The sequence below is a fragment of the Xiphophorus maculatus genome, chromosome 18 (assembly GCF_002775205.1).
Source record: "Xiphophorus maculatus strain JP 163 A chromosome 18, X_maculatus-5.0-male, whole genome shotgun sequence".
NCBI lineage: Eukaryota > Metazoa > Chordata > Actinopteri > Cyprinodontiformes > Poeciliidae > Xiphophorus > Xiphophorus maculatus.
The window spans coordinates 22,497,696-22,771,917 of record NC_036460.1 but is presented as its reverse complement, the minus strand read 5'-3'; the positions used below and the strand labels follow the sequence as shown (position 1 = coordinate 22,771,917).

The window sequence follows — 274,222 nt, the reverse complement described above, 5'->3', positions numbered from 1 at the left end:
TGCCAAGGTTCTGAATTTATGCTCCCTGGTAGATTGAAGGGTGTGGAGGTGAACTGAGTTTTTTGACACTTTTTGCAACCCAAGAGACTTTTGCCGGTCCCTGTACAAACCTCCCATTGGGAAACAGGAGGGCGACCTACAGCGGAGGACTGTACGTGCTGCCACGGCTACAAACAGGCACTTGGATCACTTGATTTATAAAATTAGTGTTACCTGGTCTTATTGTTCCCAGGAGAAAACACTGTAAAAAATCTATATTGAATTGTCCATCTTTTTGTTCCTTTACATCATTTGTTTGGTGGATTTGGTATAAAGCTTTCTAATTGTATTTTATTTGTGGTCCACTGTACTGCATAGAAAAGCACTCTTAAAGGTGTCTGCAGAATTTGCGATATGGATACCAAGGAATGAGCTTCACACAGAAGATGCTAGTTTTTTTACTTCAGAGACGTTCAAAGTTGCCCAAATTCGTGTGACGTTTTTCCAAGTCGACAAAATATAGACGTTTTTGCAAGCAAGTGTAACATTAATGATGTCTTGTGTTCAGTTGATGAAGGATGCATTGGTTTTTGACTGATTTTTTATCATTTCACAATGTGCAGTAAAAGGTATATGCAAACTTTAATGCTCTGTCCTGGTGGCTTCTTCCTAACTCGGTGACCTCTCAGCTTACAGTGGTTTTTGACCCGTTATATTCTTACCAGCTTCAGTGAGCATCAGCACAAAGTCGTTTGTTTTTGTTCTGCAGGGGTGGCTGATATTTACATTTCACACCAACACATGTTCATCCCTGAGGCACAGCACTGTGTTTGAGGTGTTGCCTTAAAATATATCCACAAGTATAGCCTAACTCAAATGTTGTGAAGTTTTGAGATAAGAGCAGATGTCATTTTTTGTTGTCACTCGCACAGATTTCACAAGAACATTTAAAGTTTGGCTCATTTTCGATCTGGAAAGCCAAAGTAGGCTTGAAAGAATCTTAGTGTATTTGTGTTTGTGTGTAACTTTCAGTATGTAAAGAAAGTAATGAAAATAATTAATCCAGCATTTTACAAGTAGAAACAATTTTGGTAATCCTGACATGACAATGTGTATCTTTTTTTTTTTACATTATTATAATAAAAAAAACATCTAGTTTCAGCTGAAAGTGTATTTCATCTTTGATGTTTAAACTCTCTACATGTTTGCAATGATTATTTTGTTGTTATGAAATTCCTTTCCGAGGTGAAAATGTAATCCTTCAACTTTGCTTAAGACAGCACTCCCTGCTTTGTAATCTGTGCTTTTAGGATATTCATACAGTACCTGTCTAAGAGGAAGCCAGTTTTTCCATTCTTTGAGTCTAATGCGCTCGCTGTATAATGCAGAACAACTCCGCAGAGACTCTGACTTGTGAACCCAATTTTACAGACGCCTCGATTTAAAAGAGGGGCATGCAACAATGTGATTCTCTGGACTTGTTTTGTGTTTGCCGCAAAGATTACTTCAGAGGCTGAAGGCGTTGTGAAGTTAGAAAAACACTAAACGCACAGGAGAGATGACGTTACTTTACAAATGTTGGGTCAGCAATCTAAATGGGCGCCCGGCCTTCAGGTCTTTGTGACAAGTATCACAAGTCTCTCAGTGTGTACATGCTGATTACATCTCCTGAAGTGGAAAAAAATGCAAATAATAAATGTATGAGCAACGTGCTTGTTTTCTTTTTTTTTTTCTTCTTCTTCTTCTTCTTCTTCTTTGCTTGATTAATTATGCCGCTTAATTCTAGATCCACCACGCTGCTCCGCCGTATAATTTCCCAGTGGTTTTGGTTGTTCTCTCATATGTGCTCTCTTCTTTTTCTTTTTTTTTTCCTCTTTGCAAAATGAATCGTGGATCCAATCGCCCGCACCCGGGGGAAAGCGGAGAGCCGGCGAATGGGCTGACCAATCATGAGCATCAGAGGCAGACGGAGGCAGCCTTTTGTTGCGCGTGGCGCTCATCAAGTTAGAGGACAACCACCAATTTGCCCTGAAGAAAATTAAAAGATTGAGTACAGGGAGACACAAAACAGTCAACTTCAGCTTGTTTGTTGATCTGCTTTTATGTTCGGTCTTGTTACAAATCCCATCCTGTCCCCTCGACTGCTTTATCTGAGTGGGTGGCACAGATTCAGTGCCATTCATAATGTGAACTGGGACCCTGGCTGCTCCTCTATTCCCAGCCTGGCCTGCCCTTCTCACAGCCTCTTGACAGCTCCAGGTTAGCTCTCTTTTCCCTCTTCCCTTCCCTCCAGCGTTCCTCCCCAACTCTCCCAGAGGCCCCACTGAGAATACTGCTCAGATCCAGGCCTCTGAGCCCCCAAAGCCGGTCCTAATCCTCTTCATCGATCGTCCTGAGATTTTTCTCCCCAGCACAGCAGGCCCGGCTCCCCCGATGCCTCACGCTGCTCGACCCTGAGCAGCCAGCGCCTTTCAGTTACAGCGAAACACAGGCGCAGGAACATTACCTGCATCTCCTCAACAGATGGGTCTGGCTAATGCGATGTTTGTTATTAGGTGCTGAAGGCAGCCGGCAGAAATCTCCCGAGACCTGTCGTGTTCCTGCTTTTCCAAATTCATTCTCTTTTCCGACTAACAGGAGAATTCAGAATAAATAGATTAATTTCTGCCAGAGTAATGTTCACCCACTAACACGGTTGGTGCTTCGGCGAATGAACATTTAGGAACACTGCAGTGTAGTTTCTTCATTTTTTTAATTTTAAAAACTTGCATGAAGCAGTTAAAATAGACCCCCTTTTTAGCAAATACCCTACGAAAACATGTGAATGTTTTCACAGGGTATTTTGTAACCTGTCTAAATATGTAACAGAAACATGCAAAAATTGTCAAATCAATGGAGCTTAGTAGAACTTTAAAACTAGTACCTTACTAATTCATTGAGATCGTCTTCCTCAACGGCAAATGTGGGTTAGGAAATATTCCAAACTTTCTGTGTGTAAAAATGCCTGGTCAAAAAATAGCCAAGCTCCTTAAAATTGTTTTTGGCAAATCCTACCTCTCTTTTCCAGACAGAATCAACAAGTTGTTGCTGCTCTTACCTTTGATACTCTTTTTGTTTTTTCTCTCTCCTATTAAAGCTACATCTACCAGCATTTTAACAATGTCTCCTTCTTAGCTGGAGCTACTAGCAATGCCTTTGCTGCCGTATCTCCTCTAGATTTGTGTTTTACAAGGAAACACCTGGTTGAACTGTGACTGGTGAATTCATCAAACAAGCTATTACTCTAACACTCCTAAGAAAAGTTGTAAATGGCACAATGGAAAGGCATTGTAGTGATAAAATGCTGAAGGTGGAGCAGGAGCTTCCTAAAGATACAGAGGCCAATTTTAAGACATCAAATTGCAAAGTAAAATTTTTTCAATGTTTGATGCAACATTTTTATAACCACTGAAGGTAACATAGTTAATAAATTGTGCTACAAAATGGCACTGTGTGCCGGCTGGAAAGTAGTAAGAGCATCCCTTTAGCAAAACACTTGCAAATGGGGTATTGTAGGCAAGCTAAGGGTGCCAATAATGCACTCACAATAAAAAAGGGCAAGAAAAATTAAGACTTATATTTCATATAATTTCCTTCTATTACAGATGGCATGATATCTTCTCTGCATAGCAAATTATATGAAATAATACATCTAAAAATACTGACATTTAGCTCATCCTTACTAGTTGGTTTGTTCCTGCCATGGGCGTAGGTTTGGGTATGGACGGTCGTGACATGTCACGACCAATATTCAAGGGATATAAAATAGTCCCGACCAATTTTTGCCATATTAATAAAAAAAAAACATATGTATTTTTTAACAAAAACAAAATAAATAAACGAAAATCTACATTGATTAGTTTAATATTTCAATATACTACGCAGTGGTAGCATTCATTTTAAAATTCGCTGTTATGAACTATGACGACCACGTTCTTTGAGCTATTGGCTCAAAGAACGTGGATCTACGTTCTTTGATTGGCTGCAACAGGCGGCGGCCAGCTGGCCACACGCGGAACGGAAGCTTGGTCCACGGTGCTGACAGTGAACGCGTCTCCTTCTGAGTTTGACATTTATTATGAGTCTCCGAGACCATGTCGCCACCAAAAAGAAAAGGACGACAGACATTAGAAGTTATTTCGCTACCTCGGCTGTAAGTACAGTGAGGGGACCCATAAGTTAGATATCTATCATGCAATAATATCTCAACAATTGGATCTTTTTCCTGAAGTGCAAGAAGTCATTTTTTGTTCTTATCTGCAATTGTGTTTGTTGTATAATCAGTAGATCCAGAGGATATTTCTTTTGATCTTACTTGTAATGTTTGCTGAATTTTGAAAAGGAAAAAGTGAAGTGTTCTTGAACTGATCTGCTGAGTATGACTGTATCTGGTTGTATACACAAGATTGTATGATCAAGTTATGGTTATGGTTTGGGGGGAGGGGGTTATTAAACCAATGTGGTGCCCCCTCCCCCCCACTGGTCAAAAATGGTCGGTCCGGGGGGGTCAGTAAGTTGTAAGGTCCCACCAAAACTTAGACCAAACCTACGCCCTTGGTTCCTGCATCCAACGCGACCCCCTGACCTGCCCTCACTGCTCAGGTGTGGCTCGACAGTGACGTTACGCACCTGAAGTCGGTGTGCCATCCGCCATTAAAATACCAAAGAAGAAGACAACGACGTCCTAGCGAGTGTGGGGGGAAATAGGTGAGGTGAGTTTTGTACCGTGAGTTACCATTGAAAGCGTCATTTGCCTGCTGCCCAAGGAAGCAACATAAGACAAAAAGAAGAGGGAAAATGTGACAGAGACTGAGGTAGAATAAAACTAATGTGATGAAAATGCCTTATAATGCCTTAGTTATTTAGCATAGTGTAGCGTTAACTCGCGGCGGTTACCAGCTAGGCTAGCTAGCTGCGGTGCTAATCGATTTATAACCGTTTCCCTTATTTCGTATTTAGTTGCTTATTTCTTTGTTGTTCAGTGGATGTTGCAATTACAACACCACGACTTGTCATAAGTTTATGTTGTTAGCCAATGTTTTGGTGTTAAAAGTTTATAAATGTGTGTGTACAACAGAGGTAGAAAGAGTACACACATAATGTACAGTTATTTTGATAACATCTTAATTAAATATAAGTCAAGGTACCAGTGTGAAATGTTACTCAAGTGAAAGTAAATAAAGTACCTCATTAAAATTTCAAGTAAAAGATCATTTTTACTTAAAAGAAAATTCCAATCATGGATTTCGCGAAGGAAAAGATAACATATTGAGCTCAAACTGTTTTGAATTAAAGGATCGCATTTATAAATAAAAGTTAAATACAAAATCAAACATGTTGACACATGAAGGATATTTCAGAGATATTTTGTTCAGTTTTACAGCCGCAGTATGTAAATTTTATTAAAAATTTTTTAACATTTGTTGAAACTGTTTTCTTGTTGTGACAGTTTAGTGTGAAACAGATAATATGCCTTATTTTTTATTTTTACTCAACAGATATGATTTCAAATGTAAATGAGTAAAATAAGTCACTGAAAACAAACTGAAGTAACAGTAAAAGGTCAGGTTTTGTAAACAGCTCATTGCGTTTCCATGCTATTGAAGTTTAAGAAAATGAGCTTCATTGAGTTAATTGCACCTCACTGTGATCATTTTAATCAAATTTAATTTGCATCTCATAAAATTTATTGTGTAATTTACATGTACGGTATAGTGAACATAACACATCTCTTATGTTTTCTTACTCATATTTCTGGAATCGTGCTCCTCTTTTTTTCTTCAGATTTAATATTGAGATATTGAGATTTAATTCCCACCTCTGGGACTTCTGCAGCTCCACAAAGTCCTCCTGCTGTTGCCTCCACCTCACAGGAGCTGATTCACGCATCAGAAATAAAGGCTGCACCAGTAGATCCAGCTGACTGGCCATATCCTCTAACAGATCAGGTCAGAACATAGTTAGTTTGCTTGTTTTCTATTGCTTTTAGAATTTAGATTCTTTCGGTGTGTATGTTATTTATATTGTGTCTCAATATTTGCCATTTGGGATGCGAAGGCGCCACATAAAATCTCGCACTGGTCTCCAGGATGACTAGGGTTGGCCCTGAAATAGCAAAAAAGTATGTTCAATCTACTTTCAATCAGTCAGCTGGGATTTCTTAGACTGATAACTTTTAAAAAGTCGACATCGGACTCTAAAATAAAATATCAAAATGGAACATTTTGGAACAAAATGTCGTGTAACTTCATCTTTACATATTGTAATCAACCATCTAAGTGAAAAAGTGAAAGTTAAGTTTGTGTCGATTTGTTTTATGTACAACTTCCCGACCTCCTAAAAGCTGTGAAATGGAATCAGGTATTTTGCAGTCAAAAATGGCCAGAAAATGAGCATTTTCCAAAAACAGAGACAGTATCACCCAAAATCCGAAACACTAGACTTTTCTCTAACATACTTTAAATAAGTTACAGAAAACATCCAAATACTTGAGTGAATGCCCCATTCATCTGTTTGCAACATGGTTGTATGATGAGAAATTTTTTGGATTCTTTTTTTATTTTAACAAGAAAATAACAATGACTGGTGATGTTACATCAGCTCAGTAAAGATGGAAGGCAGCAACAACAACAACACAAAAACAGTTTCAGAGCACTGTTCTAGATAAGTTGGAAATATGTGTTAAGCACTACAAAATGAAACATGATAAGATATCTAAAGCATAAGGACAGGTCATGCTTTCATCCAGAGATGAAAATGAAGTGATGGAATGCAATAAATACAACACGGCTCTGCTGGAAGATGAGAAAGGATCATTACTGCAGCTCTCATGAGAAAGCTACCAAACACCAGTGCATTCTGCACAACATGCTTGTTCATGATTTATTTACACGCCGAGCTTTCGCTTGGACTCTGCTGTGTGTCTTTTACTGCAAGCGTGGAGGTTTTCAAGAGGTATTTTCCTCTATTTCTGTCTTGCCTGTGAGCGTACAAAGCACGGCTGTGTATCCAGTAAAACAGCGGATGATTAAACCTCATACTTTATTAACAAGCTTTCCATGTGGTTGCCTTCTTAACTCCGTTCTGATCGTAAATGAGAAGGGGAAAAGCGGACATTTGGGCTCGTCGGAATGTAGTTGTAGAATCTGAGTCTGTGTTGGCATTTGCAGCAAGGACAGATGGTAATGTAGCAATACTGTTTAGATGAGGCTCACTGCCACATTTGTGAATCTGCTCCAGAGATTTATTTGGCGCCGTTTGGTTGTGGTTCTTTCTTTGGAAAAAAATAATTTGAAGTTATTGTGAATTTTTTTTCCCATATTCACATGATAGTGCAGATGCATCTTTAATCTGCAACTAGATTTTATCATTGATGATAAATTTACATTGGTCTTTTAACCCTCTTCTTAAGGTTCATTCAGTGTTTTTTTTGTTTTTTTTGGGGATCAGTTCGTCACTCAGTTTTTACACACATCAATTTTTGCTGCTTTTCCATTTCCTCACTCTCTGCCCTCCATCCTTCAGTGCATCGCTCTTTCCTCTCGTACGTTATCCTTTCTGCCCTTTCCCTTCCTTTCCTTGCTCTTTCTTCCTTTTTTCTAACTTTCTCTCCTGCTGTCTGCTCCTTCCCTCCTCTCTTTCTCTCTGCCCTCCCTCTTTCTCTTTATTAATTTATTGGGTTGTTATTCTCCTTGCCTGGCTCTGCTAATGAAGGCAGGATGCAGATGAGGGCATAGGTCGCCTCCGTTGCGATCGACCTCACCGCCCCACAGCATGGCACTCTGACTGGCACAGGTCAGTGGCAGCTGTCAATCAAAACACACTCACTCACGCACACATGGCCAAATACATTCACTTACACACCTCCACACAGCTCCTAAACAAACACTTAAAATAAAACAGAGTAATGATTAAATACTTTATAATAACCTATTTCATTTAGAACTTTTGATAGTTTTGATAGTTATTGTCTTCATATACATATGTGACATTTTGGAGCAAACACTCTTTTTTCCAATATCACTGCAGTTTATTTGCTTATTCTTAACCTGAAAAAACATGGACAAATGGTCAAATATTTCTATGTTGATTGTTCTTTCTAATGGAAATTGTTGCCAAAGTCATTTGGTTTATTTAGATTTCATCTTGTGAACTTAAACTTTGCAGCCCCTAAAAGAAGCCACACCGCTGTAATTTATAACACCCAAACTTGAGCCTGTGGAAATAGAAATTGAGCTTTTGTTTGTTTTCCAGGATTTTTCCCGAGCATTGTATATTCTTACTGTGGGCTGAATTTGATAGGACATCCACTCTTGTAAAGATAGTAGAGCTGTTTTTATTATTTTCTGTGCTATATCATCCAAAATTCAGTCTCAGAGGAGCCGGTTCTATATGAGAGCGAAGTTCTGTTTGAAAAGGGCGCAGAGCTCAGCACGTTCACATGTTTAACAAATCCTCAGATTAAAATGCAGTGTTTCTATTCACCAGTACAGTAAAATACAAATAATTTCTCATTATATTTACTGCTGTTCTCTCGATTTCTGGCTCTCAGCTAAATAAAAATAGATCACTTTACATCACCAGTGAGTAGAAGTGGAAATCATGTTAAAAAGGTTTCTGCTTTTTCGGCATGCCATGGTGGCGGAGGGGTTAGCGCGACCCACATTCAGGCAAACGTAGCCTCGACGCGGCTGTCGCGGGTTCGACTCCCGGACCCGACGACGTTTACCGCATGTCTTCCCCCCTCCCCTTCCCCCTTTCCTGTCAGCCTACTTTGAAAAAAGGGACACTAGAGCCCACAAAAAGACCCCTTGCAGGGCAAAAAAAAAAAAGGTTTATGCTTTTTAACATGATTTGCAACATTTACAAACTTTTTTGAAGAATTTAGAAATTTTTAACTATAAGTTTAAACAATTTTTAGACCAGGTAGATTTAGTGTTAATTTCCAAACCTGTATGAAGTATATCTATATCACATCTACGAATGTTCATATACATAATACGTAATTACTACTTTCCCTCATAAATCTAAAGCAAGTTGTCTTGCACAGTTTTTCTTTTTCTTTTACAAACAAGTACTGTGTACTCTATTGTATTCTGCCTACTTTATGTTATATTTAAATAACTTTAAAAGATATGGCAGAGCAAATCAATTTTATCATGTTCTGAAACATAAAATCCTGAAACTAGATCCAGTTGCACTTTCCTTTCCTGACTGAGATTATTCATTTCGCCTGACAGAAATATTCTGCTTACAATTATATTTCATGACCTAATCATATAACTAAGACAAGCAACAGTTAAACCTTTATTTGCACTTATAAACAGGAATATCTTTAGCTCCTAAGACCTGACCTTGATCTAGGTGAAGTCCACAAACAACAACATTACTGACTTCCCAAAAGTGCAATGAACACATTTTACCCTCAGAGCTTGCCTATTTGCCTCAAGTTGCAGAGAGTCTCTAAACTGTTACTCGATTATTTTCTCAGGCTGCACGTACGCTCTTTTTTTTTTCTACAACAGGATTGGAGTTTTCTCTTGGACAGTGCTTGAAGAGCTGGTTTCTTTGGGGACTTTTGTGTGAAATTTGTGCAAACTGACAGAAAAGATTGGGTGTACACTCAGCTGTGCTGCGATAAACACCCTGAGATTCTTCATGGTGCCAGAGACAATCTCTGCTTTGTTGAGCCTGTGCTGGCAGAGAACCACTGTGCCCAGACACAGACTGTGTAACTGAGCTGTGTGGAGCCCGTTATTCCTCTCCCTCCAGAGTAAATGGTTCTAGGTGTTTTACATTTAGGGTCATAACCTTGGTTTTGGTCCAGTTCATTCTTTTCTAAACTGTTAAGGCCGATTTGCTTCTGCTCTGCACGAGTCAGTGAGTGTATGACAACACTGTAAGGTCACAGAGAAAATCAAAATCTTTCATCTTTTAGAGGAAAACTGATCTAATTTCCTTGATTTTCTGCAGCATAACTAAGTTGATGACAAGGTCAAAGTGTAACTTGATATTTCTGTGCTTTTTGAATAAAGGCATGAAGCCCTCACATCCCCTTCAACCTTATCCTTTCTGTTTGGCGAGTGCCATTGTTCCCCAGGCAGCTCATGAAGTTGGCTTGAAAGCTTTTCATAATCTAAGCCCTTTCTTTCTGTGGTTTGCGTATTTTCCGGATGCACCAAAAGCCGCACTGTGAACGTTTTCATATGTCTTTTTGACAAACACCTGCCCTTGTTCTCTGTTTGACGTGATTCCACAGAAACAGTAGGCAGGTAAAAATTAGCTTCCTGTTCGTCACTCTGATTTGTATAGAGGGTTTGGACACTTGGTTACTGAGACATAATCGATAATTTGATTTTACCCAATCACTAACATTTGGTTGCGATGTATATAAAGCGCCAGATTGATGAGACTTACCAGAAAATGTGTGCACCGTTTACTAAGGGCCATGATTTCCTTGTCAACAATAAACTGTCCTATGCATATCTCCTGCTCTGACTTCAATTGCTCAATATTTGAAAGTGTGGCCAATATGGACTGAATGTCTTTGTTCACTTCCTCTTCTGCCATTCCAAACTACAGTCATAGGCAGACTACAATTTTAAAATGGTGCAGAAACTTGACGTCATTGCTGTTTGCTGATTGGCCCGGTTGAAATTCAACCAGAGAAATTCAGCTCAGTGTGTGAAGTCCCATGGAGCACTGAAGGGAGATGCGAATCGAGCGGAATTGCATGGGAAGTCAATTGCATTGCTAAAGAAATAGATGCAATTTATACTATTTCTTAATTTGCATAATTTGGTATGCATTCTGCCCCTTTCTAAGCAGTAAAATCCTCTGATTCCAAGATCTGCAAAATTGTCAATGACAGGATCTACTTTAGTGGTAATTGCCCTGGCAGCTGTTGCAGTTAAAATGACCTTCCTCTGTGGACATTTTATAAAACTGGTCACTGTTCATTTTCCTGAGAATGGTATGAACTACCTCAGTCAGGTGATGATCCCACCTATCTCAAGCTTTTCAAAAAGATATTTCTGGCACTAACGGCCTCTATACAGCCGTGTTTTTTCTTCTATTATTGTTGACTTGTCTATTGTCTAGCAGCCTGTCAATGAATTACTGGGCGTAGTTTTTTAATAGCAGCAGGAACTCAGAGATGTTCATCTGTACAAATATTAATTTAACACAGAATTGTAGAAAAACCTGTAATCTTTGTATTCATGTAAATGTAGTCTTGACCTATCACCTACTTGACTATTGTTGAACATGTACATCCTTTCATGGAAACCATGTTCATTTCAGAGCGTGACCTCTTCCAGCAGGATAATTCTTTCTGCCAGGAGGCAAAACATAGCTCTGGAGTGGTTTGAGGAGCACAACAATGACTTTGAAGTATTGACTTGACTTCCAATTGCCCAGATATCAGTCCAGTTGAGCATCTGAAGGGTATCTGAAGGGTATGTTCAACGAACACATCTGATACGTAGATGTTCCACTTAGCTACTTTTAGGATGTAAAACAGGGTTCCAAACATCAATTCTTGAGAGTCAAGCCTGAAACCCAAATGGTTCATGTTCTACAGAGTCATTTTAATGATGTGATTTTATGATTCAGATGTCTTGAAGCTCGGTTGCAGGAAACCAACTATCAGGGACTGGAGTTTGAGACCCCGTAACTTCTAGGATCTATTGCTGACACCTTTGGGCCAGATACCACAGCACACCTTCAGGGGTCAGTGGAGGGCTATTTAGGCAGCAAAAGGGTCACCCCCATAATGTCAGGCATGCCATCATGATGCTACGAGTGATCTGCTTATATTCTACTCACAGGAATGTTGCATTTACCATGACAGTATATGCTGTACATGCATATCCAAAAGGTGCAGAGTTCTGCACCTGTGTTAGGTGACTAATCCCTGCGAAGACCTTTGCACTGCTCTGTTATGCATCCCAAATCTCTGCACTTGTCGTGTTTACAACCCCTGCTCTTCATCATAGCACGTCGAGTGATTGGGTGTGTTTGCAGATGCGCTCTGCGTTAAGACATCTCGCATGCATGTCAATTTTGCTCTCTGTTATTGTTGTGGGTTTATTTGAGTGCTCGGCCATGTTCTCGAGCGTGTTCACCTGCAGCTAGGTGTTTGTGAATGTGTATAAGCCCTAAGCAGCCACACATCTCCAGAAACACACACACACACATCTCTATTAGCAGTATAGCAGTGTTAACAGTGTTATGCCATGCGTGAACTTCTCCACCTTTCCCTCATATCTATGCAAAGCTGGGGTCCTGTCAATCAGTCACCTTGGTGACATAGAGCCCCACCTCCCCAATTAGAGCTGACAGGGCAGGATTAGGAGGGAGGCGGGCCCCCTCCGACCTGCCTACGTGTCAATCACGCGCCGGGCATCCGCGCGCCTGTTTACTGTCAGATCCCATCTCTGTCTGTCAGGCTGCACTGCAACCGTCGCCCAGGGAGGGGGGGAGGACGATGGTGGGAGATGGTAAGAGGGTGGCGTGGAGGGGCGGAGGAGATCTGATCAGAATTAACTATGCTTTCCCCAGCAGACCAGCCGTGCTTTTAATTCATGAAAGGGATGAGAGCAAAGTGGGAAGAGAGAGGGAGTGATGGAGGGACGAGAGCATTTAAAACCCAGAGCAGGGTCTCCTTTAGAAGTTTTCAGAGTGATGTTTCTTCTCTCGCTGACAATCACTATTCTTCTCCTGCTAACTTTCTTTCCTACTTTGACTCCTTTTCGAAGGTGTGTGTGCCTTGTGTTATCAGCAACCTCCCTCTTCCCTGAAACAGTTTTTGACCCTTTTTTCTTTTTTCCTCCGGTATTGTTTTTAAAGCCACACATTCATGTTTTTGTATACTTTCAGTTCGAGCGTTAAGGTCAATTTATTTAGTTCTGCACATGCTCATGCAAATTTGTGTCTCTGTTCCAGTAGGTGTCTGGGGGTTCGGGTCCTGTCTACGCACATACAGTGTGTGAATACATAATTCTGTTCTGATACCAAAGCTGCATCCTACCTTCACACAATGCTAATGGCTGTGTGATGGTGTGTATTTCTAAGTCTTTTTTTTTTCTTCTTCTTTTTGCTAGACTCCCAGGTGGTGGGCCAACTTTGACCTTGGTGCCCTCGCTCTAATCCTTCAGCAAATGAGGGCTGTGTGGGGCTGAAAAGGTGGCGTTTGGGGGTCTGCGCCAAGCCGCAGTTTTAGGATTAGAGGGACGGAGTGGAGGTCCTGGGGTTATGAGGGATGAAGAGGAGGCAAACAATGGATTGTAGGCAAGGGAACGGAGGGATATTGTCAGCATTGTGTCGGTCACCAGTGGTCTCATTACTTCAGCAAAGGAGGTTATCTTGTCTGCCGCTTTGTCTTACTTTTACTTTGCAGGATCAAAATGTGCGTACTGACCACAATATGCGGAAAGTTTGCATTCTGCCTTGTACATCGTCTTTGTAGAAACAGTCATACTCTTTGCATTTTCCACATTATATCGCCGTACAACTTCAAACTGCATATAATTACTGCTGCAGGTCTTTTATTGTACTGTATGTCTCTACTAAGTTTCAAGATTATTCTTTGCAGGCTAGTTTACGTTCCAAAAGACTGCATGGAGAATGTACAGTATAGAAACCCAATTTTCAAATCTTGCTACAGATTTTCAATTAGATTTAAGTCCCAACATTAACAGGGTCACTCTAACACATGAATATGCTTTGATCTAAACCAGCCTATTGTAGCTCTGAGTGAGTGTTTAGGGTTGTGGTCTTGCTTAAAGATGAAGCTCTGCCCACATCTCAAGTTTTTTGTGGTGTTAAATAGGTTTTCTTCCAAGATCACTTTGTATTTATCTCCATCCATCAATCTCTCCGTTAACGCAGACCGTTTATCTTGTCCTTGTAATGATTCTGCCACCACCATGGTTCACCTTTGCAAGGATTTTGTTTTTGTCTCAGTGTATTTTAAATGTAGGCCAAAAGTTTCATTGTGATCTATTTCAATCAGAGCTCAGTTGTCCTTGTTTGCTCTATGGAAGAAACTTCTTATGATTTTTCTTTTCAAAAGTATCTTTCTTCTTGCCATTATTCAGTAAAGTTCAACTACTCTTTCTTGTTTTGGAGCATGAATTGAGCAGTGCTCCATAAGTTTTATTCCTAACCCTGCTATAAATTTCTCCATTACTATATCCCTGACCTATCCGATGTGTTTCTTGGTCTCTGTTTTACTGTTTGTTTACTAATGTTCTCTTATAAGCCTCAAAGGCCTTCACAGAACAGATATATTTATATTGAGATTAGATTAAACACAGGTGGGCTCTGTTTACTAACTTAGCAGATTATTAACGAAGACGGTTGCTGTAGATTTTTTTAGGGGTGTCAGGGTAAAGCAGGCTGAACGCAAGCAAACAACCCACTTTCAAATTATTACTTGTAAACTATTTTAGGAGCCATGTACATCTGAAATTCTCTCGCTGGACATTTCTTTAAATCATCCATAACCCAGCAGCGCAGCAGTACACTGCCTGACTTCATTATATTTTATTCTTTTCTTCTGATTCCTAAACACGTCATTTACATTGTGTCTATATGATTGTCAGGTCGAATTAATAAATGTCAGTTTTTCCTCCACAAAACGTTTGTCAGCTTTCCCCCAACACGTTGCTGACAGGCATACGTGTACCGTGTCATTTCTACTGATACCTGCGCCTTCCCTGCACTTGTCGGTACCAGACATATGTGAGTTGAACACGCCTCGTGTTTGTGTTTGCATTAGCGATGCGTTTCAGGGCTGTGTCTGAGACGCAGCTCAGGTGTCTGCTGAAACGACCTCGCTGCAGGGAACAGGCTATCAGGCTGAGAGGGAGGCTATCATGTTAATTACTTTACACACACCCTGCCAGCCAAGCGTGCAACACAACCGCTGAGCTCACTCACTCACTCACTCATCCTCCTGCACCCACACACACACACACCCGCATCAACCGTCTTTCTTTCATTTTGTCGTCTCTCTGTCTTCCTGCTCTCTCTGTTTGAAGGCCTTGGACATCAATTCCCCTTTGCTTTCAAGAAAGATTGTTTTATATTCTAATAAATTCAAGTCCGTCCTGTGAAATTAATTGACATTCATTCAATGATTTTTAAATTCCTCTGAGGCCATTCTTTTGTTTCAGGCTGTCAGTGAGCTGCAAAGTGAGATCGGACTAAATGTTTTGTCATCTCACACTCCAGGGTAAGCTGCTCCAAAGCGCCGGCGCCTGAGGTCAACTTAACCTCCTCTCTCATTCTCTGTAGAGCACTGGGAGGAAGGGATGGGAGCGGTGGAGGGAAAGAATCATGATCAGAAACTTTGGTAAAGGAAATTCTTCTCCGGCAGCCTTCATATGTTTCATTTGGACCATTCTTTAATGTGTCAGAGTCAGGAGAAGTCCGACACTCTCAGGCCGGAGAGGCAGGGGAGCCGTATTGGCTGGGGCAGACTGCTGCCTTTAGTTAAATGATGCTGGCACGCGGAGGGATTGCTTTGGGAAGTTGTCATCCATCATGATTTTTAGAATGACTCTAAGCAGCTCTCTGCATTTGGGGTTATGGTCTGGGATCTTTGATTGATGCATGAGGGTTGTTGTGTGTGTTGGGAGGGAGGAGTGAAAAGGAGACAGCGTGTGCGCTTCTTGGCTGAAAATAAGTAATGATCGGCCTGCAGTGAAGACTCATCCTCTGGAGAAGTTTGCTTAATTTTCCCTCTGATCCTTCTTGTGGAAGTTAATGAACAATCTGCAGATTAAAGTCCACTTGGCATTACTGACCAGTGTTTGTGGGTTTTGCATGGGGCTGGATATTTGTACTTGTTTATCTTTAAACCTAGATTTCTCACAAGTGACTGCATGCATCCATTTTGTTTAGTTCAGCTTGCTGTTTCCACTAAGTACTCATGAAAGCTCACGGAGGAGCCATTTACAATCAAGGATTGCTGTTGCAATGAGAAAATTTCTCAGAACTCTAGCTCTTTAGCAAAGCTAGTACTTTACTAAAGAACCCACTACATCAAATCCTATACTTGTCCTCTGCCGTGTGAGGTAGGATCGAAGTACCACATGTAGCCGATGCCAAATTCATTTATCATGAAAGTTGGCCTCATACACCTTCTAAGAAGCAGTATTTTCATAGATTTTCAAGTCCTCCTTTTGATTAGTTACAGGATTTACTAGGTTTAATTTTTATTATACGTTACAAAATAAAGACTGGAAAACATAAATGCCTGAACTAAGACTTGTCTGTATGAGAAAGAAGAAAACTACTTTGATCAGCATATGTGAGCTCAAGGTCTTGAAATGATGGTCCATCTGTCCAGTTGTTTTAAATGAAAATGTGTGACCAGATTGTCCACTCTTATCTCAGTACTTTGAATATTTTTCTTGATGTTGAACCATGAACCTTGACTTTAACTGCAGCAAGTTAGGCCAGGCAATCCGGGGAAGGTTCACCACTGTTCTGTTTGCTCCATTTTTCTGTGGTTTGTTAGAAAAACAGCATTAGAAATGACATTGTAACCCTTTCCTCGCAGATATGTCTTTGTGTCTCATCTGTTCTGATTTTCTTTTTAAAAAGGGCAGGATGTGTTGCTTTCTGAGCATTCTCAGCCTACTTCATGTTGTCAAACTGGTGCTATTTAGATAGTTCCTTGCTTCTACACATGTGGTGAAATTGAACTCATCTATAAAATGTGTTTAATTCATCATTTAGCAAAACGCTTTGTAACTTTTTCCACAGCAGGCCAGTTTGATTTGATTATCAGTTTTCCTGTTATAAATGAAATCATCATTTAAATATTCCCTGTTGTATTTACCCTCAGTATGATTGATTGCAAAATTAGCTTGACAATTTGAAACATTTAAATGTGACAAAAAACTGAAACACAGGCAATGAAGCAAATATTTTTCACAAGAGTGTATATTCAACACATTCTCTGGAAAAATGTAAATGAAGGTGTAGTCCTAAAAACTGTTCTACTATACAGTTTTTTTTCTTTTTTTTTACAATGCCAAATATTTTTGCTCAGCGAAATCTGGCATATGAAATATATCAAAAAGAAAATAGCAGTTTCAAGAATTAGTTTTTTGATGAAAGAATCCATTAAAAAAGTTACATTTTTAAATAACAGAATTGTTGCACCTTCAGTTCCTGTATTAAGTGTTAAAGAATTAGAGCAACAGATGGAATCTGAATAACAGAGGTGAAAGATGAAAAGATGGCACCAAGAAAGAAGCCGGGGCCTTGAAGTGGGTGGACGTGAGCAGGGAGTGTCTGGGTCCGAGGAGGTGGGGTGTCGGTGTTACATGCTCAATCAAGCTGTGTGAGGACGGTGTAATTAATCCATTGAAGATGTCTGATTGCAGATGACTTTGGGAATACCATAGTGAGGGCCGGGACCTGAGGGGAAAGCAGGGGGGGGAGGGCAGCCAGGAACAAGATGGATGCAAGGAAGCAAGGAGAAGGAAAAGCAGGAAGGGCGAATGGAGGGAGAAAGTGAGATTAATTGAGACAAGGGAGATGCAGTACCTTTTAAATGAGAAGAATGAATTTCAGTGACAATGTTGGGGGGAAAAAAAAACAAAAAAAAACGGGGGAAAGCAAAAGAATTGATCATGCCCAGGTTAGGTTGGACCATCCCTCACAGCACTGTGGGGATAAAGACCACCAGCAGAAATTATAACATGATGCTGCTAAGTCATCCTCTAGTTTCTTACTGTTAAAACGCTTCACTGCTAGATAAATGGTTGTCTAAGCTGCTCTAATGCTAACATGCTTTTAAGGCTCTATCAGCTGGCAGAGGTTTGCCTTTATTTAATGGACTATTAATTTGTTTGAATGCATTTGCTTCCTTTGAAGCTACTGTAGAGCTTTGTTGTGGCTCCACCTCAGCTCCGGGACCATGTCTTTTTTTCTTCTATTACAGTTTTGGAGGATAATCATTAACAATCTAATTAAATTTGATAAAGCCAAGCACTCATCAGGGTATTTAGGGACATACTCATTGGATTGATATGGTGATTTATTTAGATTTTTTATTTTTTTTTCCGTTTGTGAACAGTTTTATTCACTTTGTTGCTTTGGTGTGTTTGATAGCAATTCAAGAGTTTGTGTTTTTTCCTGGAAGAAAGTAAACTGCATCAGGCTTTCACAGGATGTCGCATCTCACACATGCAGGTGGAAACTGCTGACAAGAGTTTGACTCCTTAAACGTTTCACTTCTTTCATGGTAGAGAAGACAGACGGTAGAGACAAAAAGCGCTTTTCCTCTTTTTATAGCTCAATTCATATGGGTGAGCTCTCCCTTTGAAACGGCACTGTTTTGGCAACTTGCTTTTTTTTTTTTTTTTTTTACACGTCTCTTCCTTGCTTTTAATGTAAAGCACCTTCTGATGTCTGGATTGAGAAGGGCTAAATTGAACATAGGCTACTTGATTGAGCAAAGTGGATTCTAAATAAGAACAATTATGATCTGATTAAAACCTGCTTTCAAGTTTAATTTAAGTGTTTACATTCATAATATATAAACCGTCTGACAATTACAACAATTATTATAAATGCAAGTCTACATACATACATATTGAGAGACAGAAGGAGAAAAAAGATAATTAAAACCACATTTTTGCAGTTTGTTTTTTAATTGAAGAAGTTCAATTATCTTCTTGTAATTACTATAGTTTTTGGTGTTTCCCTTTGGTTTAGAGCGTTGGCGACGGGGAGTGTTTGCAAACAGACACCGACTCTGCTTTTCTCTCTTTCTGTTTACAAATTCAACAGAACATCACAGAAAAGAAAAGGAAAACTAAACCATGGTAAGTTTTCCTTGTGTGTATTTATACACATTTTAAACAAAATGGTTGAACCCAATTTAAATGTTTTTAATTAAGCCACAAAAGGCCCAGTAAATGTTTTTCAGTTAAAATAACCTAACATGTTGATTACTGTGTTGTTATAATAAGGTAATCTAAAAAACATTAATAAAACACATTGATAGTCACTGTTTAACGTTAGAATCACACATGACAGGTATGATCCTGGTGTTGATTTTCATTTGTGTTTGTTTTGATTATGTCTCGAGTTTATTTTTTTATTATTGCTTTAAAGATCTTACTGTAATCATTTTATTTCTCTATGTTCATTATTGCTAGAAAGATGTGGCCGTATTAGTTCAATCCTTAGTTTATTCTCTTATATCAGTGTTACTCATTTACCCCTTGGATTGTACTTTCCTTTGTGTCTAGTTTAGTTCCCTCTGTGTTTGCTCTCCTCCACAGCTGTTCCTAATCTCCTGATCAGCTCACCTCGAGCCAACGTCCTTCTCCACTTTTCTCTTAATACATAACCTCAGTGGTTTTCATTTCTTCTTCACTGGTTCCTCTGCTGCACTGCCTTTGCTAAACGTCCTGCTCTTCCAACGATTCGCTCTTTAGTCTTTATTGTTAAATAACTGTGACAATGATGAAGACGTTTATAAAAATCAAGAATTAAATTAACTTCATTCAAATTAAATTTGAAATAAGTTTTTAAAAGAAAAACTACTATGCAGTGTTAGGGCCATGCTAAGAAAAAAAAGTAAAACAAAATTGTGACAGCAAAGTAATAAAATTCTGAGAATAAAGTCAGAAAATTAAGTGAATAAAGTTAAGATATTGTAAGAATAAACTCCTACTAGAATAAAGTTGAAATAATATGAGAATAAAGTCATAGTATGACAAGAATAAACTCGTAATATTATAAAAATAACAAAAATAAAGTCATATTATCTGAATAAAGTTGTACTATTATGTGACGATGTTGTGGTAATCATACGATTTTATTTTCATATTGGTTTCACTCTATTCTCATAGGAGTTTATTCTCGTACGAGATCTACCATGACTTTATTCTCGCAATATTATGACTTTAGTCTCGTAATTTGATTATTGCTTTTTCTTGGCATGGCATTATACTTTCTTGTAAAATATAATAGATCTTTTAATCTTTTTTTTTATCAGGGGTTGTAATCTAAAGTAAATTATATAGTATCTGCTGAATTTAGAAAATGTTTTTTAAGTAAATGTGTTTGTTACACAGAACATTATTGCTTTTTGTCACCTTTCTGTTTATGGAGTAGTACTGGGAGCTCAACAAATTAATATAAGCAGGCCATTTTAATATTTAATACGTGATTAAAAAGAACACACTTAGGTATTCCAATAGCAGCGGGGGCCGTGTTCGGTGTTCTGATGGCCTAAGGGTAAAAACTGTGCTTCAGACGGTTAGTTCTGCTTCTCAGAGACTCGAGCCTCTTCCCTGATGGTAATAGGTTCCAAAGCAGCTGGCCAGGGTGGGAGGTGTCTGTGCAGATGTGCAGAGCTCTGGGCAGCTGATGATCTTCTCTGCAGTCCCAGTTACTCTCTGCAGAGTCTTCCTGTCAGCTGCTGAACAAGCAGCAAACCACACGGTGAAACAGTGATTAGTGAAAAGAAGCCCAGCAGTTTCTCTCCTAGATGGTTCCTCCACAGCGCCCAGAGGAAGTGGAGTGTCTGCCAGGCCATTTTTCACCAACTCTGTTGTATTGGTCATCCAGGGGAGGTCCTCTGTTATATGTGTCCCCAGGAACTTGAAGGAAGCATTCTCACCTCACATGCCCCACAAATGGTCAGTAAAGCCCAGTTCCCTTCTGAAATCAGTGACCAATCTTCTGGTCTTCGATGTGTCCAGCTCAGGATTGTTCTTGGTGCTCCACTCTGCCAGCTTCTATTTTTCCTATCTCTGTGTCTTCTCATTTTCACATATTACTTTTTTAGCAGTGTCGCTTTGCCAGGTGTGCACCTTGTAGATGGCTTTGGACTTCATAAAACGCCAGTGGACCAATACCAGCAAATGACCTGATCCACCAAATCATCACTGAAAACTCATCACTGAATATCAAACAGTTAAATTCATTCAGGCTGTCCATACTTCCTCCAGATTCTAAGACCTAGATTTTTAAAGGAAGTGCATTGAGTCACTGACTTTGCAGCAATCCCTCTTCCTCTTGAACAAAGTTGGATCCAGCAAAGAGCCGGTATGAGGCATTTAAGAAGGGGCCATCATTACCTAATGAGGAGCAAGTAACTGGCTGTAGCTTAGCGTAAAGAACCAGGACACAGAATAACACTAAATGAATACAGGGGTAAAAGGAAAGCTAAGTAGATTGAGCTCAAAATGATCTGCTAAATGTAAAACTCAACCAAACAGAAGGGAAGCACTGGGGGAAACAATTATAGAACACTAAGGTTATCTGAAAACAAAACATTTCTTAAAATTACACCCTGTTTATTTCAAACACCCTTGAAAGCTCAGAGCTGAAGGTCAACACTTGGACCTCATTTAAAATCCAATTTCCAGAACAGATCCAAACCAATGTAGTCACTGTCTGATTACTTATGGACTGCACAGTACATTTGTCCACTCTCTGTCATCTTCCAATAAAGATAAGGCAGAGAATGCACATCTTTTCTTTCCACTCAGATAAAAGTTAGAGGTTTGCTGTGCGCCTGCATTTCCCTTCCTCTATTCATTTACAGCATGAATTAGGATTAATAATTGATGCAAAAATGCAACCTTTAATACATTCAATGAATAATTGAGAATGAATATGATACGATTTAGAGAGTTGCCTTTTTATGCATCTGCATGCAGGGAACGGTCAAGGTGTATTGAAATTACCATGAGGAGAGAGTGCAAAAGCTTAACTGTAATATAGACTTGCGTAGCAAAACTTAGGCCCCTGTAACTTACTGCAAAAATCACAGAGGTGCGAGATGACACGATGTGCAAATCACATTCAAATTTTATTGTTTCGCTTAGATTTCCAGTAATATTTATTTGTGAATGTAAATTATTTTGTATGAAATTGAGATTTCAAGATTTATGAATTTTAGCAATATAGAAAAAAAGTAATACTTTTTATAAAATATTGAGAATTAAATCAATCAGTAAAAAGTTAAAGCAACAATATTCAACAGGTAATTTTAGGAATTTTATTCAAATGTGTTGGGTAGGGACTTAACCCGCAAAACAAGGACAAGAGTTAACAGCTATGGAGTTGACGTTTGGATGAAATGCAAAGAGACTATTTTGAATCATGGTACCGATTTTAAAAAGAGGAGGAAAAAAGCTTACTTGAAGCAGTCTGGCTCTCTTTAGGCTTAAACTATTTGCAGTTCTCATTTCTGCACCAGAAAGTGCCCCACTTTTGCAATTACTAACTTAAGTAATTGACCCGAAGTTGATGAATGTGTAATGTATGTTTCTTTTTGCATGACAAAAATGATTTTAGACGGATCCAATGTTAAGCTTGGCTGTCTCATTGCTTTTTTTCTCGTGTTAAACTAAGCTGGTTAAAGTTAAGTATCGTTTACTTCTCAGACGTATAGAGGAGCACAGAGGTTTAAATTTGTGAGGTCTCTCTGTATGAAGACAGCATTTCATTGCATGGATTTTCTGCAGTTACTCTGATTTCCTCCTGCAGCCTAAACATAAGCAAATTATATTATTTGGTCACCCTAAGTTTCTGTAGGGTGTGAGATTGGATGTGAGACACAGATATCCAAAACAATCTGGACCAATGTAAAAAAAAAATAGTTGCTCACTTGTTAGACATAGTTTTTGTTAAATAAACTTTTCTGACAACATGAAGTAGGCTAAAATGTCTCAAAAAGTGACACATTCTGTCCTGATATAACAACATTCAATAACAGATGAGACACAAAGTCTGTACAAAGTCCACACCATTAATAGAAATATTGCTTGTTCTTAATTTGGCGTTCTAATTTTCAAAATGGCCCAAATGTGAGGAGATCAATTTGAACATTTTCATTTAGGAAGTCTAAACATGGAAGTTATTCATAGGACAATGGTTCAGTCTATTTCAAATACTAAACAAAAATACCATGTAGAAATTTAAAGGGGTTTTAAAAGGTTACATTTTTGTATTTAAGAGACATAAAAGTAAACAGAATTGTTAGGAAGCAAGTGCAGAAAGCTTGTTTACTGTACGACTATAAAAAACACTAAGAGCCAGTTAAGATTATCTGTGTTTACACAGAAACATTTTGTATTAATCTGAGGATTTTGTTTCTATTTAAAGTTATTTCTTGACTCATACAACATTCTTTACTTGCAACTGATTGATTTTGAATCAGGCTTTTGACTCCGTGACTCCAAACTTTCCATCAGTTTAACCGGTGGGCCTGAATTGGCTGTGATAACCTAATTTCTAGACGGGCAGAATTGTAGACACATGGGAAACAAAGGTGAACAGAAAGGGGGCAAAATAGAAATTAGTGGGGAGAGAAAGATAAACAGAAAGATGACAGGCGGGAGACGGAGCGATAGAGAGAGACGAGAAGATTGCGGAGGAAATTGTTCAGAAAGGAGAAGAAACAGTGACAGGCGAGGAGCGGCGTGGAGTTAGAAATGTAACAGACAGACTTGGGGAGAGGCGTCGGAGAGAGCGAGACAGGCGGAGACAGACAGAGGGAGAGATAGACAGTGACAGAGGGAGAGATAGACGAGCTGTGTGAGGATGCAGAGAGTGTCCCCCTCTTCTCGGCTGCTGCCAGAGGCAAACAGACAGCCTCTCTGCTGGCGGAATGCTAATGCAACAAGCTGCTCCTCTCTTGTCTTCCCGCCCTTCTGTACCTTTCTTCTTCTTAAATCTCCTCTGTGCAGAAAAGTTTAGAGACTGCATAGACTTTGATAATGGAGACCCCGACTCTTTCATGTTATTTGCACTTTGTACTGTTCTGTAAATTGGGGGTATTCTCGTCGGCCGATTTAAAAAAAAAACAAAAAACACCCCTACGATTCCGGAGATCAGCTGCGTGCGAATATGAGTGTATGTTTAACAGAATAAGAATTTTATTATCTGGCCTCTCCCCTGCTCCCCTCCAGCCTTTGCCCCGACATTGAGCCTGTTTGTAGCTCAGTTGCATCAGATGCCAACTGCGGGTCAATCAGCCGACCTCACTCTGTCTGTGTCAGAGTGGGCCGACTCCTGACCTCAGACTCAAAGCCTCGGCCAAAGCGAGACAAAAAAAAAAGCACTTGTTCTGAGTTGATAAATGTCTCCTGACTTTAAAGTCCAGTCAGGCCTCTCCTCCATTATATAGGAGCATCAAATGCAGAAATGCCAGCGAGTAAAGACAACGACTATTCTTCCTGCTTGCCGCAACGCTCATTGCTCCAGAGCTTCAGGTAGCCCTGACACAACCTTGAATGGCAAAAACACGCAATCCAACTGCTTGTTTGTCTGTCTGTCTGCGTGCACATGTCAGCCTCTGAGAAATCGCTGCACACTCCTGAGCTGCGATCCATTTAGATAGCAGCAAGGGTTTGCTTCTGCTACACGTTTGTGCGCCCTGAGCCTGACGCAACAAACAGATGCAGACGGGACTCTACGTGCGCTAGCGAAGACACGAAAGCGTGCTCGTCGGCACCAGGAGACAGAAACGGATCACTCTTTCCTCTCCACACGCACACATGAAGCTCCGTCTCTTGGTGCACACTTACTTGGTTGACAAGTCATCTCAGATAAGCCTGAGTGGCAGGTAGGGAGCGTTGACTACTAGTGTGTGGAAGATTCTCCCGGATATCACCACTTTATGATTATTGTGTCATATATTTTTAATCGGATTTGAATTCTTCTTTTTTTTTTTTTTTCCAGGAAAAACCCTGAATTGATTCCTAACAGCTTAGGAGAAACTCTGTTTTTCCATGTTGCGCTTTCTTTTAAGATCATTTCTTTTCAGATCTTCTTATAAGACACTTCTATCCTCCATTTTGTCTCAGTTGTTAATTTTCCTGCCACCGTTTTCTATCTCTGCTCAAATATATTGCACCAGCTCTGTCATCGAGTGGGAATCTCATCAGCTTTTTGGCAGCAGATGTATTCCGAAGCTATATTTTTTGGGAGGATTCAGGCCTTGTATACACACTCGTTTACACTCAGCTCCTCTACTTCTATATCCCTAGGCCTCCCCTTGCTCCATTTCTCTATTTTCTTATCTTCTTTCTTCTCCTGCTTGCTCCTCCATGTCATTGCCGAATCTCTCCTGTCTGCTTCTTTTTTCCCGTGCCTTCTCCCCTATTTCTTTCACGCTTCCTCTTCTCTCTATCAGCCTCTCTATTCTGTTACTGCGCTGACTGCCCCCTCCCCAAGTGGCACACCGTGTCGTGTCCCTAATTTATTTATAATTAGTGCTCTTTGTCAGGATGCGCAGGGAATGTTAAAGTACACGCCACCTCGCTCTGGGTACAAATGGGCTGGTGTTCCTTCATCCTTCCCGCGTGCCCCTGCTGCCCGGACGACACGGCCGCTGGGATGGTCGGACCTTACATCTCGAAATCCAGAAATGAAAAATGATTCGATAAAGAAAGAGCCTGGAAATTGAAAAAAATAATTTCTGTTAAACAATTCGCTTACAGTTCTTTGCAAAGGCATGCATTGTAATTGAACTTGCTTTAGATATTGTACAGCTACAACCCAACATTACAGTGAATTTTGTTGGGGTTTTATGAGACAGACCAGCACAATGCGCGGCATAATTATGAAGTGGAAGGAAAAGAACATGTGGATTTAAAATGTTTCTACAACATAAAGATCTAAAAAGTGTGGCATGTTTTGTATTTAGCTACATACAATCTTGCATAACCAATCACTCTCATCTATTTAAAAATAATCTACCTGTGTTTTATTTATTCAGTGAAGGAACACAGCTGTAAAGCTCTCAGAAGTTTTGTTAGTGGATACCGTCATTAATGACAAAGAAACACAGCAGGCAGGTCAGATGTAAAGTTTCATAGAATGTCTTCGACCTAAACCCCTAGAGCACAGGTGTCAAACTCCAGTCCTCGAGGGCCGCTGTCCTGCAGTTTTTAGATGTGTCACAGGTACAAAACACTGGAATGTAACGGCTTAATTACCTCCTCCTTGTGTAGATAAGTTCTCCAGCGCCTTATTGACCTAATTATTCTATTCAGGTGTGGTGCAGCAGAGGCACATCTAAAAGTTGCAGGACACTGGCCCTTGAGGAATGAAGTTTGACACCCCTGCCATAGAGCGAGGAGAGGAGGGAAGTAATAGAATAGAATAGAATTACTTTATTCATCCCAGCAGGGAAATTATTTCGCAGTTACAGCAGCATAGAGACAAGACACACAACAACCACCACTGAGTAGCAATTGTAGACAAAATAAAAATAAAATATAACATGCTGTCAATATAAAAAGCAGCTTAGAGCAGTCCTTGCAAAGATTCAAAAAATGCAGATACAGTATGTATATGTAAATATATGTACAGCAAGTGTGCCACAGTGCAGTTGTGCAAAATTGGACTGATTAGTGCAGAACAATGATTTGGCTTTTATTGTACAGTGAGATGGCATGTGGCAGGAAGGATTTCCTGTATCAGGATGTAATCAGAGAAATGACGAAGGGCTCCTGGTATATGTAGAGAACCAACACTGACCTACAGCTCAGGTGGAAGAATGTGTTTGCAGGACAACTGCACTCCACAAATATTGTCTTTATGCAAGAAAAATGTGTGACATGTAACACACACAATCCTGAACACATATCTGCAGCGGCGTGCTATGGGGGACACTTTTGATTAACGCGCACAGGGAAGGAAGTCAGAGTGGATGGGAACAAATTAAATACATGATGATACTGGAAAAACCTGTTGGAGGAAACAAAAGACCTCAAACATATACTGAAGTTCACCCTCCAGCCAGGTGATGGCTCTACACACAATCACACTGGAATGGTTTTGATCAAGTGTTAGAATTTCCCTATCAAAGGAAACCTTTTTACTAGCTGAGGTTTACTCATTTTACCCACTCACTCATGGTGTAAAGGTCAGCATAACATTACATCATGTAACCTGTTTTTATGATTTCTACTTGCTTTGTATATTTTTATTCTCTGCTATTCTTTTTGGAAAAATAACAACAAAAAATGGCCCAGACCTGAATCCAATTGAGAATCTGCAGTAAGACTTGAAAACTGATCATTATTTAGCAAAGACGGCGTGGCAACAATTTCAGTCTATCTACCTTATTCCTAGCCCCCATGAGGCTTTGTGTGATTCATGGGCGCGACTTGCGCCGCAAACCGGAACTGCCATTTGTTTACATGTTAGCAACTCGCTAACTGGCTTTCCACAGAGGCTTTAGGCTATAAATATGTGGGATGACCAGCTGTAAGAGCTTAAATGTGGCAATATTGTTTTACCGCTATTGCGGGAGAGGGATGGCGACTTGGAGAATGGGCCGCAAGTAACCTGCACTACCATATTTAGATACTTCATTGACTCAGTTGCTTCAGATAACGATGCGGGGTTTCTTCCGTTGGCTTTTTATCCACACAATGAAACAAGCACACATAAAGCATTTTGGGTTCTCTCTTCAAGTTTTGAATTTTTAGCCAAATTCTTTTTGTTTCCTTATCTGTCGGAAGGCGATGAAAACTACCCCTTTTATTTCTGAGCACGGTCAAGACACACCTGTTGCTGCCACAAATTAAACTGATTGTCTGATTATTGGAGTACAGCCACGAACAGCAGAACAGTTACCTGAGGTCCACAAGGGCAGACACTTTCCAGTGGCAAGTTGCTCTCTATAACAGGTTAATGTGTGATTCGGTTCGGTTCTAGTTGGGAGATTCTCCGTATTGCGGTCTGGAGCGCAACAGCTGCGGTCATTTCTCCGTTGATTTGCAGTGACATTCAGCAACGGAGAACCTTGAGATTCTGATTGTGATGGACTAAATGAACCCATTTTTTTATTTTTTGTCTTATAAAAAAATTTCCCTGGCCCAAACATAATGATAAAGACTCAGATCACAAACTTTATTACTTTTTAAATACAAACGAAAAATACAATTCATCTCACACCAAGCTAATATTTTGTAGTTCTGGTGTTTTACACTGTCGGCGCAGAACGGCAGCTCAGAACTCTGACTAGCTTCTCTGCTTTTCTCTTCTCTGCTAGCAGCGCTGCTAATTCATGGTTACAAAAGTTAACGATCGTGTTCCTGTCGCTCCCCGTGATTAGACTCCTGTACTGAGCAGCTCTCTGATAGCAGATGGAGTGTCCGTAAACAAGTTTTACTAAATATTGTACAATAACTGAAAAGAGAGATGTAACTTCTATCATGAATATAGACCAGCAAAAAACCCTACAAATTACAATGAAATACTGCTACTTCCGGTGGGCGCCGGAAGTAAAACCCATAATCATTTCCCCAGTAAGCCTCCCAGGAATAAGATGTATAGAAGTGTAAAATTGTTTGAGACAAAACAGCAGAAGACATGGAGACTCCACACCACACTTTTCAGATTTTTACTTTTAAACATTTTTAAAGCCTTTTTCTGCCTCCCATTTCACAGCCATCATCTACTTTGTGTTTATCTGTACATGAACTTCAAAGAAAAAGACATTGTAGTTTTTAGACATTACGGTGTGGAAATAAAATTAAGAGTTAGAAATACTTGGCAAGGCACTGTGAGGTGTGACTAGTTTATAAATAAAGTGGGTTTCTAAAAAAAAAATTAAAAAACTGTTCAAGTAGAGGTATTTCAACACACTTGTTTGAAGAAAATGCAACTAAACGACCGCATCTGCTGAGACCCAGCGCTCCCACTTTCGGCTGTGCTGGAACACAGCGCCTAAAGTTAACAGGATGGGACAACATGTAATCTAAGGGTGTGATTTATTCAACATACTGCTGAATTTTAATGCCCATCACTTATGACAAAGGCTTGTTTTCCAGTTGCAGGAGAAAATATATTTTATTTCTTATCACGCCACCTTAACGTCAGTTTGGTTGTCACACATATCGTACATGACCGGGAATGACGCCGCTGACAGAACTCGCATCGAGAGAGATCAGCGAGGAAGAGCTTTTGTCCTTGGGCTGAGAGGGCACCTGGCTCCTCTTCCTGTCCTTGTGATCTCTCTGTTCCCCTCTCTCTCATGCCGCTCTATCCTTTCTCTATCCATCTCTTCCTCTCTTCTCTCAGCTCAGATCCCTTCATCCCTCCCCTCCACCCCCACCACCTTCCCGCGCTCTCCCTCTTCTCTGCCCAAGGCGATGCCGTCCTGCAGGCTTTGATCAGGGGGCCAGGGAGGAGAGAGGAAGTGGGTCAGAAAGTTGTGTTGGAGACTGCAGGAGAACAAGGCTGGAATATCGAGTAGGTGAGGCTGGGAGAGGAGAAGGGGGGGAGGTAACGGGAGAGAAGGGGGTAATCTAAAGTGATAGAGTGAGGGAGGGTGAAATGGGGCAACGAGAACTAAACGAGTAGAGGGAGATAAAAAGAAAATGAAGAAAGCAACAGGAGGAGATAGAGGAGAAGGACGTGGGAAAGAAGAGGAGTCTTCATTTACCAGGAGGAAAAAAAACAGACAACACATTTGTCTTGGACGTGACGTTCAGCATTTAAACAGCAGGTTGGCGGATAAGGCCCTGTTTTAACTAATCTACACAGTGCAGGACAGATAGTCCAGCTCTGTGGATGTGTGCATTTCTGCAAAAGTATGTGTGTATCAAGGCAGTATAGTCCTGGAGGTGGCTCTTTGTTTTTTTTTCTCTCTCTCTCTCTTTTAATACATCATTAAGATGCACAGTTTATTAATATTCAGCCCAAACCATTAATATTCGCGGTGTGTTTTTGCTCTCCTTGTGTCGTCAGCTCACCTGGGACTGAGGAGGGCAGAGGGGGGAAGAATGGGTTTGAAAAAAAAAAGAGGAGGTGGGGTAGAGGGGCAGATGTTAGAGGCGAAGGTAAGGGTGAGGGCGAAAAAAAAAGTCAAAGGGGTAAATGAAGGAGGGGAACGACAAGATCACTGCAGAGGAGGGACAAAGTGGAAGCGATGGTGATAATTGAGGAGGACGTTTGAAGATGAGGGGAGCAGAAGGAACAGCGGAGGTCCTGGAGAGGGGTCGGGGCGATTGTGATGGACAATCTGGCAGTGCACAGAGCTGCTGGGGAGGCGCGGGGAGAGGGGGCTGTTTGTACGGTCCACCGCTGGGACTGTGAGGTGAAAGGGGTGAGGGATTTTAGCAGAGAGATGGGGAGCTTTGGGCTTTTGGTTCTGGAGTAATTGGGCCAAAGGGAGAGAAACCATAAACACACACACGTAAATTAAAAGCACAAAAACACACATGTCCACTTTGTTTCATTTATATTTAAAACAAAAATTCACCTATTTGCATGCACACAGCAAGCTTTTCAGCGCACCATTAATACCTGCAGATACCAGTTTGTGTTTTGGAGCTGCAAATGGTGATTAATTATTCCTTTAATGAGAAAATTAACATTTTTCACATTAGAAATGTCACAAATTATTGTGCTCTAGTTTTTTTGTTGTTTTTTTTTCTCATCCAGACACATTCAGATAAGAACAAAGACGTGGAGCAAATAATCACATTCGACATGCAAGAATCCAGGTCTGTATGTTTATTTCTGGTTAATAAATTAGCAATTAGTTAATTAGCCGCAATTAATTATGCGAAGGCGTCCACATTATTATCTCCACTATGCATACAAGGACCCACGCATGTTGCCAGCACTCCAGTCAGATACACTGAGGCACAAAAGCGGACAGCAAATTAAAGTGGTAATTACTTTTAAGCCCAGAGAGGTGAGGGATTGTATGGCAGGGAGCAATGGGTCACTGTTGAATGGAGAATAGCAGCACAGGCAGACAGTGTGAGAGACAGATATGCATCTCAATGAAATATGGAGGAGCACACTCAACAAAAGGGGAAATGGCTCCATAATAGCAACATGCCCTCAAAGAGTTATTGTCTGATAGATTTTGGAATATTATCTGCCACCCCTGCCAGTTATCTTTAAACAACCTTTTATGCTTATCGTTCATGTGAGCCACTGTAGGGGTGGATGCAGAAAATGCAAGTTGATAATGTCTTTTAGGTCCAACAAATGCTTTTCAACAGCAGTGCTTGGGTCTTCATAAGCAGAACAGACAGAAATTTACTGCAACCAACATGGACTAGTTATCAAAAAAAACCCTCCTGATTAAGGCGTCTTGCAAAAATATTCATAGCTCGTTACCTTGAGTCACATTACAGCCAAAAAGCTCAATGCATTTTATTGGACGCTTTGGTGGTACACCAACAAAACCATGTAATTGAGAACAAAAGCGCCTCTTTGGAACTATGGCTGTATGTTCTACTGCATGAAAAGGTTAGAGTTCAAACTCCTGCATTGCTTTTCATTTATCTCCATCCAGCTTGCCATCAGCTTTCCCTGCTCAAGAATTTAAAAAGCTTCGCACATATCTACTTTAGGTAAGAGTCCTTGAATGTTTGGATATTCAGGAGACCATGCTATTTTGAAAAATATTAATCCTTCAATCTGGAGCTGGATAATAACTAGTTACATTTACTTGAGTAACATTTTGAAGAAAAAAAAGAACTTCAAGGAGTAGTTTTACTGAACCGTACATTTTAATTTTTTACTTATGTAATATTATTGTACTTCAATCGAGTAAAATTTCTGGCGACTCTACTGACTTCAAGTAATTTCACTTATGAAGAAGCAAACATGTTTTAGCTGAAAATGCAGCAAACAACAGAGACACACATTTTTTTTCCCCTCCAGGGGGTTTTTATGGGCTCTAGTGTCCCCTATATGAAAGTAGGCTGACAGGAAAGGGGGAAGAAGAGGGAGGAAGACATGCGGCAAATATCGTCGGGTCCGGGAGTCGAACCCGCGACGAGGACTCAAGGCCTCCAAACGTGGGTCACGCTATCCCCTACGCCACCACGGCATGCCCTACACTTCTCATTTTTAAGGAAAGCTTCATTGTTCTTATGTTGTTTCTTAGCCTGCTTTGTCATTCGAAGATCAAGTGTATATAGTGCAGCGTATATATTGTTCCTCAAAGTACTTTACTCTGTTTTAACCTACTGCAAGTACCTGATTTGTGTTAAAAAAAAAGTTTATTTTGCCTCGATTTATTTTGTACTCATTATTTATATATACATATATATATATATATATATATATATATATATATATATATATATATATATATATATATATATATATATTTTTTTTTTTTAATTAAATCCTTTAAATGCCAGATGTTGCACTGAATTTTATATTTTTATCTATTTAAGTCATTTTTAAATATCAAATTAATTGTCCTGGCAAAAGTTACTCAGTGCTTAAGAAGCTGCTTTTTTCTTGAGTAAATATGTGTTGAAGTTGTGCTACTTTTAATTGAGGGCGAGTTTTGGCTACTCTGCCCACCTCTGTTTAAATCCCACATTTCTACAACACACCATCATCCCCCAAAGTTAGCTTGTTTTTTTTTTAAATCTACTGTTGCAGTACTTTCAGTCTTTGGTGCATCTGCATCGTCTTAAACCCTCCCAATGTCGCTTCCCGTTTAATGGCAACGGTTCAATAGCAGGTGTGTTCGAGCCTGTGGAGAGATTTTTTATGTCCTGCCACCCAGAGGCCTGGAAATCAAGCATCCGGCGCTGGTTTTCAGCATTTCCTTTTGCGTAGCAATTTTGATTATTTCTTTATTTCATTCTTTTAACCTCTTGAACTATTTACCCGAGGAGTCTTTAAGAAAGCTCCATATATGTTGACCAAAGCTGCTTCAAAAATGACGTCCTTATGAAGTTGCAGCCCTTCGCCCTCAGCAATACACACAGGCTGCATAAAGGCGACTCATTACCGCATCGGTGTGTGCTTATACACAGCAACCCTGTGTTGAGAAGGCAATAAAAAGACAACAGCTGTGCTGGTTGGAATTGCTTGGGACCCCACTCCTCTCTGTTCACACACTGATGCCAGTTCGGCTCTGTGTATGCTTGTGTTGCTGGCTCAGAGGCACATCAAACAGAGATCAACTTTAATCTGTAATTTTGCCTCTGGACTCTCAGATGCTCTGGGTTTTTTTTTTTTTTTGCTTCTGACTCGTATTCAATTAACCTTCCCAGTTGTGAACTATTTATGTTAATTTGCTGTATTCTCCTACAGTTTTGCTGATGTTTTTCAATGGGTTATAGTCCGGGTAAATACAAAAAGCAGTTTTCAAATGATGCTTTAATTTATTAAGTGAAAATAAGCAATCCACCCCAATTGGGCCCTATGCAAAAAGCAATTGCCACTCATGTGCCTATCTTGGCAAAAGAAAACTCGCACCAGGCATTTGTGATCGCTCTCTGTTGGTCTTTTCCAGGACTGTGGAGGAATTTTGGCCTGCTCTTCCTTTCATAATTGCTGGAATTCAGTCCCATTTGAGGAATTTCTAGCACAAATACCCAGTTTAAGGACATGTCACAGCATCACAACTGGATTTAAGTCCAGACGTGTATATGGCACTTTAAAATAGATTTTTTTCAGCAGTGGAATTACTGCAGTACCTATGTTCATTGTCGTGCTATATAATCCATGTGCATTTGAGCTTAAGATCATAAGCTATTGAAGGATTTTCTCTTTTAGGATTTTCTCGTGTAGAACAAAATTTGTATTTTTCTCACCTCAGGTTTTAGCTTCAGGCTTCATGTAACTTGGTGTGTATTTTCCAAAAAATGTTCACTATTGTCTTATTGATCCATTGAATATTTCCTGAAAAGTCTTGGGAATCACCTTAATGTTTTATTTTTTTCTCAAATGTGATATGGGCCTTTGTGTATTTTTTACAGAGCACTAACCTTAACTAAATAAAATGAGGCCATCTTGGTTTCAGATGTAGGACTGACTGTGACCATCCAGATGTGTCCTCAATGCACTTTTGGGGTAATTGTAATAGACAGTCACTCTTGGGAAGGTTCACTACTGTTCCATGTTTTCTCCAGTTGTGGATAACATTTAAGACTGACAAAAAAAAAAACTGAAGAAATTTGTCAGGAAGCAAATACTATTTCACAGCACTATGCTTCCCATGTAGACGTGATGTCTTTCTATATTTAACAGAGCAACTTAATTTTCATTCACTGCACAAACACTGTTGGTTTTAACTATAAAAAATCAGGAATTTTCATTGTGTTTACTTCCCACACAAGATGCGGTGGGTCAGAGGACACATTATAAATTGAATCAGTCTTGAACATAAAACTGCCAGATGCTTTCCCCCTTTGTGCAGTGACTTGTGCCTAAACGGCTCCTATAAATTCTCAGCGTTTTTGTCTTTGAGTAAATAGTCGTCCCCTGTGATCTCAGAGTGAACTTAACTTCAAATGCATGCAGGTCCGGCTGTTGATCTCTCGCTCGGCATTTCTGTTGCGACTGGTGCATGAACTGTGAGGTACGCGCCGTCTGTCAGCCATGTGTTTCTCTTTGCCTTGATGCCAAGACTTTGCATAAGACTTGTTTCATATGGTAGGGTTTGGAACAGATAGCACTGTTTTTGGTGGCTAAGAGGTGCACTCTTTCAACTCTCAAACTGTTGTTGCACAGCCATCTCCTATGCTAAAGGCCAATAGATCCTTTAAGTAGCTAAGCATCTAGTTTTAGATTTTCTTTTAAGAAAGGCATCAGGCATTTGTGATCACTGTCAATCAGTCTTTAACATAACTAGGGAGGAAATGCGGCCTGCCCTTCCTTGGAGAGTTGCTGGAATTCAGGCCCATTGGAGCATTTTAGAGCACAAACACCCAGTTTAAGGATATCACAACATCACTTACCTCATAACATTAGTCTTAGCTATCACAGGATGAGTCAAGCCAAACTCCTGGGCATACTCTCTTGAGACTTTTATTGAATTTACATCTACTTCATTCCTGAACTTGTCTCTTGCTCTCGGTGCTTCTCAGGTTTAATTTAGGTGGTTTCTGCACCTCACTGGGTCCAGTCCTCCAAGCCTTACCTCTCTCTGGATTTCCTCTGGATTCTTTGTGTTCCTCGATTGTTCTCCTCACATTCGCTTCCTTCAGCTATCTTCCACCTGCCTGCTCTCTGACATACACTGTTCAGGAAAGAAAAGAATCACACACCTATCAACCCACTTCAGCCACTTTCCTTCGCTGCACCAAAGTCTCACTGTTGAAGTGTAAGACCATACCACTCATCCAAAGTTCTGCATCCCCTTCATAACATTACCATTTCTAATTGCTTCTGTCTTCCCCTCCAGACAATGCTGAAAGCAATAGAATCCCAGCCTCTTTGTCATTTGGACATTTTTGTTTTGCTCTGTAAATAAACCCTTTTACCTTTTAAGAAATGCTTCCAACTTTTATTCCGCATGCGGGTCAAAAAAAATTCCTGAAATCATGACTCCATCAGGATTTTCTGCTACAGAACAAAATTCATGTTTCCATCAGTTGCTGCAATTTGTCCAGCAAAGTCGCCCTGAGTCATCACAAAACAACTCTACCGTATGGCTTTGATGTCTGTGATGTCTTACTGCAATAAGTAGCGAAACATCTGTTTAAAAATAAAAAAAGTTTTATTACATTCTTGGTATGTTATTATTTACAGGCTTTATTACATGTAAAATGGCTGACATTATGTTACCTGCTGTTATTGGCTGCTACAAGGGGTTTGTGATAAATTGCACAAGGTTTCAAATAGTTGTAACGAATATTTCAGGGACGGAGTTCAAATCCAGAAAAGCCTTATGTTCCATGACTTATGCAGTCTCAAACTTATTCAACCTTCTGAATAGATTTCTTAAGAGCAGACATTTGCAAATTAGGTGTGGTCTTACGCAAACCTGATGTAACCGATCCAGGGCTTCAGTAACTGCACCAGGTGTCCTTGAGGGTAGAGCACCTTGAATATCTGGACTGTTGACAGTAACGCTATTCTGCAGGTTAGAAATGCCACTAATGTGACTCCTCAGAAGCGCTGCCAGAAGCTTGTGTCTCGCAATGAACCACGTTTCGTAGCAGGCAGCTCATCTGCTTTGACAAACAATGCTAAGGTCAATTATGAGTTATACTTTGAATTTCTAAAATACGCGTGCTGCTTAAGGATGAGGATATTTCTTCTTACTCCGGTGTTTGCATCGCTTCTCGAGGAGCACCAGCGTCCTGTCACGACATCGGACTGACCACAGTCGATAGCATGTGTAGACAGGCGGAGAAACAAGGTCAGACATGGGTGTGACTATCCTGCTGACTGCAACAGACAGTTACGAGCAACTTCAGGAGAGTGTGTATGCACACAAACACACACGCGCAGAAATAAACTGACTCATGATTTTATCTAACCATTGGATTTAATTACATTACTTATTCATTAAGCTGGGTGATTTTTTTTTTCCAGCTCTGTGGTTTTTTGTTACTTGAGGAGCGCCGTGGCTTGTGAAGGGAACACCTGTAGTACAGCTCCGCGAGGCAAGCCTCGGGTACTGAACTGAGCCTGCGAGAGCTCAAACAATGTCTCACACACACACACGCACACACACGCACGTCCACAAAGAAGCACACACGGAGTCAAATATTCTCCGTAAGTCTCCTTCAAGGACGCCTGGGGAAGACTTGGAGGACAAAATCACACACTCCCTCTCCCAGCGTCTCAGACGTGCTGCACTTCTATTGTAGACAGAAAGCCTCCTCCAAAGAGACTATAGTCACACACACTTACTCACACTTAAATACACAAACAACAAAAAAAAGGCCCTGCCACCTTTCCATCTGTGTGAGGAAAGTGAGGCGTTTTTGCCTGTGTTTCTCTCGTTTCCGCTCACTCCTGCTCTCAAACATCGCAGGGTTTATTCAGTGTGTGTAAAGTAAAGGGGGCTCACTGGGATTCTTTGACAACCTCATTCACTTCCTTCTTACCCCCAACCCCACCCCCGTCCGTGGCAATGGCTAACAATGGGGCGGGAGGGTGGAAATTGGACCAAAAAAAAAAAAAAAACAGTGATTGTGTCTTCATTTGCCTCCACTTTTCACACATCGTTTCTCTTTTTGTCGCTGGCTGCCAGTTCACCACAGCGCTACAAGCACTTCGGCCAGTTTCCGCTGGCAAGACTTTTCCTCCTCCCTGCTCTGTCACCCCCTCTCCCCCGCCCCCCATTCCCTCTTTTCCACAATGTTAAGCCCATTTTTAGCTTGACATAATCTGAAATGGTACTTAAGTGAATTTATGTCTACCTCAGTGCATTAACTTCTGCTATTTCTTCCTTTATGTTGCTGGGGCTTTTTTTTGTGTGTGTATAGCGAGTGTAGCGTCACAGGGAGCAAAGAGGGAGGGAGAGATTTGAAACTCAGACCACGAAGTAGACAGCCTATCAGTATTCAGTAGAGAAAGTGAGTGATGGAGGGAGAGAGAGACGGAGACAGGAGAGAGAAAGGAGGAGGGGGTGATGTATCAATATTCTGAGTAGTGTTTGAGGGCAAGGGGAACGAATAGAGGAGAGGGGGGATGGAGGGAGGGAGAGAGTACTTGAGTGAGTCTCTGAGTGTGATTATTTGTTCACGTATAAGCCAGCATGTGTGTGCATCCTTGATCTCGTCCATGCGTTACATTTCATACTTTTGGGTGTGGAAAATACCAAAGCGCATTTATTTAAGTTCATGCACAACCAGAGCGCCTTTAAAACCAATTTAAAGTGGGAAGGCTGCAGCTCCTGAAGGGTCTCCAGCAGAAGTCATTTCATCTTAAAAAGCTGCGCCATAAATTGAATCACCTCGTTAACAGGAGTAAAACCATTTTGTTGTTTCCAGAAGCCAGAGATACTTAAAAGGAAAACTCAGTATTGCTCACGTTTCACCATACACTAATGGTGTGTTCAGTGTTTTTTCTTTTTAATCAGATTTTTTTTCCCATTATAAATCTGTTTGATTGCAGATTCTTTTTCTAAACCTTCAAATTCAGCATGATACCAGTAAAAAGCGATTGCTGGATTATGTGCCTGAATGGCAGGTGCAGGCCCTCTCAGTGAGAGCCTCTCAATTGCAATCCCTCTGGTGGCTGGTGGACAAAATGCACACTTCAGTCACTCCTTTACTCGTGTCAGAGTGAAGGAAAACGTCATCTTGTCCACGATGTAGCAGATATCTGCTACTTTAAATTACTGTTCAAAACTCGATCAGCCTCATAACTTGTCAAAACCATTACTCCATCTATAACCTAAATGACCTTATCTGTCCATTGACGTAACAGCTACATTCACAAACAGGAAGAAATGACTTTTACTGTCTATTAAAACAGATGAATTAAAAGACAAAAACATTAGACAAAAGTAAAGTGTTTTTTTTCCCCACAAGACAAACAAATCTGATTCTCAGCTGCATGCAACCTGTATTGGAAAGCAATCAAAAAAGGAATACCTTTTTGTTTTAAAAAAAAATTAAGAACTAAAAGACGATCATTTCTTTACGTGTCACAAGTATTCAAACTAATTAACCTAATTCAGACTTTTATGACCTCTTTAAATCATAGAAAAGGGATTAAACCCCCAACTGAGGAGGTAATTTTGCTGTCAGAAACACACAAATCATCAACCAAATAAGGACCAAATTTGCTGATAAGTTTTTATATCTTACCTAATTGAAATATATCTCTTAATAAAAAATATATACTATACTGTATATAAAGTGTATGTGTGTGTGTGTGTGTGTAATGTGCTTCAGTTTAATCAATGGATATCAGAACATCTTCACTGTAGATTAGCAGGGCAATGCTGTTCTTGCTTCAAATTTCACAAAAAAGGATTCTCTTTGACCATGAAAATGTTATAGAATGCCCTTGGTTGCGTCCTATTAGTACATGAGATAACATCAAAATGTGAAACTGCACATCTGCTGAGCTTATCATGCAAACTACTCCAATGCTCCTGAGAACTGTTTTAAACAGCATAATGGGAAGCATTGTTGTGATGACGTTCTGAAGACGGCGTGTTGGAAAGTGTAGGAGTAATTTAACACCAGTACCAAGGCCTTAAATCACAAAAGCTAATTTATTTTAAGTCATGTTTAATGTTCAGCATTTTTATAGCAACTGAAGGTGTGAGGGATTTATGCCCCTCAACAGGTGTTGTTGTTTTTTTGTGCTTCCTGTATTGTTGCTTTATTTAATATTTTGTTTTGATCATCCTCTCTTTCCTTTGAGGTCATCTGCTGCCATGGAGGCACGCCCATGAGCAGTGATGCCTAGGACCTGGTGTTTCCAATTTACCTTACTGGGAAGGTCCATTGTTTGAGAAGGAAGAGAGGTGTTTGTTTTATTTTTTGTTTGGTCCCAGCTTATTTTTGTTTGTGTTAAATTGTTAGTTGTAATTCTGTGAATATTTGTTTAGGAATATTGTTTAGCACAAATGTTTGTTCTTTTGTTTACCTGGAAATGTAATTGTTGTCTCCGCCCCTTAATTAGTCCTGGCCATGCTTTAAAAGCCAGGTGGTTTGAATCAGAGGGGTGGCTCCCTCTTGTTTGGAATGTTTGTCAGTTTGTCATGTAATGTGCAAAGAACGGATATAAAGAAAAGTTTAGAGCTCTAAAATGGCTGGACTTGTCTGATTTTGGATCGCAAACCAACATTGTGGTGTCAGGAGTGGGATGCGACGCTGATGTCCGGATAAGAGCTAATTATGGGTCCAAAGCAGCAGACAAAAGGCCTCAAAGTGGCAGAAGCAGCTCCAGTGGAGGATGCAGAGCAGGATGGAGCTACAGGCCAGCCGACTTTGCAGTGCAGTGTTGAAACTGCGTCTGTGGACATGAACAGTATTTCTGCCATGTTGGAAAGATGTCTTCAGTTTTAGAGTGACTTTGTTGACAGATGGGACAAAGAAGAGTGTAAGCAAGAAAGGAGATGGCACCAGATGCAGGTTGAAATTAACAATCTAAGAGATGATCTGGAGAAGCAGCAGAAAGCTGAAGCTCAATCAGGCCCCTCATCAGAAGCAGATGGCGTGCCAGCTTCTGGGCATCAATCTAGAGGTGAGCCAGTACAAAGAGCATGGACTCAATCTGATATTCCAAAATTTGAGGAGGGAGATGACATTGAACAATACCTGACAACCTTTGAAAGGTTAGCAACGGCATACCAGTGGCCCGAGAGGGACTGGGCAGTAAGGCTGGTACCTCATCTTACCGGCAGGGCCCGAGCAGCATATGTGGCCATGGCTGCAGAGGATTCCTGTGAATATGTTGAAGTAAAAGCAGCAATCTTGACAAAGTATGAGATTAATGAAGAAGTTTACCGACAACGATTTAGAGAACCGGAGGTTCGTGTGAATTAAACCCCTCGAGAGTTCTACAACCGTCTGAAAGACCTTTACCTGAAGTGGATGCAACCTCGGAGGAGAAGAAAGGAGGACATTGGGGAGATTCTCATCCTGGAACAGTTCTACAGTTCTTTGTCACCGGAGCTGAGAGTTTGGGTCAAAGAGAGGAACCCAGCATCGGCACAAGAAGCGGCAGAACTTGTTGAGAACTTCCTGGCTGCAAGGCGGGGACCAAAAACCTTCCGATACAACCTGCAACTGAAGTCCGGCTTAATGCAGGGTAAGTCTGTGGGGTTTGGTTTGGGTGGTAGTCCAGGTCAGATGGCAGGTGTAGAGAAGCAAAGGGGGAAAATATTCTCATCTAAGCCTAAGTCAGAAACAAAACCTATTGTCTGCTATTTCTGTGGTCAAGAGGATCATATAAAACCAGAGTGCCCATTGAGAAAAGCTAAATCAGCATATTTTTGCAACATAGATACTTGATTGTGCTATAAAGTTGCATTATGTGAAAATGCATAAACAATTTGTTTGCTTCATTGCTTTCTGTACATTTATTCACTAGAAACTTTTCTAGCTGTGTACCATAAGACTGAGATTCGTTTTGGCTAAAGAGATCCCAAATGCTATTTGAATGTAATGAATAATTCAGCTATTTAAAGGACTGATCTTAAGTTGGTTTTTTCCCCCCTACTTGTTAAAGTTGATTACTTTTTGAACGTTTCTGTTAAACTCGCATTCCACCTGGCAATGGTGTGCTGTGCAGGTTCCCTCAGACATGACATTTTATAATTTCTCATTTCTGTTAACCCAAGTTAGTTCAGCTCTGAACAGTGTTCTTGTCTGACCACATGAATATCCATTTTGGCCACAGTCCCCTGTCTGGGCATGATTGGCTGGTCGCAGACTTTGCGGACACAGATTGCTCAGAGCTATGGGCATTAATGTGATTGGCAGTGGAGGAGCACGGTGAATTACAAACAGCAGAACCAATCAACAGCAGTTAAAAAGTTGGCCACATAATGAAACAGTTTGACAGGGATGCTACCTATCTGTCCCTGAAGATGGTACGTAACAAAATTACTTATACTTTCAATAAATGGGTTTAATACTAAAATAAAATATACAGAGCCCTGCAAAATTCCCATTGAACATTTTCACAGTGATTAGCTGTAAACTCTGAAGTATTTTGTTGGCACTTTATGTGATAGAACAACACAAAGTAGAACATAATTAAAAAATAAACATGATTCATTTAACTTCAGTCAGATTGGATGGAAAGTGTACATGTAGTTTCAAGTCTTGCTTCACATTCGACTGCACCACTGTAACACATGAGGATATTTTTATATCTTCATGTGTCGCTAATCTCTGACCCAGTCCTAAGGCTTTTGCAGCCCTGACCAATTTTCTTTTGAGATTTATTTCTATTCATCTTCCCCTCAAGGCATTCCCACATCATGATGCTACCACCACCATGTTTCACAGTGGGGATGTTGTGTTTAGGGTACAATGCAGTGTCAGTTTTGTTTCACACGTAGCAATTTCCTCTAAAATGTTTAAAATTTGTCTCATAAGCCTGGCATACTTTTTCAGATTTGTATTTGAACCGTTCCCTACCTAAAAAATGCAAATCATTTAGTTTTGGCTGTAGTTTTGTGATAAGATGTGGAAAAATGTGAAGAACCTATGAACATTTTTAAAGTCAGTGTATTTGGATATAACTTACACTGTTATTGGTACTTGTTACTTTGATGGATTTTTTTTTTTTCGTTCACGTAAATTTTGAACTGAAACAGGGATCAAAAATCAGAAAACAAATGAATCATCCTCATGTCTTGAATTTCAAAGTGGTCAAAACTGATAGCAGACCCTAAGAAAAAGTTTTAGATGAGAAGATTTTGACACTGGAAAATGTTGAAATAAAATAAAGTCATTTTAATTCAGAATCTTTTTGATGTTTGATTGACATGTTGGACACAGATAAGTTTCCAAAGAGAGGGAATCTTAAATTTTCAGAGTAAAATGTCCTCGTAATTCATTTTGATGCTCTAGCAAGTGTCCAGTCAGTGTGGAAGCCCCCCTACAGTGACAAAAACAAGTGTTTACAGAACGCCAGTCACATTGTGCAATATGTTTGAATGTGATGGAATCTCCCACTTGTTTCAGGCATCCTCTCTCCTTCCTTGTGTGTGTCTCTCTCTCTCTTTTTTTTTGCTGCTAATCAGCATTTGAAAGGCAGCTTTGACAGTGAGAAAGAAACTGAGAAAGGGGAAAAGGAGAGGGGGAGAGCTCGTGGGGGTAAACGAAAGCATGAGACACAGAGAGTTAGGGAGGGAGAGTCAGAGGGAAGCCGAGGCGAGGGGCTGTACAAGCATGCCTTTTATATTTACTAGTGACTGAGAGGGAGGGAGGCAGGGAGCAGCTGAAGGCAGAGACAACTGGTGTGCACGGCTTTCCCAAGAGGAAATGAAAAGAAAGAAGCTCAGCGAGGAGAGTGAATGAGTGAGCGGCGGAGAGGAAGGGTGGGAGGGAGCGCGCCGGCTGGAAGAAGGCAGGGTGGGAGGGAGTTAGACAGAGAGAAAGAGATTCTCACACTGGCTGTGTCCTAATCCGAGTCCATCTCCAAGACGCAGCGGAGCAGAGTGTTAGTGAAGTGATTCCGAGAGCCGGGGAGAGCCGCATCAGCTCGTCACACACACACACACACGCCTCCACACAGTCTCCTTCCTCCGCTGTCACAGGCACACACTCTTGCAACAGGATGCGTCCGGCTGCGCGGCCACGGCTTTTGTGAAAGTGAGGGGATTGACGGTGCCCACCCCTTCCTGACTGTCCCAGCCGGCCCCCCTTTGGCTCACACACACCGCGTCTGTTTGCTGTGTCTAAGCTCGGGGCGCTGCTGCTTCTGCTGCTGGAGGAGGAGGAGGTGGTGGTGGTGTCGGAGGTGGGGTGGGCACTGCCAGGGCAGAGAAGGGGGCACCTTAGAGGAAAGGAGGAGGGGGAGGAGGAGGAGAAAGAGGAAGACAACAAAGTGGATCAGATCAACCGCACGCGGACTGGAAATGCCCGTCAGGTGAGTAGATAATGGATCTAACAACTTACAGTCCACACACACACGCATGCAGGCGTGCGGCTGTGCGCACACCGTTGCCGGATGCGCACAGTTGGACACACACTTGCAAAGTTATTCTCATCCTTAAACTTTCAGTTTCAGTCAGAAATGTGTTTTGATCTACTGATTTGTTGTTTTATGCAACTAGATAAAGGTTTGTGAAAACTTTCAGGCATCAACAAAGTTCTTTTTTCTTCTCAAATGAGAAAAACTTGTGAGCACAAAACTTTTTGATGGATTTTGTGAATAAATTGTAGAAATTTTAACAACTATGACCTTAATGTTAAAAAGTTTGATATTCTTTCCATATAACTGAGTGAGAGGATGGGACTTATTATGTACACATGTAACCAGAAAAAAAGCATGTAAATATAAACTAATAAGTTAACATTAATGCACCATTTGATAAAATTTAACCAAACTGTCGTCCCTTGGAGGCACAACATCCATTTTTCTTTCTTTACTCTCTATTTTTATTTCTATTTTTTTTACATAAACTTCTTTGTGTGTTTCATCAGTTTAAACTAGCAAACCAAATTCATTGCTGTTCAGATAAGCCAAATAATCGCGTACGTTTATGTTCGCCGTGCTTGTTTGAATGCGTCTGCTGTTTGGAGATAGGAAGGCTCAGAGTGAACGGCATGTGTGCCCGTCTCCACCTGCAGAGGCTGAATTGGTCACAGCTTACTGGCTCGGTAGCATTCGCTGCCTTCGGGGTGTTTTGCAGCAGGTGGTCCAAATTGGCAGAATGACTGTGACAAACAGGCAGCATTTCACTGCTGCTGTAAAGTAAATAACAGCATCAAACCATCACATAGGAAACCCATGTTTTCATTTTTTTCCCCCACCCCTCTCTATGTCTTTTTAAATATTATTTCTCTTTGATAAGTGAAGCAAAAGTCAAACTCGATTACATTTAGGTAACGTTTTCAATCCGATTCTGTTTAAGCCTATGCGTCGATCTAAATGTAAATATGTGCACGCCCATCTGAAAATTTATGTGGTGGGTTTTGTGTAAATTGTGCTCTGTTTCAAGCACCGCCGACAAGTTCATTTGCATCCACACCTGCTGAGGATGCAGGTGCTTTGCAGATACATTCCCCCACAACATAAACTCGCTCAGATGTATGTGGATGAGGTGTCAAAAATGTTTGGAGACATAAAAAGGAATTTCAGAACAAGTATCCTTTTTTTTTTTTTTTTCTTTTCAGTACCTAACCCCGTTGAAGAAATATGTACTTTAAGATTCATTACACTGTGAATGTTTCCACTTTAAGGATTGTAATTGCTTGAGCACAGATTGGCTCCAAAAGGAGCCAGAGTCCAAAGCGAATCATTGCATGGTACGGTTTATACCCCAGCCTCCTGAGCCGCTGAGCCTCTCCATCCGTTTCAGAAACTGCCGGTGCAGGATGTTTTGCTTGCGACCTCTCTTAGGCCCTTTTTATGAGAGCCAGACACAAGTTTATTTCCTTAGCTTTTTTTTGTATTTAAGGAGGTGCAGGTTTGTGCCAAAGGCAGAAGAAGTGAACTCGGGTTAAGCTCGCGAAAGATAAAATATATCCTGACTACGCATGGAGTATGAGAATCACATGGGATGATGCCCTTGACTAAAAATACCAAGGCCTGACGGTACAAAATTGGAAAAACCAGGATGTTTGACATGATGTGTTCCTGCTGCTTTATTTTTGATCATTGGTATAATAATGCTATCCAGGACATTATCCAGAGTGATGGATTGTACTCCTTTAGTTTCAATATCGTGACTGTTATTTTTGTAAGCAAGAGAAATGTGTAAAAGTAATCTTTTAGCCAGCTGATCAGCAGTGTGCAGCATCAGGTGAAGGAGGGACAGGACTGTTCTGCACCCACTTTTTCTGGCATTCCATTAAAAGGACTTTAACAAGAAGAAGTGAAGGGGTATGATGGAAGATTGTAGCTGTTTTAGAAAAGTAACTTTTTTTGTTTGTGGTAATTGGTCTTCAACGGTTACCTGCTGCGGCCGTTAGGAGACGAAATGGGATTTAATGCCATTTGTAAGCTTGTTTCTTTCTTTTCTGGCCTGATTTTTCAAATGCTCGCTTTTTGTGACTTATAATCGCCGTCTTCAGCTCGGCAGGTAAACACCCTGTCTCCTGCTCTCCGTCTGTTTCTTTTATCTCTTGATATTTTCTCCTCTCTCTGCTGCTCTCTTAGAAACACACACTCTGAGGTGGTCAGTGTGTTGACAGACAGTCGCTCGCACACTTCTTTGCTCTTGCCGTGCAAGAGATTGTGTGTGTGTGTGAAGAGCGCTGACAGACAGTGTGTGGGTCTGTGACAGAGGGTGTCAGCGCGGTGTCAGGGAGATGTGTTTAGTGTCACACTCTGCTGACCTGATCTCCGGTTGGACTGTCCACTCCGGCCCCGCTGTGGCTCCTTACATAACCCCCGCTGTCATTCACACAGACGCCTGAAGGGATCTGTGCACGCTCAAACACACGCATGCATTTGGAGATTACAGGAAATGTAAAGGCATGCAGATTCCCCCTTTAAAGTCCAATATCAGTTTTGCGGCTTGTTTGAGTTTTCGACATTTTCATGATTCTGCAGCTTAAAACAGAAATTAAAATATTCAAACAAAGCAACAAGTTTCAAACACTTTTCTTTCAAAGACAGTTTTGCTTTCCAGAAGTGAACACCCACACAGCTTGTGCAGCTATCATCAGGCTTTCTGACATGTTTACCACACTCATCAGCATGTTCGCTTAAGCATGTGTGCTTCTTCACAGTGTGTACTTTTACTCCTGAGTTAGTGGCCTTGTGTGGCGTTCTTTGGCCTGTGGTTATTTAGAGGTCAGCGCTGATATAGTGAAGTCTTGCAAGAGTGGATTTACAATCTACTGCCCTGGATAGAGGGTTGAATCCATTCGGCTGACTCCTCCACAGTCAGAAAGGAGACTTTTCTGTTAACTTTCTTATTTTTTTCCATGTTTGTTTGCTTTTATAGAAGCTCTAAAATGTTCTTGACCTCTCTTTATTGTCACTTGTCATGACAAGCTCCACACACTGGACGTCCATGGATATTTTCTTTTATGGCTGAGTAAGTTCGGCCAGACCTCATAATTTTTGTTGCCCAGACAAAAAAAATTTTTGAAAATTAGTTGTTTTTTATCAGTCCTATCCAAAAGAGCTCTTAGATGCTACTTGAACTCATGATGAAATATTTAACTGAGCAGCTCTTCATAAAGTTTCACCAGAGTGTGTGCACATCCTTAAAACATCTTAAATTCATCTATCTAAAATTAAGCCCCTAAAAAACTTTGCCTTTAATATGTTAATTACAGATCTTAAATTTTATCTTAGCAGAACAATTCAGTCTCATATTTTCTATATGTATTTTTTTTTTTCTCGCGGGGCTTTTCTGTCATGCAAATGTTTGAATTGCACACATACTGTACATCTTTATTGCTTTCTTTGACTTGAGGTTACTGGTAACTCATTGCTAACATACCTTTGCTAGCTAGTTAGATTTTTTTTTGTGTCTGTAGCGTTTAAGTGCAAATTTATCTCCAGTTGGCTGGATGAAATTTGTACATTTCTGTGGAAATGCAGGTCTTAAATTTCATTCATAGTAGTTTTAAAAAGTCTTAAATTTGAGTTGGTAAAACCTGCAGAATCCCTGTTAACTGTATCAAAACCTTAATCATGAAATATTGACAAACAGCCTAATTCTTTTTTTTTTGTAATTTGAATGTTTAGAAGTTTTTGCAGCCAGCTGACTGGCAGTGTATGGCAATAGGTGGGGGGAAAGGCAGCACTCCATTCCTTTATGCCACCAAAGAAAACTTTTGTCACTGTTAGTTTCTCTTTTACCCGCTGAAAGGACTGTAAACAAACAGTATGACTCATGAAATATAGTCATACAATTATTAATAACTGTACATATTAATAACTCTTATTTCCATAAAACATCCATCGTGAGACAAAGTTCGCCCTCTTTTAGTCCACCTCTTTTTAAGTTTTGAAACACGTGAGGCATTTTTTGAGATTAAGACAAAAAAGCTATTCTGCACACTTATTGTTTCGGCCTCGTAGTTTATGTCTGCAGGTACAGCTGGGGATTTCTTATGTGTGTCCTGGGCTGGGCTGTAGAGGACGATAATTATGACATTCGGTGTTGCCGCACGCCTGTGAGGAGCGAACATCAAAGACGCACACCAAAGCTCTCCGTAATAAAAGAAGAGGCGGGAATAGATATTGATTACAGAAGGTGAACATTAGCAAATCTCTTTCTCTCTACTTATTTGCCAGCATCCTCATCTGTTCATCATTTCCTTTCCTGTGTTTCTTTTTTCTCCTTATGCTTCCCCCATCCCCTGTGTGCTCTCCGTCCACCCCTCTATCCCTCTTTAATCATTTATTTATTTGCTGATCTCTTTATTTTGCGCTCCTTCAGTTTTAGGGATGCTGCTCCTTGTGCTGGCTGTTATCATCATTCCTTCACACCCAGCCCAGAGCAGCTCCTCCTTTGCTCATCACTGCAGAGATACCTGGGGGCGGGCGGGGTCACGCTGGTCAAATCTAACGGCGTATTGATTCCATTAGATAATTAATGACCCAAGCAAGGGCCGCGGAGGAGCAAAAAAGAAGGGGGAGGGGTTGAGGGCGAAGGATGGTGGGGCGGGGATGCGGATTGTAGATGATGGGAGTGTGAGACGTTCTTCTGGGGAGGGGGTGGCGGACGCCGGAGCCCCTGAGAGTTGAAGAGAACCTTGGGTTGGGAATCAACCAGAACTGTCAAGGTCAAGAGCAGCCGAAGCTTCACTACGGAAGCGGAATGCCGAGCGAGTCGGAATAGCGGGAGGGAAGGTGGAAGGGGGGTAGATCTTCATGTCCAGCAGCTGTCGATTGATCAGCGGCTGAAAAATTGTACATTAAAAAGTGTTTTGACTTCCAAATCCTCAGGTCCAACCGCGGCCGTAATGCATGATAAGTAGTTTTCAAGCCCTCCAACCAGAATACCAAACTTCATCTCCCCGGACGCTCCAGACACTCATTTACAAGCACTCAACAACATGAAAGGCAAAGATAGAAAACTAAGTACATCAAATATTCTGCTCATGTTACAGCCAACCATGTTTTCAACATCTTCCATGATATTGAGCGCTCTGTATTTGATAAGAAATTATTCAAGGGAATATCTCACACTGCTGTTGCATGTGTGTGCCGTTTTTACCTTTTACGTTTGATGTAATTAAAGAGGAATGGGCTACAGAGAACTAGGGGAGAGCTGTCTGCAGATCCTTAGCAATGAAATGTTTCTATAATGATGAGAATTTGAACAATGCCTTTTTGTTTATTTATGCTGGTACAGAAACAAAGAAAAAGTACCACTATATCAACCACAATTACCCACTGTTTTGAAAAGAAAATTGAAGTTCATATCACCCATACCTATACAGCATGCGATAAATGGATAAAAAAAAGTTGAATAGAATATTTTTGATGAATAATTCTGCAGAATTTTGACAAAAAATTAAAAGCAGAAACCTTCAGAAACGAAATCCTTGTTATTTTCTGCAAACTATTGGCTTGCTCAGACTTGTTTCTACTCTTCACCTTCGCATGACTGCAGCGTGCATGTAATCTCTAGTGGGCAATGAGAGCTCCTGTGCCTCTGCATTCGCAGTCTTGGCCAGACTCGGTATTGGGCCCCAGGGGTTGTGGAGATGAGGCATAAAACAACCATGCCCCTACCTAGGGGAGCTGGTGGCAAGGCGGCGGGGCTGTTGTCTGTCGGCGTGCTGTTTGACTTAAATGTGTTCATTTGCCTTAACTCCTGACTCCCTACGGGGAGGGGCAGCTTGGGGAAGAGGAGGGGCGCGCTAACGAACCTCTGACAGCTGGAGGCCCTAATTAAACGTCCCCGCTGAAAATAAACAGAGCCGGAGCCAAGCGGGCAGCAAAGAGCTGCTTGCGAACGAACGTTCGCTCGCGGTGCCCTCCTCTCTGTTGCTGTTGACACATTGCCAAGAGAGCATGACTTTATAGGGTGGGGGTCTCAAAGGCACCCTCACATATATACACATACGCAACACTAACGAGTATATAGTACAGCAGCAACACATTTCGAGCACCTGCGGTCACACTTGATGGTAGTTGATCTCCACAGCTGTGAACACAGTATATATTTTTTTACTCCTGGTTCTTACAGGAATCGCACCTTGCTTGTCCTATATGTTTCCCGCTGCGCAGCAGCAGAATAAAGCAGCCTGGCTCGATTGGGGGGGTTTCACACTCCGTCTAGCTGAATGACATGTCTGACATTCAGCCTGTTGTGCTGCAACGGCTAGCCCGAGCATTAGCAGTCAATGTGGCGGGGTCCATTTGAACGAGTGCATTAATGGGCCGCCCAACCTGCGACAAGGTTATGAGGCTGATTGAATAATTACTGTGGAGGCTCCTGTCCATTACGGCCCTGTGTCCGCTCAGATAGAAGCAGACTCAGTGAGAGATGCAGAGATAGTTTGAGACAGAAAGATGGGGAGGGCAGATTAGATAAGCACAGATAGGGTCAATTAAGAGATAAACACACAGGTATGGGCTAGAGGCTGGCTGCGTGTGTGTGTGTGTGTGAGCGTGAGGCTGTGAAAACGGTTTCCTGTCTGTGTCTCCTTTTGATCCCTCCGTCCAGCCCCACACAGCCTAATTTGGCATGAAGAGCATTTATCCAGGTGAGGCAGAAAAGGTGGCAAAGGTGAAGTTGTTAGACAGAGGTGCACTGCCCTCCGCTTGACCCTGTCGACTCTCCCAGATTCCCAAGGAAGAGATCTGTCAGCTTTCTACTTATGGGATTAAAATATATAGGTCCGCTGTAGGTGAATGAATATGATGGCAGTGGGAATACTTTAAAAGGGGCTTAACATCAGGCTGGAAAATTAACCACGTTTGTCAAACAGTTGTACCAACATGACATAGGCCATTGTGAAATTGTTTCTGTACAATAGCATTGGTTTATAGTACTTTTTATGCCTTAGAACAAACCAAAAATGTAGTATCAAACACCAAATAAATTGAGTAGTTAATTTCCAGTGTTTATTGTGCAGAACATTTCATTTTGTTTTCTAAAGCTTTGCAAGTATGCCAAGATGTTATTAATTGAGGTATCTGCCTCTATAGCCAAGTCCTTTTGCTAAAACAGCGTTGTTCTAATAGCAGTGATTGGTTTCACTGCGTTAGTTTCCAGACCATGCCTATCTCTGTTTTATCATTGTCACATTTTTGTCCAGACAGCAAAATTTTGTTTTTCTTGTAAGCGAGGGAATATTGAAGCACTGGCAGGACCCAGCAGCAGATGAGGGAGAGCGCTTCCTCACTGTGAACTCCACAGAGTTGTGGAAAACTTCATCTGGTCGGTCTGGCTCTCCTTTTTTCAACTCATTGAAAGGCATTTAAGTCGACTTTTTAAAACCTTAATATACCTCGGTTCTGAACCTGACACGATTACATTTTATATATTTTTTACAAGATACTAAATGTAATTTCAAAGGGAAACAGCACAAACACCAATCATTTATTATTCAACTTTAAAAATGTCTAAAGAATATTGCGACTATTTTGCAGAGCTTTTCATGATTTTCAAAACTTGGATTAATTGCTAAAGTTTAAATTACAACCTGGTACGAGCCGTTCTCTGGATGCTATTTTTGAAATTAACAGCTTCATATTATTTACAAAAAAAGCAAAAATGTAATATACTGATCAGCTTAATTTACTCGTCATTTCCATACCTTTTTTGTGATTCTACTCTTCACAGAGTAACGTAGCTATAATTAGCTGGTTAATTGGTTGAGCTATCTGCTGTGGTAGTCAGCCTGCAGTCACTCCACCAGTCAGTTGGAGTGATTGGTGGTGGAGCCAGAAACATTTGCAAACAACTAATTCTTTCTTTCTTGCGAGGAGCTAAAAGTGGGAGATTGTTGTTCCTGCCAGCTGAGTGCCAGTGCGCAGCAACAAGTTGTGGAGGGGCGTGCCACCCAAATGAATTTTCTCCGTTATCTCACATGTTGCCATTTCTTTTTTTCTTATATGTAGTCGTGTGCCACAGAGATCCAGGTTTATTATGCAACTTTTTCAGCCAGATTGTAAACGAACAGCAAGTCTCTTCATTGTAAAATAACCAAACTAAAGTCAGGAAAAACTGACTACCTCGCTCAGGTAGTCAACTTCTCTCTGTATTTTGTGGATTAAGCTCTGTTACTGTATGTCGTTCATATGCTGAAGTTTTTAAATATTTATGTGAATGCATACAACATCTGTGCCCACAAAGGCCAGCTTTTACATGGCTGACCTCGGATCATGTTAGAAATAGACATCCTACTTTTCTGCTCTTCGCTTTAGCTGCTTAAAGACAGAATAAAACAATGAAAGATGACCCGATCTCTGTCTTTCTTTGTGAAACTGATTATTGACTTGTCTGCCTTTGAAATCTGTCCAAGAAGATTTCTCGCTTGCATTTAATGTTGGCTGTTTAAGGTCAGATTTGTGAAATGATATCTGCCAAACCTGCCCAGCTTCTGCTGACCCCTCTTAGCCGAGGTCAGCATAGCCATACTCGAACTCGAGACATAATCCATTTTCCTTTGCCCTGGCAAAGCTCTACTGACGTGATTGTGCTGATCCATCCAGCCTGAAGGAAGAGGGAGATAGATATGGAGAGGCAGAGAGAGAGAAAGGGGGCATGTGAGGCCCAAGGGCATGACACCGAGGTGCTGGGGGCCACAGCAGCCCTTTAAATGTCAACACAGCACAGAGGGGAGGCAAACTGTTGAGGAGCAGAGCGGTGTTTGAAGACCACAGAGAAAACTGGCAGATTCTATGACAGGAGTTTTGAACGTTGGCACAATACAGCAAATAGAGGAAGTGGACAATGTGTTTTGTCCGTAGAGATATTTGGTTGAAACCACAGTCACTAGTTTGCAAACTTTTTTTCTGTGAATGGGGCATTTAGTGAGGTCATTCTATGCATATTTGTGAACGCTTTTGTCACTTTGGAAATGTATACGTATTCTATTTTACTTTAGAGTTGGTAAATCAACACAAAGTAGTGCGTAAATGTGAAGTGGGAGAAAAATTATGCTTTGTTGGCTGGGTTTTTTTTTTACAATTAAAACTCTGGAAAAGGGTTGAAGACAAAATCTATTGTTGAAAGAAAGACAATAAGTCCAATTTTCACTTTGTCATAAGCCAGGAAAAAGGCAAACACATGGAAGAAGGTGCTCTGGTCAGATAAGAGTGTTTTGGCCTACATGCAAAATGCTATGTGTAGTAGAAAACCAACACTACACTTTACCCTGAACGCACCTTAATGATGGGAAACATGGTGGTGGTAGCATCCTAGTGTAGAGATAAGTTTTTTTAACTATAGACAGGAACGTCGTTTATAGTTGATGCAATGTGCAACCATTACACTTCTTTCTCTCTCTTTTTGTCTCTCGTTCTCTCTTTCTTCTCCAAGATTAGCCCCATCTATCATTTCCATCATATGACCATGCCCTTTATCTGATGTTTATGAAATTCAAAACATTCTGCATGAAGATCCAAACACAGACCAAATAAAGTATGGATTAGTTTTCCAATTGCATTTGATGAAAATGTGGAAAATAAATGATTATTTTATTATTCCACTTCCAGAACAACAGCTAGAACTGATGAGAGTAAAACCCATCTCTAATCACAGATCAATTTATTGATGCATCACAACTATAATACGTTTTGTCGACCAGCTGCCCATAACCTTCAGATGTTTATTAGTTGATAAGTCACAAGCATGCATACATTAAGAATGTATCGCTTCACGTAGATGTAGCCACGGTGCTTTTTGAGAAAAACCGAAAATATGTGTATTTCAATAGAATATTTACAAAAGTAAAGACGAAGTTCTCTTTTTTGTTATGTCATTTGTTGCACAGGCCGTCTGACATTGTTTCAACCTTTATGTTTGTTTAAATGTATAGATGTTCAGTCAAGTTCTTGAACATCTTAAAGAAAACTTATTATGTTTCTGTGAACAAATTAAGATAGGTCTATTCACTGTACAAGACATGTTCTTTACCATTGTTTGCTAACATTTCTCAGATCCTGTTTGGTGCTATGACTCTTTCTAGAAGCAGTAAAGACCCAAATGAAAGTACAAGAATATACAAAAATAAAAATTTTGCATAATAGGTACCCTTTAAAATAATCACTGCAAATATGATGAATCTTGGGAGATCTTGCAATAACTTCTAGGAAAAATAACCAAAAGAAAAGAAAAAGGGAAAAACATCAGGCCTAGAAAAGACAGTCTCCAGCAGACGAACTGTATTTTAAAGAGATTTCCCTAAGGAATAGCAGGGAAAAAATATAGTGAAGACCTGAGACAGGACCTAAGACATGCACCTGGCCCTTCACTTCATCCATCTACTGTATGCCAAGTTTCCAGCAAAGAGTCCTTCGGGAATCACCTTGTAGGTGCAAAAATCCAACCTCAACGTCTGTCAAACTGTTATTTTGGGTATTTTCTATAGACTCAGCAATAAAAATTAGGACAAAATGTATGTTTTTGTTATTAGTAACATACCAAAAGATCCAAGTAAGTGTCAGTTCTTCCCTGAATTGATAATAATTTGGAGTACTATACAAAAATATCAGACACATTTTTAGACAAAAACACAAAAGCTTACAGTACGTAATAAATTTCAGATCCTCAAACTCGAATGTGTGCTCTCTGCTCATAAACTTTAAGTAGATCATGAGGATTTTATGGCAAATATTGATGACTGAACCAAGGCCACCTGGTTAATTTACTTCTTACACTTTACCCGTTTCTCTTGAATTTCCAGGTCTGAGTCTGTCGCAATCCGAACCGACCGCAGCCTTCGTTAAGGAGCAGCGCCAGGCGCTGGATTGGAGCAAGCATGGCGAGCATGCCGTTTGTCAGCGAGGGGAAATGTGTGAGTGTGGAGTGGGATTTCCTTCAAGGACTTCTCGCCAAACCTCCTACACTACCCTGGTAAGACCCTCCAACCCACACTCACACACACATAGTATATCTATCTATATATTTCTATCTTCACTCTCTGATAAAGCATAAGATCTTACCAAGTGTTTTAGTTTCTAGTGCAGTTATCGTTGTAGATTTGAAATAAGACATAACTAATTTAGAAGTACCTTTTCAGAAGGTTTATGGGTGCTTGTTTTAAGTCAATATTTTTTTAATATAGATGAAAAAGTACTAGTTCAGCTGGCAAATTATTTTACTTATTATTTGTTCCACTGGCTCATAACTAGTACTTTTTCATCTTCATTAAGGAATTATTGACTAAAAACAAGCGCCTATATTTTGCTGAAAAGATACTTGTAAGTTAGTTTTGTCTTATTTTAAGTGTTTTAAGCTATTTGTCCACCAGAAACTGGACCAAAAGTACTCAGTAAGATTTTGTGTTTTTTGCAGTGAAGGACTTTGCATTGACTTCCACTAATTTTTAATTAATTTCTGTAGCCCAACCCTGGCCCAAGCCCCAAACCTAACGATTACAAGTACATGCCTAACTCTAAAGATCACCTAAACTTAATTAGTCATAGACCTAACCCCGAACCCAAAAGCAGCACCTCACAATGTAAGTATTTGTTGGACAAATGGGCAAGATGAGAAATGCTAACACACACCCACACAGACCAATATAAGCCTGGGAGCATGCCCATGAATTAATCTCCACAAGGTGAAATCCATGGGTTGACACCCTTGCACATACTGACAGCCTGATAAAGAGTTCCCCTTCAGTGAAACACAATACAGAAGACGTAAGTCTGTTCTGCTCAGCGCTACATTTCACCTGCGCCGGTGCTCACCTGCCAGTCCTGTCAGACACGGGACCCCCTGCACCTTCCCCTTAAAGGAGATTAAGTAAATTTGGCAGGAATTATTAATGGGCAGTCATTTACAGGCGGATATAAAAACTAAGCAGAATCAATGTGTGCGTATTGATTGTTCTCGGTGGCTGGGGTCGAGGCAGTATAATAATGAGATGTTACACGGGCTGGCAGCATGAGTCCACACACACTGCAGGGAGACGCACCGATTTCACTTGTTATGGGGGCGAAAAATACAGCAGCTGTGCCACCTGATTAAGATATAACCATATCTGCACACACAAATTTAACACACGCACGCTGGAAATCTCGGCGCGAAAACCCCATAGACTCAAAAGAGAATATCACACCCGTGTACACACAAACACTTTATTCCAGCGCTGCACTGACACAAATTGTGAAGTGGCTGTGACAACATAATTCCACCACTCAGGCCCCATTGAGGAGAGTCAATACCCAATCACAGAGACAGGGTACCTGAGGCCCAGCTCCCTCCGCCCAACCCCCCGCTCTCTGTCACTCTGCCCCTCCCTCCACTATTGATCCCTCAATCACAGCTACAGCTCACTAGCCCGGGACCAGATGAGGGAGAGGCAGAGGATTTAGACGGAGGGAGAGAGGGAAGGGAAAGGAGCGATAGGCAGGGGAGAAATTGTGTGCACAGGTTCACATATGGATTTTAGAGCAAATAGTATTATTAGGACTCTGGTTGAGTGGATAAAAGAAGAGGAGAGTTTGTAATTATCAGGCTCGTCTTCAGGTGATTGTTTCTCTGCAGCAGCTGGATCCAATAAAACTCTTTGTCTTAATTATATTTTGTTTTGTACAAATGTGGACATTTGTCACACTGATTCATTCATTCATCAAACTTGTGCCAGTACTAAACCGAAACCTTGGAAAACTTTTTAAGATTTTTCACATTTTTTTTACAACTAATGTTGGTTGATAAGAGTTGACATCAAAATCTGATGTGTTTTGTTAGCTAAAACTCTCATTGCAGGCAACTACAGTATTTCAGGTTTAAAATGAATACTGTACAACCAGGCTGGAAGTGTTGTTGAATGATCCATAACACACATTATGTGCCATGAAAAAACTGCTCTAAATAAACGCTGACACAGACTGGAAGACATCAGAAAAAAAAAATCCTGCAAAAAAAAAACTTTTTCAGTTTTTGCTATGTTTTGTTACTGAAAACCTACGAAGTTTAAAATAAATTCTGTACAAGGTAACCCGCAGCTTCAATAGAAATAGAAATCAAAGACTGACTAAAAAATAGCCGCACAGAGATTAGAATAAAAGCCATTTCACAAAGATGAACAAATCGCTTTCCACCAAATGACTCACTTTTTTAGACTTCAGTAGATTGTATTGAACACTTCATAGACGGGAGAGAGAAGGGTAAGACATGCAGCCAATGGGCCGAGACCAGGAATCGAACAGGACACCCCCGTCCAGGACTACAGCCCCTCAACATGGTGCACACATGCTGTCAGCTGAGCCGCCCAGCACCAAAAGTTAGTCAATCTTTGACAAAGACAGCAAAGTAAAAGTTCATCCATCTTTTGTCAGTTTCAGTTAAATTGTAGCTTTCACAAATCCAGTTTTGATATCACAATATCTAATCCATAATGACTCCGAACTAAAATTTCATTTCATACAGTACCTCTTTGTTTTCTGATCATTGTGACTTGATTGTCAATTTATAGCACATCTGACTCAAATGAAAAACATTTTCTGCGTTGTTTTAGAATTGTAGTCCTACTGTAGTTTTGCGATAGCAGTGGAAGGTGTGAACAAAGCTGTTCAGTGGATATTGAATTTACATTAGCAGTAAGCTTCTTGGCCTCAAGCACATTACATACGTCACAGGCAAACATTAGTGACTGGGTAAAATTTAAAACCTCAACACAGTCCACGCCACGAGGAAGCAATCATTTCTCAACAGCCGAGAGCCTAGACCCTCTGGACGAAGCAAAGTGTAGTACAGGAGGGTTAGTCATTACCAGGCTACTGTTAAGTCCATCATCCAAAAATAAAAACAACTCCCATAATCTTTATATGAATCTGCAAACAGGTGGAAGACGTTTTTAACTTCTCCAAATTACGTGTAAAGCACTATATGTGATGAAAACAATAACATACAGTAGTCTGAACAACCCACCCTGTTGGTGAAAGATTATCCTGGAGGGATGCTTTTCTTCATCAGGGACACAGGGGCCAGCCAGAGCTAATGGGAAGCTAAATGCAAGACAATTCTTGAAGAAAGCCTTTGAAAGTGGTCAAACAGATCGAGGTTGAAGTTCATTTTTCTGCTGGAGAACAACCCTAGACGCACGACAGATGAAAGTAAATGTGTGTGTTAGAATGGCTGCCCAAAGTCCTGACCTAAAACCAAGTGGGATTCTGCAGGAAGACTTGTTCACAGATACTCTGCATACAATTTACTGAGCTTAGGCTATTTTACAAAGAAGAATTGGTAATAATTTCAGTCTCGCTACAGTATGTGCACAGCTGGTGTAGACATATCGCTAAACACTTGCAGCTGTATTTGCAGAAAAAAGGAGCTCTGTAAATTATTGACTTTGAGAGCCTGACAAAATGCATACCACACTTATCAGCTTTTGTGTACAATGAAACCAAACTGTTATCATAAAAAATAATGGACTACAAGTTGAAAAGCCTTATGCTACCAGATCTAAAACTCAAACCATGTGGTTGGAAAACCATATAAATGGCCAAAAAGAGATATTCACGCTAGTTGCTCAGATTTTGAACATCAGTTTATACATTTTTATGTTTTTTTTTCCTCTTGATGCATGTATTTGTCCATTAAGTTTTCTTTAGTCTCTTACTCAATCTACTTGTAATACACTTGTGTTTATTTCTCAGTCTCCAGAACCTGCGTAAAGAGAAATCTCGCAATGCAGCTCGTTCTCGACGGGGGAAGGAGAACTTTGAGTTCTTTGAGCTGGCTAAGATGCTGCCTTTGCCAGGGGCCATCACGAGTCAGCTCGACAAAGCGTCAGTCATTCGGCTGACTATCAGCTATCTACACATGCGCACCTTTGCAAGTCAAGGAGACCCACCATGGAGCCCTCTGCTGGAGGGAGACAACAACTGCAACAAAGGTAAGTTAGAAACCAAGAAACCTAGATTAATCCCAGACTCAGTCATGTTACAGTTGCAAGTTTTGAAACTGAAAGGGTTTATTAGTTCATCAAGCGCCACTATCCAGCAAATTTTGGATGTCTCCAACACAACTGAATCAAATGAATGGTTAATGACCAGGACTTTGCAAAGGTTGCTGACATGCTGCAGTTCAGCCATTTGATTCATGGTTAGAGCAGAAAAAGTTACAGGACACTATGTGTTTCCAGCATTGTTTATTTTATGTGCATTTCAGGAACAGTTGATGGTACTGGCAAAATTTTAAATATCTTCCTCAATTTTGTTAAAATAGTTTTATGGCTGCTTGAGGTGGTTTTTGGCTTTTTTATAGAAAGGTCATGTCCAAAAGGGAAAATGGAAACACATATGCTGATTAAGTTCTGATGTAGCAAACTAAACCGTCCACTGATGGGTTTGTGTGAGAAATGTCATAGTGTTTTCTAAATGAACACTCCCCATTTTTCTGAGATGTGTGATTCATGCTAGTTTACAACTTCTGCATCTTGTTCATTACACCTAACCGTATCTTCAACCTCTGACAAATTTATGGCCTGCTCAACCTGGCTGATTCGCTCCAAACCAAGATGACTTATTCTTATTTTCCTTTTTCTTTTTGTTGTTCTTTTTTGTGACATTTGGAAAGTTTGCATGACAATCTGACGGAAACAAAACTGCCGGCACGCAAAGGCTGCAGTTGCAGACCCCTGACCCAGAAAACTCAAGAACAAAACATGCAGTCATATTCCTTTGTTTCAGATTTAATGTATTCTTTGTGTAGGAATAAAGATGAGTCAAAGTTGATGTGTTGGACTTCGCAGCCAAGGCAATAAAAAGGTCAAAGTGGCTTTTGCTTGTGTGTAAGCCAGAGAAGCAGTCCAAAATATGCAGCTCCAACAAGCAACCGTGTTGCTGCAACTCTTGCTGTTAGGAAGGAAACTCCTCTGTTCACAGAAGAGGTCAAAGATTCCTGGTACTGATCACTTAAACATGTTTTGACTGGACCCCCTCAGAAGATGCTTGGGATCGAATCTAGACTTTTACCGTTTCTATTTTACCATACTGAATTAGTGAAAATCTGTTTGTTAATTTGTTTGTGACTGTTGTGAACTCGCTGTAATCAAATCTGATTGCTTATTTTTTGCCAAGTTCCTTGCAAGAACTTTCTCATCAGAATTAAATTAGTAAGAAGCAGAGCAATAATGAAAACAGCAGTCTGGCCTTGCAGATGGGTAACCTGTGGAGACTTTGGACCTTGGATGAATTCTCTTTAGTTCCAACCAAAGAAGTTAAATTCATTTGCAAGCATTTTTTAATGAGATGAATAAATTAATTTATCGGTGAGCAGTTGTTAATTTTGCTTCCATAATTGTGAAATTTTGCACAATCTCTTTCCTAAAATAATAAAACAGAGATAATTGTGCTGACAAAGAATGCAAACCCTTTTGAGTATGTTTTCTTTGGCTTGAATCTCTCTCTCTCTTGGTCAGCTGGTCATTTATCCAGTTTAGTCATTTTAATTACCTTGGATGTATAAAAGCGCACAAACATGCTCCTTCACATGGCTTTAAGAGCACCACATGTGCAAATGAAAATGCATACTTTTCAAAGCAGTGCACGAGTATCAATCTAATTTATGGGTTGTGTGTTTGAAAGAGGGAAGCAGATGACACACAGAAAGGGAGGATACGATTGGTGCAAATTGTAATTACAGAAATTAACTACATAACGAGGACAGTGTAATTATACAGCCCATTTAATTGCTACCATTACTGAGGGGAAACAATGTAGCTACAATACAATTAGACATGTGTGTTTGTGTGTGTTTGAGTGTGCGTCCTCGCCTGATCAAAATTAATTGGACTATTTGAACAAACGCTATCCATGTTAGTTTAAGACTTTTTTGTAGAGGCATGTAGGATGTCGTACAACAATATGTACTGCAATTTTTTGAGTAAAGTAGGTAGAACAATAACAACCAGCACAGTAGTGCTTCACATCCTGGAGCAGCTTGTAGAAAACACAGATTTTTAACAGAATTCAATTAATTCTTATATTAATCTATGTACAAAACAAGTATGTACAAAATACAAAGCTGATGAATTCACTATATCTGCACTGACGTTTTGAAAAAGAAAACATTTTTCTGCTCAAATGTAAAAGAGTAAATGTTCTTAATTTGTGCTTCTCCTTTGCTCGTCGGACGTTTGACCAGACATGCCTGAGGCAGTTTTCAACATAGTGCAGTTTTCTAGAAAGCACCCCAGATTAGAATTAAGACTAATCAGGTTCTTGGACCGCAGTCCACTTCATCTACACCCAGTTAATGGGCAATAGAGCAGAAAGTGGCTGCTGCTACAAACCTCATCTGTTGTGACCATTTTATCTTTAATTTCTTAAGTTAGTTTTTTATTTATCCTATATTTGTATGGCCCTTTGTGTAAAGTTACTTTTTTTTTAAAATATGCTTTGCAAACTTTCTGGACTTGTCCTTGCTGAAGGACAAACCAACCCACTGTTGCATTGATATTCTACTTTAAAATAAATATATACAGTATATATGAACATAAACTAATGAGTCTCAATCTTTCAAAAATCAGGGATAAATCCTGTCATTGTGCCATTGAACAATCTCTATCACAAGTATTTATGTGACAGAGCCCTAACAAGCCCTGATATTTAGTAACATTTTATTTTGATGTTAATAATCATTACTATGCCATAACGGGTATTCTTGTTAGCTTTTGCCGGCATTGTAAGTATGTTTAGTGAGTTTGTGAGTGTTGTGCCCCAGGTGTCATTTACCTCTTTGACATCTCAAGATTTAAATAATAAAATACTGTGGGACTGTGGCTGTGGGAAGAATCGTTGTCTTACAATCACAAAGTTGATGGTCTGATTCCAGCTTCCTCCTCTGCCATGTGTCTCTGTACCCCTGGGCAAGGCAATTAGAACCAAGTTGCCCACTGCTCTGCATATCTCTGTGCTGCTATTGTGCATAAAATGGCAATGCAGTGAGAGTCAGTTAGAAATAAGTGTGCGAATGTGTCAGTATTTACTTTGAAGATGATGAACTCTGAATCGAGTCAGAACTGCTTGGGGAAAAAAAATATTTTTCTTGATTTTTTTGTGTGTATATTTTCAACATAATCACATGGTAACATCAATAAGTGGCATTAATAACCTGTCCCTGCAAAAAAAAGTTTTAAATAAAATGCAACACATACAGATCCATTTAATACATTCGAATACGAGCAAAAATACAATTTATTTTAGGAACTTTATCACTAAGTTGGATGTTTTCAAATCAAGGACAGTACGTCAGACAACGTCACTTGCTAAAGACAAAGCAGCCGTCGTTTTGTATGTAAGCGTTCTAGACACAGGCAAGGTATTTTTTAAAAGCCTTTATTCTGTTACCAAGAGGGAAGTTTACTACTTGTTTATAATATTTTACAGTATGTTTTTCACCTAATGGACATAAAGTGAGACCATATCTATATCTGTTTGCTTTATTTCCATATGCAGCACACTTTAGCTGTAGCCTCAGGACTCTGCACTATGTCTTTGTTCATAAACTGCTGTTCAAAAAAGGAGAAATGAGACAGAAACTCCTTAAATAAAGTTGAATTTTTTTTTTAGAGTAAATAGCTGGTATTGCATCTACCACATGAAAGTTACTGGTTATAAGAGAACTTCTGCAACAAGATTCCCACTCGGAGTTTCTCTAACATCCACTGTCTACGCGGCCAGGATCTGATATCTGAAATATGTGTTTTTTATGTTTAAGTAGTATTTCAGGCAGGCTGCCGTGCCATGAGGTCAGCACTAAAAATGGAAAGCTAATTTGGACATCAGTTCCAACAAGTCTACCCAGGATGCATTGGCAGGGTTTTAAGTGTGATGCATCACTTTAATTCCGTTAGTGGAATGTGGTCGGAGATGTGGCTGAAAGGGAAGCGAGGCCGGAGAGGAGGAGAAGGGACAAATGTGGAGGGAATAAAGACAGAAAGAGGCTGGAGGAAAGAGGGGCGGAGGGCAGTGGTGGGGATTGTGAGAATGGAGGTGGTGCGGGAGGGGGGTCGCATTCCTCCACATTCCCTTTCGGATGGATTCTGGATGGACGAGGGCCAGCGGAGAGGGAAGTAAGGTGGAAGGCTGGAGGAGAGAAGAGGGATGGAGTGGGCAGGAGAGGAGGGGCCAGAGTGGCTTTTGTCTGCTTCCCACGTTTCAAAGCCAGTCTTGAAAAATGAATAGACAGAGGAAAATCAATTGCATGACCTTCACAGAGAGGAAAGACAGAAGGAGAGATTGAGAGAGCGACGGAGGAAGAAAGATGGAGGAGAAGCAGAGTATGGAAGGAGTAAACAAAAAGGAAAGGCTAAAGGCAGGAAAAGTAAAATGACCCTTGATGTACATTCCTGTTGTGTGTGTGTAGTTGTGACTGTGTGCATGTCTATGTGTGTACATTCAAGGACTTGTTGAAATCATTTATATTTCAATAACACTTTATTGAATAAATTTTGCTTTGGGGGACACTTTTCCTCTATTTCCTGCTTTTTATAAATGTCCCATTCTAACGTAAGCCAGATTTATTTCAACCAAAACCTTTTCTAATATTTCTGGGGTTATTGAGAGCACAGAAAAGCATCAGCATCAATAACCCATTAGTGGTTCCTACAGAGCTCTAAGATTAAAATTAAAGTTTCATTTTCATCCATTTCCCCTTTGACTTTATGTTCAGAAAATGTTTTCTAAAAGAGAAACAATCTGGGAAGAAAAATGGTTTATAAGATATTTGTAAATAATTTCTTCAAATTCAGTAAGTTACATGGAGTAAGATTACTGTATTTAAACAATTTGATGATATTGTAATGACTTTCTATGGTTATAAGTTAATTTGGTACATTTCGTGGTGTATCTGAAGGAAAGCATCTTCAACATACTGCTTCCCACTGTGATGTCACGGAGAAATCGTAAAAAATCATCCAAGATGTCTGAAAGACGATTAACGATCTCCAGATGTTTTAATCCTGGGACACAATGTCCAGGTACCTGAAGGTGCAAAGTTCATCAGTTCAAACAATAAACAGCTTGACGATGTCACACCATTATCATCTTCAGGAAGAAAATGGGGATCGAGTCCAAGGGATTAATGTGTTTTGGTTCAAAATATGTTCTTCAGCCCTATAACAAAAACAAACCAGTGCAGAGATTTGCTTGAAGCTGGTAAGAGAGTTTCATTATCCACAGTGAAACTGATGTGAGCTGAATTAGAAAGGGAGATTTCATTACTCCAAAGCAACATAAAAAGCCAGATTGGAGTTTGTAAATGTGCTCAAAGAGCGTAATTTCTGGAGAAGTGTCCTGTGATCTGACGAAATCAAAATTTCTTTGTTTGGCCTTGATGGCCGCTGTTAAATTTGGAGGACTGACTAAGTAATAACTAACAATTAATAATAATTCATTATTGTTGACAAATAACAATAATTCACAATTTATTGTGAGAGATTTATAGAACGGTTCCCAAAACATTTGAACCACATCAAATGGCTTAAAGGCATTTCTGCCTAATCCTGATGTGAACAATGACGTAGGAGAAAGTGAAGGCAAAATCTCAAGAAAAAAAAAACTAAACTTCCTTAAAATGGTTTGGAAACCTTTTACCAGTTCTAGTTGAAAAGTGAATATGTCTATGTGACTATACAAATTACATATTTCCATTTATTAATCAGATCTGTTGGTTCTCAAAAGTGCCTTGAAATTCATTTGTTGTTGACTTTCCCAATATAAGTGTACTGAAGTGAAACTGAATCTACTGCTATAGAATGGGAACAGAAGTTTTGCATTTTCTTATACAGTAAATGAAACGGATTAAGTTTTCCAGCAATTTTAATAGTTTAAAACAGCCTATTAGATAAATGTTGATTTGAATATGACTTGAATATATATAACTGCATAATTTAAAGCAGTTTAGTGTGCATTTGGTGTGTGCTTGTGTGCTTGTGTGCATGATGAAATAATTTGCCGTTGGATTGAAATCTTCAATTAAAAGTAAAAATTCTTTAGAGAAATCAAACTTCAGCTTCAGGCTACATGTTTCCATCTGTGTGACATGGCTCATTAAGAACCTTCCCATGAAAATTAAAAGAAAATAATTATACTTTTAGGACCATTTGTCCCTTTTACTTTACCCACATAACATTTTTAAGAGAATGGATTCATAATAAGTTGCATAATAAGCCCAAATCAGGCTGAAATAAAGAACCACCCACAGAATAAAAAAAGATAGAGATGAATAAAAGTAAAACTGGATAACTTGTTTTGACACCAGATGTACAAGGTGACAGTGTTGCAACTCATTCAGTTTACTTTTTTCTTCTTTTAAACAATTTAGACATTTAAGCATTCAAACATGGTTATAAAAGATGACATGTGAGGTTTAGAAGCTGAATCACATAAAAAAAAACAAGAATTGTGGTGGTTAATTTGTTTGCTCGCTAAATGATTTATACCGAAACTCACAAACAAAAACTCTTTTCTATTGAGTCATAAAAGTGTTACTAACATATAAAAACAGAAATGATGAACTAGAAACAGATGTGATGCAGTGCAAATCACCCAAATGTGGTGATTGAAAAAGATATACTTATGTTAGTCTGCAACTAATAGTCGATTATTTTAGTAATTGATTATTCTGACGATTAATCGATTTGTAGGATTAAAAAAATTGGCCACTTAAGCCATTTTTTTTACTAGAAAGGCACTCACAGATGCAAATGAGCAAATAATTTAATTAAAATAAAAAATTAGTAATATAGCATTCTTGAAGTGTCTTTTAGTGTTTCCTTTAGCAAAGGATGCATCTGGAGGTAACAAAAAACTGCTTACTAATACGTTGATTATTTTTTGGATTAATTAATGAATAGCAAAAGGTACTTAATAGGACATGTTTTAATTAATAGAATTTAAATCAAGTGAGGATTAAAAAAAGGCCATTTGAGGAGTTTTGGGTTGAACATATTTACAGATAAAGATTTTTTGTTTCAATTGCAAAATCTATGTATTTGTTTTTTATGCAGTTTTGACTTAATTACTGCTCTGATCGTGCCGTCCAAATGGTCTTTTTTGAGTTTGTACACTCCTGGTAACAATCAATTACTAAATTCCTTGACAATTATTTCTACAATCGATAAATCACGATTGCTTGTATCGTTTCAGCCTTAATATTGTGCAAATTTGTGTGTAAAATAATTTTTACATTATCTGACCCATAAATGCTTATACCGATGCATTGATGCTGGGTAAATAAAGACATTCAGTGATATCCGTAGATGGACAACTTGGTGAAAACTCGAGAGTAAAGCACAGGTTTTCACAGTTTGTACATCTTAAATGAAGCAGAAAAAGAAAACAACAGCGCAGCAGCTGGAGAATCCCCTCGTCTTTACAAGGTACAGTACAGTGACAACTCACTGGCAGCAACAGGGCCGGCTGAAGTGCTTTACTGTCTCCACCAGTGAGGTCAAACACACCTCTCTGTTGCCTACACTGACGACATTGACTTTCATGCTGTCTCCTCTTACCTCCCTGCGTCTCCCCCAACCTCTTCAAGATGTCCCTGCGTCTGCCTCCCCCCTAATTCACAGTGTTTAAAGCAGCCGGGGCTTTTAAGGGAAGTTAATTGCACTCAAATTATGTTCGACCGCAAACGGAGCGAGGGAGTGATTGAGAAGGGACCAAGAGATAGAGGGGAAGGAGGGAGGAATGGATGGCGGAGTGAGAAGATAATTGTGCCAGAGAAATACGCCACGATTAGGGTCACTTTCTCTCACTCACTCTGTCAGTCGGCCTGGAACGTCACATTTGGGTTGTGGTAAACAGCGAGACATGTGATCAGAACTATTCGTCTTGGGAGAAAAAGACGAGTAAGGAGACGGAGAGAAAATGAAAGATTAGATCAGTGTTTGTTATATGCTTTGTTCCAGTAGTAACTTCCTAACCTGGTTGAAAAAGGTTTACGCTACGACAGGAGGAAAAAAAAAAAGTGTGTACATGTGTTCACGTTCGTCGAGTGTGTGTTCAGGAGCATGTGCTGCCGATCCTCATGGACTTAACTGGGACTAAATTATGTATTAGACAGCGATCTAATGAAAATCCTTCAAATTTTTCATTCAGTCATTCAAATCTTCTTCTCGTGGAGCACCAGAGAGACCCCGTGAATTGACCTGCGAGTCAGACTATAATTAACGTGTCCAATCACACCCCGACCCTTTCTGTCTCCTATTCCCACAATGAAATTAAACCTCAGAGCCGAGTCCTGGGGAGCTAATGAAAGGGGAGTGTGACAGAACGATCAAAGATCTCAGCTGTACTCGCCGGTCTACCTCCAGGTCTGCACACAAAGGTGTTTCCTGTAGATTTACATAGCCAGAAGTATAAAACGTATAAAAGGGAGCCACCTTAAGACATTTATTATGATTTACATTCTAATTTCTTAAAGTAATTTGAGTATTATACCAATTCCATTGATTGCTTGAACAGAGTTGGACAATAGCTGTTCTTAAGACATCAGGTGAACCCTGAATAAAAGTGGGAGCTTCGCTGTGGGAGAATGTCTAACCTTTGTCATTGGTTGATAAGATTCTCATCCAGTACCCGAAGAGAACCCACATATACACACATGCAAAACTCCTTGGAGCATTAAAAGTACCCATCAAAAATAACAAACTTTAAATGTGGGCTTTTATTAAGCCCACCTTTTGGTATTGAATATATTTTTCTGTGATCTTATGTAGTAGAGTATAATCTTAAATAATGTGTTTTCATCTGCTGTAAGCGGAAAATTATCATAGTTAACAAAAATAGAGTCTTGAAAGAATCAGTCTGTATGTACTTAATCTACAATATATAACGTGTTTCACTTATTGAATGGGTTACTGAAATTATTGAACATTTCCTCTACGGTAAATGACAGTAGAGGCCTGAACAGTATCCACATAACAAACTTCCACAAAGATTGTTTAGTTTAGTAGTTTTACTGGTAAATTCAACTTATCTGAGTTTGGGCTAATTTTGTTCCTAGACAATGATAAACGTGGCTATAACTTTTCACACAAAAGTCTGAATGAAGTCACATTTAATTTGTAGTATAAGTGGCTATGCCAAAAATCAGATCTCAGCAAAAAATTTAAGTTGAGTATCATGACCTGCTTAATGAAAGTAGGCTAAGGTTGTTTCCACACCTGATAACTTGGTAGACTTGTTTTGATAGGGGGCCAAAATTGCAACATTTGCTATATTTCCAGCTGGTACGGTTCGCTTTCACACTGCACTCAAACAGACCAAACCCTATGAAGCACACCCCCTTGTCTGAGGTGGCGCTGGATCAAGAACCACTGAAGGAAACGGCAAGAAAACATCTGAAGAAGACACTTAGCGCAACTTCCTTCTTCACAAAATGTAAACAAAAATGAAGTGGCGTGAGATTTCAGTGGTTGTAGGATTTTTCTTTTGGCTTTGATATTAGACCAGGAGCCATTTCTCCCGCTAGTGCTGAACTCATGCATTTCTTGGTTGTATTTACGCAGTATATCCGGCGTTATAGTCCGCTTCTTGGTTTTGGAGCGGTCTCTGGTCCGCTTAGCGTTCACGTATGCGTTCAAACTGCACCAGAGACCCAGGTTTTTAGGAGGAACAGAGCCAGCTTGTTTGGTCTGCATCATAGTTTGATTGCTTGTTCACAGCTGTGCTCTAAGACTATATTTTAGAGTTCAAGAATAAAAAATCAGCTTATTCAAACTTCTCATGAAAAGGATCCCATAACTCAGTAATACATCCGTTCGAATGGGTTCATGTTCAAGGGTTCTACTCTACATGTTGGTGGCATGCAAACGATAAAGAAAAGTTTAACTTCCTAAAGACTTAGACTACATATTTTCTTCATGTATTGGGTTTTTCTCAATTTTACTTTCTGCTGTTTTGATATTTGAGTTCAAGGTCAGACATTTTTCATTGACGTTTAGCTATGATAAAATACAGTGTAAACAACCAAGCATGTCTTTGCTCCTGACCTAATGCAAGGAGATAAGAAAACGGATCGATAAATACTATAAGTACTATCTATACATTAATTGAGAATACAAACAGGTGGAAAACATAACAAAAAATATAATTATAAAAAAACAAGCTGGATTTGGTCTTTTACCGTTTGACCATTTTATACTTTTTCACATTTGTATCTGGCTTTTCGGGAATGAAAAGAATATGTCTGCTGAGGAATATTTTGTATGAAACATGGATCAGTTCATACCCGCCTGCAGCTCTGTTCACCTGGCAACTGAACTCCGCTGATTTTCAGCTTGAACCGACCTGAGTGATGACAGTCAGAACCTCAAAGTACAAATATTTTTTTAATCAGTGAACGCACCATAATTTAGCACAATGAGGTTGCGCTAACGACAGCCAACACTCTTTAGTGCGGAAGTTTTTATTGGGGGAAGGAGACTCTATCAGCAAGGGGTTTATATGTAAGAATACACAGAGTCTCGTACAAATCCCCTGCGCACAGACGTATAGGTTCACAGCACCACTACAGAAGGATCTTTGTTCTCGGGGTGAGATACCAACACTGCTGTGAGTTCACACATGTGTGCAAGAACACACACACCAGGTCCAGTGTTTTGGTTTCCTGGCCAGCCCTATTGTGCCATGGCAGTCTGTAATAAATGGTCCTCTGTGTATTTGTCCGCAGGCGTGCGTGTGTGTGTGTGTATGGGTGTAACTCATCTGTCAGCCCTGCCGGCCTCTTGTCACTTCCAACGTTTCCTTCTCCCCGCTGATGCTACTCAGCGCAACTGATCACCCAGCATCACCTTCACCCCTTCAGGGATCTGTGGCCTCAAAGTCGACACACTCGCCCATTCCAAGTATTTTATGCACCAACTCAGATCAGGAAGTGTGCGTCTGTGTGATGCATTGTTTTGAATCTATTCTTATATAGTCACGAGTAACCCAGCGCTGCAGCTCCAGCTCGGCCCCAGATGGGAGCCGGACAGGAGGGGAGGAGAGGCTCGATGGGCTCCTCCAAACACCCCCTCTCTGTCCGTGAAGCAACTGACTAGGCTGAAGGGTCCCAGCACCCAGACCCCCTTTCACAGGCCTGAATGGACTTGCCTTATTTATATTCACACTCTGTTACACAGAGGGGACCCCAATCTCACAATGCCACAGTGGCTTTGTCCAGCAACTCTGTATTTATGTGTGTGTGAGAGAGTTGGCGTGTGTGTGAGTGTAGGGGACTATTTGTGTTGTTTAATCGCAGATCGTGCTGTGTGTATTCCTGAAATGTGTGTGTGTGTGTGGTTGTGTGTTTCTCCTGCATATCTGTGTGTGTTTATGTGTTCTGAGTCTCCCTCTGTGTTCAGTTGTAACCCAGAGCAGTGCTTTCATTTTCCTGTCATAACGCTTATTGATTTCTCTCAGCCTTGCAGCAACACACAAACCCACACACACACACACGCATAGTTATCCGATGATCCTTAAAGCCATGCATACATACACCAACACACACACACGCCGACTCACGCCTACACAATCATATGCGCTCTCACATTCACAGTTTGTCTCTGCTACGTAGGGAATGTTGTGTTCTAAAGCATCCCTGTTGGAGTGAGATTAGTTTTCACATATGGTTCCCACCATGTGAGTGTGTGAGTGTGTGTGTGCACGCCCGCAGGTGCTCACACACACACGATCCTCCTGCCACACACTCTTTCTGACATAAAACAATAAAGATGCCTGATTGCTAAATTAATCTTCCACGTCACCACAGCCTTCCCTGCTTTGGAGAAAGTGATCACTCTCGCCTTATTTAGTGTTTTCTCATTTTCCCTCCCCTCTCACTGCTCTTTTTGCACCTATCCCCCCAACTCCTCCACCTAACCACCTCCAACTCTATTTGTATTGTAATTGCCTTGGTAAACAGCACCACTTTGGCACTGAAGCAGCTCTGATAGCTTGTATTTGGGATGCATTAAGAGTTGTGATGCAGACACTATATATGTGTGTGTGTGTGTGTGTGTCTGGCAGAGATATAGTGATGTGCCTCACATACCACTTTTGGCACATTTTTTTCAGGGTTGATTCCTCTCTAATCAGATGGAAATTATTTTTTACAAATTGCAGGTTTTTACAATTTCAGGTGAACCAATTCTTACATTCATCTGTAAGAGAAAACTTTAAGTTAAGATTTATTTGCTTGGACATAAAAATAAATGCATGTTTGTTTTTTATTTGCTTTTACACATACATCATGTGTAACGTCTAGCGAATTCACAAGGATTTCATGCGTTCTGACAGAAGACCAACTAGAGATTATGCTGGGAATTTTTTAAAATATCACTATTCAGATTTCCAGAAAACAACTAAGAAAATAAACCAAGTCTGACTTGAGAGTTATTTATGAAATATTCAGTTAGGTTAAGGCATTAAATCACAGTTCTAGTCTTTTTGGTTTTACTGATATTTTAACAGAATACATAAAACAGTCTCTGCAGTGGAATCATGTGGTTTGAACTTGGTTTTATTCACAGCTTTTCAGACGCTTAGACTAAATTTGTGATCATAACAGCTAATGGATCTCTGGCAAAAGACAGGGAATGAAAGTAGTTGTTGGATTTTCTGCTGTTTGATCAGAAGTTCACAAGAGTTTGTGACGATTATAAAAGAAGTTTAGAAATTGCGTAACTTTATTGGGTCAATAAAGTTTATTGACTCAATAAAGCTACCCATCACTTGCTTTATGCGATAGAACAGAAACTTGCCAATGTTTTTATCTTTCAGCAACAAGTTTTAAAATACTGTTTACAATAGTCCAAACATGACAAAATGATTCTCAGGCATTTGTGAACCAATTCTTATCATTAACATGTATTTTGTACATGATATTTATACACTGACTGGTCACATATTCAATTGCTTGAATGCAACCCGATCCACAATCTACGTGGTGAAGACGACTTTGCTGAAGTTCAAAGTGAGCATAAAAATAAGGACGAAAGGAGAATTAAGTGACTTTGAATGTAAGGTGGTTGTTGGTGCATGACAGCCTGGACAGAGTATTTTTAAATACTGCTGATTGTCCAGGATTTTCACACAGCATCATCTCTGCAGATGAGCTGGTGTCTAAGAAGGAATGGTTGGAAAAGAGAACATATCCAGTGGGCAGCTGTTGTGTAGATGGTCATGCCAGAGTTCAGAGGTGCAGTGTAGGTAGCTAGCTTCACACTAACTAATCACACTAGAGCCACATTCACCCGGTTACACTGACTACTGCACACACATTCATGCACCAACCTGTGTATCGGTGTATAAGTGTTTGCCACTTCAAGCGTCAAGCATGCAGGTGTGAGTGAATCTCCATCAGCGCAGAGAGAGGGTTTTTATTGTGTAGCAAATTGCTGCAATAGTTTTGCACTTTTAAAGCAGTGCTGCACAGTTCTTATATGTTGACATGTACAAAAACTTTCAGGAAGGTTAATTTTGTTAGAGACCACAATCCGTATGCTTCAGGATCAAATGGTGATGTCGATGAAGTGATTTGCTCAAAGCTGTGCATCTTCATATACTACAAAAAGCAAGACAGATATAAAATGGTCATCATTAAAAAAAAAATCATTTTCCAGCCCTGGTTCATTAAACAACATGATGTGTACAAGCATATTCAGCCAACTTACCTATTTGATATTGCTCTATGTCTGTGTTTCATATTTTTAAACCAGCAATGTTTGGGGCACAAAATACATTTGCAAATCTCTCTGGTTTTCTAATTTACAACAGAATAAACATTAAAGTGAGTATGAAGTTATTCCTATAGCTAAATCCAGACTTTGAAGTAAATATATCCAAGTATTAAAGTCTTTGAAGCCTTTGGACTTCCTGAAGTCACATAGGTTACTTTGTGTTCCCAGGATCAAAACTGAACAGGCTGAAATGACTCAAGAGTCGGGAGGTTTCTGGATTGTAGGACAAACACTATAGTGCAGCTACAGCTGTCAGCTCATTAAAGGCGGCACTCTGAACATCCCTGTTTATTTTACTACAGTGTAATAGTTCATGTTAAGAATGCAAACGATATCCAAATGACAATGTGGTAGATTGTAATTTATTCATTGTAATTTAAATCTAGATTACTTTTTTTACTTTATTAAGTAAATCTGGGATTTGTTTCATCTTGCACAACAGTGAAAACGCAGCTGAACATAGAATATTAGCAAAAAATCTCTTCTTCATAGTCAAAATGTCAACATTTACATTGATACATGTTTGTCTTTTTCTTTTGCAGTTAGACGATCATCCCATTCTCTGGCCACTGATATGTTTGAGCAGCACCTTGGGGCTCACCTCCTGCAGGTAACAAGCAAAACAAAGTCAAATCATTTTTGTTTCAGCTGTAGCTATCAAAATGTCATGGTACATAAAATTAAAAAGAAAAACACAAATCACTTAGTCCATATTTTTAAAAATATTTATCTTACAGTCCCTATATTGCACAATTTACAGTACCTAAAGTACAGTATTTGAACCTTCCTAAGTTTTATTTTGATGCTACATTCACAGATTTATTGAATTTATTGAAATTGTTTGAGACAAACAAACATAAACCATCACATATGTTTGTGAAGTGGAGGGATAAATAAATACATATGGTAAAACATAACAATCTGTAAAGATTTCCCCATTACTGTGATGCTGTTATAGATCTTCCAGCGTAATCCACTGCCTGTGGCCTAGTTAATAAACAGTAAGGACTTGTGTGATTTAGTGCCAGTATAAATACAAAGACTCTAAAAGACTGAATGAGTGAACAATGAGAATAAAGCTCAAGGAAGACAGCAGACATGTAATAAAGAGGTTTAAAACAGGGCTGGGTTGTTATAACAATAACAATATTTTAAACGTCTCACAGGGAACTGAAAACAGAAAACATGGCACAGAGTCAAACCTACAAATAAATAAACCTAAACAAAACAACAGCCTGGGCAAAGAGAAAATGTATTGGTGAATCAGCCACTCTGTTCATCCAGTCCAACTGAGCTTCAGCTGTTTTGGTAACTCTGGAGGAGTTGTCACGGTCTACAGCTCAGTTGGTGGCAGCATCATGCTGTGGGGATGCTTGGTGGAAGCTGGTCAGAGTTGATGGAAGATGAATGGAGCTAAATTCAAGAAAATCCCTGAAGGAAACCTGTTAGAGGTCTTGAAAAATACAAAAACACACATCCACATGTGAAAACGCGTGTTTTAGATCAAAGCAGTTTTATGCTAGCATGACCCATTCAAAGGTCAGAGTAGAATTCACAGATCATCCGTGTCAAAACTCGAAATGTAATGTTGAATGATACTCTCCATCCAAAAGGACAGAGCTTAACCCACCTGCAAAGATGAATAAGCAAAAGTTTCATTCTTCAGATGTGCAAAGCTGGTGGAGACAAACTCCAGAAGAAATGCTGGTGTAACAGCAGAGAACGGTGGTTCTATTTATCTATTTTATAACACATGCTACACTTTTCAGATTTTTTTTTTTTTCACCATGAAATATGTCTTCCCCTTTACAGTTCTGCATTACGTTTTGTTGGTTTCTCACCTAAAATCCCACTAAAATACATGCAGGTTTGTAGTTGAAACGTGACAAAAATTTGCAAGGCACCGAAGTGGAGTTTATTTAAATGGCAGGTTTTAGTGTGTTCCTCAATTTAATATTTCCAGGCAGACTCCCAAGTGAATTTGTATACACAGACGCAAACATCTGATAAAGCTCAGGCACTCGGACACTGTTGTTGTCTGCCTCTCTATTGGATCGACTGATGAATGGAGCCTGAGGGGCATTTTGGGGTAGGGGGAGTTGCAGGAGTGATGAAATGCAGAATGTACAAAGACTCAGAGGAAGTGCAAAGAAGGTGGTCCTGCAGCTTTTTGCTTTGGACTCGGAGGGCGTTTGGGGGAAGGAGGGGTAGAGGAAATAAGTGGGAACAGATAAAGAACTGAAATTGGGAATTTAGAAGTGAGGAGGCCGTGTTAAAACAAAGAAAGATCGCATGTGTCTCCCCTCCTCTGGCATTTTAAAGAGGCTCAGGGAACGGTGCTGATAGAAATCAAATTAACGCTCCAGAAAAACTGTATGATTTTTTTTTCCCCTCTTCTCTCTTTCCTCCTCCCTGCCGTCCTCCCTCCCATAATAGCTTGATAATTGCACTTTAGTTCTCCGACATTCAGACGGCTGGTTTCTTCTCGCTGCGACACATGACGCCCCACACCCTGGCCAGTCATTTGCATACTGGATGTGTCAGTTGTGCATAAATTACCACTGCCACTTTAAGCGCTTGGGCCACCAAAACAAGCAATCTTTTTTTTTTCCTCCCATCTCCAAGTGGCCCAGGTCTGTTGTGTGCGTCTGTGAGGCTGCGTCTGCTCATTCCTGGATGCCTGTTATGACGATTAATATTATTCTCTGAAGCAGTAACCTCTAATGGGCTGGCTGTATACCTTTCACTTCTCATTAGAGTCACGACAGCCTATAATGACTCTGGTTCTGTCTGTGTCTGCTTTGGGCTTAGGTGTGTGTGCGGGCGTGTGCGTGGGTGTGTGTGTGTTTGTGGCTGGAGATCAAGGATGAAGCTTTGTCTCTGACTTTATTACAGCTGATTGAAACAGCCCTGGTCTATAAGCTCAGTTTCTCTGTTCTAAATTTGTTTATATATGTGTGTGTGTGTGGGCGTGCGTGTAACTGTGTTTGATAATGCAGGTCTTGCTCGCAGCTGTTGTGTGCAGTTGCATAAAGGGGTGTGTGTGTGTGCAATTGTAAATTGAGAGAAGAGGCCGAAGGGTGACGTGTTGTTTGTTCTCTAGCTCCTTGCAATTTGTTCGATACATGCTAATTGCTCTAATTTGTCTGTCTTGTTTCTGTTTACCTTTTTATGTCTGTGTGTGTGTGGATGCGTGTGTGTTTCTGTGTGCAGTCTCTGGATGGCTTTGTGTTTGTGGTCAGTCAGGAGGGACGCTTCCTCTACATCTCAGAGACAGTTTCCATCTACCTGGGGCTCTCACAGGTAAGGTTACCTCATCCTCCTCACACACACACACACACGCACACACACACCCAGCCCCCACGCATGCACACCCCCACACGCAGTCTTGTACCACAGATGTACCTATCAAAATCTCAGTTTTCCAACCTCAATTTTTTGTCAATCTTCACCTCCCAATAGTGATGTTAGTTATTTCCCTTATTCTTCAAGAACTACGGTATAAGAAAAGAGATTTTCAGAGAGAGCTCACCCAACTTGAGAGAACAAATATACGACCCCTCGACCTCTACCTATGTTATTGCTTACATTTCTGTAAACATTTTGCTGTTGCTATTGATGTTTCATTCACACATGTGCTGAATGCATGAGCTACTTTCTGCTGTGACTGCAGTTCATTTAGCCTCATTTAAAAAAAAAAAATTGAAGATAGCACTGTGGTCCAACCCATGAAAATCACAACTTTAAATGACAATGATCATACGTCCTTCTTCTTTTTTTTTATTATAGTTACTTTATCTGTTTTTTTCTTCTTTTAAAGTATCTCTTTCAAGCCTCCCTGCAATAAATAACTGTTAATAATTTACATTAGAGCATCAGCATCGTCACACTGTGTGTAAGAGAGGTGTTCATATTTAAAAACAGACAAAAACAACAATGATTAGTGCAGTTCATGCAGCTAGCGTCACTGAAATCTCACTCTGCATGCAAGCGTGCTGCCAAGAGAACGTTACTGGACCTGGTTCTGTGGGTCACTTCGGTGCCCTTCAGATGTCCTTCACTGACCTGCATAAAAACTGCACATCAAACACGCATTATGTGTTAATTCTTCATGCGAATCCACATTACCAGCTTTAATTCAGAAAACCCTGGTTTTATTTTGAAGGTGAGACTTTTTGTCTCCTGGATTCAGCAGCTGCACCACTACCATTGTCCCTCACACATTAACTGAGAGCAATGGGATTTATCTAAGAATGTTAGCTTGTGATTAAAAAAAGAGAAAGTGACTCAAAATGTAGAGTTTTTAAAAATACACTTACATATTTATTTACTGAAGTAAAAGTGGCGTGCTCAAAGGCATTCAAGCTTGTTCTCCGGGATTACATGTTTGATTTAAATGATCAAAAAATGCTGTTCAATATAACATCTCTGTTATTAATATGGTGGGCACTACAATAGTCAGAAGTTTGTTTTTCAAAACATGCTTTGCAAATATATTGTTCAGCGAGCGGTTTGCCACCTAACTTGTTTATGCAACACCAAACTTATACTGAAAGTATCTTTTTTTTTTTTTTTACTCCATTGTTAATATTGAGATGTCACCTTTAAGAGTGTTGTTTTAGTGTGACCTGTTCGTGTTAGCATGGTGCGCTAGGTGATATGAAAAAGATTGTTTTAGGTTCTGACCGTCTGGTCATAAGTCAGGGCCAATCAAGCTGTTTACCTTCTCTTTTCTCTGTACGTACCTGTACTGCATATTTTATTTAATTTTCACACCTTTCCCTATATTCTACCTCTTTTGCTTTTATGTTGCGTCCCCAGGAGTGTGTGTGTGTGTGTGTGTGGGTGTTTGTGTGAGCACCTCTGACTCGAGCTCATTCCCGGGGTGGCGCTCCTTCTTTTACTCCCTCCCAACTGCTCCAGGTGTTCACCTCTGTTGATTGCCTGTGGCCTCTTGTACTGTGAATGTTAAGTCCTGCCATTTTGCCCAGATGCATAAATAATAACAGTAATTACTGGCCCAGCAATCAAAGTGTCGCCCCAGTGCGCTGGGCCTGTCTAGGGGAACAAATCGATAGGCATCTTAAAAGCCACATTGATTGTAGGGAGGGGGGAAAAACACCAAGGGGGATGGGAAGATAGATAGAGACAGCAAGCGAGAGAAAGAGAGTGGTAGGAAAGGAGAGGAGGTGTGATAAGAGGAAGATGAAGAGGGATGGGTACAGCACGAGAAAGGAGGGGAAAGAAAAGTACAATTACAAGAGTAATTGAGTGTATTTTTACATGAAAACTTGCAGTGATTTAGTGTTATTGATGGCAATAAAAAGAATAATGTTGGAGTCTAAACCCTAACGCTGTCCTATTCCAGAGTTTAACATTCACAAGGCAACTACACAATGAAAAGCAATTGATCAGCGTTAATCTTTCTTTTGTCTGTTGTGACTCTACAGTAAAGCCTTTATGACCTACAGGAGATGCAGGCAAAACTTACTTAATACTTAAGCCAAGGCAGACAGTTCAAGTGTTTTCTGGGATGGGGCTAACTTTGTATTGCAATCATTTGGTTTTAGAAGACAGGCCTCTATGCGCTAATGTGCATCCTGGTCCAAGGCAGTTCCTGTATGAATGCTTCCTTCACCAAACCCCAGGTTCACTGTTCAAATATGTGTTTCAGAAAAACTGCAATATCTTTATATTTAGGTTTTCAAGCCTGCTTTAGATCCTCTTGGTGCTAAACAAAGAAAATAAATGCTTTCTGTGTTTCACAATTTGATTTAAACTTTTCATATATCTCAGAATGAATCCATTTTAGGGCTGTTTTAAACATCAACAAAACATTTAATTGTGATACTATTATCACAATAGTGAAAATAGTATCACGCTGACGTTTTTGATGAATATATAGATTGGAGGTAATTCTTGGACTTTTCACAATTTAAATTTGTTTAACGAAACCCAAATCGCATTTTGTGAGCTTCAGCTGTTCGGCCTCTGAAAACATAAATCAAGTTTGAGCCATGAGGTCACTGACTGTCTTTCTGACAGGCCAAATATGTTACTAGCAAGCAGAAGTTTTACAAATGGTTAAAATATGTCAAATAACAAATATTTATTGCAGACAGTCCTTTGTAAGTGCAATATGGCACACAATATTGCCATGATATTGTGATTCAATATATTGTGTAAATCTAATTTAGTTAACGTTTGGCCTGTCTGAATAAATATGCTTTATACTAAAAGTCATCAAATGTCCTGATCTCCTAAAAACAGTGAATCAGTCCTTTAATTTTGCTCAGAATAGAAATCCGGGGTTTTTGCTCAAATGTTGGACACTATCTCAGTGAGTTGTTTGGCCAAATATTCTTGACTGGACAAGTATGAAATACAATTAATCAATAAAATAAATCATTTTAAGTTAAGACTAACAGGTATTTTTTGCTTTTTTTACTCTCTGTGCTTATGCCATATTGCCAATATTATAAACGTTTCACACATTGAAACATATAGCCATCTTTAAAAGATCTTTAGTTTTTGTTTTGGGTTGTTGCTCATATTTTAGATCTGAAAACACTTTCATCCCTCTTATACAGAGCCTGTCTTTTCTACCAGAACAGCCTGGTGGGCAAACATTTTCATGCTGTTTATACTTTGATGTAATAATTTGATGAATAATACGATGAATGTAAAAGAAAACTGTACTGAAGGATGACCAGACTCCTTTTATCTCCTTATAAGTGCCTCAAAATAAATCAAATAAATTCAAATATAAAAAATTCAATAAACTAACCTCTTAGAAGCCTACAAAGCCATAATATCATCATCATCTGAGCTTATAGGAATACTTATCATGGTTTAGGTAAGCCTCTACATTTGAGGACAGGCATAAAAAAGTCTTTCTGTATTTACTCTGAAATCCTAACAAACTTTTAGTCAGATTTAAAGTGAGGAAAAGATGGTTACACTGTGCGTTCTTTTAAACAATGTCTAGGTTATTTAAACCTGCTGCGGAACCTTTTTAACCTTTTCAAACAGATGTTAAAACAAACATCTGCATGCTCTCTTGTAAAAACATTAACAATGTTAGACCAGAAAGATGACGGGCTAACAGGTGGACCAGTGACAGGAGGGAAGAAAGAAAGAAAGAAAGAAAAAGAGAGAACCAGACAGACAATTAACAGACAGAGAGAAAATAAAGTGAGGGAATAAGGGAGGAAAAGAGTGAGACAGTGAGTGTGTAAATAGAGCTTAAACGTGCAGTAGGAATGAAATTCGCCCTGGGATTGCCTAGGTAAACAAGGCAGCCGAGACTTCTGTGGAGACGCTAATAAAACAGAGCTGTTCTTATCAGCTGAGCAGATGGCCTAACCCATCACATCTACTCAAACAGGGCCTAAGCCATCAGCATTCTAATGAAATTATTTATGATCGAAGATTACATTCGAAACCTTGAACACACAACGCCACAACTACCTGCCTAAAAAGACGTGAGCGGGCGGAGATAGCAGGAGGTTTATGATCGGAGAAAGAGGGTGCGAGGGAACGCGCCAGAGGGAGCGTGTCGAGTGTTAATGGGCGCGAACAACGAAGACGGGAAAAAACCCCATATATACAGGAAAGAAAGGGAGAAAGAATTGAGGGTAGGAGGGAAAGGACAAAACCATTTTGGTATGCTTTGTTGGCGAGTGGAAGGCGGTCGCTGGGGAAAGGGGAAGGACAGACAAACAAACGAGGCTCTGAGTGGAAAAGTAGAACTGGTGGTTTGTTTTAGAGGGCATGTAGCCCCCGTGGATCGACCCTCCCGCTCTGCGTCTCGCGTCCCCCTTTTCCCTCCCCACCCCTTCCGCCTGACCCCTCTGCCCCGGCTTACACCCCGGGCCGCTCCCCTGACAGTGGGGTTGCTTAGCCGACTTAGCTTAGGTCAGGCACCTTGACCAAGGGCACAGCCCCGTCTCACCACCCCCCTCCTCCACCACCACCCCGGCGCCTCTACAGGTATTTATTTATTTGTTTTATTCCCCAGCAATCCTCATATAACATCTCACAGTGGGACAAAGAATGGGGATGAAACAGGAGGAGGAGACAGGAGACAAAAAAAGGATGGAGAAGTAAGAATACTGTCCAGTGGAAGGGGGAAAAAAGGATAAATAGGCTAAAGAGAAAGGAGGAAGAATGGGAGATGGAGGGAGGAGAGAATTGATCTGCGAATGGTTAGTATGCAGCCCCCCCTCCCCCAACAACCCCTTCCCTCCTTCTTCCCTCTCCCATCAGTCAGTGAAGGCTTCTAGTGTGTTGTGGACCACTGCCCGGATGCCTCATACATATTAAAGCCCCCTGCTATTATTTATATCATGTCTCTCCTCCTCCCCCCACCTTGCTCCGTGCCCCTCCACACCACCATACATACATGCACGTGGATCTCAGTCTGCACACACACACACTCACACACAGATGTTCTGACAGACACACACACACAATGACAGAAAAAAACAGACAGTCTGGTCACATACGCAGCGAAACAGAGGCGTATGCGTGCTGTGGGCTCGCATACACGTCCCACCCGCGTGCTTGCACGCACACACACACACACACTCAGAAAAATTTGAATGATCTCGGCGTCTCCTCGTGTCTCTCTCGCTCTCCATCCCATACCTGTTTTCGTGTCTGAGCCCGACTCATCCTCTCGATTGCACCGTCTTTTTCTCATCTTCTAATTTCTGCTTGATCGTTTTTCAATCCCTCCCTCCTGCCTGTGATGGAGTGATATTATTCGGATAGGTCTTAAGCCCCAGTAAAGCCCATAAGGACCTGTTTGTTTCGCTACCTTGTTTTCCAATGCCACAAGGCGGGGAAACTCTGCCTCTTTCATATTGTTTGTCCATTTGGACTCAGGGTTTGTTAAATTTGTCTTTGAATCAGAATAGATCTTGATTTAATTAAAAGAAAAATGTAAAAAGCTCAACCTGAGCTTAATCCAAGGAGAGACCACACAATAATTGTTTTAAAGCATTAATGCTGATATAAAAGCATTAAATGGAGATGAAACAGGAGGAGAACAAATAAACTTAATCTCAGAACAAAAAAAGAGTTGTCGCAGAAAAATAATTAAAGTTTGTATACACACTGTGGAGAAAAGGAATCAAAAAAAATAAACACTTTATTGTAACGATGTTAACATGTAGGAAATATTTATTTCATTTACATTTTTAGCATGAAGAATATTATCTACATTCTGAAGGCAGCAGAGCCTGGAACCAAACTCACTTCAAACTTTCTCTTATTTAGATAATCTAAATTCTCTAATGAAGGAGCAAAATGGATACATTCAATTTAGACAGCAATGTCTGAACAATGAAATGCAGAATTTTGTCCACTAAAGACCCAAAAATGCACATTGTACAGCTAAATGTGAAGGCAACTTACTTAATTCACTGATACGCAAAAAAAGAAAGTCAGCCAAATGTTTTTAGTTTTAGAGTTATTTCCTTGTTTCCTTAAGATGTTTTTCCACTCACCATTAGCCTGATTGTCCTAAAAACGACTCATTAGTCTGAAACTTGCAAACCATAATCAGAGCTGCAGAAGCCTCTTCTGAAGAAAGGAGAAATGTTTAGAGTAAAGTCATAGAATAGAATAACAGAATAGAACTTTTTATTGTACAAATGAAAAGGGGAGGCAGACCTAGCATGACATCTATTGTCTACAAAAGCTGTCTTCTTTCTGTTTATCACAGTAACATCACAGTTAACCATTTTTTAAAGGAAAATAAATTAAATCAATCTTTTGTGACAGTAAAGGTACATCTAAAATAAGGTTAAACATTTTTTCTTGCTCATTTCAAAAGGTGAAACTTGTAAAAAAAATTATTTTGTGTAAAAGTGCAACATTTCTCTCCTCTGGACAGATGTCCAGACGTCAGTCATCGACTCCATTCACTAACAAGAGGGTAAGCCACAAAAGGTCATTGCTGAAGAAGCTGGTTGTTCACAGAGTCCTGTATCCAAGTGTATTAACAGAAATGCGATTAACCCTGGTAATCTGGTGCACTTTTTCCTTCCACTGAATTTCCTATGAAAATGCTTGGATTTATCACTGTCTGGATAGATAGCTTCTTTAGCAATGATATTTTGTGGCTTAACCTTCAATCAATCAACCAATCAAGTTTATTTGTATAACACAATTCAGCAACAAGGCAGTATGAAGTTTTTTTATATCATAACAATGTAAAAAAAAAATGTCAATGACTTGATATCTGTCAATTCTGCAACCCTCCTCATGATTGTACAGCTTACTGATCCAGACTGTGAGACCCTTGCATATTTATTCAGCTGATTAGTTAATTTGGTTGTGACACCATTAGCTTCCAATATTTAACTTTTTAACAATCTACATGATGTATAAGTTTCACTATCTAAAATGTAACAAAAATATATTTTTTTTTACAATAACTATATTTTTTAAGATGTATTTTTATTCCAAGTCCTGCAACATTTATTACTCTGTCTGTAAACAAATGTGAACTTAAAGCCATTTTTTTTTTTTATTTATGAAGGCGGACATAACTTTTTTTTTTTCTCAATCAATGCTCAGAAGGTTGTAGTGGTATTTAAAGCTGCTTTTTCCTAATGTGCATGACTCTGCATATTCTGTTTTTGCTTACACTGAATGTTTTGCCATTTGCAAAATGGACAAGACTCATCATCTTTTTCTGGGGGATTTCAAAACTGCAATGAATTTTAGAAGAACATCTATTTTCAAAGAAGCTAAAGTTTTTAAAAAAAACACTAATCATATACATGCATAGTGTTGAAAATAAAGTGCTAACTTTACGGCATAGGAACTACAATATGAAAGTAAAAAAGAAGAAAAAAACCCCATCCTTTTTGTTAACTGAGATAAAATAGGATTACTACATTGATAATCCTGTTTCTTGAACCACCCTTAAATGTCTGTTGAAACTCTCTGGAATATTAAAAGCGGTTTTGTCTGTCACAGTAAAGACAATATTCTCCCTGTGAGATGCACAATCACAGCTGGAAATACTTGAGGGGCGCCAGAGAATAGCGTGCAGAAGGCCCAACATGATGCAAACAGTATGCTGAGGAAATAGGAGTGTTTTATTTAAAGCCCTGTGAGGATGTGACTACCCAGACAGTCATAATGATTTATGCTAATATCTGTACTACATGTGTGAAAGTAGCATGCATGCCAGCAGGAAGGAACAAGTTATCAGTTGGGTTTGTTGAAATGTTCATGTGCAGAGTTTACACTAAGGTACTGATGTGATGCTAATCTCAAAAAGGCTACTACAGTACCTTGTAGAGAAACATTTTCACATTTTGTTCTGCTAGAACCACAAAGTCCAATGTGTTCTATTTGTACCCTAAATAAATGCAATCATGTTGCTTTCAGAAGTCACCTAGTTAGTAATTAAAACACACCAGTGTGTAATTTAACCCCTGTGTAGATAAGAAGAGCCTTGTGAAGGTCAAGGAGCACACTAGAAAGGTCAGAGAGTTGTGGAGAAGTTTAACCAGCATTGGTTTATAAAGAAAAGTCTTTGAGCATCTTCCGCGAACTTGCATACAAACTAATATTAAAAAACTAGATAACAAGGCCATTAACCAGAGAAGTAGCCAAATGGGCCGTGGTAACCCTGTAGATACTACAGAGATCCATTGAATCAAGTGGAGGAATCTGACGACAAGACATACTTTAGTCACGCACTCTACAAATCTAACGTTTAGAATAAAGTTGCAAGAAAAATCTTTTTCTTGCAGCTTGTAAGCTTGTAGGGGACATCAAAACATGTGGAAGAAGGTGCTTTGGCAGTAGAAGATCAACTGATGATTTGACCAGTTGGCAAAATGGGAAATTAACACCGCTCATCATTCTGAACACATCATCTCCACAGTGACACACGGTGGTAGCAGCATCATGATGTGGAATGGCTTTTCTTCAAGTGGGACAGAGTTGGAGTTAAGGGGAAATAAATACAGAGCAATCCTGGGGGGGGAAAGTCCTTTTTGAGGCTGTACAAGATTTTATACTATAGGTACAGCCAAAGCTAAAGATCAACATATTCATGTTTTAGATTGACCTAGTCAAAGTCCACATAAGATCACTGTGTGAGGTCTGTCTCCTTCACTCCCACTTTCTTACTAGCTCTCTCAATATTTGTGACCATACAGCTTAATTGACACACCATACGATTCAATAAATGTATACCCACTTAATAGTTCACTTAAGCAATACATAACCAGCGAATCTGCTTTGATTAAAACATTTTCATGTAAACTGAGGCTAAAAGTCTGAAATGACTCATTTTTGCAGTAAAAAAAAATAAAAAAAAACCTATAAAACAAGATCACAAAAACAGATGAAACCTCTGAGAAACAAATATTTTGTGCTTTTGTCTGTTAGACAGTAAAAAAGAAAATATTCTCCATGTTGTATGCATGTCTTGTCACTAGTGGAAATGCCAGAGGAGAACATGTTGAAGATGCAGCATGATGCCATCAGTGTGCTAAGGGAAAGTGAGTGTTTTATTTAAAGTCTGCTGAGGATGTCGTATAAGACTACCCAGGTAGCCATAATGATTTATGCTAATATCTGTTCTACATGTGTAAGCATAGACAGTGGAAATAAACAAATTGAAATCAGTATGCAGTCCAACAGCAACAAATATAAACAGGTAATCTTATCACTTTGAGTTATTAAATTACATCCTGCTTTTATTACGTCTTCCAGAAAAAGCAAGGTGTGGATGTTCAGTGGCTTGCAGAATTATTAATGTTTCATGAACATTTTAACATTTTGTTGATTGCAACCACAATTTTCCCTCCACCTGTGTGTAATTAATTATTGAGCTCTGTAGAAATCCTGCGGTTTCGTGACGATCTCAGAGATCTGTCACAGCATTATAGAACAAACAGAATCGTAAAGACAGAGGAACTCAGGGGGAAAAGGTATGCATGCATTTAAGGAGATGTATGGGGGGAAAACATCACACATGACCATCATGCTGAGGGAATGGTTTTCCTTCAGCGTGGGAAACTATGCAGGGAAACTAGTTGGAGTTGATTGGAAGACGGATGGTGCTAAATTGAAGGCAATCTTGGAAAGAAAACCTTTTAGAGGCAACAACAGACTTCAGACCAACACAGATTTTCACCCTTCCTCATGGACGCTCTGTCACAATGTAACATAAGTATCTAAAGCCAAGACTTAAATCTCATTATGAGATTTAAAACTTGATGAAGTTTTCAACCTTTATCAGGTTAAAAACTGGCAAAAACTTTAATTCCTTTTGTTTCTCTTCCTGTCTGTCCAAATACTGCAAATAAAGGCTAATAGTACCACGGAAACTTTGAAAAATAAAAATCTGTCAAGACTTCAAAAAGCATGTTCTCAGACCTCATCAATCCAATCTGACTGATCTAAGGATATTTTTCCCAGAGGAATGGGGAAGGTTTAACCAGAAGACTTGCAGCAGTAAATGAAGGAATGGAGTGAAGGGTGGCACTTGAAGCTACAGAATCTGGAGACGAGAAAACAAACTGCACACATCCAGATGTCATTTGTTAAAGTTCTTAAAACCCATGAGTATATTTTCTTCCCCTTTGTATTGGTCTGTTAGGAAGTTTGTAGTTGCAATAGGATAAAATATGAACGCCTTTGCAAGGTTCCATACATGGAGCTTCTCCATAAAGAAATCCTATTGGCAACAGTTTTAGACCAATTTATGTTCTCTGTCTCCACATCTGTGACAGGGAACTGAACTTATTCTTTTGATTTTATAAAAGATTCTGGTCGTATCGTCTTCCAGAGACTTCTCTTCCTTCTTGCGGAAGTTAGACCCAGTTACTCTTAGTCTAAACAGTGTGTGATTGCAGATGTTTCTTTAGAGAGAAAAGAAGCAGAATCTGTGTTGATGCTCTTGTAGTCATGCAGGTGATAAATTTCCCCTAATGAAAACATATGTTTTGACCAACTTCAGCATTGTCACCCTTTTAGCCTCCATATTTAGATTTAGACACAGTCGCACCATTTTCCACAAAAACACAAATTCATAGATTGGGTTCTGTGAAGTTCCATGGGACCTTTGGCAGCTCTTCTATTTGTTTTTTGTTTTTTTATCCAGCCCTTTTCTTCCATCCCCGCTCTCTCTGATGGGGTTTCCTTCTCGGCCTCCTTCGCCCTCATTGCTCCACTCCCTCCTTCTTTACTCTTCTTCCTCTCTTCCCTGGCTGTGATGTCCTTGAGGACCAGCTGAAGCTCCCATAAAGCCTGCAGTAAATGGCTCTAATCCGGTAATAAATGGTTGTGTCCTACAGACAAGGGTGTGAGGCTGCTGTGGCCGTGGGTTTTATCAGATGGAATGGTTTTGCCACACAGACACACACGTTGCGGAAACACACAAACGTTCACAGATGTAACAGAAGCTGCATACCATAATAGAAGGCCTTTACACCCCGATATTGTTTCCGTCTCTCTCTCTCTCTCTCTTCCTCTCTCTCTCTCACACACACACACACATGCACACACCCCTGCACACTCATTTATACACCTTCAGATGGAATCACATCGTCTTAGATTGTGCAGCTTTTATGGATGCCATGCAACAGCAGCACCATTATTACCTTTAAATGATTAGAGATGCGACTGTGATGTATTATGATGATAGCATCGTATGGAGCTGTTGCACCACTCTTTATGCCGGCTGGGGAAGACTGTAACTGAAAGAAGGAGCAGGGAGAGACACAATAGGAAGAATAGTAATGTGACCTTTTGAGATAGTTGGAGTTCACCTGTATTTAATCAACAAATACAATTGATTTTTATCTCTCCAGGTTTTATTTGTGTACCACTGTAGTGACATAGCCCTCTGAGGCTGGATTGTGTTATGTGGGTGTGTGCGTGTGTGTGCGTGTGTGTGTGTGTGTGTGTAGGTGTGTGTGTGTGTGTGTGGGGGTGTGCGTGTGTGTGTGTAAGATGGGTGGGGGAATGTCTTACAACCTCCTCATTCCTTGTTGAGTAGTAACCCAGAGCGGTGCTTTCATTTTCCTGTCATAACATATATTGATTTTTTTTTTTTGCCCTACCCATGTGTGTGAGCTGTACCTGCACACGCTTTGCTGTTTGTGCTCTAAGCGTTGGACTCTGATGGGTGGCTGTGCCTCCGTTCAGGTGGAGCTGACCGGCAGCAGCGTGTTCGACTACATCCACCCAGCGGACCACGTGGAGATGGCCGAGCGGCTGGGGATCAAACCGCATCTGCGGGCCGAAGCCGGCTGTCACATTGCCCCCGACAGCGCCTCCAGCACCGCCTCCACCTCTTCACTAGCCGGTACCCCTGAGCCTGGTACTTTTTGTCCTGTAATAAGCAGCTAAATTTTGATTTTTGCCATTTCCCTAGGCAAAGTCTCTCGCCACATAATATAGAAGTGGTATTTTTTACTTTGCTTATCAGTCATTAAAATGGTATTTTGATCTTTGACAGCAGGTCCCTCCAGTCCTCATTCTGCTGCTGACGATCCTCCAGAACGTGGCTTTTTCATCCGAATGAAGTCCACACTCACCAAAAGAGGCCTACATGTCAAATCCTCCGGATACAAGGTGAGGAGTTCACCATAATCTCAAAATATTCATTCAGTAACATTAGGTAGAGATTACAGTTTCATACCGATCATGTCTGAAATAGAGGAAGTACTGTTATTACCAGAGTTTTTGAACAATCTGGATTTTCTTGACTGGTTACAGATTCCCAGTTTTATTTTTTTATTTTGTTTGATTTGCCGTCTGCCAATGCCAGTTTTTTCTTCTTTTTTTTTTTTTTAACAATTCTGATGTTTTCAAGGATTATAACAAGTAAAAAACAAAAGCAAATGCTGGAGGTTATTTGATAGATGTATTATTATTGTATTCAAGATTAAATTACAAGTAGCCACATTTTTGCATAAACTTTATCTCTTTTCTTAATACACTTGATGTGCATCAAAGTATATTCTGTTGGTCAATGTGGTTAAATTTAGACTGAAAATAGTAGGAAATCATAGTTTTTATGCTTTCTATAACTCGGGAAATGAATTTTGATTTTTCATTGTTCAACCTGCAGATCAGAGCCAATCTCTGGCACTGTTTTTTTTTTTTTTTTTTTTTTCAGCACCCGTAGCATTTTCATCAGCTATATGGAGCATAGAGGCCTCTGGGTAATTTTGCCCCCTCACCAATGTGTGCTCTCATTTATACCCATGAGTTGCCATTTTGTCCCTTCCTAATTGCGTTTTGTACCTACAATAATTTCACACCCAGCTTACTCAAAGCATTGTGAAAAAATGCATTGACCGTCATAAAATGCTCACACAGTATGCATAGTTTAACTTAATAGTTTATTATTTTCAGCTTAGTTGCATTTATTTTGTTCGGGTGACAAAATAACCCAGGAAAAATATTCTACGGATAAAATGTGGAACACACTAGTTCCATTTATTTGGTTCTCATCTTCATTTGACCTTTTGAGTATTATGAAATATGACAGATTGTGTCCCCTGATTAAGAAAAATCTGACTTCCTGATGACATTTTTTGTCCTACCGTTTTATAACTACGAGATAATTACAGAAGGCTGGTGCCCAAACTTGGTGCCAAACATCCTTTCAAAAGTAAAATCAGCTATGACACAATAAAAATTAATGCTAAGCAATAGCCTTAGGGTGAAATGAGTAGGACACACCATATAATACAGATTCTTCTGTCCTACCTGTTGCTGCACACAACTGGTCAGCTGGCTGAAAGAAGGCAACTACAGGTTTCCCTCCCTTTGAAATTCAAATTTGTCTTCTTGGAAATATTTCTTTGTGGAAAAAACAGCCAAGTTGTAAAAAATTCCAAAAAGCATTGCCCATCACTCTTTTTAGTTTACACTGTCATAAGCATCATTTCTGTTTAGTTGTCAATCACACGGTCCTTATTCAACTAATTAATATTCAAACAAATGTTATGGACAACTTTTCTTATAACTATAATTATCATTAAGTCACTTTGTCTTAACAAAATTAGGAAAACATTTTTCTGTTTTAAATCGAAACAGTAAGATAATCCTGTACATTATCACAAAAGATTTTTTGATACTCTGACGTTCTAAAATCTATGAACATTTGACCTCAGGCAATCTCATTATATCCAGAGAATAAACAGCAGAGATGGAAAGAGTATAAAAATAGTGTTGTCAAGTAAAAGTACAGTTACTTTGGTACAATTTTACCTTGTAAAAGTTTAATTTAAATAAAAGTTTACTTTAGTCAATACAAATTATAATCACAAGCAGCAGATAAAACTGGTACTGTTGATGTTTGATGTTTAAATATTGTACAGAATGTTTATTTGGTCATAGCACAGATTAATTTCCACCACTGCTAAACAGGAACATTATGTTTACCTATTTTTGGTTGGACCTCTAGGTTTTGTTTCTTACTGCCCAGAGTTTCACAGCAGTCTTGTTTCCTGGCTCTGACCTTATCACACACTAAACCAACCCATCTCACAGAGTACACCGCTCCCGAAGCTGTAATGTCAGACCAGCTCCATTTTTGTTTTGGTATTTTGTTTACAGCATTCACCCTGTCCAATTATTCAGTTCGATCTCCACTTGGATGTATCGATGCGTTAGTTTGTGCTCCTACTTGGCTTTGTTTTTAAGGACCACGCTCTGCTTGTCAGGTCATCCATGTGACCGGCCGGATCCGCTGCCGCCCCGCGCTCGTCCCGGGTTCCACGCGCTCAGTCTATCGCCCGATGGGCTTGGTGGCTCTCGCACACACGCTCCCGCCCTCCACGCTCAACGAGGTCCGCATGGAGAGCAACATGTTTGTCTTCCGAGTGAACATGGACTTGCAGGTCACATATTGTGAAAACAGGTAGCTTATTTTATTATCATAATATTTGTGCGGACAATAAGTGCCACCACACATTTGTCCAATGTGTGAATTTTTGTTTTATGTAGTTTTTTTTTTTTTTTCTTTCTGGAGTGTGCCCACATTCATGTTTTTTCATGAGCGGCTGGCAGAATCCCCAGCCAGCTGGTGGTTTTTAGAAAATACATCTGCTTCTGTTTAGTTGACAAATTTGTTTTTCTTTTTGTTTGTTTCTTTTTTTATCCATTGCTCCACAGGATCTCAGAGTATATGGATCTGACCCCAGCGGAAGTGGTGGGACATACCTGTTATCATTTCGTCCATGTGGAGGATCTGGAAAATATCCGGCAGAGCCACGAGGACCGTGAGTCACACACACATTTTCACATGCAGACAGCTTCTCACTAGTGATATTGGGATGCTATAGGTGTGCATTGTCTGGTTGTGCAAGGCGCCCTCTGCTGCCACATTTCTGAACTAACCAACTTCTCTGCTTTCTCACCGTTAGTGCTGAGGAAAGGCCAGGTGGTGACGGGCTACTACCGCTGGCTTCAGAGGAGAGGAGGTTACCTGTGGATCCAGTCCACTGCCACTGTCTCCATCAATCACAAAGCCCCCCATGAGCGCAATGTCATCTGGGTGAACTACGTCCTGAGGTCGGTCCAGCAGCTGCACATTCGCAGGCTCTTGTCAAATAAAGCTGTTGTTATATGCTGACAATATTATGCCTGTGTGCAGAAATCCTTCCGGGGGGGGAATAGGTGATGAAACATGCAGGGATTATTGGTGGAGATTTGGAGGTTACTGAGAAAGTACTGACTTCAAAGCGTATTATTTCTGAGCTTGTTAATTCTGACAGCCTTAACACAAACTGCTGAAATAAAGCACGACTTAGAAATATAAGTGCTTTCATTATTTTTAAGGATACCTGGAGAGAGAGAGAGAGAGAGAAAGGGCAAAGTGTTGGAGAAACCAGAAATTTATGGGTTTTTTTTTCCAAGTTCTCCCTTTTGTTTCTTCAGTCCACAGAATATTTTCCCAAAAGTCTTGTTAATTATGAAGATGTTTTCTAGCAAATGTGAGATAGCCCTTTACATCAATCTTTTTATTATTGTTTAATTGTGAGCACAAGCCAGTGTAGAATTTAGATTTAAACTCTACACTGTGATGCAATACATCCATCTCCGAGAAAACCAAACGAGAATGCACAGTATGAAATTTTGTTAATCTACTTGTATTCTATATAGAGGAGTAGGCAGCTTACCATGTTGAATAAACAAAGATCATTAGACTGTAACAAGCGCAGGGCATTGTGCAATGCACATGCAGCTCCGCCCTGCTCTGCTCCTATCAATCACACATCTCAGATGATTTGCACTTGACTCACCCTGTGGCTACAACAAGTAGCAAAATGGAGCAGGAAGATTTTAAGCAAATCTAAAAACAGGAGAAGTTATACTGCTTACTAAGACTATGCTCTAAAAACTAAAATGTAATTAAAATAATATGTCATGTCTACTTGGGGCTCTGGCCTATAATTAAATTTATAGGATCAGGTTCCGACACAATGCCTACAGGCTCAGGCCAAGTCAGGCTGGATTTTTTTTGTCCCAGTCTAAACTCTACTCTTTATATGTTGTTTCTTTTGTCACAGTTTTGCTACTATTTTTGGTGATTTCTGTCCAGAGAAGATTCATCACTGTTTCATGTTTTCTCCATGTATGGATAAAGGCTTTTACTGTGGACTACTGAATTCTCAAAACCTTGGGAAAGGTTTTGCAACACTTCCTAAAAAAAATACACGTCATCGGCACTGTTCTTCATCGTTCCATCTTCTTTAGATTGGTGCATGTTGCATTGCATTTTGAGAGCTTTTAGCCAACTTTATGCTGTCGGACTGGGGTTTTTTTTTAATGTAATTTGTGGATTCTTCACGTCTGATTGTAATCAGGCAAAAAGCTAATTTGGCATTTAATAAGGGGGGCATTTTAACTTTCACACGGGGCCGGGTGGCTTTAGAATCCACTTAATGAATTAATCAAATCATCGTTTGAAAACTGTGTTTACTTCATTCTTGTCTGAATGACAAAAGCAATGTATATTACTTTGGAGGATGTTTAGAGTTAAGGTATGGGGGATTGTCACAAAGGAACCGCAGATCAGAATCTCATTTTCTCTTCATTGTCACACTTGTTTTTTCTTTTAAGTTACATTTTAAAAAATTCAGAAAAGATTATTTTAAAAGTTACTTTGAATCAGTTAGTAAGCTGTTTGAAAGTCTTCATAGTTTCTGTGGTGTGATCCAACATTATTAGTATGCAGCAATATAACAATGCCTTCTTGTTATTCAGCTCTGTTGCTCTGAATTAGCAGATATGATCCTATTGAAAAGCTTTTAGGCTGAAACGCAACATTTCAAATGTCTTCACCTTGTTTTTAAATATAAATTACCTTTTAAATGTTGTATTACTCTTGGTTATGTCTTAATGTATTTTATACATACACACAAACGCATGCAGAGTAGCTAAAGTCAGACAAAAACAAGAGGAGTAGGCTGAATTTCAATGCTAATTAGACTAGAGCTATATAATTAGTACAAATGGATGTCAGAATTTTAGGTCTGAATGGTGTTTTAGTTAATTAGTGTTGTAATTACAAGAGCTCATTAACTTCTCGAACAGCCTCCCCTCCTTGTCGGAGCTTAACTTTGTATAGGTGGGCTGCTAAATGGGACCCAGTGTGCATTTTTGTGTGTGTGTGTGTGTGTGTGTGTGTGTGGTAATGCGTATGTTTGTTTATTAAGGACTGTTTAAGGGGCCAGAGGTGTGTTAGGCAGAGGTTAGAAGCAGCTGAGGTAGTTTGGCTATTGGAGGCTGTTATTTTCCTGATTATATGTTGTTTCTGTCTCTTAAGTATTCACTCAAACTAGTGCTGCTGCTTTTTTTTTTTTTACGTAAGTGGATTTAAGTGGTTGATCATTTGTTTATCTCTCTCCTCTCTTTCCATCCAGTCGAACTGAGATGCCCGACACTCCCTTGGATCTGCTGCAGCTACCGGAGAGCATAAAAGCGGAGAGACTTCGAGTCAGCTCGTCCCCCACCGACGGCTCCCCGCAGGCCCGAGGTAGTGCTCATTACTTGTCATGCATGTAGAAAATAGCAGTTCCCTTCAAAAGCATTCACACTTTTGAGCCTTTTAGCTATTTGTCACGTTACAGCCATGAATGTCAAGGAGTTTTAACGGAATTTTATGTGATAGAGAAGCAAAAATAGTACAAATTTGTGACGTGGGAAGGAAATAAGTCTGAAAAGACGGCATGCATTTGTATTCAGCCTCCGTCTTATACCACTAAAAATCAAATCCAGAATCCAGGAATTGCTCAAATCTGATGCCACACCTTGTTTGTTTACATAATGTGAAGAAGAAAATTGTGCTCGGTGTCTTCTTCAAAGGTATTATGTATTTTCCAGGCACATAGTGCTATTCTATAGGTCATTTTATTTATTCATTTAAGGTAATTTTATTTATATAGTACATTTTCAGCAACAAGGCATTTCAAAGCACACAATCAACTATCTTATCTTCAGTTGTTATAAAAATGCTGCCAAACATTTGACTTCGCAATTTAGCATTTTTGAAATCGGCCTCTGTCTCTTTAAGAAGTTCCTGCTCTTTCTGACACTCCGCCTTCAGCATAATAGCGTTTCTCAAGTTAGCCTTTGGCAGCATTCTCAGGAGCGTTGTACGCAAAAGTAGTTTGAACGATGAGCTCAACACTTTAATAAGCAAGGAACACTTGGCACATGGAAGTGGCAGCGTCATGATGTGGGGATCTATTTCTTCAGCAGGGACAGGAATGATTTGTGCAGGGAAATTCTGGACATATCTGAGGGAAGGTTCAACCCACTTGACTCTGTGGGGAAGGTTCGCTTTCCAGCAGGACAATGATCCCAAAGCCACACACAAAAGTACAGAAAGTGGATTAATTTGTTAGAAGAGCCCAGTTAAAGTCCGAACCTAAATCTGACTGTGAATCTGTGGCAGGATTTGATTCTCCATCAAATCTGAATGAGCTTGGGTTATTTTGCAATAAAGAACAGAAGAAATATTTTTCTAGATATCTGATATCAGATGAATACTTTGCAAATATATAAAAACTATGTGTCTTTTTCCTTCAGTCTTTGCTGTTATGCACTACTTTACATTTTGGTTTGTCGCATAAAATCCTGAAAACACACAGTTGCTGTTGCCTGACAGATGCGGGATGCGAGTACTTTAGCGAGGAACAGTGTCTACTCTCTTCATCGAAATTTATTTTCCTGCTCAGGTCAACCACCGGGGAAGACAGTCGGAAAGAGTGACCCTGACAGCAAAGGTAGAGAAAAATTTGCTGCCCCCGCCGTCCAATCAGAGGAGAGGAGGAAGCGCCTGCTAAGGTCCGACCACGAGGGAGCGCCTCCTGAGAGCCGGCGTCGCCTGGAGGAACTTCGACACACGGAGGAAGTGGTGTCAGCCTCCTCAGACCTCGAAAGCGAAGGCGATGACGAGGAAGAGCCAGAGTGGGAGCAGGGGGGCGACAGCGACAGACTGAAGCAGGAAGACAGCGGGGGAGGGGGCAAACAGGGCAGAGGAGGGGACGCCACAACGGGAGGGGACAGAGCGGGCCGGGTGCACAACGGCCGGGCCGTCATCCAGCAGCTGAAAAGTGTGGTGGCACCGTCCACCCTGCCGCAAAGTCCCACCATCAAGACTGAACATGAGGTCCTGTCCACCGGAGGGCGCTGGGGGTCCCACACGCACGCCTCACAGCCCCAGCCGACGCACGCGCACACACCGTCCAGCAGCCTAAACGGCGACAGCCCCACCACCCCAATCCCAGATTCCTCGTCCAGCAGCGAGGCGCCGCCGAAGGGCCTGTTCACCCCTCCGTCTCCCGCCCTATCTCCTGCCATGTCCGTGTCCTCCCCACAGCCCCGCGAGGACAGGGTCGTCTCCGGGATAGTGAGCCGCGGCGCCGCGGGCGGCGGCACTGGAAACGGCCCCGACTTCGAGCTGCTCCAAAGACTAGCGGGTGGCGCGGCCGGACGGGTCCTCTTCCACCCCCTCGCCCTCGGCCCGCAGGGCCCTCAGAGCCTCTACGCTCCCAGCACCATCCGCTACGCTCCACCGGAGCTGCCGCCCTCCCACCACCACGGTGGGGGCCATGGCGACAGCCTGCAGCTACGCTCGGACCACCACAAGGGACCCCCGCCGACCTTCTTCCCGCACTTGCAGCGGCTGGCCGGGCTGCCACCCTTCAGCGGTTTCTCACCGTCTGACAGCCCTTTCTCCTCCAGCCTGCCTTTCTGTATGAACGGACTGAGGGGGGCCGCGGGCACGGAGGAGGACTGAACCTCACCAGGGGAGAAGGAGAGAGGAGAAAATCAAAAATGAAGTGACATGACAGACCGAGAGACACTGCAAAAGGGCATGAAAGACAGAAATGGCCTCTAAGGACGTTACTAATTGGACAATGAGCTGAGTAACTGCAGTCTTGAAGAATGCGATACAAAAATCTACAGTGAACCAGTGACAGCAGCTCTCAGAGAAAACAGAACACGGACACTTTTGATTGGCTGTCCCTAAAGACGTCTCATCTCCGCAACAATACAGAACTCTGCTCTGTCCTTCTCTAGACGACCGCGTTGCTTTCTGTGTCTCTTCCACTTGGAGAAGCCATACTGTACATAGCTACGAACAAAACCACGAAGACCCTCAGCTTACATCCATGTCACTTTTACTCCAGTTAAACCAGTAGGAGGAGGACTCTTGCCAATGGGGGGATGAAAGGAGACATTTGGAGTAAAATGTTTTTATCATTGCAGTATTATAAAAGTATCTCTTCCACTGGGTTTCCCTTAATATAGGTAGAGATGACCTTTTGATGTTTTATATCGGATCTCTGAAAGATATTACAGGAGTGTTCATCAGTCAGCCATACTTAAAGCACAGTGTTGGGACAAAACCGTGAGTAACGTGGTCCCAGACATTCCAGTATTATATAAAGAGTGAAAAATTGCATCGCAGACAGTTGTTGTTTGAATATAAGATGGTAATTTGTTTGACTAAGTGTTAATTATAGTATATTCTTTATGAAGCTGAGGGTGTGTTTGTGTATGAAAGCCATACCGTTTTTTTCTTTTCTTTTATTATCATTATTTTTTTTTTTTAAAAACATTAATTCATTGATGTAGGATCTTTGTTTCCAAACAGAGAAATTAACGTAGTTTTATTGGATGTGAAATGTCATCCATTTTTCTTTTCCTTTTTTTTTTTTTAAACTATATTTCTGAGAATGTTTAGAGGAGGACGTGGTGCAGGACAGAAATGTTTTTGTCACCTGGACCTCTTGTGTTTTTTATGAGCACTTACTGAAATTTGTTCCGGTGTGAACTCAATGCACTTGGTGACTCGGATGTTTGATCCTGTTAAAACAGAAAAACAACAGAAGTGGTCGTTAATAATATAGACTGACTGCAGAGCACTGAGGGGGGAGGGGCGGCGGTATTTGTGTTAAAAAAAATCATTAAAAAAAAAAGACAGGTCGATAAATAGACCCTTGTGGTCATTAAAATATGACAATTTGGGGTCGATAAAACAAAGCTGTCAACTCGGTATAGGGTTTTAAATTAAAGTAGAGAAACGGGGCTCTCAGCGTTAATTAGCATCTCCGGTAAAGATGTGCATGTGAAGTCATCTTTTATTGCAGCAGCATAATGCCACAATAAATACCTACTTTTAATTTGAATGCTAATATTCAGAGAGTATTAAAAGCAAAACGCCTGACGTTATGAAGTAATCATTTCCCACAATTAGTGATCCCCTGAAATAAATGTAACAAAAGCAGCAAACAAAAATGTGTTCTCCCCTTTTCGAAATTTATAAGATCACAAAGTGGCTGATGGGTTTGATACACTCAATAGAAGAACGCTCCTGTTGCCGCACACTGCTGTTCAGCTGGCTGAAAGTAGGCTGCTACACTTTACTCACCATTACAGGGATGACAAATTCAGCTGTTCACAATTATTCATAACGTAAGGAAAGATGTACTTACTGTTATTATCGCTCAGATGGAATGACAAGGAAGTTGCAGTATAAAATATAATAATACACAAGAGTATTTACACATGTAAGTGGAGAAAAATGGACAATCATCATTCTGTGTAAACTAAACGATCGTCACTCATGACTAATAAAACTGAAATTGAAGTCATAAAAAGGTTGAATAAATGCTACGTAGTGAGAAAAAAATGGTTAAAATAGCACTTGAATACTAATATTAAATTTAGTTGATGTTTATTTTATCAATTTGCTTTAGTTTACGTATCAAAATTGGAGTAAAAAATAAATTTTGCAGATACCATTGCTAGATTTTAAGTATCAGTGGATTGCATAAAATTAAAAGGGTTGGACATAATTGTTGCTTTTCTGTTTCATATAAAAGCTCTGAAATTAATCAGTGCTTAATGTATTCTCATACCAACCCACACGTGAAAGGGATTTATGTAAATTATTAAGTAAATTATGACGCCGTAGTGTTAGTTTTCTTCTTTTACTGAAAGGGATCTGGAGATTTAAATAAAACTCCAGGGAGAAGAGCTAATCAGGTAGATATGCTATAAAAAGACGTGTAAATGCTGCATCATCAAGATAGAAAAAGAAAGTTTAAAAAAGAACAAAGTGATTTAAAAACTATTAGCATTACATACTGGCCCATGCTGAGTAAGTCATTTAAAATAATAATCTATAATCTATTCCTGGGGTGTACCTACAATGCAACATTGAGACCCAATTTTTCTGTGCTACTTTCTAAATGGGAAAAGACAGGAGAATGTTCAGTAAAGCAGGAAAAGCTTCTCACCTAAACCTTTCCACAGTCAGAGCAAGGATTAAAAAGTTTACTTGAAACAAAACTAAGCTGGAAAAGTCCCTGAGCTCATCTTGCCACCATGTACAGTTAGCAGGATGCTAAAAGGAAGGAAATATATTTCCAAAGTTTTTCATTTCTGCAATGAAAGATGAATTCATTTTAAGCCTCTTTATCAAGGAGGCCAATAAATGTTGTGGGCGACTCAAAGTGCAAAAAAAAAAAAAAAAGTTGGATTTATACTAATTCAAATGCTTTTCAAGGTTGAGAAAAAGGCATTTTCTACGTTTCAATTTATGCTCGTACCGGACGAGACACTTGAGATCGAAGGGTATGTAATTTGAAAACGTTAAAATCCTAAAGTTTGACATTTTTCACAAAAAAATCTCTGCAATAATGCAGCCAGTACTTAATGCATTAAGTACTCCATAAATTATATTTAAAAAAAAAAAAATGAAGAACTAAAAATTGTTTCTTAGCACTTTGGAATGAGGTCTTTTGCACCTAAAACACAGAAAAAAATGTCAAAAGCTTATAATATTGGGGGCTTTTTTTTTTTTTTTTTTGCCTTCACAATGAGATTACAGTTTAGTCTCCGCTGAGGATTTAGTTCACACACAAACCTGATGTTCCCAGTCCAATGTTGGGGAAGGGAGAAACCGTCCAATCTGCTGTGTGCAATACGCGCATATGTTGTAGCCGTCACAAATGTCGAGTGTGGGAGCGCACTTGTTCTCGGATGTTTACCGGTGTAAAACTGCGAGTGTGGATGCGGTTCTGAGTGTGTGTTTGTTGGGGTGCATGTGCGTGTGTGAGTGGGTGTCTTTTTGTTTCGGTCTTTTGTTCTCGTCGTTGCCGAATTAAAAAAAAAAAAAAACAAAAACAAAAGAAAGAAGAAAAAAAAAGCTAACCCCTATGTCCATCACTGTGAATCTAACATTATCCTCCTCACATGTTTGTGAATATGTCGGCCGCCACCCATCGAAGAAAATGAACAAATGTAAAGAGCAAAAAATTTTAAAAAATGATGCAGATGACGATAATAAAATATTCCAGTAGAGGAGCACAAGTATAGATTTTGTCGTATTTTCTTCACTCCTCCGCATATTTCAACCTAATTAGAGTCTGAAATATATTAAAGCCCTGCAGACACTTTAAAGATAAGCATGCTTGTTCCTCATTCATATTTGCATTTTGCAAATTTGTCATTTTTCAACACACATCTTTATGAAGTATTTCACAGAATATAAGATGCTGCTCTTAAGCACATTGACACTCCCTTAAAATATTTATTTTCTTTCAAATTTTTTACATTTTAAGTAACAACCTTGACCATATTATATTTTTATTTGATATTGGCAGGCAAACAAAAACACATGATGCACATTTTATAATTATGAAGAGCAGGAAAAATTTTTCCCATAGTTTTTAAATTGCTTATTTTTTCTATTACAAATCAAAAATAAATTAGTGTGCACTGACATTCACCATGTTTTCACTATATTTTGTAGAACAAGTATTCTCAAAATTACAGCTGCAAGTATTTTAGGGTGCTTTTCTTATTGCTTTCAGCATCTAGAGACTTTTTTTTTTTTTTACCACTTCTTCCTCTTATAGCAGTTCAAACTTGGAGCATTTATGAAGTCTGGTCTTGCCAATAATTCTTAATTTGATTAAGGTCTAAGACATCTTGTTTCTGCTACAGAATAACATCCCCAAAGCATGATGCTGCCATCTTTTATAACTTAGTAAAGCTTACCAATTTAACTTTAGACCAGAAAGTTTAATTTTAGCCTTTTAGTTCACCTGCTTGCTGTATCTCCTACATAGTTTGTGAGAAACTGATGACGTTGGCTTTCAATTCACAGAAAAGCAACAGTTAGTTGTTGCTTTTCAACATCAGAGTAACGTTTATCATAAAGGCCTTCACAGAACAACAGTTTTTATAGGGATTATAATGGCACACCAACTCTCTTTACTAAGTAACCGACATCTGAAGGTGATTATTTAATAGATTTTATTTTAAGGTACCAGAGTAAAGGGGGGTTGAATATAGATCCACACCAAACTTTTCTCATTGCTGTTTATAAAAAGCCATGTATCATTTTCCTGACATTTCCAGTTATGCTTGACGTTGAGTTGATAAAATCCCCTTTGAGGTTTTTTAGTTATTTAACAAAATGTGAGAACCAACATATGCTAACAAAACAGGAGGGGCGGGGCAAAGAAAAGTATATACGAAAAATATTTGTGTTACTGAATATGCATGTCCGTGTATTATCAAAAGACCAGGTGGACAATCTTTTTATTTCCCTAAAGTGGACAAAACAATATAAATCCTTAATAAAAGGGCAGCATGTGGAGATGGTGGGAGCAACCCCCCGGCGGGGCATCACCCGAGAGCTCCGGGTTCAGGATACACTCGGCCATAAATTGGTTTGAAATGAACACAAAGGCGTCTCACTTATGAGAAACTATATATGCAGGCACGCGTCGCAATGTATGCAGGGGTGCGTGTGCGGCTGCGCGCACGCTTTGCATGCGTCTTGCTGAATGCGTATGTGTGTGTTGTCTGAAGCAGCCCCAGGGAGGGGCTCTGACATTGAAGACGGGTTAAATCCTGTTTTACATTCAAGTGGCAGGCCCTAGTTCATTAGAGTGAGGATCATTCCTCCTCAAGACCAAAGGAAGCGCATACTAAACAAGAGCAGTTGTTGGGGAGAAAATGCCATTGTACGTGCAGAAGTGTATGCACTGTATGTGTGCGTGTGTGTGTGTGTGTGGGGTTGCAAAACAACTTTTCCTCTTTGTCTTATAGCGCCTTTATAAAGTGAGGAAAAGGTGTGGTTTGTGCAACTGAAGCCATTGCGTGTGTGGGTGCGCGCGCTCCAACGTAAGTCATGACAGCCTTCCCCCCCGACTCGTCTTCAGCTCAGGCTGTCATTGAGTCACCCGTATGCCCTCTCTGTCACTAACTTTGATGGCTTATCTTACCCCCTGAATTAGAGTCGTGCTCCCGGGGGAAATACCTCAGCACATGTAAATGCATTTGAAAAAGTAAAAATATGAGAGGGAATAATAAAGCGAGGCATTGCGGGGAGACAGTTTCTGCCTTGCATGGGAGTTACACTCCTTGTCCTTCATTCTTCCTCTTTATATATATATATATATATATATATATATATATATATATATATTACTCGTAAGGTTTTCATCTTTGTCACCGTTTCCCCCAACCAGCCTCTCCTCAGACGAGTTTAAACTTCACTCCATCTAAAGCCAGATCCTTTGATCCGTGTGTATGATATTTAACACCTGAGAGCGGATGAGCCGGCTGCTTTTTTGAAACAAAGCAAAGGTGGTGAACCCAACTTTTCAGAGCTGAGGGGCCGTTAATGTGAAATTGAGGGTTTTGGAAATTGCATGAGGCCGGGACTCACGGCCGGCTGTGTTTGGCTGTTCAGGGTCTCGGATAGATGGTGTTTGTCAGTGAGGCCGCGTCTCCTGCCTCTGGGCACCCTGCCCTTTAGACGCGCCAGGCCTCAGGAGCCTCCTGCATGCCAAACAGACCTGTGCAGTCAGATGCAGCCGCAGAAGGGAGAGGAGGAGGAGGAGGAGGAGGAGGAGGGGTGGACGATCGGACGTGATGAGAGACAAGTCCAGGGCGAAAAGGGTATGGAGGAGGGATCTGAGGAGGAGAGGCCGGCAGAGGAATCGGGGTGGTGGTCACACTACAGCAGAGCCTTCAGTCGGACCTCGAATGTGAAATCCAGCAACACTGAAAACACTTAGCAGAGGTGGGAATAGGTGAGGGAAAGGAGAGGAAGACGGGGAGCTTGCGGGGTGAGTCTAAACAGCAACGCTGTGTGTCGATGGCTGGGAGATTTCACAAACCTTTGCCCTAACCCAGTCAGAGATAGTTATCACAGACAAAGCCCACCCTGCCCAACTCCAGTACTCTCCCACACACACACACACACACACACACAGGTGCGCACGCCTACGTACAGCCACACGCTGCTCATTTCGTCTCATATACATGCTCGCAGATGAGGAGCTCATTATAAGAATTATGCATGTACAGAAAACACAGTTTGTACATCTTTTGACTCCCACTGCAGCAGGAGCATCTACTGACTCTGCATTTACCCATTATCTTCAGCCTCATTTGCAAAATTTAAAAAAAACAAAAAGAAAGAAAAAAAAAAAACCACGACAACCCCTTATGATGCATTGATTTTAAGCAGTGTGTGCAATTCGAAGTTTTATTTCTAATGATTTAAAGAACTTTTTAGAACCGCATCTTACAGCCTTTCTCGAGACGTTTAAGCGTCTTTGGCGAAGCTTTCATTTTCAGTGAAAACTAATATATTATAAATATGATGAAAACACTGTTTCTGCTGAGGAATAAATCAGGATATTCCAACATTTGTTCTCACTTAAAATGGTTTCAATTACACAATCACGTCGTATGACATCGGATTAGATGCACATGGTCAGATGATTGTTATGGATTTTTTAAGGTTTGGCAGGAATCACTAATGTTGTAATTGTAACAATAATTCCCTGTTGTATTGTTTTCTTTTAGGGGGAGTTTCTCTTCCAAATAAAAAAAATACATATACCTATATGAACATGGCGACGGCAGGATCATGCTTCGGACTATCAATGCTTCATCGAAGGAAAATGGAAGTGTTGCAATGGCCCGTTCAAAGTCTAAACCTAAATATTGTCACTTTAGTAAGGATGTGCATAATATTTAGATCCATCGTATCATGTGCCTGCTGTTCCCAAATGGTAAAGCTGACTTTAACCTTTCTTAAATTGCAATTGCCTAAGCATGCTAAGGTTGTGGGCTTTTTAGAAGTTTGATTTAGAGTCACGGTGGACAACTACAAAGAAAAGCAATTAAATCGAGAAAAACGAAAGAAAGAAAAGCTGGAATTTTAGCAGCAATCTTCAACTGGCTGTGAGACGGGGGTTTTCAGACAGCCCTTAATACCTTGGGAAATACCTATTTTTAAGGATGAGAAAAGCAGTTACCTGAATAAACAGAAGATGAAATGACTGAATGCTCGAGACTCTTAGAAAGGCTTAGAGGAGTCTGTTGGTGGAGTTAATGGCTGGATTAAGCCGGTGCTGGGGAGGAGGGCCACGCTAATGCATTCACTCCGCTTCCCTGCAGCAAAATGTGAGTGCAGTGATCAAGAAGGTTAATTAAATAATTATACTAATTAAATATAAAGCAGTATAATTGTTTTGATAATAGACTAATCTGCCCATCAGGTTTGTCAGCCTGGTTTCTGGATTGGAAAAAAAATAAAATAATAAATCAGGAGGAATATCAATTTAGAAGATGTGGGGGAAAAAAAAAAAACATATCAAAGTGTAATCCAAAAAAACATTTGGTCAATTGGATATCTGTTCTTTAATATTTCAGATATATGATTAGATGAATTTGGCACAAAATACGTCACTGTAATTAATTTAGATAATTTTCTTATTTGACAATGTAGCAGTTAAGCTAGCTATGTCTTTTTATAGTTTCTGCTCATCTTTAACTCCACTGACTAAAGTAACAGTATACAATTTAAAGCATTTGTGTCACTGGTTCTTATTTCAGCAGCAATATGCAGTTTTACAGTCTACTCAGAAGCTAACTTATTAGACACTTCAAGTAAAACCAAAGTTTGCAAGTAAAACCAAATTACTGCTAAGCTAACAGTAATTCAACAAAGTTTTCCACTTGTGAAAAGTTATTTTTTACTGTTTTGAGTAGCGAATAGAGCATGGATTGGTATAAAGCTTTACACCAATCTTGATCTTTTTTAGAGCAGCTGTACAAATTATTTAATAGTATTATGAATACATAATACTTTTTTATTTTATACATAAAATAAAAAAAGTTATGTATTTGCTAGAGCAATATCTCCAGCTGCAAGACAGAGAAGTTTAAGTAGCTGGGGTCAAGAGAGGTGAATAAAAGACCAGGCTGGACATACTAACATCAGGGTTTATATTTGACAACTTAGATTTTAAGGTTTACAAAATGTGAGATCCGCTATAGTGTGTGGTTTTGATCACCTAAGAAATCAACCATCGTTCAAAAGCAGATACGTCAAATGTGAATATCCCACTGGGGATTTATTATCAGAAAAAACAAAATCAAACAACGATGCTGGGCCTCACTACAGAGTTCCTCTGGTTTTATTATTGCATGCACTGTGGTGCACAAAAGTAAACAATAGTAAACCCCCGCTTTCCACAAACAAATTCAATATAATTACCAGCATCAACGCCTTGCATCCATTAAAACAGAACTTACAGAGATAACCTGAAAATAGAAGATTCACTGTAAAGAGTTTTTGGATATAGTTTGGTGCTGTACATGATTTTAAAAAAAGAAAACAGAACAAAATATATAAACACAGAGAGAGAACTGTGAAAAATATCCTGTTTCCAAACAGTTTTAAGGAAGTATAGTGACAAAAAAACAAAGCTTGACAAAAGTGCTGTTGCAGTGGCAAAGTAATAATAAAAACTTGAGCCCTCAGTGTCATTTTCTCTGATTATTTAAAAAAAACAAAAAAAACAACTTTTGAGACAAAACAACTGACTTAAGGTGAAGGGTCAGCCTTGATTCTACCGATCGTGTTGATAAAACAAACAGTCTGCAAGGAAGACTGACAGTGGCACAAAAAGTAAATCATAAGCATCGAATAAAAAATAAAAAACAGAAGAACATTTTCAAATGAACTAAAAGAGTTTTTAGAAAAAACATATTTATTCAGGAAACAAACAGATTTTCCACAATTTCCAGCGTCTTTAAACTGTTTTAAAAAAAAAGTTAAAAGTTTTTCTTCACCTGAATAATTTTTTTACAATAGATGACAGGTTTGCTTTTTTTTTAAGCTCACAGTCTGCACATGAAACACATATGCATTTTGCACAAACATACAAATAACAGAAACCCTGAATCAGAGCATCAAGAAAAAAACAACAAAAAACACACACACACACACACACACACACTGAGCATTCCTGGAAGATCGCTATTTGTTTTGGCCCTTGCTGCCACTGTCCTCACTGTCCTGGGAGCCTCTGTGACCTCGCTGCTCCCGCCTCTCGCGGCACTCCCGGCACTCTCCCTCGTCCTCCCCGCCGTCCCCCTCCTCGTCGTCGTGGATGATCTCCACCTCCAGGCGGCCGATGTACAGCGATACGGCGCAGAGCCAGAAGAGGGCGACGCTGCCCACCACGGTGCCCTGGAGCAGCAGAGCTGGCACCGACAGCAGCATCAGCCTCCGCAAGGCGAAGAGGCTGCCAACGTAGGACGCGCCGCCAAACGACACGCAGACGCCTCCCAGGATGAAGAAGGCTGCGTGGAAACACATCGGCATGCTGTTACTGCAGTCAGGCAGGAAGTGTCTGCAAAGGTTTTTTTTTTTTTGTTTGTTTTTGAAACCTGAGTGAACCTGATGATGAAGAATCAAAAACAGTTGAATGATTTAAATATATATATAAAAAAAGATCTGCATGTAATATTGAATCCCCAGAAATGCACATCAGTGATTAATACTAAAAAAAAACCGAGGCCTTGACTCCGTTTCACTACTGATGATTTTAGTCAGAAATCCTTGAGAAATTATAAAGACCGAAAACTCCAGCTGCTGCATCAAATATCTGACACAATGTTTCATCTGAACACCATTGATTTTACAGCAGGGAGAGAAAAGCTCTTTTTTTCTCATTAACAACAATTTTCAAAGGGAATTATTTATTTTTAATACACCACAGCCCAGTTAGATCTATTAGTTTTGAAGAATTTATTACTACAGCAACCTTCCGTTTCTACAAACATGATTTAGAGACTGTTTGATATATTAGATAGAAATTAATGTAATGACAAGTAAATCATTTATATGCCATGTGTTTTAACTTAAGACAAAGTACAATAAATACACAATTATTGCCACTCCTGGAATAGAGACGAAGGTTTCCACACAATCTGGAAAAGTCAGGGATTTGATTCATGAATGTATTTAAAGCCTTCTCATCGTCTAAATATGTGTTCTTTAGATCCTTTCTTCTCTCCTTTCTTACTTTCTTTCCCTGATTTTTTTCTGCTTTGTTTCCTTCTGTCCTTCTTTGTGTGCTTCCTACTTTTCCTTCCTTAGTGCCCTTCACTTCTCCAAACAGTTTTCACCTTACATTAACATTTTACGGCCTTACAGAATACTGTCATGAAACTCAAACAAAAGCACCACACAGCCAAAATGGCGGATGTATAAGCTACAACCAGAGCTTGTGGTGCGATTTCATCATATATAAAACATATCAGAAGCACTTTGCCGCTGTCTTGTGGTCACAGTTATGCCTAATTTCAGTCATTTAGAGGGTTAAATATGTCACCTTTGGCTATACATACATTTTACCAGCCATTTTTAAATCTCTGACAAATTTGTTGGTCTTTTAAAAACACTTTGTCAAGTTTGTGGTAAGGCTCTACTTGATGTCTCCTGTTTTTTGGGACAGTGAGCAGAATCGGGACAAAATGCCTCCAAACAACACATTAGCTTTTGCATTTTCCTCTAATTAGGGTCGCAAAGTCTCTTCTCTGGATGTCCTTCTGTTACGGGAGTTTAAAACTTCCAGCACCATCTCACTGTTTGGACGGTCAGCCATGATGGTTCAGTTTAGCCGCTGTAGGGGGGAAAGAGGCTTTTCTTTTTTTCTTTTTCTTCTCTTTACTACTCCCTCAATACTCTGTGATTTAAGCTTGAGTAAAACTCGTACCGTATCCTGCTTCCCGTCCCACTTCGCTCTGGACAAAAGCAATGACTCCAATCCCAGTCGCCAGCAAGCCGTTCCTGAACCACGACAGGAACCCTGCGAAACCAAGAGGAGACGTTACAGACGGACAGTTCATCACACAGTCTGCTCTTTTCACACACCCAGGACTAAGTAGGTCTGGCTGTTCTAAGACCACCATTTAAACACATTAGTGAAAAGCTGAAGAACGTTGAAGTTTTACACAGAGTTCCTACACACACAAACTTTTGATTTTAATTTTTTTTTTTTTCTTTACAGATTTAAATGTAATCATTTGTAGGTTCAATAAATCATACATGAAACTCTGATCAGTCCGGTCTAGTAGTGGGGTTGCTGTTATTAGAATTTCTTGGCAAGGTAAAAATGCCCTAGATTAATGCATATAACACAGAATTATTCAACAATAAATAGATTTAAATGTTCATAGGTCTAGATGTCAAATAACACAGAAATGGTCCTATTTGTTTTAACTGGTGTCGATTTATGAGTTCTTTCACTTAGTGGCTCCAAAACGATGTACTGTTTTTAAAACTATTTTATTGTTCAGTCCGAGTATTTCTACCTAAATATTTTTTCTTCATTTTGTTAATAAATCTGGTTACCTAAAAAATATTGAATTTTACGGGGGGTGGAGAACTAAAAGTCTTTTTTTTTGTTTGTTTTTTTTAGAACCAAACTGGTCAATATCTTTGTTAAAATCGTTGAAAATAAAGGGTCCACATTTAATACATTCTTTGGAAATTTCAGATTTTTTTTAATCAAACAGAAAACAGAATAAAGACTGGAAGCTTCTCCCCCCCGCTACTTATTCAGCTCTTCCTGAGCTTGTCAGACTGCATAAAAACCCGACACATACGAACCCTGATAGCCAGTTCCACATCAAGTTAAGGTGAATTTCTGACTAAACTGCAGATGCTCAGCAACCAATGTAAGAGACAGATAAAGAAAAAGACTCAGATCTTACTGATCCTTCCAGAAAAATAAATGGAAAGTGACACAGTTATGAAGAAGAAGAAAAAATCAAGATAGAAATAAACATATTGAAAGATTCTGAGGATTGCTGAAACGATATACATTTCCAGAGGTCATGTCCTCCTGAGAATCGCCATCCTTGCAAGACCAAACAGTCAATAAGATTACTGAGCCTCAACAAACTTACATTTGCACACAACTCTATTTTTGACTATCTGTGACTTATTTCTCTATTTTCTAAAACTCACAAGATAAAAAGAGTTATCTGTTATTAGGTTAATGATAGGTTTGGGATTGGGAAACCAAAGGGTTTTTATGGGTCATAAATGCACATAAAAACACAAGATGATATAAACAATACAGTCAGAAAAGAAATCATAAATTATTTTTTCATGATTCAACTAATCATGGTATTAAAATATGGTTTCAATGTTTTAAATACATTCAACAGATCAGATGATATCATGCTCATTGACACTTAATTTATGTTTTAATGGTGCATTTGAAACACTCTTTATGCATCTAGTAATAATCATATGACTGCAAGGAGTTCCAAAAACGAGATTTGTAGACACTAGTTTTAATTTATTGTGAAATTTCCATAATTATCACGTTTAAAATGAAACACATACACTCCCGCAAATATTGGATAAATGGCAAAGATGCAAAGGAACCAAGAGATCAGATGCTCGTGTGATTCCTGTGGAATATCTGAACTTTATGATGAGCTATGAGACGGCTATTAAACACTTTCCATATAATTTCAACAGTATTGGCGTCAGCAGTTTAAGTGAGGCCGAAACACTGGTCTGGTCGTGTATTTTGCGAAATTGTTTTGTTTAAACACCCAAAGGTGTCTACGTTTTAAACACCTGAGGAACACTGCCATCCTGAGATGGAGGAAAAACGCGCCGACACACCGAACGCTTTCTGGTGAACTTTTTCATGATCATAGCACACAGAGATCAGACTACTTGGACACAATGACAAGATGTACGTTTAGAGGGGTCAAGGTGAGGCTTTCAAACGTAGGAGTACGTTTTCAATTATCAAGCAAGGTGGTGGTGGCATCATGCTGAAGGTACATTTGGCCTCCAGTGGCAGTTTTCCAATTCACTAAAGTGGGTGAAGTAACGAGTACCTCCACATTATTCGGTTTCGCCTAAAAAGAAAACAAAAAACAGCTAGCGGGGGGGAATTTTGCCACAGTAGGGTGTTCCAACAGGACAACACGCACTTCAACATGGGTTTTGGATATATACCATCTCAGTCATTCGCTCAGAAACCCATCAGCTTGAACAAACCCTAACAATTCAGTCAAGAAGCGTGCTCAGATATCAGAATATTTAGCCAGAATTACACCCAGACCTCATTCTTGACAACAAAACAAAAAACATGTTTCAGTAACTTTGCTAAAGGAGTTCCATACAAATAATCGTGGTAGAAGAACTGATAAATCAGAAAATTAAAAGGCCTAAATTAAAGTAATATGTGTGTACCCGGTAAGTGTAAGTGAACTTCTAACTGGAACTCCGTCGTTAAAAGCTATAACCTGAAAAATGCTTCACAGATTTATCTGTTTTAGGCTGTGAGGGATTTATCCTCCTATATTCTAATTTATCTGGTAAATGTATTGCTTTTGTTTGGAGGAAGTAACTTGCTTTATTTAACATTTTGTTTTAATCATTCTCTCTTCTCTCTGAGGTCACCTGGTCATGTGTTGCCATGGAAGCGCCCATTAGCAGTGCTGACGAGGACCTGGTGTTTTCAATCAGCCTCACTGGGAAAATCCATTGTTTGAGAGGGAGGGGAGATGTGTTTTTGGATTTTGTTTGGGCCCAGTTTGTTTTTGTTTTAGTTGTGAAGTGCTTGGTAGTAATTCTGTAAATATATATTTTTTTAGGACTATAGTTTAGCACAAATGTTTTTTTTTTCTATCTGGAAATGTAAATGTTGTCTCCGCCCCTTAGTTAGTCCTGGTAGGAGCCAATGCTTTAAAAGCCAGGTGGTTGGGAGACGCGACCTCCTGTTTGAATGCAAGTCACACTGTGAACTGGAATGAAATGTTTTGAAGAACTGCAAAAAGAAAAAAAAATTCAGAGCTCTGCCATTTCTGGATTCTGTCTGATTATTTTTCCTACAGGCTGCTTCTGGGAAAAACTCAAGTTCTGCAACAGCGTGTGGGTGTAGAATGAGATACCTGTTTCATGTGACTTCCTTAGCATCTGCAAAACATAAACACAACATGTCGACACAATGAAGTTTGTCTTCAGCAGCAAAAGAATCTAAATGTAAGATTTAAAACTCAGCATTTCCTACCAAAGCGTCCGCCTTGTCGAGGTCTGTGAGGTGGTACTGCTGCAGTGGCTGCTCCGGACCCCGCTGGCTCTTGCCCCACGGCCCCTTCTCCCCGACCCGCTGCCGCGCCGAGCCATGCAGCCTCCGCAGCGGGGCTCCGCCGCAGCCGGGCCGGCCCAGCTCCACTGCGCGGGCGAAGTAGCTGACGGCCTGCGGCAGCTGCCTTCTCACGAAGAGAGTCAGGAAAGCCATCACATCACCAGAACCGGCTGGCTTAAAAACACACAAACGTGTAAGAAAGAAGGAGAAGCACAACACGACCTCTGCATGCCCTTTGAACTGTCACGTGGTCACACTCAACCCCGGAATCACTTCTGGTGAGAGTGGTGAGGAATCACCACAGCGCCATCTGCTGACATGTTAGAGAAAAACTTGAATGTATCACATGAAGGTCGGATTTAAGTGCTATTTTTGACCAAACATATTTCAAATTAATATTTTACCTTAATTTGAGCTGATGTTTATCTTCATGGTCTCAGAATTGAGGGAACTCGATGTCTGGACAAATTGCAATAACACGGTTAAGCCACACGAGGGCACCAGAGTACAGGATAATGAAACATCATAATCTAGCAAGGGTCTCAGCCTGTGTCAGCCTCCATAGTCCTAACCCCTGATCTAGTCAAATGTAACCATCTATTTATATCTACCTCCACATTTTCAGCTCCACTGTGACGTCCAACATTATTTATATGTAGTGTCATGTTTATGTAACTTGGATGTTAGCATGAGGCCTTTTTGCCACACAGAGGAAAACATTAGTGGTTTCATTGAGTTAATGGTTATACCTTAAAACTAGTTCAGTCATTTCTGTTGCTTGTGCCTGTGATAAAAGTCAAATTTAACGGTCATTAAACTGCAACTAATTAATAAACAAATGACAACAAATGACATCCCTCACAGCTCTTTGCTGAGATTGCAGTGAACACGGCTGCCAGACAGAATGGACAACTCAAAGAAACAAACCTCCCTTTTCCAATTTACATACTGCGATTTGTTTTGTTAATAGTGTGAGCGGGAATTGTGGCCCTCCACAGGCCTTTAAAACAAGTCACAAATGAACTAATCATGCAAGAATATTGCTCTGTTTAATAACAAAATAACTTTATGAACTGCAGAAACATTTACTGCCATTAAGCTATTAATAAAAACACAAGTGGTAAAACAGGCCAGTCAATATAAAGTCTGTTATACATTCATTTTTAATGGATAGATAATAAATAGCAATTTCCTCTCTGCAAAAAAATGAAATCATCAAAATTGTAAACACTTTATAAGTACTTGGTTGTTATCTGACCTTAGCAATTTTACTTACTTGCAAAAATGTCTAGCTATAATAACTTTTTAAAAATTCATTTTTTTTGCTGTAAATATTCCACAGATATTAAATAAAATGGGTGTGATTTTTTTTATATCTACCTACTTACTCGAGTTAATGTTTAGTTAAGTGAGTTACAAACTGAACCCAATGAACGTCACTTATAAATAAATCAAATTTACCGTAGTATCACTTTACGCCCAGGGATAACATCTGCTATGTATTTAATGTCACACGTTATACACTGATACGCTGCTGTAAATTCAAGGATCTTTAATGACTCGTTAAAGATTTTCAGAAAATTAAAGTATACCTATATAGAAACTTAATTCAGATCATGAAGAAGCTTCACTGAGTAGTTTCTCCACACTCTGTGAAAATGTGCCTTTGTGTGTATTTGTGTGCGTGTTGTTTGCGGAAGGATCAGTGCTTCGACATGCACTCGCCGAGGATGAGCGAGCAGCCTCTTCCGGACCCTCTTTTGTCTTCTGGGTCCACTGGGACTCAGAAACACTCCACCTATCATCACATCAGATTGTTTCAGGGTGAGGAGCAAAGTGAGCCGCACAGCTGGGAGATTGTATTTGTGTTCCTGTATGCTTTTTTTTACAATCTGTGTGCTGTATGGTCTTTAAAGACAAATGTTTGAAGTAATATTGCAGCAGACCCACTGTCCACTCTCACGCTACAGTTCCCAACACAATGGGAGACTAGTGTAGGTGTACGCCCATACTTAGGAAAAAAACAAAACAGATTCACACAGGGTAACACTTAGAATGGTTTTCACTGGAACTGCTCAGCTTAAAGTTGAAACTAGACATTTGCGCACACTGTTCAAAGAGAAACATAGTCTTCCTTATTCAATAAAGGCCATTTAGAATCGGTATAGCAAAAATTTCACTTCTTTGCTGCAGTATAAAAAATAGCCATTTCATAAAAATCCAACATTTAGCAAATAGACATAATTTGTTAATCCTATTTGACCTAAAAGAAAAAAAAAAGTTTGCTCTGATTTGATATCAAAAGTTATGTGTTGTTAAATATCAGGTATTCAAAAGTATTTGAACAAACCCTTGACAAAATGCCAAGTTGGGTTTACAATCTAGGTCAGGCACTATTTGAGTATTGCTAAATACTGCTGGTTGTTGCAAATATGCATCACAACCACTGTCTGAAAATAAAAACATAACAGCAAAAACTGTTCCAGCTACTCGGCTTCCAAAAACCAGGAGTAATTGTCCAAAAAAAGCAATTTCCCAACCAAAAGATTATGACAAAAGTCATACAAAAAGAGCAAATCAGAATTAAGAGAGTAACTCCAACATGCATGAGTGGCATGATTCCAGAATGGACTGATGGAAACACAGTGGCTCATTTTAAAATAAGCCTAATCAAGGTTAGACCAGTCTTCTGGCTACAAATACTCTGCCACTCGATTTTGCACTGGATAATAAGAAAATCTGAAATTCTGTAACTTTCGTTCCTTGAAAAGGGCACAAATCTTTTAGATTCATCCGGCAAGATGTTTTCTCTTGTGTCCCCCACGTCCGCATGTAGGTTTTCCACGCACTCAGTGGAAAACCATGCAAAGCATATGCATGGTCAGCATATGTTTTCAGGATGTGTCATCCAGTTCGATGTCATTTTCCTAAGCACACTGTCTCATTAGTATCTCTGATGTCAGGTTTTCCTTGCTTCCTCGCTATCTAAATAAAAACAAACTGTCCATGACACCCGAGTGCTTCCATCTATTTTTAAAGTGGGGCCCTTCTGAATTGACCTTCATCATCTGCGCACTAAGTAGGATGGTTTTTAAGTTTTGCCAATTGCCATAAATAGAAGACAAAGCTAAAAGTTGCATGGATTCATAAACAATAAGTCATCTAGATGTGTTGACTTAATTGACGTATTTTAAACATTAATTAGAAAAAAGATTGGCATTTGATGTTTTAGCCAAATTTCGATTAACAACGTGTGCTGCTAACCTATGGAGAAAAATCAGCGAAAAAAATAAAGTAAGCAAAGCAGCTGTAGGCCTCTACCTTATGTTAACTCTTTATTATCTGTGCTCAAGTCTTGTTGCATCAACAAAAAGGAGGAAGTAGCAGGAGAGACAGATAGGGAGAGGGACAGAGGAGGAGATGTGTATACGTGCAGGGCTGCACTAGTCTGCGATACACAGTCTGGGGGATTCCAGCCAGCTGCACAGGGAGCGCTGACCTTGGCAAAGAGCATGCAATTTATCTGCCCCTGGAACAAACAAGTGTTAGATTCAAGTGTCGACCAGTCAGCAGATAAATGATTGACTCACGTTAATGAAGCCAGAAAGATTACACTTTAACAAGAAAGCATGTTGCTCTGCAAATGCACAATAACACAAATTACACGTTGCACATCGTGGAAAGATGGCATTTTGATCGTTTTCAGGCGAAAGCGTTTACTTTCAAACTCATTATATTCATGTGACTTTGGGTTTCAGAAAGATTTATTGGATTCATTGTGTAACTGTCTCTTTCTGCAGGAATGAAATCAAGACTAAATTCTGGTTAAGGCGGTGTGTGCTGTTTCAGCACGTCGGGCAGGAGAGGAAGAAACTCGCTTCTCTTCCTTGCAATCAAATCCGAACAATAACTGATTATCCATCTCTCACTGCTATTGAGATAAATTAAATGCATCTCGCTAAGAGTAATAGCCAGAGGCTGGGGTTGTTTTGCTCCGACAAGACCCGGGACTTAAAAACAAACTTACTATCTGCGCTCACTCCTCTGCCCATAATGAAAGTTTAGCCAGCGTCGTGAAATGTTTCCAGAGTCTAACATTCCTGTCATATCTGGCTTTTTAAGTGTATACCTATTACATGCATCACATGTTAGCGTCAGCAAGCTTTCAATAAGATTTTACAGTCACACATTTAGCACTCTGCACCTTTGCCCACATTTTTTAGTGGATCTAAATCGATTTCTGTAATGACCTCGCAGAAATCGAGGTCATCAAGAAAACAACAACAACAACAACAACAATAATAATAATAATAATAATAATAATAATAATACAGACCTTTGGGCACTTAAATAACTTAAAAACAACATAATATGTAGGAGAAAACATAAGATACAGAAACCCTTCAGCTGTTTTGAACAGCAAAAACAAAAACAAGTCTATGATTTAAACTAAAATGTGCAGATTCATCATACTGTGATGATTTAAATGTTATCCTTTGTAGCCAATTTTGGTAAGATTAGAGTCATTGCGCACCTGAGGAGAAATACTCTAATTACCTTTCTTGCAAAGAGTTGAAGTCAACTCTGTTTCTTTGTTTTCATGGTAAGCGTGAAACCTTTTGTATGGTTTACTTCAAACTGAAAAGGAGGAACAAGGAGAAATCAGCCCCAGTCACCTAAAATTTATTCTATTTTATGGTGTATTACCAAAAATGTTCAATTTAGTTTTCAGATCTCAAGCCAGTAGAGCTGCTTTGGGATGCAATGGACCTGGATATGAAATTGACAGATCTGCAGCATGATGTTAGTTTGTCAATGTGGATCAAAATCTTCGAGGATTGTTTATGAAAGCATGCCGGATTGATGAATCCGGCATGCTTTGAACAACACCTGAGCGCAATAGCAGAGTCCTTTTCACAGATACACCTGAATATCTCCATCTAGGACACCAGAAGCTCAAAGCAAGAGTCAACAGCAGGATATGCTTCTTCTCCACATTCTCACCTCTGCTGCTAAATTCACAAATGTACTTTTCTTAAAAATGTGGCACCATCTGGGAGTTCTGTCCTGTGAAGAAGCACTGTCAAAACAAATAACTGACCAAGTACAAATTTTCTTACTTTCTGTTAGAATGTTGGTCTAAAAACACCTTTTTATGTACAAAGATATGCGACATGAGGGGACTAGAAGTAGATATGCATTTGTTTATGGTACATATACCATCTTGCTACACTGTGTAGATTTTGAATGAAGTTTTCATTCCACTGTACATGCAACATATGTAACAGGTGTTGATCATAACCATCATAGATGTGGTAGTGTGATGTTTCACAACTTGTGCTTAATTTCTTCACATTCATGCCTATGTTTGGGTTTAAACATTGTTTACATTTTAGAGACACTAATACGTGTGGTAAGATAAAAAAGAAATTGTGTGACAAATGTTTTTGAAATGATGGATAAAGCAAAAACTGCAATAGTCAGAAGGCATCGTGTTCTTTTTAATCAAGATAACTATTTTAATTGAAACATTCATGTGGCACATCCTTTGAATTTCCTCCTAGGGATTTCACATGCAATCATCACCATCAGTAAACTGAAGTCTAGTTGATCAGGTCAAAAGACCGTGAAGAAATGACTTTACTGACACATCCAATCAGGGTTAAAGGTCATATGGGAATAAATGACCAGGACAGATAAAGGCGAAAAGATGTAAGATTTTAGAGTCATAAACATTTCTGTATTGTAGGATATTTACATATTAAAGTTGTGTTTCCATACTTGCATGTGTTCCTATTGTAGGACCCACAACAGAACCTTGAATAAGCTTTTAGCCTAAGGTTACATTGAAATGAGAGATGTGAGATGTGGGCTTGCTAGTTCTGTGTCATCACCCTGTGTCCCTAATCCTCCAGGGTGAGGCATTAATCCCAGGCCCTAACCCCTGGCCTGGCTGCATAGCAGCACATTACCTCATTTCCTCCAGCAAAGCAAATTTAGAAGTGAACAAGAAAATGGCCAGTCTATAGGCAAAGATTTATAGCCCTGAGGTCAGAGAAGGTTCAGCTTTGTGGGTGAAACAACAAAACGTGGAGTTGTTTGGTTATTTAGGATAGACGCGATTTGTATTTACTATTTAGATAATCTATTACTATTTGGTTATTTAAATTTACAGATATTCACAACAATAGAAATTACACAAAGTTAACAAAATAGTTCAAAAAAATAACTTTCAGATTAGACTGTTTGGATTCAATGTCCTAAACAGGCTCTGCCAAAACATAGGCTTAGATGAAAACAAATTGTCATGGCACTTGTGGTAACATTTTTATTTTAAGATTATTGTCTAAAATCACCATATTATTACAATGTCAAAAATTAAAATACAGGAAACTTATGTTGCAGAGCGCACCATTTTAAATTATTTAAATAATAATTGTAGTTTCATTCGAAATTCAGAACTTGCTATTTTAGCTACTTAAAAAAATAATTATTCCCATTTTTCTTCAAGCACAAATCCGTTTTGATGTTTGCTAACAATTCTTTCCCAACTATTTTCACATTTTCTCATTTCATGTCTTAGTTTTCATATCTTGAAAGTGACTACATATCTAACTATCACGTTATTATATAACCGTATGGGTATGATGTTTAAAATTTAGTCTAAATAATCGTTTGCCCCTATCACGGAACAGATTTTTAAAATATCTGACTGTGACTTAGGCCTATTATTTTCACAGCCAATGCAAGAAAAGAAAAAGAAAAGGAGTGGAAGTTGAATAACAGGTTTAAAATAGTACTTATTGGTTAAATTTATTTGTAAATGTTTAGTAGGCATAGGTGATAGAGAAGGAGGCAATAGAAGGCACATTCCAAATGATACTCAAGCCTTCATCTTGTTATCAATGCTTTTTTTTTTTTTTGCTGTTTTGGACACTTCCACCGCTGCCATTGCTAAAACTACAGCAGACTACAATTCTTAAATTGCGCAGAAAATGTATGTCATCTTTCACAACTTCTTCTTCTGTTCCCTGATTGGCCCAATTGAAAAATCTACTGAAAAAATCCACTTCAATGGGAGAAAACCCTGACAGATTGGAACTGAATTGAGTTGTAGGAATGAAAGGTGAAAGCCAGGCTTTATGTCTAGCTTTTGCTAGACAAGAAACTAGCTCCAGTGGCGCAAAAGGTGGCTATGCACTGTATGCAACGCATAGGGGCGCTGCACTAGAGGGGGCGCAAAAACAATGTGGGGAATATTTTTTCTAGTCAGCATTTTATATACTTAACAGCTGTTTGTGTATGAAAGGATCAATAACAGAGGAACAGCACTGACTAGGCTCTCCACTCCCATACAGGCAGCTTGGGCAGCGGCCATTCCAGAAACCGCTGAGGCGCGTTTTTTTTTCTTTTAAATTTGTAGTAATGCCTCAACAACAGGGAGCTAAAGATGGGGCGCAGAAAAAACTCCGGGGCACAAATCAGAAAACAGAAGAGGGGGAAGGATAAAGATGTTGGAGAGACGAAGAAAAGCTTTTCAAAGTGGTTGAAAGACAGAAGGTAAGAAATGTCAGTGTATCAACAAGAGAGTTGTAAATATTCAGGTTAGCTTAAGCTAGCCTAAAATGACAGGCGGTTGTTGTCCAATACGGGACTCGATTTATTCCGTATTGCTATAATGTCTGATAGACACACCTATCACACACATCTCAACAATAAGTGTAACAATAATGACCAAAACAAAACAGGGAAATATTAGGGTCAGCTAAATTGTCGTTGCGGGACCTAAATAGGACCCCACGAACTGACGCTGTTGTCATGGTTACCTAGAGACGGACACTACGCAGCCGCAGTGAGTTGCTATCAACCAGTGTCTTTTTAAAATGTCCACCCGATAAAACACCGTCCTTAGAAATAAAACCTCTGGCAAAAATACAGACGGTAAACAATGACAGTGAAGTTTAATAGGGGCATTAAAATAAACGTGTCGGTGACATTCAGTGGGTTGTTTGATATCAGACAGAATGGATCAGGAGAGGAACCGCAGACCCGTCAGAACCTAAAGAACCTAAAGAACCAGACATCAGACTCTTCATCCCTCAATCAGGTCCTGAGACAGAAAAATGATATAGATGGCAATTTAAAGAACAAATCGTACAAATAGATTAATGGTAAATAAATATTGTGAAGAGATCATTAAAAACGTTTGTTAGGAGGAAAAACGTTGATATCTTTTATAAATACAGTGTTTTGTGGTCAATATTATGTCACCACGTTATTAATGTGGGTTGCCAGTTTGGTTCAGGCTTCCTATCAAGCTATAAGAATGATAGAAAACATGCTAACAAAAAGCCTCAGACCTGCAGACACAGGCTAACAGAAGCGACTCTTTGGCTCACTTGTACAAGTTTATGTGGGGGGGGGGGGGGCTGAGATGTTCGCATCCACCTCAAAAATATGTAGTCGCGCCCCTGACTGGCTCTCTCCAAGAGCAACAAGCATAAAGAAACATTATGGCCTCTGAAATGTTTCTCCTAAGTAATACTGTTACTTATGTCTAACCTGGCCTTGTGGGAAATAGCTATTTGGTGGCAAGAGGCAGATGGGGTAAATGTATGGTCTTGCCCGGGGAACCCAATCATGAAACAACCGCCACTGACTTTATTTATTTATTTATTCCCCAATCAACATAAAGCCTACTCTGTTTTTTTTTTTTTTTCACTCTAGGGATGAGTTTATTATTTAACACTATTATTTCAGAAAATGCTCCAATGCATCATTTCAAGTTGTCGCAATGTGTCATTATTTATTTTTTATTTTTATTTTTTTTTTTACAACCGCAGCTTACTTTTTTTACATTCTACAACAATAGCGGATGACGCCTGTGCGACTGAGCGTCTGCGGTAGATGCAGGTCACGTGGTTTGTATGCATGCAAATGGCAGGCGGGAGTAGACACAGAGAGCCGCGGTAGGAGGGGAGGGAGGCAGACAGAAACTCGGGGAGCTCCTCCACACAACGGGGAGGGAGCGCTGGTTGTGCTTGTCGAAGGGAAGCTTGTCCAGCTCGGAGCATCCCCCTCCGCCTCCCGGTCACGGTTTAGCGTGTCAGAGCGGCGTTTGACTCCCGTCGCCACCTGGTCTTATTTATAACCGACGCAAAAAAAAAAAAAAGAAAAAAAATCGGATGGGACGTACCGCCGAGCAGAGCAGAGACACTCCCGGAAATAGCATGCGTACTCTCAGCCTGTCACGTAGGCTCGCTGAGGATTTGCATTGCTGTATGGCTGCCGTAGGTAGTAGGTAAGTACTGTGCTTTCTCCCAGCGACAGATTTCACATGTTTGTTTTTTTTTTTTTCTTCACGTTACTACCTCTCTGTTTAAAATTTTTTTTAAATACACTTCTTTAATAAACCCCCCCAATATTTTTAATATTCATTTGATATTCTGTGAAATTTACTACTATCATGTATGGAGCTGTTAAGTTGGTGATTACAACCAGACAAAGACGAAATAAATTATTTTTTATGGTTGCGTAATCGAAAATCGTTTTAAATTTTATTCGTAAACGCGTACTTTTTGAAAACATCAATAGTGCCAGTTGTTGTCGTTTTTATTCTGATATTGTATATTCAAAGTATAATTGCTAGTCCATATTTTTTAATGATTAATATACAAAATAAGACTTGTACTGGTACGTTTGTAATGGTAATGCACCACTACCGCGCTTGGCATTTTGTTTTTAAACTGTTAAGATAAAATCAAAAGACATCCAAGAAGACAGGCCTTTTTGTGGCACCAGTAAAGGTTCGAGGTTTCTCACCATGGCTCACTGTCAGAGCCGAATCAAGAATGTTTGGGGTCCCGAGCAGATGTCGATCTGGGCTCCTACTGAGACCACACCCACCAGCCACCATCCCTAACCCCATATAAGTTATTTTTCTCTCGTCCTCTGCTCTCCACTTGCTGTTGTCTGCACTGTCCCCTCAAATCTTTCCTATATTCCATTTAAAAAATGCCTCCTTGTTTCAAGGCATAAAATTTGTTTTTTTGCACTTTTTAATGGTGAAAATATGACATTTTACATTATAGAACAAAGGAATAAAGGGGATATTATAAGTGAGCTAACCTAATTTCACCCTAACATCAACAAATGTAGAACAATCTCCTAAAATTTTTGAAAGTTTTATTGCAGTATCTTTAAAAAAACATTTCTGTTATTTTGTTGTATTTCTGAATTTTGGTATTGTTAAGTTATTTTATTTCTTTTGCATGAAAATCTATTTTGATGTACAACTGTAATAATTTGCTTACTTATCTTCCTATGCAGGTGATGATTGAAATAAATTATTAACAAATATTTGAAAAACCTAAATAAGACAATTCGACTCAAATAGTTGCAATTGTGTTACATTTTGCAAATGATGTATTACAATTAATAACAATAGCAGCAATTCCCTGCTTTCTTACTTTAATATATCAAACAGATGACAAATCCATATTATAAACCATAAAAGATAAATAACGAAATACAATAATACTTAATTATGATAGCTTATAATTATAGCAAATTATTTATGCTTATAGATGTATTAAGTAATTGAAATGATGAGTATGTTTATTTGTTTAATGTATGAATTTACAGTTTTGTGTAAATTTAATATATAATAAGTATTTAACTTACGGATGTACTGAATTTGTAATCTAAAATAAAGCCTAATATAAGCCTTTATGAATTTTAAATTTAAATAAAATTGAAGTTATGAGAAACACAAGTTAATTGAAATAATTGTCAAACTTTGTTTCAGTATGTATTTAGAATCCCTTATTTTACACTTTATGTGATTCTGTCCATCATGAAATAATTTAAGGTGTCAATAATGCTCATCTGACAGACCCCAACATCAATTTAAAAAAAGCTAACCTTTTTAGTTGAATGTTTTTAATCAGTTAATGTAATTAAATCTTTATTTAAATTAAAATTAAGGTCCTAAATAGATATTATGTAAACATTTATAAATCTGAAATTAAATCCTTATTGATGTCTTGAACTGTGGCACCTTAAACAGTTCATAGCACACAGCAACATGTTGCATCACAGAAACTTGGAGTTTTATTTTACTAGTGCTCTCCATAGCAGATGGTCTGCACTACGCCTATATATAGACCTAAAAACGTATCATTTTACTCTCCACAGATTTCCGACGCTGCCTGAATATGTTTAAAAGGCGCACTGAACCAAACGCAGAGCTGCAGAGTGACTGCTGAAGTCAGAGCGGACCAAGTATTGGGGACATGATACTTGCAGTGCTCCTCTCCGAAAGAGGAAGCAGCGGCTCTGTTGGAAAATGAAGGGAGGACGTGAGGTACGTGTGCACCCAGCAGACGACGAGATCAAATGGAGAGTTTGGGGCTGAAGGAGCTCTTGAAGACAAACTCTCGCCTTGGACCAACAGTCTTGTCAGAGTCGCAGGAGAGAAGAAGCCAGCAGACAGAGATCTACAGCTCATACCAGGCAGACATGGGTCTGAACGGTTTCTGCGCAGGGGCCACTGGGACTCAGACGGCTGCTGAGCTCCTCGCCGACATGGCCTCGCAGACAAACTCCCCAGGCATCACCAGCCCAACAAAGCAGTCCAAAAGCGGCGTTCCGCTCTACAACGGTGGGGTGGTGTCTCCGTCTGCCACCGTGGAGGCCAGCCAGGCTGAAGCTTTGGCCCACATGCCCCATAGTTACCCGGGTCAAGTGAATGGGATGGGCGCAAAGACGGGTGGCTCCGTCTGCACTTTTAACAGTAGAGGCCTCACGATAGAGGATGGGGACAGAACGGCTCATGACATATGCTCTTTAGGAACGAGGAGAATCAACGAGGACCTGAAAGTCAGGCAGGCACAGCAGCAGCAGAAGAGGAGGAATGGAGAGAATTGGGACGGTGGATCAGAAATCCTCAATGGCCATGTCATGGGGTCGCCAGGGTTAGGATGCTCAGCAGACCCAGATTGTGGAGCAGGGGAGTCAGATATAAAGCGGCGGAAGTTGGCTGATGGAACTGTTGCTAACAAATCATCCGAACCACGCAGAGTGGCCCGAGCAGTCGCCCCGCTTAGAGACACCGTCAACAGCAGCAGCTCTCACAACCATCCAAACTGCTCTCCTGAAAATGCTAACTTGCGAAATGGACATTACACTGCATCCCCAGATCCTGCAGCTGTACCAAGCCTACACTCCATCCCTGGCCTGCTGCCTCCTGCAGGGACCGGCTGGTCAGCGGAGCGCATCGCCAAGCAGTACATCATCCCCTGCATGAAGTACTACGGTATTTGTGTGAAGGATAACTTCCTCGGCATGCAACTGGGAGACAGTGTCCTGAAGGAGGTGGAGGCTCTGAACCAGAGTGGGAAGTTCCGGGGCGGACAGCTGGTGAGCCAGGCGGACATTCCCTCCCGGAACATCCGAGGCGACCAGATCGCCTGGGTGAAGGGGCAGGAACGAGAGTGCCAAAGCATCGGGACGCTGATGGCTCACATTGATGAGGCCATCTTGTACAGCGCTGCCAATGGACAGCTGGGGAACTGTGTCATCAATGGACGCACTAAGGTGAGAGACGGGTTTAGGAGGGTGTGGACTCTGGAGCAAGTTTAATAATCACAGGATTTCTAAAAGAAAAAGAATAAATATATAAAGGATTTCTAAAAACAAATCTTGGAAGAAAACTGGGTGGGGGGAAATTACCCAATACTGCTGATTACATATCATAATCATCAGGGAGCCTTCAAAATGTATCTGAAACATTATGCATGAAGGCCAAACTATATTAATTAACAACATTACTGTCAATCAAATGCAGCATACAAACTAAAAATGCATTTAACTTAACCTTCTCTAGGTACCTTTCTTTTGCCTTTTCTCTCCCTCTACGTTGGACTGCCATCTCTAGTTTTCCTTCACTCCTGAGAGCAGAACGGCACATAGTAGCCAACTTCACAGCCAAACAGAAAGTATCAGGCGGTGTTGGTTTTTCAAAATAAAGTAAATTTGAACGTAAATACATTTGTTCAAATATACAGCACAGACCAAAAGTTTGGACACATCTTGTAATTCAATGAGTTTCCTTTATTTTCATGACTATTGACATTGTAGATTCACACTGAAGGCATCAAAACTATGAATAACATGTGGAAATATGCACTAGACAAAAAAGTGTAAAACAACTGAAAATACCCCTTATATTCTAGTTTCTTCAAAGTAGCAACCTTTTGCTGTGATTACTGCTTTACACACACTCTGCATTTTCTTGATGAGCTTCAAGAGGTCGTCACCTGAAATGGTTTTCACTTCATAGGTCAACCTGCCCTGTCAGGTTAATAAGTGGGATTTCTTGCCTTATAAATAGTCATGAAAATAAAGAAAACCCATTGAATTAGAAAGGTTTGTCCAAACTTTTGGTCTGTACTGTATGTGTACAGAACCTTCATTCTGAAAGTATGGAGACTTTCATTTTGTCTTGGCATTGCGCTGCAATCAATTACATGTAGAGCAATCTCTGATTTATCTTCTTCCTGATGTTGGTCAGACTATGGTCTTTTCTTTAGTTTTCATAACTAAAGAAAAGACCATAGTCTGAACTATGGTCCGGCATGTTTTTCATGGCCAGAAATGTTTCAGCTTGCTGAGGTTGCGCAAACCCTCAAGTCTGGCCTGGACAAGGGCAGTTCCAGAGACATCCAGGGCGAATTTTATTCCCCTGCATCTCAGGATAAATACTGGCAACAAAATAACCCCTAGTGATTGCGTGACGTCTTTTGACGCTGTTGTTTATTGGTTGGACGCCTTTTCTGCTCCGCGTTATCTCTGCATTTGTAACACCGACATGTGGGCTTACGCACACAAACGAACACACTTACTCCACAGGTAGCGTGTCAGGGTGAGCCATGTGATTTTCCAGCACATGGAGACGGATAAGTCACTGCCCTTGTTTTTGTCTTCATTCTGCAGCTACCTAGAAGAAGAAAGTAAAAAAAAAAAATGTCTATCTCCTCTGCCATCACTTTATCTCTGACAGCATTTTCTACCATCACTTTGACCACACAAACGTGATGCTTGCATGGTAGAAGGGAGACGTTCTTGTTTATTTTCCTTCCCCTTATCTGATCTCCTTTTCCATGTGAGCTGCACAAAAAAGCTCGAGTGAAAACCCCCTTTGGAAATATCTCAGTCAGTCTTTCTTCTCACGCATCAGCCTCTCTTGTAACTTTAGTTTTTAGTGCCGACTGTTTTCCAGGATCTACTGTCGTGCTGTAAGTGAGAGACTTGCCTGCTCCCAGCTGCGCGGCGCTCGCAGTCTCGGCAGGATTCACATTGTAACACCTCCAGACAATGCGAATCAAAATTGTTTTCGTAAAAGCCTGGCAGAAAGATCAAAACCTGCTGATGTCAAGTCTTGGCCTTAGATTATTCTGCTGGCAGTGAACCATGTAAACTGTTATGTCCCATTAGGAAATGGATCCAGAAGACGTACTGGCACATGCGATCTGGCAAGTAGGCGCACTACTACTCCCTGGGGAGGAATTAGGAAAAGGTGACACCTGAATGCATGCAGCCAAAGGCCCATTCCCACAGCTTTTTCCTAATCAACAGGGCTATAAATGAGATGTTTAAGATAATGAAGTGAAATAGGTATGGAGCAAAGTAATTTCTTCACCTATCTACAGTACAGTGATAAGTATGTTTTCTTTCTGGCCTTCCTGTCCTACGCTTGTCTGTACTTCTAAAGTATTTGATCTACAGTATAACCTTGTTCATCCCATGTTTACCATCAGACTTTGCCCTCAGTACATGCACACTGCTATTTACATAAGCATGAGAGAAGGGCAAGTTGGCGGCCTTTACTTTCTTGGAAGTGCAGTGACTTTGCTGTTTTCGGACCTGAGTCATAGCTATAGTTGCTAAATGGTGGGTAACCTTTTGAGGAAGATTACTCAAAAACTTTGCCACAAAAAGCACAAGATCTTATTGCTTTTTCTTAAAACAGAAAAGTAGCATTTATTCCTGCTTCTGCTATAATAATATATATTTCAGTTATATTTAGCAACATTTATTTTTTACTTTAGTTTTTTTCTTGCAATTTTTTATTTGTCCCTTAATTCTAATTGGTTGCCTCAATCAACCAATTAGAATTAAAACTAACGACTAGCTCGGTTTACAATATTTAAGTTTATCATCAAAACTTCTTACATTTTTTTGGTTCAATACAATCAAATAAATTGAAATAATCTTAAAATTTTTCCTTTTGATTCAAAACTTTATCAAATAACTATGACACATTTTTTTATGTATCACATTCCTTTATGGTGGGGAAAAATTGGGGTTAGAATCGCTCTGGTTCTGGTCTGCATAGGGAAACCCTGAGGGTGCAGTGGGTTGAAATGAGGAGGTTGACTTGTTGAGACATTAACTTTGGTAGCCAGCATGCAGTTGGCAGCTATACAGACATATTTAATAGAGAAAAGCTGAATTTTGCTCTCTTGTTTTCACTAAATATATCCGACATTGAAGCGAAAGCTCGTCTTTCAGCGCCGTTTTATTTCTGTGCCCCATAAAGCTGAAAAAAACTCTGATGGTCGCGATGCCCTTTTCTCTCGCACCTCATTAGAAAGCCTTAAAACTGCAGCAACAGCATGACCTAAAATGTTTTTGTGACTTTGAAGCTGTAACTTTATAGATCTTTGGTATGGCTTACTATCAGTATCCTATGTCTTGTTATGACTAAGGAGAAGAAAAATGTCTTAAATTTTCTTCACCGTTGGATAGTTTAAGCACTTAAATTCTTTCCTGACTGAAATGGACGTACTCGGTAAAACTGTTTACTATGCAGATGATGGAGATTCATACGGCTTCATTAGCCTCTGGCTTCGTTAATTTGGATTACAAATTTCCACTGTACGTTATGTTGTTTATGTACACATAGCTGCTTTCTACATAATGTATTCCTTCTGTCTTGGTTGGCAGAAATAACAAAGGATTCCCTTGATAAAAACGTTAGTCTGTTAATAAGGTTACGGGGTGTGTGTGGTACAAACTGTTCCAGCTTGGCGCTTCAGTACACAACACAACACAACGCAGAGATAGGTGCAGCGGTGGCGTGTACACGACAGGAAGTTGTTGGAAAGGAGAGGAGGAGGATCTGGCTGGAGTGCAGCTAAGTAAAAGGTCACCGCAGCTTTTCCATCGAGCAAGCCGTCTTCTTCTTTTCTTTTTTTTTATTCGGGACCTCCCATTTCCTTCACTCTGCCATTTACTTCACTCTCCTCCCCTATCTTATCAACCCCGCTCGCTTCACGCACAAAATATTTGCCTGCCGTTGCCTTGGTAACAGGCCCATAAAGAGTAGAGTGGAGCAGTATGTTGTGTATGAAAGAAAGACGGAGGGAAAAATGGACTGGCTAGCGGTGGCCTGAATACGGCCTTGCCAGGGAGCGAGTTGCGTTTCCCTTTCCTTTCATCTGTTAGTCGGCAGGACCGTGGGATGTAAACATATACGTGTAATTGACTTTAAGGTCAGTCTACCGATAAGGCAGTGACGCAACTCAAACTCTTGTGTTATGATGGAGTAGAAAACCGTGGCACATTGAGTCGTTTTCCAAGCAGTGGGTGGGGATGGACTAGAAGTGAGAGGCAAAGGGGGAATAGTGAGCCAAGAGTTTAGCAAGGAGACCAGGGATTGGGGGGAGGCGATGCAGTGGAAGCTTCGGCATTATGTCAGCTACTGCAGTGCGCACATAGATGGCCCCTCTCTAACGCTTAACCGGTTCGCTAGAAGTCGTGCTGCACAGGGCAGCCACACAGCTGCAAGCTAGCTGGAGCTTGGGTGGGTAGACCGATTATTTGTAGAGTAGAAGGACAGAGCTTTAAGAAAATGTTATAATCATGGCTAGCTTTGTCAGCCACAGTTTCTCTGGATGTGCGGACGGCGATAGGCTTCTTTTCTGGATTGGACAGATACGCTCCCCCATGTTGAACTCTGTAAAACACGGTTGTGCCAGAAGTGCTTCTAGAGTTCAGTTCACATAATGAAATCTAAAATCAGATCAAACCAATTATAAATAAAAAATTCTAATTTAATTTAACATTAAAATTTTATTTGAAATATGATGCAGGGCAGTCAAATTCAGTTTATAATGCCAGTTGGTAAAAGGTTTTACATCAGTTGCTTGTCCTGAGCTACGGTGTTGTAACAGTGAAGGTTGATTGCATGATAACTTACTGTATATGTTATACATATATTAGCTTTTTATATATATTTCTCTCTGCTGGGTTGAAGTCAGGCCTGTCACAATGACAAATTTTGCTGGGCAATAAACTGTCCCAGTAATTATTGTGATAAACTATATGATGTTTTGAGGCCATTTTCAAGTAATATATTGATTGTGGTGGAATAATAACACAATTTTGCCCTCTATAACACCAATGAACATTTTTTTTGTAAAGAGCACTTAGCACTGAAACCGGAAGGTATTTTAAATATCCAAAATAAAACATATTTAAGGAGCGCCGCTGTGGCCATAGTGACACTGACTCATGGGCAGACAGCATTTTCTCACCTCTTTGTGCTAAGATAACCACAGAGCGGTGTCAATGTTGATTGAAATCCGGTTCCTGTTTATCTCTTGATAAATATGCAGACAAAGTCAAAATATGATGGCACGTGTGACTGGTGATGTGTTTGTGAGGCCTGATCCCCTTAGAGACGAAGCTGGCAGGTGTTAGTTCAGCTGATGTAAACCTGAGAATTGGAGGGGAGGGGATTTTGAACTGATTAAACTTGAGTAATTTCAGACGTTCTCCAGCAGTGACTCTAAGGCTTCAATTCTGTATTTTTGGAGCAGGTTATGACTCCAAATTTCACATTTTAGGGCATATGTTTTGTTTGTCACATCACAGCTATAGTAGTTTGCTACTTTGTAAAATTTCTCTTTGATTTGTGACAGTTGTGTTCAACGTTTTACCACCCGACTTTGTCAGACATAATTTCTCAATAGAGACCTCCCAACAATCGGAAAATGATTGGAATCGGATTTTTCTTTCTTTTAATAGGCCCTGTTCAAAAGTCAGAAATCTGATTTTGTTCTTCTCACATTTATTGAATTCACCCAAACATTTTTAATCCTCTTTTGTGTCTAATTCCAAAGGAAAGAGGAAAAGAAAAGGTCAAAATCAGAAGTCAAACGGCGCGTTTTCACCAAAATACGTCGTTCTTGAGCTGGGTCGGTTTGGCTGCCTTCAAACTTTGGTGTTTTGTTGACGACACCGACGGCCGTTCCCACCGGTTTGGGGAACCAAGTATTTGTTATCAACTGCGAGTGTAACACAGCGTGGCAAGGGAGAATATTACCAAGATGGCGGAGGTGGCTCAGATGTCCACGTTCTCTGTTTGCGTATCTTCCTCTAATTTACCAATTTTCAGACTTTTCAACTGAGAATTTCTGAAAACACCAGTACACTGTTCACCCTTACTGCACATAACAGAGAGACTAATGTCAGGCACTGCCCATTCTTCACTGCCATGCTTGTTTATTGTCTCTTTGTTCAGTGGACTGGCCTTTTTCTCCAGCTGTTGACCGGTCCATGGGGGACGTTACGGCTCACGCAGAAAAACCGGCTATTCTCTGGTGCCTAAGTTGAACCACAGTGGCTTGAAAACATCTTTGGGAGCTGGTGCAGGCTCGGAACCGTGTTGGTAGAAAACGCCTATAAGGGAACCAGAAATCGGTACCAGCCCTGCAAAGGCCTGATTGGTGCTTCTCCAGTTCTCAGTGACAAATCCCTCTGCCTTCATATTTTGTCTCACTGCTTTCACAACACAGTTCACAGAAAATATCCCGTGACGTACCGTGATCACACTGATATTTTCCGACTTTCCTAAATTAGCATAACTCAACAATTATGGAACCCTGTGAGCCAAGACCCTTGTTTTAGAGGAGTCACTGTCTTGTTGATTATAATTGAAAGGACAATTTAAAACAGAATCTGAGGTTCATAGGCATGCTGTTTAATTCATATCTTACTTCCTTTTCATCTAAATTAAGTAATTAAATACACATAAGGCAACATTTATGAGTTTTCCCTGGAGAAAGCATTTGTCATGCTGATATATGCGGAGTATTATAACCATCAAGGTTTTGCAGCTCCAGACAAATTCAGTTTAGTTTGAACAGAAGAGGAAGGGCTCTTTAGATTGTAAAAAATGTTTACCTTTGCTCCAGCTGGAGAAAAATCTGGTCACTCGGGCATTTCACATAAATGGGCTTTGAAGTTTTGGAACAGTGTGCAAAAACATGTATTTTATTTTTTAATAAGTCTCCTACTAAAACCGTGATATCCCTTCATACTGCTGACTGACTCGTGCCCAATTCTGCTGATGAAGGACGTTACTTCTTCTAAGAGGTAGAACACACAGCTGTTATTCTGCCAGGATTTTGCTTTAGCTCAGGTAAAGTCTCCTTAGAGGCAATAGTGCATAGTGGCTAAGTTGCACCTATGACACTTTTTATTTGCTTTATTGCGCTGTGTACGTAACGTACAGTAAATGATAACGATGCACTTGAAAGGTCAGATAGAGGAGATTTAAAGTGACTCGGTGCTGTACAGTACGGCAACAGAGGCGATTGTAAAGATAACGAGTCACCATGTGGTGCAACGCATTCAGCCCTAATGCATCGACGTGTCGCAACCTTTTCACAGTAGCATTTGTGGACCATCAGACGCAGCGTGATGCAGGTTAAAAATGCCAAACGGACGGCTGCCTGCAGTCACCCTGAAATGTTTTAAGCTTCCAGTTATCCCAATCGGTGCTCAGCCTCTCTCACGCAATCGTAGTTCAGGCCTGTATTTGTTCAGCCTCATCATGCCCCTCACGGCTCTCTCCACCGTCATTCCTCTTATCTGGATAAGCACTCACCCCTGGCCACTCTCTTCCAGAACAGCAGGTTCTGCCTGCTTTGCCGTCACTACATTTAGTGTTGTTTTTGTTTTTTTTCTTTTCCTTTTCCTGTCGTGCGAACGGACGGGAGGTCTGGTGTTGGCGTTAAAAGGTTGTACCTGCCAGACAGGTGGTAATATATGCTCAAACTTGACGTGGGCACAGTTCTCAGCAGACATAAGTCAGAAAGGAAGCAGCAAAGGGCAGACAGGATGCACTAGTTCAGGCTCTGTGAATGGTTATTTGACAGAAAAGATGAGATAAAAAACGAAATGCGTAAAGCTTCCCTTTTTAATGCTTACAGTGTGTTTTAGATTCAGTAAAGGGCTTGGTTGAGTTGTCTGTGGTATATTTATTGTTAAGCAGAACTGCAGCTGTTCCATTTGCAATTAAATATTTGTTGGCAGAAATAGATTGACTTAAATGTACATGTTCTCCAAAAATACACACTTTTTTGTTGTTTGCTAAACAACATAGATTGTAGTCATTCTCAGTATATGTTTGGTAAAAAAAAAAAAGGAAACTGAGAGAATCTCAATTGTGCCAACATATCTACCACAGAGCAAAACACACTCTAAGTATTTGTATTCTTTTTCATGTAGTTGGAATAAAATCTAACTTTTTAAAAAATGTTCATCAGTCATTAGTTTTGGCAGATTTTAGAAATGCACCAATCAGAATTTTCTGGCTGATATTTGAGGCACATATTATCAGAAGATAAAGGAAGACGTTCCAAATTCTTTCTTGCCTTCCTGCCGTAAGTGGTCATTAATTATTTATATTAGGCGTGAAACCATTTACTATTTTAAAACAAAGACAACATGGCTGCAACCTTGACTCTGTTTTTAGCATCTTATAATCAGTGATTAGTGCAACTAGCAGTACTTAAACACTGTTACTAAATGTAGCTCTGCACCTTAATGCCAAGATTTTAGGAAAAGATCAAGCGTCAACAGGTAGAGAGTGTTACAATGTACAATTATCAGACAATTCATAACTATTACAACAGATCATTTATTCCTTCTTTTAACAGTCAGAGATTGAGAGCTGAAAGGATAAACCACAAGCTTCCTGGTATCTGATAAAAGTCTTGCTCTCTCTCACTCTTTCACAGCCTGTATAAGAAAATAAAGTTTTCTTATTTGAAATAGCTTCTTACTTCTCCTTGCTTCCCCTGACTTGGTTTTTAAACACCCCACTGTCTCCTTCACTCAATTACGACCTACAACACGTACGGTAGTTTAAAAACTTAGCTTGACAGTTAAGTCTGGCAAGCTAAAAAAGGAAATCCTCCAATTCTGGACACCAACTGGTTTCTCAGCACATCTTCAGTAGATTTTGATTATCTCTGTGAAGCACACAAACTGAACGGGTTCATGTTTGCACAGAAGGGCATGTTTCCCTACTTGATAGCGGCTCCGTATCAGTTTTGTATGTTGATCGGAGGCAAAAAGTGATATCTGAACTTGAAAGTGTCAGCACTGTCTAAAGTCAAACCCCTTAATTTTCTTGCCACTACTTGTCTTTCTGTTGCAATGCCAGTATGAGGGTGTGCTGATAGATTTCCTCAGTATTTGCTGCAATAAGTAATTTTTTTTAAAAGACAACTTCTGATGTTGTCTGCATTTTTAATCTATAAGCACCAGTGGTTTGATTACAAATGCTGCAATATACACAATCTGTAGAGAAAATGCATTTAAAACCATTTTCCAGTGACTGTTGTGTAAGCTGCCAGCAAAAACAGGAACAGCCATTTCTAAACATCTCTTCATAATGTCATTATCATTAGCCAAAAGTCCCAAAGGGTCACTCTAAGATGGCCATAATTGACATAATTTACAAAAGCAACACAAGTGCTGCCCTCCATCTTTGAATTCAAAGTTCTTGGATTCCTCGCTGATGTAACGTAGGTCATTTAGATTATTTTTAAGTAAACTGCTTAAAAAAAAAAAATAAACTGAAAGTTGACAAATGCAGCAACTAACTGACACTGTACGTCCAAATAGGCGGCGAAATTACATTAGTTACAGAGTTTCCTAAAGAGAGGAAGGAGGCTGAAAAGAGACAAAAGGTTAGAATGATTTACATTTTAGGGAAATGTGACATACGCACAAGAACGATGTGAGGTTTCCTGTCGCAGATAAATAGATTTAGACTAGAGCTGCACAATACACTGAATTGAAACAGTCATTGCAAAATAAGTGTAAAGTATTCCTTGAATGCAATATTTTGTATTATATAATTTTGGTGTTATTATTTAATTTCCCTTTGGGATCAGTGAAATATTTTTGAATTTTAATTGAATTGAATTTGGTATGCTGATACAGGTACATTTCAAATCTATTCAAATTTATTGAGAAGTTGTTTTTTTAATTTAATTTCACAAAGTGAAGCATATTATGTATTCAAGCCTATATTGCTGTTACTTATGACAATTTTCTGCTTACAGCTAATTTTCTAACAAAGAAACGGGGGGTAAATTAATCGTATATTTAATATCTGCTTAAAGGTTATTTTCACAACCTCAGAAGAAGACAAACGAGCCTCATCAGAACACGTCTTCAATTTACTGAGATGTTCATGTGTATTTCAGATGCCATGAATCCATACTCTGGATGGCAATAATCTGCTCCTCGCACGAATAAGCCGTGGTTATAAAGAATCAGCTTCAAAATTCTGATCCGTCCATCTCTCCTTATTATAAGTCGCTACAAATGAGCAAATACAAACCATTGCCCATCAGAGAAAGCATGAAAATAAAAACAAAAACACCTGCTCGCCACCGGTGCTCTCGTAAAAACTGTCCTGAAGACGATCTTCTGAGACACTTTATATATCTTTCCCGAATGGTATTTTTGCAAGATGAGAAATATGTCAGGGTTCATTCAGCCGTTTTCCCAGCTCAGAAACGATCTACAGAAACAGTATGCATTCTCTCAAACAATGGCCTCACGCTGGTATTTCCCCCGCTTGACGTCTCGGCGTTGGGAGGCCGTCGCACCGCTTTCTCTTGGGACCCGGAGGGAACCGAGACTTGCGTGAAAAGCTGTTTGGGGTCGATGCGCATTCCAGACAAGCGTCACCGCGAGACTTGAGTCTGTAAATGTACTCTAAGTTAAGTGACGGCGGTGTGTGTGCCATGGCTGTGTGATCTAATGGAACATGGTCGTGTTTCAGGCCCTCAGTAAATACTTTGCAAGCTGTTTCCTCAGACTGAAACAAGCCTCTGGGTTCTTGAAACAACTAGAGTGAGACTGAAATATTATGTTCCCCAGGAAAGCGTGGAGTCAGTGCATCACCTCAGCTTGACTGAGACGCCATCAGTCATGACTAGCCGGTTCTGCACCGCTGCGGTATTGATTTAACCTTTAGGTAAGACAGTTGCACTTGTCCCCGTTGTTTTGCCGCCGCTCAAATAAAGGTGATGGCTTCTGAGGCGTTTTAGTGAGGGTGTGTGTGTGTCGCCTTTCTTTCATTCACAGCCAAGCGAGTTTGGCTTGTGCTCTACTTAGCCGCCCATTGTTGGCCCTCATTAGCAACTCACGCCCGCAGCCAGAGCTCATTAAACTCTGCAGGTTTTCACTGCTTCAACCAGCAAGAGGAACGTCGGTGTCAGGCCGAAAATAAACGTCCAAACCTTTGAAGAGGCGACGACCTCTCATCGCTGACTGATGTGTCGAGTGTCGCCTTTATGTCAGGAAGCTGCATCATTTAATTCAAGTGAAGTTAATTGGTGATACCTGTTCGTCTACGCCGCCTGTCCTTCAGTATTTGACTCAGGCTTTAGTTCAAATATTCACCCGGGATATTGAGCACTCCTTTAGGAATAAAAAGCAAATGAAAACACAGTTAATATTCATTGTGTGAGCAAGCTATCTTTTTATATTTAAAAAAAATGTAATGGCACAATTAACTCAACACACATAGACCTAGACCTTATGATGTGTTTTGAGTTTCTGTTCTTGCAGTAAAATGCACGGTTGCTTAAACTCTTTCTGACACTGACATTGAACAAGAACAATCATATGTACAAAAAGGGAGATTATGATTGTTTTTGAGGTTGTCAAATATTCACAATTGAGGAATATGTTTTTTTTAATATAATTCTTTTTTACTGCAAGTAGAGATTTTTATTTTTTTTTCAATTTGAAAAATAAATCTCACTCGCTCTCGCAGCCTAAATGAACTTCAGAAATGTATTGGCATTTCAAAGAAAACTGTTTGAACGGCCACTTGGATCCCGTGTTTTCTCAGTCCTCACAATCTTACTGACTCTGAAAATAGCTAACTACCAAATCCTTTTTCCTCGGTACCAACTCCCACACCGAAGAGTGATGTGGTCAGTTTAAACATGTTGTACATGTGGGTTCAATGATCAGGAATATGAAGGATTGTTGATTTTTCTGGTCAACCTGTCATGTCCAGCATTGATTAATAAGGGCTTTTTCTTTTGCATATTTTGGCATGATTCTCTTGGCATGTTTGTATGTGATGATAAAGCTGTTGTTATTGTACTAAAATGCATAAGATTTTATTATTAATTTTTTTTTTTTTTTGTCTTAGGCCATGGTTGCTTGTTATCCAGGGAATGGGGCTGGATACGTCCGCCATGTTGATAACCCAAACGGCGATGGACGCTGCCTCACATGCATCTACTATCTTAACAAGAACTGGGATGTTAAGGTGTGTTGATTATTATCTTTTTAAAATTGAAAAACTCTCAGTCGCTAGCTGTTAATTCCCTTTTTGCTCGGGTTTCCTAGCTAAAATGTGATCAATTCTTAAAAAAAAAATGTTCTCACTTAATTGAAATCTTATATTCTTGACTTGCACATGTCCCCTGCAGACATGTGACTAATCTGTGCACATTTGTCTTTGTAGACACACGGAGGTTTGTTGCAGATCTACCCCGAGGGCAAAAACGTGGTGGCCAATATCGAGCCTGTGTTTGACCGGCTGCTCATCTTCTGGTCTGACCGCAGAAACCCACATGAAGTGAAGCCATCTTACGCCACTCGGTTAGTAACAGCCACTGGAATACGCGGTGCATCCTCACAAATAAAAAAAAAAAAAAAGTTAATTTATTTTTTTATATTGATCCTGCTGTGTAAATACTAATTTCAATTAAAAAATTAATAAAAGCGTAATTTTTAGCTCAGTTTTCTGTCGTTGACCCTCTGAGCTCCTCGGTTTTGCCAGTCACCCTTCAATTGTTGTAGTTTCAATCTGTCAAAATGTGACAGATGTAAAATAAACCTCATAATTGTGTTGTGAGATTAGGATTGGCAACCGTTTGCTTTGCGCTGATGCTGATATGCGATAGACCCGCTCTGCGCATAAACACGCCAGTGTCAACAGGGGGTTTATTTACATCGTTGCATAAATTAGTTTTGTCCTTGGAGATCACGTGAAACCTCCCCTTCCCTTTTTTCTGCCGGTTCGACTGCTGGGTGTGGTGGGGAGGGGGGCAGAGGCAGGAAGTATATGTTTCCTGAGGAGGTCAGTGGGAGGGAGAGGAGAGGAAGGTTCGATGGCAGGACTCGTGCTGAAGAGGCACACACATGAGAGACAGGAATAAACAACAAAGCCCCACAGGAGAGATGAGAAACCGTAGAAATGAACCTTGCGTTGCCTGAGACATCCTTTTCCCAGGATGGTCGCTCCAAAGTGGTTTGAGTTTGTTGTCCTTGTGATAATTAATTAACTTTTTAGCAATGTTCACAATGGGTTTTTTTTCCTGTTTTTATCATGTTTTTTGTTGTTTAAGTGGATTTTGCCTGTAGAAGACAGCTTTGAGATAAAGTTCATGTAAAGGGAAATGGACAGAAACGTTTTCAACGTGCTGAACGTAAACTGTTTCTTCACATCATATTTGTGAGTTGGACCAGATTGGTTATCAAACACATCCTGTCTGGAGGTTTTTCAAAACATAATTTCACTAATAATTGAAACAAAAAGAAAATGATTAGAGAGTTGGTATTTCAAACTGTTTGTTCCGTCTTTCGTTGGCGATTAGCATGACTGGCATTACAAAGACAGCCATCTGCCAATGTACTTATATTCTAGATAATATAGCTCTGTGTCTTAACTCTGAGGTTTACAAAAAGCAGCTAACATTTTTAGAATTGGCAGAGATTGACAGATGAAAAGGATAAAGCAGCCCTGATGATGTCTGCTGAAAATTTTGCTCCTTCTCTTTGGATGAATGAATCCTAATCATGTTGAAGAAAATAGTTCCTGGAAATACATTTTGCATGCATTAAAAAAGAAAAAGAAATCTACAATACTAGATGTCATTTTGACTTTCTATGAAGTTATGTAGCACTTCACTGCCCAATATTTCAATAACTCAAATTCTAAATTTCAAATGAAAGGTCAAAGGGAAATTAAGTATTGATTAGGTCTTCATTTGGCTTATGTAAAGCTTTCTACCGGTAAAATTTCCAATGCTGTTAGATGGTAATAATTTGCTTTAAATGGATCGTGCTCTGCGTCATGGTAGTATTAGCTATTAAAATTTTGGTTTGATTTTACACACAAATGATGCTGTGATTGCTCTCTATTAATGTAGGGTTGGATACTAACTCCAGAACACTACTCCACACAACCCTCTTAAAACAAACTATGATTTTTAATATAATTGTCTCAAAATATACAATAATGAATTAGGCAAAATAAACCAATGTGACGTTTTAATGTGAACTCGATGTGTTTTAGCGTTTATTTGTACATACATTTATTTCATAACCAGGTATGCCATCACAGTCTGGTACTTTGACGCCAAAGAGAGGTCGGAGGCTAAAGAGAAGTACAAACTGGGTAAGCTTCCTCATATCAGTTTGGTGCGATATAATGTTGCTAGTTTCTAATATTTCACTTTTTTAATATTTATTCACAGCAACAGGACAGAAGGGCATTCAAGTGCCTGTCACTCAGAACAGCAGGTCATAAAAAAATCTCTCCCAAGTGTCCAGAGAGTACCCTCAAAGTATTATGTGCCTTCCTCTACCGCTGACGGACACTACGATCACAATGGGAGGCGCGGTGAAACCTTCAGCAAGTGTCCAGCTGCTTGATTCACACGGCGAGCCGCAGGGTGAGGATCCGGCTGCTGATCAAACACCTGGCAGGAATAACAGGAGCACAGCGGACTGGCTCGGACGGCAACGGTGGGCTCAGAAGATATGAGACTGGATGGAAAAAAAAAAAAAAAAAAAAGACTTTGACATCTCGAAGGCGCCCCCACTACAGAACAAAATGACTGACTGTTGTTTTTTCGTTGCATTTCTGCTTCTTCAGTTTTCAGCGATTTTGTGATGTTTTAACACATCAATGAAAGAGCAGTGAAATCTAAGTCCTAAGTTCCTTTATCTCACTTGTATGTGACGGTGGCCTCGTCTCTTGGCGGTGTGTGTGTGCGTGTGCGTGTGACAAGAAACAGGGGCCGAATATTGGCTTCAGGCTCAACATTTCAGATGAGGACAGCAGTTTTATTCTCAACAAGTGCATCTCAATCAATTAAAATAATTTGATTCAGAAGGTGAACCCCACATCGCAGATTCCTTAATGTATTTATTTCAGTTTTGATGATTACGCTCATTAAATCATCCATTGTTACTTCTCTGGGTGTGGACAAGGGCCACGTTCTGCTGAAAAAATGAATGTGAATCTTTGTAGGGTTTTCAGCAGATGGAAGCATGAAGTCCTCTGGAAAATTTTTGGAAGACACAATCATGCTTTAAATTTGAAGGGTTTTGCTTCAGAGCCCTCTCCAGGCTAACCTTATCCCTGTTGCTTGTGAAACCTTTTCCTTCCACTCAACTTTTCAGTAATATGGTTGGATACTGCATACAGACTTCTAAATGGCCTTACCATCACATTACTCTCAAGTCTACAGTTCTTCCTGATGCTTGTGCAAAATTGCTTCCACTCAACTGCATAGAGACTTCTAAATGGCCTTACCATCACATTACTCTCAAGTCTACAGTTCTTCCTGATGCTTGTGCAAAATTGCTTCCACTCAACTTTATATGATTTGAAACAGCACAGTATGAACAGCCAACTTCTTTAGCAGTGACGTTAAATAAAAAGTGACTTTTTATTTAAAGTGCTGCTGAATAACGTCTGTCAAGTCAGCAGTTTGTCTTTTGTGCACCTGATTCCACCAAAGTTTTGCCTTCCACTCAACTTTCCAGAAATATGCTTTGAAAAGTGATGTTATATTTAAATTTTCTGAGAAGCTGAATTACAAGTTGTCTTTCGCCACAATCATCTAAATGAACCGAAATACGGTAAATACTTAAAAAATTCACCATCGTGTGCAAGGAATCTGTATAAAATGAATATTGCTTCTTGAACTGAATTACTGAAAGAAAACTTTCCGGTGATTTTTCTAATTAATTGAGATGCACCTGCAGAACACATCAAGTAGACAAACTTTTACAGGACGTTTTGCTTTTCGTAGCTTAGAATAATTTTTTTCATCCAGACTCAAAACTGCAGCTCGACATAACGCCCAGGAATCCACAGTGAATATATATCTTGGGGATTTGTTCATTAGCGTGTTGATCTCTGCACACAGCTCACACCTGAGACAAGAGGCAGGCGGTTCTGCTAAGGGCAAACGAGATGGTGGCGGCGGGGGGCGGGGGGGTTGAACAAGTCCGCTGTGTGTGTTAATGTTGCCTTTCTGTGCGTTCATACCAAGATGGACCAGAGTGGAACAAATCCGGCCGAGAAATTCCCCCACAGAAAAAGGACAACGTGACAGCGGCTTAAGCAAAGTTTTTTTTTTTCATAATCTTATGACTGAAAATCTGTTGGTCTCTAAACTTAAGACAATTGGAGTGTAAAGCACAGATTTTTTTTTTTTTTTTACAACTAAACACCGCGGGTGAAATATTTGCCTGCTCACATGTGGGATTGAGTATTTCAGAGTGTATATGTTGGTGTGTCGATTTCCTCTGACCCCGGAGAGGGGTCGCAGGTATTGTCTCAGTGTTTTGTTTTTTTTTGTTTGTTTTGTTTGCTTGATTGGTTGAACAGAAGGTTATTTGACAAAAAAAATTAAAAGCACTTTATTGTTTAAACACAGTCAGCCATGTGTGAATGATAGAAATAGTGTAAAGATTTAGGTTAATGCCTTTTAATGCTGTGGATGATTTGGTATTCGAATGCAATACAAACTTAAACAGTGAGTTTAAATAAATGTTATGCCTTGTTTTGAAGTATTTAATCGAAAGCGTGATTATTTTTTTTCTACCTAAACTGCTGTTATTGGTTTACTAGAAGAGGGAAATCGGACAAGTTTAAAAGTTTGATGTGCCTGTTTTTTAGACAATAAAATAAGTTAATTTATTTTAGATTAAATACTCAATCATCAATATTGTCATAGCTACTAATACAGGTTGCTATGACACCTGCATGGTATACCAATACTTCATCTATAGTTAGAATACTAGTGAAATTTATCTGGAAATATGAACATTTTTAGTTTGTAAAAATAATCTTTTAGAATAAATAATAGACTGACCAACAATTGACTATGTATTGTAGGGTTTTTGTACATAAAATAAGTTTTACGAATACATTTTTAACCATAATGCTCTTGTTGCATTGAGATACACCTCAAAAATGGGCCTTATAAAGATGGAGCAGTACTTACTTTTTCATGTGGACTTATTGTCATAACTCCTGGTTCTGCATTTTTTTGTGTTTTCGGCCTGTACTCGGAGGCGGGCAAGTTAGATTTTGTTTTATTATTATTATTTTTTAGATTTGTTCATTTTCAGTCAGCAAATAAACAAGGACGCTCTCTGAAGTCTGAGATTATGGACAAACGCCCTTTTCTACCTTCTCAATTCACCTCCAAAATGTAAAGAACACAACAGCAGTTGACTTAAATATTTTACATTTGTGCCATCATCACATTTGCTGGTATTCAGTCTAAAAGCAATGGCTGGTACTTCACCTGCGATCCTTTTGTATAGCATATGCTGAGAAAGGAACATGTAAAACATGTCTGAGCCTTACTGATGTAAAGGTAAAACGGTGTAAAAACAAAAACAAAAAATGTTGTGGGTTTGTAGCGTATGCTATTTTATAGATTTTTTTTTTCTATTGTTGATCAATTTAACACAGACTTAAAGGGAACAGTTGGGTTAGCCGAGTCGTCATTAGCTACAGCCTCCATGACTAAATTAAGCGACTGAGAGTTTCTGTTGCAGGTAAGATGTTTGTTACTTTGTCACTTAGTAAATCCTAAACAGTATAAATCACAACTGAATAGAAAAAGATTGATATGGAAGCCCGTTTCCGCCACTCTGTAAAAAAAAAAAAAAATTATCTCATTATAATGAGATAATTTTTTTTTTTTTTTTTTTACAGAGTGGCGGAAACGGGCTTCCATAGATTGAAGCTTGGTTTGTACAGAATGGACAGTTACTTCTTCTTCTGCTACGTTTCGATGTGCATTACCGCCATCTACTGGAACTAGCTAGAACTAGCAAATCAGATGTCTTTTTTAATAAATAAAAAAAACTAAATATATTAAGATTTCAACTTTTTTCTTCATTCAAACTGAAATAATTAAAAGGATTGGATACTTATAACACAAAACTCATGTCAAAACATGAACAACTAAAGACGATGCTTAAATGTATAATATAAAATCTTCGTGTCTATTTACCCATTTCCCTAAAATGAAGTCATTTTTCTTGTTTTCTCGAGAACTCAGTCTCTGGTAGCAGCACATCAATACGTGGAGGTTATATTTAGCAGCTGATAAAACATCCACCCCGATGACTCATAGGGTAAATGGTTACTACACAGTAAAAAATGCTGGGTTATTTTCATAACCGAACTTCTGGGTAAGAGATGCTGGGTCATATGTTGGGTTACTTTGACCCAATATTGGTTCAAAAGTAGTGACCCAGCGGTTGGGTTGACTTTTTTTTTTTTGTTTTAATGAACTCCACTTAACTGATTCTGTTAGGTTTCAGGTTCAGTTGACTCAACACTTTACCCAATTGGTTGGGTCAAAAACAGTTTGACCCAACCAATTGGGTAAAACTCCATTGCCCTCTTCACAAACCTCCATTTTCAACTGGACTGTGACCTGATCAGACAACACTGGATTTCTCAATTCAAATAAAACATGGTAAGTTACAATATCATGGCATAATATTTTTTAAAGTTTATAGGGTTATTGTATTCTTCATATACTACAGATTTTTTAAATTAAATTTATGTAACTTTAATTTAATTATTTGATTTAACCTATCATCTTCGTTGATAGGGTAATGTTTTTGAAATAATTCATTTAATTCAAAGATAATTTATCCAATTTGGTTTAAAAAAAAGGTGAGGGTGTGGGAGGGAGAGATAGCGCTTTGCCCCCCCCCCCCCCCCCTGGTTTTCGCGGGCCTCGTTCACTAGCGCGCGCAAAGGGTGGTAGCTTAGCCAGAATGCTAATAACGGATCTATAGCGACAAGTAGGGACTGGAGTCTTTGCAGTAGCGGTGTCCGAAGCGATACGGGCTATACAGGTATTCATAGTAATATATCAGTAATATAACTGTTAAATGCCATTTTCATTAAGCCTTTTATTTCTTACTGAACACACTATGCTATGCTATTATACGGTTAACCTGGGTGAAACCGATTGAGGCAGTGGAGAAGAAAAAAAAAGTATGCACCAGCAATGGCAGAGGAGGGGAAGCTAAAGTTGGATAATATGCTTTCTGTCAAATAAAAGTAACTTTTACAGATTTCTAGTGAAGATTTAACTATGTAACAATAAAATATCTGCTCGATTTATTGAAATATCTCTTAATTTAAAAGTGCTCCGACATGTTTGGAGTCGTCCCCACCGGTGTTCTGTCAGATCAGCACACTCTGCGATGGCATATGCTTAACACAAACTGACGGCTATATGTATCTGTCATTACCATATGATTTTATGTAAGCAGCAACATCATCATGACGCAGAAATTAGATAATGCGCACGTATGTTATTCTGGCCATTATTAGCCACCAAGGTGGAATTAAAAACATACAGTTATTAGTGAAAACAGCTGGATTAACTTTTGGGTTTACACAGATCTGCTTCATGTTGTCAGGTATCAGGTTGCGCTGAGGGGAGAGCTGGTGAAAACAAGACTGAACAGTGTGATCTCTCCTGGTGTCCCAAAAAGTGATGTTTTACATTTGTTCAGGGTTATTAGCTGCTAAACATATAGTCAATGTCCTATTATTTTTTCTTATTTGCTGTGAAATATTTGGTGATTGTCCTAAATAAAATATTTTTGCACACATTGTACAGGTTATTTTCCACATAGGAAAAAAATGACTCAAATTGTATCACTTTTTTCCCTGAAAGATCTGAAAGATGGATGAGTTTGTAAAACAGAAGCTGACTGAATGGAAACTTTCTGACCTAATCCCTGCTTTTGAAGGTAGGTTAAGTATATACATGTGTGTGTGTGTGCGTGTGTGTGTGTACTTAAAAGCATGCATTGGCAGGAATTCTTTGGATTGAAAATATTAATATGTAATTTCTAATATATTTCAGCTGAAAACATTGATGAAGAAAGCTTCTTTCTTTTGGATGCTAACTGCCTGACATCCCTGATTCCTCACCTTGGTCCTCGTCTGAAATTTCAACGTCATTTTGCAAAATTTCTTGAGGTATGCTTTGAGTCATAGGACAAGACAAAATGGGATATGTGTGTTTTAAATGTGGGATGTCTTTAGGACATAACATAAGGATTTTTTTTTCTCACCTAAGAGTAATTCATAACACATATTCAACTTCAAGATATGTCCAGTGTGCTCACTTTGAGCACACTGGACATCTAGCCCTAAAACAACTGAAGATGCTGATCCTACACCACATGCTGAATTAGAGAGTGGAGTTTCTTCTGTTGGAAGAGCAGCATTTGTAAGTTAAGCTGCACAATCAACCTTTCCTACATAACATATTGACATCCATTCTTACTAATTAAAATTAAAAATGACACATCTCATCTTTTCTTAAATTTCTAAGAATATTAAACTGCAGCTAAATAACAGCTATTTTATTTTTCACTATTTATCTGTAGAACATCCGTGAGATCCTCAGTGCCTCCCCTGAAGGTAGACCTGTGGTTATCAGTCTTGATGGAAATCAGCATATATCCATTCGTGAAAGACGGTGCATGGTCAGAACACTTGTGTCACACCTGATGGATCAATATGGAGAAAAGTGAGTATTTCTTGTAAAAACTGGATCAATTAGGTTGTTTTTGTAACATTTTGCTCTTGGTCAGAACATTAACGGCATTGTGCAGTGCTCACCTAAGTAAAATTTCTCCAGTAAGAAGTCTTAAAGTATGTGTTGGGCTAATAAAAACTGGATTTTTTGGAAATTGTTTGTGTTTTAAGGTTTCTGCTCTATGTTTTAATCTTACAATAACTAATTAAAATAAAATATTTTACTTGCCTGTCTTACTGAGTGTAATTTTTTTTGTTTCCAGCCCATCTTCAGACACTAAAGCAATTCTGGCATCTTCGATTGTGGACCAGTTTCCATGTTTAAGAGACAGCCATGGCACAGGATATGTAAGTTTTCACACTTCAGAGAACTAGCACACAAGTACTTCAACAACTTGCACAATGGTTAGCATTAAATATCATTGTAACTATGGTGTTTGAGCTTTGAGTTGTAGGTTTAATAAAAAATTTGGACATTAAAACAGAAAGGCTAACATTTAACTTTTATATTTCTTTTGTTAAAAATGTTCAGGACGCCTGGTTTACCTGCGGAAGACAACACAGGCCAGCAACTGGCTTTCTGGAGGAGCGTCTCCGTAATGTAAGGAAAAGGCATCAACCAAGGAAGAAGATGCTTTCAGCCCCAGAAGCTCCACCAAAAAGATCAAGTTTGCCTGGTACTAGCACATAGACTTTTTCCAAGCCCTATTGTTTTGAGCAGCAATCTAAGCTCTTATTGCTGTGAATTACCTCACTTTTTTTTTCTTTTAATTCCTGTAATATTTTTTTCCCCACAGAACCAACCATCAGTGCTGAGCGTGCCATCCAGATGACAGAATGGCTAAAAAATAACTTCTGGCCCGCAGACCAGGTTGTCCAATACAGGCGGGAAACTGCAGTATATCGCGCAGGATGGATCCGCTCAAGTGGGACAATCCCAATGCAGCAGATTTTTGCAGAGTTCCCACGTTTGTTGGACACACCAGGGATGGTGAGGTTATACCTCATATTGAGATCAGTTAAATGTTAAACAATAAACTGCAATACCATGTGAAAATGTACAATTACAATCAAACTCAAAATGTCAAACTACCCAGAACATACATTTGTAGCATCCATGAAAGGTTGAATGTAATAGTTCATTTCACTTTTACATTTGATTTGTATTTTTGTCTTTTCTGATTGTTAGATTTTGCAGGACTTTGCCGTTTTATATCCACAGTCTTGTGGAAAACTGACAGAGAACTGGAACACCTTGTTCTCATCAAAGGTCATTCGCATGGGGAAGAAGGAGGAGAGCGGTCTTCTGCCTGAGATTGAGTTGCTTCCACAAGGTATTGAAGCTCAAAAGGAACATTTTCTGAACTAATTTTTTTCTCCTGTGGCTCTTTTTTGATTGTGTAGCATTTTAATCTGAGTTTTGCTTTGACAGACAAACAAGGTGACGTGGCACTGCAGCTGCTGCCAAAACTCCTCCCTGCTGTTCCCTACAGAGTTGGGCGAAAGGTGGTCAGACCCAGCAACCTTGAAGTCCAGCAAGCCTTCATTGATGTCCAGCCAGTAAGTTCATGTCAGAATGAGTTCTTTGCTGTTTAAATGTAGTTGAAACCAGAAGTTTAAAACAAATATGCTTTTTTTCCCTCACTGTTCTCCCTGTCATTAATCTGGAATTTACCAAGTCCTAATTGACGTGAAATAAGAATTTTAATGTCATATAACACGAGACAGCGTTGACCAAAAATATGTCTTTTTATATAGTATAGTATATGTAAACTTCAAATGCAAGGGTCTTTTGATAATGTATCAAACAAAAATCATATAAGAATTAGTCAAAAAGTATTAGTGGGGAATGTTCCTCCTTACCTTTAAATGACTAATGGCTTCCTTTCTGCTTTTTCCACACACCAGATTGGGACAAATATGGTGGAATATCTTGGAAGTACAGCAACAGAGCATCCACGTGTTCTCATGCTTGGGGACAGGTATTGTTGTTCCCAAGCATTTGTCGTCATAAATGGAACTGCTTTGGAATATCCATCTCTTTTGGGGGCCGTTGATGGCTGTTTCAAATCATTCTTTGTTTTTGATGTGAGTTATCCGAAGTCGTGTATCCAGATTTGGGATTTTCTCCAAACTGTGATATATGAAATCCCAGGAAACGAGTCACCCCCGATAAAATTAATGAGGGCACAGTTGGAGGCCATGGAAGAATAAATGCAATTCTTCAATAACCCTTAAATAAGTTTTAAATGTTCTGATTGAAAAACCTTCTTTGTTACTATGTTACTATTTTTTTTACATTTCCTTCAAACTCTTTTGATGAAAATATTTCGTTGTGTACACCAATAAAGTTAAAAAAGGGTGCAGATTTAATCAATTGTTTATATGTAACTTTTACATGTCTGTATTAAAAATTTCATGTATGTTGGAATGTATAACATTTGCAAATAAAAGTTATTTTGAGCTAATCTGAATGTTTTTAGTTAAATTTTTATAGTGAATTTTAAAGTAGAAAAGGAAAAAAAAATTAAAAATAAAAATATGGTGGTAAAATGACCCTTTTAATGGGTAATAAATTTCAACCCAATATTGAGTCATTTTAACTTTGGGCAGTGGTCAATTTAACCCAAGCTTTAGGTTGCAGCTATGACCCAATGTGCTGGGTCAAACCCTCAACCCAACCCAGTTGAGTTAAAACAACCCAGCGTTGGGTCGGTCCATATATGACCCAGCGCTGGGTTACGTATTGGGTTATTTTCAACCCAGCAGTTTTTACTGTGTAATAGCTGGCCAGGAATAGAGTCCGTGGCGTGATATTTTCCAGGTGGGTGCACCTGATGCAACCTCGCCTATGAAAGCTGACTATATGTGGTCAAAAATGTGCTTTTCCATTAGATTTCATCGGGAATATTTGATGGCACAATGTGAGAAAGTATTCTGAACTCAAAGAAACTCCCCGCTCTCCTTTTCTCATTTTTCCTTAACGCCATTTGCTGAAGCATTTTACACATTTTCATATGTTACAACCCAAAACCTTAAGCTATTTTTATTGAAAGGATTGATGGTTTTAAATTTTGCTTTTTACAAATATAAATTGGAAATGGGGCATGCTTTTGTGTTTGGCCCCATTTGCTTTTGAAATTCAAAGCAAAGGTTATTTTTTTTAAAAAACCATCCAATTTACACTCATAGTCGGTTCAATCCAATCAAATTCAAAGACAATCAATTCAAATTCTACATGTGAAAGACCGTGCTTTGATTAGATCTGTTTTTGTAAGAAGATGTTAAACCTTTGACTTTAAATTCTGCACTACCTTATGTCGCTTTAGGACATAAAACCTCAATAAAAGATTTAATGTCTGTGAGTTAAAGAGTGTCGAAATGTAGAAAGGTGAAATGATCTGAACACTCTTGCAACAGACCTTACCTCCAGAATGACCGGAATTTGCCCAAAAACTAGATAATCTGAACATTGCCAATACATTCCTTGCACAGCTTCGGATTCCAGTTGGTATGCTTCAGAAAATGACTGCGGAAGTCCCATATCCTGCTGGACGACTGTGACCATACATTTTGCTTCAGTGATGCTCCTATCTGAAAAATGCGTGTGTTTATTAACATTTCAAGAAAGCTAATTTGACATAATGTGTAAAGTGTAGTCAGAGCTGACCCAAGGCTGGAAACGTTTGGTCCGATTGATGTCAGTCAGTGAAAAAGAAATAGTTGCTTCTCTTTCATGCAGTGTATCCAAATACATGGTGTCATCTGTAGATGCTAGGATGATCTTTTATGATCGCTACTTTGTGTTAAAAAAAAAACACAGAAGTTTTTTAGTGACTTTAATGCTGCCGACTGAATTTTTGTTTGTTTTTTTCCAATCATGACCTAAAAGGAAATTTTAATGGTTGTTTTTCTTTTCATCTACCTAAATTGATCATCTCTGCACTGTGAACTGTCCCCCAGACACAACGAATCAATACAATTTTACCATCTCAGTTTCTGACTAACTTTGGGCATTTAACTGTCTAGTGTTACTGTCTACTTCCCTTCATGATTCTTTAAATATTTAACACATTCTCCTTGTTTATTTCTCTTCATGCAAACTGAGGTTAACAGAAAAAACAAACAAAACAAAAAACAAAACTGGAATTTAGGATCCCAAAATGCCCAGCTCACTTGGTTTGGTGCAGACACAAAACAAATGCAGGCCACACGTAATGATTAGTTTTCACATGCATCACTCTGACCCTCTCTGTTATCACCGTCATATCATCGCGGCGGTATCTGCCAAGGCATGACTCATCAAAACAAACAGAAAACAATGTTCATGAACACTCAGCAACAAACACATCGTCTGGCCCTATATTGACTGTTAAGCATGCATTAACAAACCGAACTCGGTTGAGGAAATCACAGAAATATTTCTAATTCATTGAGTAAAAAAAAACAAATGATAAACATACACTAAGGCAAAGCATGTTGACAGACTGGATTGCTGTTTTTCAGCTTGTTTCCTCAGTCCTGAAGCTTGGCCCAAAGCATAACCATGCACCTTTCATTGGGGACCTCAGATCTGGTCTGCTGCTATTTACTTTAAGGTTTTAATTTCTGTACAGGGTTGCATTTAGAAAGGTTAAGTTAAACAAACCAATAAACAACAACACAAAAAAAAAACGTTAAAAGAGTAAAGCTGAAAAAGAAAGACGTGTTCAACATTGTAACCTTGGTCGCATGTGATAAAAAGTTTTGTAGGAGCTATTTATCTACTTTCAGTTAAATCTTGGAATTTACATTATTTAGTTCATTTTTATTTGCTTATTTTCTAGTTGATTTATAATTAGAATGTTTGTTTAATTTGTTATTTTCAAATAGGTTCTTTGGTTAGTAATTCACTTAATTAGTTGATTAATTCCAGTTTGGCACGTGGGTGTGTCACAGTATAAATAGGTAGGTTTTAGTTAGGTCAATATGCACATGGGTGGTCATATGGTTTTTTTTTACCAGTGCCAGTATCAGTCAGTCCCAGTTATGTCAGTTGTCAGTCAGTCATCAGTCAATCAATGAGAGAACAGGTGCAGGAATCAGAACAGGAGAACTAGTAGGATCCTGTGAAGCCTGCAACTTGTTTTTATCTGGAAATTGGAATAAACTAACCAAAGAGCTGCATTTTGACTGTTTCGATCCCTTTTTTGAACTGCGTAAGCCAGAAACCCCCGGCACATCAGGTGACTATTTGAGTTTAATTCACTTTGCTTTGATCACTTTTAACTCTTGAGTTTTTTGTTTTTGGAATTTTGAGTTTGAGACAAATAGTCACTACAAGTTTCAAATAAAATCAATTCCTGCAAAAGAAATGTAACAGACCATTGTTTTTTTTAAATTGCACTTTACTTTTGAAATTGATCAGAGCATTTACAAACTTTGAATCAATATTCCATGACCTCTTATTTTACTTGAACATATTATATAGCAGGGCAGGGAGGTGAGTTTCTGCTGGTCGAGATCAGAACATAAGTTGTGCTGGTCTTTATAAGTAGAAAACCGGTCAAAAGAAATCAAATACTCTGAAAGATTGGCTTCTGCCTACAGTTAGAAAAATAACTAAAACGTTTAACCCAACTGGACAAACCATGACAAACAAGGACCCCAAGTCTATGTTGCTATCATGTGCAGTGAGGAGTCAAGTTAAAAAGTAAAAAAAAAAAAAACTACAAATCTGTACTTAAAAATACAAAAGAAATATGGAGGGAGTTGCATATGGCTATGTTTACTTTTTAAATATATGTAACTTTATGATATTTTGCTTTGAGAGTGCATGTTCTACAATTTTTTTGTCATTCCTTAATGAAACGGACAGGTTTTGTTAACATTTGTTGAAACGATGAATGTTCAGTAAGTGCAAAACATCCCAGTTACTCCTAGTATACCCTCAGAAAGATTAGCTTTCTGATATTTTGATATCATAAAGAAACTTCTGATATGAAAGAGTCACGGTATTCCTACATCACGGAAAACTACGTATTTACTGTAAAGACAAACTGAACGGGACATTTTATGTAATGCACTTCAGTTTTTGCAGCTGAAAGCAATTTAAACAACTCTGTGTGAAACACAAGCTTATGGTGTTCATATACCGCCATCTAGTGGAGCTATGTGTGTATTTTGATTGCAATATTCACCTTTAGTTTTACTATCCAGTTGTATTCAGCTACCTACAAGATTTTTTTTAAACAACAGAATGAGACCTATAAGAGAGAGAGAGAGAAAAAAACGTAGTGTAACCAGGTGGCACCATTAGGTGTCGCACTCTCTCCAGCCTGTGCCTCCATAAAAGGTTAAGCTGGTGGCCAGACCAGCTGTGTGTTGGGCCCACGCTGTTTGCTGGCTGTGGTAGGTTGGGGGGGAAATCGTTTTAAAGTGATTCTTTTAAGTAAGTTGTGCTGATGTGGTGTTTTTATACAGGACTGCATCGTTGATGGTGTTCGGCTGGCAGCGTTACCTGGGCGTGGGTGTTCGACGCCGCAGGTAGGTTTTTATACATTGGTCCTTTTAATCCGAACGAATTGTGTGTTTATATATTGTTTTATTTGCTAGGGTTGCACCACATTGGATACACCAAGATTTGATTTGGGAGTGCTGATTTATGCAATGCAGGTAGGCAAGTGGTTTAATGTGTTTTAGGTTGATTTGATTAAAATGATTTAATCTTTTTAACCTTTTTGAGGAAATCCCTGCAATCAAACGATTTCTGTAACTGAGACTTCTGCTCCTCCCAGATGGGCATTCTTGCCCACTCCTCAAGGGCAAACTGCTCCAGTTGTTTCGGGCTTGACAGGTGCTTTCTCCAGATGTTTCAGCTCCGTCCACGGGATTCAGGGCTCAGAGTAATCCAGTGTTTTGCTCTTACTTTTCCTGAATGTTTTCAGTTGTCATTATCTTGTTGGAAGAGCCGCCGTAGAACAAAATCCTGCTCTAAGCTGAAATCAGTTCTCTACAGGTGGGAACTGATCACATGACTTCTGGTCGTTTTCTAATTAGCTGCACTAGACTTTATTCAGGTGTTTCAAAGCAAAAGGTAGTTGAATAAAAACACACTCATCACCTTCCCATTCATAAAAAATATATATAGAAAAACACATTATTTTCATTCCACTTTACAATCTTGAGCTCTTACGTGTTGTCTGTCATATAAAATCATAACAAAAAACAATTTCTTTTAACGTCTCGAAATGTGGAAAAAGTTCCGTCAGTTTTACTATTGAGATAATATTTGATTAATCTGAAAATGCATACTTTTCTTTAGAAATATTCTTATCTGTGAAGGGAAATAAGGTCTTCTCTTAACCAAAACATGCTGTCATGGTTAAATACACGTCGATTCAATATCAGCCCGTCACATTCATGATCTGCTTGAGTTATCACCCAAAATAAATGCATAAATAAAAATCAATTTAAACATTTTGCATCTCCTCACAAATTTTCTAGACGGCGTAAACACAACATGTTCCCATTTTACCGTCGAGGTTGGAGATCTAGTGTTTTACGTCCTTAACAGCAATGTATTTATTTATTTTTGTCCTCTATTAAAACTAGTGACAACTAGAGGGCAGCACACAACATCAAATAAGCAGGAAAACAGCAGCTTTCTCAAAGGCCGTTTGCCTGCTTCATCCGGGTAACAGGCAGCCTGCAGCTGAGTGTCTGCATGTATTTTGACAAACTGGTGTCACAATAACTCCCACACAAGTCTAATCTGACTTCAAATGAAAACATGTCTGTCCATAAAATCCTCTGTATCCTCACAATGAATATAAACAGAACAAAGTCCCAGAGACATAAGACAAACTTGTTCAGTACCTCCCCTCCCTCCCCCACACACACACATGATATGTAAACATATCACCAAAACTATGTGCACTCATGTAATGGCAGGACAGTCTGTACTTTCCTAACCTCCTGTAGCTCCACCACATCCATAACATCCTTTTTTTACCCATCCTAATATTGTTATTTAACCTGATTTTAACGCGTTTACTTACAGTTTCCATATGTGGTTGGAAAAAAAAGAAAAAAAGAATGTAACTTGTCATCTGGGGTTTGGATTTTATTTTTGGTATCCGGACAAAATGATGCAATTTATCACAGCCATTACGGTTACCATAAATAGTTTTGTTGCCTATAGTTCATTCGGCAGGGTGTGCAAAGAGAGGCTGTTTGTTTAGTCAATGTGTGTTCTTCACATGCTCCTCGGTCCTGTTTAGAAGGTTTTATGTAATGGTTCCTCTGTGCCCGACAGTGTTTTCTTCAACCCACTCTTTCCTTGTTCAAAAATTAAAAAAAAAAAATCTCACCTCTTAAATCTCCAAAATGTGCTCAGAGCACCACCACCAAACATCTCAATTAAAACGTAGGAAGGTTAAAGTGACTTTGTTTTATTTAGAGCGTGTCCATGCTAAAACCAATCAACCTCTTAACTTTTTTTTACAAAGTTTCCTGCGTCAAATTCACAGCCAGGAAATGGTCAGTATGTTCTGCTCATATATCAATGTCAAATGTTTTTTTTCTACTTCATTGTTGCATGTATTTAAGAAATGAAACAAGGCCAGGCTGTTGCATCAGAACATGTGAAGCGGACGACATGACGCCTTTAAGTCACAGTCTGAACATACCAAAGCCAATTAGCTAAAAATGAAAGTAGCTCCTTGCTTTCTAACATAGAGACGAAGGATTGCTGCAAAGCGTGTTTTCGTTAGGTGTTGACATGTTTCATTTCTTGGTCTCAATAAGTTACCTTTTGGTTGTTTCTAAGGTCTCAGATGTTGCTACTTTGACTTGTACTGAGTGATCAAACACACGATTATCATAAAAGAATCCCCTTACTCAGGAAAATTGATATCTGGCTGTAAAATCATTTGAACCTTTACCATATTCTGCCCATTCCGGATTCTGAATGACTTCAGAAGGTAAGGAAATGACCTAAAGCAGCAAATTATGAGATTACAGAACTATTGTAGCTTCAGTGAAGAGAACAGAAGAGGAAGTGAGCCCTCATGAATATTCTAACCTATTGTTGTTTGTCGTGTACCACACTCAGGCCTTAGTTGGATAACAATTGGCTTAGTTGCTGATTAAAACATAATTAAATTTTATATTTATCTATCTTTTTATTGGTGTACAACTGGAAGGATTTGAAGTAAACTCTTCATTGTGAATGAAGACCACTTTGCATAAAGAGGGCAGGTAGGCAGAAAGAAAAGACAGATGCAACAAATATGCATTGAACTGCGGTAAAACTGAAAACAAAAAATCTAAATGCCGAGAAGATAAACATCAACCACCAGAGATGCAGGAAGCTGTAAAACTGGGAGTGAGACCAAACAGGAAGTACAGCTAAAAGGAAGATTAAAAAAGAAGCGTATGTCCTGGCAGGAGTGATTACTGGAATGGGAATTGTGAAATTTCCTTTCCACCCTCAATTGCTACTGGTATTAAAACAAAGTGGAATTTCAGCTGCCACAAAATCCAAGGCTATCTAAATTGCAGCCAGGTTCAGAGGATGCTGAATCATGATCAGCGGCCATTAGCTCGAGAACTCCAAATGTTTGAAGTTTGGTACTGTGACGATAATGGTGTGGGACTACTTTTTTTAAAAATTGGGTATGGCTCTTTAGTTCCAGTGAAAGAAACTCTTTTTTTTTTTTTTAACATTATCGTATCAAGACAACTTGGAGAATTTTATATCTCAAACTTTTTGGGATCAGTTTGTGCACCATTTGGCAAATCAAATGTGCACTAAATCCACATTTGGATTTAGTGCACAACCTTGCACTAAAGATTGCACCTTGCACAACCTCAGATAAAGTTTGGATTTATTGACACTATAAATCCAAGGTTGAGCAGGTGTGAAAGACCTAGCCTGCACCGAGTCCTGAGCTCAACCTGATGTAACACCTTTAGAATGAATCAGTGTTTGACCTCATAAATGAGCCTCGGGAAGAATGGTAAAAATTCCTGTAAATACGCTCATAAATCTTGTGAAAAAAATAATAATAACAAAGGAAGATGAAATACAAACAAATCTAATTTCAGTTGTGCTATGCTGGATGAGTTAAAAATGTTACATAAACTACATTATCTTGAGAGGAGATGGTGGTCCCATATCTTCCTTACCAGCAGCAGCAGCTTGTTGCAATACTTAAACAGAACAAAACCTAGAACAGGTGTTTGGTTGTGAATTTAAGAAACAACCAAATACTAAAATGACTTAAAACTTAAAGTAGGTCTTTGCCATAATGATTTTCAAACTTTAATTCTAAAAAAAAAAACATAGAAATGTATTATTAATATTTTTTTTCACTTCCAGTGTGCTAAGTTTAAGCGATTGAGTGTCTTCTTCTGTATAAAGATGCAGCTGGTTTTCTCAAAATGATTTTCTCACAGTCCTTTATCACTAGGATGATACAGTTTTCGAGTCCTTCCCATATCGGCTCAGCAGGGCCAAAAGGCCGGAGTCCACCCTGACGACTCTGATGGCTCAAATTAGCATCCCTTCTTCAATTGTAAATGTGCTCGTTGACCGTCAGGCCAGAAGGTAGGAATGTGAATAGTCCATGTTGGGGGTGGGTATCTATGATACCTGCAGGAGATCAGGTCTCCTGTAGGTAGTGCTCTTCAGTTTAGTTTTGAAGCATACATGAAGTGTTTTTGGAGAGATGTGACCTTTTGCAGCTGATCCATGATGTTGTGCTGCATTATCCAGGTCATTTTGCCAAATGTACATAGAGTTTGCAAAACATAGAATCTGTTTCAAAAAATATGCAAAGGTTTTTCTAAAAGAAATGAGTAATGTTTCTCTTTGAAATAAAGCTAAGTGGGTTTAAAATGACAGTTTAGAAATAAAATAACCAAATTAATTGTGTTGATCCACCTAAAAAAAAATCATGCAAAAAGTGTAAGCAAAAGAAATCTGGGAGACTTTGCACATGCAAATTTGCATGCAGCCTTTTGTGCTGTGGAGGATAAATAGGTGACTGCTTCACCTATTTAGTTCACAAGAACTAATGGCATTTATTTCAGTCATTATCTTGCAGGGGGGTGACCAAGGTTCCATCACTATGTGACAGCTGGTCAGCAAACCTGGCAAACATGATTGACATGGCAGCACTGAATGCACATGTGCTTTATCAGGCATGCATTGGGGTGCAGGAGAGACGGGTGGACTTCCTGGTTGAGCTTGCAAAAGAGTTCGGTAACTCTCATGTGAGTGAGAAGAAGGCACACAAGGAGAAACTGCTTCGGCAACAACCTTCCACACCCAGCTCAGGCAAAAGGGCGAAGTGTCAGGTCAACCATCGATGCAGGATGCGTGTCCTGAGGCCGAAACATCATCAGTGACCCCTCACACCCCCACCATGGACTGTTCTCCCTGCTGCCCTCTGGAAAGAGGTTCTGCAGCATCCGGTGCAGGCCCACCTGGTTCCGAAACAGCTTTTTCCTACTTGCCATCAGACTTTTATTTTACTCACAACATTGGAACTTCAAACATTATCCTGAGCCGTATGCAACGAAATTTCGTTCTTTATACACCCTGTGCATTGAAAATGACAACAAAGTCAGTCTAAGTCGAAGTCGAAGTCTAAGTCTATTGTGCAACTGTGAGATGCGTTGAGGCCATTACCAGGGTACTGATAAGGTAATGGCCCTATTTACTGAACAAAAGCACCTGCTAGATAAAATCCTTCAGGCCAGTTGGACTATCGAAGCCGATATAGGTATACGTCAAAGTGGACTAACTCTAGCCATTCTAGTGTTATTCTTGAGTTGTTTTTTTTTTTTTTGCTTTAATGTGTTGTCAAAAGTGGCAATTAGCAGAAAAGGTCTCTTTTCTGGTCTGCAGAGACACTATGTACTGCATCTTTCAGAAAAAAACATGTCATTATGGGTTATTGTTTTCCTTCAACCCAGCCAAGCATTGTTAGCATTTCACCTTTCTCTAGATAACTGAGCTATTGTAGTTCCAAAGGAGGGTGGAAAACTTAAACACTGCAACAGAGCTCCTTCAACGCAAAGGAAATAATGAAGATGTGACTAAAAATATCAAATCTATTCATCTTTGTCACAATAAACACTGAAAACATCTTTTGCTTCCCAGGTCAAATCTCCACCTGGTCTCCTGACCAGCCCTCACCAGAATGGGTCGTTAATGTTTAGCTAATGTGGTCAACTGTAATTCAGTCTCTTATTAAGACAGCAAACCTACCCCACAAAGTAAACTATTTCTGTACGGAATTAGACATATTTGCCATTTACTTGCGTGTATAAATTTCTTAAAAGAAAATTTGTGCAATATGTGTCTTTACTGTATTTCTTGTGCATGTCTACACTGATGATTCCCTGTTCATAGGTGTGTGTGTGTGTGTGTGTATATTGACTTGGGCCAACATGTACACCTAATTCCCCATTCCAGAGAGCTATGCAGAAGGGCTGTTCTCACGGGATGGGGTGTGTCTGAGCACCTACCCCAGAGCCATCTCCGACACAGAGGGAGCTTTAGACTGTCTGACCTCTCGTTCTGACCTCTTGCTGATGCTGCCCCGGGCTCCGAGAACCTCCATTCTCCTGGCCACTGTTTGCTTAGGGCCCCCACGGCAGGATTCTTTCAGGTCTGGCTTTTACAGAAACGGTGGGACAATCATGCCACATCAAAAAGAGCGCTTTTGAAGCCGAGCAATAAAGTCGAGCTTTCGCGGAAGACTCGTTCTAAACGAAAATGGGCGCCGCCTCAGACAGATGTATAACTGCATGCTAAAACCTGCAAAAATGGTATTTGAGGCATATCCAAATCATAAGTGTCTGGCAAAACTAAAAACATTGAAGCTTTTTCATTATATTTTTAATCCAACTGAAGCTTATATGTACAGGTACTGCTCTGCATAAAGAAGTTTGCAATGTTCAAAAGTCAATTGCTTCCAGTTCACATCAGGTCAATTTAGTCTGTTTATATAATTTGCTACAAATGTCATCTAAAGGCACTTTACAAAAACAAACAGAATCAAATGTTATCCATACAGTAGCCAATTTGATGTTGTCTTTTAGGCGCAGTCAATCTGATTACACACATTCCAAATCAAGTGTCGTTATAATAATACAGTCAAGTTCAGTTTATTACGCCAATTGTTAAAACAAGGATTCTGTTTAAGAGCTGATCGAATCAAGCCTCTCATTGTCCAGCAATCTCTCATTCTGAGCATGCATGTGGTGACAGTGGAAAGCAACAACCCTGAATGCCAAAACACTGCCTCAGAAAAAGAGTGAGAAACTCTAGAAAAAGGAGTGGATGAGAAAATGGCAGCAGCAGCAGCAGAACATTTATAACACGAGAGTTGCACGAGAAAGTAACAATTGTAAACTAATATTGATTGTCCAAGTTTCAACCATCTCACTCTTTACTTCAAGTAAGGTTGAAGAGTTCAGAAATGGTTTTCTGTCGTTTCAACCACTTTTTGCAATTCTACAGTACAACTGACATTTGATCTTGTTAATGTGAATGAAAGTACAGGGCATGAATTCTCTCAGTCCATGTCAATGTATAACGGTTTTCATTGTGGTCACTAGTGCTGCAGTGGCCTAACTTTCATGAAGGAGTTTTTTTGGTTCCCCGGTTGTTGGTGAACATCCTAATCCATTGTCTTTCACATGGTGATAGATTGGATCAGCTGATGCTTTGACCTAAATTGGTCTTCCTGCAGATAACTGAATCCAAACACATCAGAACTGAGTTTGATCTGGACAAAGGTAAAGACACCAAACTTCCGGAATAAGGCAAGAAACTATAGCAAGTATCACTCACACTGCAGACAGTGAGATCTGCAAGAAGTCCATTTTCAGGACACAGTTGGGCCGTGGAGGGTGTCAGTGAGTGCAGGAACGGTTTTGCCAACCATCCCATGCTTTAATCTGCTGCAACACGCAGCTCAGGACAGCAGGCATTATCGGCTACTGTAAGGGGATTATAGGCAGGCATGTGATCCGCACACCGCGGGGGAGTAAGAGGGGCAGGGAGAGAGGTGCATCGCAAATCTGGACGTGTAGACAGATGAGATTAAGACGCATGTCTTTCACAATCTCTATTTAGTCCTTCTGAACTCTAAATTCATTATTTCAGATCAAACACACAGAACTTTGCCCGTGTTTTAATTTTCTCAAAGCCTTCAGCTACTGAGATCACATTAAATCGACTAATCCAGCGGAGTCCATGGACTTCTAATGTTAATATTGAAGGCCTGGGACCCTGGAGATTTTCATGAAGAAAAATATTTGTAGATTACGAAGGTAATGAACGAGAATGAGAAAGTATTCCAGTTATTAAAAGTCCAGGGGGAGGAAGGAAGGAGATATTTGTACATAAAGCCTGTCTATCTGACCTCCTGTTCCTACAGAACAGAGTCAAACGCATTTTCAAAAGGAATGTAATCGACACACCTAAAGAATTTATGATTGTTGTGTCAACACAGACCATCATAGCGCATCCTCCATGCTAACAAAAGATCGCCCGGTGGATGGGGATTATATAATAGTTGCCATGGGAGCAATAAGTTTCAGCCTGAACCAGTGAGACCTGAACCACAATAGCCCCAGTTCAGAGGCGTCATATCATGAAAGAAAGTTTTAAATGTAGGGAATTTATTTCTCAGCTCTTCACTGCTTTTGCTAGTCACCTACAGACAATAAAATTGTGAAAGGGACACGACAAGACTTTTGTGTCTGTTAGAAAGGCCCTTAGCGGCTGGATTAAGTAGGAGTCTTGAGGCAGAGAAACGGTGCAGACCCACTGGGTGTTTATTCACCAACATTTAACAGGTTCACACAGACAACCCTGCTTACAATGGCCTTGGGGTCTCAGCAGCATCCACCCAACATGCAGCCTTTTATAGTCTCTGGCGGCTCCAATTAACAAACCCACCAAGACACAGGGTAATACAAAATACATACACACAAACAAACTTGACAAAAACAACCAAATATTCAGAATAATATTAGCAAATACTATTCATTTTTAAACAGACATTAAATTTCTAAAAGGACATTTCTATAAATAAAAATCCAACATTAAACTTCTAAAGTGCATAGTTCTATTGCTCCCCCTCTTCCATCTGCATTGGTCTCTTCCGGAACCTTTAAAAGGTGCTCGGGCCCCTGGGGACTCTTTTAGCCTGAACACCCTGCAGAGGAAGAGACAGAGGTAAGCCACAGCTACACAAAACATTTCAGTGCATTTCAAACAGTCACAATACTTGTATCCATTGGTTTGTTTTATTTTAACAGGACACCATCAGCTCCAGATGCCACTGCATAAAAACACACAATCAATAAGATACTTCAATCTGTTTGTACCCGTTTCTTTTATCATTCAACCCACATTTTAAGTGTTTCCAGCTAAGTAATGAAGACCTTCATTACAGTGTCCAAACGCAGACGCAGCATGGCATCGCAGAAGAACAGCAAACGGACAAAACCTTGTCAGAGGCAGCAAAAGTCCTGACAAGAAGACTATGATAAAAAAAACAACAAAAAACAATCCCAACCTCCAAGTGTGCAAAGCTTGTTGCGACATATCCCAAAAAGAGTTGCAGATGTAATCACTGAAAAGGTTTGTTCAGCAAGTTACAGTAGCTCAATTCAAATGTACGCCTCATTTTTAGATGTTTATTTCTTAAAATGGTAAAAACAATGTATTCCTTTCCTTCCATTGGATGCACAACATTGTGTTGGTATGCCACACTGAGGCTTTTGGTCATAATGCAACAAAATGTCAAAAGCTTATGACATGATTCCCTTTGCAAACAAGAAAAAGAAGCAGAAAATGTAGATCCACGTGGTTCTACGGTCATTAAATGTAAATGCCACTCCCTGACACGCAGATGTGTGGCTGTGCAAACTGCGTAAGGCAAGTTCGAAGAGCAAATATTCAAGTTATGATGACTCAGCAACATAGGTGGTCAGTGTTAATAAATGAAAAGCTTAATCCCTTCAGATCGACTCATTGGCATCATACCAAATGGCGGTTCTATGCCTTTCTCTTTTCACTTTTTCAAAAAAACACAGTAAAAGGAGCTTTATGGTCATAACGTTTCCCTTTTAGTCCTTTGTTCAACTGACCGAGCCTCAAACTAAGACATCTACTGTACGAGAGTAGAGCGGGATGTCGAAATCAAGACAGGGCGAGGGCAGACCACTGAAAAGAGGAGATTCTGATCGCCTCCATGCAGTACGGTATCGCATGACTGCCAAAACAGGAGCGCGGGCAAAGGAGCAGGGGAAGAGAGTGGGCTGGGAGCCTAGCAAGAAGGGTGTGTTGATCTCAGCAAACCAGAGTCCTTACTTGTTCAGGCTGGTTTATACTGCCTCTGCCTCAAATGTTCCCTGCAAATGTCCTGTGGGGAGATTGTGTTCTGGCTTGCAATTTTAGTCTACATGCTGCCTGCTCTCCCAGACGCTTACTTGGCTACTTTTACCTCAGCTGCTAGTGAACCTTTTGGTACAAGATCACATATCTCAAATTCAACAGGCCAGGTCAAAGGTCTATCTAGCTAGAACAGCTTTCCCTTGAAAAACGAGCGAGAAATAAAAGACATAAAGACATGCAGCTCAGATACAAATCTGGGCTTTTGAGACGACTTGCTGTACCGATCTAATATGACTGCCCGATGACTTTGCATAACCATTCATGCTCTGAGGTGTGGCAGGACCACTGCAACAAAGCGGCCTGACTGGACTGGATAAATGTACTGGGAGATCTGGCTCATTTACTGAGGATAAACACATGTATTAAATGACGACACACAGCTGAAGCACATTTTCATCCTCGAGCCTGAAGCAAGCATTCACGAAGCTAATGAATGTTGCACAATGTTAGACCTTTGAGACCTTGAAGGCTAAAGTCCACGCACTGGTCAAATACTGTAGATGTTTGGTGGCAGGTACATTTTTATTTGACTGCTCAGCTAAAATAAAGCCCACTAGCCAACTGCGTTGCCTCTGGCTACCTGCTTACTTATCCCACTCTTTACTATTTTTGCATCATTCATTAGCACAATTAGAATGACTAGAAGACATATTGGGATTTGCTTGATAATTGCATTCACACTACTTATGAAGAAATTGCATTTTGAAAAAAGTTAAGATACTAAATATCTTTAGAATTTTGTATTTTTTTTTACACTAATTCAGGCTGCATAGTCCTAAAACAATTAATTAGTCATGGCAGACTAAGTTAAGCATTCAAAGCTTAACTTTATCTCAGTTGAGAAGAACAGTGTGCAAAGAGAAAATGTGATAACGTTTAGAGGCTTAAACTCGTTTCAGATTCTGAAATCTTTCTGGAAACACATTTTGAACCTTGTGGAAATATGCACTGACATTATCTTTGAAAAGATCATTTCCCTTTTAAAATTTAAAACTAAAACACAAAAATCATGTTTGCTTGAGAGGCTAGCCACGAGGGAACATGAGTGAAACTGACTATTACCAGCCGAGTCATTCACAACCAGCTACAGGGCGTGTAACATGTTTCCCCAGATAAAGTACAGCCTGCTCATACTATTAAATTAGCTTAAAATGTTGAATATTTTAAGGCTCAAGCTACGATGGTCTCCCCCACCATCTATTCGACTAACAAATCTTATCAATTATTCTTTATGGAAATTCTCTTTGGGTCCGCAAGGCCACTATAATCAGCTGCACATGGAAAGTCCTGCTAGAGATGATGTAGTGGTGCAAGACACGCAACCACACTCTGCCCATTGTGTGCTTTTCTGGGTCTGACTATAAATCAAATGAAGAAGAAAGAAAAAATACAGCGGGTGAAAGGGCAAAAGGATTTTCATCAGTGCTCAACAAAAAGAGCGTCAAAAGGTGAATAAGAAGCATTAAAAAAAAAAATGTTTTTCCAAAGATTATTTGGGAAAACAATGCCTCATATCCTGCTGTGATTAGCACCATATGAATAAGGATGAGAGTAATGTAACACATTCCAGTTGAACTGAGCTCTATGGAGCACAGAGAAAAGAAAAGAAAAAAAAAAACATCCAGCAGATTGTTTTCCTCTCTGCATCGATTGACCTCGGCCTCGTGTAGGTTGTTTATTCAGATCCACACAGTGACACAAACCTTCACGTACTGTACAACTCACACAACGCCGCGACACACGCACGTCATCAATGTGGTGTTTGTGGACCGTTTCTGTTCCACAATGCAGCAGGGCGAAGGTCTCGGCGCTTCTGTGAATGTGTTTTCGGCTTTGACCTCTAGCAGGTAACCGACTCTCTGCCCACTGCAGAGACAGCATGCAGGGGGGATCTGGTTACGAAAGCCCCTCCAGAGAGGCGGAGGAGGAGAAATGATTTCCATTTGCTGAGCTCCTTCGCTGCTCTCTGTTAACGTTAGTCGACTGAAAGACAAAAAAGGAGCAATAACAGAATATGAACGTCCCAGTGCTGACACAATCTGCAGATTAATTGCTAACTCAATGAAACATATGGTTAAATACATCACTTATGTGTCAGCATTCCCAGGTACAATTACTCTTTCAGCAAGGAGAGGAGAAAACTGAGGGGGGATGCAGGGTTTGTAAAACTGCTTTCTGACACATGGTGCATCGTAAACACGCTTTCCCTATAAATAAATTCCTTATGTGGATGTGCAGGGTGTGTCCTTAACTAAGTTAGACAGCTGCCTTATGAGCAGCAAATGGAAAAAAGGACCCTTAACGATGCACGGCTATCCAAAGGAAGTTGCAAAAAGAGTTTGTCTTTCAGCTTTCGAGTAAAGAATAGATGACTGTTAAATGGCAAAGGGACGCAACAAGACTTAGTTACACATTACAAAAGAAGGTTTTCTGCTCTCACTAAAGTTTGTTCATTTGCTTTCAAAACGAACAATAAAGTGCCTTGCAGAAGCGTTCGTACCCCTTCATCTTTTCTCACATTAGTCCCCTGCTTGTATACATTTTATAGGGCTTTTATTTGGCAGACCAACACTATTTTGAATACAATTTACAATTAAAATCTGAAATTGTTATTTTTTTTGTAAGGTTTTGGTTTTTTCTCTCTGTGTTAATTTAGGTTTTTGTGTCGTTTTCAGTTAATTAGGTCTCCGTGTTGTCCTGTCCACCCCTTGATTGTCTCCAGCTGTCCCTTGTTTCTCCTAATTGTCTCCCTGCGTATTTAATCCCACCTGTATTCATTGTTCCTCGTCGGGTCCTTGTCTTATCTGTGTGGCTGTCTAGTCTGACGGCTTGTCTGCTGGATATTTTGTAACCAGTTGCTTCCAGTATTTGAGCTTTAAGTCTCCTGCTCAATCTGTGCTGCCTGGATTTTTTGTATTTGTATTTTCATTATTAAATCATCACTTCTTCATTCCAACCTGGGTCCTCAGCATCTTCCTCACCACCACTCACTGCATTTCATTACATTATTTTTTTGTGTGTGGACTGTTCACCCCATGGGATGTGTGTACCAGCTTTGCACATCTAAAACCTGTTTTTCATTCAAAATAGCTTGGTCACATTAGAAGCAAAGGGTCTGTGAACAACAATTCTCACAACAGATTCTCTGCTGGAAAATGAGTCTTTGCCCATTTCTCAAGTCTTTTGAACTCTGAGTCTTTTTTCATGTGACACATGTCTCACCTGTCAAGCCGTGATGTTTACTCATTGAAGCTCTTTAACAAAATGTCTGAAACCTTCACAGGAAATATATTTGGGTTAAAATGCACTCGGATGAGTCTGTTCACGAATTAAGTGAACGTTGAAGTAAATAAATTGCACTGGATTTTGTTTACAGTTATCAGAGTATCAGGGTTAAATACACTTTGTCACACATTGCAGATTTTTCTTTGTGAAAAGCTTAAAAATCATTTATCTTTTAACATCCTGATATCAACGTGCTACTGTGATGGTTAAACACAGAGAGTTCCAACAAAATATGTTAAAGCTTGTCTTAATGTGGCATAAAAAAGAGGGAAAAGGTTCAGGGGCTATCAAAACTTTGGAAATTTGTAAAATAATGTATGGAACTGTTGAAAAAAAATTAGTATTCATGAGAAGTAAAGACAAAATTAACTGATAATTCTTAATATAAAGACCTACTGACCTGTTCGTAGGATGGGAGAGACAGAACTATGACCTAAATCGTATACCTATTATGAGATTATATATAAAAATGCAATTTAGTTTGCAAAACCATGGATGAAGTGTTGAATGTCATCCAAGTTTCTTGACCATGAAGCAACACCATAAGCTAGGCTGGATTTAAGTGTAAGCATATGGTCAAAAATAATTACATATTTGATCTCTGAGCATTTAGTAAAAACTGAGCTGTTTTTACAAGAAAGCTTACAGTAGCCTGACCAAGTGGCTTAGGGACTATGGCACATACCCCATGGACATAAATGCTCTTAGCAGCTTAGTGTTGTTTATTGCCATTGTTACTAAACGAGAAATAAATCAGCAGTCCACTAGTAACTGTTATGAAACGGCTCTAGTAGTCTGAGTTATTAACCATCGACAGGCTGCAACAGACATACAGGATGGTTGCACATAAAAGCATGAGCGTGTGGCGACAAAGTGTAAATGTGTAAATAGGTACGGAAAGTCTTTCATGAGCATGTAATGATCCCAGAGATCAACTGGGTTTACTGGCCTTGAGATCACATCCGGGGCCGACTGAGAAAGAGGTAAAACATAACACATACTGTACATGTGCATTAGTTTGGATATTTGCATGCTTGTCTTGAAGCTTTGGTAGAAAATCCTGATAAAAATGTTCCTTACTTAACAAAAATGTCATTATTTTATATCAGGAAACGTATCATCATGAGAAGGTTGTAATGTTAAAACTACATACATGGACGCATGCCCAAGACAAGTCTAAAATAACTATAATAAAATCAATAAATGTTCGACTAGAGTTTACAACTCGGAAATAGGTTTATCAACCAGAACTTCTGCCTCTGTCATGCTTTTATGTCCCCGCCCTGCAATACTACTCATTTACATAACTGTTAATCCCCGTTTTAATAAAAGACACAAATAAATCCAAAGTTAATAAGTTGTTCAGGTCTCCCCGATTAATTGGTATATGACTAGCTGGAAGTGGGGAAGTTCAAACATGAGCGCCAACACGTTTAAAGCAGAAACATTTCCACTGTGACGAGTAGGCTGGTTAAGAGACCAAGACCACAGCATTATTCCCAACTCTGGTTTACGTAACAGGGCTCTGACGTGACCTGAGTTGATGCTATCATTCACATGTATAAACAAACTACTTTGATTTATTACATTACTCATGAGAATGTGTGCACAAAAGCCATTCAGCTTATTTCTCCACACTCCTAATGGCTCTCTGCTGCACTCTCACCATGACTCAGCAATCTCCTACATCCACCAAACGCAGTTTTTTTTTTTTTTTTTTTTAAACAATGGTTTTTGTAACAGTTTTGTGTTTCCAGAATGAGTTTGCAAAACCCACTCCCCAAAAAAACATGCATCCTTCAGCATCTGTTGCTGGTAAAATGAAAGCCTTTTTGTAAACGACCTCACTCCCCAAAACTTAGAACTGGTGGTGCTGAACTGACCCTTCATGAATAAGAGATACATTTTCTAGTTGCTAAAGCAGTTTAGGTATGTTGTTTTTCTGAAATACTTTGTTAGTTCCATGCCAGATTTAACAATGGATATATTATTCAGATGACCAGAGTTTTTTTCGGCATCAAAATTAAGTTGATCATGTAAAGTATTTCAACAAAATGAATCTGTGCGAGAGGAAATATATTTTTTTCATAACACCGTATCTACATTTTAATGACCAGTCATCCTTTATTTCACCTGTCCTGTAGAGAGACGGTTTAGATATTTAACTTCCTGTTTATTTATTTTTACTCCAGATCTATTCGCTGCATTATCAAGCAGTAATTTCAACATTTGGGCTGTAAATTCCTCACTGTAGATCAGAGGAGGTGACTCCTAATGATTAATAGTTAGTTTTGAACAATATATTGAAGAATGCTGATGTTTACGACAGACCAGCCATAAATTTACATGTCAGGGGCACAATGAAATTACTTTGCAATTACCTTGTACTGATAGATTAGAAATTACCTTATTAATTATAACAGTTTTTTTCTTTTGCAATATGGCTTAATAGTTCATTTAGTTGTTATCAAAATATATTCTAATCCAAGTTTATATTTACTTAATTGTAATAATTTGGAGCACATAACAACCAACCAAAACACACACACACACACACACATTTATGTGTGTGTCTTTCAATGCATAGTAAGAGTCTCAGCTCTACACCAATCCTAAACATAGAACCAGAGCTCTATTTGTGTATCAGAATGGCCTAGTCAAAGTGCAAACTTAAATCCAATTGAGAATTTGTGGCAAGCCTTGAAAAGTGATGTGAGATGCTCTTAATCCACTTTAGCTACTTTGAAAAAAAACTTTGATAAAAACCTTTAGCTGTGCAAAGTTTGAATTGTCAGGATCTGTGTTTTCTGTGTTCATTTAGAGCACAGGTGTCAAACTCCAGTCCTCAAGGGCCGCTGTCCTGCAACTTTTAGATGTGCCTCTGCTGCACCACAGCTGAATAGAATAATTAAGTCATTAGCAAGGCTGGGAGAACTGATCTACACAAGGTGGAGGTAATTAAGCCATTTCATTCCAGCGTTTTGTACCTGTGGCACATCCAAAAACTGCAGGACAGCGGCCCTCGAGGACTGGAGTTTGACACCTGTGATTTAGAGCTTTTTGTGTCCTTGAGTCTCTTCGTTGTCCTGTCCTCCCCTTGATTGTTCCCAGGTGTGTCTCGTTCTGTCATTACCCTCCCATGTATTTAACTCCACCTGTGTTCCTTGTTCCTCGTCGGGTCCTCGTCAATGTCTAGCTTATTCGTCGTCAGTGTGTCCATGTGCCTGCTGCTCGTTGTTTGGACTGTGAATTTCTTAATTAAATTTCATTATTCATCATACCTGGGTCCGCTGCGTCTGCCTCACCATCAACACCAAACCACTTCATGACATGAATAGACACATCTCAAAGACTTTAAGTTGTTTTTGTAGGGAATTCATCCTCAAACGTTCATCTAAAAAAGAAATTAAATTGAAAAATAAACTGAAAAGATTTTTTTGCTCTAAGAAGAATTTGCCGTATGTAAATGTGAAATTTAGCCAAATTTAGGTAAATTATATTACTTTTTGCGTGCTATTATGTGTAGATAAGAAAACATCTAAAGTGGTAAGAAGATATCATCATGGAAGATGCATAGGAGAAAATATGTAGGTCAGCCTTCAAACCCCTCACCTTGTACACACACCGCTTGTTTTTATAGATGGGGCTCTACTCTAGAAAAACTCCACGCTGGCATGTTCCTGTGGATTCAGCCGTTAAGGTTGTCCTTTCTCATAGGGTAGTGCTCTGTTTCACGAAAGCACAGTGATTCCTTGCAATCATTCACACAGGCAGCGGGAACAAAGGAACCAGCTTGATATAACAGACGGGCTGCTGTGAGGACAGCTCCCTACCAGCCTGGGTTCTGGTCCTGTGGGCTTTCTTTGGTGTTAAAGGTGCTTTTCCCACCAATTTCTACCAGTGGGACCTGTTGAAAAAACAAGAAAAAGAAAAACATTTGGCTTGTTGTTTGAGTGTAAGGTAACTCCAGAGAGTCTCGGATCAGAATGCACGCACATTTTTCAGATATCGGACTGTAGGCCTCTGTATCCCAGACAATGAGAGCCAGTCTCAAGTTACGGTTTAAAAGACATCCTGCCAAAGATTGCATGGCAGCAGCCAGGAAGCCTTCTTCTCAGGGAAACTTGATCCCTTACACCAGTCGTTCCTTCTCACTCGTTCATTTTCTGCTTTTCACTTTCATTCAGACCTTTTTAATCACATATGTTAGAGGCTTATCACAGCTATCTTCAAATAAGAAACGGCGCAGTTGGAGAGCGGACATCTTTGACCCCGCCCCTTGCAGATGTTAGGTTACTGTTATCGCTGTCTGACTTTTCACGATGTTTGATGTTTCAAGTGCAAAACAAATTCAGTGCCCATTTGTCTATTTGACACTCAGGAGGAGAGCAAATAAACACCCAAAGGAGGGAGGCCGCATCAAAGTCCAGTGGCAGCATACAGCTGTGGAGAAATGCTCCGCCTCTCTTCGGTTAATGCGCCCTAGTTTAACTACCACTCTAATAAAACGGAGTAATCTGGGACAGGATTAGACCATGTGGCTTCATTTTGAATGCAACACACCTTAAAGGCATTCAGGATTACATTTAACTGATTGTATCATTTGGATAGAAGTCAGAATTTCTTTTGAATATTTTGAAAGTTGCATTACCTTGTCATAATGTACTTATCTGAGTTAAATCTTTTCTGCATCAAACTGTTGAAATACTGAAGACAAATTTCGCTCCGTTTGAAATTGTTTCAAATATAATTCTGAAAAGTGAGGAGTACATTTGTATTCAACCCCTTCTAATCTGACACTCTAAATAAAATTTAGGGCAACCGGTTGCTTTCTGAATTCAGCCACCTGTTAACCAGATCATACAACCTGATCCCAAGCTTTAAATATCTCATAGAGCCCTGTTTTTTTCCCCATCATTGAAAAAAATGGAGCAGGAAAACCTACTAAGAGAGAACTAAACCGATCAGCCAAAGACAACATAATTCAGAGAAGCAACCAAGAGGCCCCTGGTCACTCTGGGGGAGCTGCAAAAGGAGTCTTTCAAAGGGATATTTGGCACTGGGCGAATCTAGCCTAAAGGAATAGTGATAGGGGGAATGCTGTCGTTGAAAGAAAATCATGCCATCTTAGAATGTCATAGAATGGCCCAGTCAAAGTCCAGACCTAAATTCAACTGAGAATCTGTGGCAAAACTTGAATAATGATGTTAAGAGATGCTCTCAATCCAGCCTGACTCAGATTAGACTTTTTTTGCAAGAAAAATTGCATGCAACTTTCAGTTTCCCGATGCTGGTAGAGCAAAGCCTAAAACGCCAGCAGGTTCAGATGACAGTTATTCAAAGATGTTGACTCTAAGTGGATAAATACAAATGCACAATGGAGATCTTTTGTTTTGTTTCGCGAAAAAACAAGATGAAGAATGTCTCATTTTTCTTCGATCGTCTTCACAATCATTTCCACTGTATGTTGGCTTCGCACATGAATACAAGGTTTGTAGTTGTAGAGGAACAAAGTAAGAAAAAGATTGAAATCGTGTGAATAGTTCTGCAAGCCAATGTATGCAACACTGAACTTCCGTGAAATGTTTGATGTGGTTTGGTTTCTATCTGTAGGGTTCATCATAACTCGTATTTACCCACTCTAACGTTGAGCGTAACTTTAGGAAAGTGATGCCTGTTGTGCTCCTGGATAAGTCGTTGATTAATTCTTCAAATAAATTCGGTTGGCTATTCCTGGGAAGGTCCACTTTATTCACTGTGGATTACTGGAGTGCAAAACATTAGAGTTTGTGTCTTGCATTTACTTCAAGGTTCTACAAGACGTAGGGCCAGGTTGGTTCAGATAACAGTTTTATCTTAATAATCATCCAATTAATAATAATAATAAAAAAAGAAAATAATAACTTAAACACCGTTTTTTGTGATTATCGTTGGCATTCAAATTTGCTTGACGATCTGAAACATTTAAATGAGGAAAATGCTGTTAATTGTTTTCTTCATTTCTATGGTTTCACTGAGATATGTTATGGAGGTATGCTGCTTCATTCTGTTGCATCCTATTTAGAATTCAATAAAATAAAATATACATATTCTCATTCGTTATGAAACTGCAAGCACAGTTGTTATATTTGCATAAGGAAATTGTCTTGTAGTGCCACTTTTTAGCATGATGCAACAGATATTACAGGTTTCATCTGATCAAACATGAGCTAAATATGTTTTTATCTTTAAATATTTTAATTATTTGCTTTTAGTTTCTACTGTTAAAAAGAAAAAAAATGTGAATGTGGTATAATATTTAATCCCAACCAAGAAAGCTTGTTTATGAATCTACTATATAAGGATATTTAAATGGTCATACACTAAATGGAAGGCTGTTTCTCAAAGTTTGTTTATGTCTCCAGGCGGCCACTGTAGTAATTCACTTTCGCAGCAAGTTTTCAAACATTAAAATAAAACTCCAAGTAAACAAAGAGTATACTAATGGCACACAGGCCAAAAGTTTTCTTTTTCTTTTTTTATGACTGCGCAGTCGACAAGCGTTTCCTCTCGGAACACAACCCGCCCAGTTTTACGTAAAAGGGGCGGAGGCGGAGGTTTAAAACGCCGGTTAAACTTGTGGCCACATCTGCTGCTCCGCGTCAGAACAACCCGGAGAGAAGGAAGTGAACCGCGCCGACGCTCTGAAAGACTCCAGCCGCATTTAGACTCACGATAAAAACGAAGTGTTCTTCTTAAGGTTTAGTTTTGAGTTAAGGTAACTTTGAGCAACATGGCAGAGACGGTGGATCTGGAGGAAGTGAAGGCATCCAACGGCGAGGCGCACCGCGATGGGCCGCTTGCCAACGGGTTTACCGGGCAGCGGAAGGGCATCCCGGAACCGATGTCCAAGCGGGTAAAGAGGATCGTCAAGGCGAATCTGCTGGTGATCCTGACCGTGGCCGGGGTCATCGTGGGGGTCTTCATTGGGCTCGGTGTGCGCACCGCGTCGCCGACCCTCACCCAGCAGATCTACATCGGCTTCCCCGGCGAGATCCTCATCCGGCTGCTGAAGATGATCATCATCCCGCTGGTGGTGTGCAGCCTGGTGTCCGGAGCGGCGAGCATCGACCCCAAAGCTCTGGGGAAACTGGGTGGCTGGGCCATGCTGTTCTTCTTGGTCACCACCTTGATAGCCTCGTCCATCGGAGTGGTGATGGCTTTCATTATCAAGCCGGGAAATGTGGAAATGAACACCACCGCAAACGCTAAAGACATGAGCGACGATATCCCGGCGAACAAAGAGGTTATAGACTCCTTCTTAGACCTGATCAGGTGAGTCTGAAAGTCGTTCATATTAACCCACAACATACATTTATTTCCGTTGCCGTGGTGTTACTACAGCCATATTACGCACGAGGCCAGGGTTCACCTGGTGGAGAGCTCGCGCTCTTCTTGTAACAACATCAAGCAGTTGCATCAGCTTCTGTCTCCTCGAGCGTGTTAAACCCCCCACGGCACGAGACGCGCTTCTTTGCCGCTCTTTACACGCGCGCATTAACTCCACTGTTTATAACCAAGTCAAATGATGAAATAAATCTCCTAATCATTGACGTCAACTATATATCTTAAAAGTAATTAACAGAGTCGATGTATTGCTTGACTTATTTTTTAAAATAATGTTCCTTTTTGAATGACTTTTTCCCGAATCCCGACCCTATAAATTGGACCTAACTGGACATGTTTTACATATCGTGACCTCTCTTAAAGTCACGAATATGTAAGTCTGTCCTCTTGAGGTTATTTTCAGAAATTAGCCTAAATGCTAACCCAGGTACGGGGTTGTACCTGAATGCACCATGAGGTTCTTGGCCTCACACTTTAAAGAAGTGTAACAACATCACTGTTGCCCTCAAACACACCAGAGTATTAATTACTTTTTAAAGTTTTTAACAAGTGGTGATGGCTTATTGTACATTTTATTCACATCACATGTGTCATGGTTTTTCTTTAGTAAGGCCAGACCTCTTCCTGTTACCAGAAGAAAAAATCAAAATAAGTGGTACCATAGTTTCCTTCCTTTGTTCCAGTGAAGTCAGAGGGTTTCCGTTCACAGAAAGCAGAGTACCGCATCGAACCAGACTGCAGCTGGCTGATGTCTGGTTGGATTATATTTAGACTCAAGTTGTACATCTACAAATCTGCTCTGGTGTGTCCTAATTCAGGAAGCTGGCTGCCTGAACCGGTTTTTCCTCCTTGCTAGCGTTACGTTTTTATGCATGTGTCATATTTATGGGACGTTTGTTTCTCCACCTTACTTTCGAGTACATGGAAGCAGCTGTGCTAGAGTAGAATAACAATTGAGTGGGATCTTAGTGTCTTTTGACAAATTGTCAGTTTATTTGTTCTGGAGACAGGAAAAAAAACAAGAGCTAAACATGATTTTCAAGAGTTTATTTCACATTAAATGTAACTTTTTTTGTCATGTAACAGACTATTATTAGCTTGTAAATTAGTTTAGGTTTTATTTTTTTGCTTTGTGAATATTCGTAGTTTTGTAACTTTTTTTTTATATCCTCAAAGCAACCGTAATGCTAGAAACCGACCTATGTTTCACAAGAGTCCTTGGAGTTTGCTTTTCCTAGAAGAGACTAAATTTTTACCTAAACAAAAAAAACAGCAGAAACAACTTGATTACTCATTCCCGTCCAGAAGTGTGCTCACATTCAGTGCAGCTGTTGCATAACGTTATTTTCAAGGCAGCTTTTAGTAATTATGGATGTATTTTCCACATCTCCTGCTCCTCCTCCCTCCTCCTACAGTGCCACCTAGTCACAAATATCCACTTCCTGGAAAAGCAGCTCTTATTTTTAAGAAAACTGCACGGTGCAACAGGACAGAAAGTATTTAGTCATTAGCATGATCCCATCACTTTGGATGCAAATACGCCTCTGATTTTCCAAACTCTCTCTTTTGTCCCACAAGCAGATTATTTCGGTGTTGATCAAAGGATACAGAAAAATAAAAACCATGCAGGGGTAGGAGGCTGTCCCTCAATGCACACATGATTAAAGCCATAGCAATGCTTGGAGCATTTTTCACAAAGAGTTTCAAGTAACCTGACTGTCATTAAAAGATTAACATTGTTGCCTCCCAATATTTATCAAGGCAGGTTGCAAAACCCGCTCCGTGACTGGCAACACCATCACCTAATTTTAAGGACGCAGAACCTCATATTTAGGTTCATGGGAGTAAAGTAAGCACACCCTCCTTCTTTTGTAGGGTTTGAAATACCAGGACATAATTAGAAAATCTGTCAGTGTTTTATTAGAATGCATTTTTCATAAAGAATGTGGACAAGACAACAGGCCTGAGGCGATAGAACGGGAGGGGTTACCGAGAAACTAGCAGCAATTACAACAACAATTAAAAATGACATCTTCAGTAGAGTAAGTTAAAGCATAAGAATAACACAAAAAACCCCGCAGAGAAACGGTAATTGAGATGCATTCGTTTACTAAAAATAGACATGCCATGGGTGTCAACAGACCTCAAGAGGACTAAAAAAAATAGAAAAAACAGTTTGTACCTCAGTTTTACTGAGGTGGCTGAGTTCAGCATTTGACTACAGCAATCATTTGTTTCCAGCCTGACAAGACGTTTATCTCATGTTCGGCACATGCCGTCACCACGCACATGTGTGCTTCCACACGATCCTAATCACATAGCTGGTCTTTCATTAGAAGGAGCCCCCCACCCCCCTCTCCCCGTCTTACTCTCTGTGTTTTGGTGGCTTCACAGCCGGGTGGATCTGAGCTGTTTGAGAAACAGCAGCCCGGCTCACAGATCCAGGTCGGGTTTAATGTCGCCGTTTGGTTGGGGATAAGTTACTGTATCTTTAAAACTGGCCACGCTGCTAGCAGGGTCAGACGGACCCAGTTTACAGCAGGTTTGCAGGCACTCCTATGCATCCGTGTTGACATTTCTTATCTCCTGCTTTTTCCTTTCACACATAAACCAAATGTCTACTTGTACAGTCAATGGTCAGGTGTGATGTCACCTGTTAGATTTACATGCAGTGAAAGATGTTTATCTAGAGCAGCACAAACATATGAAAGTAAATATGGATTTTTCCTAGAAGACCACGTAGCTGTTTACGATATACCCCAGTTAGGTTAGCTAACTTGGCTGATTTTTCATCTTCATACCAAAAATAAAAACTAAGATCATTTTTGTTTATCATGCGTTCATGAATCACCAATATTAACAGTTGTTAGGTTTAAAGCCAAACATTTATTCTTCCTTGTTGCCCTGCCCTGGATCGGGGGAGGCAACAAAACTCCAAGTCGACGTCAAACTTAAAAGGACATTCCTTCGTAGCAGCATGTGATGGAATGCTTTGTGTGTCCCAGTCAGCGTTGGCATGACAAGGACACCTTTGTGTTTTATCTCACAATTTACATAGCAATGTCACATTGTGACTCCTAGAAGACCTTACACTCTCAGAATTTGATGCACTCTTCTAACACTGACGCGATCGGCTGAGGATGATTCACTGGAAAGCTGGTATTCATGATGGAGTTTCACATCAACATGTGGGACAAAGTCACCTCCAAAATAGGGAAGAGGGACCAGACTGCTTAGGTGTGATCTTTGGTGTAAACTACTGAATGTTCCAAGTTACAGTGGACGGTGCCATGCAGGCATTTCATCTTCTGCAGTCATGATGACCCCATCTAAATACATTAGATTACAATAGGAAATCTAATTAAAATAATAAATTAATCTCAAAGTGCTTTAATTCAGGTGTTTGTTGCTATGGGTTTAAACTTGTAAAAGGCCTCAGGAAATATCAATATTATATGACCAATAAAAAAGGTTTTTAATCCAGAAATCTTGAGTTATGGCCGAAACAATCAACATTGCTAATGCTAAACTACTTCCACATAAAGGCAGGTGAGACCCAAAAGTATACTTTGCTAAAGACTGAGTGCTGTATCCAAGGACATTAATGGAAAGTTGAGTGGAAGGAAAAAGATTGTCGGCAAAAGGTGAAATCCATTTTTCAGGATGTGACCATGCTGGTCATCTATAAGAGCCGATTGAAGAAAGACGCTCCAATTCCAATGTCTGACGGAATGATAGGAGCGTCTGTAATAAATATGGATCTATATTATTGCTTGTATCGCTGATAATCTTTTTTCCCTCCTCCATTTTCAAATATCCAGTAAACGTAAGAATGGTACATTAAGAGGTCCAAAGCTTGTATTCTTGGAAGCCTTTTTCAGCCTTTGTTTTCAGTTGCATGCCGCCTCATCACATGATGTTTGAGCCTGATGTTTCCAATGATTGGCTGACAAGAAGGAGCTTGTGAAGTTAATCCCTATTGCTCCAAATCCACTGCAGACGGCTGAGAGCAGGGGTATCGAGTGCACAAGGCTTTACGAGTTCTTGAGGGGGGATATAATTTGCAGTTGGACTTAATGTATATAAAAGCTTTTTGTGCTTGTTAGTGCAGACATGGCATTAAATAATAGGAGCACAAAGGAGGGGGGAAAAGAGGTTTAATAGTTTAGTTCTTTGTGGCAGCTGAAGAAAAGGCTACAACCCAAGGTTCTCTGGGATGTAGTGCTGCAAAACTACATAAACTGCTCAAATTAGGCTCAAGGATTTAGCTATAATACACTGATCCGTCTTACAGATGTTGTAAGACATGGGCTTAAACATTTCTGCTCCACTGTTTTATTACCTTTGGGTTTTTTTCCTCATGTATGTGGGAAGTGAAATAATATGCGTTGTTTTCATTTCTGTTCACAGAAACATCTTCCCCTCCAACCTGGTGTCTGCCGCCTTTCAGTCGGTGAGCATTAGACCTTAAATCTGTGATTTTATTTTCTAGATATTAACCTTACATAACAAAAGCTGCTTTTGTATTTCTTAATAATTTTTTTAAAATTCTTCCCCACTAGTATGGAACCTCCTACAAGATGATAAACGCGTCCGGAATCCCAGAGAAGGTGAGGGATTTATTTGGTTATCAACAAAACTCCACAGATAATCATTTTAAAATGTTTTGCTTCCTCTTATATATATTTTTTTTCTAAACAAATCCGTGCTTCTTCTCAGGTTCCCGTTGGAACAGATCAAGACGGGATGAACATCCTTGGATTGGTGGTGTTCGCCATTGTTTTCGGTGTGGCTCTGAGGAAGCTGGGCGAAGAAGGAGAGATCCTCATCAAGTTCTTCAACTCCTTCAACGAGGCCACCATGGTGCTGGTGTCCTGGATCATGTGGTAAGAAAACGCCCTTGTTTTTGTTTGGTCGTTTTGGGGGTTTGCAAAAGTGAGGAGGACGCAGAAAAATTGCAACAAATTTCAAATTTGAACAACCTACTAATAAGTAGGACCGTAGAAGCTTTCAGAAACGCAGCATTCTTTCCCCCAAAAGTTCTGTTACATGTTTGTCTTAACTACTCAATAATTACATTTTAAATTATTAATTTTAGATCATTAGGAAGCTTATGTTTTTATAATCTCTGCTGCTACTGGTGGCACTTGAATTTTTAGGGGAAGTGTTTTAATTTTTTACAGTGCAAATATTAGATTAGTAGTTCAGACAAACTTACTTATTCCAGAAATTCTGTTGAAATAATAAATAATACACAGAGTTATCCATTTCATGAATACATTGTTGTTACAATGAATAAAGGTTTTTAGGCACTGGTCAAGTGCAAAATTCTTCTAAATAATAATTCAGAATTTTAAAATTGATTTAGATTTCTATGTAAATTGTAAATTCATTGCCCAGCTTAACAACTTTATCCAAATCATAACCATCCTCTACGTCTGAAGTCTGCGGTAAATGGTCCCAAGAGTTTAGGATTATAAATTGTGCAACACTAATAATTTTGCTTTATTCTCAACATCTTTTTCCTCCACTGAAAAAAAATAATGTACTCAACTTAAAGCTTTTGTCTTTCTAAAGTTTCCTAAAATCAAGTAGTAGCATCATTTTGAAATAGTACTGAAATGAAAGATTTTATTTCTAGGCTCTTTAGACATCTTTATCAGGGATGTTTACACATCTACAGGGTGTTACTAGTTTGAGACCTTTCAGAAAATGTTTTTCTCAAACAGAGCATTGTAAGTCTGTTAAGTAACCTTTATCAGCGAGGTACATTTCCTTTGTGCTGTGTTCCAGAAACCTGACCTGCAGTATTGTCCTGGTCTTTTCTCTCGTCTGGCTGCAGGTACGCCCCTGTAGGTATCATGTTCCTCGTCGCCGGTAAGATTGTGGAGATGGACGACGTCGGCAAGCTGTTTGCCAGCCTGGGAAAATACATCGCCTGCTGCATGATTGGCCACGCCATTCACGGCCTGCTGGTGCTGCCCCTCATCTACTTCATTTTTACCAGGAAGAACCCCTACACCTTCCTGTGGGGCATCTTCACAGCCTTGGCCACGGCTTTTGGAACGAGCTCCAGGTATTTCACCTCAAACTCGGCTCTGTTTGCTCAGTTGGGCTTGCTGAATATCCACAAACTGAGGCTCTCCTGTTGAGGCACCCACACTCCTCCTCTGCTCTGAAACTCTGTTTCCTGTTTCCAGCTCTGCCACTCTGCCCCTCATGATGAAGTGCGTGGAGGAGAAAAACGGCGTGTCCAAGCACATAAGCCGCTTCATCCTGCCCATCGGCGCCACGGTCAACATGGACGGGGCCGCGCTCTTCCAGTGTGTGGCGGCGGTTTTCATCGCCCAGCTTAACAACACCAGTCTCAACTTTATCCAAGTCATAACCATCCTGTAAGTCTGACGTCTGCGGTGATGCGACTCCATTTAAGCGGAGAGGTTTAAAACTATATGCGATGATGCATTTACAGCTCCTTCTTTGTGTGGAAAGTTTGGTAATTGAGTTTGGTGACTTTGTGCCTTGTGTTTGTCAGTGTGACGGCGACAGCGTCCAGTGTTGGAGCTGCAGGTATACCTGCAGGCGGTGTGCTGACCCTAGCTATAATCCTGGAGGCAATTGGACTGCCCACCAGTGACATCTCTCTCATCCTGGCTGTTGACTGGCTTGTGTGAGTAGAAAACAACCGTCATACACTGCAACCATAAACTTTAATTAATTTAATTTTATACAGAGCAACACAAAGCAGGGCATAAAAACACAAGAGTGAAGACAGCAAAGTTACAATAAATAAGTCACTTATGAAATAATTTATAAAAACTAAAAATGATTAAATAAATAACTAAAAATTCTTTATAAAAACTGGAATTAAATGGAGAAGAAATTATATATGCGCCTTAAATAAATATCTCATTTTTTAAAAAATCACATAACTTTTTTTATAATTTAATAAAGTGTTTCATATTCCTGTGCTGAGTCACATCATGAATTAAATTAAGCTGTCAACTATTCATCAACCTCAGTGGGTGTTATTCTGAGAGCTACTGTAGAGATCCTGACATTTGATTGGCTGCTTCAAAGAGCAAGTCAAGACAACTTCCAAGTTTGCTAGGATCCTGGGGCCAATATTTTCACTGCTAGTGTGGCAATAACTTCAATAAATTGCTGTAATTTATTTACTACAAATTATGGGAGAGCAACTCTATCCTCTACATGTCTTGTTTGGTCTGAAATATTGCTAATAGGTTCACAGGAGAGCTCACTGTGGTGCTGTGTGGAGAAAGTGGCAACAGACTTCAAACTGGATCAACGTTAGCCCCGCCCACTAGCTAACATCGGCTAGCACTCTCTTGTGAACTTGTTAGACATGTTTCAGATCCAACTGGAGATACAGGGGCTAAAGTTGCTCACCCAGAGTTTGTGTAAATAAATTGCAACAAGTTAATTCTGCTATTGAAGTTATTTCTGCACTTTTAATGGAAGACATTGACCTCAGAGTGAGCAAAGTTGGGGGAAAAGTTGTCTTGACCTGCTGTTTTAAGCAGCCAATCAGACACCAGGGTCTCAATAGAAGCTGCCCTAGTTGTCCCGCCCACTGAGTTTGATGGGTACAGTTGACGTTTAAAGTTGAAATTTAAATTAATTTATAAAGTGTTCCAGCACAGGATCAATAAATAATTTTGTTAAATCATGAAATACGTCTAGTTTGTAAATGAAATTGAATTGAGGCATATGTAATTAATTCTATACATGGGGGATGCAGCAAACATTTGGAAAATCAAAAATTTGGCTTTCTGGTTGGCATGTAATTCAAGGCTTGTATCGCTTCAATACGTAATGTGCATCATAACATTAAATCTCTCTTCTTATCCCGTTTTGTCCCTCTTTAGTGACCGCACCTGCACTGTGCTGAATGTGGAGGGCGACGCCTTCGGAGCGGGGCTCCTGCAGCACTTTGTGGACAAAACATCCAAACACGAAGGAGTGGAGGAGCTCAGCGAGGTCAGGATGGACAGAGAGGCGTCCGCCGCCATGCCCGAGCACTCGCCGCTCATCGATAAACGAGGCTTGGAGGGCGCAAAAGGAGACCTTTCTTCCGAGAAAGAGTCGTCCATGTAACGCAGATTGTGACTTCTACTGCAAACCCGCCAAGAAACACAAAACTTACGCTCCCCCTGTTAAGAAAAGAGTCCAAGGAGAGAGGACGGACATGCACACTACAATGCAAAGCAACGCTCTCGGACCTCAAATACATTTCTGGACGGGGTGCAGCCAATATCTTATGGGATATATAGAAACCATGATACACTCAGTGGGTTATTTAATTTTTTAGGGGAGTATAAGACTGATTTATTATTATTTTTTTATTACTTCTCCCTTATGTTTATTTGATGTATGGTCTACTCTGAAATCAGATTGGAAGGTTTCATAAGTCACTTAAACGAAAACAGACTATTTGCATCGAGGAGCGCAGCACATGACGCATTTATTCATGCTGGACAAATGAATATGAATGTCTATTTCTAAAGCGTTCTCCTATCTCATGTGCGTCACTGTTCTTCTGACAGAAACTGTCTTTTTATACATATATTTAAAAAACAAAAAAATAGCGTCCATAGTTACCACATAGGCTTTTTTAGATTCAAACGTGTCAGGTTTTGTAAAGCCGCATGTGAAATTAAAGCAATAAGAATGATATATTTTTCCAAATGGGATCCAGATTAAAAAAATAAAATAAAAAAAAAACAGACAAAAAAACCCCATACATATAGCCACTTTCATGCAGGTTTCTTCCAGTGGAGAGTTTAATAGATGTGCATCAATGCAGCGGTGCTCAAATGTTACAAACTGTGCAGTGGATAACAGTCCTATTCTTTTTTTTGTTTGTCATTGCATTGTTAAAATTAGAGTCTTTATGCCTTTTTGGTTTAGAATTGTGACCAATCATTTGTGACCAATCGTTTTATCGGCTAGTGTTCTTTTAGGTTTTTCAATTGAAGTAGACACTTTGAAGAGATAAACAATCTACAACACGCTGCTGTAATCTATAGTCATTGCCTTAAACAAGACGATTTCTGAGCAAAATGCTTTTGTACATGTAGAGGAAGCAGTTTTGCTCCATGCTGCTGTAGGTGAAGCACACACAGCTGCTCATAGTAGTAGAGGCTGTGCTTTATCATTTGCTATGACTATCTGAAACTGTTTTGGCTAACTTTGCAGGGACACATGGAAGTTTAATTGGAGGACTGATTGAAAGCAAAGTCCAGTCCAATTTTAATTCATAATATTAGAAAATTATATTATATTATTACTTTTTTCCGATTTTTAGATCTGCAGAAGAACCAAAGGTACAATCTGTAACTATCTGCACTATATAGAGGTTATTGGAACCATTCTTTTGTACTGTAATTGGTTCCTTTACATCTTTTATTTTAGTATCCCACCCTTTGCAGAGAGCACAATGATTCCTTCACCTTGGTGAGGGAGATCCAACTCCCCATGCTGCAAGGACGTAGTTCATCTATCCGCCTTACACCTGCATTAAAATGGCCAACATGATATTTGGAAAAAATGTTTTATAGTTAGTTTTTTTTTCTTGTTGTTGTTTGGAGGGTGTTTATTGAAGGCTTCTTTGTAATCTGTTATAATTGTGGTTATTCATAACCAAATGTTCTCTTAATATTTGTTTTCCCCATGCTTTTTGATGGGGGTGGGGAGGAAGCTATATAGTTGTTATTGTATTCCAAAGGCTACAAGATGAAATATTAGCCTTGGTATTGTCCCAAAGGAAAATGAAGGAGCACAAGCGTTCTGACTCGTCTCTCTAGACGGACTTTACTTTCTTAAAAAGACAACAAAGCCTCAGGTTTGATGTTCGCCTTGTTCTTCAGGTACTGAAAGACCAAAAATCAAAGTCGGCTTAATGAAGGCTTAATGAACTCTTGAGGACGCATGATGACACCTTTTTATTATCTATACTAATTTTGGATTTTTCTCTTTTCACCTCCCCTGACTTCCCCACACGCTGCTGCTTCTGTGCAGGCTGCAGCTTTTTACGAGAGTATAAATAGAGTGATGACCCCAGTTTCTTGCATAATGTATGGTATGCATACTGTGTCCGCCATGTCCATTCTCAAGTTACCTTCGACTGCAGACACGTCTACGGTTTTAGTCTGGCAGCAGGACCGGATGGACTGGTTTCACCGTTAAGCTGAAGACATAATGAACTTTGCAAAAGGATGTCTTATTGGGACTTATTTATGTTTTGGATATTACAGCCACAAGAGGAAACACTTCTTCGTTGAAGCTCTAGGTCTCTATATGTCTTTCAATGTCCATTTGTAATAGTTTATATTTATTCTCAATCCAAATCTAAAGGATTTTTTTTTTTTTGCCGATGTGCTGTGATATAATAACAATAGATCTAATTTTGGTTTTTCTTTCTCCCAGATGGTTGGTAGTAGGTTTGTCACATTTTGTTATGCTTGTTTCTGAAGTGCATGTTGAGTGAGGCTGAATCGCATGAGTGACATGTACACTGAAAAGTCCTTTTGGTTTAAAACAATTTTTGGTTCGATTGATAATTTATCCCATGTTTTTGATGTTTTAAGTGGGAATTATAGCAGCAGAATTACATTTTTTTAAAAAAACAAAAAAACTAATTTTGCCTTTGACGTATGAATATACATAGCAGACCTGAAGTCTCATCATTTCTCCTGTGTTGTCCCATATGTTGTGGAAATCTGATGAAATGTTCTGCATTTTTCCAGTACAGCTGTTCTACTGATCCACATTTGAGACTTCAATGCCGTTTTCTTTTTCTGTTCTAAACATCATGTGGAGGTTTTGTAAAATCATATTGTTTTCGTTGCAATGAAGTTCACTGTGATGAGGCTATACTTAGATAAAAAACTAATTTGTGCCGCCAGACTGTAGTCATTTGGTTAAAAACAGTAAACTGTTGTTTCTTAAATCGCTTGTGTCTCTTAGCTGTTTTTTTTATAACTGCTTAAAATTACCACTTGCACGTAAAATGAAGTTTACACAGACAGCACTCATATTCTGGGTGAATGCCATGCAGGGTTGTTTCTGACGGGATATGAGTCAGGAATCCCTAAAAATGTATACAAATGGGTAAAACTTTAACACAATTATTATTGAGACTTGCTTAGGAATGGATAAGGAATGGATAATGTTCCAAACTTTGCAGAAAACTTGTGGAGGAGGACTAAAAGCAGGGTCGGTGCCAGGAAATAAATCAACTCAATGAATTCTGCCAAGAAGAGCGGTCACATATCCAGACAAGATAATAGCAAAAGCCTGATGATGGCTGCAAAAAGTGTGTGTTTTCTGTACGACTTGCAAAGGCACGTTAAGCCTTTGCAAGTGTTAACGTGCAAAGTAAATATACAAAAAAGTATATTTACTTTTTGTCTTTAAAAGTAAATATATTTAAAGACAAAAAGAAAAAATGCTCAAAACGTTCATGTCAAAGATGAGGGAAAAGAATCTTTTGATGGTAACTGTTGGAGTGCCCCTAACTATCCTAAGCTATAATTTGTAGCCTGGCAAGTAAAGGTGATATATTTAAATGTGGTATGCATTAGTCTGTATCTAAAAATATCAACACACAGCCTCACAGCAGTATAGATGCCCGATGTAACGTAAGCCATGGATACGCACACACACACACACACACAAAATGTAAGATTTCCGGTTGTAAAGACTGACATCTCTTAATACTCACAAACTAGATGAACAACAGGACATCTCACACTATCTAGATGTTTATTTAACAGAAACTGCACCAAAACCTTCAAAGTGTGGGAAATTTGGTAAATCATAACCAAAATTCCAGATCAGTGAGGAGGGTAAATATCAGATAAATTTAGCAAACCTAACCAGGTGAGGAAATCTTAAGTCTGTAGTTGGCTGCATGGTCTCCTGTATTCAGGTGTGCAATATCACAAATACGGAAAGAATTAAAAAAAACATTCAGTTCTCACATCATCCAGCAAGATACAAGGATTGTCCATCAGTCTGAGAATGTTTTTAAAATATTTTATTGTTTGTTTTTTTGTTCTACTGTGAGAACAACTTCTCAAAGGTCTGAAACATTCAAGATAAGTCCTGGTGTTCCCAGGAATTGTGTGCTTAAAGGTTCGCCTTGAAGCCAGTCTGTTTGAGACTGGGGAAAACGGAAACAAAGTACAGAGTTGCATGTCAGGCTCTACAAGTCTCATTTAGCATGTTAAAGGTTGAAGTTAATAACAGTGCTGCTACTAAAAGACCAAACAAGTTTATCTAATTTAGAGGAGTCACCAGATGAGAATCTCCAAAAGGAAGTTGGCCATACAGGTTTGGCTTGCAAAGTTGGATCTGAACTAGATCTTCCCCGAAAGTGAACTTTTTACAACCTAAACATTTGAAAAATAACATTTATATTTAAATATTAACATCAAAAGCTATTTTTATTCTGCTTTTGTGCATTTTAGACAAAATAATGACATCAGGGATGCAAAAAGAGAAGCAGGTTAGGCTGCATCATGCATTTACCTGTGACAGAATATTTTCTGCAATATACATGGACTACACTGATTTTCAGTGGTTTTAATGGCATTGGCTAAATATATTGGCTATACCACTGTTGTTTTGTGAACATCTAAAACTCAAAAACATTAGCTTAAACATTAAGCTAATGGTAAATTAATCTACATTCTGTTGTTTTATCTTCCTCAAAAATCTAAATAAATAATTACTTTTCAGCATATTAGATTTAATTTGCTGAGAGCAAAGTCAGAAAGCATTTAATTGGCTTTGCCAAACCTATTTAAAATAAATACATTTTAGACATCACAAATTTTAAAAAAAGTACAGAATAGAGCTTCTAATGAAGGCAGTAAAAGTTAAAACAAACCCGTCACTCACCATCCTGTCTTTTTTGTTGTTTAATTTTCAGCAAATATGGTTTGTTTTGATAAATGTTTGATTAATTTATATGTAAAAAATCCTGAAATATTTGTGTAGAAGAGAAAAGGGTGAAAATCACTTTTTGGTATAAAGTCAGCAGACAAAATAATAAAAAGATTTACTCCATCCTACCTGCTAATATTGTATTATGGTGGGAAAAAACAGTTGTTTTTCAATCTGTTGAATGCAACTTCATATAAAAAACATAATGGATGATAAAGCATTTATTTAAATTGGGAAAAATGTTTGGAAAAAAAAGTACTGTCAAAGTTGACTAAATACATGTAACATACATGCTGTGCTTTTTATCTGAGCCTCTACCTAATTATGTTTGCAAGGAATGAATGATTCATCAGAATATAATGAAAAGCTTTGAGCAATCTTACATATGTGACAAGGAAACCACACCCACCTGAGTGGCTGTAAAGAGCAGAATCCTTCCTACAATGTAAACACATTTCTAGGAAGAATTTGCGTGAAAGATGGCACACTCTGCGTGGGATCAAACTGTGATACTGTCAGCAGGCGGGTTTGTGAGGAACGGTCATAAGTTTTTCCCGTAAAGTCACATTCCTGTTTGAAGAGTCAGAAACAGCCTCCAACTACGGTGTCTCTTTCAAACGCGTTGCGCCATCTAGTGTTCATGAAGAAGCAGTGGAGGTTCTGTGTTAACAAAACATTAAAATGTAAACAAAAATATATACTTGCAGTTCATGAGTGAACCTGTATTACATGAAGGACTGGTGTTAGTTCTACAGAAATGTGTGAGTATGAAGTGGATAAACATGTTACTGCTGTGACTTCAAACTTGAAAGTGCTTTTTTTGAATAATCTTTTAAACCGATGTATTTCACAGTTGATTCCATTATATTTTATAGTAAGGCTAAAGGTATCATTTATTTATTACAGCATACACATTTTGCAGTGATGGAGAACTCAACTCACAAAATAAAAGCTTGCTCATCGCATCAGAGCTGAAAGTCAAGATGCCCCATGATTTTACCGCAAATATTTATTTTACTCAAGACCTAAAACAACTAAAGATGTGAGTTTGCAATAAACAGATTATTTAAAAAGTTTTTAAAAAACATAAAGGAATAAAACATAATGACAAAAACACATTTATATATAGTTATAGAGTATCTTGCAAAATTATTTGCACCCATGACACAATCGAAATGAATAAATGCAATTGTGGCTGACGCAAAGTGGGAGAAAATATAAATATTTAGATCAAAGTATATTCACATGTAATATTTAGATTCAAAGAAGAAAATTCTCTAGTGTACAGTTAAGTTAATCTTTGCGTAAACAGCTTAAAAGTATCTACATTTTTAACATAGTAGTTTGAAATGCAGCTTTTTATATTCCACGTTCATTTTGTTCCTAACTGAAGATAGTCAAGCTTCAATCTTTTCATTTGAAACACAGTTACACAGTCAAAAACATTGCATGGAACATCAATAAAACACGAAAACAGAATGCAAAATTAAGCAAAACTGTTCACAAGAAATGTAAATTGACACAAACCCATGATCAATGGACAAGGAAATACAAAAAAGGCCAAAACAGGACAATATGGAGATGCAAAATTATGTAAACTGTGGATGTTTATACTTTACAGATCATTTCTGCTTGACTTGTGCTAGCTTTGAGTCTATTTCAATCCAACTGTTCTTGATCCACTATGTGACACTAATAATTTTGAAACATCTGAGAACAGAGGCCCTTTGTTTCCTCATCTTTCATGAAGGTGTTTGGGTCTAAATTGCATCAACCTGCTCAAACAATCATTTACAAGATAAGGAACCCCAAAAAAGGGAGCAGTCGCTGTGAAATAACACAACAAAATCTGAAAATCCAGGTGTGCAATAAAGGAAACACAAAGGGCCGATTGGGTGCAATAATTGGTAGAAGCATTTAATTTCTTGTGCAATAGATACAAACTCTGGCTTTTTTTGTGTGAATTGTGAAGGAAGGAAAAGACAGACAGGGTACATTTATGGGATCCTTTTGGAAATAGTTACAATTTTAAACCTAAAACACGTTCAGAATTTTATATAATCCACCTGTAACATTTACACAGTACGATACATTCAGTCAACTAGAGAGCAAACCAGTTGTTGATTGTTTAGGGCTAAGGTCAGTGGACTAGTAGTCTTTTTAAAAGTGTTTCTCTTGAAAAAAGTACACCGCTTTTAAACTTTTAATAATGTTTTTTAACATCAAGCTTTACATTTGAACACATACTAGAAAATTTTGAGCAGCTTTGACATGTTGGCAGCTAGTAAAACTGTAATCATTTTAGCAGTGCATACTCCTCGGGCATTTTTCAACAAAGAATTTTTGTGAGGTATTTTTTTTTCAGTAAATAAATACAGTGCAACACAAACAACTTGAGAGCACCTACTCATAATTTGCTTCTGTCCAGCCTTTTTTTCATAGGGTTGGGGTACTGAGGATTCTCAACCACCCCTTCTCCGAACTTAAGCTCCAGGAAGGCCCTTTGGTTGTTGGGGCCGTAGGCTGTGATGCCAGCAAAGGGCATGGGCACCAGCGGCTGCAGGAAGTGCTCTGGGAACTCCACGTCCTGTTTGTGCTCTGTCCACGTGTCTTTCGTCATGATGCCGTTGCGCGAGTAGAAAGGCCACAGATCCACGTGCAGGTGGTTGGCCTCGCTGTACTGCACTCTGTAAAAGTCTCCCTCCACTGCCCGCTCCCACACGTAGCCATTAGCATCCACTAGAGAGCCCGAGTCCAGGTTCTTCAGGTGGTCGCAGTTGGGCACGTCCTCCAGGTAGATACCCAGGTCCACATCATAGTCCCAGGGTATGATGTCTTGATGGCGGACGGCACCAAGAAGAGAGCCTCCCTCCAGCCAGTAACGCACACCAGAGCTCTCCAGGATATTAATGACGTATTTGGTGGTTTCTCTTAGTGCTCTCAGACAACATGGAGGCGTCCAGCGATCCAGATACAGGTAGTCCGGCGTGTCATCCTGCACAGTGCCAAAGCAGCGAGGAGTCTCTTTAGTGCAACCAAACCACTGTTCCTTTCCCTCAGGGAGAAGGAGGCGCTTCAGACCGAAGCTCCTCATGAGTTTCCCCGTTGCCTCCTTCAGTCGAGTGTCAGCCTTCCACTGATTGTGAGCAGAGCTGAAAAGTGGTCGGTGGTTTGCCGAGAAACAAGGGCTCTCCAGGAGTTTCACCTTCCAGCCCCTTAAGGTGGTCTGAACGAAAAGGGCAGGAAAGAGAGGGCGCCCCAGTGGTACGGACAAGTTGAAAAGGTCCTCAGTGCGAATCAAGACAACAGCGTCACCTTGTAAAGCCGTACACACACTCCCACTGCTTCCTGAAGCGGCCGGTGAGTAGGTGGCAGTCCACTCTTTGAGGTTGACCCGCAAGTGGAGGCACTGCGCCGCAGATCGTGTTAAAACGGGGACCGCTACCAGCCTCACGGGCCCCCCACCTTCACCTTCCAACTCTTTAATGAGTCTTTCAAAAACTCTTGGCTGCTCCAGCTCCACGCCGTCAGGTACCAACAGGACAAACTCTGTCTGCAAGTGAAACTCTGGCCTGTGAGCTTGTGGTGGCTGGTCGGGGCTAGGAGAGAGCACCAAAAGACGGGCGCCCTCTGGAAGTGCAAGGGGAGGATACGGAAATGTGTCGGCCACAGCCAGAAAGGGAAGCTCTGGACGTTGACGAAGGAAGGAGTTAGCCACATCCCCAACATAATTCTCAAAGTTTTCAAACTCCCGAAGGAGAACAGACACACGTGGGCCTCGGCCATGGCCCTCCGCTGCCATTCCTGCATTCTCACCTCCAATGACCCCTAACGCTCCCCCCAGAAGGGAAGCCGGCCGGGAAGCTCTCCTCGAGCCTCTACCAAGCTCCTTCCTTTTCTCTATCATCTGCTGTTGGGCTCGAGATACGTAATAAAGTATGAGGAGGTTGAGGATGATGGCGCCCGTTAACAGACCCTGGCACAAACTGATACGCATGGCAAATAATACTTTTTAGAGTTTCTTGGAGGAAGAATTCAAGTTTCAATGTAGGCAACCAGTGGCGGATTTTGGCTCTCCATGTGTTCGGCAGCTGGAGACAAACTAAAAGCATAAAAAGACAAAGAAATGCTATAATACTCTGTGTGTAGGCAAAAATGCATTAAATGTATCTTGAACATTTTTTATGATTTTTAAAGTGAAACTAAAATAACCCAAACCCTGCAGTAAATTTAAAAGATAAAATAATCCCTAAAATTGTTGGTTGTACAAATATAACGTATTTTAGAAAAAAAATATCTAACTTCTTTAATTCCATAAATTAAGTGCTTCAAGTGACCTTCTTGATTTTCCACAATGGATCTTAGCTTTGGCTAAAAATTATAATGAACCAACTGATATTTTCAAATATAATTAAAATACAAACGCAGGCTTTTCATGGAGTAGCTGGGTTAAAAATCCACAACAAAAACAGAAAAAAGTATCAATAATTTTTTTTATTTAATCTATTTTTCTTCACATTCGGTAAAAAAAAAAAAAAAATTATTTTACATTGGTCCCACAAAAAACAACCGAGAAAACACATGCATCATCTTTTTGCTAAAGTTTTATGTTTTTTCTGAATTGTAAAACCTAAAATAGGAATAAAATATTTTTTATAATGCTACAACTTTCCGCCAGTAAACATTTATCGAAATATAGAGTGACAAAAAAGTCTTTATTCATAGAATATACTCAAATACTATGACTACTAAATCAAATCAAATGCTACCCAACTTCCCACCCCAAATCCACATCCACCTCGTCAATACAAGCTTTTCTTTGGTATCACAGATAAGTTGATTGACTAAATAATAAACGCACAAGAACAAGTTATCAAAAATATTTCAGCAATACTCACCTTTATTTGAATATATATCATACTGCAAGACATTCCTTTGAGCAATCCAGGGAAACCCCAGCATGCATTCGTAATTCGAAACTCTAGTATTTAAATTATTTTTTACCATAATATTAATATCTGTGGTGTATCTTTTCAGTCAGCTTTGGTGAGCATTAGCTAAGCTGCCTCAACGGGAAGCAGCGAACAAAAACACAAGTCAGCCTTATTTACAACGGCGGAGGAAACTGGGATCTTATTACTGAAAATAGAAACCTGCAACATTGCCCAGGCATTCATGTAATTAATGCTTTACAATCATCCATGCAAGGAACCTCACCAAACGACTTTAGCATTATGCTAGTACACATTTTGCCGTTGTTGCTCGGAGCAACCAAAGCACTTCCTGTCATCGTCCTTCAGAATAAAAGTATCATATAATTACATTTTCTATCACTTTATTGGGCTATTTTTATTTAGTTAGTTTTTACATTTAAAAAAATTCCCCAAATTTTCCATCAGGAAGTACTTTTTTGTGGGTATTTTTATTTGAGATAAGTACTTTTTTGGCTTTCTAATTCAGTTTGTTGTGCATTTGTTGCTCGCAAATGTACTGTACATTGAGCATATATTTGATAAATAGGACATTGATTTCACTGCCAATGTCACAAATTGCTAAATTTTTAAAAAGCAAATTTAAGGAGAGGGATATGTCATCATTTTTGCTTTCTTTAACTTAGTTGAAGACTTTACAAGAGGTACTATGGCACTATGGCAGAAATAATACCCATTATTTAGTAAACAAAATAATGGGTATTGTGAGTGACTTTGAACAGATTTGGGCAAAGTCTCAGAAGAACTTATGATTAATTTGAAAAGGGTTCAACTCTGTGTATTTGAGCCAGATAATTTATTACATCCAATGGAACAAGCTGGAGCAAAGACATCACCTATTGTCTGAACTATGTCTGGGATAATTTTTTAGTTTTTGTTTTACCATTTTATTGGGTTCTATGCATATTTGGTACTTTTAAAACGAGCAAGGAGTTAAATGCTCAAATCACATTGAATATTTATGTGCCAGAGCAGAGACACTGCATGCAGTCTTAATTCAGACTACTCTGGTCGGTACCCACCCTTTTTTTTACCCTTTTTTTTGACTGCTCAGTAAAGTTATTTTTTTCTTTCTAATGTTGATTGGAATGATTGTAATAATATAGGCTGTACTGCAAGTGCATCCGTGGTGGCATTTACTTGTAGAATTGGACACGTCATAAGTCTGTGTGCCTTAATCAAATAATGTTCTACAACAAAATAGCAAAAACAAAAACTGACAATGGAAAACTATATCTTAAGTGGATGGAAGCAAGGTAATTAGCTTTGATAACTTTATAAAGAAATGCTGATGAGATAGCGTATTATAGAGGCAAGTCGGATTCTCTGTATTCTACTCAATGTGCTGTAAGCTCTCTAAGAATTAATTATATACATTACATTTTATATATGGGGTTGTAATCTGAGATATTTTATACTTGCGTATAAAAGAATCTGAACTAAAACAAATGGTAGTAGGTTGCGAGACAAAGATTACAGAATATAATATGCAATTAAAAGAAATTACACATAAGATTTGATCATTTCATTACAACTTATCTCCATATTTGTGAAAGTACTGAACTAAAATGAAAAAAGCCCAAAACATTAATGGATGGATTGCAAATACAAAATGGTTTATTTGCGGGTCTGATGTAGGAAGAGTTGAAATTGCAATGTGTACACAAAAAGGCACACATTTATCATTTTGAGAAGCAATGAAATAATGTTCTATACTCTTCTCATGACATACTTGTATGCATTGCTGCAGTCTAGGGTTTTTTTTTTTGGAAGTGGCTATACTGTGACCTTCATTTGCTAGTCAAGTGATTCTTATCATGAAAAAGTTTAAGAACTACTGATCCAACCGAGTGTTTGAAACTGTAAATATAGCAAACATTTAAGGAAAACCGAGATTTATATGTGAGATGGGGAAACCGGAAGTAAGGTTTTGGGTGGTTTTATGGGGCTTTGCTATGTCAAAACGGTTCTGATCACAAAATGGCAGGAAATGAACTCCCACTGGCGAGATCCTCATTGTATATCAGAGAAAAGAGTCCCGTTATTTGTCACACAATTTCAGAACCCTTCCGACAGCAAACACGGGGAAGAGGTTACACAAAATAAAGGTCGCAAGCAAATGGAGAAAGTTTGTTTTGGAAATATTGCATAAAATAGTTACGTTCTGGTGTATATTTGTTTAAATGTTTATGAAAAATATGTACAAATGTATCTGTTAAACGCGCCCCCTAAAGAAATGAGATGCTCTGAACACTGTTGGGGTTATGTTTTATTCTGAAAGTTTGAAAGCGGAAGTGTAGTATTTTACCAACTGAATAGTAATTCGACTCACTGTCGTTTGAGAAAGGGAAGAATAGAGGGCAGCTTGTAGAGAACAGCTGGGTTTGGTAAAGGGTTCGGGGTAGTGTTTTGGAAATTATTTTGTTTATACAGCCTGCTTGTTTCCAAATAATTATCCTGGCGAAAGGTTGAACGGTGAAATGGAGGCGGACAGATCCGGCGGAGGACTAAACCCGAACTCCGGAGGCGGTGGCGGCGGAGGCAGTGGTACTAGCGGAGCGGGGCGCAACCCTAACGGGCCCAAAGCAGGACCGGGCCAGACGACATCGGGTGCCGGAGTCGGGCCAATGGCAGCGGCAGCCGGGGCCATCCCCGGGTCGTTCCTACCTCGAGAGGCGCAGGACGGGGACTCGGGTATGACGCTTCCCGGGATCCTGCACTTCATCCAGTACGAGTGGGGACGCTTCCAGGCCGAGAAATACCGCTGGGAGGCTGAGAGGGACGAACTCAGGGTAATTTTATTTATTTACATAAAGCAAGTGTTAGTTGGTTTTACACCGAAACGGGCTCAGGACGAAAAACAAGCGAAACAAACAAACAAGAAAACATCACCGCATTTTTTTGCTTTGCTTTGTAAGTGTTCATGTGCCCTAAAATCAGTGTCAAAGAGACGGCATGCTAATGGGCTAACATACTGCACCGACAAGGATGCATTATTACTGTACAATAAAAGGAAGTGTACCACTTAATGTTCGCAATAAGGAACATTAAGCGAAACAAACAAGGTTTTCATCTCACATTAATTCATGCTGGTTAAATGTATGTTGGCCACCAAACACAAGCCGTAAATAGCTCACGTCTGATTGTCTTCTTTTATTACTTTGATGTCTTTTTCAAAGACATGTCCTACCCACAGCTTTTTAAATAGACTATATTTTGACATTCATGCGAAACTGAACCAAGAGGCCATTATCTGATTTTCAAACAAATTCTCCTGTGGTTTCTCTGTTGTGGTTAGGAGGTCAGTGACATGCAGCTTTGAGGTAAAATCACTGCATTATTGAGCGTATTTGACTAAAAAGATCATCCCCTTACCTATTTGAAAACTTAATTAAAATGCAGAATAGTTTCGTGGTTTAAATATTGTGTTTTGAAGATGGATATAGATATCGTGAGATTCTCACTATATTAAATGATGACCTTGATTAAAAAAAAAAAGATCAGGTGATTGAAACTCTAAAAACAAGGATAATATGGTCAAATTTGTTTTTGTATTTGAAGCAGAAAAACAGCACTTATCTCTAATGCTGCAATATTGTAACATGTTTATTATTACAGAAGTAATAATTGTTGGAATTCAAATGTACAGACGTATAAAATATGTACTGTTTGAAAATATGTTCCTGTTTTTGTTGTCCTGTTCTTTATATAGTAACACAGCTAAAATTAGCTGCTTAATTAGTCAGGCTATTTGCCTGGGAAGCCAGTCTGCAGTTAGCAGCTTAACAAGCATGCTGCTTGTAGCTTACTATCTGTAGTTACCTTAATAAGGGTGATGGGTGGCACTCCACAGCATGTCTGTCTGTTTTGTATTTTTGTCCACAAAGTATAACAGTTTTAATAGATGGTATTTCTTTACGTCTCATCCCGTGGCTGACCCGATGTATGTCAAAGCAACTGAATTTGTCTTTTAAGTGAGAGCAAAACAGCAGGAGTCTTCATTCTCTGACATATCACTAAAAGCATGTTAAGCTGTAGGATACTGGTTACCATCTCATGCCAACTTCCCATCCGCACCATTACAGTCTGTGATATTTATTTATTTATTTGTTTTGTGACTGGGCATATTTCCAGACAGCTAAATGGTTTAAGTGTGATTGTGCTCTTTATTGACCACCAGAACGCAACAACAAATTGGGGTCTCCATAAAACCTGCACAACTCTGGTCACTGACACTGACATTTCAGTTGAAGGATTTGAGTTGTGGGAACAATGTGTTTTAAAACTATTTCTCTCTTATTCTTAGATACCAGTTAATTAGGAAATAATGGTTATTTGATGAATGGTGAAATACGATAGTTCAAGCTTTTTTCTTGGTAAAATGATTGATCAGGACGATGTTTTTGGAAAAAAATCTGCTCCTTTCCACAGATGTTATTCCCGATCTACAGTAAAATGTATGTGTGTGTGTGCGGTGGTGGCACTCAAAGTAAAGCCCGCCCTTTGAACTGGCGCACAAGTAAATGACTCACTGGTGCGGGGGAAAAATTTTGTCGATAGGCAATGATATGCAGCTTACTAATGCGAGCGCAGGGCCTGCCTTTAGGTTGGACGTGTAGGCCTACAACTATAAAGGTCATTGATCTGCATGTGTAAAAGTGGCTTGGACAAACTATGTGAACATGTGAGTCAGTGGCAGAAAAATGCCCGTGAGCAAACCATGTGTCCCACGGTGGTCCCAGTTGTTCAGATGCCAAGTTGCACAAGATAAATGTCTCTCTCCTGCATAGATGTAGGATTTTGCTTTAGTCTAAAACTGCTCTAGTGAGTAGTTGGAACAGCAACTGCTCTTATCTTACCCTTACATTAAGACATGCCTCTTGTCTTCTTTGAAGTGTTTCTGCTTATAACAAAATGTGGGAAAATAATCCTAACAACATTTAGTGTCTTTTACTGTGGTACTCCTCCACTCTGTTTGCCCCCTGACTCAAACCCATGTAGTTTATAAATAGGAGCCTGATAAAATATGGATGAACAATAACAAACTGTCAGCGCTCGCTTCTTTTATGGGCACACGGAAGAGAAACTGAGAAGAGAAATCAGAAACGGGTCACCGCCATGTCCAACAGGCCATTATAACTGGGTTTGCATGTAAGTATTTGCAGCACATGATCTGGCTTCACAGGTACAATTAGCACAGTGTCCTGAGCTGGAGGAATGAAGGGGAACACTGCAGTGTGGTGCTGGAAAAAAATGGCCTAGCTTACATTTTAACACCTCCAGGCCTCTGGCTTTTGTTGCCAGCATGCTTGAAGAGCTCTCAACATGCCAGTTAGTTTGCCCGCTGGCTACATCCTGCACAATTAACAACATGCAGTACGCGTGTGAAGTATATTTAGCTTCGATGATGTCTAAACAAGACTGCTTGTTCACTTAATTTCAAGCTTTTATAATCGAATCACAAACATTTTCATAAGGCAACTAAAACAAAACAAAACAAAAACTTCAGTATCGGACAGAGAGTTGACACTTTTTGTGTATATGGTGGGAGTTGCATCTTTGTAGCATGGCGTGTCTCTGCAAGACCGCCACACGTGTTCCCTCTGTGAGCGTGTTGTTCGTCTAAGAGGCCACCTGTGGTGTCCTGTCTGCTCTGACAGGCCGACAATTGAAGTCTTCCCCGCCTCTCTGAATCAGGTGGGACGTTTCGGGTCAAACGTATTACAGCAGCAGAAGGGTGGTTGTTTACCTTTGAGTCTTAGAATAGTTTTTTGAGGGGGGAAAAAAGGTTTCTGTCAAATCATAGCACTACTGCGATACGTTGCTAGCCATGTCACTTGTGTGCAGATAGATTAGTGGTTACCCACAAGGCATTACTTCCTGTTGACTGTGGGCTTCAGGGCCCTGGGTACTGATCTCTAATTAATAGTTACACTCTTAGCTTTGACACACATGACATCCGTAGGCATTACAGAATTTCTAACCATGCTTTCTTTTTACTTGCATTTACTTTTTTTCTGTTATTCAGTGCTGCAAAAAAGTATTTAGCTACACATTTTGTCACCTAAAAATCTGATCCAAGAATACACCCTCCCCCCCAATCAATACGCCATAGCATTGCCTTTTGCTACAGTTACAGCTGCAAGTGACTTTTTGATAACTCTTCTATGTTGAACAGTAGTTTTATTGAAGTTCTCCTGTGACTAAAAATAATTTGATCTAAATGCTTCCTGGCTGTTTGTTTAGGGTTGTTTTATTACAGGAAAGTTAACCTTTGTCCCAATCTCAAACAGTTTTTCTAGGACTGCCCATCTTTCCATCAGCCCCATTGGAGAGAAAAAAAAAACCTCACAGAATGATGCTACCATCTCCAAATCTCTTTTTACTAATCAGTTTACTTCTGGTTGCACTGGATTTTATTTAAGGGAATCGGACCAAAAGGGGATGGATCCAAAATTCATGGCACACTTTTCAGTCTTGTATCTGTAAGCTATTTGAAGACTATCATTACTGTTCCACTTTGCAATTACGCACTACTTTGTGTTGTTCTGTCTTCCAAAGTCCCAGTAGAATATGTTGAAGTTTCTGGTCTTAATGTATCTAAATATGAGAAAGTTCAAGTATTAAAAATAGTTTCTCTAGACACTGTAAGAGATTTAATCTATGTACTTTGTGAGCCTGTTTGACTTTATTATGTTTAATCACCACACACTTGTTTTATTCCTTCCTAGTCTCATTTTTTAACTCAGCCTGGAGGTCCTACCTTTTAGGATTTATTTCCCAAGTGACTCTACATAAACACACACTTTCTGCTCTACTCCAGCAGGCTCTGTCCCAGAAAATGTCTGTTGATCTACTTGTTTGCTTGTGGACTTTTTTATTTTTATTTTTTTAAGAGCAATGAGAAATGGGTAAATCGATGGTCAGCACGGACAGAAAGCTGCCCTTGACCCTTCTGTGTAGCGGGAGGACAAGGAGTGACAGAACAGGCCAAACCTGTGTCGGCTCTCTAGGTGACAGTGTATTTTAGAAAGATCAGCAGCAATGGGTCACATAGACGAAAACACAGACACAAGAAAGAGAGATCAGATGACATGACAGGTGTGCTCCCAGTAAAGTTCCTTTTGTGATTAAGGGTTTTGTTAGTTTTACTAAGATGACATCAGCACTGTAAGCCCAGTGTCACTAGCAAGGCCGTATCTAATGCCATATACTGAGTTTTTATAAGCAAACACTTACTCTTTAATAATACATTTTGTAAAAGTGAGAAGAGATGTTAATCTGTTGCTTTAAAACAGTTGATAAATCATCTTTAGTAGCAGATCAATGAGTCGTTTTGTTTTGCGTTTGGTCTGATCAACTCAAAGACAAAGATTCTTGAACCTGCTGTTGTTGGCAAAAAGGTAGAAGCGATAGAAGTAAATGAAAACCAAAAAGAAAACACAGGTTCAGCTTTTCATTCAAAGGTTAGATTTGAGTGTAAATACATTTTAGTACATTATAAAGCACATATTACATGCGCCTCTAACTTTATCACCTTGTCTTACCAGGAATCTCTGATTGGTGATCAGCAGGTCGAATACAGATAAATCTGTTACTTTTTTAAATTTACTAAATGTTCAACATTTGGTATTTATAGATCAACATTTGCATGTATTCTGATGTTTTTTGAAATTGTGGTGCTTAAATCTGTGTTTAATAAAAACCAGATAAAGGTTTTGGGCATATCTTTTGATGCATAAAATAAGTTATCTAATAATTTCTTTATTTTGATGTTAAAGTAAAATTTGAATCATCAAAGAACCTGGTGCATTCTTTTCTGTTTTATTGTACTTTAAACAAAAAAAAAATCAAACTTCACACCTCAGGCCTGAAACCAAAAGTTAGTGGCATCTTGATTGTTACATCTAGATTTTTTTTAAAAAAAAAACCCATTTGCATCATTCTATGTATTTTAAAGTTTTGTCTTTAAACTACAGCTAAACATTTACATGTACAGTATATACTTGTGATGTAGTGCTGTTTAAAAAAAAAAAAATTTCAGCACTTTGCATTTACTACTAATCCAATGAAATGAAACAAAAATGAACGAGGGGATAATTATGATCACCTCTGTTGTGGTCAACTACGCGGTTGAAGGCTGCGTGCTCCAGTGTGAAACAAGGCGCTGCGTGTGGGACTGGTGTGATGCTAATCAGTGAATGAGGCAAGTTGGGGCTTGTCTGTGTGCGAGTATGAGTAAAAATGTGTGTCCTACTTTTTGTAGATGAAGGAGAAAGATTCCTGAGAGGTGAAAATGAGGAAATGCATTGTTGAATGGGATCATTTATAAGACAGGAACTTGACAGGCCCATATCTGTAGTTACTTGTCACAACAACAATGTTTGGCATGGCTGTTGAGAATGATTTAAACCCGGCCTGGGATAATGTCATGTGTGTGCCTTGACATTCCCTCTTTTTGTTTTGTTTTTTTTCTGTTAGTTAATATACCGATGATGGGTTTGAGCAGAACCATTTTTAACACATCTATCTACTTTTCTGATGTTTGCACCTTCATAACTATGCCAGGACCCAGTTGAGCAGTACCTTAACTTGCATTTTAGTGTACTGTGAAAATCTAATGATGGTGCAAACATGACCAGTTTGCTTCTACTATTGCAAAACCTATCACTGGATATGCTCTTAACTGCAACCAGACATTAAAAACCCACATAAATACTGTAAATATGTTCTTACATTGTTGTCCATTCATAGTAAAACAGTTTCTTGCACAGACCCATCTGCTGTTCCAAGATTAGTTCAACTCTAAACCACACAAGCAAACATATCTCTGTTTTAGAGATTATACCTTCAGTATTCACATCTGAACATTTTTCATCTCCCAAGCCCTTCGATTAGTCTATGAAGTGACATTGCATTAATCAGGATTACTCAGCAGCAGAAAGGTTTACTTGGCAGATTATCCCATGTTCCTCCTTAATCATGACACAACCGTCTGTGTTGGTGTGAGCCCTCCTCGTAGATCTACATCTACTGTCTGGAACAGGCCGAGCTTCTGCCCCATGAGGCGCCAGTTTTTAGACTGTTCTACTTTTACAGAACTGAGTGTAGGAGGAGCCTCATGGACACAGACTGGGGCAAGTGGGGGAGAAATGAGCTGTAAAATAAGCTCTATTTATTCTCTGATGCGACTTGGTACGGTGAGTTACAGAGAGAAAATTTGCAATGCTATTGCACAGCCTCTTGCTTGGGTATGCTTAAAGTAGAACTGGGTTAGAGCTTTTTAACCTACTTGTAGTTTGATTCACTTGTTTTAGGCTTTTTTTGGGGAGGGGGAAGAGGGTAAGATTTGAGAAGTCTGATGTAATTCAGTGAACTCTGACCATGCACCTGCTCTAATCCTATCATGATTTTGTCCAGATTCCTTAAAAAAGAAACATCACTTTTCCCTCACAAATCTCCTTGTTTTGATAAATGGCCAGAATGGGCTGTAAAAAGAAAAGCCTTTCCTCAAGTTGGGAGTCCTGTCAGCACCGAGGAAGGAAACGGACAGGAAATGAGAAAGGAAGGATGTGTCTTACAAGAGAGCGTTTGAATTCAGCGGGTCTGTTTCTTGTTTTTACTCGTCTGCAGCTGTGCACTCAGGCCTTTGCCAGCAATGGTTTAAAAATAAGAGTCCTTTGACTTATGGCTCTGGATTTCAAGAAGTTGTGTTTAAGTGCTTGCCACATCAAGACTTCCTTCTTCCTACTTAGACTTCCCTCCCATACTCATGATGGCGCTCATGTTTATTTTCCAGAATGTGTACTGTGTTGTTTATTGCCATATTTCTGTGTGTCAGGCTCAGGTGGCATTCCTGCAGGGTGAAAGAAAAGGCCAGGAGAACATGAAACAAGACCTAGTGAGGCGGATCAAAATGTTGGAGTATGCCCTCAAACAAGAAAGGTGAAATACAAGATAGTAAAGTCATCTTTTTGTCCTCAGTAACCTTTACCAACGGTTTTACATTCTGTAGATGTTGCGATCTAGTTAGGATGGATGTTTGTCTCCTTTAACGTTGATCTTGTGGGATTTTTTTGTTGCTTCCAGGGCTAAGCACCAGAAGCTGAAATCTGGAAATGACCAGAGTCCTGGAGACAAGAAGCCTGAGATGGAGGCAGATCAGCGTATGTTTTAAATTTTTTCTAATCCAGTTAGTTACGTGAATGTATTACATGATCTACGTTATGCCTTCATTTCCTTAGTTCCCAATGGACCAGCTGAGGCCGACTCTGAGCCACCCAATCAAATGTCATGGAAAGAGGGTCGTCAACTACTACGCAAGTATGCCATGACTTTCACTTCAATGATTCAAGAACCTTTTTTTCCAGGAACCGTCTTGAGAGTTTTGCCTCTTTAACGCAGGTACCTTGAGGAAGTCGGCTATTCAGACACCATCCTGGACATGCGCTCTAAACGCGTGCGCTCCCTGCTGGGGCGGAGCAGCCCGGAGGCCAACGGGCCCCCGTCGAGCGACAGCTGTCCGGAACCAGAACCCCGAGCGGCTGGAGACTCATTGTTGGTCAGACAAATAGAAGAACAAATTAAAAAGTGAGACATTTTTACTGCTGCAATCACAGTAGTGAGGTACTGTGAGTTCTAATCATGACTTTGGATGGCTCATACAAATTTTTAATAGGAACAAGAGAAAGAGGTCAAAACAGTATTTAAAATAAAGTTACAATAAAATATCTTGACCTAGACTAAATAAAATCTGGCTTACTCATCATACAGCTGTCTGCTTAAAAGTTGTAGCTTAAAAAGTAACAAAAATATTCATTTTGTTTGAAATAAGTCTTAATATTCCCGATCTGAACCTGGATATCAGATATGGACCCTGTTGAAGGCATTTTTAAATTATGGTGACTAAAATCTAGAGTTCCTATGCAGTATTGAAGAGTCTGAAAAATACAGTGTTAACTTTTTATTTTAGTAGGAAAGAAGGAACGTTGAGTATAAAAAAGGTTAGATTTTTTCCAGACTTTTTTTCCTTCTTTCATTGTTTACAGTTTTTATAAAGTATCCCCGCTCTTGCCTAATAATGCTTTATAAATGCAGTGATTTTACAATGATTTATATTAAGATGACATCTTTTACCTTTCATGCAACCCATCAAGCTGTGATTTAACATTTGACCTATTAATATTGTTGGTTTTTATTTACTGACTAAAATTAGCACTCATTCAGATAAAAAGGGAGGAATTTTATTATCTGCTTTTTTTTCTTTAGATAACTGTGTATTGAAGTTGTGCTTTGCTAAATACACAGGGTTTAAAATGCCAAAAAAACTGGTGAAACAGTAAATGTGGGGAATTCTTTTTACAAAAATACAAATAAACATACTGAAGTTTTGCTTTTGGTAAAGGCACAGTGAATTCCATTCTTCAAGATATATTTAGATATAGAGAGCTAATGTTTGACCAGACCCCCACAAAAAAGTACATTTGTGTAAAAAAGCAAGTAGCCAAAAGTGATGTAAGACACACTATAGAGTAGGTGAAAAACATTTTTAATTCCATTATTTTGCATGGAAATTTGAGGGTCAGGATGGATTTTCTTTGAATTGTGACGTAAAGTGGTCCTGATGCGGGACCCAGTGAAGCAAATGTAGAGGACCACTAAGAGACCATCATAAGGACCTGAAAGAATTTTGCATCTTCAGATAAATATAAACTAATCGCAACATTACAAATGCTGTGTAAACTCCAAACAAAATTGTTTTTACGTAATTGTTTTATCTTTTCACAGTGTTGATCTGTGTGAAAATGTAACTCTCTGTACGTTTTAACAGGAATGCGGGCAAAGAAAGCTCCAAGGAGAGCATCGGCAGCTCGGTGCTCGACAAGATCCCCTTCCTTCCCGGTTGCGAGGATGACGATGAAGAGGACAGTGACGAGGAAGATGACTTCCAAGGCATGACCACTGATTGCATCGACGGTCCACGCAAAATCAAAAAGCCCCGTGTAAAGGTGAGATCAGTGAGTTGAGCCTGATGAGTTGTCACAAACAATAAGCTGCTCATCACACCAACTATATCTGTTTTTTGTTTTTTTTCTGTTGTCCAGATAAGTTCAGAGCCCATGACTACAGATCTGGACCCGGAGGATGAGGAGGACGAGGACGACTCAGAAGACGCCCTGAATGAATTTGACTTTCTGGGCTCGGGGGAGGATGGGGAGGGGGCGGGAGAGGCCCGGATCTCGGGTGATGGACGGGAGATAGGTACGCCGCTACCGTAGTTGTCAGCACTGCCAGGATCACTGCCGACTGTCTTCTCTGCCTCCACTCGCTCACCTTTTTACCTCCTACGTCCTGTTGTGTCTTGGCATCTTTTCTCGTCAATAAAACCAACCTCTTTTTCCCCAACCGCCTGTCTCTCTGTCCTGTTTCATGATCTTTAGATCTGTGTGGCTGCCATCTTTGTCTTGTATAATGTGCAGCTTGAAAAGGTGATCACGCATGCTGCCTTCACTGGTCATGTGCTCACATTTCATTCCTTGAAACCATAAATACATCATGTAGATGTTTCACCCATGAAAGTGGATGTAAAGTAGTTGAGGGTCTTATATATATATATATTTAAGGTATGTAGTGTGTCTTTTTTTCCGCTTTTCTTCTCCTTTCATTTGTTTCATCTGCTGGTCTCTCCGTCATTTCTCCGCCTCTCAGAACTGACTGAATGTTTTCTCTCTCCCTCTTCTCGCCGGGTTCAGAAAACCGCAGGAACAAGCTGCAAGGCATGATGTCGGACTTCCCACCTAAACCTTCTCCGCCCCCATCTGTATCGGGACAGGCTCGCTCCGGGGAAGGTGAGGTTTTTTCTAATATGCTCATCAAAAAGGGAAAAAAAAAAATCCACATCCGAGTTATTTCACCAGTGTATTCCCACACACACGGTTGTAGCTTGGACACTGAAATTCAAACTTAATTTTCTCAGTTTTAAAGCTTGTGTTAGAAGACTACACCTACACCTGTAAATGTTATCTTTGGTACACTGTGTGGGAGTAATGCACCCAGAATAAAAGAGCATAGCTTTCTAAAGTTCTTCGCTATGGAGAACTTGCAGCATTTATAAAGTCATGTTTTTTTAATACAATGAGGGGTAACATGCTTTTCCACGTTCGACCTGCAGGTGGTGCCCTGGGATTCTCCTCTGATGTCTTTATTATGGACGCTGTTGGAGGAGGCGACATGAACCTGGGTGAACTGGCGGATCTCACCGTCGCCAACGACAATGAACTCTCCATCGATGTAAATACACATCTGACCCGGTCAACCTCTGTTCAGCATGTGAAGCAGCACATAACTCAACAATAACGCGTGCCTCACTTTTATTTTGCGCCCCACCAGATGCAGGACAACAGAGAGGAGTTCAAGAAGACCTGGAATCCTCGTTTCACGCTGCGCAGCCACTTTGACGCCATCCGGGCGTTGACGTTCCACCCCAGCCAAGCAGTGCTGCTCACGGCGTCTGAGGACGGCACGTTAAAGCTGTGGAACCTCAACAAGGCCATGCACTCAAAAAAGTAAGAGAACGAAATACAGTGACTTGCAAAGGGTTGCACTTCACTTTGATTCTACAAGCTTCGTCATGCTACATTGAGATTTTAAGAGATATACCAAGAAAATGTGGTGCATAATTATAAAGTGGAATATGAAGCATTTTATTTTTCATAAATGAAAACCTGAATTATTCAGCTTCGCTTAGCTTTGTTTATCCAGCTCTTCTATAAAACCAGATTTGCTTAGTGCATGACTAGCAGCTCCTCCAGAGTTTCCATGGACGTCTTCACTCTGTTACTGATAATGCTCTGTGGCCTTCACACAGCAGCTGGATGTACACTGGGATTAGGTTACACACAGGTGGGATCTATTTACTAGTTGGTTTATTTCTGAAGGCAGATTATTAATTTACTTAGGAGAATTAAAGACCCAAATTTCTTTTTCACATTGTTTGCAAAAACTTTTGAGCGCCATTTACCTTCCATTTAACAATTACACGTTCCTGTGCTCTGTCACTTAAAATCCTAGTAGAATCACTGAAGTTTGAGGTTGTAGTATGACAAAATGTGAAAAGGCTCTATATGTATAAATACTTTCTCAAGACTCCAAAAAGAGTTGAGACTTTGAAGTATAAAGCACATATAACAAGTTGTATCCCTCTACAGGAATGCAGCTTTGGACGTTGAGCCCATCTACACCTTCAGGGCACACAGGTGAGTTCAGTCTCTGACGTGTAAAAATTAGTAATACTGTTTTTCCCCTGAAAACAAGCCACTGCCATCTGTGTGTGTTTTCATAGTGGAGCGGTGCTGTCGCTGACCATGAGTGAGGACGGAGAGTCCTGCTACAGCGGAGGTTTGGATGGAAGCGTCAGATGTTGGAAGATGCCCGACCTCAACGTAGATCCTTATGATAACTACGGTGAGACGTCACAGTTTGCTCGGCTTCATGGGCCTCCGTTGGCCATAAAGCATATCCAGGGCTCCTACACTGTGTTTTGATTTTTCACATCTGCATAAGTAGCGTGAAAAATGGAAAGTGAATCTGAAATACAGTGTTGAGTTTTGAGGCTTTATTGATTTAATCCATTATCTGTATTGTGCACAAAAGTTCAGAATGTCATAAAAGCTGCAAGAATTTTGAGCATTTTGAAATTAAAATTTTGTACGTTAACAGAGACATTTAAAAATTAGGGAGGAAATTAGATGAGATTAAAAGGAGCTGTCTACAAACTGCATTTTTTTGTAAGTAGCAGAAACCTGCCACCTGCTGTCCATTTAAGAGAATGAAGCATAAGGGTGAACTACATTGTTTTTCATGTTGTATATAAATTATGGACTGACCAGCAGTTTGTGGTTTTTCACTCTGGCTGAAGCATAAAGTCCAAATGCTGTGAATGAGAGAAGGATGACAGTAATTTTATTTTTGAAAAGTTGTTAAATAATGGACAAAAAAGAAAACAGATAATTGTTCAACTTCTATAATTGACTGTGGATTGTTATTTATAAGGTTAATAAAAATTAAAAAAACTAAATCTAGGGAGAAAATCATTTTCATGTTGAATTTCATTTAGTTCTCCTCCTACACTATTTTACACATGCATTTAAAACTGGAGTTCACAAACAACTGACATCTACCCTGTTTATGCTCACATTTCAAAAATGACCTAAAGCATAGTTTAGAAAATCTTAAAATTTTCTGTTATCCTCACGTCAAGTATGTGTTTTAAGTTTTAATAAACTGCGGCTCTCCCTTCAGATCCTGGCATTCAGAGCAGCGTGCTGGACGGCCACGAGGACAGCGTTTGGGGTCTAACGTATTCGTCGGTTCACCATCGTCTCGCTTCCTGCTCAGCTGATGGCACGATTCGCCTCTGGGACCCTCAGAACTCATCTCCCTGCATGTCCGTCTTCAACAAGGAGAGAGGTAGAGATCGGCTGTTGGAGGCTGAAAAGAGTCAAGCAACGTAAAAGCAGCAAAATGCATTTATTTTTAAGACACATAGCAAGTAATGTAACAAGTAACCATAACATTCAAAACAGACAGGCAGAGGAAATGGTGGTGTTGTGGGTTTGTTTTCTGCCACAAGACGAGGGGAAATAGAATGGGTTTAGCTGACAAAGCAACAACAAAACATTGCAAAATTTTATCTTAAAAGAGCAGGAAACTACTGATTTGTTCTAAAAAGTAGCATTCCTTGACATTTGTTATTATGTCTTGCCAGTTTTTGTGTTTATAAAACATAAGTTTATCACAGTAAATTAAAATATGATCAAAAGGTTTATTTTTCATAGATTTTCATTTAAAAAAGGGAAAGTAGCACATTTTGAAAACGCATCACACTGTGGGCTCTATTTCAACTTTTTCTTAATATTAATTTGGATTAATAAGGCTGACTGCAAGAGAAAAACAAAAGAATTTTTCTCAGAAAATTAGCACTTTTACCTGTGCACTTTTTTATTCCACTTAATTTCCCGATGTGTATTTTTGCGGGTTTTTTTATATTGCCTTGCCTGTATTTTCAGAGCACGGAACCCCGACTTCTGTGGCTTTTGTGACCACTGACCCCAACCAGGTGGTGGTGTCGTTCGACAGCGGAGAGACGCTGCTGTATGACCTCAACACGGAGCACAGCATCACCGGGCTAGAGACGCAAACGAAAGATGGTACGTTCAGAGGATCTGTACCCATAATTTTCCACTACAAACAACCTTTTCCTGCTGCCTCAAAAACAAACAATTAGATAAATACATGAACCATTTGAATGTATGTTTTCCTTGCAGGCAGTGAACTGATCAATCGCGTCGTCAGTCACCCAAATGAACCCGTTTCCATTACTGCACATGAGAACCGCACCATCCGCTTCATGGACAACAAGACTGGTACCTGCTTGATCTGATCTTCTGTTGTTGCTCCCTGAGTACAACCTAAATCTTCTGGAGACGAAAATTAATCCCAGTTTGCTGATATGTTTGTGCAGGTAAAGTTGTCCACTCCATGGTGGCTCACTTGGATGCTGTCACATGCCTCACTACAGACCCTAAAGGCACTTACCTCATCTCTGGAAGTAAGTATTGCCCAGCTTGACTTATTAAAATCTTGACTGAAGAAACTACACTCAAGATCAATTTTAATTATCATCCTATTTTATCACTGACAACCAATTATTATTTTCACTCAAAATGTCTTAAACGATGATTTAAAATGAACAAAAATGAAGATAATGAGATGGATTATTTGATTTCTCTGGCGAAATAAAATAATCGGCGTTGTATAACAAGACCTGAACACACTTCCCCCCACCTTTCACCTGCCCTTTACCTCTTGCAGGCCACGACTGCTCGGTGCGTCTGTGGATGCTGGACAACAGGACGTGCGTGCAGGAAATCACCGCCCACAGGAAGAAGCACGACGAGGCCATTCACGACGTGGCCTTCCACCCTTCCCAGCCCTTCATCGCCAGCGCTGGCGCAGACGCACTTGCCAAGATTTTTGTGTGAATCCACTGTTGCCATTTTGGTAAGATGGAAGATGCCAACTTAGCAATAAAGCAACAAAGCTATTGTATATCATGTATATTTTCCAAAATGTTTACAAAGAAAGCTGGAATAGATCTTTCAGATTGGGGTTGCTTAGCTTTGATGTAGCTTTGATAACTGTCATCAAAAAACATTGTTGATCACTGGAAACCCACCACACTTTATGAAAAGCTTTATTGCTGGTATAAATGATGTTTGTCTTCTTTCTATATTGATTTAAATAATGTATATAATGGCAAAGTTTTTTTGTGTGAAAAAATCTGTTATTTTGTAAGATTTTTAACATTATTTAATCTTTTTTTGAGAATTTATAACTGCTGGCATAACATTTGCACTAAAACATATTCAGATTACATTTGATATGAGGTTAAGGTTGAGAATGCCTAATTTTAGAAACTAAAGCTTTTGATTTCTAAAGAGCCCTCTTCTTCAGTTGTGAATGTTGGAGGGTTTTTGCAGGGTATGCTTTATAATTTGTGTCCTCAAAATTCCCAAATATAACTTACTAAAATGTTCAAAAGCTCCAATTTTAGTCTAAGCTATAAATCACTTAATAATAGTTACTACAGGTCACCTTTTCTTGCTTGTTTTGCTGTTCAGAAACCAAAATAAAACAAGAAAGTGCCTGAGAGCCATTTTATCTGCAAGTCCCACTGTTTATGTGAATTAGATCCATGCAGATGTAGGTGGGAGGAGGGAAGCAAATGGCTGTAAAGAGCTGGCAGATAACAGATGGGAGGCACAAAGGGATGACCTCAAATAAAGTAACTTATTATGTAATCCAACAGCCACTTTATTTTAGCAGAAATGAGCTCAGTTACTGCAAAAACTGTTGGCAACACTTCATTTACTTTTAAGACTTTCAGCAAGGTTTGTATGTTGTAGAAAAGCCCCTGTGTTCTCCTTGTGGTACACATATGGAGAGAGTTAGTCACCCAGCAGGATGTTGTAAAGTTGTTGTTGTTGCCACAGAAACAATGGCAAGATTGGTTGCCTGCACTTACAGCGCCTTTCAGCTCTTGATGTAGATTTATGATTGCTTTCCGTTCTCTGTGCACCATCAAAACTGCTTGTATACAGGTGCATCTCGACAAATTAAAGTATCATCACCTGTTATTAACTTTTTATAAAATCAGTTAAAAAAGAAAAACATATTTTATACATGTCTTACACACAGAACGTATTTAAAATACAGACATTGACATGTTTTTTTATATATATATTTGTGGCTTAAAAGTGAAAGCTCAGAATTACTCAACCATTTGATTCCTGGTGGCAAACTTTTACACATCTGTTCTTTAAATCGGAAAGTAATTGATCAAGTTATCCTTTTCATCTTAGTGAAGTACTGAATTGGTTTACTTGCTCAGGCTGGGTTTGAAATAATTTGACTAATCACAAGTACAAAGCTGCTGCTGCATCAGATTTAAGCCAATAATTGGCATTAGCCAATTATTGGCCACTTAAGCAGGCATTGTTAACTGGCAGTAAAAGTAGGTGCCAATTCCAGCATGAAAATGAAATCAGCATCTCCTTTAAGCAAGAAGTGCTCTAAAATTTCATTTTAACTGGCCGTTGTTTGTATCACGCTTTTGCCTTCCACTTAATTTACGAGAAATATGCTTGGAACCGTCCTCCTTTGAACAGACGGCTTGTTTCCTCTGTACCTTACCCTTATTCTGCAGAATGTCAGTGACTGCTTTTATTGTTTTCAATCAATCAGTCAAGTTTATTTGTTTAGCAATAAATAAATGGAAGGTTGGAGATTGGCCTGTAATTCTGCAGTAGTGATTTGTCCAGACTGTTCTTTTGTATCAGTGTTTTGATAACTGCTGTTATTAAGGCAGCAGTTATCAAAACACCCAATGAGACGGATGAGTTTACGATTTGAATCAGATCAGTTGCAATGACAGGCAGGATTTTCTTAAAGAAACTTGTGGGCATTATTATATCTGTACCACTGGTAGAATTGCTTAATTGATTAATAATTTCTTCTAAGCCTTTATAGTCGAGTAGTTGAAATTGAGTCAGTTTTTTTTGTTGCATTTTTTGTGTTTGGGCATAGGATTGATATTGGATTTGGCGTGGATGTGCAGATTAACCCTCTACTTTTTTTTCATTTTCTCCTCAAAGAAGTTGGCAAATTTATTATAGGACGTGTTAGAGTGCAGTTCAGGTGCTTCAGGAGGGTTTGTGATCTTGTCAACTGTTCCCAATAAAGCTCGAGCATTTCAAATGTTTGTTTTTTTTAATGATTTCCACAAAGAAGGTTTCCTCGAGTATGTTAGTGTAGAGTAACAGCTTCACGGTTGTTCATATTTGAATTTTCTAACAAACTGACTGTTAGGATTTTATAATAAGTAACTCATAGTCATTCAGTTTCACAGAGGTAAGCAATTGCAATACATTATTATGCGTTTTGTGAATTTTCACTTTTTGAACTGGATTGCTGAAATAAACTTTTCCATGATATTCTAGTTTGCTTAAAAGCATCCATATGCTCCGAGTATGAAAACTGTTGGCATTGAAAAATATTTCTGAAAATTTGCCTTTGCTCTTTGTGTTTTGTGATCTGAACATCCCTAATCCCGTCTTTTCTGTTTCTGTCTCTTCAGCGTCCTGCAACCACAACTGGGCAAAAAGATGATGAAGATGACAGCGGACAAATTTCTCTCTTTCTCTTTTCTTCTCTCTTTCTCTCTCTATCTTTATCACACACACGCAAACACACCCAACTGTCCTGCAGCCCACTGGCTGGGTCATCACCACAGGACATCAACCCCCTGACCCCTCTTCTACCCCTCACAGTTCTCTGATGCCTCAGTGACTTCTTGTAATACTAATCATATCTTGTACTGCTTTTTTACAACTTAAAAAGTTATGGCTGCTCTGTTTTCAAATAATCATATTTAAAAAAACACACACACTTTCCTACACTACACTCTCCAGCTTGTTTTCGCCCTCTCTCCATTCTGCCTGTGTTTGTTAAGACGCACCTTGTGTATATGTTTATGCACTCTCGCTGCTGACACACTACCCATACTTCACTAACAGATTTGCACCGTCGCCTGTCCTTTCTGATCTTCAGTTTGAATTTATGAGGAAAGTGTTTCTGGCAGACAAACAATAGGGTTGCTGCCAGGGTTCACAAGAAACACCCGATCCAGGCTCTGCTTTGGAAATGATCTCACATTCCAAAGGATCCATGTAGGTTGTGTTTGTTTGGTTCCACATTTTGGATAGGAGAATGTTTTACCTCGGTTGTGTGTAATATCAGGAGACACTAAGCAGTAAACAAATAGCTTTACTTTTAAATATCTTATCACTTCATCTCGTTTCATTCCTCTGTGTGGCGTCCCGTGATTCTGCGTCTTCTCCTGTGGGTTGCTGTTTAAAGGCAAAAAAACGCCCCTGAAACAACAGATTCCCACAGTCATGATCCATTTCAAACTGATGCTCTCGTACTACATTACACGGCTGAAGATAGAGATTATAGGACCCCAGCTGAAATCAGTAGGCTGTAAAGGTGTGAGCCTGGCCTTCGTGCTCTAGGCAAATGGCACAGATGCTGCCATTTGGTGCTTTTTACTGTACAGTGGAGTGTGTGCGCGTGCATTGTGTGTTTGTAAATGCACTATTTAAACCATGGTGCTACAAAAAGACCTCATTAGTCTTGAGTCGGAATCAGGGACCTGTTTATTGTCTTTAAGTGTGATTGTTGGCACTTTTTAATCTGTTTCGGTTGTGTCATTTCATTAGCCGTGGCTGCGTTTCAGAATTAGCAGTCATTGTTAATGTTTTGATTGAGGAATGTGAAGAGTTTTGATTGTTTCAGGCCTGATTGATGTGCGGGTCTGATGCTGAGAAGGTCATTTTGAGCTTTCAGAAGAGCTTCATGAAGGCGGTGCCAGTTTCTGGGGGGGGGTTATGGGTTGTTTTGTTGCTGGTTTTTAATATTTTAGAAACACCAGAACTCATTCAGCTTTCTGTTGAAGGTGAAAAGATGGGTTCCTTCTTGCTCCAGAGGCATCCTAGGGAAAATGTTGACTTCTGGTTAGAAGTTTGCAAACACTCAGCAAAATTATCATTTACTTTTGTGAGTGTTTAATGCTTTTTTTAACCTTACTTTTTTAGGATAACAAAAAAAAACAGGTTTGGGGGCACAAGTTTGCATTTATTGTGGATTTTTTCTTTTAACCACACATGATCAAAACAACACAGATAGACTCAAAAACTAAAGTATTGGTAATTGTTCCTTAATAAATAATACTTTTACCACAAGCATTATGCAGTCTATTTTGACTGGACTGCATGTCAGTTGGTTGGTTTCCTGCCATAGACTTGGATTTTAAGCATATCTTATATATTTTCAATACTGTTGAGATGAGGGCCTTTTCAGAAATTTTATATCTGCCAGGGTTGAAAAAAAAATATTGTGGAGTTTGAGAAAAGCCACAATGAATTTAAATTTGTGTTCCTATTTTCTCCTTTCTAATTCATTGAAGTTTTATCTTGTATTATGGGTTAACCCAAGTAAAGAATGGTTGAAATAAGTCATTAAAAGTTCAGCACAAATATGCTGATACGTGTAAAACTCTGATTTTTCATCTTGGGAAAAAGTATTGATGTAAAAAAAGGTGTGGGTGTTATTTGACGCTGGTGACACCTGGTATGTTTCGGTGACTTGTTGTTTTGAACGTAACCCAGCGATCCCCTGGGTTTAAGCAGTTCCTCTGAAACTCCGCACATCTGTCTCTTCCTTCGCTGCGTTTATACAAATCTCTGCAAATCGTCATCTGGTTCTGAATGTGCACAATCTGTCGGCATACGACAATGTTTTCGGTGTGAGAAGCTGCAACGCGTCAGGTTTAAACTAGCTAAACTAAGATGTTGATAAACGAGGAGGAGATGGAGAACACATGTACTAAAATAGATTTGTAAAATCATTGCTGGGTCTTTCACGACATTTAGATAATCCAGGTATCTTGCGGATTATCTAACATCCGGTAAATAAAGTCCTCTAGATTAGATTAGATATGGATTTCTAAAAACAAACATATTTATCAGGTTTAGCTGAAATTTGCCTTTTCCCAAGCAGCCCTCAGTTCAAGACCCCTAAAACTTGATATACAGGGTCACAAATAGTTTTTTTTCTTTTGCAATGCTAGAATTATCTGTATATTTTTTGTCCAAACAGGGTGTTGTATAAATGTGTGAGATTAGACAACATGTCACTGCTGTTAGTTTGACATAAATCTGAAAAAACAAAGAAAAAAAAAAAGATATGCCCCACAGCAGGTCATAATGTTCTGTTCCTATACTTAACTACTATTTACTTCCACCTTGCACTACATCTGAAAGTGAATGAAAAGTTAGTTTAGAAATGAGCCGATGGGGGTGCAGGAAGGTTTTGCAGGTGGCTTCGTCGCCTGAATCGAAACCTCCGTCCCCGAGTTGTTCCCTCTCTCCTCTGAGGGGAGTGAAGACAAATCAGTGTCGCATTTAGAAAAGAAACCGGAAACAGGCTGTAGATGATGAGTAGATTCACCATTATGTGCTGTAAATGTCGATCATTTCGTTGTTTTTCTTTATTGCATTTCATTAAAAAAAAAAAAAAGAATATGATTATTAAGATTTAAAAATACTGTAGTATCAGAAGAGAGTCGTTTTTTTTCCCTTGCTACACATAGAACATACTTGTGAATGATGAGGATGATGTAAAACTTGTTTAAAAAAAAGAAAAAAAAGGCAAAACGGTTAAAAAGCAAAAGAAAAATGCTGAAAATATGTGGGGGGGGGGATCTGTTACCAGTCAGAGGCCAAGATAAAGGACTCTCATTTCTTTGTGTTTTTATTTTTTTATTAGCAACTTATCACTGTGTGATATTTTGTACATCATATAAAGCTGTATTCCAACAATTTCCTCTAACTACAAGGGATAAGAGACCTGCTTTTTATTGATTTTGTCTTATATATTTTTGAACTGCATTCTGGCTTGTATCAAATGACTCTTTTTGTTTACAGGGGTCGCCTGTTGTCTGTCATAAGGAAGAAAAGATGAAAAATTAAAATTTTGTACAGTGAAATAAGAACAGTCTCTGTGTGTTATACAGAATGCTATGCATTGATGTTTTACAATGGAGAGCTGTGATCAGAAATTAACCTGGATTTCTGCAACGTCTAATATTCATATAAAAATCTTAATTTAGACCTGTAAAGCCTTAAATAGGCCAAGATTCCCCACACAAGTTCTTAAATTAGTTATTTACCTCTTATACTCAAATGTTTGATCATTCATTGCTTCTTGTATTAATTAATTTAATTTTTCATTCTGATGAAAAAAAGTTTGGCTACACTTATTTGTTGGAAACAAAAGTTGATGCAGGACAGGACAACGTTGGTAAAAAGAATTTAAAGCTGAACCATTACTGTGAACAATGAGAAAACCCAAAAGAATCCATGTGAGAACTACAAAGAAAACTAGATTTATAGTCCTTTTGTAGACATTTCTAAACAAAAGGAAGTTCCAAGATGATCAAGTTATTCATTCCTCTCATTACTTTTTCAAGGCATGAAAGAACAACCAAACTTTAAAACTGGTTCAGATGTCAAGAGACTTTCCAGGAACCTCTGAGGCTCAGGCCTGACATGAACTGCCACGACGTTTGCATCGACTGAAAGTGTGTTAAAGTAATAAATGTTAATTTATTAACATGTTAATGTAATAAATGTCAATTTACTACTTTAATCCCTCCAGGAATAGCTTTCCCAGGGCACGTGCCTCCAAACTATTACAGGAAAGTCAAGGACTGGTTATTACTGAGTCCATTCCTGGAAACCAACATATTTGCTTTTCCAAGAAAAGTTATCAAATATCCAGCTAGAATCACATCAAAACCCGGTTAATGGCTACGAAAAGCATGCAACTGGAGAGAAGCATGCTAATTCACATTTAATATACGTTTAAAATGAAGTGTGAGAACACATCTGCATGGTGTCGACAACTAGTCAAAATTTAGCTCTACGTGCTCATTCCTACCTGATATTGTTAGTAACGCGCATCGATGGACATGATGTGTTTTATATGTGGTTTAAATGGCAAAAAAGTAAACATAAAAATATATCCTCCAACCGCACGAAACGGTGCCCTCTAGTGGCGAACGGAAGAAATGGTACATGCTCACATGTAGCAGCTGTCACATTGAGGTCTTCTGTCACAAAACCACCTTAACAGTACTTTGTTTTGTTTCATGTTTCTTACTAGAACTGAACGCTTGAACACGGGCATAATATTATAAATTAAACAAATGGCCCCGAGAAGGAAAATGTGCTGCTGTTTTGACTCCTGATGCTTTTGCATGTCCCAAATTGCAAAACTTCTGGCAGATGATTAGATAACCACTGAGAAGTCGTCGCCATGGTGATAACCGCTCACCAAGCCTCGTTTGTGTTGTGTTGTGTTTTGTTTACCCCCCCAACCCGTCATCTTCCAGCGTTCCCATGCCCACTGAGCTTGTTTTAATGCAAGCTGACAACAAATTAGGATGTAAAAACAGCTCTGCGAGCAGGCAGTGATTCCGCTGCGAAAGGTGCGAGTGGTCAACAAACAGTAGAGAGAGAGAGACGACGTCACGGTGGTGGAAGAGGCAGGGGAACGCAACTTTGTTATTGGAGTTGGGAGCAGGACGGGGAAGCGATGGGGAGGGAGGGTGTTTGAGCACGGAGCGGCCCCCTCGCCTCAGGCGGTGTAAGAGGATCTGCGCTGACCTCGTCTGAGGGACGGAACCAGCGAGCCAAACTACCCCAAACCGTGGAAGGAGAGAGAAAAAGGAAAGGGAGGGGAAATGTCTGCTGAGAGTTTAGAGTCAGAAGGTGGAACTTACTGGAAGTTTATTGGCTTCAGGTGGTGTCAGTCACGTTACTTCCTCCTTTGCTGCGGTGAGAGGGCAGGAGGAAGGGTAGGAGGGAGGCACCCTCACATCAGCCAGCTCCGTCTCTGCTTTTTCGCACAAAAAGAAGCCTGCACTTGGGTTTGAAAGTGAAACAGGGCAAGACTTGTAAAAGGGAGTGCAGCCTCTTGGTCTTTTTCATTCTCACGGTTTCCTGTTCAAGGAAGCCATTTTGTTACCCAGCCCTGGAGCAGATCACTTATACAAAGTTTGCCATTGTTTTCTCTCTCTCCCCTGCTCTCGCCCACGGCTGGGGGAGTTTCACGGCTGGCTTTGGACTTTCTACTCTGCAGAGCAACATCTTTGGAGCAAGCCGAGCTGAAGGAGGAAGGTGGAGGTGGAACAACAATGGTGGGAGGGGGGGTGCAGATCTTTCTCCCTTTCGGTGCGTCTTTTTCTCAAGCTTGTCATGCTTGAAGAATGACAGAAGTCAGACGACAAGTGCCTGAAAGGACGTGAAACTGCTTCCTGGATAATAATTTCTTCCTCGCTCCTCTGGAGGGAGGCAGACTAACGACCCAGGGGGGAACAGGGACTCTCTGCTCAGTGTGTGGATACCCATATTTCCTCTCTCCCAACAGGACAGTTTGAATGAGTGTGACTTTTCGCAGAAAAACCTCCACTTCACCAGGGTGTGTGCTTGTCTCTGTGTATGCTTAGAGCTCCAGGCAGTCGGCAGGGGAGAGCCAGTGGACTCTGAATGGCTAACGCGAGCCCCTGCATGTCCTCAGGGGCAATGTCCCAGGTCTTCTTCCCCCCACCAGGGGCCTCCCCACCTGGCTCAGCAGTGATGCAGACGGGGCCCCCCATATCCATGCCCTCTATGCCTCCTCAGGCTCCTTTTCCAATGGTGGATCCGACAGCAGGACACGTTGGGATGACGATTCCCTCAATGATTTGCAATCCAGACGGGGTGTCCTTCATCATCCAAATTGGTCTGACCAGGGAATCTGTCCTGCTGCCCCAGACTGCTGACCTGGCGTATGTGAAGCAAGTGGCCTGCTCCATTGTTGACACCAAGGTAAGACATGGGAACACCGGAGAGGGGAAGTTTGCAGGTGAAACGACAAAATGCGTATGATTTATTGATGTGCGGAAACCAGATTCATGAGTGAAAATTTGATTCTTCTTTTTTTTTTTTTCACTGTCATTTTAAAAATAAAAAGTAAGGAGATGTACAAAAGTCTGAATAATGATAGCAGTTCAAACATTTCTTCTGCAAGAAAGAAAGCTTTGCATCCGCGGTGGGTTTGTGAAGCAGGCAGAGCGGGACTTTGACGGGTTTCATCCAGCTGTTTACCCATGGGGCCACACATGTGCTGCACAGGAAATAACTGTTTATAGGAACACAGCGACATCACTTGTGACCTTCATGTAAACTGCCTCCTCATTACAAAAATGGATCTACAGGTGCCTCTCAATACATTAGAATATCGTCGAAAGTTATTCTACATCAGTAATTATTAAAATAAGTTTAAACCTTGTTATTATTTTTATGGGAGCATTTCACTTTGGGATTTTGAATACAAAAATATCCCATTGAAAAACACACGACATGTCCACGTACTGTACAGTAAATAAATTGGACACCTGATTGGGGTCTCTTTTGCAGGAATTACTGCATAAATGCGGTGTGACATGGAGGTGATTATAGCTTCTGTTGTTTCTGGTTCAGGTCCGGCTTAGGACAAGGAAAGGGACAGCTGGTGCCGCTGTCCTGGATTAAGTATGAATGTGGCGGCTCTGGAAGCTCCGGCCCCACCTGTAGTTTAAGTCTGGTGAATCTCCCTCAAATCCTGACTGGCTTTTACTTCATAATTCTCTCAAAACTGTGACTACCCTTCTTGTGTTTCTATCCTCACCTTTTCCCTCCACTCAACTTTCTGTTAATGTGCAAAGATTCAACCTTCTGTGAGCAGCTAGCTACTGTAGCAATGCCCTTCTTAAGAGGGAGTCGAGGACTACAGACCCATTCAATAAACTGAAAATTTACTTTGGAACCTCAGAAATGCACTTTGTAAATTAATTACATAAAGACAGATGTCTGAAAGCCTTTATTTCTGTTAAGATATTTTCCCACTTACAAGTACTAAAAATAAGAAATGTAAAATTACAAACAGTAGATCAAACCATTAGAAACATATTTAAAATGGAAACATGGACTTAACAAAAAGTGCATTTAATAAAGGTTGTTATTTTTAATAGGAGTTTTTATTCTGACAAGCGAGCCTCGTTTGAACTCATATTCTAATGTATTGAATATGACTATATAAGTAAGACAGCTTTGAAAGTCAGCAGTCTTCCCCATCATTGTGTGGGTCTTTGTGTGAAAACGAGGTAAAATGTTGTTATTTATTTGTGGTATCTATTAATAAAATTTTCCAGGAATCTTAATTTTGGGGTTTAATCAACCTCTGAGTCATAGTCCTCGAAATGAATGGTCGGTGTGTAAATTAACTTCAGACTAATCAATGAATCTGGAGTTTCATGAGATGAACGTCAAAAGACATTCTTCATTTTGGAAGCATTATTTGTGGTTTGTTGTCATTTGGCTTTCTGAAGGTGTGGACTGGTTTCTTATAATGACTTTATTATGGTTTTCCACTTCTGAAGTTGAAGGGGAAAAAAATCTCTTTTACTTTGTGCACAGAGTAACTTTTGCATTTCAAGCCACATCAAGCCAGTTTTTGATGAATGCTTCAGTCATTTAGCTTTTCCAGTCAGTTATTCTCTTAAAATGAAATTCCCAGAAGTTGAAGGATATGCCGCCATTCCCTGATTTAGTGTAAATATTTTAACAACAAATGATTAAATTAGACAACATTGGAAAGTTTTTCATAATAGTAATTGGAATGTTTTGTGGATATAAAGTGAAGTTTTCAAACCTTTGAAACCTTTTTGTTTCTGGCGGTAATGCACCATTACCACATGTCAACCATGGTGGTGGTAGCTTAATGGGTCTCTTGCAAAGCGAATGGAGGAGTGAAGATGCAGGAGGCTCCCCGAAGCCTTCAGCTTCATCTCAAATAAACAACCAGATATTTAAAACTTCTGCAAAATTGTGCGTGTTGAACAGAAAACCAATTCCCACATCAAAGCTAATTTTGAAAGAAAGAAAGCAGGCTAAGGTTTAAAAATATTGGAAAAAAAAAACATGTGCACTGTGCTTAAGGGCCCACCTTTTACCAGGCAATCATCTACTGTAAATGATCTCTGATTTTTCATGTTCCAGACACAGATTGCGGTCTATTGATGAAATGCCAGAGCTCCTTGTCCTTGCGCATGCACGTTATTGAAATGGCATGCATTATTTTTCATTCACTTGGAAACTCAAAACACTGACACAAAGGCAAGAGTTGGCAGTGACATCCTCTGTGCAACAGGAAGCAATGTGTGTTATTGGAAATCTGCTCTTTATTTAAGAGCCTGCGGCACGCATGGCAGCTAAACGGTTTCCAGGATGTATAAAGTTGGAAGGCTCCGCAGTTAATATCAGTTTTAATCCATCGCTCGGGCTGGCAGGTGACAATCAGCTGATTACCCAGAGCTGGCTAAGAGAAGCTCTGTTAAGCTAACAGCAAATGTGCATTTTTCAGGAAGCAGTGGCAGTTCTCTCCAACCAGCATTAGCCACTGTGCTAATCAGTTATTTGGTTTCTCTGCAGCAGGCTTTGTTCTAGCTTGCAGTGTCAGTGTTTCCCTGTCATGCACCTGCATGTTCCTCCGCCTATGGTTAACAAGCCTAAACATACAGCTGCGCGTTGCATTGTGTTGTGCTGTGTTTATGTCCAGCTCACTTCAGCTTCAGTCTTCCTCTTTTTTCTGCATTTCCCCTGCACACGTTTCAATAAATTACTGGTTCTCTCCACCTAATTCCCTTTTTGAAGTATTATCAGACAAAAATCTATTTTTCAAAAGTCCAATACTCTGTAGCCACAAGTTCACTTTTTACCATATTTGGTCACACTGCTAACAGCCACTGACTTCAGTGCATTTTATTGTGAGCTTATTTGAAGTCAGTGCAAACTAGCATGTATTTGGGAAGTGGAGGGAAAATAAAAATCTGAACAGTATGACATACAAAATTAACTGTTTGCTAGACTGGCCCAGTCAAAGTCTAGAGCCTAATCCAGTGAAGAAAGATGCAGTAAATATACATTTTTTTCGTCCACTCTGGCTGAGCATAAGCTACTTTGACAAGACGAGCTTGCAAAAAAGTTGGCCTACAGGTGGAAATAAAAAGTCTTGTAGCTGTACCTGCAGTGAAAGAGATTTCTATAAAGCATTGACTCAGAGAGGCTGAATACAGATCTACGCCAACATGTTTTTTTCTTTTCCCCACATCATAATTAAGCACTTTTGTTTGGTGCTGGTTGATGATATAAAATCCTACCCCAAAATCTGTTTGTTCAAATCAAATCAAATCAAATTGTATTTGTATAGCACATTTCAGCAATAAGGCATTTCAAAGGGCTTTACATCATATCAAACACAGAAACACGATGCAACATAGAATCAACAATCAAAACACGACATTAAGTCAAGTTCCATCAATACATTTGTAATTGATTACGTTTCAAATACAATCCTAAACAGGTGGGTTTTTAGTCGAGTTTGCATCCATAAAAGGTTTACCTGTTACACTCCTACTGTGTTACATGGAACAAAATACCTATTGCTATTTTTATTCCCCCTCACGCTCACAATCACACAGTTTAAAACGATGTAAACAGCATTTTAATGGGCTTCTGGCACAAGGCTCCGTACACGTCTTTCACAGAATTTCGAGCAGGGACTCCACCGTCCCTCATGGATTTTTGTGCAATTGTTGTTGAAGCATAGCAAAATGCGTAAAAGTTCAAGCACCATGAACACTTTTTTATTAAGAGGCTGGCAGAATCCAAGAGCGTTTTAACTTAAAACCAAAATCATATATATATATATATATATATATATTTTTTTTTTTTTTCTGTCTTGGTATATTTTTATGGAATATCCGAATACAATTTCCACAACAGAATGACGTTATTGGTATAAGATTACTTTTGTTTCTCAGGCATTGTTTAAATTACTGCGAACTATGTGCTCTTTTAGTTTTCAGTTTAAAAGTTTGTGTTGTGAACACAGTCAGAGACTCAATTAAAAATGATTTAAAAACAAAAAAGTTACTCTAGAAAAAAACAGTTACTTTTGTTCAATTTCCATGGGGATTTAGAGCTGAAACAAGAACTGCTGTCAAGGTGCATCGGAGTTTGTAGGCATCACTGCATTAGGAGTAGTGAAGTATGAAAACTCTGGTGTTGGATGACTTTGTGTGGTCCTACTTCAGCAGCTCCACACAGTGACAAACCGCTGTCAGGAATAGATGTGACCACAAAGGGCAGGAAGTAAGTTAGGTGGGGGTCAAGAACATGATTGACCCTGCTGTGTGGTCACATTGGGGCTGATAAGTTACCAGCTTTAACAGGGTAAAGTTTATCTGCACGGCCCCTGATAACGAAGTGGTATCTGACAATCATGCTACATGTCGGTGTCAGTGCCCCGGTCAAACAGAGCCTCAATCATACTGATAAATGTGTAGGTAAATAAATTTACTGGTGGTTCTCAGGGATATCACTGCCGAAAGTGATTAGAAATTACTACACAATCCCAAACGGATGACAGAATAACCCAGAATGATGGTGGAGTACAGACCCTGCTCACATTGTGGTTTCTTGAAACCTCTTTGAACAACCAAAAAAGCAACCACACAGAAAAGAAAATCTGGGTGTATTTACTGCCGTGCTGATGGTCGGTCAGGTGTGGTGTCTTATGATTATTCAGCGGGGATCAGGGGGCTGAGGAAGGCGGCAAGCTCACAGCAACACACACTAACACACTCACAGCTTAGCAGCTTCCCTGGCAGATCAAGCAGTCATGAAAGAAAGTAAACGCATAAAGAAAAGCACAGCAAGTGTTGCATTTGGATCAAAATAATGCAAAATGTTAAATATTTTGGTAGAAAAAAAAACAGTTAAAGATAATAACTTTTTTAACATTCACATGCCTGATGACTGGCTGGGCAACACTTGTCAGTCTTAAAAATTTGCACGTCTTAGCAGCTGTCATGTTTTCATTAAAGCTGTTAAAAGATGATGCTGTCAGCTGTGTTTTTTAAAAAATTGTTTACATAAAGATTCCAATATTTGTTTGATTTAATTGCCAAAAAGAATTTTGCAATGCAGTGATCACAGAAACCTCAGATTATTGTGAAAATTACAACACTGACGCAAATCACTCACAACTGTGCCGGTTAATGCACATTACGCTGTCATTCCGACAGTCAGTCACAACTTTGGGCTCAACAAACAGGTTCCCTAAGCAACATTGGCTTAGGTCTCTGTTGCATCTCTTAACGTTAACCACAAGCAAGGCTGTGTTTTACTTCATAGGGAAAATATTTTCTCACAAAGCGCACAAACGTCATGGTGTTTGAGTGGAAAGTTGTGACCCAGGACATATTTTACCTTCAAACTGCCTTAAAATGCAGAATATATAATTCTGTGAACAATCTTTCCCAAATACATGTAAGCTTCTCTTTAGTGGAAGACATTTGTATTTGTCATCTTCTGAACAACAACAACAAAGAAGTCTAATGATCTCATGTAAGTTCTACAGAAATGCTATCAATTGCAAGCAACTAAACATGTTACATGTACATCAGTAAATTAATAATGACGAAAATTTATTTCGTGGAGATCCTTTAGAGTATGACTGCATAGGCCTGCTCCAGCCTCTGCTTCCCTTAGTTTAGTAAAAGAGCGTGAGACTCTGAAGAAGTGAAAGTAAACAATCAAAATGCTGATACATTGCATGAATGAGAACACGCAAGTTTTTTTTCTTTTTTTTAAAACAAAAACAGTGACTTGGAAAACTGTAAGAGCCTTTAAATCTCAATTTTATTTCATCTGCTTTCTAACACGGACATATCTTAAGTGGTTTTCTTTGGTAATTGAGTTTTAGTTTTGGTTCTGTCTTGGTAAGTGAGCCCCACTCTGTATCAGACGCCTTGTATTTAACTCCCCCTCAGTAAAGCAGACTCTGTATGGCAGGGCATTCAGTTGATTGGGCTCCATCCATATAAAAGGTGTGCTCTTAATATGTTATATAGGGCATAACGTTTTAAATGCTTAAATCCACCAGTATTCAATGTGTCATGTTCTGTGTAGTTGTCATTGTTATTATTGGCAATGTAACTAAGTCGTGAAAAAAAAACAACTCAGCATACTCTACAACAGCCTGAGTTTTCTTATGGACTTGAACAAGTTTGGGTATTTAACATAATTATTATGTAGTACAATAAATGCATTTTCTTGAAGGAAAAAAATGGGACACCCCAACATTTATTTCCAGTTGAACTGGTAAAAAAACAACACACACAAAATAGCATATAGGGTTTTATTACACCAGGAGTATAATCCCCAGAATTTTAAAGGATTGTAGCCTTACACAATATTTGTTTTACATTTCTTCTTAGAGCTGATTTTACCATCCTCTACTGGTTTCTGCCAACCAATGCCAAACTCTTACTTGGATGTTTGGAGAGTAACCCCTACATGAAATAGGCCCATTTCTATGTTCTACTGTCTGTTGAAGGCAATTAACAGCTATTTAATGACATGTAGGGTAATTACACTCAGCCACCATGGTTATATTTAAGCACTTTGCTTGTTAGGTGAAGGTTATTATTTGTTCAGTCTATATGGGTCAAAGTATTGCAACGTAGCTAAGCAGATTACATTGAAACTCAGTAAAACCTGTGCTGTGTGACCAAGAAACCTTGGCTTTCTTTTTGCTCAAAGGTTCATCCACAGTCTCTCTGGCTGCCTTTCCGCACATATAGCGTGAACTCATTAAGCTTTTATCTAGGAAACGGTTTTCATGTGCTGTGATGACCCACTGAAATAACATTTAGACTAATCCCTTAGTCCAAAACAACTACGTTCAACTTGAAGAATTTATGTCTTTGTTTTGCAGAAAACTAAAAATACCCACTCTCAAACAAAAAGATGTATTAAGCAGGATCTTTCCAAAGCTGTTTATCCCAGTCACAAACACATGTGGTCAAGAGCCCTCCAAAATCCCCTAAATACAAAACTCCTGCCCTGTTGGGAGCTGCAGCTTTAGTTGGGAAAGTTGGACAATAGACGGTTTGTCCTGGCCCTGCCAACTGAGTGTGACACAAGAGCTGGACTGCTTGTTTTCATGCAGGAATACCTACATTTAGAGGGGTTTTGGAGGCTTATTGAAGGTAGTTGGGTGCCTACTACCCCACCCCGCGGTCATCCTTGCCATCCCAGAAAGGGTGACTCATCTGCTCTGTTTATTCACAGGATCCCTTCTTGTGTTCCGTTGACACATTTTCCATTCACTCCTCAGTCGAGGAGCAACACTCTGCCTTGCCTCAGTTTATTTCATTACAGTCTCCCGACCGGAGTGCTGCTCTCTACGTTTGCTTCTGGTAACTAGAAGTGCTTCACCTTTTAGAGAACCAGATGTCCTCTTCATCTGGCAAAAGTGCTTACTAAAATCCATTTTGGCTGCCCTAGTTCACGCTGCATCCCAAGCCCCCACTCACTCTTGATCCAACACAAACTATTGTGAACACAGAGGTCTGTCTTTATTTAACAATAAAGCAGCACTAATGCAATCTATTCCTTGCTCGACAGGCCCTCAATGAGCCCCAGCATAATTTGATGGACATTAGTTTATCTTCCTTACTTTTTCATCCTGTTCTTGTTATTCTAATTCTCTTCATAACTGAAATCCTGTCCTAAGGGTACTTAAGATAAAACACCACTCCTCTTTCTCCTCCTCCACATTTTACTACTCCTCTTCTTTCGTAACCTCCTTTGTTAATCCTCACCTTATCTTCTCATCTCCTCTCCCCCTATAATCCCCTTAAAACAACTTCCTTGCTCACTGTGACTCATCCTTTGCTCCTTCATCCATCAAAACTTCTTACCTGCTTATTTTTTGGCATCTGCCTTTGGCCAGTGCTTCTCCTTTCTCAACACCTAATATTTTCTGCAATTTGTTGATCTTCTTTTAAGCGCTTCAGAGGAGCGAACACGTGGAACGATTCATAGTCTTGCCTCATTATGTTGTGAGCGCCAAAGGAAACAAGATTTGAAGACGCATTGCCTTCCAAAGATATCTTGGTACTTAATGATTTTGCCATGTTACGACATATTTCTGGAATTATTATTTTTTTTCTGTTAGACTAACACAACAAGGTAGCGCATAACGTAAAGTGAGTGAATATATAAAGAGATACACGCATACATATATTTTTTACAAATAAAACTATATAAATGTAGCTTTGGATTTTTATTCAGTCCCTCTGAATGAAAACAATTTGTCTACCAACGTTACAACATGTTGTACAACATGTTCTCCTTTGCATCTTCCCTGTCCTTTCTGAACAGAAACATTCCTACAGCATGATTATCCCACCACTGTGTTTCACCAAAAGGCATGGCGTATTCAGGGTGATTTGTAGTGTTAATCATCAGCTACATATAGCACCCTTTTTATTGTTCTCTATGCAGCTTGTAGCAAACTGCAAATAGGACTGTGACTTTCTCATAAACACTTTTCCATAAAAGCCAGATTTCTCCAAACTGAGCTGTGGATCTCTCAAGTTCCTTCTAAGTCACATGGGTCTCATGATGGTTTCTCCAATAGTTGCTTGTAAATTTAGGTGAATAGCCACATCTTAGTAGGTTTGGGTTTAGCAATGTTCATCGACATGTTCTTTTTTCACTATTTGTAGCCTTCACACTCCTGACCTGCCTGTTCTGTATTTTTCTGGCCTTAATGATGCCGTTTCTTCTTTAATATTCTCCACCAAGCCTCTCAGTTCTGCTCACAATGTTTGTTGAAGTAAAGGTTAACTCAGGTTTAGTAAAGCTGTGACTTCTAATGGTATGTGATGCAATGGATTTTATTTCAGGGTATAAGAGTAAAGGGGAGTACTCATAAATGCACACAGTTTTTTTAGCTTATTTTTCTTTCTAAAAAGTTGTTAAAGCAATGTTTCATGTTTTCTTCCATTTCTACTACCTTGGGGTGGTCTATCAAATAAAATTTGTGATTTGGAATGTAATAGAATACAAAGTGCAAGTGAAATTAATACTTTTTCAAGGCTATATGTCTTCTTTAATGAGTAAAAAAAAAGCTATTAAATGGTTTCTTAAAACCAACGCTAACTCCAACTTAATTCTAGTTCCGTTAATATCGTCTATCCCGACATAGTTTATCAAAAGTGCCAACGGTTTGTCTGTTTCTGACAGCCGCGTCATTCCTCACTTGCGATTCCGGTTGATGTCAGTGTGTGGGTGAAGTACGTCTGTGACTACGTAAGCATTTGAAGACTAGTGAGAACCTGTCGGGGCCTTTTCACTGTTCGCCCTGTCAACTTTCCGGATTGTCAAACATGCGAGCTAACCTGCCACGAGTTATGCCACACTCTGAACGGACAGGCACGATTCGTTGAACCAATGAGACTGTTGGCGCCTAATGCTGCATGGGAAGTAAAACATTCAAAATCTGCTGCAGAGAGTCGCATGAGGCCTAGGTATTTTTTTTGCCAGTGTGTTGTGATACCAGCAAGGAAATGAGGACAGAGTTATTTGAACAAACACAAAGAAATCTAAGTAGCTAAACAGAAACACGTTCTACGCCTTTCAGACATAAACAGACTCGCAGCTGTGATTAAACCACCCCCACGGCCCACTCCCTCCCGCTATTCTGACCATTGTTTCCACCTCCGTTTTGGAAGTTGCTGTTTCTTTATCTCGCTCCCTAGAGAAGAAGCCCTGGGGTTGGGATCACACACACTACCTCCTGTTTACCACACTCTCTTGCATATGTATTCTTCACACTGTAATCCAACACTTGGTCCAGGTTTCCCAGTAAAGATCATGAAAACCATGATGATTGAAATTTTAAAACTGCACCACAAGTGCTTCAGCTGTCTCTTAAAATCACCAATCTGTGTATATTTTTAAATAGTGGTTTTATAAAGACTCACCTTTACTAGTCAGTAAATTCTTAAGTCAGTCAATATCCATGACTCAGGAAAGCGTGCATGCACGAGGATAAACAAGTTGTGGCTTTATCAGGCTATGCTAACGTGGCCGTTCACCAGTGAACAGCAGCTTAGAGCTTACTGCTCCATCATTATTCGATCTACTTAAATTGCAGTGCGGTTAAATAAACTGTCCAACTTTTAAATAGTGAGATTAACAGCGACACTCGTTTGTTCTGCTTACCCAAACGTGTCTCCCACTGTGTGTGCGTGTGCATGCGTGGGTGTGTGTCGGTTCCCTCTCTTGATGATTTGCATGGTAACGGAACAGCTTTGCATGACCGACCGTGCTTGGTGTCTTCTAGCTGTTGGCGGCGGGGGCCCCGGGGACAAACTCGCTCCAAATACTGGGACATTTGAGTATTCAAATCATACTTTCCTACAGGGAATGCGGGGACAGGGATATTTGTCAGCTTCTGAGAGAGGACGAGGATGATAGATGGAGATAAGTATTTGAAACTAGATTGGTGACTGAGATTGTGATTGGAAAAAGAACATGCATAGAGATAAAATTCCAGTTGTCCACAGCCTGCACTAATGTTAACTATCAGAAGACGTAGGACTGCTGACAACAAACCTTTTGAAATGAGATTCTCGTTGAAGAGCCACACTTTCTTTCAGCTTTGTATCTTTTCAGAGCCCATTTTCCCCCTGAGCCCACTGCATTCCTTCACGCGTTGAGAGCAAAAGAGACCTTATGATACTAATCCTGCGATTAGTAATGGTGAAAACAGTTTCGTGCCATAGTCCAATTGGAAACCCATGAGCAGAGCTGAGCAGCAATCAGTGGCATTTACCGCTGAGTGTTTGTTTGAGCACAATAGGATGAATCAAAATATAGCAAAGTGGGCATATGGCCTTTCAAGGGTAGAGAAACAAACCTTTCATACATGTAGAGTTGGGACTGGTAAATTAATGACTACCTTTGAAATTAGTGACATAGAAGCAGTTGTGATATTCTTTGTTCTTTGACTTGTTGAACTGAGGGTAAATGTGATTTATAATTATGATAATAATGAGTTACATAATTCCAAAGAAGGTAGATCCAAGGTTTGCTAAAAGAAAATGGCATACATGACCCCTCAGAAAACATTGAGACACCTTAAGAAAGTGCAGGGCTTGAAACTATTTTCTTTAATGATCTGGCATGTCTGAAATGTGTGTTAGAAGGCAGGCCTTTGAAAGGCAGCAGACAATGGGGTCAGTGTGAAGGTTGACAGGATGGGCTTGGTTGGTCAGGGGCACATGTGAAGAGTGTGTGTGTGTGTGTGTGTGCAGCTCCGACACACGAGACGTGTGTTTGTACATGACTAAATACAAACACACATCTTCGATAGTGTCAGGGTATAGTATAGCTATGAGGGGAAATGGGAAAACCACTGTGTTATCATACAAAAAGATCCATAACTGGAAATATCAAACTGGTTTATAACAATATCTAAAGATTTACTAGATATTCTCTGCATTTAATATCTGTCTGTATTTCCAGTTAATTGTGAGTGGATGATATATTAAGTATGAGAAACATTGTTCATTTACTGGGCACTCTGACTTGAACATCATAAATGGACATTGTGAATGTGAATTGTGAACATTTAGACTGTTAGGGGGGAAAATCAGTTTGTCACATCAACAAAATAACGTAGAAGGGCTACAATTCAGTTTTGTACACTACCCACAAGGAGATGTGCATGATGTTTACAAACTGCAGCTGCATAGCTTGATGAAGGTGTCACTGATCACAGAATAGACTGAATGTTTTGGGAGGAGAGTTTGGGGATTCAGAATACTCAAAAATGCTGTGATCAGGATTCTGAATGATGGCTGGGTTTCTTTGAGACGCTGACTTTCAGCTCAAAACCAATATGGAGGATGGAACAGTGAGACAAACATGACTAGATTTATTGGTTTAAAATGTAAGAAGATGATTTAACAGTTAATAGAGCAACAACCTTAACTGGTAAACTTAAACTGGTACAATTCAGAAAATAGTTTTCTGTTTTGTTTATGCTGAGATATAAAGTTTGCTGGTGATAGATCAAGTTACACAGAGATTTATCTGTAGTTATGTAAAAGCAAATCCAATGGAAGAGGAAGTAGGATGATGAAGTAAGGCTTGAATGACTGTAGGTTTTACTGTATGTAGTGTTGCGCTCTTGATTCTGTTTCTAGATTTAGATATGGCTAAAAATTATTTCTCTTTAGTTGTCATCATGTAAATATATAAGAGCCTTACAGTTGTATCCTAAATAAAGCAATCCTTTATCAAGCATCTTTGGAATTTTAATTGGCGTGAACAATATTTGTGCACTGCTAGAAAGCTTTAACCTGGTTTTGTCTATTTTCAACAGCTAAATATACTGCGGCTCATCGACATAAATGTGATCAAAACATTCGTCGTATGACCAGAACTGAGTGTTTTTAGCTTTCGGCACTTCCCCCTTTGTACATGCCAACCAAAACCATGAAATGCAGGGGGCAAGGAAAGTGGACAAAAAATAGAGCATTTGGAAAGGAGAGGGGGGATAGACATAAAACAAGAGAGGAGCAGATGACTCAGGGTGAAGTAATGTGGCCTTTTGTGGCCCTCGGCATGCAGCTTTGTGTGTTTGTATGCCCCTGGCATTCAAGGCAGTGGAGAATGTGCAAATACCACTCACATTCACCCCGCCGTGTTTGTGCATGCGTTTTCTCTTCGGTCTGGTCGCTCCAAAAAGTTGGAAGGCAGATCCATACTTATAGGGACAGTCGATGACGCATTCAGGGAATGTCGTAATAGCCGAAAACACATCTCAACATGTGAAATGTCAAGTGCAGTGATTATATAGAGTTTTTTGTTAATTTAAAATTTGGGCAGTCAAACAATTATTTTGATAAGACCACCTATGTTTGACATTGAAAAGCACAGTTTTCAAATCATGACTTCATATGTTACAACCTAAAACAACCTCAGTATGAAAACAAAACAAAGTAATTGCTCTGTAAATCTAATAACTGGTTTTGCCACTCTCGCCGGCAACAACTGCCATTAATCGTTTGCAATAGCTGTCAAGGTTTTTTTTCGCCACGCAGGAGGAACTCTGCCAAACTGTTTATATAATTCTTTTAATTTATTCACATAGGATGTTTTTAAATGTGAACGGCCTGTTTAAGATCAGATCGAAGCATATTTATACCTGGATTTACACCATTTAAAAAAAACTCTTCCTACTCTGTTTTACTTTTTGAGCCGTTCAGAGATGGACCTTTTAATAACACGATTATTCTGGATTGTGTTGCTGTATAACATCGGTTTAAAGACCACAAACTGCTGGATGGAGATTCTCCTACAGGATTATCTTCAACATGCCAGAATTTATATTTACAAACTATGATTTAATTATTTTTTTTCCTGAAAGTTTAGGGCCAGACGTGCCAAGATGAAGCAAGTGGTTTTATTACTGTATTCTTGAGTGGGTTTGCAGAAAAATCATTTTTCAATGGTCCTGTGATGTTGTCTTTTAACAAACGTGAGATGGGTCGTCATTGTGTTTGTGGTCAGCTGTGATTTTGGGTTTGGACCTCTTCCATGGTCGCAAGTCTGGCTCAAACTCTTGTCCACTCATGAACGCTGACCTTCAAGTGGCTTTAGAAATGGCACAGCGACCTTTTCCAGATGGAATATTGTTCTTCTCATCTGTTTTTGAATTTCTTTAGATCGTTGGGTGTTGTCTTTGGAGATCTTTCCTTTTGTCAGAGAGGTTGTCTTTAAGTGATGTATTGGTGGTGGTAAATGCACTGAGAAATGTGGTTGATGAAAGTGTATTTCGCAAGACACGTAGTTGTATTTTCTCAAGTTGGCTTTAGACAGCTTTTCTCTCTCAATGAATACAGTCTTTCTGTTGAAAAGGGCTGTTTCTGTTTTGTATTTTGTTTTTATGTTTTTTAATGTCTGATATTAAAGATGCATTTTATTTAAATATTACAAAAAGGCAAAAACAATTTTTGAAGGCACCTTAAACCTGGTATAATTTTCTATGCAATATAAATATAAGTAAATGGACATACTCACTTTAACATTTATGTTACTGATCCTAGTGATGAATTATTTTTACCTTAGATTTTAAGTATTTCTATAGGTAGAGCAGACAGATAATTCACCAGCAGAGCACAACAAAGCTGCACTAAAGGAATCAATCTTGAGTATGAAGATTATAGGATTAGAAAAGCTGTCAAGAGATAAAATCCAGTTCACAATCATCAATGTAAGGATCCTTCAAGTCTGGATCAGAATTCTGTGGGTGCAATGTAGAGATCAATTTTAAGGCAAATGTTTTCTGCAAAGTACCACCTGACATGTGACTGAGATGTTAGAGGGTTTTACAAGAACCAAGAAGCGAATCAAAGTTGCTACTCGATTTTAAACAACTTGACTCGAGCCGTAACAATAAAAATGTGGCTAAATGATGCAGAAACAAGCAGTTAAGTACCAATTTGTCTTCTGTCATTTTGTTTCCACTCATCTTCCTTTTCTCCTCTCACTCCTTGTCACCAAGATGTATTTTCTTCTCTTGCATGCTTTGTTTTCTGTGTGCCCTCCCATGAATCAGTTGTTTGTTCATTGCAAACAAGGTGGACTGAGTCCAATGTTCCTATCGGCTTACCTGCCTAGAACCAGGACAAGGAAAAAGGTAGCAGGGGGAGGAAGGCGGGGGGTGATGGAGAGCAGAGCTGCTTCCAACAAAGGCTGCTTCAGAACATGAACAGCCCCTCTCTCATGCCTGCTTACGGCTCTCATGTTACCTCCTCATCCTCCTTGATGCATGGGGCAGAATGAGATGCACTGTGCCTGCTCCCCTGCTTGAGACTAAGCTGCCTCTACACACACACACACCATGCTAATTAGACGTTAGTATGGTTTTCCATGTACTAGCTGTTTCTGTTTTTGTCTGTTGACTATGATTGCTCCTCTTTTAAATCATATTTGGAATAAAAGGCTCAATTTTCACAATGTCACATATTTTTTATGTGTGTGTTTTTATATCTGGAATACCAGAAAGTCGTGGGTTTTTTTATTTCCAAAACATGTCATTGGTATTTGTTTTGATAAAAGATGTGTATGTGATGCATACATATCCAGAATTGATTTATTTTTTTTAGCATCATGTGAATCATGACTTTTTTTCACAGCAAAAATACTTTTTATTTAAAAGTTAGGGCCAAATTAGAGCAGAGACTGAGGCAAGCCCTCTCACCCAACATTAGAGTCTGACCTCACAAATGCTATTCAAATCAAAGAGTCCTATAAACTCATTCCTAAGCCTTGTGGAAAGCTTTTTCCAGAAGAACTGAATAAATTAATTCAATTTATTTGTAGAGCCCCAATTCATAACAAACATCATCTCAATCCACCGTGACTGTAGAGAAACAGATGACACTTTGAGTTCTGTTTATGTCATCTCCATGGATCACTGACTCTCCACAATAACCAGTACACTCAGCTTCTGCTTCTTCTTCCATGGTGTGACCTGCTGCCTTTGTGCTGTCTCCTTTTCCATTACGAGGGCCATTACCACTACTTTGAGTTCTAGTTTGCACAAGCTCTGCTTGGTTTTTTGGAAAATGTATTTAATCACAATTGATTGGATACAGATTGCTCATTATATTAACATCATTCTTATCTTTCTTTTTGGTCAGCTGGCACTCACTGAGAGCGTCTGTAATCAGAACTGTGACTATAATAATAATAATAAAGGAGGAAGTGGGTCTAAGAGAGAAATTCAAATGATTGACCTTTTGAATGAAGAAATTTTACCCTTTCTTTATTTAGAAAGGGTAAAATTTATTTCTTAAAATAACCAAGACTTCATAATACTGCCTTAATGCAATATAAACTTGGTCAATTGGAAAACCCCAGGTCAACCTGCTTACTGTCTGATGACGGCAGGTTGCAGTTGCTTGTTTGTGAAGTACAAACATTTTTCACATTAATTTAGATGAGGCAGTGAATGCCAAGATGTCGCAATGTCTATATTCTGGAGTTTTCGTTCATGAATATGGTCTAAAAGAGCCAGAATTAGTGCAATCTCCAACTGAAACAATAGATGTCACAGAGAAAATAACATGTAAAGGCAACAGAAGAGGCCTGCACGCTTCATACACAATTGTAGCTGTAGCGTTTAAATCTGGAACTGATCCAGATTGAAACCATCCATTTTAAAAACTTTAACATTGAATGTTTTTACATGTCAAAGTTTGCGCCATTACTGTGTAGTTGTGTAACTACCCAACCTTTATGAGAGTGACTGTATTCTAGCATGATTTCTGTAGCGGCTCTACACTTGTTTTGGTGTGTGTACACGTGTGTGTTCCTTCACACTCCTGTTCAGCAGGTTTAAACGATTAACACTGCTGGTGGAAACTAACAGGCCAGGAATGTAAACCTGACTACGCCGGTGCTCTCCTGGATGACGCACACCTTGCTTCATCGGCAAACACTCGGCCCAACGCCAAACCTCCTCGGCACTTTAATGCATCACAATCGTTATTACACAACCCTCATGCGTTCTATTGTTACGTTTTCAAGCCATGTCTGTGCTTGAAACAAACACCACCAAAAATAAAAACAACCACAGCTCGTTAGGACTTTAGCTCAGTTTGGTCGGGTTTCCATGAATTTGTGAGACGTGAGCTTGGTGCCACAAATCGTACTCGCACGTACATAAATCATGAGTCGAGGGAAAGCATGATTTACCTCCAGAGAAATATGCAAAGCAGCAGTTTTTGTTCTTCGGAAAATTTTCAGCAGTGTCTAGAGAGCCTCAGGTCTTGACTGTTTCCGTTGCTTGAAAATTCACACCGACTAGGTAATTAACATCCTTTGCTGTATTTCACATTTTCACCATTCAGGCCTGACTAATATTACACAGAATTAAATAACTTTTTTTTTTTTTTGAGAGGCAAATATGATTTATTTGGCAAAGCCGCTCAAGCATTCAGAAGAGAAACAGAGAAACACTTCTTAATATATCTTTAGAGTTTGGTAGCATTGGAGCTAGGACAGGCACTTCATTTTAATCCTGGACAATGAACAATACTTTTTCTGTCTAGGAATTTTGTTTGGAACTGCCTTTTTTATCATCACTTTGCATCTCTGAGATTTTTATAATGCTTGTTTTATCCTTCCTTCGGTTTCTCGGAATCTAAACGAGGTTTATTTTAGAAAACAACAAAAGGTGTTTTCCAAACTCGGAAGATCATCCGACACATCAATAAGGAGAATAACAACACTTCTGTGTTGTAGATCTATATTTCACAGCGCTGCTTAAAGACCAATAAACCTAGCAGAGATTTTCTGCCTCTTCGTAGTTGAATTTTCCGACATTTTTAATTCCAGCTATATATTATTTGTTGCTTCTTCTATAATGGCATCATAGAAAAAGATTTGTACAAGCTCTTCACTTATAAAACTGCCTTTGATGATGCTCAGGGGTATTTTACTTGGTGTGTAGAGTCACTTTAAAATGACAGTTTGTCTCATTGTACTACAATAATAGCAGAAAGTCTAGCAGAATTTCTAACCCGGCCAAATCAAATGAAAAATTTTTTTTTGCTGATGCAGAGGGTCTCAAAGCTTGATGGTTTAAGCTGAGGTGACGCATGCTCTTCTTCTGCTCTTTATCATGTGCCATTCTTAGCTGTCATCTGAACTGTTTTGTTGGTTGTTCCCATGTCTGCTGCTGGAATGTGGCTGTGCGATCTCGCATTTCTGCTTGCCCTGACGCAGCATTTCATTCCCACTTTGACACTTTAAATCGTCTACAAATCCTGCCTTAAGCTGACTCGGTGACTTCAAGAAATACAAATTTACCTGCATATTTGGCTTTGCAGCTACAGTTCGTATGACTAAATGTGTCTTTCTTTTTCTCCCCCAGATAAATTGCAGTCATTGAGTATTTATTATCATGCTACAGAAAACTTTCCCCAGAGTTGAAGTTGCACATATTTGCACATGCACAGATTAAGTGTTACCACAAGCTATGGCATTTGTCCATTCATCACTGAAGCTTACGCAAGTGCCGCTGTGTGATACCTGACCCCGAAACAGTGCCTCACAAAAATGATGAATTCCTCTTCCTTTCCACATGTTGTCACATTAGACTCTCAAACTTTATTCCATTTCATTGGGATTGTATGTGACAGACCAACACCAAGTAGGTCGTAGCACTGAAAAAGTAAAGGTGTTCATGTGAACAAGTACAAATCTCAAATGTTTTATGTGATTTTGCACTCAGCTCAACGAGTCGATGCTTTGTAGAATCAAGTTTTTGCAAATTTAGACTGATGTTTGGGCCCATTCTTCTTTCCTAGGTAGCTCAGACTCGATCACACTGCTTGGAGAGCATTTTTGAAGGTCAGGTCTTCAGGATGCCATTTTTCTTTTTGTCAAATAAGGTGATCAAAGTCTGAACTCAAATTTGGTCCCCAAATTCAACTGAGAATTTAAGCAAGAATTGAAAGTTTCTTTTTCTTAGACATGCTTCATCCAGTGGCTAGAAGTGCAAAAATGGTAAAGACTTGTAGTAAAAGGCTTCCAGTGAAAACTGTTGGCCACATGTCATTGCCCTTCTGCTTTACAAGCACCACAATATCATAATTATAAACAGTGATGGCACAGTTACTTTGAAAAAGTAACTTTAATCGGATTACTGATTACTCCTTGAGAAAGTAACTTAGATTACTGACTACTTGATTTGGAAAGTAACAAAATTACATTAAAAGTAACTTTTTTAGTTACTTTCACCAGCTGCTAACAACAATGCTGTGAAAATTGCATTGATCTTTGCCAATACTTAATTGTAAGCTATTTTATAATGGTAACATCAACAATGTGTCTCCACTTATAAGGTTGAACTGAAGAGGAGATTGTTTAATGGTTACAACAGTACAAAAAAAAGGCGCAACCCGCCACTCATTAAATTTGCAAGCAACTTAAAAAAAAAAAAAAAGGCCCAAAGCCGCTTATAATAATCGGACTTGGCGACAGAAACTCAAAATAGTTCCAGTTTTTTCACCAACAAAATGCGCATCTCCCTCCAATGTTTACATTTCTGTCGCATAGAGACGTCGGTCACTCGACGAGACGCGTAGAGGAAGTACGATTAAATAACAAAAGAAGATAGTAACGCAAAATGATTTCGATAAATAACTGTAGTCTGACTACTGGATTTGAAATAGTAACGCGTTAGATTACTCGTTACTGTAAAAAGTGGTCCGACGTCAGTAAGTAGTAGTTAAAATACTTATTTTTGTTACTTTTAATGTGACAAAATGTGGAAATAGTTAAGGTTTATCAATACTTTTCCAACATCCTGGTTCTTTTAACAGCTTAAAGCCAGGCCTGAATAACCCGGCACTCTTTGACTTAATACGCAAAAGTATAAAAGCCAGAACCAGGGTAATATCTGATCTGTTGTTACATTACTGAGTCGGATGTGAAGGTAGTGAATCAGCAGAAGTCACACAGATATGATATAACTCAGCGACTCCAAACATGTCCGCTTAAAGTGTGTGTGCAAACTTTGGAGTTGTGTTCCCCTCCTCTATTCCCTGTTATTCTGAGCTCTGCATTAGCTCTCATTTGATCCACCGCCTCAAAGGAAATCACACTCTTTGACTGTAAACACACTTTCAGTCACTTTCTAGAATCTTTCAAGTACTCAGATGTGTCTTGTTTACGAAGAAGGCGGGGATAGCATCAGTGCCAAAAAGAGAAAAGTTCTTGTATTTCATCTGTAATTCTTCCACTAAAAATATATATTTGAAATTATTTTCATGGTCTTTCACTGAAAAGTAACATACATGCCTTTTATCTGCCTGTTGGGTAAAACAAGATGTTTAAGATAATCTCACATTGCTGATGATTTAAGATCTGTGTGACATCACTGGGGGTTACCATGCTAGTCAGGTTTTGGTTTTTTTGACACATCTTCATCTCTCTTTGTCTTTAAGCCCTGGGGCTTGCTGAATCTGTTCGTATCGCTTTCTAATAGGGATGCTCCGATCAGGATTTTTGCTGCTGATTCCGATACCGATCACCCATGAGGCCGATCTCTGCCGATCACCGATCTTTGCTGATCGCCTGGTTTGACTGTTTATTTTTCGCGTTGGTTATAAATGGTACTATGTGATCTGGCAAAATTAAAAAATGATCTTGTAATAAATTCACCTAATTAACCTAAACATGCAATATACTTGCAGGCACAATACAGCAACTACTCGGTCAAAAGAACAAATGAAAAACCTGCAACCTGTTAAACAACATTTAACAGTAAGGCTCTCTGTACCCTAAATTATACATGAGTCAAATAAGTCTCACAACACGGCCTATAGCAAATAATGTCTAGTAAAAGAGGGAAACAGTAATCCAAAGTCAAATGCAGGTTGCATCAAAATAAACAATCATGGGTTACTGAATCAAAACTTCCTAAGAGTACGGCTGGCTGAGTAATGCTGGTTCTGATTGGTCGTTTCTTACTGAGCGGAGTAATTCTGCAGGATACAGGAGGAGGGAGAGGAGATCGATTATTATTTATTTCTTCATAAATTATCTCTCATGTTTGGACATAGCGAAAGTTTTAATATGTGAAATCTTTGTTGATGTTATTGTAGTAGTGTGCTGCTTTATCTGCTATCTGGCCGCTCCGGATGTCATTTTTTTCCTTGCGTTGAGCCTCCATGTAGCCAAACTCCGTCAAGTGTTTGTTTTTTTAAATGTCACATTAGATTCGTTGTGTTGATGCATTTTGACATGGTTCACCCCTGAGGTAATTTTCCGCCGCAACACGTGAACTTCCCCATTCACTCTCAGAGCGTTATAGTATCACACGACAGGATTTGTTGCTGCGCGCTTGCGCAGTGTGAAGGAAAGAGGAGATCAGCTGCACACGCAGGCTGAGAAGTGAGATACGGGTAATCGGCAACAAGAGACAGTGATGGGCGATCACCCATCATACACTTTTTCACGGAAATCGGCCGATTATGATCGGTGGCCGGCCGATCGATCGGCACATCTCTACTTTCTAAATTGCTATGCGATTTAGAAAGTATACTACATATCATTCTTGTTGATATGTAGTATAACTATTTCCCAAGGCCCCAACTGATCTTCTTAGACATCCAGACTCCACAGGTAGCTGATGACACGGAGATGGTTGTAGTTTGTTGATGATCCGCTATTTATTTTTTTTGCCAGCATATGACTTCACCAGGTTTAAAAATAGCCCAGAGAGCCAGTTTTACATTTGTTCCATTACGAACTCCGCGAGCACAAAAGGGAAAATTCCTGTGTTGCACCGAGTTGATGTCAAGAGCCAGTGAGTGCAGAACGTTGACGTCTTTGCATGCTTGCTGCCGGAGCAATCCTCCATTAAAGCCCTCATTGTTTTCAGAAAGGTGAGGCTCTTTCTGAAACCCCCTGTGTGCGTTAATGAGGTGAGCGAGTTACAGTTACACAATTAGGACTGTGGCGTTTAAGAGAGAAATGCACACAGACACAGTGAATATAGGTTTATCATAAATCGCCACAGTAGTCCTTGAGACCGCAAGTGTGAATGCGCACGTGTGCCAGGGTGGGGAGGAGGTTGGCCTTATTATTTGTCACACAGTAAGATGTGGATGTTTGAACAATGTCTGGGTTTGAGGGGATGCAGTGGGTTTCCTCTTGGCTATAAAGCCGCCGGATTAGGTTCCTGTTGTGATAATCAGCTCCTGTTCCAGAGATCACATCGGTCTGGAGGAGCATGTAACGCCGCAGAGGTCATTCCGTGGACAGGACTTAGAATATCACATTTGGTAAGCCTTGACATTTAGTCATGCTCCGTCCCATTTTCTGAGCTCCCATTGACATTAGATGAAGATTGGCTCCAGTTCTCCAGAAAGGGGTTGTTTTTCCTATGAACTGGGCTGTGTAAACACCAATCCAGCCCCTGCACTCTGGAACATCTCACTTCATATGTCATATGTCCCCCCCTTCCCCTCCCACACACACTAAAAGACAAGTGAAGTGTGGTTTCAACATCATGGTATTCCTTTTAGCTTTGTTACTATGACTTCTCCCGCAGTGCGCCACAGTTTTTTCATTTTATTTAATCACCACTCTGGCACTGTATGAGATTGATATAGAACTTATTTAGCAAACCGGTACTATTTTGTAAAACTGTAATAAATCTGAGCACAAACAAAGACAGGGTAATAAATGTGCTACTGCATGGATTATGCTAACGACACACGACTTCATATTTCTGAGTTAACACATCACTGCGATTCGTTATGTGTGATGGTGTTCATAATACCACTGGGGGACGGGTCAGAATTACCTTCTACTTCATACAGATAAGCCTGCAAAAATGCAAGATTAGAGATTTCCACTCAAATAGACTCAGTAATTGAAGACTATTGAGTATTCAAGTTTATAGTTTTATTTCTTTTTTCAGATATGGTTTATTTAAAAAAAATCATCTTTATTTATGAGGTATGTGTTGCATCTTTGCCCAGACCTAATTTTACACCTTGACAGGGCAGAGAACCACAGCGCCGACGTTACCACTTCCTATGGCTCGGAAGTGACAGAGTAAAATAGCTAGTCATAACACATACAATAAAATATGTATGATGCAGAGTCAATAACTGACTATGATAATCTACAAAAGACATCGCTTAAATGTGTGATTAAATAGTACTGAGATGTTGTGAAATTCCCCCTTCGGAAAAAACTTTTATTTTATTTTGAAGAAATCACCACTGCAAAGCCAAACGATCTAACAGGATCATAAGTTGTCCCTTATCTAATGTACTTGTGTGTAGCCCTGTTGTCAAAGTTAAAGTTGCCATATATTCAGTGATATTTTGCATGTTTAAAATTATTTGAGGCAAATATGGAAAGGAGTATCTGCAGAGTAAATAATACCTGTGACTGATATAGTTTTGTTTTTTGACTACATTTTCATTAAAAGTTGCACACGTGTTTCAGTTATTTGTGTTTTAGTATTTTCCTGATCAGAAACCCTAACTCGCTAGTTCATATGGGCTGGGGGGCTGAAGGCGCTTCATGCTGAGTTGCTGGAGGGGAAGTGACAGGGAGGATGAAAAGCAGAAGTCAAGTTTCTTTCTTAGCGGGACATAAAAGTCTTTGTGTTATTCACACATGCTGAGTCTTTATTTAAAGATGGTCTATCTTTAGATAAACCACCCTGTAGCTTTTCGATAAACCCACACGAAAAGTGAAACAAAAGTGACCCAACAGGACAAACAAAAATAATCTTACACTAAAATTGACTACTTTTGTAATTTAGCATTTATTGATGAAATAAACCCTGAATTGATGACAGCACAAAGTTAACCACAACAGGAAGTGGTTGGTAGATTATTGGTTCATATCAAATATTGGCTTATTGTTTGGTCATTCTGAAACTAGCTTTAAATTAGCAAAATGAAATCTCAATGTCTTATAATGATTTTGTGTAGAAAATGTAATGCACATTTTTTGTGTAGCCCATACACCAAGAAAAGACGAGTCCCCTTTAAAGATTCTTTTTCCTTTTGTTTCTCAATCCAAACATATATTTTGAAATGATTTCAAAAATTAAGTTGTATGAAGGAATTTCACAGCGTCTAAAACTTCAACATACACCAATCAGTTTATGGAGATGATGGAGTTTCTTCACGACAATTTTATTAGCTGCTAAAATAGCAGTAAAATTTGACGTTCCCTCTCATCAATAGTGTCCCATTGCTTTGTTTACAACCAAGGAAAATGAGTGTTTTGGGAATAGAATCAAATGACTGTGTGAAGAACGCCTAATCCATAATTAATTTCACTTATAATAAGTTCATTGGTCCAAAGATTGAATAGAATGACACAGGAAACAGTGAGAAACCTGATGCTTGACAACATAAAGACTGCAGCGTGAGAGCTGCCTCCCCTCCAGGCAAGGCATGCTACCTGTACAGTAAATGTAATATCACATGCTGCTTTTTGTTTGCAGACTGAACACACATTCACATAATCCCAAGTAACAATACTTTTACATGCACGACCTAACGTACGCTGTGTACACAAACGTATGGGGTGATTATATTAACTGACGACCTGTACGTTTTTCTCATAATGCTATAATTGAAATCAGATGTTTTATCCTCGTTCTACTTTCTGCTCCCACAGTAAACTGAATACGAGATTAAGAAAAGCGGGTATTTTTCTGAAGCCAGCAGTGGTTTGTGGAGTCTGAATCTTATGCATTTCAGTGGTGTGGTAAAAAGGTGTGGTCTGCGTAGTCTTGGCAGTCACTTTCTGCGGTTGGGGAATTGAGTGTTTTTTGAACAGTCGGTGGAGGATTTTATGACTTGCCTTGTTTCTTACGTTTTGAGGATCGAGAAGAGCTGTGACGGCAACAGCGGGGAGTTTATGGTAGACTGGCTGGCATTAAGAATCCCCTGTAGACGACGATTGGTGGTGGATTGTGAGCTTGAAGTCTGTTCTGATATAGGCTCTGTGGGTGTTTTGTAATTACACATGGCAGCTCTGAGTCTCAGTTGTGGCAGTGCTATGTACTGATTCATGTAACTATTACATGAATCACTGCTGTCACAGAGCTTTTGGGCTGCTGTTGGTGGAAAAGAGTAAAGTCTGAGTTTATTGATGTCTGTATTGTCTAATTGTCTAGGAGCCAGAACCGTTCCTGAAGGCGTCTGTCAGGATTAAAAAGAAACCTAAAACTTAAAGAGAAAATCTGAAAAAGAAATGAAAAGAGGGAAATATCTCTGTCACATTGTCCCTGTTCCATTACATGTTTTTTCAGGCCTAAAAATACTTTTTCACCCCAATTAACAGAAATAGTTTTCATTTTAATTTGTATATTTTCAAAGAAAGAAATTTACAGACATTTAGAAAAAGACAATAGCCATGTTTTTATGCCCATGTTGATGTAATGCATTAGAAACGATGAGAAATAGATGAAAATATTACAATTCAAAATAACTTTCTCATTTTCTCAAAAAAGGTTTTATTTGATGTGTTTTTTGGCTTTTCTGAAAAAGAGTTACTGCGCTAAAGGGGAGATGGAAACAAATTTCTAAGTTCTGATGTAGCAAACATTTATGTACCTCACGTGTCTGATCAGCTGTTTCTGCTGTCAGCATGCATTAAAACTGTATTTCTTTCTCTATGCCTCCGAACAACATACAACTTGCCCCATAACACACTCTATTATCAGTAAGCGCCATTCGCTTTAGAAACAAACTGGAGTCTAATTTTAGTTTTTAGGGAAGTTTGAGTTTGAAGCTTCAGTAGATGCACTGTCAGAAATGCTGAGCATTGATCCTTGGCATTTGATCTTTTCTATCTTCTGACAAAGTCTTTGCAGAATTCCACATTTCAAAGACAATGATACCATTCTGTTGACTCTAGTTCTACTTGCCTTGCATATTGGATAGTAGTATTTCAATGGGATGCTATTTCAAGTTTCCTGCTGTGAACTGTCATTGTGTTTGGGGACCATCACTGGAAAACAGTGTTTTTTTTTATCGTAAAACAAAAAACAGAATGACACCAAGGTTCCCTTTTTTAGCATCCTATATGAGTGATTTGCATGGTTAGCACTATATCCTCATCAAACTCAAGTCACTGCCGTTAATTTACAAAGTCCTTAACAGAATGGCTCCCATTTGCTTAAAGGCTCTCGCAAAGACTTGTGCCACAACAGAGTCACTCTGAGCATCAAAGGATTGTCAGCCAGTAGTGCGTACATCACACTCAAGAAAATCCAGACTATTGTCTTGAAATGACCGAAAGGTCAAATGCATTAACAACTCATGAGTAACAGGCTATTTAGAATAGCTTTGTTATTCTTCAGTAAAAATCAGGTGAATCACATTTGTTACTTGGATGACTGTAGTTTATTGTTTTGGTTTGATTTACTTCATTGACTCTGACATGGTTAATGTTTGATTCGTTCTCAAAATAGGTCAGAGGTCTTGAATGTATGTTGAAAAGACAACCTTTATGTGCTTTTTGTGTCTTGTTGTTGACTGTGGGCAGCAGCGGTAGCCAGCAGCTGGGGCGTGGTGGACTTGCTGTGTATCTTGGCAGCGTTACAAGCCAGGCCTGGATTTTGTGATGTGGTTGATTGGGAGAGCATGTTGGGGAACTAAGAGACAGACTGTGTTTGTGCTGTAGGGGGAAAAAAAGAGGGAAAGGGGGGAAAAAGACAGGGTGTGTGTTTGTGTTTGTTAGGAGGGTGTGCCTGTTGGTTAGCCAGAAGGTGTATTTGTGTTATTGTGTCATTTGAAGGTGGAGACCACGGTCCCCCTTCCTGTAAGTAGTTAGAGTCTGGCCAGATGGTGAATCTTGACTCAACAATGGGAAAGCAACACAACAGTGAGCGAAGATAACCATTTTGAATGGTTTCACGTGAGGGAGCAGTCTGTCCAACTGTATAGATTAAGTCATTCTTTCTGTTCCTCATTTTGAGCTTATTTTTTACCTGCTACAAGAGAAAATTATTTTAAAACTGTGCGTGTGTCTGTGGTGTCCTGTGTGGTGTGGCCACTGAAGTGAACCAGACTGCGTTAACTATTCATGAGGGCAGGGTTTCCCTGTATCAGCCTCCCTTGCTCAGTTGACTTCTGATAGACATTCTCATCTCATATCCGTGGAAAAGCTTCATGGAAACACCAGAGCATGTTTGTGTGTACACTTGGATATGACTGATGGGAAGATAGGATGCAGTTACTCCTTTGTGTTTCCGTCCACATTGATCGAGTTGCTTGACAGGTGGCCTGGTCGTATTAGCATGTGTGCTAATGTGCGCGTGTTGGGGTGTGTGAGTGTATTTGTTTACCTGAATTTATGAAGTCCGAAAACCGTGAATCTATTTCACTTCTGGGATTCTGGGGACTTGTGAACACTCTTTTCTCAAAGGTTATTGAAAACATTTGTGGATTAAAACTTGCTTTAGGAGTTTCAATGCTCTTCCATTTCATATTGCTTGAGGTGTAGGTTGCGTACATTAAATGTGCACTTGTCTGTCTGTTTTTGTTTCAATTAATTTGTGTCAAAGTGTTATCTAAAATATAATGCGAAAGGCAGATTTTTAGAATTTTGGTTGTAAGTTTGTTCACCTTATTTCTACATTATTTTTTAACAACTGATGTAAAATTATGACTTTGTAAAAATCCTCCTTAATGTTTTGATTTTTAATACTTAGTTTTGTCATGGTATAAACATACAAAGACAAAAATAATTAATATTTAAAAAAATAAAATCAAATAGCAAACAAGAGATAGAAGTACATATGTTGCATTTGTGTCTTGATGGATTGTTTTCTACTGTTTTTGGGATATTCTTCTAATAATACATTTATAATTTATAGTTTTACTGAAATATGTTGCATTCCTAACAGTCCTATAAAACATTGATTTATCACGAGCCTGATTTGCGATTTAAAGCTTTTTTTCTTTTTTTCTGTGAGAAAAGTTGATCGTGATGAAGTTGAAAATGTAACATTTACCGTTAGTTCACCACAATTAGTATCACATTCTTGGTTGAATTATATTTGAAGTTCGTATTTTAACTCTTGTCTTGTGTTATACGTATTTTAGGGTTCAATTCAGGCTTTCCTAATAAACCAACAAATTATTGTCTAACTGTCACAGATCTTGCAAAAATATGAGTACACACCCTTTAAATTTCAACGACTTATTATTATTTTATATCTAAGCTGAGTTTTGGGATGTGTCTGATTTTTTTTTTTTTCTTTTAAGTTTTCCAGTTTGGCTTCATCTTTCTTTAATGCATAATAAAATACAGGGATCTGTCATGTCTGAGTCTGTGAAGCTGAGAGGAGATTTAAATAGCTTTTAAAGCCAATAATGATTTAATAATTTATGTATTAACACACTAGATATGACTTTTGCTGTATGTTATTTTTGCAACAGTTTCACACAATTGAATTTGTCTATAAACTGTAAATTGCTGAGTTAAAATCACCCATGGTTAAATGTATATTTTCCTTCTTGTTGCAGTTCCCAGAGTGTGGATTTTATGGCATCTATGACAAGATTTTGCTGTTCAAGCATGACACAACTTCCAACAACGTCCTCCAGCGGGTCAAATCCACAAGTGACATTCAGGAGGGAGATCTGGTGGAAGTGGTGCTTTCAGGTGAGTCTTTCCCCAACAACAGTGCAAAGCAGCTCTCTTCCTGTCTTCCTGCCTGCTTCAGTTCAGAAGAGATGGCCTTATTTTACTGTAGCCTGTCATACACACGTGGCTAATTTGTTCCTTTACTCTTTCAAACTGTATGGTCACATCATCAGAGAGAAAATCAATCTGCTTTCCAATTTTACCTGCACCCCTAATCTATCAAATATTTCTGCTATATGTTGAGTTACTCTGACATGACGTTTATTTTTAACACCCACAGCTGCTACTCTGTTTAACTTTTGTCTCTTTTTAGCGGCAGCCACATTTGAAGATTTCCAGATTCGGCCCCATGCGCTCAATGTGCACTCGTACCGAGCCCCGGCCTTCTGCGACCACTGTGGAGAGATGCTGTTTGGACTGGTCAGACAAGGCCTGAAGTGTGATGGTGAGAAGCAGAGGATGCTATGATAATCAGAAAAGACATGCAATGGCACCTAAAGATATCTCTTCTGAAGTGCTCTCTTACAACCCACAAATCTTCTTCTTCTTCTCCTCCTCTCTGTTGCACTGTTTATTTCTACCTATCTGATTCTTTGATCTGTGCATCCCCCTGCAGGATGTGGGCTGAACTACCACAAGCGCTGTGCATTCAGCATCCCGAATAACTGCAGTGGAGCACGCAAGCGACGGCTGTCCACCACTTCTCTGAGTAGCAGTCAGTCCCTGCGTCTCTCCACCAGCGAGTCAGTCTACAGCGTGGGGACAGCCTCCACCTGCTCTGAAGAAACCAGTTTAATTCGCTCTCACACACAAATGGTAATTCATACACAGAGCTCTGTGGTGTATGTCAGTTTGATAAATAAATAAAGCAAGACCATTTCCCAAAATAACCTTCGGCTAGTTGATCATTTTTGCATCAGTACGGTGGTTTTGTAGCTGATAATATTCATTGAAATACTAATTAAAAAAACATATTTTTTTGGCAATGGAGACATTTTTACTCAGGCCTTCAAACATGTTTGCTTTCAATGTCTTTGTGACAAAGGCATGCAGCTTTGGAGGTTTTCAGATGGATATCCAAAATACCTTGCAGGACTACATTCCACACGTAGTTGTCTACAATCACAGTAGTTTTACACAAACAGCAACACAGTTAGTTAGTTAAAGCAAACAACTTTTTAAATGTAGCCGTAAAAGAAAATAAATTGATTGACAGTTTCTGGTCTGTCAAAATGTTGTCTTGGACATCGACGGGTTTGGAATCATCATTTGACTCCCCAACTGTCAACTGTGCAGTGCTGGCTCACATCCATACTGCTGTTGTGTAATAATTTTCTACAGCTGCATGCAATTGTTTTGGGTAAAGAAGCACTCAGAGATCTGTTTTAGCTGCAAACGTTGCAGTGATACATCTGTTGATACCTGCTAACCACAATGTTTGGCATACATATATCCAGAGATACATTACCCAACAAATAACTTTACACCATGCACAATCTTTAGAAGCAGCACATGCACGTGATGATTTTGCTTTCTGAAATAATGTTTTTTGAAAGGATGTAAAGCACTTGTGTTTAATTTTCTAATCGTTACATTAACACTAAAACATATACATTGACTGTATTCAAATGTTTTCTAACAAGCACAAATGCAATGTTTCTAAAGCATTACTGTCTTGACAGTGTTATGCCATAAGGAAAGAAGAAATATATTACCCCTCTGTATTTTATGAAGTTCAGGAATGAAGTTTATTTATGTTTTACATTTTTAATCTGAAACTTTATTTTCCAATTTTGAGTTTGTCGCAATAGAAATATCAAATTCAATAGCAATGGCATGGATTTAAAACCTGGTTATTTACACCTCTGACAATTTGTGTCTCATTAAATACAGAATTACTATGGCATGTCCAGTACAGCAATGGTGATGAAGCTTATGTTAAAGTAACACTTTCCTTTCTCCTATTTTGATTATTTGCAATTCTCCCACACTGTTTGTAATATTTATTGGTCCCTGTACATATCAATCAGTTTATATCTTTGTTCTTTTGTTTTTTTACTTTAAAAGTTGGCTTCGATGTAATTCACATATCCAGATTCCAACTTTAGACATAAGTCAAAATAATACAACACTTAAAAGAGCAAGTGAAATTTTGTTGTTTTTTTTAATACTGTGAAATGCTAAGGACACACCGTAATGTAATGAAAACATATCGCCAAGAGTAGATAGCATTCTTTAATTCTTTTTTCTCTTTAAGCTAAATCACCTTCAATATTACAGTTTTTGTCCTTCTCTATCTTCCAAGCCACGGACTCCTAGTGAGGCGCGGCGCTTCTACACAGGCCGGCCTGTTCATCTGGACAAGATCCTGATGACGAAGGTGAAGGTGCCCCACACATTTGCTATTCACTCGTACACACGGCCAACGGTGTGCCAGTACTGCAAGAGACTTCTCCGAGGATTGTTCAGGCAGGGTCTACAGTGCAAAGGTGAGCACAGATGAACAGGGATGTGTTTTTAAGTCACTTCTGTGAAATAATAAATAAATCATTTAATATTTAATAGCTCCGTTGAAATGAACCTTTTCTTGTATTCCTCCTAGACTGTAAATTCAATTGCCATAAACGCTGTGCATATAAGGTTCCTAATGATTGCCTCGGGGAGACCATTGGAGGTGAGCAAAGACATAAATCCTATGTTTAATGTATTTACTTGGCTGCATTGTGTGTAAGCTGCATGATTTGATTAAACATGCATGTTTTCTTTGTTAGAACTAATAACCATGTTATATATTTTAAATATTCCAAATGACGTATTGTCTAATAATACTAAAACTCACTGGCCCTAATGTTTTTATCTCTTCAGACAACAGAAGTAACTGTGGTAAGTATAATCAGTGCTCAGATGCATGCAAGCATGAGGCCTGGTCGTTTCTTTCTTGCTCTATTTCGCTCAATTCAAATCTCGCTTACAGCTCTGTGCGAAGCAAAGCGGAGTACAAGGTGCTGGTTTTTTTATCAGGCTGGTAAAGGTGTGCTTTTCTCTTAAAATTCAGCTAAACAGTGTCTTTACTATTTCTCAGTGCCAGTAGTAATAATTGTAATGGCATAGAAGTAGCAAACAGTGGTGGCTTTCACGGTTTGTTGAATAGATTTGTTTTAATCCGGTTTAACTCAGACCCTCTCTCCTTTTTGCTCTTGCACTAGACATGTTGAGTCCCAGCGCCGACACCGAAATGCCCATGGACTTCAGCAGTGAGTACGACACCTCGGACAAGTCTTCAATGGATGACTCAGATGAGGCCTGCAGCATCCCCGGGTCCTTTTCTCCAGACAACAACCAGGATGGGACAGGCGGAGACCAAAGGTATGAGGAGATTTTAGACGAGTGGTTTCCAAACTATTGTTACTTACTTACAAACCTTTGGCACAATAAGCAAAGTAGTGAAAATACTCACAGGTCACAAAACTGTTGTGTTTTTTATTGAAATGCACTTTTTTTTTCTTTTTTTGTAACCTAACCCTAACCCTGACCTTGTTTCTTCATTTTTACACACTCAACAATAAACATTAACCAAAAAATACAGCATTGTACTTATTATATAATAAGGGCTGATGTTTGGCGAGAAGGCTTCTTCACCGATTGCAAACAGCAAAAGATCGTCACCATTTTTCTTTTTCAGATCGCTTGCCATATTTAGACAACAAAAAAACAAACGGGGAAAGCATCACACCACATCCAACAGCTTACTGTTTTTCTGAAGTGCTGCATGTTAACTGTGGTCCCTTTACAATTTCAACTGCATTTCAAAGTAACCTCATTAATAATAATAATCAGCACAGGAAATGGCTAATTAATACCTAATTGTACTGTACGTCCATTAGGAGGTTGATTTGGTTTACACTCATGCTTTTGTTATAATGGACAGAGTTTAACCCAGACTTGGAATGCATTTCTTTTTAATTTTAAGATGCCTCAATTTGCGTTTTGTGGGTTTTTTTTCCTAGCGCTAATATCCCACTGATGAGGGTTGTCCAGTCGGTGAGGCAAACGACTCGACGATCCAGCACAGCTATTAAGGAAGGATGGATGGTTCACTACAGCAACAAGGACACACTGGTACATATCCTATGATTCCAATACGAAGGTCTGAAATCCAAATCTAAATGACTTCTACTGGGAAAGAAAATTAACTTGAAGGTTCAGATCAATTCATTACAGGAATAAATTGGATTTTCTTTGCATATTTTCCATAAATTACAGCAGAATGTTGCTTCTGCTTCCTTTTGAGTAGCTTTTCTCACAGCGGTTTTGACCTTGATCGCTTGGTTTCAGCCTTTATTGCTTCTTTTTTCCACCCCATATTTGAATGTGCTGGTGTGCTTTTGGGAGTGAATGGATGGAAATTGAAGATAGAGTTGACTTTTTCCGTTGACGCTGAAGCACTCGGCAAATATGTGGTTAATTCAGTCTGAAATTGGATTTGCTACCCAGTCTTTCTACTGATGTGCAAAAGCTACATTTGACCTTTAGAGAAATTTATTTATCTCTGTAGACTTTTAGACTGTTTCCTCTCTGGCTGCACTTACACTCTTTCCTTTCCGTCCTTTCCCTTTTCTTTATTTACCTTCTTTTTTATGTTTACCCTTGCATCCTGTAGCTTATCTGTTGTGTTATCTAATGTGACCACTTCAGATCTGAAGTGATCCTTTTTCATGCAGCTCTTCCTCAGTTGTTGTCCTTTTACCCGTCGTGTTCCTCAGTGTTGTCTTACTTCTGCTGTCCCATCCTCTCCAACCTTAATCCCTGACAGAGAAAGAGGCACTACTGGCGCCTGGACTGCAAGTGCATCATCTTGTTCCAGAACAACACCTCCAACAAATACTACAAAGTACGTATTGCTGATTCTAGAAGTATGCTTATGAATTGTACACTTTCTGTTCCTCACCAATGCATCCATGTTACTGCAGGAGATCCCCCTCTCTGAGATTCTGGAGGTGCGTCCTGCTACTGACTTCACTCTAGTCCCACAAGGCACCAATCCTCACTGCTTTGAGCTCATCACAGGCACTATGTGCTACTTTGTCGGGGAAGACCCCAATACCCTTCCTTCACTGTCCACCAGCAACCCCCAGACACCCCCCTCCCCAAGTATGGTGCAGCCCAACAGTGGCATTGGGCGGGAGGTGGCAAACTCCTGGGAGTTCGCCATTCGCCAGGCGCTCATGCCAGTCATCTTTCAGGATGCCCCGCCGGCTGAGGGGCATACGCCACACAGTAAGTTTAAGGATATAAAAAAAGAGCAAGTGCTTAAATAAAGCATGCTAAGATGTTTCTTTGGAAATGTAACTTGTTGTATGTGGTAGTGCAGAGAAATGTTCCAGTGATTTTGAGGTACTATTCAGAAACATGTCGTGTAGCATACCCAACCTGTAGCATTTGGATGTTGTTTCAGGACAAGCCTCTATCAGCATCTCTGTCTCCAACAGCCAAATCCAAGAGAATGTGGTATGACTTTTCACTCAGTTTTCTTTGGTCCAAGTTTGTTTTGGGTTTTTTTTCTCATCAAACAGCATTTTCACCTGGAGAAATAATTTTTTCTCTTGCAGGATATTGGCACAGTGTACCAGATTTTTGCTGATGAAGTGCTTGGATCTGGTCAGTTTGGTGTAGTTTATGGAGGTATGTGAACACACATAGTCACAATGACACAGTTATAGGTTGCTGTATCATGTGAAAAACACGTATATGTATAAATCTAGCGTATATATATTTAACACAAAACAACACAAACAAATGTAATGTTGGTACTTGCATTTAAGAAGAAACAAATTTAAAAAAAGAAAAATAAACAATAGTGGACTGATGATTTTACTCAGGCCCTAACAGAAGAATGTCTGCTTTTCAAACATTTTAAAATTTACATAAATAATTTCAGGAAAGCACAGAAAGACAGGAAGAGACGTTGCTGTCAAAGTCATTGACAAGCTCCGATTTCCCACCAAACAAGAGAGCCAGCTGAGGAACGAGGTGGCCATCCTGCAAGTAAGAACACACACGTTATACTATCTGTACAATAACATGCTTTTAAGAACCCTATTTAAAGTCTTAAAATGATATGAGAACTAGCATTTTGTGATAGGCATTCTAGTAAAGAATATAGTACTCTGTTTAGTAAAAGAATATTGAAAGGTGAACTGATTCTTGATACCTTTAGTGTTTATTTTTTCATATCATGAATTGTCATCTGTATTTTTCTAATTTCTCCTATAAACTTGCTTATTATTAATCATTCACCTACCAAGAGACTTGAAGATAAGAAAACTAACAGAATATCGAACAGTTTTATGTCAGACATTTTGATGAACATCCCTAACAAAACAACCTTCAACATAAAACTGTCTGTTGCAAATAGAAAGTAATTTAAATCAGTATCTGAATCAGAGGAGAAGGCTTTACATTAAAGTACAGGAAACTGTAAATAATGCAAACAAATGCACATGTGCTGATAGGCAGCGAAATGTTGTAATAATGAAGGTGACCAGCAGAGAGCACTATATGTTGAAGCTGGAGAATGCCCACAATGTGTGGAGCAATGAAGTTGAAGCACTAGCTCACAGTTCAAAACTTAATGGCGTCAATCTTTTACACACTGAAAACATTTGACTTGTACTCCTACACTGTAACTTGTACAGGCCCATTCAATAACTTGAAATATTATGACAAAGTCCATTTACTTCAGGAACTTTATCATCAAGTAAAGCACATTATGTAGCTTAATTACACAAACATTGATGTTTTAAAGCATTTATTTCTGTTGATTATGATGATTTTCCACTTACAGTTAAAGAAAACAGGATATTTAAGATTAGTATATTACATCAGATCAATAAAAAACATTTTAATGCAGAAATGTAGCCTTTCTGAAAAGTAGGTTTAATACCTGCTTAAAGGTTGTCAATACTAATAACAATAGATTAAAAGTAACATTTCAATTGATTGAATATGACTATGTTGTTGCACTGAGCAAGATATGAAATATGAATAACTAAAAATTAAAATTTTTACCTTTCAACTGAGATTAGTGTATGTTCATACTCAGTGCGGTTGTAGTTTTTGAGCTAAATCTGTTTTCCAGTCTGTTAATCTTAACTTAATCCACTGCTAGCTGGTGTTGGTGTAGATGTCAACTCTCTTGTGAAAGACATTGTGAAATATTTCTTCCTTTGGTTAGGCAGTGAGGGTTGCAGACGTTATCTGGGGTCAGCAAAAAGATGGCGTGTTTCAGATCAGATCTGTTGATTTGTGGATTTCAGTTGCAGATTATTTGAGTAGCACCAATCTGTCATGACTAGAACCTCAATCGTTTTCACTGCCACCTGCGATCAGCCTAACCACAGTGGTGTCATAAGCAAATTTTAGGATGGAGTTTCCAGAATAGGTGGAAGTACACTCATGTGTGCAAAGCAAAGTAGTAGGCTTAGCACACCGCCCTGAGGAGCGTTATTGCTCAGTGTGTAAAACGAGGAGAAATTGGTCAAAGGTTTTACCTTATGCTGCTGCACTTTATTAAAGAGGTGATGGACGAGGAAAACAGTTAGGTTCACCAGAGAGTCTGGGATGATGGTGTTGAACTTGATGCTTTGGTTGATAAATCATATTCTCACATGTCTCCCCTTGTGATTCAGGCGAGAAGGTTGTGACTTTAGTGGCCTCAATAAACCTGTCTTGGTTGGAATGAAAGTGGTCCAACTTAAAAGGTGGACCAGCCTTTTGAAAATACTTCACTATACTATAATCCTTGAGACTTGAATTAGCAAAGTAGATGCAGCGTGTCTTTTAACAGTTCATTTGGTTCTTTAGAGTCACTGGGCTCACTGAAGCATTGTAATTTGATGTTTTATAACTACAGACTGCTTTTGGATTAAGTTCTTTTATGGTCTATGGCTCAGGTATATTCTTTTAACCAGCAGGTGGAGGTAGATTCACTATTTACAGACCAGAGTTGACCAGTTCAATAACAAATTTGCTTTAGACAAAACAAATTAGGCAGGTATTAAATATACTTTTAATTAATTCCACTTTTCTGTGCTTCTGAAATTGGTTTGATGTAACATCCTAATCCTACATATGATGTTTAGATTAGCTATAGGTTGAAAATCATTATAATTAACAGAACTAAAGGCTCTAAAGTGTCAGCATGTGTGTAATTAATTTATAATATGATTCATTTACTCAGTGAATTGAGTTACTGAAGTAAAGGGAATTTTCAGTTATATTCTATTTTATGGAACAGGGTGTGTTTACTAATAACTCTTTAAAAGGTTCCTCATCTTGTTTCACATTATATTTCCTGTGGTTTATGGTCTCACGCTGACATTGTGTGTAACTGTGCCTTCCTGTTTTTGCATGCATGTGAAAGTCTGCTTTTTTTCCCCCTCTGTTACACACCTTCAGATGCATCCTTGCCATTTTAAACCTAACTTTATCGAAACACGTCTTACACAATTCTTCAATTCACTCACCTCAGTTTTTCTCTCACTCTCCAAAGTTTTCAACTTGCTTACAACTTCTTGACCAAACTCTGTTTTCTTTCAACCAGAGCTTGCGACATCTGGGAATAGTGAACCTGGAGTGTATGTTTGAAACCCCAGAGAAAGTGTTTGTGGTGATGGAGAAGCTGCATGGTGACATGCTGGAGATGATCCTTTCCAGCGAGAAGGGAAGGCTGCCGGAGAGGCTAACTAAATTCCTCATCACACAGGTGTGCTTTTGTCTCCAGCAGAACAACAGATTGCAACTAAATGCTGTTTATGTAACATTTGCTAAGCATTTCTGCTGTTGGACTATGTATGCCGTACTGTGAAAAACTATTTGCCACCTTATAGAATTTTTCTGTTTCTGCTTTTTTTAAAAATCCATTTTAAATGTTTCACATTGTCAAACAAATTCTGGTAACACTTTATTTGAGGTGGTGTTCATAAGGCTGACACGACGCTGTCATATACATGTCATAACACCTGTTATGAACATGAAGGAATCTTTATCGACGTTTATGACTTGTCTCGAAGTGTCATTTGGCAAATAGTGACACTTATAATGCAAAGCTGACAATGTTGATGGACTTTTAATGCAACCTGGATTTAAAAGTGTCATTATTTACTGAATGACACTTCATGACAACAGTCATAAACATTCATAAAGACTCCTTCATGTTCATGACAGCTGTTATGTCAGTCTTATGCACACCACATCAAATAAAGTCTTACCCATATTTTAATAAGATTTTGTTTTCACTCTTTTAATATGAGTGAAGATAGACTGTAGTTGTCAAATGATAAATTCTTCAAGAGATAAAAAAAATCTATATTTGACAGTCAAGCATATGTAAGCATATGCACTGACTGATGGCACTTTTTAAATTTCGTTGTTCTTGTGACAGTGACAATAAAGATCTATCTATCTATCTATCTATCTATCTATCTATCTATCTAATCTATCTATCTAGCTCTATCTATCTATCTAATCTATCTATCTATCTATCTATCTATCTATCTATCTATCTATCTATCTATCTATCTATCTATCTATCTATCTATCTATCTATCTATCTATCTATCTATCTATATCTATCTATCTATCTATCTATCTATCTATCTATCTATCTATCTATCTATATCTATCTATCTATCTATCTATCTATCTATCGATCTATCTATCTATCTATCTATCTATCTATCTATCTATCTATCTATCTATTCTATCTATCTATCTATCTATCTATCTATCTATCTATCTATCTATCTATCTATCTATCTATCTATCTATCTATCTATCTATCTATCTATCTATCTATCTATCTATCTATCTATCTATCTATCTATCTATCTATCTATCTATCTATCTAATAATGTGGTGCTACTGTGATGGTCTGGGCCTAATGTTGTGCTTCGGACCTGGATGACTTGCTTACACTGGTAGAGTCAATAATTTTATTACTTACCAGAAAATCTTAAGGGAAATGCTCAGCCTTTGTTCTGTCACTTTATGGTCATCTGAGTTGTGCAGCATGAAAATGACCAGCAGTACTCGTGTCCTAACAACAGCAACATACCTAAACAGTGATGCGAAACATTAATTGCCAGTTAATGCTTGGTGGCAGCGGTTGCAACCAAGGACGGTCTCAGCACCTCTTATGTTTGGGTAATTACTTTTTCGCAATCATTGTTTTGGATTGCTGTTTTTTCTCTTAATAAATGAAATCATCATTTGAAAAGACCTTCACATATTTACTCAGTTTATGTTTTCTGATATCATAATTTGTTAGATGATCTTTAGGTGAAAGGAAAAAAAAAGAAGTCTTCTGAGGGGGCATCTTTTTGACAGTTCTATATGGGCAGCTTCATAAGAGTTACCATTTGTATTTTCCTTTGAGTCATTTCCTGATTGTGTGGTCTGTGGCATGCTTTTCTGTTTGTGAGAAGATTCTTGCAGCTCTCAGACATCTCCACTTCAAGAATATCGTTCACTGTGATCTGAAACCTGAGAATGTGCTGCTTGCCTCAGCCGATCCATTCCCGCAGGTACCCACACAAACAAGCAACAGGGCTTATCTATACAGTTGAAACCAGATATTTATGCACACTGGATAAAAAGACACATACAGGATTTATGCCTCACTGTCTCAAGTTAAATCGGACCAAACCTTCCTTGTTTTAAGTTGGTTAAAATTATCAAAATTTCTTCCATTTGCTAAATGTCGGAAAACTTACTAGGAACCTTTTTTGTAACTTTCTTTAAATTGAGCAGTTTGCATGTATTTGGTTATTGTCAGAAATAATGGTCTTTTAAGCCGTACGACTTTGGTCAGACATTTTGGACATTTATCCACAAACCTCTGACAGGTTAACTGACACATCTGAGTTAATCGGGGTTATACCAGTGGGTATATTTTAAGGCCGCACCAGAAACACACTCCTTTCTTGTTTGACATGATGGGAAAGTCCAAACAAGTCAGCCAGTACCTCAGGAAGAGAATTGTGCAGCTGCACAAGTTTGTTTCTTCTTTAGGAACAATTTCCAAATGATTGAAGGTGCTGCATTCATGTGTTCAAACAAATATAGACATGGTGGGAATGTCCAACCATCGTACTGCGCAGGAAGAAAACGGGTTGCGTGTCTCAGACATGAATATATGAATGTGCAAATCAACTCCTGCTCAAAAGTCAAAGATGATGAAGATGGGGTTGTAGCTGGTAATACAGAGTCCTTATCGACAGTAAAATATGTCCTGTACCGACATGGGCTGGAAGGATGAAACCTTTACTTCAAACAAAATATAAAAAGCCAGATTGCAGTTTGTAGATGCACACAAGGACAAACGTTTTCATTTTTGGAGACTTGTCCTGTGGTCTGATGAAACTAAAGTGGAACTGTTTTGCCGTAACAACCATCCTTACATTTGGAGGAAAAGCAGGGATGTTTGTACCATTTTAGCTTTGAAGCATTATGTTGTGGAGGTGATTTCCTGGAGGAGGTCCACTTCCTAAAATAAATGCCTTCATGAGGAAAGAACATTATGTGGAAATACTGAAGCAACATCTAAAGACATCAGCCAGGAAATGAAAGCTTGGCTGTAGATTGATCTTCAGAATGGATATTGACCATAAGCAGATATCTAAAGTGGCTACAAAGGGGCTTAAGGTCAACAAAGTCAGTGTTTTAGTGTTGCCACCTCAAAGCCTGAAATACGGAGAAGTTGTGGGAAGATATGAAAAACATTTGAGAGTGAGGCAGTGTACAAACCTGACTGAGTTTCACCGGTTCTGTCAGGAGGAATGGACCAAAACTCCAGCAAACTTTACTGTGAGAAACTTCAGGAAGAAAATCCAAAACGTCTGACCGAAATCATACAGTTCAACCTAAAATTATCCCTAGTACTAACTAAAGACCTTAACAAATTTGAAGAAAGTTACAAAAAATATGTCAAAAAAAAAAAAAGTTCCCAATAAGTTTTCTAACATTTAGTAAATGGAAGTAATTTTGGTAATTGCGACTGACCTAAAATGAGAGTTTTGATCTAATTTCACTCCAAACAATAAGAAAAAAATGTGTGTCTTTGGTTTTAATTGTATATAGCATGCAAATTCCCTAATTTACTTTTATGCACTCTTATTCTAAAAAGCACCTCCCTTGGTGCAATTGATCATCTTCTTGTTGGTTCCAGGTGAAGCTGTGCGACTTTGGTTTTGCACGCATCATCGGTGAGAAGTCTTTCCGTCGCTCTGTCGTCGGCACACCTGCCTACTTGGCCCCAGAGGTTCTGCTGAACCAGGGCTACAACCGCTCGCTGGACATGTGGTCGGTCGGCGTCATCATGTACGTCAGCCTTAGCGGCACATTTCCCTTCAATGAGGACGAGGACATCAATGACCAGATTCAAAACGCGGCATTCATGTACCCGGTCAACCCCTGGAAAAAGATCTCCAAAGATGGTAAATGGGAAGGGGTTTAATCAATAATGGGCTAAATTGATTAAAGTTTAGCATTTGTCTTTTGCAGAAAGCACACACAGAGACTGTAACTCAACCTTATTGACACTTTAGGCGACTACTTTAAACTTGTATTATTAATCACCAACTTTATGTGAGCTATGCAAGGCATAAAGGAACTCAGACTTTTCAGGAACTATCTGGGTATTACTTTTCAACACTTTGGTGCCTCTGACTCCTGTGGTTGTATTTCTGACAGTCAGACTTTGTTTCTCCACTTTAGTGGACTCGTAGTATGAGGAAATATTAGATTTTAACAGTGCACAAGCAGTAAGAAGGCAGGAAATGACTGAGGAACTCACAGTTTGGACCTATGAACCCAAAAAACCCCCCAAAACTGGTGTCTTTCATCACTCCCATGAAAGTGTTGCTCCAGCAAAACCACCAGAGACACAGACATTTGTAACCGCAGACCTTTCTAGCTCCAGCAGAAGCAACATTCACAGCGTTAGAAATTTAACCACCTAGCTTCAGCCTGTCTGTGGCTAGTTTTTTAGTTGAAGCAACAACACTGCCATATTTCTGACATATTTATAATATCCTAAATAGTCGTTCAACAGTTTCATGTAAAACCTCTAAGTTTGACTCCACAGCAAGTCGATATCTCTAAACGGTAAAATCAACAGAAATGTCAACTAGAATTGCCAACTCTCCTTCTTTCAGTCTGAGACCGAAGCTTTCAATTTACGCTTTTGTTTAGTTTATGTCAAGCACATCTTTTCTCTCTCTGCTGACTTTTTTCCAGTCCTGAGATTTTCCTAAATACAAAGGAAGTTTTTAGGGCTTGCCTCAGGGCTAGCATTTCAAAAATAACAGCAGTTACAACATACACTTCTTAATTTAAGTGTAATGTTTGATCACTAAGGATAGAGAACAACCCCTCTTTCCTACAATAAGCTTAGGATGGGTTTGATGAAAAAGCCAAGAAAAAAAAAATTTCTTAATTATTTTTTATGTAAATTAATTAAGAACATTTATTTGCTACTATATTTATTTGATACTTGCTCTTCTTAATTTATTTGTATTAATTTTTAACAGCTTTGTAAAACATATAGAAACTCATTGCTATTTGATATAACAGTGAGTTTAATTTTAATAAACAATGTGTTCCCAGCTACTGACTTGATTAACAACCTGCTGCAAGTCAAGATGAGGAAACGCTACAGTGTCGACAAAAGTTTGAGCCATTCATATTTACAGGTAAGTTAAAGAAACCATTTATCTGGTCTCTCACACACATTTTTTAGAGACATTGATAAAAGTAGAAGTTTTTTGCTTTATCCATTACGTTTCAAGTACAGGTACTGTACTTGAAATGTTGGAGAACAAAAGCTTTTAAAATCATGAGATCGCCTCACGATTAAAACTGTTAAATTATATTTTGCATATAAATCCAAAGATTCTGCACCTAAAAAATGGAAGTTCAAGGCTGATGTGTGTACAAAGTGTGAAAATAACCTGCTCTTATTTTGCAAGTTTGCTCAGTCGCCAAGGACTGCATGGTCTTCATTTTTATGTAGCAAAGCTTTAAAGATAAGAACCCAAGTGTGAGCAAAAAGAAATATTTTTACATGAAAGGTACAAATTAATTTGCATATCAAAAATTGTGAAATAAATATTTGATCCACCTGAAAATGCACTGTTTCCCAGAAATCATACACATAAAACAATAGTTGATGCTCTTTATCTCAGCTTGTCATGTGTGTTAAGAAGACTACCTGCAAAATCAGTTTTTTTCCAACCTTTCCACCATCAAGGATGAGGTCAACAAACTGTGAAAAGATGTTGGTACAATCTACACCAGACTGGAGTGGGCTACATGGGCATTAGTAAGAAGATGTGTGAGAAAGCCACAGCTGTTGGAGCCATAATTTAGCATAAAAGGAAAAATAAAATGACCATCTGTTTTCCGTGGTCTGGAGTTCCATGAAAGATTTTGCGTCATAGCATGTGGATAATAACGAGAATGCAGCTTGGTCTCCATTATGATATTTTATCTAATTCTATATATTATGCAACTGTCTATACACATGTTTTATGTTCAAATGTTGTCTTATTCCACAAAGGTTAAGTTAACCAAAAACACTTCTCTTTTCTAGGCAAGCCTACAAAATAAGAACATTATAATACATCGTCACCTTTCTAAAATAATGGCCTAAAATAAGTCATTTTAAAAAGATCATCACCTTGTAAGGACTTAATTGTTTTAGTAAGTGTACAGTAGAGTGTAGAAGACATGATTAGAATGTGTTCATTACCTTCACCACTCTTTAAAACGAGACCCAAAGAAACAGAAACATCTATTAGTACAGGGCTGCACATGCATTTATTAATTTATTGAAGTAGTCATAACAAGATTAAAACTGCCTCGTATGACAACGGTAATTTCAGCGTTATGTTTCTTGTCAAATAAAACCACACACCCAAGATAAACCGCTTATCTGATGGTGCATTCTAAATCTGGAAGGCCTTTTAGCCTTAGTCTAAACTTGAAAGCTCTCATGAGGCTGAATTTCCATCCTCCTGTCTCTCCTGTGTTTCAGGACTACCAGACGTGGCTGGATCTGCGGGAACTGGAGACCAAGCTTGGTGAGCGCTACATCACCCACGAGAGCGACGATAGCCGCTGGCAAATGTACGCCATGAAGCACAAACTGTCGTACCCGGCTAACTACGTCCCTCCTCCGCCTGCGTCAGCCTCTGATGACGATGATGGCGGGGAGGACTCAGACATGAAAGGCCTCACTGAGAGAGTCAGCATCCTCTGACCACATGACTCTTTTTTTTCCTTTTCTTTTTTTTAAAGAAGACGGTGCAGTCTACCTGGAGTGTGAGAAGACATAAAAATTTGCAGAGAACATACTTTTCTATCGAGAACATTGCTCTGCTGTTTGAACCTTGGAACCTGCTTTGTGTCAGTTTCACTGCACTAAATCCAATTTCTTTCTCTTCTAACCAGGAGTCCTCAGAACTGCTTATCGCTCACCTCTGCTGTTATTGGTTCTCTTTCATCCTTTGAATGTTTGTGGGGGTTTTTTTTATATCTGGAAGGCTACCCACTTTGATTTCAAATTATGTTTGATTCACCCAGCAAGGTTTTAGAGACTCTGAAAAAGTCACAGTTGAACTGGTCAAATCTGTCACTGACACCAAAGGCAGTGTGATCTTGTTCCCTCGCTGCAATTTTTTATCACAGCAAAGCAAGAAGTGGCCTTGGACCACAAACTAAAGGGGTTTTTTCACCACATGGTTAAATATATATGAAGCAGCCTATAGTCTGATTAGAACTGCAGAACTTCCTAATGTGTGCCTTCAAAAAAGTGGCCTTAATATTCTCACCATGCCTTTTTAAGCGATGGGTTTTTACTACAACAAAAGACTTTCTTTGCTGGTAATTACTCACCTGAATGCACGGAAGTCAAAGCCATTTTTACTCTCAAATGAATTCCCATAAATCCATGTCTTGCAGATGAAAAAGCCTTAAAAATTGGAAGTATTGATCTATCAAGAATGTACTATTTATAGTAATTGCCACCAGTTGGGAGCAATAATAGACTCATGGGGTGGGGGGGAAACATAGCAAATTATAAATGACACTGTGAATTTGAAGGAAGTCTAAAAACTAAGCTTTTTTTGACAGACCTTTTTTCCCCCTCCAACATTTCTTCCTTCGGCTAACAGATTATCAGTCTTGTGTCTAAGGAGTTGTCACTGAGTGGTGAAATTGCTCCTATTGTGTTGAGAGTCTGACTGTCATCAGTTCCTAAAATCAAGCAGTCAATTGAAATCAAGATTATAGCACGTCTTCACAGCTGACTGACATGTTGTCGAGGACGAGCGGATAAATGGGAACATCTTTTCACAGGAGCCAGACTTCATCACAACCACAAACGCCGATGTATATAAAACTTAAGTGGAAGGAAGGGGAAAGGTAGTTTTTGATTACTTTTCCAAAAGAAGGTCATAAAAATGTGACATGCATTTGTATTTGGTCCTCCTGTACTCTACTGCAGTGGTCCCCAACCTTTATATTATCGCGGACCGGTCAAAACTTGGCAATTTTGCTGCTGCCCGGGGGGAGGGAGTCAGATAATGCTTCTGCATGTTGGCGTTCCAGCTAAAGCATTTTTCTTTTTTTGCCCCGATTTTTCCTTTACGACAATCTTACAACGTCCTGCAGTGTGTGGTGTGTTACATGGTGGTGTGTTGAATATGGCCGATCTAAAATCGGGCATATTCAACATTGTCTTGGTCCGATTATCGCAGTCTGTGGGGTTTTTCCTGACTGAACTCAGCCTGTTGAATGTGACAGGTAGCCAATCAGAAAGCGCGGTGACGTAAGAATGGAGGGGAATCCCAAACAGCTGACTTAGAGCAACTGAGAGTCCAGTGGACATCGGAGGTGATATGTGGAAATGTGTATTACTATATGTAAAGGTCATTTTTATACATGTTTATTATACGTAGTTATGTTTATTCAGTTAAATTGTTAACTACGAAAAAACATAACTCACCTCCAAATCATAGAGCAGCAAATAGAGCGGCTGCTCCCGCCGTCTTTTATCAAACGCCTTTTCTTTTTGTTTCGTCTTTTATCGCTTATAATGAGCCACAAACTGTCCCTATGTTTGATTATTCTAAATTCACGTTTGGTATGTTGGGGGGTTTTACTGGATTTTCTTCTGGAATCGGGATGTTCGTGAGTGGAATCGGTTCTGTGGTGTGTTGCTCCTGCCGTGTAGCTGGACACACGAACAGACCGAACCTGTTGGACTTTTATCGGCTCTGTGGTCACAGAAGTTTAGAAAATTGGCCCACAATCCTTAAATCGTGCCCCAGACCTAAAACTCACAAGCTACTCATCTCGTCTCGACCACTGCCCTAATGCTCTCTGACTCTGGTAACGTCTACATATCCCTTCAAAACAGATACAGATGTGCCACAAAAACGAACATTTTACTTTTGTGAAAATTTTAACTCACGATAACGATTAATGGAGCCCTGAGCTTGTTTCTCTGCAACCAGACGGTCCATCTGGGAGTGATGAGAGACAATGACACTGGAAGTGTTGCTTATGCACAGGGTGATTGGTCTCTAGTGGTGAAGCAGTTTGAAGTTTCATTGCCTCATTAACAAGCCGGTCACCATATAATGCAGAGCTTGGAACGTGGAAATCACCTACCGGGATAAATCCATTCTCCTGTCTCTTCTCTGGGCCTTTTCTCCCTCGTAAAGAAACTTTCCAAAGAATCTGTTCTGTTTCTGACTCACTTTGCTGCTTGTGGCTCAATGTTGGCGCGCAAGACGTAACTGAGAGAATCCGGTTAAAGGATTTTCAAAATAAAAGATCCTCCAGACTCAAATAATACATAAAATGGGAATATTTTATTATTTCTTGCGCGGCCCGATACCAATTGGTCCACGGTCCGGTACCGGTCCGCGGCCCGGGGGTTGAGGACCACTGCTCTACTGCCTCCGAATAATACCTTCTGGAGTCGCCTACCAGGTAAATAAAGTCCCCTCCATGTGTAATTTCATCTTAAAGGCTTCAGAGCTTTGTGAGAAAATATTTGCGAACAAACGGCACCATCTTGGAGAACATCTCACATGGTACTGTTCAGTCCATCATTCATAGCATAAAAAGAAGCAGAAAGTCATATGTGCAAATGATTCAAGACATGGCTGGAGAAGCAGCCAAGAGTCCCATGGTACAAACATCTATAGCTCCAGACTTTTGAGCAGTGGATCTTTAGTAGTGTGGCCTCTACGGATAACATAGATATACATTGAAAGAAAACTATAAAACATCCAATCTGACTAAAAATGAGCTGCTTAGTGACGTCAGGACAAGAGTTTCACTCGGGATGTGCAAAGCTAAGAGAGGCATGTCCAGAAGAATTTGCAGCTGTGTTGCTGGGAAAGACGCTTCCGCGAGAAAGATTTGCGCCGGTAATCAAATTTTGAAACAAGGTATTATGCTTCCTCCATTTCCTGATTATTTACTGCTTTTGGTTGGTGTGTTACATAAAATCTCAATACAATACATTGAAGATAGTGGTTGTGATGTGACAAACTGAAAAAATTTAAAGGCTTATAAGTTCTTTCGTATTGTAGTAAAAGTGTTCAGGTAGACAGGATGGGTTGGCCGACTAGAACTAATGTGCATGTAGTTAAACTACATTTCTTTTCAATATGTTGCATGTTTTTTCTTTTTTTTTTGTGAAGTACAGTTATCTCAAGATTTTTTTGGACATGCTGTAGTGATGATGGCCTATTATGAAAAACATGTAACCCGGGACTTTACGTAGTTGTCAAATGTGTGTAGATCGTGTACATGTTGTTTGAATGACGCTCCTGGTCTTTATACCGAATAATGCAGACTTAAACTTTATTCTGTCTGTTCTAGAAATGTTAATAAATCATTGACATACCCATTTGTCTGTGAGTTCATTTCAGGCGTTCTGAAGTGAAAACCTGCACAAATCCGAATGCATTTTGTCTGTTAGAGGCTTATGTAAGAAATATTGTCAATCAGGGTTTTCTTTACATAGAGATTCTCTGAATAGAGCATAATAAAGAAATGAGGAGTGTTCATGCTGCAACAATGAATTACTTTTCACCTTGCAGATTGATATATATATATATATATATATATATACACTGTATATATATACACTTGATGTGTCATGGTAATTTCTGTTCAGGTAAACTGACAGTATGGAGTGGGTTCTCACGCAGACCCATTATGGATTTAATTAAAGATTAGGTGGATTTACATACGGATGTTCCCTCACCAAAAGCAAAAAATAAAAAATTAAAACCAGTTTTTGTTGGATAAAGGTAGAATCGCATAGAAGCGGGCTGAGTGGAACTCGAGAGGACCCTGTGGCTGTAGAGGCAAGCAGAATCATTTATTTTCCATTCTCTGTTGGCCACACTTCAGCCGATTCTAGTGAAAACGCATCCTCCAATATCGCATCCATCATCGTTGGCTAAGTGATGCCAAATGATTTTCTCCTTCTCACCTTCTGTCTCCTTTTATCTCCTTTGAGTGTAGGTTAGTTTTGTACCTGAGCCCCAGGCTGCACTTTAGTAGCTAATTGTCTGCACTAGCAAGTGAAAGCAGAGACGCCCAACTTTGTAATCAAAAGGTACTTATCAAGGATTCGACATGGAAGAGGAAATTAAGATTTTATTATGAAAGATGAAAAACCAGAAGAGAATGCCAGCTTTGGAAACCAATTATCAGTTTTATCAGAGATATAAAAGGTGCCTCTTGGATGAAAGTATTCTTACTTTCATACCAGCCACTTTTTGTAATCCTCAAACCAACTATTCTTCCCCCCCTCTGTCAAAACGGGTTATTTAGGGCTCTATATTTATGTTTCTGTGCGTGTGAATCTTGACTTTCTTGTGGAAAACTGTTCAGCTCCACATTATTTTGGCTTAAACCCTCTCAGTGTTGGTCTCTTTAGTTGAAAGGTGCCTAAACAGTTTAATTGTCCTATTGTTTAAAACAGCTGTGACGCGTTTGGGTATTGACCCTTTGCAACTATGTTACTTAATCATGCGAAACACCATGACAGGAGCATTTGAACGAAGCGACTGAGATTGTTTTGCTAAGTTGATTTTTACCGATATAGCAATGGCTTCTGATTGTTCAAGTTGAGCTAGTTTGTGCCACACCTAGTTGGGGTACGTAGACAACGGTATTTACAAAAGTTGGAAACAGCTAGCTTAGAAATCCACCCATACCGCCTCCCTCCTGATGTGTTGGTCAAATTGCTGACTTTGCCTCAAATCACAACACATGGTAAAATGGCAAAATACACACGACTTCTCTCAAGCACTCAAGAATTCAACCAAACAATCAAAAAACTTGCTAAGCTACTGAGAAAAATGTATATAAAAAAAGATGAAATTAGGCTGCTGAAGATGAAAACGGTAAAACATATAAATAGATGGAAACAGAACTGGTGGTGAAATGGTGTCACAGTCCTGCATGGATTGTGCTAAAAGATCAAGAATTGTATTGAAGAGTTTTGTTTTTGAGGCCTAATTTGTCAGCTTGAGGCCAAATTACCATTTGGTTATTTGAAGTGTGAAATTGTTACTTTGAGTATATATTTTTTAATTATTTGTTTCAATTTCGATTTGAGTAAAAAAAATAATACAATGAGGCAATGCTGCTTTTACTTGGATACAATGTTTTGCTCCTCTACCCAACTCTGTGTAAATGCAAATGCCAACATCACTCAGATTTCTCCCTTTTGTTACATTACAGTTAAAGGATGGAGACTTGAAAGGATTTTGTTGATGGTCAGAAAAAAGGATAAGGTCTTTAACTTGGAATGTGGTAAACAGTGTTGGAGTGTTTGGTCTAATGATGCTGAGATAACTATCAGCTAACAGAGTGAATAAACAACAAAAGACAGTTTATACTGTGTTTATGATCGCATTTTCTGATTGCACTTCCGTTCTCATCCATTAGTGCCTGAAGCCCTGCACTGCAGCAGTTAATTGCATTAAATGGCGAGGCTACAGGCTGAGATTGCCCCTGCATTTACTCATAATGCATTTTGAAATAACATAAATTAGCCATTTACAAACGTTTGGAAAAGTAGAGTGCTGTATGTTAAGACACATGGCAAACTCTAAATGACCCATTTGCTGCTGGCCTGCTGGCTCCTTAATGCTTCTTTGCATTACGATTGAAATCAGTAATAGTATGCACACTCTGAGTTGAATGGAAAATGTTCAGCAAAGCCATGTGAGCCTCTGTTAAGATTGAAGAAGCTTCCATTCTGTAATAATCGCCCTTTACTCATTTCCTGAATCAGAAGTCAACTTCAGCTTCGTCCCTAATGGGCGAGCTAATCACTTTGTTTACGTATGACTGGCGTCCAGCTTCCGACTCGGTTAATGCCTAAAGGGAAATTCTCCATTTCCCCAGGGGGCCTCCCTACCGTAGCACGTTGTCCGTGCCAGATCCACCTGTGTTTTTTTTTCTTTCCCCTAAATAAACTCATTCATACGGAAGAGGATTAGGGCCACCGAAAAAAAAAAGAATTCTGAGATTAAAGTCAGAATTCTGAAATTAAAGTCAGAATTCTGAGATTAAAGTCAGAAAGTCAAAATTCTTTTTTTTTTTTTTTCGGTGGCCCTAATCTTCTTCCGTACATTCATATTCAATTTGACACAGAAGCTGCGGCATATGTCACCGAATCAGTGACAGATGTATGTATTTGTTTTTTTTGGTTTAAAATAAAATAATATATTCAGTCTGACACAAAATCCCTGGGATATGTCACAGAAGCTAGAAGCTGCCGTTATTAGGCTGTGACTGGTCGTGGTTGCAGCAGGCCACTTTCTGGTCGTGGCATCCTGTGCTGCTGGGCCGCAGCAGCACGTGGCACCTTACTGTCACAGGAAGTGCCTCGGTAGCTGCCACTGCCACGATTTGAGCTCGGCCCTGCTGCTTCACACAGACCAAACCGGGATCAGGAGGTGGGACTAATGTCGAGCCGGGCTTCAGTATAATTCAGTTGAATGTGCATCAACAGATTTCTTTAAAAGGTCATAAAATCAGTCACAGATTCACTGACGCGCACGCCATACCTCACACCAAACGAACAGCATCTTTTATTGGAGGATTATGAGGAATTGAAACACATCCCACACAAGATAGAAAACTGCTGCTACGATAGCAAACGATAGCGGATAGATTATTGAATTCGTAATTAGCCCCAAAAATTTCTTACAATACTTTAGTTTCTTTATCAGCCATTTGTGTAATTCTCTCAACACATGCAATAATCTGTTAGCCTGGTCTAGAGCAGACTAGCTGCACAGGATAAATCACCATGGTAACTTGTGCGTAGTGCTTTTGTGAAACCTTATTGAAGCTTCATTAAGCCAGGAAATCCGGAAAATCCCTGCTTAATCTGTTATTTTAGTTTTGTGAAACAGCCCTCTTGTGTTGATTTTGTCTTTAAATACACACAGTAGTTTTAATTGCTGAAATAAAGCACAATGTTTTTAAACAGCAAATAAACTTCTTTCATTTTAAAGTGATGATTTAACTTTCATCTGTTGTGCAAGGCTTCTCCAAACTAATCTCCTGGAATGAATTTCAATCTCAGCCCATATTGATAATGTGCCTGTAGAGCATGTTAAATTAAAAAAGTTTGGATGAAAGTCTTTACCATAACACTTATTGCTTTGTCTTTCCAAATGATTTGAATTGCAAAGAATTGTACACACTGATCAAGATACAGCTCACATATGATTTCCCCCTCCTACTTGTGACAGAAACTGAAACTCAATGCAAAAAGGTGGATAGCTTTGTTGAATTACAGTGAAAATTACAAAGAATGTTTTGTATCTCATTAAAATCCAAGGTTTGTTAATTTTAGATGATGTCTGCGTCAGTGTCAACGTCACTGGCACGCTTTCACTACATAGTTGTCATGTTTCATGTCATCTGCTTTGGTTGCCGTGTGCGTTACACACGTACCAGGTGTATGTTATTTCCTGATGTGGTTTTGTTCTTTTTCTCTTTTCACATACCAAGAGGCAAACTATAGAGTGTTGACGGATGCTCTGTTCTAGTAGCTTAATGACAAACAAAAACGTGACGCTAATAATTTGATTTCACTCTTTTCTGCTTCACACACCTCAGGTATGTATTCCTGCTCCCTGGAAATAAACATCTGCAACAGCTGCTGATGTTTACTTACGATATAAGCTTTGCTTCAGGCTTCCTTCACAGGCTGTGTTTTTGTACCCTTGGGCTTCTAGGAACCATGCAGAGGCATTTCTCCTATCTGCCAACACAAGTCCTGCCCCAGCTTGCGCATAACTCCTTACATGTAGATCATTTAACTTGTGAACCTTTGGAATTAGTGGAAACGGGCCCTGGGGCTGATCCACAAAAACTGGGACATGGGTGAAAGACATTTCACAGCCTGTAGTAAAATGGGTAATTACGTGTTTTATGACTGTCTGCCCACGGGCAGATGGTTTCCAAGAACCGAGTTTTTGTTTCCATTTTGATTCAGAAGCATACATGCTTCATGTTTCTTATAATGCTATCCAGAGATAACTCCGCCCGCTACTTTCCACCATGTATGTGTGAGATCACATTTCTACCTCCTCCCTCTGTGTACTTCCCCTCCCTCATTGGCAGATAGGTCTCGTGTACGCTGCCAACCTGCTGCTGATGTTTAAGTTGCAGCTGCTTTCAGGAAGTCAAAAATAATAAGAAAAAAAATATTAGGAGAAATTACAAAGCCAACGGTCCACGTACTTTGTGGTAATTGCTTTACTAGCTGGTGATGCTCTCACTCGTCGAGGTGGACAATGTGAGACTGTGGAGACTGGATTTTAAATTATGAGGATTTTTCTTTCTCTCTGAAGAACATTTTCTGACCAGCAGACTGAAGTTGTAACATCTGTGTAACGTGTTCCACTCCTTGGCAGGAAGACAGATTTTCTTCTTCAAACACACAACTCTGAACGAAAACAGGTGAGGCTATTCTTGACTAAAGTTATAAATGTGAAATATCTAACAGAATACTTATATAAAAAAAAAACATCTTAGAAGTAGTAGCACAAGGGTTAAAACAATGCTAATCTTGTTTTTCTAATGTTTAATCTGTTTGCTTTAATTTAAAAAAAAACTTATTTTGTTACCCTAACAGAACCTTTTTTAACAGACATGATGCCTGGATTTATTGTGTGGTAATGTTTGATTTTCTAGTTTAATGTTTAGAAATTTCCAGAGCAGGACACTTTGAAATGTCTCAGATTACAGGAGGAGGCTGTTTGAGAAGGATGAAGTTATTGATTTGACTTTAAAATAATGGCTTTTGCTTTGCCTGGTCAAGCAGTGAAGCTCTAAATAAGACATATTTCCAGTCTCTAAAAGAGGAAGCAACACTCATCTACACCTCAAACATTAGCACAATTATGAAACGGAAAAGCAGAATGTTGTTCTTGTAAAAATATTGCGCAATAAAACTCTGAGAACTAAAGACAGATGCTGGTAGTTTCAATAATTTCAATTTTTTTTTTTTTTACATATTCTACATATTCTTGTTACATGTACTTTTTGTGTTGCTCAGAAACAAACTGGGTACTCAGATTTTCCACCTGCGTACCCAGTTTGTTTCTCAGCAACACAAAAAGAATATGTAAATGTAACAAAATAATTTCTAACAGAATTTCCAGCCTTTGTACATGTGTTCATTTTTATATTTCTGATAAATTTGCTTTGTGATTTAAACACATAACCCACATCACCCCCCAAAATAAAACAGCCACACAGGAAATAGGCCAATTTTTGTAAAGGGGTAATACCAACATGTGGTTAGTCACACAGTCTGATTATTACAGCTGAATGTACAGCTAGAGTAAAGTTTTACAGAAGTGATCACTTCAGTTGGTTAAAACCTTGCTGTAATACAAACATACAAGTTTCCAATGCGTGTTTCTCTTGGAAAATGATTCGAATGAATTTGTGAATCAAACCACCACAAAAGCAGCTCGGCATTGTGACTCATGAAGGTAATCTGATGCTGCACGGATTCTCCGTTATTGGGTTTGTTGGTATGTTAATTCCACTACAGGCGCCCTGAGCCTGTAAACAGAGCAGCACGAGCCAGATGGAGGAAGATAAAAATGGTCAGGAGATGAAAAATTAAAACATCACTGATCTCTAAGAAATGAAAAGTACAAAACATTTTTTTTTAAAAAAAACCCAAACATTTCAACTACCTTTTTATTCCCAGAATCAACCCAATAATATTGTTTTAAATGTCTATGCAAGAGAGTTTTTTAAAGAATCGCTGGACGACACTAATAGCATTTTTGAAGGGTCGGTATTGATGAGTAAATCAGCAAGACAATAAAAACATCAATTTGCATGATGGGTCAGGTTTGCAATATTAAATCTTTGAGCCAGAGTCACCAACTGAATACGTCTTTGTCACTTCAAATTAAAGCTGGGCAGCGAATTAAACTGTCAGCCTGTCTCTGTGAGCATGCATTTAAATCAGTAACTGAATCTGACAATGGGTTGTTTATCTCGCCACAGAATTACAAATATGCACAGCAAAATTAGATTTAGCCTGCATTAGAGAGAGGTTGCTGGACACAACCTATTCAGACTCTGAAGTCTGTCTATGCTGCTGCTCGTAAACTAAGGACTCGTAGTTTACAAGCAACAAGAAAGAGCTTTTGTGTTTCAGTTCATGGGGTAAAGTTGTGGAACAAATTCAATGAGGAGTTAAAACAGAGTCAAAATTTAATACAATTTAAAAGGAAATATAAGGAGGTCATTTTCACAAGATATAGAAATATGGGTGAGAGTTAGCACTAATGTGTTTATGTAAATTGAAGCTAATGAACATGAGTGTGTGGGTATGGATGTATATATTTAGACATATGTAAACCCAGATACAATGGAAAATTAATTAACCTGTTTATTTTTATTTTTGATTGGATCTATTAATGCGGGTCCATCTGAAAATATTGTCTGAGTTTAGGGGGTAGGAGTTCATAAGTTTCTTACTTCTTCTTACTCCTTTTCCAGCATGTTAAGATGACTGTGGTGCAAAAATATGTCTTTTGCATTCCTTGTTTTTGTGCATAATTTTATACTGCTATCATTTTCGAAATAAAGTTTCATTTCATTTCATTTTATTTCATGCTGTTCAGAGTGGATGGAAAGTTGCATTCAAATATTTATTATGTGACAGTAACATGCAGCACACCAAAAAGAGACGCACAACATGAAAACACACTTTTATATAAATGTGTTTTGTTTTCTTAATCTTTCAGGTGAACTTCCAAAACCAGACAGCGGCTGAACACTGAGGACATGATGAACGTCACACCCACAGCAATTTTAGCCACGACAAATGCTACACGTAAACCATGTGTTGATATCGAGCCGAGTCCTGTCAGCGACTTCCTGATGGCTGTTTACATCCTGGCTTTTGTCTTTGGCTTGACTTTCAATGTGCTGACTTTGTACCCAATATACCAGCAAGTAAAGCAGCAGAACGTTTTGGGGATCTTCCTGCTCAACCTGTCAATATCAGACTTGCTATTCATCTTCACCATGCCGCTTTGGATAAATTATTACCGACGGAACCATCGATGGGGACTAGGTGTGGAGACCTGCAATGTAGCAGGATTCTTCTACTACTCCAACATGTACATCAGCATGTATCTGCTGTGTTGTATCTCTGTGGACCGCTGCCTGGTGGTCTGTTACCCATTCCGCTTCAAGCCCCACCGTACATCTCGATACGCATGGGTCCAGTGTGCCGTAGTTTATGCTTTGGTTATGATCACACACATATACATTCTGAAAAATGACGAATTAACAAATGTTCATGATAACGCACACGACAGTGACCGTTGTTATGAGACCTACCCAATGAAGCATAATGTGGCCATGTTTAATATGATCAGAGTGGGATTAGGCTTCATACTACCACTGCTCGTGTTGGGAGTGAGCTACTGGAAGGTGCTGGCCACTGTGGGGAAAAGTCCCGGCCTGAGCGCCTCAGCTAAGAGGAAAGTTCGTCTGCTATCCTATGGAGTAATTGGCATCTTCTCAGTTTGTTTTGCTCCCTATCACATCCTCCTCTTTGTGCGCTCACATGTCAGTTTCTTCAACACAGTAGAAGTTCACTGTGATTTTGAACGTAAGATGCACTTCCCCTTCTCCGGCACTCTGGCACTGTCCAGCCTGAACTGTGTCGTGGATCCTGTGCTCTATGTTCTGGTCAGTAATGGTGTAAGAGATGAACTGAAATTTTGCTGTAGAAGTGATGAGCAGAAAGGGACGGAGGACTGCAGGCTGACTTCGGGTAAAAAAGAAACATCTAAAGAGAGTGCTTTGATATGAAGGGTAGACGGACTGTGATGTATTATTTGTTTGTATGTATGTACAGTATGTATTAGCCCTTACGGCCTCAATTACAGAGTAACTTAAAACTGCTCATTCCTGTGATACAGATGGGCGTTTGTGAGGTAAAGAAGTAAGATTGTATCAAATGTTTTCAGAAACATGTTCCCTCTTCTATGTGACATGTGAACCAGTTTAATTCAACTGAAAAGCTGAAAAACCTGCAAAGGGGAAAACATAAAAAGATAAAATAGCACCAATAACCATATTAAGTGCACACACGCTTACACTTGTTATTTCAAGTGTTTTAGTGTGCATAATAACATACTAAAAAGTGTTATTATTCACCTTTTAGTGTACATTTAATCTGCCTATTCATCTATTATCAATTGTAGCTAAACTGATTAACCTGAAGCTCAGAAATTGTAGCTTTTCTTTTCTTGTTTTGCTTCAGAACTGAGTAGCAGGCTTCCCCGAGGAATCTATTCTAGTATCGTGACTCCAAGTTTAGTACAGTTTTTCACTTGAAACCAGAACTAAAATCTGAGACAAAATCTGTTGGATTATCTGGGAGGGTTGTGAAAAAGGTCTGGTAGATTCTAAGATTTTCAGGCAGAGTAAGCAAATATTGGTTTGACAAGGAGTGTTAAGTCTCAATGCTGTTATTGAATCAAAAGTTGTTTTTTCAATGTGTTATTTATTTTGCATACACATGCAAACCACACCAGGCTGGTATTAGTATGTCAGTTTAGTATTTTTGCCCAAGTAAAAGTTGTTTTTTTTTTTTACTTAAACTGAAAAAGTTGAACTTGATAAATGTGACAGTGCATTTGAAAAAAAGTTTGGAAATGTTTCACTTACTGACTTCAAAAATGTCCTGAACTTTTACCGAATGTGTGGACGTCTAGGCGTCTGTTTCTCCCGCTCTGCACACTATGCATAGAGGAAGACGGCTGTGAGATGTTTGTGTCTCAGGTCTCAGGGCGCATTGTAGTCTTTTGGCTTAATTGCTCCTGAGGCTTCTCTAAGTGGCAGACAATTTTTGTTACACACTTACATTGAACCAGCCTTTTTACTTTATTTTCATTCTGTGCACGTTGCATATGTGTACCATGCAATTCTTGAAGTGTAAATAAAAGCATGCATGCAATTTCCACCACAAATTAATATCAAAACTCTTAAACTTTGGAGACCTGTTGCTGTGGAAACTCCCCCCCCCCCCCCCCCCCAAAAAAAAAAACCCTGTGGTTTGAACAAGTGCTCAGTGTTGAGGTTGTTCAGTTTTTGCAGCTGGCATTTTAATAATTGTCAAATGAAGGTGAAAAACACTGCAAAGCCCATATGTCCAAGCACATAGTCATTATTTTGCGCATAAAGATAATCATAAATCCAGCACAGCTGTGCCACTGTGTGCCGCGCGTTTGTCAAGTAGGCGAGGAAAGTAATCAGGAGGCATGAGTGCATCTGAGTGTGAATGAGGCATAATTTTATTCCCATTTGAGCTGATCATTTGAAAAGAAGCATGGTACAAAAAAAGGAAGAGAGAGAAGAAAGGAAGAAATAAGGAAAAGAAAGCAAAAAAGTAAGAAATAAAGTTTATGGACTTATCAACTTTTGGCCCTGTATTAATGGTAGCTTTTTCAGAAATTCTTCCAAGTTTAAATGTTGCATGTTGACCAGGATACAAGAGAAAGGCTGAGACAAACTCACATAAACAAACGTAACCTGTTTGTCGGATACAATACTCAGCATAACTAATCAAACTTAAACATACCGCAGACTTGTATTTATATACGTGTCACTTGTGGTTTATTGCCCCTTCCTTTCTGGCTCCCAAGGTGTTTGTTAAACCTTGAAGTCTAACCTATGTGTGAAAAACAGTTTTTTGACCATTTCCTCTTGCAGAATTCATGCATTTAAAACTATACTTCTGTGAAGAAAGTGTTTGTAATGCACTTCCTTGACATGCCATTAGTGATAAAGGCATGCCACTGTCAATAAATAAGACCTTTGATAAGAGTTTACATTTGTAGGTAACTTGAATGTTATATAAGAAGTGAACATGACGTAATAAATCTTCCACAGGCTGAGTTTGATGTGAGGTCAGATGTGCTCATTTGAATTTTCTCTCTGATGAATATAACACATACATTATCATCTGTGTAAGCTTTTATTCAATTATGAAATGTAACCAGTTAGAGTATACAAATTAAATCAGATCAAGAGACGAGACTTTTTCTGAACACGTCGTATTCTAGAGGACCTTGTTGTTAAAAGATTTAATGTATTCATGCGTCGTGTTCTTTTGTTGTAAAGAGCGTCGCTAAGAAATAAAATGCATTATTATCAATGTAAATGTGGAAGAGTTTTAAAGTAGAGAAGAAGAAGCAGAAGAAGATGAAATTGTGCTCACCACATCTAGATGCCTGCGCGCATTTTGCTGTTGCCATGACAATATTTGTATTAGCAAGAAATTAAACAACCGTTCCTGTCTGGGAAGTTGGCTGGTGACAGTAAATTTGCTCAGTTTCAGTTCTCAAAATTTGCGTGTTAATCGACTCTTTCCCATCACGTCTTTGGTTATTAGAATTTCACAATATCTCTTGTCAATGTAATGTCTGAGGAGTCTGTCATTTTAGTTGCTGTCAGCAGTAAGTGTAAGCTATTATTATGAGCCCCAGACATACAGAAGAATGCATGTGACGCCTTCAGCCGCACAGATCTGCTCAATTATGCTTCACAGCTCAGTCTCTCCTGTTGACTTGGATTCCTCCGGTAGATTTTCTACCAGGCCAGTCAACAAAGAGACGGAGACGTTTTGAATGATGGCATCGATTTTCGCTGCTGTTTTACAATTGTAGTCTCTGCCTGTAGTTCTAACAATGACAGCGAAGAAAGTGAATGAAGCTTTTACAATCCGTGTTTCAAAAATTGAATTAACATTAACAGCCGCCTGGACAGAAAACAGAAAAACTTGCTTTGTTTTATTTTATTTGTTCATTTTTGGCTTCCAATCTCGGTAAGTCATGAATCATGTCAGCTTTGGAGATAATAGACTTCAGTTAGAGTCTATGTTCTTTGGGATTCACATAAGGATGCTGCTATTTTCTCGATACAGTCAATACTAAAGTAAAATGCTCTAAATGTTCCTACTATAAATATTTAAAGGTCAGTCATGGCAGGAGTGACAGCAAAGTTATTTTAATGTTGTTATTCTTAAAGAGAAATCAGTGTCAGCACTTTTCAAGTGCCAGAGATAAATACCGGGCTGTTCCTGATCTCTGATTGGCACATCTTTGGTGTGAAGAATCATGATACGTCTTTGAATGAACTGCTATGACATTATCGTGAGTAAAGTTGTTTAAAGATGGCGCATACCTCTTTTTCAATGGCCCATGATGAGGCGTTCAGTGTGGAAAAACTGAACTGAGGCCATTTCTGCATGTTAAAACAATCAACTGTGCTGTACGGATGGCTTACACATGATCTTTTTCACATTTTGCTGAATATACCAGACATACTCTCATGGTTTGGGTGGCCTATTTAAGATGCAAACCCTCCAGCTGCACTCTAAATTTTCTGCCTTCCTGCCTTCTGCTGCCAGCTTGTGCTTCTCCACCACCTGATCACCCAATTGGGGACGGAGTTCAGAGTATCTTTGCTAAGTTCCTGACATAAGGGAGACAAGCTAAGGGAGTGGAGATATACCAGACTCTCCACAACATGTTGACCAGCCTGATCTTGAATTAATGAGATTCGAGCTCTAAATTTACATAAGGTAATAAAAACGTGTTTGAACCTTTACACATTAGTTGTCTTATGAAATTATATTTATGCAAAAGCAAGGAC

General features: G+C 39.3%; 9 protein-coding genes and 1 long non-coding RNA gene across 16 annotated transcripts; 8 read left to right on the top strand and 2 right to left on the bottom strand.

Annotated features, from left to right (window-relative positions):
* Positions 1-42,661: 42,661 nt before the first annotated feature.
* npas1 (neuronal PAS domain protein 1) lies at positions 42,662-99,104 on the top strand. Of its 3 annotated transcripts, none has more exons than XM_023352016.1 (12): positions 42,662-43,311; positions 54,216-54,385; positions 58,138-58,376; positions 72,758-72,825; positions 75,429-75,518; positions 87,402-87,561; positions 87,718-87,830; positions 89,933-90,129; positions 90,384-90,490; positions 90,635-90,782; positions 93,137-93,249; positions 94,454-99,104. In XM_023352016.1, the coding sequence occupies exons 2-12, from the start codon at positions 54,291-54,293 to the stop codon at positions 95,515-95,517; spliced, it is 2,394 nt and encodes a 797-aa protein (XP_023207784.1). In that variant the 5' UTR covers positions 42,662-43,311; positions 54,216-54,290; the 3' UTR covers positions 95,518-99,104. The 3 variants fall into 3 exon arrangements, with proteins under 3 accessions (XP_023207784.1, XP_014326145.1, XP_023207783.1); XM_014470659.2 differs by having other exon boundaries at positions 87,402-87,576; positions 87,715-87,830; XM_023352015.1 differs by having other exon boundaries at positions 42,663-43,311; positions 87,715-87,830.
* A 5,106-nt stretch (positions 99,105-104,210) lies between these two features.
* On the bottom strand, positions 104,211-110,496 carry tmem160 (transmembrane protein 160). The gene is made up of 4 exons (XM_005804150.3): positions 110,156-110,496; positions 110,037-110,061; positions 106,829-106,921; positions 104,211-105,410 (listed from the first exon to the last, which is right to left on the bottom strand). Exons 1-4 carry the CDS (start codon positions 110,384-110,386, stop codon positions 105,085-105,087), a joined length of 675 nt encoding a protein of 224 aa, XP_005804207.1. The 5' UTR covers positions 110,387-110,496; the 3' UTR covers positions 104,211-105,084.
* An 8,686-nt stretch (positions 110,497-119,182) lies between these two features.
* On the top strand, positions 119,183-139,446 carry LOC102221054 (egl nine homolog 1-like). The gene is made up of 6 exons (XM_005804120.3): positions 119,183-119,534; positions 121,430-122,830; positions 134,775-134,894; positions 135,093-135,229; positions 136,963-137,030; positions 137,110-139,446. The coding sequence occupies exons 2-6, from the start codon at positions 121,631-121,633 to the stop codon at positions 137,160-137,162; spliced, it is 1,578 nt and encodes a 525-aa protein (XP_005804177.1). The 5' UTR covers positions 119,183-119,534; positions 121,430-121,630; the 3' UTR covers positions 137,163-139,446.
* Positions 139,447-141,172: 1,726 nt separating this feature from the next.
* Positions 141,173-145,753, top strand: LOC111611942. 4 transcript variants are annotated; one of them, XM_023350996.1, is made up of 10 exons: positions 141,173-141,369; positions 142,591-142,666; positions 142,783-142,898; positions 143,312-143,454; positions 143,726-143,810; positions 143,995-144,139; positions 144,260-144,453; positions 144,652-144,796; positions 144,895-145,022; positions 145,371-145,753. In XM_023350996.1, the coding sequence occupies exons 2-10, from the start codon at positions 142,600-142,602 to the stop codon at positions 145,674-145,676; spliced, it is 1,329 nt and encodes a 442-aa protein (XP_023206764.1). In that variant the 5' UTR covers positions 141,173-141,369; positions 142,591-142,599; the 3' UTR covers positions 145,677-145,753. The 4 variants fall into 4 exon arrangements, with proteins under 4 accessions (XP_023206764.1, XP_023206766.1, XP_023206765.1 ...); XM_023350998.1 differs by lacking the exon at positions 141,173-141,369 and adding an exon at positions 141,761-142,404; XM_023350997.1 differs by lacking the exon at positions 141,173-141,369 and having other exon boundaries at positions 141,761-142,666.
* Positions 145,754-148,552: 2,799 nt separating this feature from the next.
* Positions 148,553-150,737, top strand: LOC111612047. The gene is made up of 3 exons (XR_002754376.1): positions 148,553-148,687; positions 149,925-149,987; positions 150,057-150,737. It is a non-coding gene; the product is annotated as an uncharacterized LOC111612047 (long non-coding RNA).
* A 19,102-nt stretch (positions 150,738-169,839) lies between these two features.
* Positions 169,840-181,573, top strand: slc1a5 (solute carrier family 1 member 5). Its single transcript, XM_005804149.3, has 8 exons — positions 169,840-170,526; positions 175,009-175,051; positions 175,161-175,208; positions 175,318-175,484; positions 176,441-176,674; positions 176,799-176,993; positions 177,134-177,268; positions 178,488-181,573. Exons 1-8 carry the CDS (start codon positions 169,985-169,987, stop codon positions 178,714-178,716), a joined length of 1,593 nt encoding a protein of 530 aa, XP_005804206.1. The 5' UTR covers positions 169,840-169,984; the 3' UTR covers positions 178,717-181,573.
* A 3,893-nt stretch (positions 181,574-185,466) lies between these two features.
* fkrp (fukutin related protein) lies at positions 185,467-188,830 on the bottom strand. Its single transcript, XM_005804119.2, has 2 exons — positions 188,469-188,830; positions 185,467-187,672 (listed from the first exon to the last, which is right to left on the bottom strand). The coding sequence occupies exon 2, from the start codon at positions 187,565-187,567 to the stop codon at positions 185,978-185,980; it is 1,590 nt and encodes a 529-aa protein (XP_005804176.1). The 5' UTR covers positions 187,568-187,672; positions 188,469-188,830; the 3' UTR covers positions 185,467-185,977.
* A 2,049-nt stretch (positions 188,831-190,879) lies between these two features.
* Positions 190,880-211,730, top strand: strn4 (striatin 4). Its single transcript, XM_014470654.2, has 18 exons — positions 190,880-191,353; positions 198,403-198,506; positions 198,651-198,727; positions 198,806-198,884; positions 198,966-199,151; positions 200,392-200,569; positions 200,666-200,822; positions 201,314-201,409; positions 201,733-201,851; positions 201,951-202,126; positions 202,769-202,816; positions 202,903-203,024; positions 203,862-204,029; positions 204,629-204,769; positions 204,887-204,985; positions 205,084-205,170; positions 205,434-205,622; positions 208,258-211,730. Exons 1-17 carry the CDS (start codon positions 191,042-191,044, stop codon positions 205,601-205,603), a joined length of 2,319 nt encoding a protein of 772 aa, XP_014326140.1. The 5' UTR covers positions 190,880-191,041; the 3' UTR covers positions 205,604-205,622; positions 208,258-211,730.
* A 1,619-nt stretch (positions 211,731-213,349) lies between these two features.
* On the top strand, positions 213,350-259,578 carry prkd2 (protein kinase D2). Of its 2 annotated transcripts, XM_023352081.1 has the most exons (19): positions 213,351-214,612; positions 242,782-242,920; positions 243,216-243,347; positions 243,519-243,718; positions 245,208-245,391; positions 245,505-245,576; positions 245,768-245,785; positions 246,109-246,268; positions 246,910-247,021; positions 247,716-247,793; positions 247,873-248,179; positions 248,358-248,410; positions 248,512-248,584; positions 248,841-248,947; positions 251,505-251,666; positions 253,387-253,485; positions 255,129-255,396; positions 256,568-256,653; positions 257,997-259,578. In XM_023352081.1, the coding sequence occupies exons 1-19, from the start codon at positions 214,292-214,294 to the stop codon at positions 258,219-258,221; spliced, it is 2,796 nt and encodes a 931-aa protein (XP_023207849.1). In that variant the 5' UTR covers positions 213,351-214,291; the 3' UTR covers positions 258,222-259,578. The 2 variants fall into 2 exon arrangements, with proteins under 2 accessions (XP_023207850.1, XP_023207849.1); XM_023352082.1 differs by lacking the exon at positions 245,768-245,785 and having other exon boundaries at positions 213,350-214,612.
* Positions 259,579-266,645: 7,067 nt separating this feature from the next.
* LOC102228551 (G-protein coupled receptor 4-like) lies at positions 266,646-271,536 on the top strand. Its single transcript, XM_014470665.2, has 2 exons — positions 266,646-266,980; positions 269,296-271,536. The coding sequence occupies exon 2, from the start codon at positions 269,336-269,338 to the stop codon at positions 270,371-270,373; it is 1,038 nt and encodes a 345-aa protein (XP_014326151.1). The 5' UTR covers positions 266,646-266,980; positions 269,296-269,335; the 3' UTR covers positions 270,374-271,536.
* The last annotated feature ends 2,686 nt before the right edge of the window (positions 271,537-274,222 follow it).

What these genes read in the sequence shown, in the direction of transcription:
- npas1 (XM_014470659.2), top strand. Translation starts at nt 54,291, where the DNA reads ATGGCGAGCATGCCGTTTGTCAGCGAGGGGAAATGTGTGAGTGTGGAG. An exon ending in AGCCGGTACCCCTGAGCCTG is followed by an intron (nt 87,577 to 87,714) that starts GTACTTTTTGTC and finishes GATCTTTGACAG; the next exon opens with CAGGTCCCTCCAGTCCTCAT. An exon ending in CGGCTCCCCGCAGGCCCGAG is followed by an intron (nt 93,250 to 94,453) that starts GTAGTGCTCATT and finishes TTTCCTGCTCAG; the next exon opens with GTCAACCACCGGGGAAGACA.
- tmem160 (XM_005804150.3), bottom strand. Translation starts at nt 110,386, where the DNA reads ATGGCTTTCCTGACTCTCTTCGTGAGAAGGCAGCTGCCGCAGGCCGTC. An exon ending in AAGGAAGTCACATGAAACAG is followed by an intron (nt 106,922 to 110,036) that starts GTATCTCATTCT and finishes TTGGTTTCGCAG; the next exon opens with GGTTCCTGTCGTGGTTCAGG. An exon ending in GGGACGGGAAGCAGGATACG is followed by an intron (nt 105,411 to 106,828) that starts GTACGAGTTTTA and finishes GTTTCCACGCAG; the next exon opens with CCTTCTTCATCCTGGGAGGC.
- LOC102221054 (XM_005804120.3), top strand. Translation starts at nt 121,631, where the DNA reads ATGGAGAGTTTGGGGCTGAAGGAGCTCTTGAAGACAAACTCTCGCCTT. An exon ending in TCATCAATGGACGCACTAAG is followed by an intron (nt 122,831 to 134,774) that starts GTGAGAGACGGG and finishes TTTTTGTCTTAG; the next exon opens with GCCATGGTTGCTTGTTATCC. An exon ending in ACAAGAACTGGGATGTTAAG is followed by an intron (nt 134,895 to 135,092) that starts GTGTGTTGATTA and finishes TTGTCTTTGTAG; the next exon opens with ACACACGGAGGTTTGTTGCA.
- LOC111611942 (XM_023350996.1), top strand. Translation starts at nt 142,600, where the DNA reads ATGGATGAGTTTGTAAAACAGAAGCTGACTGAATGGAAACTTTCTGAC. An exon ending in ATGGATCAATATGGAGAAAA is followed by an intron (nt 143,455 to 143,725) that starts GTGAGTATTTCT and finishes TTTTGTTTCCAG; the next exon opens with CCCATCTTCAGACACTAAAG. An exon ending in AAAAAGATCAAGTTTGCCTG is followed by an intron (nt 144,140 to 144,259) that starts GTACTAGCACAT and finishes TTTTCCCCACAG; the next exon opens with AACCAACCATCAGTGCTGAG.
- slc1a5 (XM_005804149.3), top strand. Translation starts at nt 169,985, where the DNA reads ATGGCAGAGACGGTGGATCTGGAGGAAGTGAAGGCATCCAACGGCGAG. An exon ending in CTGGTGTCCTGGATCATGTG is followed by an intron (nt 175,485 to 176,440) that starts GTAAGAAAACGC and finishes GTCTGGCTGCAG; the next exon opens with GTACGCCCCTGTAGGTATCA. An exon ending in GCTTTTGGAACGAGCTCCAG is followed by an intron (nt 176,675 to 176,798) that starts GTATTTCACCTC and finishes TCCTGTTTCCAG; the next exon opens with CTCTGCCACTCTGCCCCTCA.
- fkrp (XM_005804119.2), bottom strand. Translation starts at nt 187,567, where the DNA reads ATGCGTATCAGTTTGTGCCAGGGTCTGTTAACGGGCGCCATCATCCTC.
- strn4 (XM_014470654.2), top strand. Translation starts at nt 191,042, where the DNA reads ATGGAGGCGGACAGATCCGGCGGAGGACTAAACCCGAACTCCGGAGGC. An exon ending in ACAATGAACTCTCCATCGAT is followed by an intron (nt 201,852 to 201,950) that starts GTAAATACACAT and finishes GCGCCCCACCAG; the next exon opens with ATGCAGGACAACAGAGAGGA. An exon ending in TACACCTTCAGGGCACACAG is followed by an intron (nt 202,817 to 202,902) that starts GTGAGTTCAGTC and finishes GTGTTTTCATAG; the next exon opens with TGGAGCGGTGCTGTCGCTGA.
- prkd2 (XM_023352081.1), top strand. Translation starts at nt 214,292, where the DNA reads ATGGCTAACGCGAGCCCCTGCATGTCCTCAGGGGCAATGTCCCAGGTC. An exon ending in GGGACAGGCGGAGACCAAAG is followed by an intron (nt 246,269 to 246,909) that starts GTATGAGGAGAT and finishes TTTTTTTCCTAG; the next exon opens with CGCTAATATCCCACTGATGA. An exon ending in TGAGGGGCATACGCCACACA is followed by an intron (nt 248,180 to 248,357) that starts GTAAGTTTAAGG and finishes ATGTTGTTTCAG; the next exon opens with GACAAGCCTCTATCAGCATC.
- LOC102228551 (XM_014470665.2), top strand. Translation starts at nt 269,336, where the DNA reads ATGATGAACGTCACACCCACAGCAATTTTAGCCACGACAAATGCTACA.